Here is a 284,492-nt window from a genome sequence, read left to right as displayed (position 1 = left end):
AGGTGACTTGCCCAAAGACTGGAATGAGAAACCAACCCTCCTCAGCACAAACAGCCCTTCTGGGTGCTGCATGCATAGGAACCTGGACTTCACTACAACACAATATCACCACAAGTAGCTGGATAAAGCAAGCTAGCAATAGACAAATACAGAGGCTTTCTTCAATTGAAGCCCATGCTGGAGCTCGCAAAAATGGCACATCCACCACCAGCTGCTTCCCTCTACCATGGGATAAATCTGGAGCACCCCAGCCACTGCTCACATCCCAGCTGTGTGTAAACAAGTTACTTGGGAACATTTCTGGTCTAAAGAAAGTTGCAGTTTTTGGCAATGTTTTTCTAATCTGGTGGAACTCTTTTCCTTCTAAAGGAGTTGCAATTCCCACTCTGAACTGTTTTAGCAAAACACCAGTTTTCCAGTTTTCCCTGTGTCTCTCTGCCTCCTACTAACTTACTTTGAGAACCTTTTCAACTGAATCATCCCCAACTGAAATTGTTTGTTGCTGCTCTTAAACAGCCATTGACATTTCAAAAAACTGTTCGAAAATCCCAAATCTCTCCTGAATCACTTCCAAGGAACTTCGATGAATCATTGTTTGTATCATATCACACTATTCAGCAAGACATGGGCTGGAACAAAGTTATTAACGGGCATGACCAATCTCTAAAATGGCCAACTGAGGAATAACGGCTAAATGTTGTGAAGGTTACAGCTGGGGATGTTGCAAGCCGTAGGTGAGTGCACGACTGCTATCTGAAGGCTGCTTCATTTTCTTCAGCACTTTTGAGTCTGCAAAGACTGATACACTCAGTGTATAAAAGGGAATTATTTTCCAAAATTGAAGTCATGCATCTTAGAGAGGTCTGATATCTGGAACATGACCTTATTATGCGTAATAACTAAAAATAAGAACAAAATGGTGCTAGTGTCTCCTGAGATCATGCCAGAGGATGTTGTGTTTCAAACTGAAGTTGGTTTGAAATCAGTCAGTAAGGCATCTGCAGGAATTCTGCAAGGACTTCTTCAAATGTGGTGAATTTAAAAGCGACATTACTTTTAACAACTTCACTCTTCTAACTCGCTTCAGCTCATTATTTTAGCGCCACGAGACGCAAAGAGAAGGCTTCTTGCATTTCACTTATTCTTTCTAAATAAATGGAGATACCCTGCTGCTTTTGGAAGGGATGATTATTTTGTGTATAAACGAATAAGTGCCAGCTCAACTGCCTATGATACCCAATTTCTCTAGCTCTAATGGCAGAACTGGGGAATGAGCGATATGATACCATCCCCAGACCATCCCATCCACCCCAGTGCTGTGATGAGCCCACGCGCACTGCACAAAGCTGCAGGTGATGTGCTCGGGTTCAGCCCTGGTGCCTGGGGCAGTAAGCCCGATGAAGCCCTGCTCCCTTGTCTGCGGTCTCCAGAGTGTGGAGCATCCCTGGGAGATGTCAAGAGTGAGGTAAGCTAACGTCAGCGGGGATCAGCTCCTTCTTCCGCTCCCTTTCTTGCCTTGCTCACAGGTCTGACGCTCGGTGCCTTTCATGGCAGGTTAGTAAGGATGCATTATGCATGAGCAGTGACCAGCCGGTGCTGTTAATGTGGGGTAGGGTTACCCAGCAGCAGCAGGTAGAGCCGAAAGGTGAAACTGATCCCAGCTTTTGTTATTTGACAACCTAATACAAAGCACTGTAGAAAAGAGCATGGTGGCTCCATCTTTAGTTTGGGGCTGGCCTTGTGAATCTCCATAGGCTCTGAAAACCTTTCATCGTCTTTGGGGAAGAATTTATACTGAGAATTTCCAACAAACATTTCAAAGCAATTGGTTAGGGTTGAAATTTAAATTCTAGGTCAATAGGGACCAGTTGCTTAATGGTAAATTGTTGGTTGAATATTGGCATAGAGAGAGAAAGAAGGAAAAAAAATGGACATGACAATGCTGCTCAAAGCAAGTTGCTGGCAGCAAGTCTGGTCAGGCTCTGCTGCTAACTAAACATAACCACCATTTTGGTCTGAAATAGTGCTAAAAATGTAAAAGACATTTCAAGGTTATTTCTTTCTAAATCAGTGAGCTGTATTCAGCAGCAGAGGAAGACAGAGGTATGAATGTCTCCTGGTGAGGATTTTGGAGAGGAGATGGTTCTTTTGCCCTGGAGTTGGAAGAGCCTTCACAAAAAAGCTGTCTCCTCTTTGTCAGCGAAAGGTGCTGCCAAAATAAACCAAGACAGAAACATTTCCTCCAGGGGGATCAATGTAAAGGGTGAGGAAGGATTTATGCACACATCCTTTCCTAGCCATGGTCATGGTTGTAAGATAAAGTTTGAAAACCTGACCCTCCAAAGCTACAACCCAAATGGGAAATAAAAATAAGTCATATATATATATATAAATTTTCTAATATCTCAACGTTTGAGATATTTTATCGCATTTGATTGACACATGATTTTTGAATGCTCTGAGCTGGCAATATTAATAAAGCCGCTTTCCATTGTCAGCTCCTCAATGTCAGGTTCGCTGAAGCGAGGACTGGAACTGAGCGATTCCCTTTCCCAAATGCGTGCCCTAACCACCCAGCTGGAGCATCAGCCGTATGCTCGCTTTCTAGCTCAGTGAGTACCGAAGCAGCCCATGCAGCCCATGCAGGAGAGTGCCGCAGTAAGAGGGACCAAGGGGTCTCTCTCACTCTCGTCTGGTGATCAAGAAACCCTCCCGTAGACTGGAGTTCAAATCCCCTAACATTTGGGCAAGTGAGCATTAATTACTGATTTAATGTTGGGAAAAATGGTGCAGCAGCAACAACGTAGATCTTCAATTAGTAAGGCAAGTAAACAAAAGGTTGCATTTCAGGTTGCAGCAAAACACAATTTTCTGGGTTTTAAAAAACCAAACAAGTAAACAAATCAATTACTGCGGACTAATCACAGTCATAAAAAATATCACCTCCTCTCTCCAGCTGGAAAATAGAGTATTTGCACAGCCCATTTTCTGAGTGTTTCTTCCTTTTGAAAGGCCATCAGAGAACTAATGAAAAACGCAAAGGCAGAAGTTATATCTGCTAATATCCTGAAGATCTACTACAAGCAGACAGTCTGGGACAGCAGCAAGAGGCTGGGCCTGCAGACTGCCCCACTTCCCACCTGCATTTCTCCATGACTTCTGCAACAAACCACAAACTGTGGAAACGCCATGATAGGAAGAAGGGGGGGAAAGGAAGGAGAAAAACTCTCCTCCAGGTCTAGGTATCTGTACGTACCCAGGGGTATTTTTAAAAGCCAACAATCAGTGATCTGGGCATCTTACCCACAATAGTATTGAAAACATTCCCCACGTTGTATAACGGAGGAGTTTGGCCAACCCTGGACAAGACTTTTTATCCCTTCTGCCACCACCATGAAGGTGCAGCAGGACAACACACCCGATTCATCCAAGATTCCCTGATTTAACACATCTCCCCATTTCATTCAAGTTCTGCAGGGCCAGCAAGCCTGACACTGCGCTCAAAAATGGCTTCACCCCTGTGCGCCACACATCGCGCTGAAAATCTCGTGTTCCCTTCTCTGAAATACATAAACCATATGTTCCCCCTCGGCACAGAGGTGACTCGAATCCTTGTAGCACACAAAGCTGCTCACTGTTTTTGTGCGCTATCTGGAGGGAGGTGTGCATGTGCCAAACACATCAATCCTCCCGGACGCAAGTGTGAGCAGACACCCTGGGTGACACGGGCATTTAACTCCTTAGTGCATGCAGCTGCAGAGGTCTCGGGGTCTGAGTGGTTCACACAAGCCCTGGTCTCTGGGTTGGCTCTGCGTCCCTTTTGGCAGCATCCTCCTTACTAAAGTGTCACGGTTTGCATTCCCTCTTGCCCCCTCGCTTCTGGTTTTTGAGTCGTCGCTCCAATTCCCCACCCAGAGATACGGCAAATGTCCCCACTCGTCGTCCCACAGCCCTGATTGATGCTTGGCTGCATGGTGGCTTTCTCAATGAGCCTGTGCCAGAAGGCACTCGGGTCATTCTGCAACTGAGAGCCAGGGTACAACCTGATCCAGGCTTGTATGGCACAGAGGAACCCTGCCTCGCAGTAATTGCCATCTTTGGGCTATTTTCAGCCAAGGCAACTGCTGCCCATCCCGTATCACGCTGCAAAGTGAGGATGAATGATGACGATCGATCGTGTCAAGCTGTGCGGTGCTGTTCGTGGGAGAGCAGCCTCAGCTGCATCCCTTCCTGCCCCCTCTGCGAGATGGAATATTCCATTTCCAACCCTCTGAACTAAAGTGGGAAGCACACTTACAAGGGAAAGCAAGAGGTAACGCTCAGCAAACAATGGTCCACCCAGTTAACAGAAAATGCTCCTAGGAAAGCCAGAACAAGACAGTCAAGTGTTTTCATCTGTCCTCTGCTGCCTTTTAGCCAGACTTGATTTTGCTTCTGCAATACAGATCACATCTCTTCCTCTCGCTCCTCTTCCTCGCTTACACCCACCCACCCACCCACCACGGAGCCCAGACATTGCCCGGAGCAGATGCCTTGATGGAGCAAATCCCCCACCTGGCAAACGCTTCCTGAAACTGCCCCAGTGAGTCAGGAGCCCGCAGCAAACGAGCCTGGCGGGTAGCTGACCACAGTTTAATGAGGTTTCTGCACACAAAGAAGGAATCACTGCATATGCAAAATCTGATGGTAAAAGCATTCCTACTCAAGAGTCACTTTTGAAGTCAGAGCTGTGTGCTGTCTTCCCTCTTACCCGTGGGTGCTTAATAACAACTCTGGGTGATTAGATGAGAAAGAATTTTTAACTTCTAACCTGCTCTTCCCCAGTGTCGCAATCCTCCTGCACAAGCTGGCAGGGTTGCTTCTCAGCCGCTCCTTCAGCCCTGTATCAGAATCATCTTTCATTTAAACAAAATAATAGGGTTTGAGCCAGGTTGAACACAAAAGCCAAGCTGAACAGGCTCAAAAGACAAGAGGCAAATGGAAATTCCGTGTTATCGCTTTCCTAAAAATAACATGATTTTTAAGGACTCCTTTTTGGCCTGGCTCATCATTCTCAGTCACTGGACTTGGCAACGCTGCTCCGTTATTTAGTCCTTTTATTTACTTTCTTAGTGAAAGTGAGAAATCCCAAGCTGGCTGCTTTTGCATGTGCTTCATGGGTAGATTTGCATGGGGCAGAGGTGATGCTTGTGTCTGCCACCGACCTGGCAGCTCCTTCTGTTCTGCTCCCACCACGAACAAGGCTTTCGGCTTTTTTTTCGGATTTCGCTGCTGCTCGGGCAGCACAGCAACCTCAGGCAGGCAGGCAGTGTAGCACCAACAGGGGCAAAAATGCATTAAAAAATGGGGAAAAAATAGTGCAAGTGAACTTAGACCATCACTGAGTAGAAAGCAGACACTGCCTATGTTGGATTTTGCCTCTGTTTCACACAACAGACTGCTCGGTGGAAGATGTCAAATGGATTTATGCTGTAGGAACACTTCCAGAGAGCTCCTGGGGTCTTGGCCTGCGATATCCCTGAGAGAACCCATTGTAGCCAGGCTAGAAATGAAAATTTTCACATCTACAGCTCTCGTTTCCATTTCCTGTGAACTGACCTGCGCTGCCAGAGGAAGATCCTCAACACCCTGCCCTGCCCTGCCCCGACGTCCTCAGCTCCATGCTGCACCATGGGAAAAGGGAAGTTTTCTTTGACCCCTCGTTATGGGCTCTTTGGAGCAATGACTGTTAGCTATGTGCCTGCAATGGGTCGATGCCCATGCTACAAAACAGCCCTATACCCTTGGACACTTCGGTATTTTCAAGGCAAAGCATTTATTTTTAAAAAACATTGTATTACAGTCAACTGAAGCTAGGAGCAAACTCGTTTTAAATTAATTGGGTTGTTTGGCAATAAAACCAGGAAAAAATTGAAACATCAAAACATTTTTACTTGATGTTTTCAAATCAAATTTTTCTGACAGTTCATTTGGAAACAAAGCTGATTCAGAATATAACTTTTTAATAATTAAAAAGAGGAGAAAGAACCATCAAGCACAGCATTTTGAGGCAGATGGAATGTTTTAATGACCTAAAAGATAAAGGAAAAAAAATATGTTTATGTTTTTCTTGAGGGAAGCAAACTGATTTAAGGTAAACTCAGAATGAATCTTGTTTTGGAACGAGGGTTATCCTATGGAGAAAAAAATCAGCTCTGTGCAGTCCCCATCTCCAGCAGTTGCTGTGAGCAGGGTTGCTTCTGCTAGCAAAATTCTGGGAAGCTATACATTGGTGGAAAACAAACAAACAAAGCAGAGGCTGACCCAGGAGAAAGGAATCCGTGTGAGATGTCAACCGGCTCTTCCTCGAACACCAGGCGGAGAGAGGAGGGGTTGTGTCGTGAGCCCGGGCAGGGGGTTTCTCCTGCTGCCCCCAGCACCGCGGGCAGAACCACTGCCCTGGTGGCAAACTGGGAGCCGGGGAGTGATTTATGTGGCTCCCTGGCCGAGCTGACTTCCAGGTCACCTCGCCCACCTTGGGGCTGGCAGCTCATTATTATGCTAACAGCATGAAAGCGCCGCACCTCCCTCCTGCAAACTGTAATCCTTTATTACCCGCTGTCAGAACCACCCTGGGCCAGTTCCCGTTCCTCCCACCTGCTCCCCACTTCCAGCCCTGCCTGGAAAATGCCAGGCAAAGCACAGCCTGAGGGACGAGCCCTGTCCCTTTGTCCATCACAGGGCAAACCGGGTGTTCCGGGAGGTGTCAGCAACATTGGGTTCATGTTGTATGAGATGCCAGCTGATATCCAGCGCTATGATATTTTTAATGTATGCACAAAGCGCTCCCCCCACACCCCATCAAGGGGTTTTATCCCCCCTTGGGCTCAGAAAGCTGATGAGGGAGTGGTGAATGGGGCTCTCCCGGGGCCAATTAGCGGAAATTTGGGTAGCATCCAGACACTGCCAGGGGACCGCAGAAAGCCTCTGCCTTGAATTTACAGCCTGCTCTCCTCGACACGTCGCTCGCTTACAAACAGGCGCGTGCACAGCAGACGCGGGGGACTTTGATCCAAAATAGATTTTTGTTTATCCAGACAGCAGGGCTCGGGCACCGGTGGTGGCAACTTGCACGTCCGGGTGCGTGTTTGCATCTTAAATCTATCCCAAGCCGTACAAGCGGCTGCGGCTGGAATGCAAACTAAGCACCCAGACCACCTCGGGACAAAGACGGGGTGCTGCCTGCTGCAGCGATCCTGAGGCCTGGAAAGCCATATGCCAAGGGTGTCAACAACTGCATCGCCCTGCTAGGATGCACTTTGCATTTGTTTGCATAAGCAAACAAAAGCAGGAAGCAAGCTCTGCCTGCTCGCACGGCAGCCTGGCAGCTCCCTGCACGGCGACTCTGCAGCAGGTTGAAGGGGCTGCGAGGATCTCTGCCGGAGCCCTGGGTCGCTGGCACGACGGTGCAGCCACCGGGAACGTGCCCTCTTCTCTGCAAAGAAGGGGATGCTCTTACCTGAAACATACTCCAGTCTAAAGAACAAGTGAAAAGCAGTCCGCAGTGTTGCAGGGACTCCCAAACCCCTTCCCAAAGCCAAGTGTTTCAGCTGTGATTTCTGATGTTTCAGCACAGAAGACACCTGAGAGGCAGCAAGCTGCCTGTGGTGCTGCTTCTGGTAAAACTGGTGAAGCTCCTTGGGCTGCCCAAAACCCCACTGCCAAACCCGACTATTATTTCTTTGTTTTTCCACCTGTGGTGATGCTCAGGTGCTTCTTCTTCTTGTAACTCCAGAGCAGAAAACAGTTTTCTATAGGAGCATGGCGTTTTAAAGGTGATGGTGTGTTTTAATGAAGTTGGGAAGGAAACTTTTCAGCAGTGTCCAAGAGTTTGCTGCCTAGGTACATATTTGACCAAAAAAAAAAAAAAAAAAAAAAGAAAAAAAAAGCCACTTTATTTATGTAACCCCTAACACAGCTTGCAGACTACTGAGTGCAACTGTTCAAAGATCTATCAACCCCCCAAAGCCTTTCTGTCCACAGCAAGCTTCAGCAAAGAGAATGCAAACAGCATTCCCAAATCCTGCCCCAAATCCCCCAAATCCTGCCCCCACTCCGGGCACCCCTCTTGTGCATCCCACTGGCCGGTGTGATATTAGGAATGGGAACAAGGGCTGCTGAAGTCAGCAGATAGACTCCTAATTTCAGACAGCTCCAAAACCAGGCTGTGCACGGGCAATTAAGAGGAAAACCTAAACTTCCACGCAACAACCAAGGAAAAAAAGCCAGAAGAAAGCATTCTTGAAGGATCAGGCAAAAAGTGCTGGTTTACTTGCAGCAGTGCCATCAGCCTAAACCATCAGCTGCTGTGCAAGCACCCGATGGAAACACCCAGCTCGGCTGTTCAAAGGCATCCTGCTGCTGTGCACCTTGTCCTTTCCCTTCACGCTTGTGTGGGTTTCACGCGGTGTGGCAGCATTTCCTCACCCGCAGGACCCCGGGCAGACAAAGAGCTCAGCCTTACAGGAGTGCTCACGCCAGTGGCGACCGTCCCTTTCTTCCGTGACCAAGTGACTGATGTGGTTCCAGCCATCCCGCTCCGGCCGGAGGAGGCACTGGTCCCATCATCGGTCGTCTGCACAGGGCTGGCTGCTGAGCAGGCTGGAGGCTTCCTTGTCACAGATTAACCCGGCTGTGGGCACGGGGCTGCAGAGGTGGCTTCATGCTGACCCAAGGGCTCAACCACAGAAACCGAACCTCCGAGGAAGGCTTCTTGGAAATCTGACGGTGATTTAGGGGTTAAACCTCCCCTCTTAAGAAATGTCAGTGCTGGTGTTAGCCAGGTTTAACATCAGAACAACACATCTCTCAGCTCCAAGATAGCAAGAAACAGCCACAACCCCATACATAGGTTACCCATGAAGACCCTAAATTGTGACATTAACTGCTCTGGGCATTTGCCGGTCTTTTTTCGTCATGTGCCCCACAGGCAAGGCCATGTCAGCCCCGCAGACAGCTCCAGGTCTGAATGCCCGTGACCCCACAAACACCCATAGCAGCTCCACGGATTTTGGTGGCTTGGCGCCACAGAAGACACTCACTTCAAAGCCTTCCCTGCTGTACAACCTCAAGCCTTTCCAGGGATTTTCTCCTACCCACAGCATGAGTGGAGCAGGTCTGTGGTACCCACAGCTGGGTACCGCTCAAGCACAGCAGGAGCCTGGGGCAGAGCCACAAAACCGCTCCTGGGGAGCAGGCGACGGGGAGATGTGGTCTGCCAGAGGCTGGCCTGCGAGCCTGGCTGCATTCTGGGCAAGCTAAAGTGTGGTTTCGGTGTTCAGAATGCCATGCAGTTTTTATTTTATTTCATTGGCAAAAAAAAAAGAAGTGTAAATATTAGAATGTGTCATCTGATGGAAACCCACATTTTTCCTCAGCTTTGCCATAAAAGTTATTAAAGCACAGTTATCAAGCCTCTGGGCCCACTTTCTCCAGCTACCAACAATTTTCCCCACACAATCCTTTCTCCTACCATCCAGACCAGGCACACTGGGAACAGGGCATGCCGCTCAGAACCACAGAAAACGCAATTTGTGATGACTTAAGGACAGCGACACCAGACCAAATACTGCGAGAGAAACCAAATGAAACGTTACAATTTAAAACAATAAAATGTCTGTTTACTTATGTTGCCCAAATCTGCAGATACGTCCATCACTGAAACTTCTCGCTGGTAACCACATGAAAGGTTTTTGTTCATGCTGGAAAGGGTGACCCTGTGCTTTGAATTCCTGCCGCTGGTTATGCCTGGTTAGGAATAATTCTGGAGAGGTTATTGCTCACGGGCTCCTGACCCGCTCCCCCGGCACAGCTCCCACTCCTGCCTTTTCTCATCTGGGAACTGTAACCTTGAGAGCATCTCCGCTGCAGGACGGTCCCCGTGCTAGCCTTACCTCTCCTACCAAATTCACAGAAATCTTTTCTGCCCCCTTGGCAACACAGCAAACGTCACTGTGAGGTGTGATGGTGACAAGTCTTTCCCTCAACAGCAGCAGCTTCCTGGCCCCAGAATAAATGGGAGTGGGGCTGCTTGGCTGGCTCCTAGGGCAGAGAACGCACAAAGCCATAGCCAGGCCCCGGTGCTACTGCAGGGCCAGGAGAAGGGATGAGGTGACACAGCCATGGGATTTCATTGAACGTCCTCAAAACAGCAATAATCCGGTGCGGGTTCTTAGGAGATGCACTAACAGGGAAGTAAGTCCTGGCTGACGATGTGGCCGGCAGCCCAGCAGGGGGGACAGATACAGGCATCAGAAGGACATGTGAAAACACGGCCAGGGGGGCTGAAACCCTTTTTTTTTTTTTGGCTCAGGTGCTGCTGCCTGTAAGGGAGCTCCTGGCTGGCTCAGGCTGCTGGCTTCTTCAGCACTTGCAGCTCTTGGGACACAAGAGATCCAGGCTTCTACAAGCAGGCTGATTAAGTAGACATCGTTAACATTTGTCATTGGTACGCTTCGGATCACGGTATTAGAGACCACATGTGGAGCAGAGGCAATAGTCCAAGCACTAAGTTAGTGGAGAACTAAGAAGAATTATGGGTTACTCCAATAAATAGCACAAAACTAGACAAAAAAAAAAATAAGTCAGGGGATAGATTTCTATCCAAAAAAATATAGCAAGACCGAGCTCCAGAGGTCTGTAAAATATTTCAGCTGCAACATTTTTGCTTGAAAAAAAATATCTGAGGGATTTATTTCACTTTTCATCGAGATGTCCAAATCAGCGGTGAGACAGAAGTGACTGCACCCACTCCTGCCCAAGTGCCCCAGCCCGAGGGGCGGCAGCACCCCGACGGCTCCGTAGGGAGCAGCCGCAGCCTGTGCCAATGCTAACGACCCCCTTGGATGCTGCCAGCTTGGGGAAGGAGCGACACCAGCACCTTGGGACGAAGCCAAGCAGGGAACCATGTGTCCCGGGCAGGTTGGTGAGCAAAGTGGACGTCCCAGGAGCTCCCAGTGCCCCCGTTGGGGCCGGGTTGCCAGAAGGAGCCCACCAGCCCCGGGCGCCGGCGCTAATGAAGCTGCCCGGCCCTCTCCCCCTTCCTCTGTTGTGTTCCCAGGTTGGAACACCCCATCCCACCAGAATGCACTTGAAAGAACAAGATACTTCCTTTGTACCGGGAAACAAACGATGATTAATGTGTTAGTTGTAATTAATCTGCGATGACAGATTAGCAGAGCAGTGGCAGTGTCTTTTGCTGCTGCAGGAGCCAGTGCTGATAGGACAGCTGGTGAGAGGGGACACCAAATTCAATTTGCTCTTCATTTGCATACATATGACAACCATCTGTGCTAATAGCACTGCAATGTCTCTATTAGGCTCTCCTCTCGTGTGCCAGCTCACCTAGACTCCAATTAGACCTTTAAGTGAGAAAGCTTAGAGCATAAATGCTTGCAGAGGGAAGGGGCTGCTCGGCACGGCTCGGCGCGCTGCTTCCCTGCCTGCCAAAGGCTGTGCCCTCACCAGCACCTGGGCTGAGACAGCTCCACCTCTGGTCACAGAGTGACCCCAAACCTATGCCCTCACCAGCCCCATGTTACCCAAAAATGCCTTAAGCCATCCAAGAAAAAACAAAAGAGCTGCAGAGCCTGAGTGAAAACCTGCTTTGCAATGGGGAAGAAGCTTTGACCAGCAAGGGTGGGTCTGCCCCATCCTCCTCCACATCTGGGGGCCCTCCACGCTCGTAAGCCCCAGGTTGAAGGAAGGAAGCCTGCCCGCAGCCGGGAGGAGGTGGCACGCTGTGGGAGGTCACTCCTGCAAGGGTTGTTCCCTGCCTGGCTGCCATCTGATACCACGTTTACCACTCGCACACATCTGGCTCGCACTGCAAGCATGCCACGGGCACTTGTTCCAAGCAGTAACTTATTTTTGTGCGTGTATTTCCAAAGTAGCAGTCCCAGGATCCCCTGGAAGCTAATTAGAGAACCAATTAATTAATGAGCTGGCTCACCTACCTTGTTCTTCCTGTTCTTCCCATCAAGGTGAATTCTGCAACCTTGAGTTTGTTTCTTGCTTTCCGGCCCTACCACCTCAACCCCGCCAAAGCGTCAGTGTGCTGAGTGCAGGGAAGGATGGAGCACGAGAAAGGACACTGCAGGAGCTCACTGCAGCTGCAAGCAGCATCGCCTGCAGCCCACCGAGAGCTGGACCATCGCTCTGGGCACTGCATAGGTAGGTCCCTGCCACACAATCACCTGGAAGCCAGCTGCGGAGCCCAGATTGGCAGCCACCACTGCAGCTCTCCGGATTTGTGCCTTCCTACGGCTCAGTGCTGCGAGCAGAGATTTCCTCCATCCTGACCGGGAGCCAACCCCAAATCCTGCACCCCAGGCCAGCGCATGACATGGCACCGGGTTAGCCCTGCTGTGACCTCACTGTTCCATCAGCAACAGCTCACAAAGCATCACCTAAAGCAGCCCTGTGCCAGCTCACGCTGTCACCCACACTCAGACCTGCCTGTGTGCTGCTTTCCCCTCGTCGCTGGTCCTCGTTGCAGCACCTCCGTGAGACACTTTTATCACCAGGTACAAGAAAAGCAACAGGCTCCCCATGCAGGTACTGCTGCCCTCTGCTAGAGCAGGGGCTGCGTTCAGCACTAGTGTTATTTTTGTTTGTACTGATGGGAAAATACTTTCCCATAGTAAATTTGAACGGGTTTAAGGCTCAAGGGCTACCCATTAACCTACCCTCACCCGTGCTTCCCCCATCCCCAAGGCTGTGCAGGTCACTGGGTGCCTACCTCTGCTTTGCCTCCTGCCCTGGATGCCAGAGGGAGGTGGGACCCCTGTGCAGCCCTCGGCTGGGACCATGCAGCTCTGCTCAGACACTGAGGAGTTACCTTGTGCACGCAGCCCCAGGTGGGAACATGATGGGCTTTGTACGACTACCTGGGTTTAATTGACCATATGCAGCACCATCTACAGAATCCTATTTTATGTGCAAATCAGCAGTTTAAATCTGACTGGGATGTTATTTATATCTGATATCCAGCAGGGATGGAGGTTTCAAAAGTCTTTCCAAAACTCTTATGTGCTTTTTAGAGACCGTGACACAGCCAGCCTGCTGGACTCCTGGGTCTGGAGGCAGGACAAGGTGGGATTTGTGCTAATTGCTGCTGGGAGCTGGGTCCTCATTTGCGTTTAGTTCTGAGAACAACCGGGCATTTCGGTACCTCCTCCCTGTGCATAATCATTTTGTTATCTGTGTGCAGAGGCTCTGCACGGAGCATCCTAGTGCAAGGCACAAGGAACAATGGAAATAACATCCGAAGCCTCGAAATGCATGATGTAAGCCCAGACAAACCGAACCACGTACACACCGACCCTTTTTCCAACAACTAAGTATGGGCCAGAAGTTTACAGATCAAGCATAACAGAAGGGTACTGTAATTATTCCAAAGCCAGGTATTAAATAAAGCCAAATATTTAGACATAAAGCAGTACTTTAATGAGCCCACGGAGAATAAGATGTGAAAATATGTAATTAAATCTCCCAACGACCTTAACTGCCCTCCAGTGATACCAGCCATGGTACAATGGTGATCAAGGCATATTCTTTCCTGTGGAAACCAATCGGTTACATAGCACTTGTCTTGGAGCCCACTTAAACCCGTGGTGATTTTATCCTGAAAGAAAGCCTAGCCTCCACTAGCACGTCCAGTTTTCATATTTCCTCTTTTTTTTTTTTTGATGAAAGATGAAGCAAAGGTTTTATAGTTTGCTTTTGCAAATAAAAAAAAATGCTGGATGTTTGAGTTTAAAGAAGGAAAATTTCCATTACATACTTTTTATATGTAAAAAACACATGTCCCAAACCCGCTGCCTGTTATCCACAGTCACAGACCAACAGAGCTTCAATGTAAACCCAACTGCAGAGATCCCTGAAGCAACAGTATTAGTGTTACATGATTTATATTTTTGGCCTTTTTTTCTATTATCGATCCAAATAATTAACTACCAGAACATTAATTAACAATGTCAGCATGCAATTCAAAAAAAGAAAAAAGCCAAAGAATGTAACAGTCTTAGTAGTATACATTAGTTTCCATCCGTTTTGAATGCCTCTTTTTCGGAAATAATCTCCAGGATCAAGGAGGAGGAGTGAAGGAGAAGCTGCCCAGGGCTACCCTGGGTCCCACTGTGGCCGCCCAGGTGCCGGCAGCTCTGTGCAGGGGCAGAGAGCCAGGACAGGAGGCAGGGAGAGCAGCCAGGGGCTGCGGACATGGATGAGGGTGCGAGCATGCCGGAACTGCAAGGGCAGGGAGGGCACTTGCACCTACTTGGAAATATTATGGAAGTGGCAGCGCTGCAAGACTTGCAGCTGACAAATAGCTTTGGCGTTCAGCTCCTCTCAGCGTCTTTCTCCCTTGTCTCGTGAGAAAAATATTGCAAAAAGCCCAGCGTCAGCTGCAGAGCCCACCCAAACCCCTGCCCCCAGCAGACCGATTCGCCAGGTGGAGCACGCGGCCCTGGCAGCAAGCCATTCCCACAACCGACATAAGGCAGCGTGCTCCCAAGGGGTGGCTTCCATGCATGGGGAGGAAGACCAGCACGATAAATAATGCAGTCCTCGTGGTGGCACTTCTGGATCCTCCACCACCACTCTTCGTTTGAGAGGAACACGCTCATTACCCTTCACCAGGGAGACTGGTCCTGCATGGGCGATGCACCTTGACAGCGCTAAGTGCGTCTGTCTGTCTGTCTGCTGCTTGAATCGCCAGTGCCGAGGATAAGCAGCTCCACGCTGCCACCGATTCTACTCCAAACAGCAAATAAATGATGACAAAATGCTCCCTTGCACTGGCATGAAGAAGCTGCAAAGTTCCCTTCTCACATCTTTACGTGCGATGGGGACAGCCAGAGGGGCTCCTGTTTGACAGTGCCCTCTTGTGCAAAAAACAGAATTTTTTTTTTTCCCCCTCCCCAAAAGGGAGGGAGCATTCTGCACATGTATTTGGGAGCTTCACCCCATCCCCGACTTTCCTCATGGACTCGGCTGAGTCGTTTTGCCTCTCGACCAAATTACACCATGCACAGGATGGACGCGGGGTGGCTGCAGAAGATAATTCCCCTTTTTGCCCCAGGAATGCTGCCACATCAGTGAGGAGCTAAAATAATCGCTGGGCACGGGGTGATTCATTGCTCCCAAACCGCTGCAGCTCCGTGGTGGGTCCCGTGCAGCCATCCCTGCCCCTGTGATTACAGAGCCTAATTGCAGCCCACAGGCACGCCTGGACACACAGGCACGCTGAGCTGCAAGGAAATGGGGAAATCTGCTCCTTGGGGGCCTTTTGCTGAGCAGCTCTTAGCCAGGATGCCAGCACAGGATGCCCTCTCTGCAGTGACACGGGTCCCAGGCCTCCAGCCACAAGCGTTGCTGCAAGCAAACAGAAAATCCCCCACTGTGCCAGGGAGCAGGCAGAAAAATCCCACCCGTGCTCATTTTAGGAGACCACATTGCTGACTTCACCCTCGTCCTTTGGGTGTCTCCATCTCCACCAGCACTACAGGAAAGCCAGATGCCTAAAAAGGCAGAGACAAGGCCAGAAGTGTTTGTGCCAACCCATTAAACCCATTCATTAAGCCGAACCCTAATTAGGACCCTAAAAAACATGTACGGTGCCACTTTCTCCCATCAAAAAGTGCTCCCAGCAGAAGCCTTTGGGTACACCTGAACTCCCTTGGGGAGCCTTTACGCAACCCCCCACACAACAGGACTCTGCGCCTTCATTCTTTCCAAACAACCCTTAATGTAACCTCCAGTGCTGGCATAGATCAGTCCATTTCCCCCTTCCCATCTCTGCTCCCCATAATCTAGTGTCTTGGACACAAATTAGTCAACACCAGAGCTATGTTAATTAGTGACTAATTAATTTCAGTTCACTGCTTGAATGGAAGAAAAAAAAGTTGCTTTGTAGAAACCAAAACTTCGTTTCACTTGAAGTCACTCATTTCTCAAATCTATTTGAAAATGATGTGTTTTTTTTTTTAAAAAAAAAAGTCATCTTGAAACAAAGCACTCAGAAAAATGTTGAGATGAAACATTCTGACTTTCTCAAATTTCATTTCTCCCTCATGTTAGGGGGAACGGGCTAGGAACCGATTTGATGAATTCGACCTGAATGGAGGAGTGAGTTCAGCTCACTAAGCATTTTTTAATTTTTTTTTTTTTTAAACAGCTACAGCCCAAAGCTTATCACACAGCATTACTGCAAATGCAGAATCCGCGTTCAAAAATTTGTGTTCGAAGGTGTTGCAGAGAAATGGAAATGACTACGGACAGTCAGCTGCTGCTCTGCATCCCAGCGCGTACGTGGTTTTGGCACACGCGCACATCCCTGCCTGCCGGGCAGACCCAGGGCAGTGGCACAGTGCAGCTGGAGCAGGGAGCTGGAGCCAGAAATTGGCTCTGGGTGAGCATTAGCTGCGATGCTCCTGATTGCTGCAACTGTGTCGAAATATTTACTCAAGGCTTAACAGGGCAGGTCTTTTATGCTGTGACTAGCAGGAAGGTTCCAACCTGTTTTTCTTTCGTACCAGTGAACGCGCAGGTCTGTGAAGAGACCTGAGTGCTGTCTCCTGACCCTGCCTGTAGGCACAGGGTAACTGGAGGAAACTAAGGAAATTTCTCATTTTTTCCCTGTTCCTAAGAGGTGACGTTCAGAAAACATCAGTGATCAAATAGCTGCTACACAGGGAAGGAGAAAATTGGAAATCTGAGTGAGAATGTCCTGGATTTATTGATATTCAATCTAAGTGGTGGAATTTTGCTCAGCCCAGCACTGGTGTGCACATCCCTCAGCACAGGACAGGGAACATTGTCGCTATTACTTGCAGTTGATTTCTCTTAAAAGCTCTCCAGCTCTTCCAGCAGACTTGTTCCATCCCGCCCCAGCTTGCCACAAGCTCCCACCCCGAGCAGCCGAAGCCTCTGAGCTGAAGCCGCCAGCCCTGCACCGTGCGGGAGCGCACGCTGTCCTTGGCCAAAAGCAGCTCTCCGAAACCTGCCCCTCCTTGTGGCACCCCCGGAGCAACGAGGGGTCCGGTGAAAGCTTGGGAAAGCTTCAGGATGGCACCGCTCGGAAGTTTGCGTATTTTAGAAGCTCACACTGCATTTCCCAGCGCTTGCATTTGACCCCGTTGTGCACACCCTGACCAATGTGTGAGCTGATCCACGATGGCCAGGAGTGAGTGCATGGGTTGTCTTCTGGGGAGAGTCCTCAGAAGGGTAGAGATGATGGGTGGCACTTCTTTCGTGTCACGACGACGCTGAACTTTGGGGTGCTGGGAGAAGATTAAGCCCCAGGATGGCTGTGCAAGTCAATAACCATCTCCGTGGGACTGCTCTGCCTTTTGCTCCCTCAACAGTGCGCCATGAAATCAAAGTGGTACAACCAGTCCTGGATATTAATTACAACATATTCTGGTATTTCCCGCTTTTCTTAAAAACCCAGATGTTGTGTTCACCAAATTGCACAGGAGTATTATCTTATTGAAAATGGAATTACATGTTCCCGTCCCTCATGGCTTCACAGAAGAGCACCCGCAGGAAACGAGCACATCCTAAATGCTCGGGAACCAAAAAGTAAGTGAAAAAACCACAACAGCCTTGCATCTAAAAATACATCTCTTAATTTTAAAGCTGATCTCGTGAGTTTTCGGGCTGACTCAGGGCTCGCACCTACCACTGTCTCACGTTCCCAGGCTGGAGCAGACAGCCCTCCTTCCCGTTTTCTTTGCTTTCTGCAGTTCCCGGTTACTCCTGGAGCCCCGCAGATGGGTGCGATGCCACCATCCCCACTGCACCAAGCAGCCACGCGTTGTACACTTGCCTGAATTATTTTTCCCTCCTCCTACAGCAAGCAGATTTCACTGCCTGGCTTCGTTTCAGTCTCATTTCTTTTTACTCAGTCCTCCCTATTCCACAGTTTCTGCTTTTATCCTTATAATAAATTAATCTCCAGTGCCATTTCTCAGTCTTATATCATGGCGAGGCACCGAGCTCCGTCTCTGCCCGAGCCTGTTCCCCCACCTCCCTCATGATGCTCTTCTCTGAGCTTTTAGTCACTTGCACTCAAACCTTTGGTCCTAACTTTCATTTTTTAAAGTGGTTTATGACTTCTTCAATTTAGTAAGACGTTACTGAATGAGGTTGGAGTTTGGCTTGTCAGCTTTTCCATCAAGGTTATAAATCTGCTTGTGAAACATGAATCTGATGAGAGGTTTGAGAAGTACCAGGCCCTATTCCTAACAGGCTGCAGATGCCCGTGCCTCTGGATCTCAAATGAGATCTATTTTAAATACAACGTGTTTTCTCTGGAACACATAGCATGGATGCTATGGGGATCTAGTAAGACCAGCCATGCCCTGAGGCCCTGTGCAGCCTCCCATAGTGTCTTGAACCCATGCAGCCTTAAATCCTATTATCTTATACACCAAAATGTATAGCCTTTGTGCACCAGCAGAACACAGTCCAGGGTGGTCAAATGGCACCCATGGACTGGATTAATCCCACGATATCCAGCCCACTGCCTCCACCACAGAGGAGAAAAACCCGAGCTCATCACAGCAGGTTCCTATTACCCCTGAAGACACAAAGACCCATCCCCATAGCAGAGGAGAAGTGTGCAAGGTGGGAGAGCAATCGAGGCAGCCCTTCTTGGCTGGGACCATGGCAGTGATTACCCAGGGGTTAGCCAGCACCTCCCAGCCAGATTACATTTCATCCAAGTCTCTAATGGGCAGCTACATGTTTACCCCAGGTAGCAGCAGGACAGGAGGGTCCCCCTGTTGGAGTCTGCCCTTGCCACAGGGAAGGTGCACTGGATCTTTGCTGTAAATAGCCCCTCAGGGCCCTTTTTTCATGCCCAAGCACGAAGCCCCAGAGTTTAGAAAGCAACCAGAGCTCAGGTTCAAGGCAGCAGCACACAACTCAAGTGAAGCTGGGCTGTTTCCTCAGAGCGGGAGTAGACACGGGGCAAGGGGCAGTTACCCCTGCAGCCCCACCGCTGCCTCCCCAGCAGCAGGGATCGCCACCAGCCCCGGGGAGCACCCACTGCAGGGATTGCCACCATCACCCACTGCCGGGGCCCCCATCCGGACCCCAAGTGCCCCGTCACTGCACAGGGAGCCCAGCTCACATCTCCCACACCTCAGCTCAGCCATGCCAGGGGGTTAAGGGACTTACTGGTATTATGTTGTGCCACTAAGCACCACAGATAAAGACCAAAGCCAGCACGCTGTGCTCTTACTACACCTTTAAGACCTGGGATCTAAACACTACATTCTTCAGCCCCACCTACTGGCACTGCCTCTATTTGCTCTTTTGCATGTCGAGCATCTCCACACATACCAAAAAGCAGCACCCAGCACCCTGATGCTGCCTCTGAGCCTGCCAGAGGCTCCCAAACCAAGCATCCAGACCCTCCCCATGAAGGGACAGCACCAGGTCCTTTATGGAGAAGGGACCCTGACAAAAGCCCTAAGTTAGCTAGGCACGTAAAGACAGAATAACCTTTGGGCAAGCTCTTCCTGAAAACGCAGCACTTCCTTGGAAAGGAGGCTAGTGGGGAGAGTTATTAGGGGAAGATTTACTTCCATGGGGATGCCAGGCTTTTAATATCACCCTTTTAAATAATGCACATTTAAAAAGGTTATTTTACTGAGAGAAAAGGTTAACGCTATTGTTAGTTCTCCTGCCTATCCTGGATCAAGTGCCTTGTGACAGCCACCAGCAGAAGAAATAAATATGACATTACCTGGCTGGGCACAGCTGCGTCAGGCGGTGACACTGGATGACGGCCAGCAGTGGGACAGCCGTGACACGTCTTGCTGCAGGGTTTCATCCTGCCCTTGGAGGGGTCCTAGTTAAGAGGCCGATCTTGGCTGTTGGGTCAGGTTTGGGCTCTTCTGAACCTGCCATCTCCCACCTCACACTGCACCGTGCACCTGGGCAAAAGGACCAACAGCACACAGCTGCTGCCCATCGGGATGCCCTCGTGGCCCCAGCCCACCTGCAGCTCAGCATCTCCCCCCAGCTCTCCCCTCACAGCAGCTGGGGGCTCTCAGCAGGACCTGGGGGAGCCACAGCAGCTGAATGGCCTCAGATGTTCCCACAAGTCACGGCGCCTATCGCTGCAGAACCCCAAATCTTTGATACACAATAAAGTCACAGGGCTTGTTATTGATACTCAACACCGACAACGTCATGAGCACGCAATGGGAAAGGTGCACGGCTTGATGCTTCGCTGTGCGCTTGGACACAAGAAACTGCACCAAGCAGGTCACACAAAATCCGTTTCCTTCCCTTGCTCTTCCCAGATACTCCGCCCAACCCAGCCACTTCTGTGTTGCCACCTCCTGGTTCCAGTTTACTTGTCCCCAGCTCAGCGGTGTTGCTGCTAACTTTGCATTAGCTCTGGCTGTTCTGCACCAAGGGCTGGTGGAGCAGCTGGCAGGTAGGTCCCCCCACCAGCCCACCTCTCCTCCACCTCCAACACGCAGCCCTGGGAGGCAGCCAGGGACGGCCTAGGGCAGGAATAGTCTTACTGGGCAGAACCAGGAGCATGGCAGAGGGGCAGCTCCAGGATTCAATCAGCAAGAGTGGAACAGAGAGGAGGTCCCAGCTCTTCCTTTCCTTCTACAAGCAGTGAAGCAGGCATGGAGCCAGCAGTAGGATGTGCAGAAAGCTTGGAGGTGGGAAGAAGCTCAGGAGATGCTCTATGACGCAAAACATTTTTCCCTTGACTGGTGATTACCTGACCACCTGAGCCCTTTTTTCTGATTTTATCTTTCTCTTCCAGAATGAGCTAGGAAGAGCCAGGTGCTGTGCCAAGCTACCTGCTCACTGGGCAGACACAAACAAGCTAGGGGTCTGGGCTGGGCTTGCTGGGGGACAGAGCAGGAAGGGGTTCCTGGAGCACATCCAAGCACAGCCAGGCATCCCAAAAGCATTTTGGACTCAGCAGATGCATAACAAATATATTGCAAAGTGATTCAATCAGAACAGCAAACAACTGGTGCTCAGAGCAACTCCTGAGCATCTCAGGGCACCAGGGCCTGCACAGCTGCCCAAACAGCAGGGGAAGCTGCTGAAATCCCTGCTGCAGCCCCAGAAACACAGGCAGGTTGCTGGCAGTGCTCCGCCTGCCTGTGAGCAGCAATACCAGAAGTACAGTAAGGAGTTTAGCCTAGAGAGGACTACAGAGCAGCAACATTTACAACTTATGTGTGCTAGATCACATTAAAAACTTTAAAAATAATATAATATAATAATATAATACTTTAAAAATAAATAGACTAAAAAATAAAGCAAAAGTTAGAAGAGCTCATAGCAGATCTAAGGCTAGGACCACCAATCCCCTCTAAAAAAAAAAAAAAAAAGCAGAAGAGTGCCTTTGAGCCAGCTTTAATAGCTGAGGGACCCTCCCTGCCCCAGCTAAGAGCCCTCAGCCTGTAACAAGGCTTTCTATAAAGTCCCCATACAGGGCTGTCCTTCTGGTTTTCTTAGGAGCTTTAGGAAAGGTGGCAGCAGTCTTCTCTAGTTCAGGGGTTGCTACTGCTCATCTCTGATAACAAAAGCAAGAAATTATCTGCTTCTACAGGGAAGGCTTCAGTATGTGCTTTTATCTTTAATTAGTGTGTGGATATTAGGCAAGGAAAGGCCTACCTTATGGTATTCTTATCTGTTCAAGCTCTGTCCTGGATGCATTCAGTGCTGAAGGTGAGGAAGGAAGGTGTTATGCAGCCAGCCCCTCTCCAGAGCTGGCTGCTGCTTTCAAAACACAGCCAGCACCTCAGCTGCCTGCCTGCGGGGTTGTTATAAGGGTAAAAGAATGTTTTAAAGCTGGGCCTGGGGTAATCAGTTGAGGAAGCTGTGTGTGCTGCTGGACAACAGGAATTGAGATTGTAGTTCATGCTCCTAGAGAATACTGAACCTAGAAGAGGAATTTGATAAACTGGCTGCTCCAAGAACCAGAGCGGTCTGTGGAATTGGACTTTGCTGATTATTGTAGGGTGAGGAGGAGAAATAAGCTTTTTGGCTTTAAGGAAGTGAAAAAATGAAGTAAAAATATACCTTTTTCCTCTAACAGAAGGACTCCCTGGATGAGGCAATCAAGATGGAGTATTTTCTACCCTACACAGCTAGGATTAAGGCTGGTGCCTGCTGGTGGAAGATGCACCAACCTGCAGCAGTGTGAGGCTGGGGAGGGGTTGTGATAAACCTCTCTGTGACATAGATGTCGTAAGTCATAATCACCTGCTCCTTGGTGCTCATGGATGTTCCAGACCCTGCCTCAGTGCCCCACTGATGCAGCACAACCTCACACCGCATCCCTGCGGTAAAGCAGCCAGCGCAGAGAAGCCTCTGCTTGGCCAAGCCCTGGGCAAGGCTCCCCTGGTGCCTCTGCAGGTGGGAGACCCCGGGGATTCTCCAGGCTGGAGGGATCTGTGGGGGGTGGGCTGCTGGAGGTGTGAGCATCTCGGCTCTGCTGCTAGCAAGGTAATGAGTTTTCTAACTGAATCATTAGCTCTGTTTGCTCCCTGTTAACCTCTTCTCCTGGTCTCATCAAGAGAGACGAGGAAACGTGAGTCATGTAGAAGAGGAAATTCACTTTTAATCTTTGATTTACGGATACACTAACTTGCAGCGCTTTCTGGGATGAAGCTCTTTTCCCCACTAGGCCCTTACTGTCTTTGGCAATATTACAGCTGGGAAAAATTAATCTCCCTTAGTGGAGAAAGGTGGCCTAGGGAGGAAGGGAGGGAAGGGCTTTCTGATTCTAGCCTTGGGATTGGATTTCTCCAAGCAGGAGAAATTGATAGATGGTGGATTTACAAGGGATCCACTGGGAGCACTGTGGTCAGCTACGCAGTGTGGCTAGCAGCCTGCAATCTGCAATCCCAGCACATTCTGAGGCTCACGTGTGTTCCAACTCAAATGTAATTTACTTCAGTGGGATCTCTTTGCACTTAGACCTGTGCCTGGTGGCATCACATACCTGTAAGCACAGAGCGAAGAGTGAAGGGGCAGGCTTTCCCCCATCAAAATGGGTAGTCAGGAGGCACTGTAGCAGTGGCTGCTCTGATGTGCTTTACCCAGGGTTACAGCTCGCTGGCTACTGCCCTGTGCTGCTGTGGCTTGGCTGGTGAGAAGCACTGCATGAAGCTGCAGTGGCTTGGTTGGTTTCTGTAGCACGTGTCGTCTGGGTGCCCGTGGGGATGATAGAGCTGCACTTAAGGACTACAGGCACGGAGTGGGGTTACAGCAGGTACCTGGTAGCAAAGCAGGGATCTGACTCTGAGGTAACTGCTTGATTTTTTTTTTTCTGCAAACTGCCTGAGCAGTAAATCTCTAATAAATCTTCTAGGATCTAAGAGCTGTTTTACAGACTGCTCTTGGATTTGTCTCAACTAACTTCCAAAGGCTTTTCCTGTAGCCTATGCCTCCTGGTTTTACTGTGGAAAGGAATATGGTTTTTAAGACATTGGTTAGTTCAACAGTTAAGCTGTTAAGTTCAGCTGTAAGTTCAACAGTTAAGATCAGGTGTTTCAGATGGGCTAAATCACTCACTGGCATGAATTAGCACACCTTTCAAATCAAAGCCTTGCTGCTTTAAATCACCTACACTTTTTGTCAACTTTCTTCCCCTTTTCAAGCCCCCGTGTCTTCAGCCTGGACCTGTATTCATAACCCCAGTGTACAACAAATCCTTTTCTGTTTATTTTGATGCACTTAAAAGCCCCTGGTAGCAGTGGTCTGAGTAATGGTTATGAAGTTATTCCTCTCCTTACATGCCTTGCTAGGGAAGAGCCCCCAAGGGCTTTGGGTTGTGCAGGGAGGTGGGGTGGGGAGGTGTGGGCAAGTGCACCCATCTGTGAGTCCTTGCTGAAGGGTGGCTCCCCTGGGATGGCTGGTGAGGCTGTCTGCAGTCTCAGAGCTGGAGATTATTGGTATTGTGTTCAACTGTCTTAATGTAACAAACCTGCACTGGGAAGGACCCGTGTGACTTTAACACCTTGTGTAAAAAGGTCCTGGTATGGCATGTAACTCGTCTTTAAACAAGGTTTTACCAGGAGAAATAAACACAAATGAAGGGTTGCAACATTCCCAAGATGACTAGTTTTTAATTCAAGGTAGAGGTCTGGTAGTCACATGGAAAACTGCAGTTCCTTTTTGAACAGGGAGTCCTGTTAACCTACTGCTCGTTGGACTTTGAAGCACTGAGATGTCCCAGATCACAAAGGAGGAAAAAGACAGGCCTCCAATCATGTCTGCCCAGGGTCTCCAGGAGCAGAATTTGGTTTCTGTGCAAGTTCACTGAGGTCCAACAGAGACTTTACAACTTGGCTTTTTAGCTGCTTGCAGTTCTGAACTCACTTTAAAGCTCTTATTCCCGGGGTCCTGTGGGCGTGTGAGCATCTCAGCAAATTCTTCTAATAGAGGAAAAGTAAAAGTGATGCTCAAGTGTGCTGTTTAGAAGAAGATAAACAACCTGCTTCCAAATCTGTGCTAGCTTAGATGTACCAGTTTTGTCTTGGCCTGACTCCAGGGTCAGCAGTGTTGGGCAGAGGGTCTTCAGCCACTCTTAGAGTCAAGCTTTTGAGTTGCACTGGAGGCAATCACCTGATTTATTACTTGGTTAAAAACCTACCTACCGCAGTGCCTGGCAGGGCTGTGTACGGATGAGGTTAGCAAGTCAAATACAGGGGCTGGATGTGAAAGGGTTTGGTAAAGAATGAGATTCATAACTGCAGTAATTACACCAACTAGCAGAGGGGTGATTAAGTTCTCCATCTGGGCAATAGAGCTGACCTGTTAGTGTCCAGCCAGCACTGTGATAGCTGCGACTGGTGATTTATGCTGTGATGATTCAGTCCTCTAATGATTTTTGGAAAGCTGGTCCGTCACCTAGAGTTGTTTGCACCTGTAGATCAGCCTGGCTGGTTTGCTGTCTGTGGTGGCTTGTTGTTCTTGCTGGGTTGCTCTGCTGAACACGTGTTTGGGCTGTATCACCTTCACCTGGGTGAGTGAGGAGGAAGGGAAGGAGGAATGTGAGAACATTCAAAGCAGTGCTATGGATGCAAACTGAAGCAAGCACAAGGGTGCTGTGCAGTTGGTGATGCACACATAGGGACATGTTAATTGAGAGATGAAGGAACTTCCAGCTTGCTGGGGTAACATGTAGAACTGCTATGCCAAGGGAAACCCAGCACCTTCTTTCACGCTCCGGGAGATTTGCTGTAGCCCATACATGCCCACTTTGCTGTCCCTTTGGCAGGTTGCACTGCTGGCAGCCTAGAGTTGCTGGGTGTGATATTCTGCCATGGTCTTGCAGCACAGGCCATTTGTTTTGAACAGCTGCAATCTCCTTAAAAAGCAAACAAGGGGAGAAAATTAATGTGTTTATACAGACAGATTATCCACTGGAGCACAGAGCTTAGAGGCTGTGCATGATGGGCCGTAACGTGGATTTAGGGGGAGCAGAGTGGGGAGCCCCAACTTAGGTTGCAGGACACCGTGGTCATGGGTGGCCCTACAGTGGCTGCTACCTGGTGTAAAGGTGTGAGCAGTGCTGCCAGCAGCCCTCACCCCCTGCCTCCAGCCCACACCCCTGGGACCTGACAGTGGATCCCCCTTCCCTGTGCATGGTCCTTGTGGGTTTGCTGCTGCTGGTCTAATCCTTTCCCTCCCCTGAAAGGAGGGGAGAAAAGCAGGGATCCCTGGGGTGGAACAGAAAGGAGAGAAAGAGGTGGCAATGTTTGCTTTTTTTTTTTTTGAGGTGTTGCAGCAATGCTTACAAGGGGAGAGCATCATCTCCTGCTTCATCGCAGCATAGCAGTCTCAAGGGTATAGCAGAAACACTCCCCAAAAGCTTTGCAGAGCCCATACCTGTGCCAGGCCACCCCTTCCAGGCTTCCCAGCACCAGAGGTGGCAGCAAGGACATCTCCTGGGCGCAGGGGCTGGGAGGCTTGGATGGGGAGCGGAGCTGCTGCCAGCGCAGCCCGGCAGCTGCGGAGGTGTGAAATGCTGACACACCAGCTGCCAGCACCATTTACATCAGTGAGATGGGTCTCTTAGGACAATAATGGATGTAGGACAAATGATGATGGTGAGCTGAAAGTGCTATTACTCATTATTGAAACTTTGGATTACTCTCTGGCCAGTGCTAAAACCATAAAGCCGGCAGCCAGTGGACAAGCCCTTGGTAACCTCTGCCACTGAACTAAAAGCTTTTGGAGGGGGAACAGAAGTGCTATAAATCTTGTGGGTGACATTAAACATTTGTCAGAGAAACACTTTGGACTTATTTTAATCTCTTTTTTTCGGGGAGTTCATCATAACAAATAACCGGTGCCTCGAGCCCGGCCTGTGAATCCCCCGCCTCTCCCGGCTGCAAATGGAAACTCAAAATGGCCCCTTAATAGCAAGGGCAGCTCTGCCTCTCATGCACTGTGTGGTCTGCGAGCCGCTCCTAAATGGATAGTCCTTGCAGTGTTTACACGTGCTGCCTATTATTGCAATGACACCGGGGCCTGCAAATGTTTTAACTTGATTTTTTTTTCAAAAAGCCGTCCATTAATCTTCCTCAGCGCTTGGAAGGAAAGTAAATTATTTACGGTGCGGATGTTATAGGGGATTGTTCCTGCATTAACATTTCATTTGGGAGTGTTAAATCTGTCTCTCAGGCTAAGTTAGGGATTCGCTCTGCCAGGTGACTTGTCCGGAGATGAATCCCATCCAGGCAGCGCGGCAGCGAGCGCCTTCCTCTGCCCAGGGCTTCCCGGGATGGAAGGAGCACCCTGCGCTCCAAGTGAAACAAATGCAGGGGCCAGGGAGAATAACCTTACCAAGTGTATTTTTAAACTGCAAATTTCTGTGCTCACCTAAATGAGAAGCAATCTCGGCTAAAAAAAGCAGGTTCTGCGCTGACTTCTCGCATGCGGCCCTGCCAATGCACCGCCGTTAGCGTTCCTGCTATTTCTGTCCTGCCTTATTGAGGCCATGCTGCTCCATGCTATTGGCAGCTAAATCGGAGATGGTGATGCATTGCCTTGGGTTCTCCTTTAAGAGCTGCTAAGCCTAACTTTAAATTAGTGTGTCAGAAAAGAAGCGATCCTGGCTATTGTCCCCACAGTGTCCAAAGGAGCCGTGTTTGGGCTCTCTGCTGAGCTCTCCTTGCCACTGCTCCTCCCAGATCCCTGACTGGGAGTGATGGGAGCAGGCTGATGTGTGAGGAATTAGGCACCGTGTTCTCAGGCTTAGTTTGGATATTAATGAGTTTTAGATACACCTTGAACAGCTAAATTGAAAAAATCACCTCCAGTCCTGCAAACAGCAGAGCTTCATCCTGGGGAGAGCTGTTAGAGGAAGTCCATGGCCTAACACAAGCCACCTCGTGTCCCTGAGCACAGCACTCATCTGAGCAGCTGCTGTGGAACAGCCACGGAGCTGTAAATACCCGAGCTCCTGTATGTGCATTAACTTACGCTGCTGTATGCTGAGCATCAGGGCTCCCAGGCTGTCTTCTGGCTGTCCCTGGCACTCCTGGGGCAAGGACTTTCCCTCCTGCAGCCACCACTGACCTTCCTGTGGCTGCAGCAATGGAGCTTGCAGCAAAGTGCTCTGAGAGCCTCTGCTGAAAAGTATTAGATAAACACATGTAGTAACAGCACATACTTAAACCTGACAGCCACCACTTCCCTGCTACATGCTAACGCGTAGCTGGGGGAAGTGCATGCACAAATAAAAGCTGAGCTGCAATATTGAGGTCCTGCAGTGTAATCCCTGGAGAATAAATGCTTGAAGAGTTGATTGGAAGGCAGGGGTTAGATGCAGGCAGGCTGGGGAAGGCTGAAGTTGGGAGCCTGCGGTGGATTTGACCAGTGAGGATGAGTCTGTTAATGGAAATATTGATTGTCTTGGAGGTTGAGTGCTGCCAACCAACCTGCACATATGGTACCAGTTTTATTGATATATGAATAAGATTAAACATGACACCTGTGTCAAGTGAATCCCTGGGTACCATTTAACTAACAGTTAAAGCAGCTGCTTTTGAAAGATTACCTTCAGGCACAGGCCACCCAAGCAGAACAATATCATCACCTTAAGCACTTTCCCAGTTGCCGACAAATGGGAATTCTTGCCTTGTAGCAATATAATTAAACAATATTAGTGAAAGTCAAACAAGGGGGCATTCAGCGCTTGAATGTGCTCTCTGGCTGCGTGGTGGCTTCCCTGGCTTGGCTGTTATCTCTGCACGCAGTCGCATGCCTGTGGGGTTAGGTCTGAGTCTTTGAGATTGGGTTGTTGGTGTACAAATGGGATTTACTGCGAAGCTAAATGCTGGGCTATTCTGAAGTCTTCTGTATTGCTGTTTAAAAAAAATAAATCTCTGATCTTAAAAAAAATAGTTCTGTCGTGATAGAAGGGTAGGAATTAATTTCACTTCTGACTGGGAGTGATAGAGTGGATTAAGGGATGTGTTCAGTATTGAGAAGCCAGCGGAACTTGGAGTCCTCTGTGAGAGCCAGAAACCTCTTCCCGTGCCTCAGCCTAGGGGATGCTGTCAGTTGTCGTCTTTCCGATTTCTCCTCAAACTTCTGCTTCCTAATTATTAGTTACAGCGGGCAAGGTAAGCACAGAAAGTTTGGGGAATTAATGGCAAGGGTACTTCTATAACACATCTCCCCTAGGAAATGGCAATACAGCTCCAGCCCTCAGTGCTCTGTAGCTGATGATGTGAAGATGGGTAAGGGACAGTGATATTTGCTGTCCAGGCTACAGGTGACAAGGTGCACTGTCACTAAGCTGTGTGGCTGGGGACTGCTGCAGTGCGGTGACTGCAGAGCCCATCTGCTCACATCTTCAGCAGGTGCCCCACCAACATCCCTTCCCATTTCTTCAGCTTTGAGCATCCCCGTGGCTGGAGGATGTGAGAGGCAGCGAGAGTATCCAGCTATGTCTTCCAGATGTGACGTGTTAAATAACACCATTTCTTCTCTCTGCATCCACTGTCTATTCCCCCACCCATCTAATCTATCCAACTTTTTGTTGAGTAAATCATCTCTGCTGCTAGAACTGCAATATCCTTAGGAAAAGGCTAAGTGGTGATGGGTGATGAATTCAAAAGCAGAAAACAGATTACTCCTGACATGGCTATTAGTACTTTTGCCATGAATAGGTCAAATATTGCCCAGAAGTCAGTTAAACATTTGCCTGTGATATTGCAGATTTGATAGGAAACATAAACAGCTCGAGTCGTTGTTAAACAAATCTGTTCCTCAGTACCAGCTCTGAGCGAGCAGCAGTCTGAGACCATCCCTCTGAAATGACATCCTACCGACTTAGTGAAACTGCATAACTTTTCAACATGGATCTGACCGGGAGACCAGGGCTTACCCTGGAGAAGATTTATCTGCACCTAAGAGCTTTGGGAGCATAAATCCTGCTGGCTGACTAGCACCAACTGCACAAGGTGCCAATACCTTCGGCAGAGCCCAACAACCTGCCTAGCGCACATGGGCAGAGAGCTCATTTTGAAGGAGTGCGTGGCCATAAATCCTCTAAATACTTCTGAAAATCTTTTCCAGAGTTGTTGAGCAGAAAAAACAGGTTTGTGGGCTGCAGAGAGCAGATGTATCCTGTGCACATCAAAGATGTATTGGCTGCGTCATGACCTCATGAAATTGCTTGAGCTGGCAGCTCTTCCCCCACTCCTGCCATGGGTGCAGCTTAATGATACAATCCACCTTTGTTTAGCTATTGGAATAAAACGCAGGATAGAGCCAAACATATATAACTTCATAATTGCTTTGGCTGCCCCCTGGCTCCCCTGCATGCTCCTGTCTTTTATTCTCTGCCTGCTCCCACTGCACTTGTGCTGCGCACTGCTGTGGCTTGTGACAACGGAGCCAGGTTTATGAAGGCATCATCCGCCCATGTCAGAAGTGACGCATCCCAATACGATCTAGAGCTCCCTGTGTCCTAAGCCTCTGACTATATTTATAATCCAATCGTGCTGGAAAACACAAACATAACTTCTGTCTGACCTTCTCTATTAAACCGTGAGGACTTTTTCTCTAGGACTTCTACTACCTTGACATGCAGTATTTTGCCTGCTGGTGGTTTCCCTGCTGTTTCTCATGCTATTTTCACTGCCAGCCTAGCCCTTACAAAGCTGACAGCTTCGGCAGGGTGCATGACCACCTTGCAGAGGTATCTGCTGATAGCTCTTGTTGGGTCTGTGCAGAAAGGGCAAGATCAATGACCTGCAAGGAATGTGATGCCAGAGGTGGTCTCTGAAGAAGGAGCACGAATGATTGCTTTATGAGATGCTGTTGAGGCTGGAGGTAATAATGAAAAAAAAAAAAAAAACTTTCCCCAGCTCCCATGGGCAGTCTCTGGGCACTTCAAAACACAACAGCATTATTACCCCAGTTTAAAGGATAGAGTGGCTAAAGCACCTCCTCAAGGTCCTTGTGAAAGTTAATAGAAAGGGCAGGTGTGGAACCCAGGTTTCACAGTTCCCATGTGCCCCAGAAGCCTAATTCCTGGTTTTACTTCTTGCTTTCCAAAATCAGGCACTTTCTATGGAGAACTCGGTTTCTCTGCTTGCAGGGGCCATGTTCAATGCCAGCAGCAGCAACCGTGCAGAACACCACCGACTTGTGCTGTTCCTCCTACAGCTGTGCTGAGGCTGTGCGAGTGCCTCCTGACCAGACCCGACTGCCCCTGCATAAATGACAGCCCATGGCTCAGGGTGATAGAGAGCCCACCCCTACTCTTCTCCTTGCACTAATGCAAAGGTAAATTTGAAGACTGGGTAAATGGGAGCTGCTCTTCTACCACCAGTTGTACCTTCTATTGTGCTCTGCTAAGCCAGGACCTTTTGATGATGTTAGATGGCAACCCCTTCCTAGGTACAGATGATGTCCACCCTCCAGGGCCAATGGAGTTGTGTAGACACAACATTAATGCAGACCTCTGTCTATGGGAAATCCCATGTAAATGAGCTCTTAACGTGATTTTCATTGACTAGGAGAATTCCTGGCTCTAAAGTTTGCCCAGGTGTCTGAGTCGGATGAAGGCTGTGGCTTTGTCTCAGGGACTGCTCCTAGATTTGGGGATTCCCATCCAGTGCTGACCTGGGCAGTCCCATGTGAACAGTGTTGTTTATTGTTTCATGTAATTAGCTGCTCCTTTTGAAGTCATCAGGCTGCATCTGAATGTGTTCCCTCTCAGTTCAAACCAAACTCTTTTAGAAGTTATTCATAATTCATGGGCTGGTTACATCTACCTCCAAAAAGTACATGGGTGGAATTCCTTTGTAAATTTGGTCATACATATATTTGAACCTCTAGCGGAGCAGGAGGCGTGAGACCTTCTGCTGGTACAAGCTGCTGTATCAAAACCTGGCTGAGAAGCTCTCTGGTCCTATAGCTTCTGGCACCGTATGCTGCAACAGTGCAAGTCAGGTAGGCATCGGTGTTGCCTTGTTTTACTGTGTTTGAGTATATTCACCTACCAGCCTACCTTACATACAAACCTAAACTACGTTGCTGATGCTATGTCAGCGAAGAGGAGAAGGGAAATGCATGTCCTCTCTAACACTGCTGTGCTGGCAGGGCTTCTGCTGCAGGCTGGTGGAGGGCAGGGAGAGCAGCTCAGTTCGGAGCTGATAACTCGTTAGTGCATGCCTCACTGAATGCAATAACAAGAAAATTGCATTTGCCCAGTCTTAATTCAACCCTTAAAATCAGCTTGGGTGGCTTTTTTTTTTTTTTTTTTTTTTTTGCCTGCTTTGCTGAGGTTTGAGGGGAGAGGGAATGTGTTATTGCAACTGGGGACTGCACTAGAGAAAACTATCAGTTTGGGCTGGTTTAGAAGTTAACTTTTCTCCCCCCTGATGTTGCTGGGGTTGTAGTGCTGCTCCTCTGCCAGCAGACTGTGCATTCCCACTGGAGAGCCATGGCTAACTGGGCAGGGGTTCCCTATAGCACACATACCTTCCAGTGCAAGCTGTCCAGGATGGGGTTTGCCTTTTCATGCAGACCGTCCTTTTGCAGAGGATCATTTTCTGGTCTCACACATGGTGCCGTACTGCCAGCAGCAAATAAAGCTACTTAGGAATTTGTCCCCTCTAGGATCTCTACAGGTTCCTCTGACTTTTGAATGACCGCTGCCCTTGTTGGAGTCCATTCCAGGAATGTTTCACTGCACTCAACACCTGTACTATAGCCTCTGCAGCTTGAGTGTCCCTCATGCATTTAAAATGTCCTTTATGGCTGTTAGGAAAGGGAAAATTAAAGAGAATGGCACTTACAGGACATCAAAGATACAAAGGGCCTCTTTATCCAGAAGACATCTCTGCATTTCGGGTAGTATTTTACCTGTTTAAATGGCTTCTTCCAGAGCCCTTAAGTACAGTGTTGTGCCAGCTAAGTATGGATTTTTAATTAAGCCCCCCTGCTTCCCTCCCATCTTTTGCACATAACTATAATTTTGCAGGTTAAGAAATCCCTTAATATCTAGCTAGAGGTTTAATGCTATATGCTCTTTAAAGACCCACCCCCCCCCAGCCACGGTGCTGCATTAATAGCTCTGAGATGATCATTTTTACAGTCTCTAGGACTGACGTCTGCTGTTAACACTTTGCGATCATGTCAAGCGAGTGTGGGGGGGGGTGGGAGCTGTACCTGTCAGATGATGTTTTAATACATGGTTTTAATCTTGTTAATTAACACAACTTCACAGAAAACCAGGTGGTGCTCAAAGCGCAACCCTTCCTACCTGGGGAGGCGGTGAGCAGCTCCCCCTCCTGTGGTGTGGGTTTTCCTTTTTCATGGCAAGAGGAGCATCGCTGGTCCCCACCGACATCTGCTGCAGAGCCTTGGGTTAGGCTGTGGCTGTGGAGGGCCAACCGAATATGCAGAAGTTGATTTAAAGCCTTAGCTGCTTGCACAATTAATGTCAAGTAAACATCTGAATAAGGTTGCCATAGTATCAGGGATGTATATCATCTTGGCCATGTGTGCACTCAAAATATAGGGAAACTTGCCATGTTTTGGCAAAGCACTGTGTTTTGACAAATGTGATGGAAGACATGCTTCTGTTCTTCGTGTTGATGGGGTTTTGTGCAGAAAAGCATCGTGGCTGGCTGCGGTTGTGATCCCAGGGCAGGTGATTGCCGCCATCCTGGGTCAGACCAGGCCATCTCCTGCAGAGATCAGTGACGGATGGTCAGGGAGAGTGCGTGTATATGGTGATACTTCAGAAAGACTCAAAACTTACCTTCGCAACCGCAGGCCTGCTCTTGCATCTCTTCCCAGCTACTTCACTGGCACTGAATGGATCTGGTCCATCTTCTCCCTGCCTGTTGCGATGCCCTGACGTTGGTGAAGGAATCCTTGAATTGTTTGTGTGAGCAGTACAGGTTCACGCTACCCAGTCCACGTAAAAACTCCTTTTCTACCAACCCCGGGTTTCTGCAGGGCTGGTACCAGCGCTGTGGTCAGGTGGGCAGCCCTGGAGATTGCACCCTGTGCTGGGTGCTGTACTCTGGTGCTCTCCTCACAGTATAAATGAAGATGACTTGTATAAAAGATGTGTTAATGTTTAAAAGCACTGGGGATTTGACTTCACGTCTTTCATTTTATCCCCTCGTAGCCTTGTGTGTCGAAGTCTTTGGGGACCGGATCTGCACCAGCCGTGTTTTGTGCCCTGCAGTGTCTCCACTGCTACTCTCACCCCTTTGTCTAGGCTGAGCTGGGCTGGCTGTGCCCACCCATGCTACAACCCCTCACTTTTTTTAGTGGCTGTGTCCCACCCTGCTGCCAGCTCAGCTGTCCCTGGCTGCAGCCCTGCTCCAAAATGTTCTGCATGGCTCTGCAGGAGGGTGCCTGAGTCTCTTGGCTCCAGGGGGGCTGGCGTGTGTTTAAAAGTGAGTCTGTGCTTTGGGAAGGGCTGGCTTGGGGCTGCAGAGTGCTCCCTGGAGGTGGCCAGCCCGGTGCCTTCCCCAGGCTCTGTGCTCCCTCTGACAGCAGCCTTGGCTTTGAAGGCGCTCGGCCTCTCGGGGCCATCCAGGAGGCGACTTCAGACCTCTCTGGTGCGGCGCGTGGCACTCTGAGGGCAAGGATCCCTTTCATTAAAACTGATGGATGACACTTTCTTTCTCCCCCCCAGTATTTACAATTCAAAGCGTTCCGATCAAAGTGCTGGAAATTAGGATGTTGACATGGATAATTACTCCTTTCTTGGCGTTTGCACCAGAAGAGAGCATGCGATCCCCTTTCCCTTTGTATACCCCGTGTCAGTTGAAAGCATTTCTACATAGGTGATGTCTCTAGATATATTTGCCGACTTAATGTCAGCAAATCCCACTATGATTAGGCCTTGGGGTGACAAAACAAAACCTTGGCTGTTACAAGCTAGGTAACTCAGTGTCAAGATAAAGCCTAAAAATAAACCCCGGTAGCCTTTTAATGGAACTGAGCACAGTGCAAAATAAATTTTTATAAGTTGTTAGGTCTACACTGCGAAGGAGAGAACTATAAAATCCTGTTTGATGGCTTTTTAATGGCAGTTGTTTCATTTAAGGCTTTTAGTGAAGCAGGTTACGAGGCAAAAGCAGAATAATAAACAATAAGAGCATGCTTTCCACCGGCAAAGCAACCGCGATAAATGCCCAGCGGTGACTTGGTGGTGTTGGCTCGGGGCGTCAGTGGGGCCATGTAGGAGCGGCTTTTCCTGCACAAGTTTCTGTCCCTGGCTGTTGAAGGAGAGCAGGGCTCATGCCTGGTGACATCGCACTGCTTCTGCCTGCCCTCTGCCTTGGCTCACATTCGTGGCTGCTTTACACGTGCTTCTCTGCAAAGCATTTTGCAGAATTGAGCTTTTTCTGTGGGATGTCACACTGTTGCAGCACCGTAAAACAGCCTGACTTGTTTTACTAAATTAAAAGAGAGGGACAAGAGGTGGCGTCACCACCTTTGTGCTCCCAGGTCTGCCCTCGCTCTGGATTTTGCAGTTGAAATCCAAGCAACAGCAATATCAGACGACTAATGAACGCACATGAAGGGATTCGTGCTTTTATGCATCCCTTGGCGTTGCGATGCTGTCTGCAGGGAACACTGTGGGCCGATACACAGAGAGAAAAGAGGCCAGGTAGGCCTGCCTTCTGCAGGCAGGTCTGGTGTCTGAAAGCCTATGGTCTTGCGTGAGAGCCGGAGTGTGCCCTGTCTTCGGTTTGCAAGGGGAGAGATGGTTGTGACGGGTCTAATCCTTCTCCCAGCAGAAGATTGCTGTTGAGTGGTTAGTGAATAATGCTCTTTTACTGGGGCTTTGTTTAGAAATGGGCTTAGCTTGGCAGCTATCATAACACTGTGATACTGGCTATAAAAAGTGAGAAATGTCTGCAAATGCTTCCTTGAAATATTTACACGTAATACACTAGAAATCTTGCCCACTTTTCAAAACTCTCACAGTCCTGGAGGTGTCACAGGCAGCTTTGTCCTGGTGGTCACAGCCTGGCTGATATTGATGGACATCAGGAAAGCATTTTGATGCAACATCATCAGGAAATTCCTTCAACTAGATTATAAATGCTGGGTCTAAGCATTTTGACAGTATCCTTTTAATAGAACCAGCCGTCGTCCCCAGCTAAGCAACAATTTACTCTGGGTAGTTAATGCCATTGGAAGTTTTCTTCTTTTTCTTTGTCTTTTGCTTTTAAAGAAACAAAATTGGAAACAAATCCAAGCCCACATTTTCCATTGATTTCAGACCAGAGACACAAACAGCAGGACTTTAATGTCACACTTTACAGCAATGTAATCAAACCAAACTTCTGAAATCAATATTTCTTCATAACTGACCTTTCCAGATTAATGATATATTGCTATACCACTCCATAGATGATCATTTCCAATAGAAAGACTAACCATTCAGATCACTTTAATTAATCTTCCTCCACTCCCCCAATGAACTTTTAGTTATGTCGAGGAGGCAGCAGACCAACCGTTGAAACCCATCATCAAGCTGAAGATCAATGTTCAGTAACACTGCTCTCTAAGCAATACAGAAAAATCATATGTACACAAAGAGTCTTTTTAAGCCTACTTTATCTCCCTGCTCTTCACCCAGACACAGCACAGGACATAATCCCCTGCTGACGGCCATTCCCATAGGAACGCGCAATGACGTGACAAACGGAGCTTGGTGACCTCTTAGCATGAGCAAGAGGGCAAAATGTATGAGCTGTGCAAAAGAAATGTCATGTTTATGCAAGTTTATTTTTAATAACTGGCTATCCAGGGTGGTGAGCAGCTGGAAACATATTACCAGGATCATTACGATGTTTAAACACAGGCCTATAATATGGATAAAGAGTAACATCACACTGAGGTTGCAGCCAAGAAGCTCTGTTAACTTTTCAGAAACTGTAGACAGCCCTGCTCTGGCCAAGCAACCATTTGTCTCCTTGGGCTGACACCAAAGGAGCCACCAGCTTTTGGGGTGGGCCAACAGCTTCTCACAGGCAACAGTGGTACTTCGCCCCAGGGATGCATCTTTCACGTTGCAATTGCATGTCTCATCTTTGGGAATGCGTTTGAGAGCACCATTTCAGGGGCTCCTTGAGTTTCCTTTAAACTCCCCAGTGGTGCTGCCAAAAGTGCGATGTAGATAGTGTTTGTAGCAAAGGGGACTGAGGCCACCAACCTGACGAGCCACCAAAGCCCCAGGTTTCAGGGGGACATCTAAAGAAGCCCCCTGCAATTCTCTGCTGCTTTTCCAGCTCAAGAAGCTCCCTTGGGTACATGTGTGCACAGCAAAGTTCCTGCAGTGCTGTGATTTCAGAGCAAAACATCAGCCAACAACAAAAAAACGAAGCTCCGCAGACAAGGCTAGGGTAGAGGAATGAGCTGTGAGAGCCTCGGGGGGTGTCTCTATTGATGGTTAGGGCTGACCTAAGATCACCCCTCCACTGATACCTGTCAACTATTTTATACAGTCAACCTCTTAGCTTGATGAAATTCAGGAGTCCATGAAATTACACCCTGAATTAATCTGGCCTGTGGCCAGGAGAGTAAATAAGTCGTAAGGCCCAAACTTTGCATTCAAGGCTTTTTTTTTAAAAAAAAAAAAACTATCCTTCATTACTGCTCAGATAAGATTTAATGTCATTATCAATCCAGCCAAAGAGATTCAAAGACAAAACCCTTTGACTGTAATTTAAAAAAAAAAAAAGAAAAAATAGAAAACTGACAATAAATTAGTGTCATTACCAACCAGGCTGCCTGCCTAGGAGGGGAACCGGGGGCTTTGAACTGCCGCTTTTGTGTCGTGGTGTTGGTGTTCAGAGGGTCCCTTTTGACGTCGCCGCCTCTCATCTCCGAGTGACACGACAAGCAGCTTGTCACCGGCCGTGCCAGGCGCCGCTGGCAGCAGCTGCAGCACGCTCCTCCGCCGTTGGAAATGCCAATCAGGGCCACATCCTGACTTGCTGTCGCTCCCCTTCAAAGGTGTCCATCTCTGACGGGTTTATCCCCAGGGACGGCTCCGAACACCCCTCCTTGCAGGGGATGGGAGGCAGGAGTCCCCAAAACGCTCTGGGAGAAGCATCCTGGTGGCTCCTGTGTAGTTATATAGGGTTTGTGCTTTGCTCGGGGCAGGTGAGGAAGCCCTGTGAGAGTATGGAAATAGCTCCTAGGGGACGGTGTCTGCAGTAAGCAGTTGTGGGATCTTTGGGTTGGTCCTTGATGCGTGATTCCCCCAGAGGTAGAATTTCTGTGCTGAAATCCATGATAAGGCGCTTGAGAACAGAATGTATCATGGTTCTTTTTTGGAAAGGAAGTGTCCTTCGAAGTCCTTCCAAAGGCAGGCGGCTCCATAAGGCCCTGGGTCCCCAGGTGGGCAGGCAGAGCTCTGCTGGGAGGTGCCATGGTCTCAGCGGAGCGGCTGGGCCTAGCGACAGCACCTTGCTTTGGTGACCCAATGTGGAGCGAACACCAAGTCCACTGGGATCCTGGCTCTGTGCTCATCTTTGGTGGCACTTCAAGGCCTGTGGAGGAGAGGTGTGAGGTCCCTGCACGCCAGGAACGCGGTCCGGGTGGAGCTGCTGTGGTGGTCTCCTGCTCTGGTGCTCTGGCAAGAAGTGCTCTGCCTCAGGTAGGTCAGAGCTTTCCTCCGGGGGGCAGATTTGGGGGTGTGCTGGGGAGAATTGCAGTGTGAGGAGGGGACACGGGGCTCGAGAGGCCTGAACGAGGCAGCAGCAGATCGGTGCAGGGGCACCTCTCACGGCACGGCCCTCCTGCCATCTGGTGTGGTGTGCATGGACATGTGTGCTGCAGCGTCTGTGTGGGGGCCACAAAGCACAAGGCTTGCCAGCTCTGTGAATCCTTTCCGTGGAAAAAATAAAATAAAAACTGGGGAACCTCCGTCAGGTGCCCTGTAGACAATATCTCCGAAGAGACAGCCTTAATCTATGTCCTGCCAACAGCTGCTTTTGGCATTTAAAATGGCCTCTTCCTGCAGCACACCTCTGATCCGGTGGTGTATAAATCATGCTGCTTTGTACTAGAGCTGTTAAGTGCTGTGTAGGTGAGATGAATGTTGGCTCTAGTTTAAGGTGCTGTGTAGTGGACACTTGCATCCTTGGGGCATTGGCACAGTCATTTCTGCAGCAGCAATGCCTCGAGGTCCTGGCCAGTATGGCAGATCCTGTTGTCCACAATGCTCTACATCTGTGGGAGGTTTGCCCCAAGCCAAAAGCAATGTGGGGGAGCCTGTGGTAACAAGTTCAGAGCATGGATGGCTGCATGCAGCAGGACCATGCCCTGTTTTATGGGTCCCTGGCTCTGCTGGAGTATGACAACATTGCAGTGGGGTTACAAAGGCCACCACACACCATGGCCTCATGGTGAGCAGAAGGATGCAGTGGGGAAGGTGAAGCAGGAGATGGAGTACTACAGGGCGATGCAGCTCAGACAGCAGAGCAGTGCCTGGAACTGGAGCAGGACTCACATCTCCTGCACCTCCGTCCCATCTCCCACCCCACGCTCCCCTCTCTAGGCCAAACAGCGCTCTGCGAGTACAAGCAGCTGAGGAAAGGCAGTTGTGGCTTACCAAAATGTTTTGCATTGAGATGCCATTCCTTATTTCAAACGTTTCACATTTAGGTCAAATAGACACCTCAGTTATTTGGAGTAAATAAGCCACAAGTCAATTTGCATCAGTGGAATTGAATTGGATTTATACCAGTGCAGCTGAGATCAGGAGTGGCCTGTAATTTATGAGGGAGATTTGAGAACTTAAACATTTTTTTTATTTTTTTTTTAAGTTCTTCATTTCACCAGTAATAGGGTTTCTTTGCCCTTTACAAAGTTACTGGAATGAGGTCAGATTTTTGCAAGCCTCTGCCAATGTTTAATAAGAATAATAATCTAATATTGTCGTCCTCAACCCAAAGCCATTACCTAAAGGTTCAAATGGAGAACAAATCATGACCCAGGGGTAAGTGGCCATTTTGTGGCTCTGGCAGACCTGCTTCCCTTGCCAGGGATGGTGAGGCTGGGGTGCAGCCCTCTTGGGGTTAGCTCTGCTCCCACTCCTTGTGCAGCGGGGCTGAGCCATACAACCTTTGTAAAACCCAGACGCACAGTGTGTTGCCTTCCCCAAATCTGGCCAGTGATGGAGGCATGGCTCTGACCTCACTTGTGCTGCTGGCTACAGGGATGTGCAGCTGGAGAAGGGAAACCCCATCTGCATTGCTTATCACTTAAATTGATCATCAAAACTTGCCAGCAACACCTGGGCTGACTGTTTGGGGAACAACTGGTGGGGTTTTTTTGGTGGTGTTTTGTTTTGATTTTTTTGAATGCTTTTTCTCTGAGAAATGGCTTGTGTTCATTTAAAAACCCCACCAAGCAGCCCTAGCTGTGTGCATGCTGACAACTGGCCCAGGAGGAGAAGCTCCAGATAAGCACTTAGAAGTCCCCTGAGCTCTGGACAAGCTCCCCTGGTCTTGCCCAGTAGATAAGTGGTGAGTCCAGGAGCCCCTGGAATCTGCATCCTTCCCAGTGAGCATTTTTGGGGTGTTTAGTGCTCTGCTTTGGCTCCAGATACTGCTTGCAATTGTTTCCTTCTCTTCATTTGAGCCTGCTGCTGGTTGTGCCAGGCAGGGGGTGCTGGGGTGCAGGGCGATGCTTTGGGGAGACCTGGCCATTCAGAGAGGGGGTGTAGGCAGGGTGAGACATGAGAAATTAGGAAATCAGAGCTATGAGATGTTTGTGGGCACCCATGATTGTGGTCGACAGGCCTGAAATATGTTTGTGCACAAGTTTGAAAGAAAAAGTGCAGACAAGCAGTCACTGGTGTAGGTCCCTCTCTGCTCCAGTTTGGAACAGAGAAAACGAAACTGGAGGCTCTGGGACGGCCAGGAGCCACTGCTTGGTGTTCACTGCCACTGGGTAATGACCGCCTTTTCCTGGCCAAAAATCCCCAGAGCAGGCGGGGAGCCTGAGGCTGGGCGAGCAGCCCACAGAGCTCGCCTGGGCCAGCCATGGGCCAGGATGGCACACACTGCTCCCAAAATAAACAGCATGATCCACTGCGGGCACCCACAGCACCCGTGTCAGTGCAAAGCGTATTCACTAGCAGTGTGAGAACATGGATATAATGGCAGATGTGGAGAAAAAGACAAGAAAAAGCCCAGGCCAAGAAGGGCAGAGCGGCATCACAAAGCCTTCGTGGTGCCACTGAGCTGGGAGAGGTTGCAGAAATGCAAAAGGGGTTGGAGATGTCTGGTTAAGAGACTTGATTCAATGTCATTCTAGGCAGTCATAACTGCTGTTTTCTAAAGCACTATAAAAGAAACGAAAGGCCATCAAAGTGTGTATATACATTCAGTACGTACATTTTTTCAGCTATTTAGTCAGAGCCCATCTACTGGAGTCATAGCAATATGTGAAGCTTGCAAGCAGTGCTGTTATAGCTGCAGCAGTACTTGTTATGGATATGTGAATTCCTGGCTAGGAGAAAAGCTTGGATATGAGATTTGAATAAGAATATCAAATTTAGTTAAAAAAAATCATTATTTTTAAGGCAGACTTTTTATTTTGAGGTAGTTTTGATTTTGGAGCGCTGGGGACCAGCAACACTGTATGTTGCTTTAATAAAATTGGTTTAAATGCAGAAATAGATTGCAGAACATCACCTCTCTCCCTTCTCTTGCATCAAATAAGTTCCCATTTTCCAACTCACTGGACGTGCTTTGCAAAGCTGAGATGAAATGATGGACTTAGGTCTCTTAACTAACCTTAGAGGAGAGTAAAATATAATTTACATGCATTTCACAGCAGTTGTTTTGACGGTGGGTATTAAAGTGATTGGCAAATATGGTAGCAATTTATCCCAAGTAGTAACTGCAAGCTGCTATTTTAGGTTCATAAAAATGTAGTTACAAAATACGGTAACATACCGAATGCAACTATTTTATGATCTCATAAAAATAGCACCGCAGCGCTTTGTCCTGCCGAGCGAGCGGGGCAGCGCAGCCCGCAATCGCCACTCATTACAAGCTGCGCTCCCCTAATTGCAGCACAGGTCACCTTTCATGTCCTGCCAGGTCTGAGCATCCCCTGCCCGGGTTTGCAGCGTGCTCTGAAGCTGCAGACCGCCCCGACCAGGCGGTTGGCTTCCCCAGGACCTTTGAGACCTAAATTGGGACCGGCGATAGCTCTGGGCATGAAGCACAAAGGATGGATCTGGGCAAATTGCTGCCAAAGAACTTTTTATTCTTTTCAAAGCCAGAAGTTAAAAATAAGCTGAGGGTAGTGTAACCCTTCGGGGCTAGGTAGTGTCAGCAGCAGCAAGAGTCACGTTTGAAGGACTTGGGGCCCTCCTTAGACCTAACAAATACTTTGGCTTCAGCCTGACCTAGAATTTCAAAGTGCCCCCCTTGGCACTCCTGCCTAGCCGTGCTGCCTCCATCACACGAGCAGAGTTTGTGTGCAGAGAAAAGGGAATGAGGGGTCAGCCCGAGCACCACCAGCAGCAGCCCTCTGCCCAGACAAACGAGATTTAAACCAATGCTGTCGTACTGCTGGCAATGATCTGTTAACGGAATACCTCCTCAAATGTATGCAAATGCCTTTCCTTCCTTTCCAAACTCAGTTTATTATAAGTGCTCGGCATCGTCAAAGGCTCACCCTTCCTAGTGCTCCTGGGCTTAGGGTTTAATTGCAATTAAAGCCAGCTCCTAGCTGGAAATGAGTGCTGCAGCCTGGAAACCCGTGCCTGAAGCAGCGTTTGTTGGGGCTGGTGTGCAGGCTGTAATGGTAGGAAGCTTCAACTGCTGCCTTCCAGTTCTGGAAAGAAAGATGGTAAAGCAAGCAGCTCCTTTGCTGGATGTCACTGGAAGCGATGCAGAACAAAATAACTCCTTTTAGGGGCAGTGCTGTCCCAAGACACGTTTCCCAGAGCTCCTGTTGGCATACAGGGATGCAGAACATGGCCCAGAGAGCAGTGAGGCCATGGTGGAGGGAAGAGGCTTTGATCAGCCGCAGCAAGACCCCCGGGGTTCTGGCTGGATCTCAAAGCCACTCACACCTTTGGGAAACCAGCGTTTCTTCCAGGATGGCTTCAGCATCGCATGTATACGCCCAACAGCTGCTGGGAACCTCAGGGCAGCATCTCCTCCAGGATGCATTTTTTACCATCAGGATCACCCTTATAGCATCCTTCTCTTTTATGCACCAGCCCCTGAGCAGGACAGATCCATCAGGAAAAATCAGCGTCACAGCTAGAAACGCTGCACCCAAGTCCGTGTGGAGGGGATGTAGCCCAAAATAAGGTTAAAAGGGGTTTTCTTCTGCCAGTGCTGAGACTGGGAACCTGGGGCCTGCCCAAGTTTTAGGGGCTGCAGACAAGCAGATGAGGCATTAAATGTGCTGTTCGGGAAAATTCCTGAGCCTTTGCCTTGTCGCTGTCTCGGTTCTTGAGCAAACCCACAAATCATCTCCCATTTAAGGGAGAATCCTCCCCCGCTGAGAGCCCTGCAGTGTTGGGATTAATGTCAGCCTTAATTTTCAGTTGTCACTTGCAGGGAAGTATAGCCCCTGCATATTTCATAAGTGCAGACTGTATTTGAAAAGCCACAAGAAATGAAAACACTCTTGGTTCCTCAAACGACCAGAAGCTGTAACTTCTCCATCAGAAGGCAGGATGGCCTCCTTCACAGCTGGCTGCTGGTCGTTTATCCAGTGAAAGCTGTCCCACAGGCCAGCAGATAAATTGTGTGCTGTGCCTGGCTTCTAGACGTCCCGATAATGAAAATCTAATTAGTGTGAAAGTGTAGCTTATTGGGTCAGCTGGTTCGGCAAACCCTTCCACCCAAACTGCAGCCCGACACAGGCAAATCTCAGATTTTGACTGGAGAAAGATTGAGAAGCTTTGGTATTTCTCTGTTTCTTTGCACGTTGTAGTTTTGGACGTCAGGGCAGAAGTGACGATGAGATTCTCTCTGCAGCATTTCCCACTGGAGCAAGAAAATATACAGTCAGATACGCTGCAATAAGGCTGTTGTTTATGAGATTGCCAGGCTGTTTCCGTAAAGTATCTAAACAGCAGCTGCAAATTACAGCTGTGGAGCCAGCTTTAAAACACTCCCGTGCTGAAGGGTGTCTGGGAGTGGGTTTTTCGGTCCTGGTCCTGCAAGGTAGCCCCACGCGTTGTGTTCTTCAAGGTTTTGATCTAAGCATCAGTATAATGGCTCCCAATCTAGCAAGGACCGGCGATGTGACACTGTCCTTTTTAATGAGTGATGGGCTCAAATTAACATTCAGCGTATGAAAAGGAACGACTCTTGAAAGGGTGTCTCATTATTTCTGATGTCAAACGCTTTACAGCGAAATCAAAGATCGGAGCAGATTTGGGGGGAGCGGGTGCGAATTTGGGTCTGTGAGTGAAATTCTCTCCTTCATCACGCGGGGCTGTGCGTGGCGAGGTGATTAGCTGTGAGCACACAGTGATCTATCCAGGCTTTGATTACTTTGTTAATGAGCTTATGATAGGCGACACTATGTCTATCGCACGTGTCAGCCTTGCTACGTGCAGTTTATCCCCCGAGATTTAAATCAGGCACAGGCACATTCGAGCGTTATTTTGGACTTCGGAAAGCAGCTGTGGAAGCCGTTAATTGCAGCTGATTGTCACTTTGAAATTTTGGTGTGATTCAGGGCTCTGAGCCGCTTCTGCCTTGACAGCCTGCCAAGGGGGACGGAGCTGGGTCCCTTGTCTGAGCCGCCCTGCGTCCCATGTGCAGCCACGTTTCAAGCGTTGCTGACCACGAAGATGACGTCTAATTTCCACTGCACCCAAAGGAAAGGCATGGTGCGTTTGTGCCCTGCTCCTGCAGGCATTAATCATCTCCCTGCTCGTGTGAGTAGTTCTACTGGTTTCAGCAAGACTAATAGTGTGCCCAATGCTGTCAATGCGATACAATTTAAGGCCTCGATCCTTTAAATGCTATCTCTAAAATACCTCGTTTCCCCCCGAGATTCCTGAAACTAAAGGATCAACTTTTCAGATGCTGCTCGCTGCGTGTGGAGAGAGGCAGAAGCCCTCCTGTTCACAAAGGGATGTAATTTATGCAGACAAAAGCAATTTAAGCTAAAATTGATCCAGCAGTACAAAAAGTGATTGGGTCAGTAGTTTGGCAAATAAGAAAGATGAGTTCACTCCACGGGCATTTACAGTGGGTAATAAATTAGGTCTGGCTGAAATATTTTGACCAGACCTTTTTTCAATCACAACCGAAGTATTATGCAGACATTTCAGAGTTTCAGCAGGACGAAGCTCCGGCAACATTCAGAAGAACCGCGTGGCTGGATAAGGAAAGAGGTGGCGGTGGGACTTTATGGGTCTCATTCTGGCTGAAGTTCAAAAACTCCTGGAAACTGCAAATATTCTTCACGTATACTCTAGTGATCATGTAGCACTCATAAACAACAGACGTAATTAGAAACATTTCAAGGCTTTGAAATTGCTTTGCTTCTGAAGGAAAATGAAAGTGTTGTTGCAGTGTAATAGAGACTGAACCCGGGGGTCAGGACGCTGCCTGCATCACCAAGCAGGCAAAGGGGGGCTTGCATTTTGGGAGGGCTGGACCCTAAAAGAGGGCCCTGAGAGCCACACGTTAGCCACAAGTTTCTGAACCCTTCGGTTTCCTGTTGCATCCGAGTGAAAACAATTTGCAAAACCTCAAATTGTTTCGCAGAATGGAATTGCAGGTTTTTGATCAGCCGCAGCTCTTTTTTATTGTCTGCGATATTAAGAAAAGCGGTAGATTGTGAAAATGTTGACAGATTGAAAATGTTTCTGATGTTTTAGTCTGCATTCATAGTGGAAACTGCTTAAATACCTATTACCTGTGATTGAGGATTCCTGGGGCGTAAGTGATGAATTGTAATACAAAATATAAAGCCAGGATTTCACAAGTAATGAATTCGTGGTGGTATGAACGGTTCTGTGCTTGCTGCAAACAGTGCCTGAAAAATGGATCTTGTTGTGGAATGGGACTGCTTTTATGAAGATATTTGAGGGGATAGGAAACAGCCAAATAGAGTTCTCTCATTAGCGAGCATTTTTCACAGGATGAATATTTTCAGATTCCTATTGAAATCTCAGAGCTGTAGTGACGGGCCTACCGCATTTAAATCACTGCAGCTGGACTCACCTTTTTCTCTGGTGTTTGTTTTTTTTCTGTTTTTCTGTTCTGCTGCAGACTAGAAGTGTGCAACTTTAAATGGTCGTTTAAAGAATCCCTTAAAATTTGCACCTTCCAATTTCACAAAAATACATTATTCTTTTCGCCTTTCGTCCAAAACCCCAAGAAATCACATCAGTATTGTATCCATTTCAGTGTGAATCGCTTTCTTTTCTTTTATGTCTGTTTGATAGCAGGCATTTCTTTCAGAGAAAAGTTCAGAGAATTCAGGGAAACATTCAGAATAAAAAATGTGTGCTTTTTTTTTCCATGCAAAATAATTCACATTTTCTAAGTCTTAGTAATGATCTTGCAGCATCCTTCTCAAAATAGGCAGGAAGAGACTTGTGCACCCAGAACCTGAATGTCTTGTACCGTTGCAGCCCGTAATTCCCATTCCTTCTCTCTCTGAGCTGCTACACCAAAATCACGGCTGCGTTAGCTCCCGAGCCGCACAGACAGTGATATACATCGCCCTCTTACCTACAGCCTCAACCCCAGAGACTTTGAAGCCAACCAGGAATGTGATAACTAGTTAGGCTGGGAGTGTAATTAAACAGATTTAAAGATGTGTATCGCAGCCAACAGCTTAAAGGCAAGTTTGGACCGCGTTGTCCATCTGCCTCATTATGCTGTCAGCAATGATGCTGCACTGCGAGACTGTTCTTACGCAACCTCTGCTACTTGAGACAGTTGGGCAGCACTCCTCCTAACCAGAGACGAGGTGCAGGTGCCCAGCATGAAAGAGGAAGAATTTTGAGGGCATTTCTGGCTTTTCCCCTACTCCCTACATCCTGCTGCAGTGGTAGATGGCGGGACGTCATCCTGATGCTCAGCTGTTGCCCCTTGTTTGCACATCACTTCATGGAACTCCTCAAAATTCCCTTTTGCTGTGATGCTTGGCAGGACTGTGGTGGCTGAAAGGGCTAAGAGAAGGAGCTGAATAAAGCTGGTGTTAGCTGCACCTTGCTGTGGTCCTTTGCCAATGCGAGGAGAAGGGCAGGATGAGGGGGACAGGCTGTGCTTGCTGTGCCCGTGTTTGGGGAGGAGATGGAGGCTTCTCTGCGCATTAAAAGTAGCTTCTGGGAACTGAGAACTTGGCTTTCCTGGACTCCTTAAAGGCTTTCAGGAACCTATCCATCTGGACATATTGATAGCAAAGTTATACCCGTGGGTCCCCTGCTCTGTGCTCAGTTAACATGGTTTCCTTTGGTCTCCTGCCTGTCCCAGCTGCAGACCCCATCCCTGGCAGTGCCCAAGGCCAGGCTGGATGGGGCTGGGGGCATTCTGGGCTGGTGGGAGGTGTCCCTGCCCATGGCAGGGCGCTGGAACCAAATGGTCTTTAAGGTATTTTCCAACCCAAGCCATTCTACGTTCTGTGATCTTCTTAAGTCAGTCTTGTACAGCAGACTTGCACCTGCACAGCATGAATGATCTGGGTTGAAAAGCTGTGCAAACTGCGATGGAAGTGGAGTTCCTGCTTCAGATCCTCCTGTCTGAAGGAGGGAGAGGTGTCAGCAAGAGCCTCTTCTCAAGTGTTAGATCTGCACCAAGATTTTGGGTAATAATTTCAGTAGAACTGTATTGCCTTAGGGTCCCGAGTCCCTGTTCAACAAATGGCTTAAAAGCTTCCAAAACACCAGACAACTAAGTGGTTAAAGTTACTGTCTGTCTTCTGAAAACTGTCCTTAGCATTAGCTTAAGGTAATCTGCTTTATTTTACCAGGAACCAGTTGAGTCAGAAACCGTATCTGAGCTAGCAAATGTTCTGCTCTGATGGTTTCCTTGGTTGATGGGCAGGAGGCAGGGCTGCAGAGGGGGTGACAGCATTGGGACCCTTTTCTCCTGGGCTTTGGCAAGAGAGGAAGGCAAAGGAAAATCAAAAGCTTCACCCAGAAGAGCTGTTCTGCCACGATGACGTTGGAGAGATTTGCAGGTGTAGGAGCCATGGGGTTATATCAGCTCTCAGCTCAGGGTCTTTCAAATCTTTTGTAGCGTGTAAACCTGGATGTTCTACACTGACAGCCAGGCATGTCTGTAGCAGACATTGTTTCCAAGCATGTACTCTCAAAGACTACAAAAGGCAGTCAATTAAACGCAGAGATAAGAGCTCTGAAGTCAAGAGATCTGAGCGTGACCTTACGGTGTTAGATGCTAAATTCTCCCATGCATAGCAAGCTCTGTTCAGCCCGCTTGAATTTTATTCCTTGTTTCACTGCTTAACTTGTGAGTTCTGTATTAAGAGCAAAATGGAACAACAGAGAAACAGCAGAGCAATAAATGGAAAATGTAGATAGTTCTAATCTGTCACCGTCGATAAGTAAACTTAACTTGGCAAGAATTTGCAATTGAAAACACTGGTCAAGAAGTTTTGCTTTGCAGAGCTGGGTTATCTATAACTCATGGCTTGGTTAAGAGCTACAAAAGGACTGGACATAGTATTTTGCTCCAGGGACCATGTATCGCCGTCCCACGGAAATACGTATGGTGGCTCAGTGGGGCGAGGGGAGCAGCTCAAAGGACCAAGTTCTTCCTCTGTAGGTGAATTCCCTTTCCTCAGACCTGCACAATAACAACTACAGAAGAAGTTTAAAGCATCAGCACGGGGAAAAAAAAATCTTTCCGGACACAGGTTTCTTTCATATGAGTGGATGTGTGTTGTGAAACATCTTTTGTTATAGTATGTGATTTGTAAACTTGGAACCTGACCTAGGGAAAATACCAAGATCAAAGGGAAGGCTGACTTTGATTTCAACGGCCTTTGGAACAGACCATTAGCTGATACTAATCTATCTGTGTGCTTGTATTTGGTTAGCGTCAAATCATTATTACAGTAGTCAGAAAATGTTTTTTTTTCCCTGGAGCTTTCTGTTCTAATTTTGTTAAATGTTTTTCACTGTACAGGGGAGCTGGTTGGAAAGGCTGGCTTGGCAGCTCAGCCAGCGAGGGGGTGATCTGCAGGCCGTTTGTCTTGCTGAAAATGCATTTTGTGTTAGATTTTGGGTTCTTGTGCTCTGGTATCTGGATGAGCTGCCATCTCAGCAGTGGTAAATGGCAGGTGACTCTGTTATTTCAGGGACGTCCTTTTTTGTCCCATGTTTGTACCACAGCGCTCAGCAGGGCCTGGTCTTGTGTGAGGCTCCTACGTGCTGCCACGGGTGACCCATTAGCCCTCCTTTCCATGAAGCTATGTGTCTCTTTCTTGAAAGAAAGTCATTCCAAAGGAGAAACATTTGCTCCTCTGACGTGGCTGGAGAAGATGTTGAGCATATCCTGTGAAGGGCATTTCACTGTAGGGAAATACGGCCACCGAGACAGCTGGTAGCTCTCGGTGAGCCCTCAGGAAGTCACACAAGGGGAGTTTTCAGTCCCTGCATCATGGATTGAAAAGAAATGTTCTCTATCTCTCTCTCTCAACCAATTTCAAAACTCAAATGTTATCCAAAATCTGAAAATCTCGGGCTGGTTGTTTAACACACACTGAGCAGCCTCTCTCTCAGCAACGGGGAGCGCGCTGCGCAGCGAAGGGGAATTCTCCAAAGCTGAGGCCTTCGTGGTTCCATGCACGACACGTCCCGCAGCTTATATATTGTATAAAACCTTACAGATTTGTACCTCTTGTAAAAATCTCTTCCTTTCTCCCTGCACCACCACTCTGTGTTTAGGATTAGCTAGAAAAACATTTGAATGGCCTTTCTGTTATTTCTAGATGTCCGCTTTTGACAGAACTGGGCGGTGCAAGAAATGCACGTGCTTAAACCCAGAAGCCTGTATGACCAAGCGCTGCTGAAAGCTTGCAAGCCTTAAAGAACAAAGTTTGATTTGGAAAGAGTTTTGACAGAGATGTAGTTGAACTGGTTCTTGCCTGGACAAAAAACATTCCTGTGGTGCAGATTTCACATGGGGAGCGATGAATGCCCCCCAGGGGCCCGGCACCAGCCCCGTGCTGGTTCTCACCGGGGAGCTGAGCCGCTCACATCCCAGAAGTGCTGCCTGGCTTCTCTTTGGCCAAGTCATATTTAAAAGTGACTTTTGCTGATTAAGGAATACTTAAGCCAAAAATATCCATCTGAGAACTTGTGCCAGATTTGGTGGCAAATATCCCTGGCCAAACCAAAAGATTTTAGAAAATCTAAATTTTCCAGTTGGAAGTGAAATATTCCGGAACTTCCTTTCACAAAGATTTTTAATGATTAAAATTACTTCAATATATGCTTTTCAAGTAAAAAAAAAAAAAAATTAGATTGAGCAAAATGACCCTAAATGCTTTTTCTTCCCAGTTTTTCATTTCAGAGCAGCTCAAATACAATTACCTGAGAAAGGAATTGTTTAATGCACTGAAATAGATCTCATATTCTCACAGCTCTCTTTTGTGTCAGGAGATGGATTAAAAAAAAAAAAAAAGCATCTTTCAGGTAAACATCTGTAATTCGCGTTGACTTTAACAAAGTCAGGAAGTCCTTGCTGTCTCTGTCACTTCCATTTCTTAGTAATTCTTCCTGCCTGGAAAGAAGTTACCAGCCTCGAAGTTGTACTGTTTGGTCCTTAGCAGGAACACGATGGTCTTGGCATAGATTTTTTCTTGCACTCATCAGGGAGTCTGGGTCCCAGGGACCAAGTCCCCTCATGCATCTGGAGGCCTTTGTCAAGTCATTTAATTTCTGCTTCCATCTGCAAAATGAGGCCAAAATGCTGGCCCCTTTGTTAGCTAGGGCCACGGGCTGGCACTCCTGCTCTCAGCTGCACCAGGTTTGCTGAACCAGTCTGAACCAGGGTTTACCCCCTGCTGACACCAGTCGTGTTTTTTGGGGCATCTCTTAACAAGGAACCCGAGCAGCTTGATTGATCACGGAGCTTAACTTTGCACACCAGCATTCGAGCATAGGATTATAGATCTGTATTCCCAGGAAATGTTTAGCACGGAGCGGGAGCTGCTGCTGCCAGGACAGGAATCCCCAGCAGCTCTGGAGCAACACAGCGCTTTGGGGAGTCACATCTGGAGCTGCGTTATGTACTAAATCAAGGCTGTGGCAGGTGTGTAAAGCTGGGATTGCAGAGCCATGAAGAGAGCCAATATATGTGGCAGTTGTTTATTCAAAAGAGAAACTGCTGAAATGGGCTTTGGAATGATTTGTTTAGTTGTTTAAAACCCTCTGAATTCATGTGATGTTTGTGCAGCTATGAGGGAATAATGAGCAGAATTTCCTGAGATGAGTCGTCTCACAGAACAGTTGCTCTGCTGATTCCTCTGCAGCCATAAGCTTTGGGGTTTGCCTCCAAAGCACCCGTTGTGTCGCTGCTCTACAGACAGACTCAGGGAGGATGTAGAGGGGCTGTGAAAAACAGGGCAGAATTCTAGTTATGTATTCCCCTCAGCAAAAAATGACGTTATTTCCTGTGTGAGCTAGCTGCACCCAGGCCAGACCTCAGCCACTCTCCCGTCTCTGTCCCCCAACATCACCTTAGCTATTCTATGTGCTTCTGTAATGAGAGCGTTTTTGTCATTGCTTGAAAAAGAGACCATGGTGAGCTAAGTGCCGAAGGCTGAGCGTCCTCTCTAGAAAGAGGCCTCAACTCATCAGGTGGTTGTTTGTCTTCAAGGAGTGCAAGCTGGGGCTGAGGGAGATTTTAGAGATTGTTCCAAAGAGATTTCCCATCCGAGGACTTGTCTGGTATTTACCTGAAGGCATCTGCTTTTCTGGCAGGCCACTCTCAATGGTATTTACTGTGCTCTGCTTTTAGGAAGAAATGGCTGAGAGTGGCACAAACCAGCCACGTTTCTGCTTTTCAGAGTGCGGCCTTGTGTTTGTGCTAGGTGCTGTGAAATCCATGGCAAGCTCTTGGCTTCACTAGCGCGGTCCTTACGGACCTGGTGAGTGAAAGTCAACGCAAAGAGCAGCCTAGAAATTGAGGTGCATTAGCAGCAATCCAATTTAACAACCTTGGGTGCTGCTCTCCATCACCCCACCTTGTCCCTCCTTCCTCAGCAATAGCAGCCGCTCTCGTGGGATTGTTTTGCTGCCTCTCTTCCCTCTGCTTCCTCCACGTACAAAGTCCACAGAGGAGGAATTAATGCCAGGCTCTGCTGGTACGATGGTGGTTAAGAAGCCAGCTGCTTTATTTCTATAATGGGTAGATACAGAGCAAAGCCCATCACTGGGTGACATCCTTGGAGCAGCCAGATGTTATGCTGACCCATGCCTGTGCTGGAAATCATCCGTGCCTCTCGCCGGTGATGTGCAGGAGGTGGGAGCATGGCTCAGAAGCCTCCTCTCTAACAGTCTGCGCTCCATGACATGCTCACATCTCACTTTGTAAGCATTAATTAACTGAATGTTAAAAAATTCAAGCTCAACATCCCTATTTTAAATTAAAGATATAAAAGTGAGATGAAGCCCAGGTCTACATCAGCCAGTTCCTGATACAAAAATTCCCTGTCCTCATTTTTCTGTGAGCCCCAGGAATACCATTCCCTATGCAAAAGTGTGTGATTATTTCTGGAAAGAAAAGCTACTGAAGACTTGGTGCCAGTGTTGGCATCATTACAAATGCAGAAAGGAAACTGTCAAATAACTGGTTGTGTTTTCAGATGTACCACATGTGACTGGGGCAGTGTTAGAAAACATGAACCATCCCATGTAAATCATGAACCGTTGAACAAAAGTCCTATTTGTAAATCTGAATATTGGCAGCCAGCTTTTGAAGCTCTCTGGTTTGAAAACAGTTCTGTGATGCTTTGAGCAAGCACAGAAAGGAGGGGGACTCAGCCAGGTTCCTGGGCCTTGCCAAGTTTCTACTGAAACCCTCCCTGCCTGCACAAACTAGGAGTAAAGCTGGAGTTAGAACCCCCAAATTTGGCTTGACACAAAAGAAGCAAATCCTAGCTCCAAAGCAAATTGTTTCAGAAAATGTACTTTCCGTCAGACTGACCCATTTCTCATACTTAAAATCATACTCGTACTAAAATCATTCCTGTTGATTTGCTCTTCTCGAGAACACGCATAAAAAAGTGAGGTCCCATAACTAGACTGAATACCACTTGTTTATTACACAGCTTTTGAACACCCCCCCACGCCCGTTAAGCCTTTTTATTCAAGTGCAAACATCCAGAAGCACAAAAAAAAAAGTAAAAAAAAAAGTTGTAAGGCTTCAAGACAGAGTACCAAGTCCTGAGATAGCAGGACATCTAAGGAAACTGTATTTTCATTGAGTGATCTGAGAGAAGAGGCCACTCAAGTAGCAAATGAGAACATTAAAGGAAATTTGTTAGACTCACCCATTAGTTACGGCTCAGAAGTTTTATGACACGCACACATCTCAACAAAGCCCTCACCTATAAGTTGTCAGGAAGATGGCCCTGAGCGGCCCGGACCTGTGCCATGGCCTTGTCCTTCCCGGGCTGAGCCTCACACAGGGCGAGGGTCCTGAGCCTGCACCACCACTGGCGCTGGGGCGCGAGCGCGGCTCTCTCATCCTTTGCAAATCGAAGGCCTCGAGTGCGATCTGAGCGCAGCTGTTTCACCACCCTCCTGCCTTTGCAGAGAAATCAGGAAGGTTTGGTTTCACCCCAGAAAGGAACAAAAACCTGATTTCTGTTCTTCAGGAAGGTGTCCCCCTCTGGGCAGCGCTCCTCATCGAAAGGGAGATTGGTGTGGGCAAGCCGGCCCTGGGACCGCCCCGTCCCCACCTCCCCGGATAAAAGAGCCGATCCTTCTCAAACGTTTAATGGTTTTCTAAAAATACGACTACAGGAGAGACCATGTTTTTTTGTAAGGAAGGCCTGTGCACTTGGGCTGAGATTTCAGAGTGAAAGGTGCAGGAATGCTGCGTCCTAACCCGAGGTGGATCTTGCATGGGAATTTCAGCACGTTGCTTTCTCTCTTCGTGCAGTACTTGCGCAGGATGCCCAGGATCCTTGAAAGGTGCTAAAATCAGCTGTTTATGTTCAAGACCCATTTTTTTTTCCGAAGTTATCCCTTAGATTTTTATTGAGAAATTAATGACAAGTGGGCATGCATTTTTAATTTAGAGTGTCACGGAACAAAAGGAAAAGTGACAAAGAAAGGGGGTGTGAGGGGAAGAGCAGGAAAATGAAGCTGTTCACCTATTACAGCAAAAGAAAACGGGCCTTCCCGTGAATCCAGAAAGCAGCACGGGCTGAATTTCAGCCGTGAGCAGGTTATTGCCAACATGCCCCCGTGAGCACGCAGATGCTGTTGACAAAGGCCAGGTGCCTCAGTGTGCAGGTAGGGCTGGGCTCGAAACCTTCATTACTGGGGAAATTTGTACCCTTCGCTCATTATTTCTGTTTTGTTTGTTTGCTCGGTTTTTGAGTTTACCTAGAGCAGATTGGAGAGCTCTTTAATTTAGTAATTAAAAATCAATCTTGAAATATCTTAAGATGACTTGATGGGCCTTTTGTTTACCAATCTGCTTAAGCAAATTAAGCGAGGTCCTGTACGTCTCTTACCCCTTCCTCTGCAGTCTATTGCCATGGTCAAAGGCAGGGGCTGGGCCAGAGGAACCCGTGATCTGCTCTAGGCTAGAAATGCCTCTGCCTCTAGATAACAAAGCATGTATTCATTCTATATTACAGCAATTCTTTTTATTGTCAGACTTTGATTTTGCCAGGATAAATATTTCTTTCCTGGTAAACCCGCCAAGACCCGGAGGCATGCACGCTTTTATGTTTTTGCGTGTGTGCAATCTGCAGTGAAGTATGTCTGTATAATATATGTGGGTAATATCGTGCTACTGTGGTGAACGTGGAAATGATAGGACGAGTAAGCCAGCCAAAATGCCACTTCTCACCCATTTTCAGTGCAAGCCTTCTGCTCTCAGGTGGGTAGGACTTTATCTAGTGTTATCAGGGTGAATGAGGCACGGAGAAGCCATTCCCAAAATACCCCACTAATCACTTTGAGATAAAGCCGAGTAGAGTAACCAAGCTTTTCAACCAACATGAAAAGACCAGAAGCTAAATTTGAGACAAAAGCAAAAGTTTAACAAGTTACATTGATCAAAGTGTTTTCAAAGGAACATTCAATTATATCCGCAACACCTAAATGGAGGAGTTGTTCTCTTATTTATTTATTCTGTGATAAAAAGGGTTATTAGGTCTTGTTATCTCTCTTCGCTTTAAGGCATTCTGCTGAAAGCCTCAGCAAAAAAAAAAAACCTGCTTTGTGAGCAGCAGTGACAAGTGAAAAAGAAAGATTAAAATTAGTAAAGGATAAAAAAGAGTGTGTATTTTACAGTCAGAATCTCCTGGTGTAAGCATTGATGCATTCAAATGAAGAGAACAGATCTTGATTACGACGCAACTCTGCTGTGCTGCTCCAAGTGCCTGGCTGTGATCTTTCTACAGACAACTGAAAAGGTTTCAGAGCTCGGAATTTGGAAGCAAACCATGCAAAAAGAGCTTACTGCTCCAGGATTCATCACAGGCATCGGCTGAAAAATGAGAAGGCTGCGCATGCTGGAAGAAAATTGGCAGGGGGAAACCAGGAATCGTAGACTTGGGAAGCTGAGACTTTGCTCGCAGGGGAAGATGCTGTATCCAGATGCCAGGTTACGGTTTAAGGTTTCTGAGCATTTGTGGTGAGAAGGTTCTCAAGTTTTACAGCCCTTGCTCATAGTCCTTTTTCCTGCCTCCAACCATATCTTTTTTCCTTGGACTCATCTTATTAATCACATTTTTTTTTTTATTTTTTTTTTTTTTTTTTAACTCTTAGAGCCTGATGCAAAGCCCAGCAAAATCAATGGAAAATTTTGTGTTGACTTAGCTGATCTGTGGTTTAGGCCTCAGCAAGCTTTTAGTCTTTGAGCTAGACGATGCTGTTTATACTTGCATATTTTGCTAGCATAAATGTGAAAGAAACAGCTTCCTTAAATTGATGGGGGAATTTGAAATTTGTTCTGAAATTAGTCCCCATTGAAAAGAAAAAAAATAATCCTATTATTCCAAACCGGATAGTTTGCACTGTGTTTTGCAGACCCGAGTCTTCTCACACACCAGAATTATATCAGTGCTCTGCAACACCAGCACGTGTAGCACCCGTGGTGTTTCCAGCCTGTGGTTTTCCCTCCTGCTGGCTGCAACCCAGCACGGCCGTGGGTGCTGCGCCCCTACTGCCACCAGCAGTGGTGCTCCGGGTTAGCAGAACCTCTCCTGCTGTGTCTTGTACTATCAAAGGTGAAACATCCCACAGGGTATGAACGCTGGCTTGCTCTTAGTTACGATGATAGAAGAGGGTAGCAGATTCCTTGTGCCCAAGCGTTCCTCCAGAGCCCAAACAGCGTTTTATGGAGCAGGAGAGCATCCCCATGCTGCACCATCCTCTCCTGCGAGGATGCTGTGCCACGGAGGGGGACATGCAAGTGGGGCTGTACCTACACGGGCTGTTATTCAGGCTGGGGTTTCAAACAAAAGGCAACTCCTGGCCCAAGAGCAGCCCCACTCCTGTGGGCTTGCTCTGGGCTCATCTCTCTGCAGGATGTGGCCGGTGGAAGCGTCACCCTTCAGGTGGGCAGGGTTCGGTGTCATCCACACCAGCTGGGGAGAAGGAAAGGGGCACAGTGGTTGTGTAATGGGGAAGAAGTGCTGCTCTCTGCAGTGATAGTTACACCTGATTTAGCTCCTGAAAGAAGAAGGAGAGGCCACGAAGACATTAAACCTCTTATCATCCTGATGGAGTGAAATTGGAAAAAAAAAAAAAAAACCACGGTTATTTGGCAGCAAATGGGTTTATTAACTTCTAAAATGGTGTGTGTTTGAATGTGATAGCGAAAGTAGCATTCGTCAGAGTGTTCGCTGCATCAAAAGACAAATTAATCCTTTGAAGAAACATGGCTTTTAAACAGCTCCCATGTTCGACAGGAGGCAAGCTGAGCCGCGCAGCTGGGAGCTGCGCCCTGCATCGCTGGAGGACCTATGGGTGATGTGGGTTTGGGTATGGCTGCTCTCTTTTTGCTGGCTAAACCTTGCCCCTGATGCATGAGCTGCTTTTAGGCTGCTTTCCCTCCCAGCTCTACCTTAACTCTTCCTACACCACGGTGCCTGCAGGGCTCACGGGGCAGAGTCTCGCTGAGATGGCACGAGGGATTTTGGTGGCCTCCTCCCTCTGTCCCCATCACCCCCAGCGCCGTCCCATCGTGGCCCAAGCCCACTTGGCTTCACAAGCCTGCAGCCCTCTCCCATACACCACAAATATCACTGTCGATACCTTGGCGATTTTGTAAATATTCTTGGAGAAACTTCAGCGAGCTGAGTGTTGCAAAAGGATCTCTGTTTCCTCTGCTAATAATGCTCCACGAGAGGAATATAATTTTCTGTCATGGAAACCGGTGCTCTGGTTTTCAGCGTTTTTAGCCAGGATGGCTCTGGTTTTTCAATCTGCCACTTCCTGAGAGATGTCGTCTCCCCTCCAGAGCTCTCCGCTGGAAGGAAGCCTCTGAGTCACGCCGGCATTACGCCCTGCTCCGCGCTAACGATGAGATACGCGAGCGGCGTCTCTCCAGATGGGAAAGTAACATCCCGCGCCGCGTTAACCAGGGCTATGCAGAAACAGGAGAATTTGCTACCTCTTTCTCTTGCCTCCTGGAGAGCACATAGGTACTTAAGGCATCTTTCTATGCACCTATTGAACTCCTCAAATATCTCAACATCTGCACGTCGTCTAATACAGAACAATAACAGATAACGCTAAAATCTCAGCACCCCAAATTGAGCTCATGCATCCTGGCAGGTAAGCCAGGCACAAGGGTGTGAGACACTGCGGTATTTCTAAGGCATATTGGATTTGCTGTAATTCCTAATTGTTCCACGTTATTTCCCCCCTTTTTTTTTTGTGCCTGTTTTTCCTATTCTACAGTTCATATAGATGGGTTTTAAGACACTTGAGGCAAACTCTGACTGTGTTGTCTCGATCCGTATAGGTAGCTTTCTATATTGATTCTGTATTGGTGAAAATAAAGGTACCAAATATTTTGTTAGCTCTGAGCCTGAGTGTTCCAGCTTCTGGCTTTCCCTGGAAGCATGTGCTGCTCCTGTGTGTTGGTGCAACCTGTTGGACACTGGGACCTGGAGCACGGCAGGCATCCCTCAGGGCTCCTGTAACACAGATGAATGCACCCAGTGGAAGCAAACGATCCTTGAGCATGTTGCTCTCCCTAATATTTCACCCGAGGAATCAGATATTAGCAATTCCATGGTGGAACACCAAAAATCCATCCAAAGGAGCGCTGCTGTTCTTCTGAAGTTGCAGTTGGTGTGTGGCTGGTGAACGAGAGGGGGAGGCACCTCCTGGTGATATCCCGAGCCCCCGCACAGGGGTGGCCGTGCTGTGCAGAAGGGATGGAGGTGCTGCGGATGGGTGAGCGCCAGCCCCAAGTGGGCGCTTTGCTGCTGCAGGCAGGCAAGCCCCTACCCCCAGATGGAGCTAGGAAAATTCAGACAACCCCAGAGCTTGAAAGAGGAAATGCTTTCAGGCGATGGAGCAGGTGGAGTCAACAATTTCACGTTTGACAGCCCTTCTTCAGCACTGTCTGATACGTGTCTGTAATTAACACCGGGGTTTCTGGTGCTGAATAAGCAGCTGTTTCTCTGAAGGGCCAGCAGTGAGGGTAGGGACGCTTCTGTTTTGCTTCTTTGGCCCCAGCTCTAAATGCTTGGTGGGATGAGAATGCCCCTTGTCCCGCGGCTGGGTTGGGGGACAGGCAGTGGCTGCTATTCCCATTTCACAGATGTGGAGACAGGAGGTGCAGAACAGGGGGAGGCAGAATTACACCCCAGTCCCGTGATTCCCAGGCTTTAATCTGCAGACAGCTTTGCATGGATAACACGATAATACCACCTTTTTAGAATAACTTTATCAGTTCTCTTCAGATAAGATTGCCAACACGTTAAATCAGTTTTCCTCTTTTTTTTTGGGGGGGGAGGGGGTCAGGGGGCGATGACAACAAATGAGGGCAAACCCAAAGCACGTCCCCCTCCCCAGCATCCCAGCTACTCCGCGTGGGGATGTCACAGGCACAAAACCCTGGAGCTGGTGTCTGCAGTGGGGAAGCCTAGCAGGACACGAGGATACCACGATGATGTTTCCCCCCCGGATGCACGCAGGCACACACAGCATGCGTTTCTGCAGGCACTGGCAGAAGTGCCTGGATTCTGGGGTTTGAAGTATTTCTTCCCCCGCTGCCTAGGGAAGGGAAGCAAAGAGCCTTTGAAGAGGCTCTGAAACCCCAGCAGGGATTGCTGGGGACATTGGCTTTCGGACACTTTCCTGTTTAGGTTGCAGACCCCGATCCCCAGGCCCCGTCCCAGCAGGGAAGGGGCACTCGGAGCAGCGCTGGCTGCAGCGGTGACGCATGCGAAGGGCTCCCGGGGAAACACACGAGCGTTTTTTTCATCTGAAGATATTTTAAAAGCACGAGGGAGATGGCCGGGGTGGGAAATAACATCCTAACAGATGTGTAATATCATTAAAGCTGACTCTAATATAATCTAAGCCTCAGTTTGGTGTATTAATGCTTTGTTTATCTTTAAGCACAGATGGATATTTTTATTAGCATTACTTTGTTGATGCAGCTTCTAGAGAGGTTAGTCCGGAGGGCAGATGTCTGTGTTACGAGGGAGCGCTCATGCTGGGACGACTAATCAGGAAGGTGCAGCTTTTCCATGAAATTTCAATTAGGAAATTAAACCTTGTAAGCACAGGCAGCCAGGATCTGCTGTTTAGTCCACGTGGCCAATTCAGACGAGTTGGAAAATTTCTTGGTCCCCAAACCCATCCAGTGGCTGAGTGTCTCGGCTGTCCCTGCACCCTCCTGGGATTAATTCCATCCTGGCCACGTCCGTGGCCATGGTGAGAGGGGGCTGATGGTGAAACAGGATGCTACAGGTGCTGCTGAGCCAGGGATGCTGCTAACAGGACGGGCATCATGTCTCATGGCCAACTTCCCTGGTAGGATCTGTGATTTTAGGGGTAAGTGTGGCTCTGTTGATGAGCATGGTGGGATGGGACTGAGGCCGGGACAGCAAGGGGACCATGGGGCTTGGTTGAGTATTTGCAGTGGAAAATGTGAGTTGAACTACTCTTAATGCAGGGCAAACTGTTTTTTGCATCCAGTTTTCTCTCCTTGTAGCAGACTTCAAAATAAAATGTGCTGAAGACATTCTTATTAAATCCAGACCCAGATTTCTGGCTTGTGAGAGAGTCCAGACCCATTACAGTCGATTGGAGGTTGCTCATTAAATTAGACCCTGGAGCAGGAGCCAGTACCAGTTTCCTCACATTTCACGGTTCCTGTCTGAGAGGATAACACCTGCTTGGGTCAGGGCACCTGCGGGATGCCCCGAGCCTGGGGACCCAGGGACCCGTGCGGGTGCCACCTGGTGCCTGGTGCAGGGGTGATGGAGGAGGACAGGGCTGAGCCCTGCTGCTCCCATCGCATCCTCCTCCTCTGAGACCCCAGCAGAGGGAAGAAGCCCGAGCTCCCACTGTGTCGTTCCATCAGCTGGAAGGGAAAGGCAGACGTCTCCCCATTGCCAAAAGGTTTCCCAGATTTTCCATTTTCTCTTTTGCTGAACCGGGGGGAAGAACAGCGTGGCCTCGAGGAACGCTCCAAGGGGAGCTTCTGTTTTCTTTAACCTGCTGAAAGGGTCTTGGTGTTTTCCCCATCTGAGGTGCTGCTTTAGCTCAAGAGGTATCGGAGCAGCCCCTGTAGAAGAGATGACTCCCCCAGTGCAGCTGCATCACCGACTGCCCAGCTGCCCCAAACTACCCAGTTCTGCAGCCAGGGCAGGCACTCGCCTCTCCCCGTTCCTGCCCCGAGTTCATGCCTTGGTTCCCACTGCAGGGAGCAGCTTGTTCCTAGGAGAAGATAATAATCATGGGACTGCAGCTGTGAGGTCCATCATCCGCAGATCTTAGGGGAGGAAGGGATAAAAGTGTCTGTTTTCCAGGGATTTCAACTTCTCCAGGCCTCCTTCCCCGCGGCTCAGCCTGTCGGTCACTGAACTCCTCGGCTCCCATTCCAAAGAGGCAAAATTTCAGGGAAAGCAGCTGCTCGGGCCCCGGGGCTGGCGAATTTCTGCCACAGCGCCGTGCTGGGCAGGGCAGGGGCAGAACAGAAGCGAGAGGCAAAGAAGTGCCCTGGCACCTGCAGGGCTGGAGGCCAGAGCAGAAAGCTCTGTTCAGCTCTTGCAGCGATGCTGTCACGGCCCCGCGGACAGCGGGTGCCTCACTTTGGGGACTGCACCCTTCTGGTCTGCCAGAGGGCACCGCACATCTCCCACTGCCACATGGCATCGGCGACGGAGCTCAGAGGGAGCGGGACTCTCCATTTGGTCACTTTGTTTCTGAGTTAAAGTTAATTGAAAATGCCTCTTGAAGATAAGGCTTGCTCGAGCAAGATTCTTGATTTGTGTCCTGCCAGGTTATTGCCTGGCTAAAAAAAAGAAGAAAAAAAAAAAAAAGGAAAAAAGGCAGAAAAAGGCAGACAAAAAAAAAAGGGGGGGGAAATAAACAGCAGAAATCGGAGGTTTTGAAGAAGGCCTGGGGCCCTGCAGCACACCCTGTGCTGCTGCTCCGGCTGATCCACATGGACAGTCTGGATCCGGAGGAGGCACGACGAGCAGTTCTAGGTCTGTCACTCTCCTGCAATCTTTTACTCCAGCCTCCTGCATTTAAGCAGTCTATTAGGAGCACAGAGATTGCTTTTTGGGAATCACCCCCCAGAAGGCAGAAGCAGACTCATTTTTTTCAATTATACTGGGCATGTTTTCTCATAACCTTTCCTATCTTTGTACGATCTTTAGAAGTAGATTTATCACCTTTCTTTAATAGTTTTTTTTTTCTTTTTCTTTCATAGCTACCTCAAACCAGGCTGGCTTGGTGTCTAAAGTCCCAGATTTCTGCCCTTCCCAAAAGCCTCTGAAAAATCTGGTGGTTAAGTGGAGGCAGCTGTTTGGGTTATTTTCTTTCACCCGTGTGAATGTTCGCTGCATCATAATCCCCTTTACAGAAAAAAAAACAGAGCAATCACAAACACATACAGAAGCTACAAATCCCAGAGAAGTTTAGAAGCACATTTCTGCTCTCTTATTATAACTTTCTCTCTCTTCACTGTTCGTGCCTAAATATGGCTGATTTTGAATGAATGGTCCAAAATCAGTGGCAGAAGTCCCTGCTTGGAGTAACACGGAGAACGTGGCTCTCCCGTCCTGCCCTTCGGGGCTGGATGTGAACCACATTTAAGCAAAGCAGGGCGGCTCACCCAGCCCCGCAGGCAGCCCTGGTCTGCAGCTCCAGGGAGGGCTGAATGCCTCATTCATCTCAGTCCTAACTCTGAAGCCTATAGATGATGTTTTAAGGAAGAATTTTACAGGTAATCAGCCTCAGTTCGATACACAGCCAAGTGAAAATCAGGATTTGTTGACAGATGCAGGGGAACACCTCCGAGTGCTGAATGCACCAAGGACTCCACCTTTACACGGTAGCCCCAGAGCAAAACTGATTTTCCTGCCTGCACAGAGTATTGCTTCCATAAGAAGGTGCATCCTTCCATTTGGAGACAAAAAAAACATTTATTTTTTACATTCCTCTGCTTCTCCTTCCACTACTTTCATCCTGAGCATGGGCGACCTCCACCATGTCAGCAGGTGAGGCAGTTTCCGTGCAGGCACAGCAATACCTTTCCTCCCCCCGCACCGCGCTCCTGCCATTAACAGGTGGCGAATGAAGCTGGCTTCACTCATATGTTTTGCATCAATTTGCATCATCTACTACAAAGCTATTACAAATGAATCTGTCAAGCCTAGCTGGCACCTCTCAGGATAAACGATGCGGATCGGGAGCCTGTGCCCACCGTGCCATCCACCAGCGCCTTCAGCCTGAGGAATGTCTCCTCAAACATCTGTTGGAGCTCGAGGAGAGATGGCAGAAGGGGGAAGGGAAAATCCCCACTAATGGATGTTCTTGGAGTTTTTGGGAGCTCGGTAGGAGAGAGGAAGTGGGGCAGGGGAAATCAATGAGAGAGAGAGGGAATATTTTGCCCGGCAGTCGCTCATCACTCGAGCCAGGTGATTATTAATTATCCCCACACATTGACACAATTTGCTAGTTTTCAGGGTAGGTGGATCCTGCGCTTAGTCATCCTGCCATTTTTAAAGACGAATGAAGAATTACCCGGGGTGTAGAGCCAGGAGTGAGAAAGATAAATAACACCGAGGAGCTGATCGCTGCCCGTCTGTCATAAAATTTCATTAGTTCTGACATCTTGTACAACATAAGCAATGAATGAATGCTAACTACACTTCCTCTCCGTCTGCTTCCATATTTCACTCGTATTGCTTAGCTCGGAGAGAAAGCTGGTCAGAGAAACCCTGAGGATGGAGGGAGCTGCTGGACCGTTCATGGGATCAGGATGCTCCTTGGAGCAGGACCACTGCGGGGCTTAGGTTTATTGGAGAGCCTTTGCCAGGAGCATTTTTCACTGGGCGCAGCTGGGAAGGACAGACGCGGATCTGCGCGGGTGTCCAAGAGGATGGCGTTCCCTGCAGTGCTGCTCAGAGCGAGGGGGCTGAGACGACTTCATCTCTTCAAAGGCAGCTCTTTTGCTGGAGTAACACTTTCTTCAGTTGGAAAATAGTGGGAAAATAAAGTCAGAATCCCCACCATACCAGGCTTCATGGTGGTGTGTTTCTGTCTCCTTGATCCATGCAAGAGCAGCTGTTGTGGAGCCCTGACCTGTGTCACCCGTGTTTCAGCTGGAAACTCCCAACGTCGACCTCAAGACTTTGCTGAAGTATCCATCAGCCTCTGCTCTGGGCTATCAGAACTGTTCATTTTTGGGTGCGTAGGCAGCTGAGACAAGTTAGGGTTCTCCCACCTACAGCCATACCCTAGAGCCACTGCTGCCCTTTTCATCTTTAAGTCCTAGGTAATGAAAATAAATATCTCGAGGTCTATAATAATGACATGGAATGGGATGTTTTGATCATATTAATTGCTCAGGCTGTTGCAATACAGGATCACAAATCAATGTTTCCCCAGTGGCTGGCTCAGCCTCCCTGTGCACGTTTAAACAGATGTGACCTTGATGAGGAGAGATACTGGGGGCTCGAGGCAAGCTTGCAAGACAGATGAATGTGCTCTGGCAGATTTATGAGGAGTTATTCCTCGGTGTAGAAAAGTCCATCTTCTTTCACCTAAATGCTCCTCCAAAAGTGACTTTTCCTGTGTACAAAGCACGAGCAGTCTGCAAAGCTAGTGACAATGTCAGGAGGTCTTTGAGGAAAAATGTTTCCATGGGGCTAGAGCACAGGGGCAGCAAAGTGAGAACAGAGGTGTGATTCATTCAGAACAAGGTGTCCTCGTTCATTTATAGCTCTCCACGTAAAGGATATCCTGCTCAGACAATGTGGGCACTTTCTTTTAATCTGTCCTCGCATCACAAGAGATCTTGGGTTTCTTCCTGTGCAACTGAGACTCTTTCATTTAGTGTCACCTTCCGTCGTGCCAAGAAAACCCACAGCAGCCGGTGGGGTTGAAAGGGGTGTCTGTAAACATGTGTTTACTGAAACTGCTGGTAAACCAGCCTCTGAGTCATCATCTCCTCAGGCTGTGTGTTTCAGTTCTTCCTCATCTCAGGCAATAACATCAGGCTCTCGCTAGTTCCTGATAAAATTAGGGATTAAATGCTCAAATACTGTGTGTATGCGTGAGGGAGGGCAAGATGGAGATAGGAGGTCTGCTTGGGGCATGGAAGAAAATGCTTTGCCTCTTTAACCTTCTGAAAAGAAACAGCTGAAGTAAGTTAGTAAATACTAATAACACGCCTAAGGATGATAGGCTTGTTAGCTTATTTAAAACCTTTAATTAGCATCAATGCTGCTTGGGACCTATCTGGTCCCAAAGGTCTGGAGAGAGCCTTGTTGACTTAGGAAGGGCCAAGTGCTGAACAGGGCATGTTCTGCTGCATCCGCCCTGCAGTCCCTGCCTCTGGGAGCCTCTTGCAGCTGCATCTTACGATGCCAGAGCCCATCTTCTGGATTCAAACCTGGGATGATTTTGGTGTATCCTCCTCAAGGTCAGCACTGACGTGGTCTCATAAACATTAAGGGTTTGTTATGATCGTCTGGTCTCATATTCCTAGCCTCTAGGACTTGTCTGGGCTTATTCCTGTTTGAACCACAGCATGGAAAAGCATCCCATCCTGACCTCAAAATTTATAGCAATGGAAAAATCTACCATAATTTTTGCAGCTACCAGAATTTTTGTAAGTTCTTCCAAAGATTAATTAGGGTCACTACTAGGAGGGGGGAAAAAGGAGAGGAGAAAAAAAAAAAAGCACATCTACATTTGTTTAGCTTCAGCTTTCAGGCCACCTGGGGAGAGCAGCTATAAATGCCTTAGGGTGATTGTGGTTGAGTAGATTTTCCTCCATTACCGGGATGGAGAGGTTGAAATGGATCATATTGGTCAGGTAACCCTCACTTGAGAGGTCCGATTAACTTGATGGATGGGGTTATAAAAGGTGAAGCCTCTGCAGGAGGAGGTAGCCCTACTGGGGAGGGAAGTGAGGATTTCCTGGCTTGTGGGACTCGACACCTCCTTGGTTAGAGGGCAGCTGAAGTGCAACTGTCATGAAGGAAGGGGTGAGAATTATCTGTCCCAGTGAAGGGCTGTAGGAAGTCTTGTGCTGTGAGTTAGGAGGGAGAGAAGTGGAGGGGACGGGGATGGGGTTCTACAAATGGGACAGACCTTCCCGGGGTGGTTGCATGGTGAATGTGCTTGAGTCTTGCCTGCCAAGGTGGAGTAACAGAGGCAAGAGCAGAAAGAGGACTTCTTGTGCTTCATCTTTAGTGCAAAATAGCCCCAGGTCCTATGAAAATGCAAGCTTGGGTTCTTCCTGAGATGGCTGCATCCAGGTTTTTCACAGCTGCAGGGAAGGCCTTCCTAACTACATCTGTAATTTGTTGATGTCTTGCCACTGTAAGAAGCTGTATCCCTTCTAAATCCTTGTTTTCCCATCTTTACCATATTTTCTCTGGCTGACATTAATTTACCTCAATTTGAAATCTGGGCAGTCCATTCCCTTGATCTTGTGGAAGACTTCTCCATGTGCTGGTTCCACCGTGCCATCATTAGGTACAGCATGACTTCTGCAGCAAGTAGCTCAGCAAGAGTCAGATCAAGGTAGCGCATTAGGCAGGGTAACTCCATGAATTCACCATTTTTGTCTTTAAACTGAAAATATCCCCAATCAACAACTTTTCTGCTCGTGAAGGGTACTTAGTCCCTAAAAGGCTGCAAGTTCATCAAGCAGGGGTGCTTGCTGCTAGTGGCACAGTCCTTCCTTACCATCGCTGTGCCTTGGATTTGTGAAAGTTTAATTATCAAAGCAATCATTTGTCCAGTGTTGAAAAGCTGTGAGGAAAGAAAGAAAAGTCAATATGTTTGACCTCACTTCTGGGAGAGAAACTCCTGGGAGCCATTACAAGTCAACTGTGGAAGAATCAACACGCTGATTTTAATGGATGAGTCTGAAACAAATTCTTTTCAAGAGCCAACATTCTTCTGTTCTCCAGCTCGCACCCGAATGAGCAGAGAACTGAGGTTGTCTTCTACAGCAAAAGTCCTCTGCCTCCTCGTGTGTCTGAGGACAGAGCAAGAGGATAAGTGGAAAATAATTTATCTGACCTTAAGGGAAATGAAGTTTGTCAGGATTTCCTCACAGTTGCAAAACCAGCAGCGATATATTCAAATGTGGCCAGACGTGACACGCTCATTTTTCTCACTTAGGTCCTGGTTCTGGAAAACATCTTGGGAAAGCACTTCAGGATGTGCTGACGCTTAGACCTGGGTGTGAACCCCATGCAGGCCAGTGAAACTCAAGCACGTGCTTACAGATAAGCATGAATGCACTCAAGTGCTGTCCTGATTAGGGCATATGCTTAAGTGGCTCCTTGAGTTGGAGCCTCTGGCTTTGAACAGGCACTCCTATTCTTCGCGTGTTATGCAGAAGGAACTAACCAAATACTAGCTTGTTTTCTATAGCGCTGACCAGAACCACCTCAAGCGCCAGGGCAGCAGACATAAGCAGGAAAATTGACTCTGATCATCCCTGGGGTCATTTAACTAAAACACACATTTCAGTCGAGCCAAGTGTTCGCCAGCGCTTTTCAACTCCCCTGGTGTCAAAACAATTAGCAGATCACAGCAGCAGCGATTTGCTGCTGCTCCAATAAAAGCATCTGGCCAGCACGTGAATGGCCAGCAGAATCCCCAGTACGAACTGATACCATTCAAACTAGTACATGGTAAGAGGCACATAAACCTACTTTTAATAGGTTACCTCAGTTAGATTTAATCAACAAGGTTGCTTTTTTTGTTGTTAGTTTGTTCTCTCTCTAATAGCAAGAATACCTCCCATTAGGATATATAATAAATACCTCCCCCTTCCCACCTTGGCCACTCCAGGACACAGAATGCGATACTGCAGAAAACTTTTGTCTTCAGGTCACTGGATGAAATTGTAGCTGTCTGTTTGGGAATATGCAAGTGTATGATGACCAGCCTTTACAAGGCACAGGGAAACAGAGTCGGCCTGTGTGGGTCAAAATTTGGGGACTCGTTTATGCGTCTGACATTCTGATACAAAAAACAGAAAAACCAGCGGTTTGGTCATGTGTGTATCCCAGAGCAGCTGTGGCACTGCCCGGGCTGTTGCTGTCCTGCAAATATCATTCCTTCCTATCGGAAAGCAATAGGCTGCTTACATCTACTTACACCAGTGCAAAGTGCATTTCTTTTGATGCTCCAATAATTTACAGACAGGGACGGAGCGAGCCCCCCGCGCGCACACCTTGTGTCAGCTGCTGGTGGCTTCAGTTTGTTGTTCCCATCTCCAAAGGGGACGGAGGCTGCAAACATCCTCCAGCATCTCCTGCCAAGCAGTCTGTGAGAGAGGCCAAGCAGACAGCAGATCTTCTGAAATATATCCTAAAAAGCTGAGCTGCAAATACTTACCCAGCAAGAATAGGACACAGATAGATTGTCAGATGATTATAAAGGTCCCATTCAGGCAGAAATGGATCTCATTAATCAAATGCATTTTTCACATAGCTTCGGACCTGGCTGAAAATATTCCTTCTCATTTTCTTATATGGCATTTATTAACACAGCTATTAGCTGTGTTAATGCAACCTCAGTGGTATTTTCATTGACTCCTAACAGACACTTCTTGTGTATACCACACAGCAAATGTGACCAGAAGGAATCTGACGCAACCAACCCTTCCTTTGCAATAAACATGGGATCCAAAACAAACCTTTGGTGCTCCCAGCATCGCTGCCCAAGGAACCAGGCATCCTGCAAATAAATACTGAATTGCAAATCTGTGGTAAGTTGCGAATAAATCTGCCTCACCTGAAGTGGAAGAGAAAGCGGAGTTCAAGGCTGCTGCTGAATTGGTGGCCAAATGCCAACACCATTCACTTCAGGGCAGTATAAAACTGTTCAGCTGACAGGCTGACCCCCTAGGCCAGAAAAATAAGGCCAATAACTTTCTCCTCTAAGCCCTGCAGCAGCCCTGGTCCCTGCTGAGTGACATCCACGTGCCCCCATGGGCCAGGCGCTCGTGCAGGACCCCAGCCCTGCTCCCAAAACGCTCTCACTTAGCGATGCTGATGGTCGGTGGTATTTCCGCACCTCTTTTCTGCATAGCTCCTAGAGCTTACTCATTTGCAGTCTGTGGGCTTCCTTGCTTGCCTTTCCATTTACATATTTTGCTTCACTCAAATGCTTTTCAGTCTGCGCTGGTGTTTTTTTGCTTTCTCTTCTTCCTGTGCGTGCAGCAGCACACCTTGCCTAGCCCCGCAGCAACAGCGTGCCCATTAGCTGCAGCTCGCAAACAGCAAATGAACTAGGTCATAAAACGTGCACGGGGAGGAAATTCATTACAACATCGCATGCCAAAACATTTCAGATCCAGTGTTGTGGGGCTTTTTTGTTTGTTTTGTTTTGTTTTCAAAGCCACACGTACAAGCACTGGAGTGCCATCTTAACATGTAATTGCTTTTTTCCCCTCTGCTGTCCTTGTGGTAGAACATCTGTTGTCTCATCACTTGCTGTCCTCCCATCGCCTTGGTGCCTCTCAAGAGGTGCCTGCATGATGCTGGTGTAGTGGTTCTGCTCTCTGCCTTTCGATGTTCCCCAGGGTTTGTCACCCTTTGTCACTGGGTTGCCTCTCTCTGTCCCATTTCAGCACTTCTAAGCCTCGTCGCTTTGTTTGACCCTCCCGTCTTATCATCAGTGCTTGAGAGATCAAGGGTCCTCTCTAGACCTCACACCTCCAAATGCAAGATGTTTGCCTTATTTCCTTTTCCACCTTGTCCGTTTAACCAAGCAGGGAAGGACTCGTGCCAGCACATATGGGAGGCATGACCTTTGGGAGGAGAATTCCTTTTCCTGTGTCAGAGATCAGGAAAATTGAGGTGCAGGGAACTTATTTGCCCCATAGCAGCCACGAGATGCCGGTGGCGATCAGAAACGGGACCAGAATCCCCGGTTCTCATTTCCTCACCCCAAATCATCCTTCCATCCAGCAGTGCCGGTGTGAGCTCCAGCACTGCGTTATCCTGGCAGCAGGATCTCGGTCTGGTTCTTCGTTGAGTCTTTCAACGGGTTTTCACTTTCCCCTTGGATATGGTTTGCATGAAGCCTGCTGCTGCCTTGCTCAGACAGTCAGCTCCTTCAGTGCCTCTCCCTCAAAATTCCCTAAAATGCTTCAGCACAAAGCAGAGGGGGCAGACGGGACCTGGCCTTGACATCTGGGGGAGCGGGTGGCCCCAGGTGAGGGACAGTGGCACCGCAGTGCTCCCGCAGCTCCGCGGTGGCATGTCTCTGCTGTCCCCAGCAAGGCAGGCACGAGGACGGCCGGGTGTCCCCATCGCCTGCTGGGCCGATTTTGTCACCTCTCGAATGCCCTCTGCGTTTTGACGCTCTCCCTCCCCGCTGCTCCTGCTCTTAAAGCTGGAGGTTTTGGTGTTTGCTTTCTGCAGGCACTGGGTCAGATTTATCCCTAACAGGAGGTGACTGTTCCCGGGCTGTCCTCAGGGCTCCCTCTGTACCCTGCCTGTCCCCCGGGCTTCACGGTGCTGCCTTCCAAAAGTGCAAATTCTCCGTGCTGGGTCCGTCTGGGGTCTGTCTCGCCCATCCTGTCTGGCACTGGAGGCTTCAGAGCCGTAAGAACCCCCAAATCTGCATTTACGGGCTCAGTACCCCCTGTTGGTGGGTGCCAAGCACACATTTGGGGGCTGTGTCCCACTACAGTGCCGTTTCTGCCCCGCAGGTCGCGCAGGAACCAGAGCACTTTTAAATTCGAATCCCTGGGTGCCAAGGATGCCGAGGTTCTCTTTGAAAAGATTTACTGCTAATCTCTCCGGTGTCTGTGACAAAGGAAAGTTCCTCAGCATTACCTCAAATGTTAAAATATTAATGAGGAGAGGGTTTGGTAGCTGGCAAAGGCTGCCTTCGCTAGCACTGGAGGTGGACTTAATGATCTCTGCGCCTTTGCTACTGCGAAATGAACATCTTACACAGGAGAGATTAGACAGACCTGGCACCTCTAATAAAATATGGCCTGTATTTCTACAGATGTATTTAAAGTCATTTAAACCCTTTAATGTTTTATGAAATAGCAAAGCTTGGTGTGAATCTATTTAGAATAGTCTTTAAGCGCTGCAGTAGGTTTTATTTCGCCCCAGCTCCCGTTTGTAAGGTGCTCGCTCCCTGTATCATGTTTATATATGTATAATTTTTCTTCCACTCAGATGACTTTCTGAAATGAATAAAATGCTCATAAAAGGTGCATGGTTGATGGCACTACAGACTATAGCCAAGAGTTTTGAAACAGGCTGCCTACGTGAATCTTAAATCACTTTAGGGGCTGAAAGGAGCCGCCTGACTTTCCCCTGGCCCGGCACAGCAAGCGCTGCCCGCTCTCAGCATGAATCGGGACCACTGCAGGTGCCTCGGGGAGCCGGGGACCTTGGATGGACATCGGTCCCTTGGTTGGCCTCCCGTGGCTTGGGGTGAGGACGCAGCTAGTGTTATTTAAAGAGAAACCTACAAAAGCCATGTGGCTTCAACTGTGTCCCCAGAGCTCAAACAGTTCTGCTTAGGGAAGGAGGGTCGGGAGCCCTGCCGTGGGGGATCTCCCGTTTCCCTCCAGCAGATCGGGAAGCAGGTGAGGAGGCTGTGGGTGGTCAAATGCAGCTCCCACAGCTGCCAGGGCACTTTGGGGCCTCTCCTCCCACACAAGGGCTCCAACGAGACGACCATTAACGCATGCTCAGGCAAGCTCCGTCCATCCCATCAGTGGGACCTGTTCCACCTATTACAAAATATGTTTCTAGTTGCTGAGACAAGGCCAAGAGGATGGGGCTGACCCCATAGCCTGCTAGGTAGGGACTGTGTTACAGCATGGTGCAGACCCCTGGGGCTCACAATAGCTGAGCTGGGGCTGCCCACGCCCCCAGCGAGCGGCCTGAACCCTTGGGATGCTGCAAAACCACTCTCTGTTTCGCACACTCCTTTGAAGCTAGATTTGCATTTCATTTACTTTCGTTCCAGTGCCCCAAAAGAGCCTTTTTTTTTTTTTTTTCCTAGAAGGAGCTGGCCAGAGCATCTCACAGCCACACATCCTTGGTGGATTGGCTCAGAGGAGAAGCTCTGAACTTGGGCTTTGGTTACATCCAGCCAAGAGCTGGGCTGAGAGCAGGAGCCGTGCCTGCCTGCAGCCCCCCGGGCACGGGGAGCACCCGGCTCTGCTGCTAGAAAGAAGTGATGGCCCCCTGGCAAATGGGCATGCAAATGTCCCAAACCTTTGGTCTTTTCCCCAGAAAGCACACCTGGTGTCTGATCTGCAAATACCGGTGACTTTAATAAGAGCAGCAGCTCCTGCCGTTAATGCCCCTCTTGTTTTTACATTTTGTTGCAACATCTTTGGATAAAAATACACATATTTGCAGCTGAGCTTATAGAAAGCTGCTTTATGCAGGCGCAGCCCCTTTGCTGGCCGCAGTCTTTTGGCCAGGCAGGGTACAGTCAGTGTCTTGTAAGCGTCAGGGGAGCGGGTTAGCAGCTTTCCCCATAAAACCAGCTCAAAGCCTTTCCCTGTTGCTGCGCATTTAATTTCCCCATTCAGAAGCTGGTGAGAGCAAAGGCAACTTGCATATGGAAACTTTTAATTAAACTACTAATATAGAGTCGAGTCGTTTCTGGTGGAGGTTTAAGTAGTCTGTGGGAGAAGTGCTGAGTTGTGGGAGAGGAAGGCAGCGTTTGTCTCCAGCCCTGGAATTTGTCCATTCATCAAGCAGTCGTCCCAGGAGTTGAAGCTGATCCAATTGCGTGTCAACAACATTGGCCATGCCTCATTAGAAATCAGTTGTAAAAAGTTTTTTAAAAGAGCATTAATTCATCTAGCTTCTTTTCCCTCCCCCCGCCCCCCCTCCCCGCTTTGCTTTGGATTTTCATCACCCTTAGTGAGAATTTTAGGGGAAATTGTTTCTGAGTGGCTGTTTTCCAGGGCAGACAATTTCCTTTTTCTCTGCCTCTGGTAGAAATGGAGGCCATTATTTTTAAAGATGAGTATCCAAAGTCAGGCTCCCAAACTCACGGCCTGATTTGCAAGTTGAGCAACAAAGGGACATCCAAAGAGCTCGGCCAGTCCGAGTGCGTCGCTGTGAGCTCCACGTCCCCAGTCGTTATAGCTCCAGCTCAGCCTTGACGATGCAATAAACCATCAAGAATTGGCTCCACCTAGATTTCCTGCACTTTTCTTCACGGCACTGACATTACTGCAGATAGAGTGTGTTGGGTTACCCTGCGGTAACCCTTGCCACTGCTGAAACTCCATCGACCTCAGCAAAAGGGTCTACGCTACGGAGATCAGACCCAGCCCCAATTAGTTGTTGGTTTCTACCCCATTTGGTTGCTCACGTTCACCCAGGGGAAATGAGTGCTCCTGGTCCATGAGGAGGGCAGGGAACCGCACGCTCCCCTTGCCACGCCTGGAGGTGCCAGCGAGCGACTTGCCTTTCCCAGTACTTTTTGAGGCTTCTTTATTTATATTTCTTCCCCACTGGGATGAAGTGAAAGCTTTCCCAGCGCATTGTATGGAAGCAGCTTTGTGTTGCAACCCTGTGCTCACAGCCAAGCTGGAGTGCCCGCTCCTTGTGGGGTCTCTGGGCTGGGATGTGGGGAAGCTGTCCTCAGTCCCACCCTGCTCCAGCTGGGGAGAGTTGGGACCGGCCCTGTTCCGGCAGCAACGTTTTCCAGCCCATTCCTCTCCCCACAAAAACACCACCGTAAAGAAACCTCTTTCACAAAGACATGGGAGAAGCCAAATGTCGCCAACAACCTCCTGCCTCCCAGTCGTGGCGGGGGGGGCGCGCGGGGGGACGTGCTGTGTAGGACCGCAGGCGCTGCCGAGGCACTTCCTGCAGCTGCGGGTACTGACCATTATGTGCTCTTCTGTGTTCCTGTTTAGATTCAGAAACCTGATGGCATTATTTTTTGAAATGAATAGTTGCTGCGCCTTAAAGAAAATATTTAAGTTTCTATAGCAAGTGTGTGCTCCCAGCACACCCAGCCCACCTGGCCACACACCCACATGTTTGAACCCATTTTTACCCACTTAAGAAACAACCTCCTGTTCCGTCTGGAGCAGGTATTAATATCCTCTGGCTCTGGCCTACAGCTTATCTTGTACAGCAAAGAGGAATTCAGCCACTGTCCGTTTGCTGCTGGGATTTCTGTGTGTGCCGTGGGACACCTTGTCCTAACTGAACGTCACTGAGCAGGGAGGCAGTTTGGTTCAGAAAAGACGAAATAATTCAGCAGGATGGGGAATGGATCCGAAAGAGAAATCTAAAAGTTAAGCAAACCGAAACCTTTCTTGCATTTGGGAAATCCTTGCCACGCTGGCACAGGCAGCCCCTCTCCCTGCGGGCGCTGGTGGGGAACGTGCGAGCAGTGGGGGCCCTGCAGCCGGTGGCTGCTGCCCGGGACCACGCTGAGGGCACTGGGGCACCGACGGGATGAGAAATGGTGCGGATGCCCCGTGGCACCTGCACCTCCCCGCGCCACCCACCTGGGCAGGATTAACGGAGCTGGGCTCGGCGTGGGAGCTTAACCATTAGAGGTGATTGCGAACTCCCCCGCAAATCTCTGCGCGCTGTACTTCCCCTGGTGTAATGGGAGAAAGACATTTCCCTCCTGACTCATCCGCAGAGCGCAGGCTCTGGGGCAGGGGCTGCCTCCTGCGGTGCCTATGTGCCACCGCTGCCAGAACTGGGCCATGATGGGGTCCTCGAGGACTGAGCTAAATTGCAGTAATGCTAATTAACGCTAAATGAACGCAACTCTTACAACACTGTAATACAGGTGTAAAAGAAGCTTTTAGATCTCAAGCCAAGGAGTCTGGTGAACACGGTGTGCTCGGAAGGGTGATTTTTCCAGCTGGAGGAGCGAGTGGTGGGGCAGAGGAAGTAGGACAGAGCAGAGCTGATGCCAGGGAGCCCGACCCCGCGGGAAGGGGCTGCACCGTTTGGTACCGGAGCGCTCCCTGCCTCGAATGTGTTTTTACATGGAAAGAGGAAAATGCAGCGCGTGAGGAGCTGCAAACAAAGCAGAAGAGGGAGGCGCTGGGATGGCCGGACACAGCCGGAGCTTTGTGGCAGGGAGGGGAGCGGGCACAGGACCATGCGTGGGGCTGGCGGGGAGCCGGGGAGGGCAGCGGGTGAGAGACTGCTCCCATGGGCACCGGCCGGCTTCTAGAAATATATCACGGGGACACAAAAGGCAAGGGAGAAAGGAGCTCCATCGATAAATAAGGGGGAAGATTAAATTAATGGTGGCTCTGAGATGGCTGAGCTGCTGAGCTTCCTTTTTAAAAAACAGTTGTTAGCAAGAAAAATAAGGGGCAGAGGCACGGTGCGGGCGATTCGTTAGGAGTTCCCCTTGCAGAGCCTGCGAGTGGTGGCACTGCACCATGTCCCCGGCTGTCCCAGGGAGCTCTCAGCAGAGCACTCACATTGTCTCTTTAATAGGGAAAAAACCTCCAAGCCATTGAACGAGCCCTGAGAGCTGAGCAGCCTCCAAACCAGAGACCCGTGTGGTTGGGTCACCAGGTTTTGTCCACTCTGTGTCCCCCTGGAGCCGCTGGGGGAGAGGTTGGGGCTGTCGCACACGGTCCCCGTGTGGCTCGCAGCAGCCACGGCCGAGCCTGGGGGAGCCCAGGGGACGGGGCGATGGGTGCCAGGTCAGCAGCACAGCGTGCGTGAAGGGAGCTTGTAACTGAGCGAGCCTACACCCATGGACTTTGCAGAGGAGAAAAATGTAAACAGAGGTGACCTTTGGCGCTACTGCATGGGGAAATAATCACTTCCTATTACAGTTACTCAATATAGAACCAAACTCTGCGTGCCTGCTTGACTAGCTTTTATTCATAGTGTCTAGAATAGAGAAACAATTACAAGTGTATGTAAAGGACGGGGGTGAAGAAATGAAAAGAAAGCTGAGTTTTAACTCCTTGGAGTAAAAATCAGAGAGGTCTTTCTGCATCCCCCAGCTGACTCAGGGTCCTTTCCTGATGCCCTCGTGTGCATGCCTTGCACCAGGCTTGTGCAGCAGGGCGAAGCTGTGTCCGTGCTGTCCGGCAGAGAGACGGACTGGTTTGTTCTTGCAATTTGTTTCTCCTTGGAGACCTTTGGGGGCCCAAATCTCTCCTCTGTTGTCACAAAGCAGCTTCTCTTCCCTTATTTCAGAGGCGACGGGCTGCCCTGCTTCTAATTGGGATAAGCATCATGTCAGTTTCTCGGGGATACAGATATCTCAGACTAGATGTCATCTAAGAATACCTAACAACTCTTCTCTCAACAAACCCCATCTCTCTGGGGCTCACGGGCACGTTAGTGCAAGCAGCACATCTTGCACCAGCCTCGCGCTCCCTCTCCAGCCCAACGCCAGCCCACGTAGCCGGCACCGGTGCCTTAACGAGACAAACTGCTGGTTACTGCAGGTCCATCACTGGCTCTCCACCGAGCCCAAAACCAGGGCAATTCCCCACCTGGAGGGCTCATGAGATGGAGGCAGCTTCCTTCCATCACCAGGGTCTTGTGCCGTGTCCCCTCCTTCAGGCTCCGGGTGCGTGCTCCCCTGGGAGCACCCACTGCCGGGAGGGACCTGCACCCGCACCCAGGCTCCTGCACCAGTGCTGGAGATAATTCTTGTGGGTACTCCTTCCTTCGTGCCCTTGCTCCCGGTGTGCACAGCAGTGACAGGAGCACTTCCCTCCCTCCCTTGGCTTTATCTCCTCGATTTTAGTTATCTATAGACCGGGCCGTGCCTTATGCTGTATTTCTATAGCGCCTAGTGCCAGCCGATCTTGATCTCTGCTGGCATACATATGGAGTTTAATTCAAGTAATATGGAGAGAGAATAGAAAAAAGGAAAAGACAAAAAAAAAGAAAAAAAAGCCCTGGCCAAATTCAGAACATCCCCCCTTGGTACAGCCCGCATACATGAAACTTTGATTTGCAGAGCACTTCATGAGTATTAAATTCTATTTTAAAACACTGTCATGAAATAGAGTGAAATAAGTTGAGAGTTTTTTATTTAGGGAGGGGAAAAGTTTGTGATAAAAAGCTGAATTTATAGTGTAGTTCTGAGAAGAACATTTATGAGGATTTTTAAAACTCCGAAAGCTTCCTTAATGCTGTAGTAATGAAGGTCCCTAAGGGATTTAAACTATGCAGTAGCCAAATTCAGGTCAGATAAAGTTGCTGTTAATGATGCAACCCCTTCAAGTTTCCCCGTGTAAAAATATAAATATAAAAAAAAATCAGGCTTAAACTCCACTCATTTTTGCAGCAATAAGAAAGAATCGGTTTGGGAATACCAAAGATGGACTGTTTGGACTGCCTGGAAAATTACAAAGGTCTCCTGAAGGCGAATATGTGACCAAAAGGACCCGGGCTACCACCACGTATAAATAAGTCACTTTGGCTGTTTTGAAAACAAACACTGCCTTGACAAACGAATGTAAGGCTGGTTAAGAAGTGAGACTGGCCAGGCCGATTTCACTCAGTCCCCACATTTGCTGTAGGCAAGTGAAAAGTACAGATCTTCCTCTGTGAAACCCTGCGGGGTTGCTCCAGCTCCCCCCTGGGTGACAGCACCCTGCGAGGGGGGTCCGGCCCCTCTCCGAGCTCCGTCGGGGCAGCCCTCTGATTCCCCTGATTCCTGAGCTCTCTCTGATTCCTCGGCCCTAAGCCCAGGCACTTACATATGGGCAAATGGTCTGGTGGACAGGGCACGGAGGTTTCTTCGTGGTGTTTCAGGTGAATCGGAGCAATCCTGTCCCCTCTCTGTGCTTCATTCCCCTTCATTCATTCCCTGCATGCCGGTGTTGATGCCACCGATCTTCCGAAGGCCGTGAAATGCCCAGGCTGATTCAGAAGCTGCTCTTCCCATTACACAGTCGCCGATCTTTCTGTCCAGGGACGGCATCCTGTAGCGGTCATACCCAAACGTGGGGTTGGTTTCAGCAGGCTTGTCTCATTCCGGTTACACTTGACACTAAACCTGTTTGCATCCAAGCTGCATTTTCCCCAAATAATTTGCAAACCTGCCTAACAAACCTCTGAATCCTCTTTTGTTTCCTCCTTTTCTTAATCCCTTTTTGCTTTTACACGTATGCAGGGCATTTTTTACCTTCAGTAGCTCCATGCCCTGCTGCCCTCCTCATCCCAAACACCGTGTTTTGTGTTTGCTACAGCATAGCAAAGGACTGGAACAAGGACTGGATGCTCAGTGTGCCTTATCATGGTACAAAACACGGCCCTTAACACCTAGAAGAATCTTTATTTTAGGGACTGGTGGAGCAGCCGGGGCCAAACGTCAGCCTCTATCAGTGAATCAAAGCATTCAGCTGCATTCGCTATCTTACGTTTCTTTCCACTAGATCGGGCCAAGCAAAGCCACTGCTAATCGGCTGAGAGAACTGCAAATGTTTTGAAATACAGCGGATTAGGGAAAGTCCGTGATTTGGGCAGACATGAATTATTGTGTGTAGATATAAATAAATATTGTTCCCGGCTCAGCCTCTGGCTCTTGTCCAACATGCCACAAATTCATCAAAAAAAAAAAAATGAATGGGTTAGTGTGTTAACAAGTGCCTGACAGACTACGAAAACTGCCCAGGGGGTGTGCGCGCTGTACTTGACCAGCTACCCCGGGTTGCCAAAATTAACCCTTGGAATATGTCAGCGCTGCGCGGAGCCAGCCTACGGAAAATAAGGCTGAGCGCGATGTGTGCTCAGGCTTGTCACTTGGCAGAGCACGGGAGACGGAAGGTGGGTGTGAGTTATGCACAGCTTTTTTCAATAGCTGTGTGATAGCTGCCAGAGTGAAATAAAGAGCCTTGGGTGGAGGAGAGCCCTCGCCCTGCTGGGAACAGCCCACCTTGTTATCTGCAGAGCAGCAGGGACAGGTCTGTGATAGCTAAAACTTGACTTCTTAAAACAGTGCTCTGAATTACTGGGGATCTCAGAATGGCTTATCTGTAGGCTGCCTCTTTCATCTCTTGCTATTTTTAATAGCCCATTATGAATCATTTTGATATGTTCATAAATGTTATCCTTTCTGCGAGTTCTTTGCTATGGTTGTCAACTGCTGAGGCTAATATGAGCATGGTTAGTTGGTCTGGGATGTGAGAGCTTCACAAAAAATGACTGCTTGGCTGCATGATTTATAACAACTCTGACTCCCTAAACGTCTCCTCCATAAATAAGGAGGCTCTGCATTCTGCTTTTCTGTAATCAAGACATCCTCTTGCTCTCATTTCCTTTGTTTCATCAAGTTCAGGAGGCTGCTCTGGCCCCTGGTCTTGTGGAGCCTGTGGAGTTTGCAGTCAACAGGACACCCACAGTATTTCTCTGCAAAAGAGTTTTGCTGTGTTTTAGATGTATTTTGTGATGTAAAGATTAACTGGAAACACAAGCGAGGTTATCATTTCTTTTGGCCATCTAGTGTCCCAGGCTGCAAGATGCTGGGGGAGGCTGCAGGACACTGCTGGGGGCAGCAGGGCCGAGGGGTCTCTCCCACACCTCCCTTCCCCGGTTCTTACTTGGGGCTCAGAAACTAAATTGATCCATACACTAATGAAGAAAAACGTGAACCATTGGTTTCTTCACAGTGAGGGAAGCACGGGAGGTTCTCACCCTCCTCCTAGGAGGGACTTGTCTGGCTTCTCACCCAGGAGAGGGAGGGAAGGCAGGTTGACCTCCTGCCTGCAAGGAACCGCTGCTGCCCTGGGGCTGTGGCTTGTCCAGCAGTGCTGGGGGAGAAGAGCCAACGAGGGCTATGGCTCGGTGACGTCCCACACCTGCAGGGCAGCGCCGGCTGCCACGCCGTGCTCAGACTGGGCCAGGTCCACTGGTGCAGCCCTGACCCGAAGGGAAAAGCAGCAAAGCCTGAATCACCAGGGTGCTTCTTGCAGCACCACAGGTTATCCTGAGGGCTCGATCCACGCAATAACGGGGCTGAACTTCGCCTGACTGCTTCCGCTTCCATGTGAGAAGATGGCGCGACGAGCCTGGCTGCGTGCCACGCGGGGCAGGGCAAGCATCAGCGACACGGAGGGGACCGAGCCCTCGCCTGCTGCACGCCCTCCGGCTGGCAGCTCCGTCTCACGCCCTTTTAAAAAATAAATGGCATCTGTAGCCAGGATTATGTTATTTCTACCAGGATCTGCTGTCACTGCACCCGCAATTCTTTGAGGCGAGGATGAGGCGGGCAGAAAAGCAGGCAGAAGCGCTGCCAGTCAGACATCCCGGCTCACAGGAAGCTTTCGGCAAGAGCAAGGCTGCTCCTGGAGCCACCAGGTCATGAGACAAAGCAATGTCCTTTTGGCAAGGAAAGTGGGCATTAAAGCTCTCCCTAACCTGACTTTGGGTGTTCTCAGAAACTATAAAAAGCATAATTTATGAAATCCCCGGATCAATTATATAATAGCAGCGCTGCGCATAATTGCAGGGCTCCGGAGTGCCGTTACCCTTGCGAGTCAGTCATTTGCACTTACGTGTTTGGTGCTGCTATGACAGCAGAAGGCATTTCTGCTGAATCCAACAAACTCTGCTGTAGAACAACTGTCCAAACAAACTAGCGTTAAGTGGCTTGCGATGCCTCTTACATAAAGGCTTGAAATAGCGCGGGGCAGAGGGAAGTCACGCAGAACGGGAAATTTGCTGGAAGGCTGTGAAGGCTGTGAGACGAACGAGGCGAGCTGCTGAGCCGGCTGTGCTGCTGGTACAGGCGTTCGAGCTGTGGGTCCCGCAGGACAGGGTGCATGCCACGCACCCACCGAAACCCCCTGGGGGTAGGGATGAGATGTCCAGCGGGGCTTCATTCCCACCGAGGAGATCCCTGCTCACCCCAGCGGTGCGGCGACGCTTCAGTAGGGATGCGCGAGCGCTAGCACTGGGTCTGATTCAGCTCCTGTGTAAGTCAATGATGGCATGTATCGATTGATTTCAGTAACAGCCAGTTCGGGGCTTACGTTTCAAGACGAAGCATGCAGACGTGCAGAAATACGAGCGGTTCAGAGTTCAGCTGAATTATTTAAAAGTCCAGAATCCACATTGACATCTAATTATAAAACATAATTTGTAAATATCCTGGTGTGGTTTTGCTGCCTTCTCCCGCACTGGGTCGGGCAGTAGTTCAGGCAGTGCAAATTGTCCGTCCCCGACCTGGGAACGGCAGATGCCTGCAGGACCTACACCAGTTGGTTCAGAGGACAAGGTGCCTGAGGACAACCACACTCCTCCACTGCTGGGTGAGGGGGAGCTGGCCACACAGGGTTCACAGCCACTGGCATGTTGCAGAACGTTTCTCAGCGCCCGTCTCGTGGTGGCCATCTCCATGCCCGACCATCCAAGCACAAGCATCCCTGCCCACCTGGCTGGGGTGGCAACAAACATGGAGCAAAACTGCAGCCGCCACATAGGGTGTGCACTGAGATGTCGGACAAAATCCATTTGCTCCCTCTTCGTTTTATGTTGGAGAAAGAATAGGAAGAATAACCAGAAGAAGCTATGAAGATTTTAGTGAAGTAGCAGCCCGTCAAGCTAGGCAAGGTGAGAGGTGAAGCAGAAGAAACCATAGGTAGAGACACTGTATTGGTGGAAGCAGAAGAGAAAGAGACATGTCCTGCTTGGGTTCACCAACGGGTAAGCAGGGAGGTGCCTGGTTAATGGGGCTGGTGGAGCCAGCCAGTCCAAAATCTTCATTTGAGGATGCGAAAGCATCCAAATGAGGATTGTAGAGCATAAAAATTGCCTCCAGGAGCTGGAGCCCACGTTGTTTGATCTGAGGACTGTTTAAGCACCGTTTGGAACGAGGAGGAAGCTGAAGCTCCATTTCCTGGAGCTTGGCTCACGGGGCATCATCACGCTCAGGTAGCCCCAGCAGAGGGACTGGAGGCAGGCGCTCACAGGTGGGTGCTGCTGTCGTGTCCCTGAAGGCGAGTGCTGCGGGGGGGAGCGCTGCTTACCTGGGCAAAATGCTGCCGAGGGAGAAAAGCAAGTCAGAAGAGGAGTCCTGCAAAGTGGAGGGGTTTAAGCCAAGCCAAAGCAGGACCTGGGTAGGGCAGTGGGCTGATGGGGTAGCAAAGCATGACCTGGGGGGAGAAGAAAAGAGCGATGGGCAGAGGGAGGAGAGGCAGGAATCCGAAAGGTCTCAGAGCCTGCACCAGCGAGCGACGGCATCGCCTGGGGTCCCGCGGCCGGGACCTCCTGGGAGGTGGAATGGGTTAATTGTGGGTCAGCAAAACCCAGCTTTGCATCTGGTGCTGAGACGCTGCGAGCATGCTCTGGTGGGCTTTGTGCGGCTAATGGCCATGTCTGCGGAGGAGACACACGCGGCAGCCCGCTGCCCGCCTCGCCTGGCTGCCGGGCTGGAGAGGGCTTCCACAAAACGGTTAATGTGTGTGCACCGAGCACTTCCTGAGCATTTGCTGAGTATAAGAGATCAGTTATGCAAGCTGTTTCTTCAGTTTTAATCTGATTTCCTCCCTCTGCTCTTAATAAATCTTATTTTTATTAGATCTTTTGAGTCCTAGGCAGCTTGGGAATTTCACATAGATTTTCCAGGAAAAGAAAGACCTCTGAAAGGAGGTATGAAAAAAAAAAAAAAAAGAAGCAGGGTCTGGAGATATTCAGGCAGCAATTCTCAGCAGAAAGAGCACAGGACACAGGTTCTTTTCTTCAGAGGGTTATTTTCTGGGCAAAGGGTTGCTGGAAAAATCTATTGTTGATGCTGGCTGAGAACTCGAAGGGGCATCGCTGCCTGTCAGGAACAGCAATGTCTGGGTGAGTTAGGAGGGGCTGGCTGACAGAACGGGAGGTCGTGGGGGGCTGTGTAGCTCCTTTGTGAACAGTGGCTTGTTTCTGCTGCCGGACGGCAGGTAACCAGTGACAGAACATGAGCGAAAGGCACAAAGTTGTGCCAGGAGAGGTTCAGACTAAGTGTTAGGAAAAATTTATTTACTGCGAGGGTGGTCAGACGCTGGAACAGGAATCGGGAAAGGCTGTTGATGCCCCGTGTCCATCAGTGTTCAGGAGACGTTTGGATACTGCCCTCGGTAATACGCTTTAACCTTTGGTTAGCCCTGAAGTGACCAGGCAGTGGGACCTGATGGTCTTTGAAGGTCCCTTCCAGCTGAACTATTTTATGTTCTCAGGTCTCGCCATGCTTTAGGGATGATTCCCTCGGCACGGTTCATCCCCACGCAGCTTGCTGCTTACTTCCCATTGCCTACAGGTTTGCACCAGGCTTGACATCAACTCCGAACTGGATCAGAGCCGAGCTTACACCAGACGCCCGGGGAAGCTCTACCTAAGGAAAGGCTGGAAGTCCTTTAACTGAAGGAAGCAATTACAGCTCAGAGTCCACTGCAGGTGGTGAGCAAGCCATACAGGCTTGCCAAAAACGGCATACCACAGGGTCAGCACGAGGCCACCTTTGACAGCTGGGAAGAGGCAGCAGTTTTGAGCTTCTGCTGATTTCCTACGGTATATTTGAACTCTGCTTTGGGAAAGAAACCAGTCTGGCACACCCCTTCGGAAGGGCTACTGAGCCCTGATCTACCAGGACTACTCTTTCATTTGCTCTTGGAAGCTTCAGCTACTCCAGAGCACTGGGACTGGGGTGGAGGGAGGGGTTAGGGTTTTTGATTTATTATATTTTTTAACCCGCTACACACCACTTAGAGTTACTTGCTGAGCACAAGGCTTTAATAGCAAGGAACAGGCATGTTTCAGGCTCTCGGCTGAAACCAATACGTTTTGCTTCTGGTTGAGAGGTTTCTTCATTCAGGCCCAAAACACATCTATTCATAAATGTAAAGCTTGTGCACCACAAATGCTTATTTATGGAAAATCACAAATCTATCCCATTATGGGTGACACAATGAACTACTTAAATGGCCATCAGCGTCACGGGGAGTTTCTCAGCCACTGAGTTTGGGACTAGCTCTGACTCAAGGAGATCTCAGCAGGGAGAATATGGTTATACAATCTTGTGCCCTTCGCTTTGGACACCGTTCCTTCTGCTACATACCACAACCGGGCCACAACAAAGCAAATACAGCGGGGCTTAAGCTAAAGGGGGTAGAACTGCACAAAGCTACAGCTTCCCACATGGTGTGTTACTGAACTCCACAACAGTCATAGCTCTGAAATGATCTGTAAAGGTTACCACAATAACAGCAGGATGCCATCTTATTTATTTTGCACTTGGCTTTTAAAGTTCCCTATCTGAAAGTACATCGAGTCTCTGTGGAGCTCTAACATCAATGCTGCATTCTATGAAGCAAGGAAAATATAATATTTTTACAGTCGGTCTTTAAATCATTTTCTGACAACAAATCAATCTTACAAGAAGCCTTGTTGGTGTTATGAGTAAGAGAAGGAGAGATTTTGAGATTAAAGTATAATAATAGTATGCTGTCTCCATGAATTTGCCCTTTCGTGTATCAAACTATTGCATTATGCTGCTGAGATCTAATTAAGCCCCACCAATCAGATTTATGATAGTGCTAATAGGAAAAAGGATCGTATAATGCTGTTAATATGTGCTCTGTAATTAACATTAATGGGAGTCGCGTGGTTAAACACCCCTTGCATCACCCTGAAAACGGACCTCTAGGTGCGGTGTTTATTTTATAACCGGGGAGAAGTAGCAATAGATACGGAGCAATTGCCCATCTTAGCAATTAGCAGAGATAACTCAGGAATCACTGCGCCCGAGCAGTGCTTGGCCTTGGAGCCCTGAGACAGGCAGGGTGCTGCTCCTGCAGCCTGCAGGTAGTCCTGCCGCACTGCTGCCCGGGGGCGAGACGGCGGGACCCGAGCGAGCAAGGTGCTGAGAGCTCCCTGGAAGTGCCACGTGCGCTTTTTAATGATTTGTTATGGTGCTTGGTGCTTGCTGGAGTGTTCAGTACTTCGTGGAGGCAGATTCTGCAGAATCAGCACTCTGCAGACCCAAAGCCTTGCTAACAAGACCCAAAGCCCGTGCAGCCATTTTAGGCTGAAATGTAATTCTGACATTTGGATACTTGTGTTCACTAAAAATCCCTTTTTCTTTTCTTTTCTTTTCTTTTCTTTTCTTTTCTTTTCTTTTCTTTTCTTTTCTTTTCTTTTCTTTTCTTTTCTTTTCTTTTCTTTTCTTTTCTTTTCTTTTCTTTTCTTTTCTTTTCTTTTCTTTTCTTTTCTTTTCTTTTCTTTTCTTTTCTTTTCTTTTCTTTTCTTTTCTTTTCTTTTCTTTTCTTTTTTCTTTTCTTTTCTTTTCTTTTCTTTTCTTTTCTTTTCTTTTCTTTTCTTTTCTTCAAGGAGTAGCTTTAGTGGTTAAACCCAAATGGGTATGTGACATTCCGTGTTCCTTAAATCATCATTATTGTTTCATAAGGAGGCATTTCTCTGCCTTGAGGCCCATGGATAACATTCTCCTTAATTAGAAAAGTAGTGTTTTACCCCCTCTCTACAGGGGTGCAATTTATTGCCCAAGTGAAAGGCAATGAAAATCACCAAACCTTAAATCTCAGCCCTGACACGGAACCTTTGGCTACCTCAACCTTTTTCTCTGTGACCCGAAGTGCCCTAAAACCAACCAGCCATTCCAGCCCTCTGTGTAGCCATTGTGTGTTTGCTACGTGATGTTTATTTTGTTTTTGCAGGTGTAAATTTAACTTGAGATCGAATCTGTGGTAGTTACAAAAACTGGAGATGCAAACAGGAACTGCAAAGTGATATATGCTGAGTGATGAGAACTCAGAGTAAAACAGGTTATTAATTGTAAGAAATGTGAAGTCCTAATTTCTCCCCAGCTCCCCAAATAGAAGCAGAGTGGAAATAAATGCTTCAAAGTAGGATATTCTTGGTGAATTAAAGTGAGTGTTTTCATTTTATCTTCCTAATAATGATTTAAGATGACTTTTGCATGAATTTAAGCACTATAAAGAAATGAAAGCCCGGGAGGAAGATGGGTCTGAGGCAGATTTCCATGTTAAAATATTGAGAATGATTTTCTAAAGCATTTAAGTGACTTATAGCCTACATCTCCTGAACTTAAACTCTTAAGAGAAAACATTTTAAAGGTGCCTGGGGGTGCAATTACGCTTTACAGCTTGAGCAGTCCTAACCATTCCCCTGCCTTTCTGGTCAGAGCACAGCAGAGGCCCCCTCCTCCGTGCCTCGTACCAACTTTCAGCCTATCCGACCCTGCACAGGGTGGGTTCAGACAGTTAACCCAGCAAAATAAGTATATTTTCCCTTCAGGTTAGCAAGCTGAATCTGCTTGGAGATGGATCCAGCGAGCACCAGCACTGGTGCAAGGCAGGATGAGCCTTCAGTGAGGACCTCTCTGGGCAGCATCCATCTTCTAAATCCGACCTCCTGCAGCGTGTAACTGAAACCAAGCGGTTTAGAAAACTAATTCCAATTTCCAAGTGACTTTGGCAGGTGAATACAAGTGTTTTTGTTGTTTGTTTTTAACCAAGCCTTGAGATCTTTAATACTCAGGTAGTTTGGGGAATGAGACTCCCGTGTCCTCACCGACCTGGTTGCCTCATTTACCTTTTTTCTTAGCCCTCACTCGGTTGTTTCAAAAGCATTTTGTGACCCCTCCCCGAACTCCACGGCACCCTCCTCCTGTAACAGCCACTGCGCTAAGCCCGCGATTTTTAATAAAAACGCTGCGATGCAGACAAAAAAAGCAAATTTTAATAACCAGCGCCAGAAACAAGAGTATTGTGTACCCCTGCAAGGGTCTGAGCTGCTTCTCGGCAGCCGCGGGGCACGAACGCGCAGTCCCCGCGTCCCCTCCGTCCCCTCCCGTCCCCGGGGCCGGGCTCCCCTCAGCCGCCGGCGGAAGCGCCGACCCGGATGGCGTCCCGAGGTCGGGCCGCGCAAGATGGCGGCGCCCAGGCGCTGAGGGGAGAGGGCGGCGGGAGCAGCGCGGCGCCATGAGCGCCGCCCGCCGCTGCAGCCCGCCCCGGGCGCTGGCAGGTACCGCGGGCCGGGCCGGGCCGGGCCGTCGCTGGGGCAGCCCTGGGGGCAGCGGGGCCGGTCGGTTTTGTCGGGGGGCAGCGTGGGGAGCGCACGCCGGGTGTCCCCGGGCATGGCCGGCTCCTGTGAGGGGTGTCCCCGCGGGGCGTGCTGGGGCTGAGGGTGCCCTTCAGGGTCGTGTAGCGTTGTGGGGTCGTTGGTTTGTAGCGGTGTTTTCTTCTTAAAGTAAAATAAAGGAGCATAGATGTCATATCGGGCACGGGTGGCCTTGGTGTGATCTTGCAGCCCTGTGGCAGCTGCTTCCTTTAAGCGCTGCTTATGCTGTGTGGCCGAGATGCTCTTACTTGAGAAAGCTGTGGGCTCGTGGAGGAGGAAGACAAGCTTAAAAAAGCATGTTTTTAGGGAGCTGGGAAATTAGGAAGGAAAACTCCAAACCATTAGAGCAACCTGCACTTGTGGTTTATTCAATAGGACTCCACAAATGTGTCTCCCCCTGTCCAGGTTCCCATTTGTGGTGGTGTCACGTCCCAGCAGACAACAGATGTTGTAGGCCGAATTACAGGTGAATCCGGGGGCAGAGCTGGAACCTAATGTTCTCCTTTTTTCTTTAAATAGGTTTATTTATTTGGCACTTGAAGAAAACAGGAATACGGCAAGTACCATGCCAGTTTGTGCATCTGTGCCGAGTAGCCAATGACAGATTGATCACTTTTCAGTACTTTAACTTTCTCAAACGAATGGTAAGTCAAGGAGTGTGGTTGTCCCATGTTTCTCGTTCCTTAATTAACTTTGTCTTGTGTGGCGAGCCAAATTGGAGATTGGTTGAAAAAACAAAATTTCCTATCCGGCAAGCTCAGGCAATTCCAAGCATCTCCTTTTGTGCGTCGCATCAGAGTTAAGCACATGGGACCTGAAACAGTTGAGGCTGGAGGAAGGCCACTGCAGCACAGATAATGCTTTGTGCCGCGGCGTGTCCTCTTCCAGACAGAGCTTTCCGTGCCTTTGAAGTGGAGTGCTCATCTCCTGCTGGGAAACATGAAATTAAATTACCTTTGCATTTATTATTCATTAAAGCGCTAGTACGAAAATCACTCATATCTTCTAAAGATGCAAAAAGTTGAGTTCCTGTTTTTAGAGATTGGAGTTGTTATGGACCTATGCGTACCTGTTTGTTTATGGTTGAATTAATCACTTATAAATTAAGTGATATTGCCTGGTAGTTTTGAAGCTGAGTTAAGTAAAGTTTCTTGTCAAAACTAAAAGGGAAGTTATATTTTGTTCAGAAACAGTTCTTCAAAGTTAAGTAAATGCCATTGAGGCAGTTGAGAAATGGAAAACTGCCTTTGTTGTATGTTGTCCAACTTCAGAAACTTTTTCTGCATGAAATAAGTGTTTGAAAGAAGACTAACTCAGTCATGTCACTATAGGAAGTAAACCTGATAAGAAGAATAATGTAGCAATAATTTTGGCATTAATAACAACATAAAAGGGATGAATACATCTTCTTAGCTAATCATCTTAAAATTTATCATTCTATTTAGTATGTAACACAGTACAACAAAGACCTCAGCCAGCGAGCAAAACCTAAGTCAGATTCAGTTGCATCTCCTTTTCGTGAGAGTCAACAATTGGATCAAGAAAAGAAAGTTATACACAAGATTATACCAATTTCACCTGTTCATCAGCCTTTGTCTAAGACATCAAACAGAAATGAGCTGAGAGAAATGAAGTTAGCTGCAGAAATTGGAGGCTCAGCCACACCGCTAAGAGCAGAATCCAAAGAAGAAAGACAATGGAAAGAAATGAAGCTACGGCTGGATGATTTGCCAGGAATTTTGGCACGTTTGTCCAAAATTAAGCTTACAGGTATTACTGGTTGTTTTTTCACTTATGTGTATTCTGTTTGATATTAGAGTTCTCTAACGTGCTATTGGTACAGACAGGTTTTTGTGTGATAATTCCCACTTCAGTGGCACAAAGTGCCTGGGTCAATTCCATCAAACGTGTGCTGGAAAAAAATAGTTTTATAAAAGTTATTTCTTTGCCTATTAAATTTGTTTAGAATCATCATTGCTTGCACCATATTGTCAGTTAGCTTTTGGGGATCCTAAGCAAGAGTTTGTACAAAAAAAATACTTTGAGGTAAAACTGGAATAAGAAGAGATTTTATAAACCTTGCATTAAGTTAAAACCTTTTTGCTTAAGTTTACCAACATTCTGTCTTATTTACCTTTCATTTTAACACTACTTCTTTTCAAATTCATATTAAGAGAACCAACAAAAGATAATCAGAATAATTTCAAAGTTTATGATGGAAAAGTTTTAGGTATGACCAATTAAAGTTTCTGAAATGAGGTATAGTTTACTTTTGTAGTTGTTAACAGAGCTGTACCTTCCAACCAGCAGTTTAAGCAATTACTTTGCAGCCCAACTACATTTCCTGTATTCTAATAGTAATACATAACAACTAGAAATTGCTTCTTTGCCAAGCAGGAGTGTTAAGTATGCTTTATGTCTAAGGAAGCTGTAATGATCTGACCGAAGACTTAGATTTTGTCAGTATCAGGGCCAAGAACAGAAGTACAATAATTTGAAGTCCCTACTGTGGTGCTCTCTCCAGTGGGTGAATTTTTCTGGTTTAAAAAAAAAAAACAGTAATAAAACTGTTATTCCATGCTATAACAACTTGTTATAATAAAAATCCCGAATTCAGTTTGTTTTCTGAAACTTTTGTCTTGTTTTCCCTCTTTGTTTTCCATGGAAGAATTGTACTGGCCACATACAGTGTACGATGGTCATTTATTTTTTTCTTAAATAAACAAGCCTTCTAGTTCTCAGTGTTGGTGAGACATCTCATGTTTTGGGCTTGGCAAAACCAATCTTGTCTGTATGTCCAAATGTTCCTCCTTGATATTTTAAAAAAACTCAAGATTTATTTATTTTCTGCTGCTAAAGAGTTGAGTTAGTAGACTTGATGGAAGAAAAAACATGTTTTTTTGATACTTTAATGATTTATTAGCCTTGGTAATTTCAAATTTAGGCATACAGAACTCTTACTGGCACATTTATAAGTTATCAGGATTATTGCACTTCCAAGTTTGCAACAGCTTTGTGACGCATACAACCTAAATTATTGCCTCTTCTCTTTGTGTGGAGCTGAGCTGGTTTTCCTCCTCATGCTGTTAAGTTTTTAGCAGTATTTTGTTTCTCTAGTGCTCACCACAGATAATGTCTAAGTGCTATATGAACAATTAACTCTTTTGGCATATTTTCAACTAGGTGATTTTATTTAATTGGCTCTTTTATGTGAGCTTGAAGCCTATGCTGGTTATTGAAATAGAATTAAATTAAAAAAACTCAATAGATCCAGAAATAAAAAGTTAAAGTTCTGTGATTAAGTGATCAGTTTAAATGGGGTGAGGGGGAAGAGAGAGATGGAGAAGGGGAGAGAATCAGCTCTTGTTTAAAACACTTTAAATGTGTTAAATTTGCTGATAGTCCTTATGGGTAAGCTCAGTACCACATCTGACCATTATTGTTGCTTCTCAAAACAGGAGTTTGAAGAACTTCACCAAGATGGAAGAGTATCTCTTTCAGGGGAAAATAATTTTGTGTGTTATTTTCTTCGTGTGGCCTCACTGTTGGTGCCAAAATTCTGAACTGCTTCTAGTAGCTCTTGCTAAAATGGAAAAAACAACATTGCAGGCAAGAAAGTACCACTGTTTTTAAAGCATAATGTTACCTGAAAGCTGTAGAAGGCAAAGGTTGTGGAATTTCATTTGGTTGAAGACTGCCTGTTTTGTACAAGCGTGCGTTTTCAGATGTGCTGTTCTTGAGCCAAGGTGATAAACTTTGCGTCTGTTGAGAAGGTGTAGAGATATAGAAAAAAGTGAATCCCTCTTCTTGGTGCGATCTTTGTGTATTTGGCAGGGAGATTGTATTGAAATGAGAAAATACAAAAGCACGAGTTGGATTTTGGATGAAGAGAGGTTTGCAGGAGGGAGCTCTGTTGCTGGTCTTTTTGGTCAAAGGACAGTGTAGGAGGCGAGCAGGAAAAATACTCGGTGCAGCGTGCGGAGCAAGGAGGTAGATTGAGCTCTTTTTCCAAGCTGTGCGATCATGTGGAAAAATACAAATTCTGTAAAGAGTATGGTGGTGTAGTTCTTTGATTTATTTATTTATTTTACTGAAGAAAAAATAGATTCTCTAAGGTCACTTTTATTCTACAAATGACACGCAACTCAATTCCTTCCACCCATGAAGTTCTGATAGATCTCATATCCTATGTGTTTATTTTGGCAGGCTCTTTATTTATACTTTTTAGGGTATAAAATAACAAAAAAACAAACTGTGCATTATGCTAAAATGAGACTTCCTTATGCCCTCTTCTCTTCCCGCTGCTGAAGTAAAGAGATGTTTGTTTGTGTTCTGAACTGCAATTCACCTTTGAAAGGAAATGAGTTTAGCCATTACCATACCCTCCTGCTTCGTGTAAACTATAGCTCTTATGAGTCTGCCATGAGAAACTCTGACTTTCCAACAGAAGAGGGAAAAAAAGAACTGTTTATATTCTTTTGCCATAAAAAGCGATTAGGGAATTTTTAATTACTTGTTGCATAATCCACCTTTTCGGGTTCGATTTCCATCCTTCCCTTTCTCTGTTGGCTGCTGCCTGAACAGCTGCATCTTACCATCCTGGCACTTGGAAAGCTAATGCATCTGCCTGATAAGTCTTCAGAATTATAAATGTCATTGTCTTCAACTTTATCCCAAAGTTCATGTGTAGTTGAAAATAGGAAAAGGAATTGTGAGGTATGGTGATAGGAGGAAATCCTAATTTATAATGCATACACATCGTTAAGAATATCAGGCGGTCTCATCTTCTTAAACTTCATGCCTTTGCCAGCGATCACAGATGAAAACTAAGATGAGCTGTGTGGAAAAACACAAGAAAGAAATGCCAGGTTTTGGTTTGGGGGAAGCGCAGCGAAGGCACAGTGTGCGAAGTGCTGGGTGTTCTCCTTAGCGACTTTGCTACGGTTTGTGAACATAAAGTCATTGCTGCTCCTGCACTAAGGGATGCCTTGTGCATACCTTGTGGTGACAGTGAGCAGCCAGAGGCACAGCACGTTACGTAGCACACGTCTGGGAAGCGGATGTGTAAACATGAGTAAGGTGTAAACTTAATTGCTAATTTCTGAACTGCTGTAGTTTTCCTAATGTAAATTGCAAGCTCACTAAGGAAGGGACGGTGTCTTTAGCTTTTCTCTCTCTGCTGTGCCTGTAAGAGTTGAATCCCGACTCTTGTTTCTCGTTCTGGCTACTGTAATACAAACCTTCAGTTTCTTGAAGAAAGGCACATTAATGTCCACATGTTGTGGGCATTTCCCTGTCTTTCCTTTGTCCTGTATTTTAGTATACTACAGTGAACATTTTCAGCTGTCTTCATAAACACATTAATTTGCATCTAATGATTCTTGATTATACACGGTTGCTCATTTGATTGCTGTTTACCCAGAGATCCTGTGCAAAGTTGCAGTCTTTCACCCAAAATCTTTATATTCTTTTACATCATCTCATTGCAAAGCACTTGTAACTTCCAAATCTTTGAAGCCACTTTAGAGTTTTGGTAGTATTTTTCCAAAATACAGTTCAACAGTTAATCTGCTAAAGCATGATGAACGTTATTTTCTGTTCTGATTACTGAAGCCCTGTTTCAGATCTCATTGGAGAGACTTCTCTGCTGGGTGGCTTGCTTTGGTTCCGTGTGTGCGGCATCCACAGAATCGCAGGGACCTCAAGGTGACACTTCAGAAGGTCGTCTAATCTATTTTTCCCCTAGGCAGGACCAACCTTAGGTATATCATCCCTGACTTCATGGTGCTCTGTTCGTTCTAAAAACCATCCGAGGGCAGAGAATGTACAGCTTCCCCGTGCAACCTGCTGCAGCGTGTTACTGTCCTCTCTGCTGAAAAGCTTCACGGTGGATATAACAAAAACCCCCGTTGCTTCGATTTAAGTGTATTGCTGTTTCTCTAAGCACTACGAAATCTGGAAACTTTCTCCAGAGTTTGTTTTTCTGTGGATCTCTCATTTGGATGTGAGACGTTGTTTGGTTATATCTAGCTCTCAGAGTTCAGCCCAGAATCCTGTTAATGTTATGTGAGAATAGTCGGGAGTAAATTCTCTCTGCTCTTGTCGTGATCAGCCTTAGGAGAGAGCTAAAATAGGCCAGCCTGGGGTGTTTATACCTCAGTAAATCTGGAGTCATTTGTCATCTTCAATAGAGTCATTCCAGGATTTACCAATGGTCAGATCAGAATCAAACCTATTTTTTTTTTCATGCTTTTTCCTCGCCAAAGTGTTGTGCAGGTTACAGGCTGAATCCCAGGACTGGTGGAATCAGCTCTCTGAGGAGGCCCGTGCATTTATTTGATGTTTGTTTTTAAGGTAAAGATTTGTGTGTCATTCTGCTGCTATCTGATCATTAGTAGCGTCTTCCACAGGGAGAAAGATTTGGACATTCTCCAGTCAGATGCCAAAATTCTTTTAAAAAGAGGATTGGAAGAAAAGAGGATTGTCCTCATTTTTTTAAAATATGCTGTGAATCTTGGCGTAGAGAAAAATGTTTCATAAATTGTATCAGGGGAGGTTCTGACTTGACATAAGGGAAAAGCGGTTTTGCAATGAGGACAGTCAAACTTTGGAGCAGGTTGTACAGACATGATGTGAAATTTCTGTCCCTGGAGATGAAAAAGCCCCAAGGGACCTGGCCTGAATTCAGCACTGACCTTCATTTCAGCAAGGGGTTGGACTAGGCGATTGCCTGAAATCCTTTCCAAGTCGGAACCGCTCTCCGATGTGGCTAGACAATGTCAGACAACATCCTAGGAGCAGAGACTGCATGCTGCAAAAATACGTATAGCTTCTACATCATGGACGTACTGAGCTATATTTAAATCTTGAAAAATGGACAAATAATATTTATGACCATTTTCAGGTTTGGAGACTAAAAATAGGGCATTTTTTCTTATGCACTCTTTTAAGAAAATAATCCCATTTTCTTTACTAGAAAAAAACAACCCAAGTTCATCAGATGTATTGCTTACGTCTGAATTTGTCTGTGCGCTGGTGATCATCTAGCACAGACGTATTGAAGTGGAAATGAGAAGCGTGAGACATTTGCTACTGGCTTGCAGTGTGATCGTTAACACCCTGCCTCATCCCTGCATCCATTGCGAAATGAAGATGATGGTTATCCAGCTTTGCATAATGACTCTGAGTGTTGCTGAACTGCTAAGTAACGTGGCATCAATCACTAAATAAGGTGCTTGTGTGTGCATGGGCAAAAATCTGCTAACAGCTGCTCTAGTGGAAAAAAAAAAATCCATTTGCTTGGAGTTCCAGTACATTTCCACTTCAACTGAGAGCAGAATTTATTCTTTTAAATTGTGGCTTTAATATAGCCAGAAACTTTGACAAAGATTTATCAGTGTTCCTTGTATAGATTGTTACTAGTCTACACGCATTCTCCAGTCCTAAATATATTTTATAGGTCTGTCAAAGTAGTTCTCATTTTGTGGTTATTAAATCAGTAACTATTATCCTATCAAAGAGACAAAGCTTCATAGTGATAGTTTGCTAGCAATTTGTTTTCCATGCTACAAAGAAAACTAATGAAAGAAAAACAAACTATTATTACAGTTTATTTTTTGCAAAGCATTTTAAAATTCTTCAACAGTAGAAGAGATTATTGCTGTTTGCTCTGTTTGTGTTACTGCACTTGAATTTTATATGAGATTACATGAAGACTTGCTTCAAATTACTGTCCCAAATTTAAAGTTGCTTCAGGAGTTTGGCTGTATTCAGTGTGCAGGTTAGAATCTACAACAAAACCGAGATGCACCTACCCCAGAAAAATCTAAGTTTACGAAGAAAACCTTTGTCAGACCCACAGCACCAATGTTGAGGCTGTATTTGTCTTTCCAGAAAACAAAGAGTGAAAACTCAGGAGGAGAATCATAGAATCATAGAATCATAGAATATCCTGAGTTGGAAGGGACCCTTAAGGATCATCAAGTCCAACTCTTGATACCGCACAGGTCTACCCAAAAGTTCAGACCATGTGACTAAGTGCACAGTCCAATCTCTTCTTAAATTCAGACAGGCTCGGTGCAGTGACCACTTCCCTGGGGAGCCTGTTCCAGTGTGCAACCACCCTCTCTGTGAAGAACCCCCTCCTGATGTCGAGCCTAAATTTCCCCTGCCTCAGCTTAACCCCGTTCCCGCGGGTCCTGTCACTGGTGTTAATGGAGAAAAGGTCTCCTGCCTCTCGACACCCCCTCACGAGGAAGTTGTAGACTGTGATGAGGTCTCCCCTCAGCCTCCTCTTCTCCAGGCTGAACAGGCCCAGTGACCTCAGCCGTTCCTCGTACGTCTTCCCCTCCAGGCCTTTCACCATCTTCGTAGCCCTCCTCTGTACACTCTCCAACAGTTTCATGTCCTTTTTATACTGTGGTGCCCAGAACTGCACACAGTGCTCGAGGTGAGGCCGCACCAGCGCAGAGTAGAGCGGGACAATCACCTCCCTTGACCTACTAGCGATGCCGTGCTTGATGCACCCCAGGACACGGTTGGCCCTCCTGGCCGCCAGGGCACACTGCTGGCTCATATTCAACTTGCTGTCTACCACGACCCCCAGATCCCTCTCTTCTAGGCTGCTCTCTAGCGTCTCATCACCCAGTCTGTATGTGCAGCATGAGTTGGTGTATGTGCATCTCTTATCAAAGAAGTTCCATCAGCTCTTAGAAAACCAGTTTCCTTTAAAGGAGTACAAAAACGCTTGTAATAAAACGGTAAAATAGCTTCTTAAATTAAAATAGGAATACAATTGCTTTTGTTCTTCCATATGTACTGATACACAATCAGTACGGGAACAGAAAGGAAGTCTAAAGCTGAAGTGGTTTGCTTTGGGTTTCTTCCCCTCGACTTTGGCTTGGCTACTTTCTAATAGGAGCTAAACAAAATATAGTGTGGTGATTCGCACGGTACAAATCCAAAGATTCATAAAGGTAGATTACAATGAAGTCAAACAGGAATGCAAAGCATACTATGCACTGTAGTCCTTTCGAACATGTTCTTGTGCTGGAAATAACATTATTCACTTTTTTTTCCCCCCACGAGTGCATTAGCATTTTCTTTTTCATTGACATTGAAATTGTAGACAAATGTCCCTTCTTAATTTCTGTTAAAGCTAAAGATGTTTAAAAGACAAAATTAGGTTTAGGTTGAGATCATAAGTTTAAATCCTGGCTTCTTTTTGAAGATAATGCCAGCTCTCATCAACAAATCTTGAAAGGATCAATTCCATTTTTCTATAATAAGGTGAAGTGAATTTGACCCCAAAAGCACTAAACTAACAGGGATTAAAAAACAAACAATCTATGACCTCATTCCCTTGATGTGATTTCAATTAAATATACTTTTCCTCCGTGAAAAAAGTAGAAGAGTAAATTATTGCTTCCCCAGGAAAAGCAAATAAACTTCCCAATCCAAAGGGAACGTTTTCCTATTTACTCTTAACATGTCGCATTCGAATTGCAGGGTGATGAGACAAGCAGGGAAAACCTTGTGTTGAGAGCTCTGCCAAGCCACCCAAAATACCTGTTGCAATTGGATAAGTAAGAGGATGTACTACGGCCTTTTTTTAACGAGATCCTGCTAAGTCACTCTGAAATGACGAGCTGAAATTAATCCAGAGAAATCAATGGGGACTTTAATTAGTGCTGTAGCTATGCTGTCTTAGGATTTCTTTGAGGTCAGAGTGATGGTAAGGTTACACAGACTGTTTGCCAATCTGCTCCACCTTTCTTCTTCAGTAAATGAGTTGGTGTTTTCCCATAATAAATTGGCGTAAAGTGCTCTCTAAGATAAGTTTTAATTAAACTCTTGTCTAGAAGTGGAAGGGTGATTTATTATGCCAAAAGATGAATGTAATAATTCTTAGAAATGCAAACACCACTGCTTCACCATCTTCTTTTGGGTGTATTTTTAACTCTATCAGCTGTAAACCAGGGGATTTCATATTTTCTTGAAATTATAATCTTGAAATTATTTCTTGATTATTCTCTATGAAGAAGGATCCAAGTTCGAAACCGGGATGCTCTGTCCCTGAGTTCTGAATAGCTGGGGTCCAGTCTTTCAGCAGTGATCAGTACTTGCATGTCTGCAGGTAAGGGTAAGGCTCCGTGCAGGTTCCAGGTGTTTTGGAAGCAGCCGAAGGAGCCAGGTGCTGTCACGAGAGGTGAAGCTGTGGGCTTAGCGTGATATAAACCTTGTGCTCTCAGAGACTTGTGTCCCAGCTATCTGTGCAGCACCCTGTGAATCCACAACGAGGCTAAATACGTTACGTTTATGACAATGTGAAATACATTATTATAATAATATTCATCAGCTAACAGATTTAATACTTAGCAGAAAGTTTTGCTGAGCAGCATGTCATCTTCACTGTCTTTTTATAATTAAATCCTAAGGTCCTTACGTAGGCACAGCTCTTGAAATGGGTGCTTTGCATGTACATCCTTGCTGACAGGTCTCTGCCGTGACATTTAGTTCTTCCATCTCCAGTAACACTACCCAGGAGATAATCCAGATATATCAGCAAAGGTTATTTATTTGTCACTTAACTTTAGACACATAGGAGGCTTTGTAGCAATCAGGAAGATGAGAACATTTTGATTCTTTGATGCATACTTTTAATTTGAGATCTGGAACATGTAATTACACACAAGACATTTTTAAATTATTTAATAACTATTAATTTTCAATTGTCAGTTTCAAGGTCATGAGCAAGAAACTCAATAAGTCCTGACTTTTATAGTATAAGAAATTTTTATTTTATAGTATTCTTTACAAATGCGAGTTTCATGTAACCTATTATTTGGGTAATTGCAGTATTAGGATTGAGACTAGGGTAACTTTCTTTTTAAGCATGTGATTAACAGTACTATACTAAAGTTATAATTTTGGATGACAAAACTGAAATGGATTTTTGTTAAAGACTTCCAAATTTGAGTGGATTAAGTGTTACGAGGTCCATGTGGTGATGTGATTGTACCTTCTGCCTGAAGTGGGCATATCAAATGGAAACAGTGCGAGCAGATGCTTTTACAGTGAAGTTACTGGCTTCACCAGGTGTTGTCTGCGTAGCCTTGGTTTTTTTTCATTTTTTTTAATTTTTGTTTGTTTTGGTTTTTTGCCCTGCTGAAGTTTCTGCTATATTTTGATAGAATTTCTCTCTCTCGGTTCAGGGTTTTTCCCAACTGTTTTTCTGCCATGGTTGACTTTGCAATGGCATGTGGGTTACAGGGGGGAAAAAAAGTATCTCAGATACCTGTTGTATGAGGCAGCTTGATCCTGTAGCAATCCATAAAATAGAGAATACAGTGCCATAAGTTTTGTTCTCACCTCTTCTGCCTAAGTTCTGTTGCTTCTGGGTGTCTCATCCCTGGCAGTTGTCCTTTCCATCTTTGCCTTTGTTACGCAGTTAGCATTGTTTGTACTGTATTCTTGGGGCTACTTTGGTCCAAAAACCAGTAAAAAGTTAATCTGCGCTGTAGTTCTTACAGTGTTTTAAAACCTTAACTCTAGCGATACGTATGAAGGAGGTGGTTTCTTGCTGATTCCTTGACCTGTGCTCTTGTGTTGCAGCTCTGGTTGTGTGCACGGCGTCCGCTGGGTTTGCCATGGCCCCGGTCCCTTTTGACCTGACTTGTTTCCTGCTCGCCTCGCTGGGAACGGGACTGGCTTCCTGCGCTGCCAACTCCATCAATCAGGTCAGTGCCACGGCTCTGCTGCGAGCTGCTGATGTCCTGCCGTCGGAAACGCTGCCAGGAGCGAGCGAGTGGCAGGGCGTGCGGTGCCTGCAGCCGCAGCACGAGCTCTGGGCCGCTAAAACCGACGCCACGGAAGGACCGTGTCTGTGAATTAGGGTCTGTGGGCACAGTGTGTTTGTTCAGAATTGAGCTGATGAGGTTTTAAGCCTCCCAATAATAATGTTTGTCTTGATAATACCGAGCATGGATCACTGAAAATGACACAGGAAGAGCTGTGTAATTGGAGTGCCAGAAGAGCCAGCAGGGCTCCAGCCTTACGGGCCCGGCTCTTCGGGCGCTTTATTGCCTGACCTCGTCGGGTCTGTCTGAGGAGACGCTCAGAGCAGTTTTCTGAATGAGTGGGGCGTCGGGGGGGTTAGTGCGTCTGGAATCAGGATATCTCCCGTGCATTTGTTAAAGACACTGGAAATCTCAGCCATGGGGTAGCTGTGTCTCATGCTCCAGAAGTTGTAGGTGCCTGAAATTGAGCTTCCCTGCATGTGTGAGAGTTCCTGCGGGGCTTGATGCTGATCTCGCAGCTCTCCTGCAATCAATCCAGCTGTGAAGCAAAGTTGCTCTTAGGCTCTTCTTAAGTCCCAAAGGAGAGACAAACTAGTGAGCAGGTAACGTGCAGGGTGGAATGGACTTACAAAGCGTGGTAGCCACAGTCACTTTAAGCTGTAAATACGAACTGAAACAAGTGGCAGTGCCTTTGATAGCACGTTGGGGTTTCTGCAGTCACCTGGGCAGTGGGGGCCTGAGTCCTGGAACACTGCTGATGGAGCAGGTCATGGAGCTCTGCTGTGATCTGCATCCTGGAGACACCTTGATTGGGTCAGGCTCTCTGTGCTTAAGCCTCTTAACAGCTCAGTTGCCGGCACCTGATGTGCTCTTTGGGATTGCACCCAGAAGCACACCTTGTTCAGGCTCATGTGAGCGCAGGCGGTGCTGCTTGTTTTCACTGAGCTTGGACTTGGGCTCAGCAGCTAACTTGGTGTCTTTTTTCTTTGTAAAATAGAAAGAATGCTGCATTTTTGTGAATTCCATGGAAATATTTAGGTGAAAACACTTAGCCTTGAAAAAAAAAGTATACATTTGCACGTATTTTTCTACAAAAGAAGGTCTGGATAAAGAAGCCGTTGTAACTGGAGGAGGAGCTTTGTAACTGGAGGAGCACCAAAAGGTGGAGCTTTCTTGGCTTTGATATAATTTCAGAGAGATGCTTTTTTCTCTCTATCTACTGTTTTTTTAATATTTAAGAATTTGTTTCATGACCTGTCAATGCTTTTAAGTATTTACTGTCATATTTGCCTTCCGTTTTGACATGGGTACTACTAGACTCAAAAGAGAATTAATTATTTCTTGTTCAGAGACTCTTGTGTAACGTGTCTGTCTTGAGATTCTGATATATCTTCCTCGAGGTGATATTCATGCACAAATAACTGGTTTTCTTTGTCTTCAGCTTCTATGCGTTGCGTGATGTTGTGTTTTGTCTCAAAAGCAAGTGCCTTTTTAACTCCTGGGAGCTGCTTTTTAAACTGGTGTTTTTTAAACTCTTGAGACACTCGGGGGTACCAGGAATCCTGCACCACAATTTGGAGTTTGGTGCTTTTGAGGCTTGCTGAGAAGGGAAAGGAAAGTTAAGAGTGCAGTAACCGTGTGTTTGGGTTCATAGTTCACGATTTATTCGCTGCTATCTCACCATAGGAACAGCTGTTACTGTGCCCTTAAAGAGAGGCTTACTGCAGCCTCTTGAAGTGTAAAACTCTTTTGCACAAGCAGGGCTGAGTGCTTTAAATTTGCACTCTCATTCTTCTTTAGTTTGTTACTCGCCTGTATAGGCAGACCTTCAAGGCAACTATTCTTATTAAGGAAAATAAAGCAGAGTTGGTAACAAAGCAAAAGCAAACAGCTGTGGTTTATGACCTTGTTTATCAATAGACCCTTTCAGTCGATGATTATCCGTTTTCTGATGTTGCTATTGGTGCTGTTTGTGTCTGAATTGGCTGGGAATTTAATTTTCAATAAATACTGTAAGCTCGGGTATCTGTCTTGACCTTTGGGAAGGAGCACATTTGACTTGGAACTTCCTTTTATTGCTACTTCGCTCTGTCCATTGCTCCCAGCGCACATCCTCTTCCCTGGCAGCTCATGACTCATGTTTCCCTTGGTGCTCCTTGCTGGCCCTCAAGGACCTTTTTATATGATAACCGTCTTTCCGCTTCCCATATTGCTATAAATCTGTGCATCTTTAAGGGCAACTCGTCTTTCCCACCCCTCATTTCCCTGACAAATCTGCGTTCGCAATTTACAGCCCTCAAATATACCGTGGGAAGGTAAGGCGTTGATCGTGTCAGATTCCTCCCCGTGATTTAGGACAGGATGTGAAGAACTTGATCCTGTGAAAATGTAATAGAGATTCCGTAATATTCGAGAAGTGTGGTTACAAACTTCTAAACGTTCAAATTCTGTGGCTTCTTTTGTTTTTTCTGTCTCTCGACCGCATCACAACAATCCGGAGGGAGCGGGGGCCGGGTCAGCGCTGTCAACGTGGGGTGAAGTCGGCTGGCTTGCTCCAAACTGCTGCACGGAGTAGGGCAGAGGGACCACGAAGCCATACTTTGCTGCTTTAGGAAATTGGTCTAAAATAATCTTTTAGTTATCACTTGCCCTATTGATTTCAGATTGCTGTGGTACTTGAAACTTCTCTTTTTTCCTAACCACAAGAGCTAGCACGTTACAACAATTTGCCAGAGTGGAGCTTCTCACTCCATCTTCACTGTCCTTAAGCAATAATAAGAAAGGATGGGAGTTAGCAGCACTGTGTTTTTCCATTGTTTATAGAAGTGCAGTTTGGATATTTATCAACCAAAAGCATGTATTTACAAACACGTTCCCTTCACAACCATAAATTCTAGCTGTGCTTTTTGGTGGTAAGTAGAAATAATATATTTTTATGACAATTCTCTGAAACTGGGTAATGATTTTTAAGAAACTATTTTATTTATATATATATTTCTGACAAATGACAGTGAAAAAGTTGTTTGAAAATATCCTGAAAAATACAGATAAAAATTACCTGACTTGGGCTTGCATTAGCAGGTAATGTGGTGCGTGTTTTACAGTAAAGTCATTCCAGAAATGTTTGTGTCCAGATTGCAAGAGTAATTGCAGTAATTCGTGTTAGACAGCATTTTGGTAGAAATAGGCCTGTAGAAAAATGTATGAATTCTGGTGATCCATATAAATATTGGAGGATCCTCGGGTGTTTCTGTAGAATCAATGTTGAGTCAGTTGAATGTTGAATCAGTTGAGAATGTTGAGAATGTTGAATCAGTGTTGAGAATCGAGCGTCATGCTGTGGCCTGTGCGAGAGTTAATTCCTGCTGGAAGGTGCCAGGAAAAGATCGTGTTTTGTTTCTCTTGTCCTCTACCAGCAGTTCTGCCTCTGCCTCACTCCTTTGTATCACAATACTTCAGAGTTGTACTTCTCACCTCATCTAGCATTTTAGTGGCGTGCTAATCCAGTGGTCCCTCGTTCTCTTCCACATCATGCAACACCGCGTTATATCCTTCAGCCCTTCAGTATTGTACTACAACATGTCACCACTTTTCAGTCCCACCTGCTAAAACCGCTTTCCTTTTTTTCTTCTTTTTTTCTTTTTCCAGCATTGAAGTAACTTAAAATTATTTTGGACAGGTGTTTTCGATTGGTGTTCTTTCTTTTCAAAAGAATAAGTATTTTACAGTGGTTTTAATTTTAAAAAATAAAATAAAATACTAATGTATTTACCAAGGAATAGATTGAAACACATTTTCACTGTAACACTGCTAAGTCAGCCAAATGCACCAGAAAATCTCATTATAAGAGATCAGTCTTACTAATTGCAGCTACGGTAAGGAAAATGGAAATCTGTTTTGGGGTTTAATCTAGTAAATGCTGCATGTTAATTGTGAATTAACCAAATAATTATTCCTAGCATATCACTTATTTTTTAAATGTCTACTTTCCTGACTCTTCCAGCATCGTTCACTGGTCTGGGTACAAAGGAAGGTATTTCACTTTAGCAGCGCTCCAGCGAAGTGACAACAAAGAATAATCAAAACATCGGTTTTCTGATAGCCTGGTGAAGACCTATCTCCTAACATATTTGTTTGCATGTTATGATCATGCTGTCGTGCTAATGGAGTGGGAAGAAAATAATTTTAACTCAGCTGATAATCTTCTGCTGTTTCCTAGTTCTGTTTTTTGATGATTTTTGAAAGCTGACTCAAGTTTCAAGGAGTAGAGCCTTACATTTATATTATGGAGAAAACATGTCATTTTTGAGACTTCTAAGATACTAGCCTCTGATTTATGGGGAAGGAGATAAAACATGAAGAGATGTTTACAACACAATACATGGCATTAAAATGTTAAAAGAATCATGTGCACGTTTTATATGTCAAGTACATTCTTCTGTAACTGCAGCACGGTTAAAAAGTGGGAGAGAGCTATAAAGATGAAAGCAGGATGTTTAAAATGGTTTGAATTTAGTAACTGAGAGCAAAAACGATGTGGTCGGATTTGACTGATAGCACCTTGAAAAGGAAGCAGACTGGACTGAGTGTCTTAGCGAAGGCTGGAGAGCCAGAAATGAGAACCGTAGTAAGTGCGTTAATCAGAACGAGGGAACAAATCCGAGGACAGCTCACATCCCTGTCCCTTCGGGGTCTGATCTGATGGCTGCGATCGCCTTTTAACAACAGCCTCTCTTGACAGCAGCGATCCCTTAGAAGTGCGGCTTTAATGGGCAGGAAGGATGGGCTCGGTGCTAAAATAACGGAGTGAAATGCAGGATCTGAGTTCAGTTGCCAGCTTGTGGACCCTGTGTGTGATCTTTTGTATTAACACAAACGGTGATGGTCATTTGGGTACTACAGTGATGGATCCCAGACCAAAATCAGAATAGAGCAGCCTTTCCTCCCATTTGTAATCCGCTCCCACCTCTGCATTGTCAGAGGGATAGTTGTGGTTTTCACCTTTGATGTTATTTTGCTATTCTGTAATGACTTGATTGATCAGTATTCAAAAAGCAACCTAACAAATGCTAAAAATATAATTAGCCTACTTAGATAAGCGACTATTGCACTGCCTTCCAGAGAAAGTCGACTGCAGTGAGCAGATAGAGTATTTTTTATTACAGGTGCTTATTGTACTGGTTAAGGCCTTCCACTGGCACTGGAAATACTCTTGTTTTATCTTGCTTCATAGACTTTTTGCAAATTTCTTTAAGTTTCGTGAGGGAATATGAGCAGGAGGTCCTGCTAGCCTTCCGGAGTACCAATGATGAAGGTGTTCAGGCACCTACAGCGCGGTCGCTCTGGGAGGCTCGCAAGTCCAGCAGTGGTTTGAAGTCTTGCTCATGTCTCCGTTGCCTGCAGATGATGCCGTGGTTTGCTGGAGCGATGGTCTGAAGTCAACATTCTTACAATTGTTTTTGCAAAAATGGGTTATTGAACAGTACTTGGAGTTCAGGAAAGAAAATGGGCAAAAACAGGTGAACAGTTTGTACCAGGATGGCCAAACAACATAATCAGCAGGAGCTGCACTGATGGACTTGTAGTCCAGGGCTCAGACAGCGACTTGATGCCTGTTGTATGTTTGTAGTTTTCTGCTTAACATCTCATAATTGGATGAAAGGAGTAGGAAAAAGTAAGTTTGAGGGTGGGTTTTTTTTTTTTTTTTTTTAATTTTGAAGAAAATGTTATGAAGGAATGCATGGAGTCCAACACCTTGTTCCTCTCTCAAGATCTATGGGCTGTAACTGTTTTAGCTTGCTTGGCCGGTTAAAAATGTAATTCATTTTTAAAGGCAAGAAAAAAGCCCATGAGGAATCAGTTATCCCAAACACGTGCGCCGTGGGGAGGAGGAAGGCGGTGGGAGATGTGCCGCCAGCTTCCAGGACGGAGAGGAGTCTTCTGCTTATCAACTTCACATTTTGTTTCAGGGCTGTCAAGCGGTAACAGTCATAACTTTATGTGAATTAGACGCAGTGTCCGATTTTTTTTTTCCTAAGTATTAACTCAGCCCTTCTTTCCCTGGCCCCATGAAACAGCTTTTGTGAGTGAGCAGGCACCTGGGAGGTTTGTATGTGGCAGGCTCTCGCCGGCACTGGGCTTTTTCACTTGCATCTTCATTTGTTTATGAAAGCTTTGTAAATAGTCTAGGTATACTGTGATGAGATGCTCTGCAAAACTTCTTGCTTCAAAGTTTCCCCATCTGAGAGATGTTTATGGCAAGATTTTTGACTGTTGAAGTTAAAATGTTTCACTTTGGACTAGACATTGAGTAAACTATTTGCTTTCAGCGCCTGGAAGAAATGATTTCAAGTGATGTGACGTTAGTTGTTGTATTCCTTTCAGAGCTGTTGTGGTTTCTGAACAGCTCTACAGAGACATCTCTTAAAAGGATTGAAGCGATAGAAAAAAATAGAGCAAGGGTTAAAGTAATGCACAGAAAACGGTGGTTAGTGATAGACGCTTGGATTACTGAAGCAAAGAGAAATGGCAGAAGTCTCGCAGTCCCCCAGACCTCTTTCTCTTTATTTCCCCACAAAGAAATTGAACGCTAAAGAGAGAGCAGCAGTTGTTCTTTTTATAGTCCCAAACCAAGGCTGGTTTTTTGGCATTGTCTCCTCATGCCTAAACTTTTCTTACCAAACACGTGTCTGAGGGCATGTAGTGAGAACTTGGATTTATAATGCCACCAGCAGTATTCATACGCTCTCATTCAGACCCAACATAGTGGAGATGACCTCTACTAGATCATTCAGCCCACCTCCACTCCATGCAGGAGATTTTTCCCAAGTCATCTCTCCAGTGTTCTGTCTTGTCCACTTTTTTAAATGCTCTGAATATTTATATTTTGCTTCTTCCTCTAGCAGATTATTACGCTGTCATTTTTTGAATAAGAGAACTTGTTCTCAATGCAAAAAAAAAAAAAAAAGAAAAAAAAAGGATTTGTTCCACACAGCGCATTTGAAACATCAGATAGTCAAGTGACCAGTTTAAAGTAATTTAGAAGGACCCTAAGATGACTTTCTGAGGCTTTGAGTTCCCAAATCAAAGCGTTTCACGCCCAGGTATTAGCACCTCTCCTTTCCTGCGCGCATCCTGACTGAGCCCGCTTGCAGGCGCTCCCCGTTCCCGGCTCGGAGTGGGGAGCGAGTCAATCAGCCCGCACCCCTTGCTCGGTGGAGATTAACACCTGATGCATCTCTGTCTCTCTCTGAAGTTTCCTTTGTTTTGACTGAGCAGATTGCCTGCAGCAGGCGGCCTTGCCTTTCATCTGCCCCCCCCAGCGATCAAAAGATTGTCAGGAGTGGTTATTAAAACCTGGTGTCTGACTGCAGCGCGGGACGGTCCGTGTTGGAGGCAGCCTGCGATGTAATTTACAGTGTACAATAAATACAAGAGGAGAGCAACACTGGAAGTCTATCTTGCGCTCCAAAGCGTGCTGATATATGCCGCTTTGATATTTTAACTGCTGGGCAGCCTTCATTAGTGGTCATCGAGGATCATAACTTACGGCTCCGTCAGATGATCGGTAATTGCAACAGTTAGATCGAGTTAGCGCGCAGGAATCCTTGATATCGAGTGGGAATGGCTCGGCTCGTGAAGATGTATTTCATGAGCAGGGAAAATGATGAGCGCTAATGAGAACCAACCTCTGAAGGAACGATAAATTTTAAATGCAGAGATTATCTTTCCGAAGCATAAATTATTTGACCTACAACTGAAACTTGATAAAGGATCTTGGAAAAATGTTATAAATTAATGCATACCGTTGTTGGAAGAAATTCTCTCTCCTTGCATGCATATTGCGTGACTATTGCACATGAAGAGGCTTTGAAAGAAACTGGATGGCTTCCCATGGCCCTGGCGAGAGGGGACACTTAGACCCCTGTAGCAAAGCATAATCTTCAACAAAGGCAATGAAAATAAATAAAACAACATCGTTTTTTACTACTTTGCCTCCCTCTGTGGCATTCATGCATTAGCATAAAGCTTCGGATTTTAGCAAAGTTTAGATGAAAATGTTTTATTTAGGTTCTTTTCCTTGTGTTACATTTCATATATTAAAAAAAAAAAAAAGAAAAAAAACAAACAAAGCATAAGGAGTGGGTATGAAGCTGTTTTTAATGCCATGTCCCTTTTCTTCCAGATTGCTGTGCTTCCGGATTTGATAAAGAGAGCACAGAATAAGTAGGAATGCAAAATAACAAGCAGTGGGACGAACTTATTTAGTTAACATGTAAGTGCTGGGTGCTCACCTTCTCTCCCTGCTCGCATTCACCGGTGAGCAGCTCGTGCCCGAGACAAGCACGGGGCAGCGGGCAGGTGAATGAATTAAGAAGATGTGGTTGAGGGGACATTGGCGTCTTCCACGCCACCAGGACACACGTGGGGAAGCCACCCTGCCCTTTTTGTTTTTCTTGTCCCCATCTGAAGCAGCTCTTCCGTACGGATACTTTTTGGTGATGTGTGCAGTCTGAGAGTGGCTCTAAAGACAAATCCCGTCCTTATTCTGGAACGCCAGCCTGACAGACGGGAACGTCTGGGTGGTTTCTGCAGGCACCGCTTAACTTCGGCGCATGAATGAACCCTCGAGGTAGCCCGCATCATGGTGCTTCGGGAGGCTTTGTCTCGTTAGCGCCGTACTGAAATGTTCCCTGAAAATCCTGGAGGCAAGTGAGGTAGGGGGAAAGAAATGATTTACCAAATGATTAATTGTCAGGAGTACTTCAGTGGTGCGGGGTTCCCTTTAGATCCAGTGCCAGATTTCCCCTGGAAACCCTGATCACAGGCAGAACAAAGGAATTTCAAAGGACCAAAATGATGGAATGTGGAGAGAGAAGTAGACAAAAGGGGAAACGTAGTACTTAATAAGATTTATCTGGCTTTTTGATCCATAGCGGTATTATTGCCTTTCTAAGCTTAGAAAAGGAAAAGTGGAAATAATTAGTCAATATTATTTGTCAGTATTTAAAGAGGTTTTGACATTTTCCAAATCGATAAGTTTCTTTAGTAATGCAAATATTAAATTCTAACCCGATCAGATAATTACTGAAGTGTCGTCATCTTTTTGTGACGTAAAGTGTGTTCTTTTCTTTTTGCCTTGAGTCAGGCTGCTGACAACGGTGGCAATCCAGTACGGTGGTGCTGCGCTCCACGAAAAACTCCGAGCACACCGTGAAGTTTGACTCGCAAGGGTTAAGGAAAAGTGTTTCCTGGTTCCCTGATGCAGCCTCCCAGTACCATTTCTGTAGGGAATAGCTCACTGAAACACAAACCCAGAGCATTCTAACAGTCCCTTTCCTATTGAATGATCCTTGGGTTTTCCCTTTCAGTTTCTATTGTTGAGAAATATTATGTAAATGCCAGGAATTCAGATTCTTCTGTGTCTTCATAGTGTTGGATTTGATTTATGTGCAGTAAAACACTGAAAGTCCCCTCTCTTTAATTCTGCATGACTGCTGCTGCTGTTTGTACCAAGACTTACTCTGCTTTGCCACGTTACACCAGGCGCTTTGCAAAGCCCAGGAGCAGAACGCTGCCTGGTAGCATTGGCAAAGGCACGTAGGGCTGGAGCAAGCACTTGTAATGTTCTTGTTTAGATGGGTTGCAAGATGTTAACTTACATTATCTTAACATTGCTCTTGACTCATTTTTTTCCCAAAGCTGCGAGATTTTGCAGTAAAACCTTTCCAAAGCCTGGTAGTGGTTTGGGGGCAGGTGGGTGTCCCAGGGAATCTTCTTTTCATGGGGATATCGGGAAGCCCAGAGCAACCGTTTCTGTTTCAGTAGGGGTCTGGTGTAAACACACACATGTGTAGTGCATGCTTGGGTGAACGTCTCTGTAACCAATGCAATAACTAGCATTAGAAAGACTGGTGATAAAGTTGCATGAAGTGCTTAATTATTTCCCCTCTTCTTTCCTTGGTCACAATGATCCTTTTTTTTGTTGCATTTATAGGGAATTTAACTGTCCTGGTAGTTTGGCACAGTGACACCGCAGTGACATAATTCTTTTGATTTTTCCTTCACGCTCCGTCAGTACTTTGTTGGAAAAGCACTTCTGGGATTGGCAGGGTAGCAGGTCGCTGAGAACATGATCAAGCTCTCTCTGACATAAGTGAGGCACCGATAGATGGATTTGGTTCCATTTGTGAAAACTCCCCGTCGTGTAATAGCAGTCATCTGCTGGGGTGTCACTACTTCGGCATTTACAGTTTTGAAGGCACCAAAGCAGAGTCTGCGGGTCAGGGCGGATGCGACTTACAGAGGATCCCTTCATTCATATCTTTACTTCTCAATTTCTTGGTGTTAGCACAGAATTGTATTTATTTATTTTATTGCAACAGTGTCTTGAGAGTTAAGTGGTGTTGGAGGTTAAGACAAGGCTGTGTGTCCCGCAGAGTCTGCAGTCTGGGAAGCTACAGAGCAGGAAAGTTTATGTGTGTGCCTTTACGAAACCAAACCCATTTCTCTGAGTCACCTCCTTCAGCTTTTCAGGGGAGCACAGAGGGAAGGCTGAAAGGAGGTCTGTAGGAATCAAGGAAGGTAGCTGTCGTCGTAGGAGTTGTAATCTTGAATGGAAACAAGCCGAATTCAGCGTGTCAAACTCAAGGTCTGTCCATCTTCTTTCTGCACGTGACTTCGCTGGACCTTGGAAGGGGTGAAGGAAGTACTGAGATTTGTCAAAGCTCATGTTTGTCGAGCAGGCTGTTCACTAGTGTCAACCCAGAGTTTACCAAAACCCAACGCATGTCGCATCCTAAAAGAAACAGGAGAGTCGTTGAGAGTTGATTTATGCTGATTAAAATTCTTACTTCTGAAATGCTTTCTAGTTTTTCCCAATATTTCTACGCGCAGGTTGGATTGGATATCGCTCTAGGCACTCGCAAGGTGCGTTGCCTGGTTCCTGGACGCGTGCCTGCTCTGTTCAGGAGGTTTCCGGTCTGTCATCCGCCTGATTTATGGTGGGATGAGCAGACGTGGCATGTGCCATAGCGATGCTGCCAGCTCCTGGGGCGTTCGTCAGTTATCCTGAAAGATCTTTTCCGCCCACAATTGCTGATAGTTGGATTTTTTTTTTTTTCTCTTGGAATTTGTTGTGCTTTAAGTAGGTGGGTGTCTGACGTGCTTCTTGGGAAGGTGCCGGATCCGGATTGCTCCCTGGTGCCCGCGACTCCACGGGGAAATGGGCAGCCCCACTGCACCACAAACGCCAGCAGTACCCCTAGTGGGATTATAACGTCGGTATGAATAGAAAGCTGTAGTAAATTCTTTAAAACATTTTTATTTGTAGTGTCGAATAGCCATTTACCACTAAGTGACTTTTTAAGAGGATTCTAAGCGTAAGCTGTTTAATGAAGGAGTAAACCACAGCCCTGGGCAGTAATCCATTTCTTCTGGGTTTTATGACATCTGTATGGAAACCGAAGGAGAGGTTAGTTTTCAATACCAAAATCATTAGGTGCATCATTCAGATTAAAAAGCACGAGGCATGTTGAAAGTATCATTAAACTTGGACAAGAAATAAAATGGGACACGTGCATGGAAATATAAAAGTTGTAGCAGCTTAATAATACAAGCTTTGACTTTAAACCAAACACGTTTGCAAATCTCTGAGCTTTGGTATTCTCAGGTCACTGTAAAGGCTAACTCTGTCAGGATCTGTATAGATTATGTAAATTTTTGAAGTAAAACAGACTTCTAGAAGATGAAAATCTGTCCCTGTAATCCTCCTTTTAAGACTTGTTTCTTATTACGGTCGAGATTTATGTTGATGCTCGTAACGGAGACATGACAATCCGTTTTAACTTCAGAGAGCATCATAAAGGTGATGGCATTTGAAAGCAAGCTGAGTAGATGCAGCTTCAAACTCATTTTTATGTTCTGAAATTAGATGCTTTTAAAAATAATAATCTTTTACAGGATGCATTAAGACTTAGCATGTCTTGTGTTTATTAAAGAGCAATAAAACCAAAATATTATCTTTGAAGGGCATTCTTTATAAAAATGTTTGTCTGAAATGGTCTTAGACAGAGAGGCAACCGAACTGGTAATAGGAAATAAAGCTGGGATGAAGTTATGGTCTCTGCCCTGGTTAACTTGCTGCTTGTGCCACTTACAGCTCGATTCCTGATGCGTTTCTGCCATCGTCTTCGGCAGCTTCCCGGCATCGGAAGCACGTGGGGCAGAGGACAGCCTGCCTAATCCTGCCTGTCTCCGCTCAGGGTCGGTGGAGTTTTTCTCACTCCGAGGAATGTTCCTGCTAGCTTGTGGATAAGTAGCAGGGTGGTGTCTGGAAGGAACAAATGCAGAATATCGTCTGGCGGAGCTTCAGCCAGAACAGGGGAATTTTAAACTCAGCCCCTGCGTTGGGCTCACATTCTTCGTCCTTGATTAAAGTCTGCAGAGCGAGGACCACTCCTGGTGGAAATCATTCGTGCCTCCTCTGGAAGACGATGATTGTCTTTAACTCCCTCCTGATTCGGGTGTTTCTAAAGTTTCTTTTGAAGTGGGGCCAAGAGGTGATGCAGATGCTTATAAGCAGGGCAGCTTTTGTAGGAAGAGTTTAAATATTTTATTAGAAGTACTGCTGGAGTTAGGGAAAAAGGATAACCTATAAAACACAAACTTTCTTCAAGTCATCCTGCAGCTGTAGTTCTGTAGCTCTGGTGCTAACTAGAAACTACTCAACCTGGACTCTGAGAGCTGTCTTTGTGCCAGCATTGTGTAAGAATAAATCGATGGTATTAATACGATGCCGTAATTGATTTCTGAATAGGATCAAGGCGGCAGTGAGGCGGAGAGTGGTGAAGGTGTGTAAAAGCACAAGTGGCAGGGAGGAGGAGATTAGGAAACACTTATTTACTGTCTCTTGAAAGAATGTCATCTTTTAGCAAAAAGCTGGTTAAAAAGGACAAAAGGAGCCTGTCCTTCACCCAGAGTGCAGTTGAACTGCAGGACTCCTTGCTGCAGGAGGTTTGGATGGTAAAGGCTTTGGTGCTGGTGCTCATTTCTTTTGCATCTTTGGGATTTGCTGCGTTAATTTTCTAGCTTCATTTTCATTACAAATTGAGCGATATTGAGACACAGCTGGGCATGAAGTTTTAAACAAAGCTTCCACTGAAACTTAAAGAAGCTGCGCAGTAAATTGCTTTCTTACCCCAAACCCCACTCTTTGGTTTCAGTTGACCTCAAAAAGCTGCTTTGCTTCTGCTGCTGTTATTGCTAACCTTTTGTGCTTGGAGATGTAATCTTTTGTTTTAAGTCTGGATTTCATTGCAAGTGCTTGGGTGGTTTTTTGCCTCTTGTGGTACAGGTTGTACGTCTGCCGCTTTTGTGGTTAAAAAGCAAAGGTAAGGTTGATTTTAAGTATTTGTCCCAAAGAGAGGATAAAGGAAACAGCAGCGTTCTTAACTGCTTTGGAATGAAACGTATTTATCACAAATAGCTCTTTGCACTGCTAGGGAACGTGAAGTAGTGGTGCTTGGGGATGCTCCTGCAAGATCTGCCCTGTTTCACTGGGATCTGGAGCAGAACTATGAGTAGAAATGGTTGGACACATCTAAAAGTAGGGTTTCTCCCTCTTCTCTGTTTAATTTTCTGATGCTGATGAGACTATCAGATTTAAACCCTGCTTCAGGCAGCCACAGCAGAAGTTTCCCCCTTGCTGTCTCACCCCTGTTTCCAAGAAGGCTCCCCCATAGGGGCCACAATTGCAGAGTATTTCCCTGAGCCATTCTCTGCGCGGATGGGTGTCTGCTTGTCCTGGTGCTTCGCTGGAGGTAGGCATTGCCACCTGTGGTTGTCACCGCCTGTAACTTCCAAAGAAACCCTCAAATCAGTTACCCACGACCTAGCCACTGTATACTTCTGCTGGCTTCAGATTTGCATCTCCAAAGCAGAAGATACATTTTCTTCTGTGTTTCCTGAGCAGCTTCATCAAATACATCTTTATAAATGCCCGCTAGTTGTGTGTGACTGTACTTCTGTGTTCGACAGTCGTCGTATTTCAGAGAGTGCCATTAATTGTGATAATGTAGCGTACAGCTCTTCTTTGTGAAATTCAAGTCTTTTTAACATCACCACCTTCAAAGACAATAAAAATTCCAGACTGCATTTATCTATTCCCATGTGAGGAGTTACTGCAGTGTATATTGTATCATTCCATGTGAAATTCTTCTGCTTAATAGTCTCATTTATACACAGTTGTCTGAGGTCAGTTTTCCATTTTGCAGTTGTCAAACAGCTGTCAAATTAAGAGACCAGATCCCAAAGTTCATTTACATTTTATGCCATTCTTTGGGTGTCTGTTTCATATCTTAATATAACTAATGATTTATCTGCATATCTTAGTTTTCTTTCTGCACTTGTTTTTCACAGATGTTCACATCCTCCTGCTCTTCAAGAGCCGTCCTTAAAATAAAACTTCTGTAACTTGTTGGGTTTTTTTGTTTGAGCTTTTCATTATACAGCTACAGGAAGACAGTAGGGTATCTCCAGTGCAGGCAATGTAAATGCAAACCGTTTGAATTCTGCCTCGTATCCTGATTTGAATACTGAACTGAAAAACAAACCAGCAAAACACATGTTGCTAGAAATTACAAAAGAGAAAATCTCAATTTCATTCATTTATTGTTGGATGGGTTTAATAATTGGCCTAGCTATTGATTTCACCCTTAAACTTTTCTTTTTTTTTTTCTTTTTGTTCTTTAGTGGAAAACTGAAATTAAAAAGGGCTTTGTTCAGAAAGCATCTTTGTAGTAAAATGTATTCATTTTTCATCCTGCAGAATATCAAAGGCTATCATATTAGCAAGAACACAGAGAATAAACTGAATGCTATTTGTGGTTTTGTAGCATGATGATGCTTACGTAGCTGAGTTCCAAGTGTAAATTTATACGGTGAGGAGTTAGGGGTTGTTTTTTTTATTTTTTTCCCCAGTGGTGTAATGATCAAAGGAATATCTCTGTACATGCCATTGATGTCTTACTACAAAGTACTTAAATAGCCCGAGGTAACCATCTACTTTATAAAGATTCCTTAAAGACAGGTAAGACCCTTGGGTGTTAAATGTATACTTTTGAGTTAGGTGAATTTTCAGGGAAGGAAGGCGAGAGAGATACTGTTACAGGCCTCGGCAGTTCTCTGTAATGCTGAGCTTTAAAAGGCCCTTTAAAAAGTAGCCTTAAATTATGGTCACTGGGGGAAGTTTGTCTAGGGTAGGCTGTGCCAGAAAACGTTTCTGTGCCATTTCAACGTCATTCACTAACCAGTTCAAGAAGTGTAACTTAATTAACCCTTTCCAGGTTTCAGAGGAAAAAATGCTGGTTTATACACATGTATTCGTATCCTCTTGTATGTTGGGGAAAGGCAGAGTTTAAGGACTGTCGATTCTCCTTTGTGCAAGTGGCCTGAAGACCATACGGTTTGCTACGGACAGGGAAACAATATCCTTACTATTTGCTGCATTTCATAGGCATTTCATAGGCAATTATTAGTCTTTTCAGTTGATGGGATCCGCATTGGGATTGTAATAAAACACAAGTCAATGTGAAATTGGATGCAGACTAGGAGAGCAGATAAAACCAAGCGAAAATTAATGACAGATGTAAAAGTTATTGGTAATAACGTAGTCATCTTTTTACAATCTTTTTCCAAACTATATTTTTATTTCAGCAGATGTCATCTGAAATCTTCAGAGTAAATCATCTCTTTGATTTTGATTATGATCTTGAATACTGAGAGTAGCTTAATTGTGATGGGTTCTGACTTATTTATGAATCCGTTTCTACGTTTGAGGGCAGACGAACTCATGCAGCACATAGATCCCAGACAGCCGAGCTGTTCAGAACGGATTGGGACGGCAGGGTGCAGAGCGCGCCGCTGTGTTTCCGTAAGTCTGTTTTTATGGCTTGAGATGTCGCTAGCATTAACTCCGGGGTCTGCAGCACGTCCCTGGAGCTGAGGATCTGTCATCGTCCCAGGTGGGCAATGGGATGCCGTGGGGCTGCTTTGTTCCACGTTCCCAAAGGAAAAAATGGGAAGGTGCAGCTCAAGCACGGCTTCTGAGTGCTTGCTCGGAGATGAGGAAAAGTGGCACTTTTACAGGCAATGGATGAAAAGCCTTCCCCGCCTGTGTTAAAACAAGAGCAAGTTTACTTTCGTAGTTCTCTTTCACAATGGCCATCCTGGGTCGGGCTGCAGGGCTGCCTGACACAAGGCTTCTCTCTACAACAGGACTCATCAGTGCCCTCTCCGTCTCAGGCCCATCAGGTCACAGTGCCTACTTGTTCATCTTTTCCTGGCCCTGTAGGTAATGGGGAGGAGGGAGCCCGGCATGGGATGCTCCTGCCCCGTGGAGCAGCGCTGGGCAGCCCCATGAGCTCCACGGTCCCCGCAGGGGCTGTGGGATCTCCTGGAGGAGACGCTAGTCCCTGCTCCCAGCTCTTCCCGGTTTTGTGTTTTTGAGTTTTACCTTCTGCTTTTCATTGTCCCTTCAGCCTGCCATTTTGTCTCTTTTTGTCCAATTTCAACTGAAACTGTGAAAAATGCTGGAATGGGCAGCATGCTATGGCAAAGGCATATATTTAAATGCTGCAAGACAAACCCCTTCCTTTTATTTGTTTTGAATCTGATCGTTTCATTTGCTAATCTCCATTTTTAGCACTTGGAGAGACAAGACTGGACATTTTCCTGTTGCTTTTCCATGCCACTTGTCACTTCATAGACACCTCTCGTATTCTCCCTTGCTTGCCCTTCTCCAGGCTGAAGGAAGCTGCTTCGTCTTGGTACCCCTGTGTGGAAGCTGCTCTCTGCCTTTGTCTGCTTCTGTGCTTTTTTTGCCGGGTTTGTGAGCTTCTCCTTGAGAAAGATGACCCAAACTGCATCTTCTGTTGAGAGTATAGGCAGGGATTTACACAGTGGCAGTATATGTGTAGGGCAGCATCAACTGGCAGGTGCACGTGTATGCACACACACACACATTCTGGTACTGAGTAGAACTGGGAACAGTAAATTTGATTAATCAACTCCTTAATGTAATTAAACTGAGTTGAGAGCTCTTGGGACAGTAATCAGTCACAGCAATCAACTATCTCTGGTGCAGTGTCTCTAGCTTTTGTTTTCTTTTCTTTTAAAAATAATTTCTGCATAGTGGCTGACTTTCATAGACCTGTCTCCTACTGCCCAGTGGGGTCATTTCGCAGGGCGAGCAGCTCGGAGCTCTCTGCAACCACCGCTGCCTCCTTTTCATGCTACGAAAAAGAAGTGGCATCTTTTGAAAGGGACACCACAGATGTGTCATCCAGGACAGGCTTGCTGTATTGTGTATTTTAAAGTCAGGTAGGAGTTAAGCACGTAGCTATCCTACATTCTTGGTGGAGGAACATCAGAAGAGGTCTGATTTGCAGGGGTTACACGTGCAGTTTGTGCTGAGCTTACACCTGGCTGATGAGAGGCGTGAGCCCAGGTCTCCCGAAGATACAGATGGCTTCATGCAGCCGAACCCTAACAAGAGTTGCTCCAAGCTTTTGCTGTTCAAATCACTCACGCGTTTGTTTGGACACACAGTTGGGAACGTGGTTTTTGAACTTAAGACGAATGTGGACAGAATGAGGCTCTGAAGTCTTCAGAGTGGGGATCTCAGTGTTAACCCACCATGTACGGGCTCACCCGAGTGACGCTCAGGCAGTCCTCTCCTTTGGAGCCCTTTCAAAATGGGCTCAGTGTACCTGAACAGAAAGATGCTTTCTGCTGCTGAAATCAGACTGCATCCCAAATCATCGTACTGTTTTCCTTTCTAATTAGTCCCCATCCTCGTGTGTTGATTATTTTGGTGGAGGACCCTCATATAGGCTGGATCCAAATATTTCTGTACCATGCTGTCTTTCTCGCCAGCGAGCTTGCTTTTCTCATTAGCCTCAGAAGAGAAAGTAACTCCTCCCTGCCCAGCTCAGCCCAGCGGTTGCATCTGTTTCAGATCTGGAGGCTCACTGCTGTGCTCAAAAGCTCATCTTTTTCTTTTTTTTTTTTTTTTTCCCCCCAAACTATATCGTTTGCTCCAGTAAAATGTGTTCCATCTCCCAGCTAATCTTGTCTGCTCTTCTGCTAACCGAAAGGAAAAGAAAATATTAGAAATGCAACACAGCTACCTTCTGCCATGTAGATGTACCCGCTAGGCATAGTTTAGCTGCTGTGTTTTCACAATCCCCCTTTGTCTCTCTGTTTTATCAAAATGGACCCAAAACAGACCCAAAACTGAAGCTGAATCTCCCCAGTACCAGGCTACTGTTACGAACCAAATGAGCAGCCTGTTTCTGGGGGCGAAAACACATACACGGTGGTGACCAGCTGAAGGCTGTCAGAGCAAAAATAATTAATGCATTAAAAAGTTTATACAGGTCGGATAGACTGGCTTTATTTGTTATGGTTATTTACTGAAATTAAAGCTATTAGTAGGGCTGGGACGTTTTCTCCCATGATTCTTAACGTTTGGCCCTGGAAAACCTGAAAATACATAATGCAAACTAGATGCTGATAAATTATTTTTGCACAGATCATAAAACTAAGAGTACAATTTGTATAAAAAGGTATAAATTAGAGTATTCGAATGTTATTTTTATGGCATATTAGGTGGAATTATTTTAATGTAAATGGTTTATTTCAAGGGAACTGTGAAATTGATGAATAAATCTACTCTGTTCCAGTGCTAAGCACGTGAAACGTAATCTGCTTGAGCCTTACATCGCCAGGCCAGCGTCCTTGTGTTTGCAGCGGGATGTAGGTGCTACTAATGTGTGTAACAGGTGCATGTAATTTAACTGCAGAACTAGTCAAAATACCTTTAATCAGTTAATATTAAGTCAAACCATATGGGTCCACGGCTACTTTTCTCATGCGATCCCGTCAGCCGCTTTCGGTGCCTTTGTGGTCAGGCTCCCGCAGCACCCAGCAGCGGGATGTGGAAAATGCCCAGTTGCTGAATTTTAATCTTCCTGCTCCGAAGGAACAGCTGCAGGTAGTGGAAGTGCCTGATGGCCCGTTTCTGCTTTTTTGCTTAATGCCTGGGTCAGTTTGGGAGGCTGCAGGGTTGTGTGCTTGCCTCCCTGCCCCAAAGAGCAGAGACACAGAAAGCACGTTTATGGGACTGAGGAGCCCTTAATGATGCTTCAGCATCAGCCAGGGTCAGAAACACAACTAGGGATTGAATGTGGAGAGAACAGGGTGCTCGGCTGGTTGGTAGCTTTCAGCACCGCGCCTTCTGTGATATTTTAAAACAGATGCAGTGAAAACAAAGCGTAAATATCACGGAGAGATGGCAGTGCTTACTGTACGGTGCTTTCCTGCTTTGGCTGATCCAAAAGTATTTGGATATGTATAGCTGCTTGAAAGCAACTTCTCTGCTGTCCAAGGCGTGAAAATGTTTTTATTCACGTAAATTGCAAGTTCCTTTCTTGTTCTGGAATATTAGTTCTACCAGAGAGTACTGGGACAGATCTGCTGATGGACTGGAGTAGCACAAGCGTTGCGGGACTGAGCAGCCCTACCGTCGCCAGCTGAGCAGTGAGTATTTTCTGCTTGACTTTGTGTAGTTCGTGGATTTCTACTTTAGCTTGCTGGCAAGCTTTTCGTTCTTCAGACACTGCGTTCAGTGTATGCGTGCCCTGCTAGCTGGTGCTGCGGGGGGAGAGCTGTTTCGTCGGGTTTCTTGCTGGGTGGTCCTCGCGCCGCCGCAAGCAACGTGCGCGCAGCGCATCTTGTCAGCGCGGGGCTGCAGATTTATCTCGGTGTGCCAGCTGAGGACCCTTGTAAGGATCCTGCCGACAATTAATAAAACTAACTTTCGGAGCTGTCTCTAGCGTTGTATTAAACCAATTCTAACATCAGGTTTTCCCTTTGAAGTTTAATTTCAAGTTCATCGGCTGTGCTAGTGGCCTACATTTCTGCGGATCACAGCTTCAAAAATCAGGTGATAAATTTACTCTGGAGACATTGGTAGGATTTGTTTTTTAAAGCTAACCTTAATTAACATCTAGCTTCGTCTTCAGAGTCTTTTCGGCAATCAATTGCTAGTAAATGCAGGCGAATAAAATGCCCCTTTGACAGATACTTTAAATAGCCATGGTAGCAAGTATACCATTAAATCCCAAAATACTGTCAAAGTAATTTTCAAGGCAAATTTTGTGTATTTTTTTTAACCTGTTACTTAAAGTAAATATTTTCGAGCCATTCATTGAATGGCTTACTCTTTTTTTTTTCTTTCCTACTAATACAGTACGAAAAACAAATGTTGACTGCTGTTATTAAAATATTTTTAAGGGTTCTAACTTGGGAAGTTAAGAGAAAATATATTAGAGAAACTTAAGAGCTAAGCAAAGTGGAACAGACCCCTAACCATAAAATATTTTTGATAAAAATTGCATTACAGGAAAATTTTGTTGCTGGTAATACTAAGGGCAAAAAAAAAAAAAACACAACACGGGGCTGTGCGAGTAGAAGGCGTGCGTGGCAGTACTGGCATTTCTTTTATGGCACTTGTGAAAGGATTTCACATCTATTCTCTGCCCTCCGAGAAGCCTTCAGATGGGATGTTCTGGGTGGCAGCAGGCAGCTGCTCGGCGCCCAGCTCTGGGAGCACCCGGCCGCCCTGAAGCTGGGCACGCAGCACCGCCGAACGCCTGCACCACGGGCTCTGGACCGCGGGCGAATGCAGAATTGGTGCTTTGTCGCCGCACCGCCGGGCTCGGTGCTCCTCCTACTCTGGGCGTCTCTGGACGCATCGTGTGTTATTTTAAGCAACTTCGGGTGGATGGGTTTGGCTAGCTCGTCTCCGTTTTAAACCTTGCTCCAAAGTTTATTTTATGCCGATGCGTCTTCTGGTCACGTAGCGTTGGTAAACGAGTGAACGCCGCTCGCTTCAGTTTAAAAAAAAAAACAGCAAAACTCAGTGTAACGCCTGTATTTCAGCCTCTTTGGAAATCCTGGTTGTCTTCAGAATTAGTTTATTGTAAAATTCCCTCCTACATTATCAGTGTGTGCAAACCACGCTGAGTTTATACCCACCTTAGTGACAAATGGGATCAAAAGTGAATCCTGGCTTCAGCCCACATCGCCACCGTGGCTTTCACAGTGTACAAAATGCTTACTGGAGATGTGCGCTGCAGTCTGGCATTTTGAATTTTTTTTTTATGTTCCTGCGAAAACATTGTTTCTCCAGGTTAGCCATGTGTTAACCTCAAAAATGTTAGTTTTATGGGCAGCGTTGCCCTCATAAAACAAAAATGAATGGATAACACTTTAAAGAAGCCTGCGTAGGAAAAGGAGTTTGAAATAACATTCTGTTCTGACTTTCTTGACTAATTTAAACTACTGTTATATTTTTGGCTAAAGGTTAATGTGCCTTTAATTGCCCTTTTAATCGTACATCTGTGTTTGGTTGGTGGGGGTGCAGCGTGCCCCCAGCGCTCGCATTTTTTCCTGGGGATCTCGGGGGATTCTCTGTACTTTTCTGAAGTGTGCTATCCGAGCTAATTGCCTCCATGCCTTGAACAGTTGGGTTTTAATTGTCCCACCGCTTTCTGCCAGCAAATCAACATTGTTTTTCAAATGCTATCATATAAATTTGCCTGAAAAGGTAAATTCTAGCATCGGCTGTTTGGTGGTTTGAACAGCAGAGTGGCTTTTATGCTCTTATGCGTGATTTGGAGAGGGGAACAAAACAAAAAACTACTCTGATTAGCGAAAATAAAGATTTTAGTAAAAAAGTTAAACCATAGATTTAATTATTTCATGTAAGGGTTCTTAGAAAATGATTAATTTCTTGATGCTTAAGGTTTAACCGCATGGGACGGTATTAGTTCATTTTGCTTTTTCTTTAGCCAAACTCCGCTCAGGCAGAAATCAACGGCAGATTTTCCACCGTCTTTAACAGGAATGGGATTTATCCTACAGAGCTAAATATGAATATTGTTACGTACTACCAGAAAATAGGAGGGCAGCGAACCTCAGCAGAAGACATCTCCTAGGGAAAGCACATTTAATTCATCCGCCCACTGCCATCACTGCTAACATGGGAATGGCTTTGATTTCATAATTGGAGTAATCAAGAGTGCTGGGAGACGGTCAACTTAAGTTGATTTTTTTCTTTTCTTTAAAATCTGTGAATACTGGTGTGCTTGGTGCGTAGCCAATTTTGGTTTCCCCTTGAGAGGCACGTAGCCCTGGTTTCTGTTCGGTGGCGTAGGTCTTTGCCATTTGCAGGGAACAGAGCAGTGCTGGAAGAGAAGGGAGCCGCGCTGGCAGGGAGTCTCGGTAACTTTATAATGCCTGAAATAACTTCTAACTGACTTCATGCTATTTATCTGTTACGGAGTAATAATCTCTCTGTAACATAATTAAAACGTGAATTAAATCACTCTCTGCCCAAGAAGATGGAAAACTTCAGGAAGCGGTGTGGTAGTTGCCAGAAACAGACCTTTTAATTGAAAAAAAGTAGTTTGCGTGTATTTTTATGCCTAGCAAAGCTCAAGGTCTTTCTTGTTTTGAAGGCCTGACCAGCCCTGCTTTATCTCACCAATTTCCTATTTGTTTTACGCATAAGCTCTGTATTTATTATCTGAATAATGACACATTTATTTTTGAGAACACAGGGGCCTGAAAAGTAAAGAGCTTTCCTTAACATGGTAAATGACCGATAATAGTCAGAAAGATGCAAATGAGAGACCCGCTCGGAAAACCCTCACGTCCGTCTTTCCCGGCAGCGTGGACGTCTGTCTGTCTGTGTGTCTGGGTGTGTGTATTTATGCACACGCTGAAAAATTCCTGCTGCATGCCGGCGTGCAACGGGAGCACGGCTCCAGCCCGCAGATGCTTTCTGTCCGCGTCGCTGAGCGCCTGACAGCCGCTGGAAGGCCCGGCGCAGGTTGGTTTATTACCAAGCCACTACTGTGTAGTGTCTGATTTTCCTGCAGTGCCAAAACAGCCTCCAGGAAGCCACATGAAAGTTCGCTTCTCCTTCCCACGAGTGTTCTTAATTTATTCCAAAGTTGCGTTTCTAATAGTGGTCTAAGACTTCAGCGCCGTGTGTGGTTTTTAAATTATGGCAGCAAACCGCAAAGACAAAAAGCCCACAGCCCAGCTTTTGCAGTTCCTGCATGTAAATCTGCCTGGCTTCCCTCCGTTCTGCCATGGAGAACTTTAAAAGGATCCTGTCAGAAGAACTCAGGATCAAAATCTCGGGCGTGGAGTGTGGCGGAGTGAGAGGTGATTTCTCGACTAGTTGGGGAACCTCGGTTAGGCACAGTGCTGCGGGAGGCTGGGCTTTGCCTTGCATTGCCCCTGCACGGATCCTGCGCTCGCTTGCTGGGCTCCTGGTGCTGAGCAGCCCCAGCCCTACTGGTTTCCAACCCCGAGAGCTGCCCCAGGGCAAAACCCCATGCGGCAGAAGGCAGCATTTATGGCCACGGGGTCCCTCTTAGAGCTAAACAAACACCAAACCCACCCCTCTCGCTGCCCGGAACTGTCTGCTCTGTATTTTTCTTCCCCCAAAATACATTTTTTAAATGAATGATATGTTTAAATATTGCTTTTTTGCAATTAGCAGTTGCTGCTTTAGGGCAAGCCTACTTTGTTATTGCTTAAGCGTTGTCCCGTGCTGCTGGCAGCCCTCCAGGTGCTGGACCAAGCAGCCTGCCTCAATGTCCAGCTAGAAGAAGCAGGAGCTACCTGAGCAGAGCAACCTGGCGCGTAACACGGCTGCAGCCAGCTCATCTGAAGGTCTTTGAGCACAAAATTCCCTTTTGCTACTACACCCTGCAGGTGCCCGCCTTGCCTTGAGCCTTCGGGCACTCGGGGGCGTGATGCGATGGCCCCGGCGGGTGCAGGAGCCTGGGGGGGGACCGGAGGGTGGCACGCGGTCGGGGTGAGCACCTCCGCTGGTGCTCGGGGTCAGATTTTGATTCAGGGTAACGGGGTTACTGCGTGACACCTCCGGAGTTATACTTTAGACCGTGCTGACGTGTATTGCTGGCAATTTTTTTTTTGTTTGAAATTATTTTTTCTGCTTTTAATTTATAGAAGTGCCCATCCTCACATATGGTAACATTTTCTCATTTTCCTAAAGTTTTGACTGTTATATTAAACAGGATATTATGTATTACGTACTAGTCTGTACTTTTCATAAGAGCCAGCTATTTAGGTAGGATTTCTGCACTGACTTTGGCTGTGCTTGGAATGGTTAGCTTTGAACAATCTTAGCATGTGGTTTTGAGTCTGCTGGGAGGGACAAAAGCTGCAAAACCTTAAAAAATAGGTAGCTGCCTACAGAGTGAATTAACAACATCAGTTATCAGTTTCAGGAGAGAAAGATCCGTGCTCTGCCTCTTTTATAAAGTTGCCTTTCCTTGTAGAGAGGTAGGATTTTAATGCATAAAAGATGCACCTAAATATTTATCACGTAGGCTCCTGTTTTGCTTCTGCTGGCTGCTCACTGGGATCGTGCTTAATTCTAGATGGCAGCTAAGTTTCCCATTCATGTTTCTTTACAACTGTGGTGTAGGATTAAAGGCCGCCTTGTTTATATCCTTATTAAGCTCTTTTCTCATATCTGTCTATTTTATTAAATCCTTATGAGTTTTAATTTACAAATATTTAGGTATTCAGTCATTTAATCACAGACGAGGAGAGGAGGAACTCTGCAAATGTTTTAAAGGGGATTTTAAGTGTGTGTGTGTGCATGCACGTGAGTATGCTGGCATATTTGGGGTTTGAAGCCCCTATGTGGGCTGCGTGAGACCGAGTCTGGAGCCGAGGTCTTTGTGGGGCCGGGCAGGGGAACGGTTCCCTGACTCATCGATCGGTCCTGACTCCACCACGGGGTGCCCAAGTGGGCCCTGCCCAGCTGGTTCACAAACTGGGGATGCTGAACGGCTTTGCTGCTCTTTCCCGTGTTTCCCAACAGCCCTGAGGTTTCTTGAGTGTGGTTCAATGCAGATCCGGAGTGGCCAAGGGTGCTCTTGAAACAAATCCTACCGAGTGCTCTGCAGCTCCAAGCAGCTATTACTATGGTTTGGTTTCTTCCCCGTTTTCTCTGCTTTCACGCCTTGGCTTGCTGACTCTGGGCTGAGCCCTCTGGCCGGCTAATGCACAGTTTGGTGGCAGGAGAATTCCCAAAACGGTTTGTGGAGTCTGAAAGCAGAGAGGGAAGAGATGAATCCTGCGGAGAGCCACGCAGATGCTGCGTGCTCCTTCCTGCCTGCCAGCGCTGCGGTGCAGGAACCTCTTTGTCTGTCTCGGTGTGATTCCTCATGAGAAAATGAAGCTGTTCCAGGGAAAATGTTGCCAAGAGGCTGGACAGGGAACACTGAAGTTAATGTTCAGTTAGCTTGTTTTAAGAATGAGTTTGCTTCAAATTTTAAAAAACTTTGAAGACTGAGCTCACACTTCCTTGGCAAGCTTGCAAGACTATTGCTCATCATGGGGCTTTCTTTTCCCTTGATGATTTTTTTCCCCTCTCATTTGGAAACCATTGTTTATTAAGGATGAAATTTCATTTGAGCTGACAAATGTTCCTAAGAATTAAATTCAAAAAAAAAAGGGGGGGGGGGGGGGAATATCTGTTACTTCTTTAAAGAGGGTGACACAGATACATTTTTAATAAATGTAAAAGGTGCATCCTGGAACTTATAAAGCTGTGTTCAGACTTTGGGTTTTGACATCTTTAAAATAAACAGAAATCACATTTAATCAACCTCCCCTATATTCTGTATAAGCATGTGTTTGGATAACGGATTTTGTTCTTCAGTAGCTGTTGGCTAGGAGGTGCAGCCTGCTCTGCAGTCTCTTGATAAAGTTATTAAGAATTAATTAATTAACCTAAAGGGTGCTGTTTTGGAAGGAGCTATCACAGTTCTGCTGCGGTGAAGATCTGCAGATCTTGTTCTTGCTTTTGTCCAAGCAGGCAGGTTGGGATGAGTCGGAGTCCGGCTTTCAGCTCCCTGCCCTGAACCGGGGCACCCGGCCTCGGTGCCTCCGCCAGCCCGACGGGCTGCAGGTCGCCTGCACGGCATCTCCCTGAGCAGTGTGTGCCTGGCAGTGCCCGAGACGAGCTTTCCCAAGACAAGAGAGGTACAGAAGTGTTTTTTAGGGCTGTCTGCCGATGGAGGCAAAAAGCCGACTCCAGATTCGCGTTTGGAGCACAGCGCTGCAGGAAGCCCAGGTTTGTTCCGCACGCGCCCCCGACCTTCACGCCCAGGTTTGTGGCACGCGTGTGGCTGCCGGCTGGCTTCTAAGCCCCGCAGCCTGGACGCAGCAAAGAGCAGCACCGAAAATCACAGCCCTCAGTGTGAAGCAGTGGGGCGTCTGTTCGCGGTGACAGTTCGCTCTGAGGGCTGCCCGGACAGCGCAGAAAATTTGGATCACGGCGTCACAGTTTGCCATCCAAAATGTTTCCTTCACATCCGCAGTAATGCGCCTCGGTGCTTGAACCTCCGTGCAATTTCAGATAGCAGTATTTTAATCGCAGCCGATCTGCTGTTGTCCTCCAGGTGCTCTCCGTTGAGGCTGGCATTGTCTCTCGGCGGTAACAAGGGTTTCCTATCATCGCCCTTCCTGGAGGAATTCATTGATAACATTAAATGGAGGCATTTGAGTAATTCAGCTATTCAACAATATTTTGTAATCACGGAGATCTCACTTTTTACCATCAATCCTCTTATCCTTGCTTTCTGCTGGATTGATGTAGCTGTTACTTTGGGACTGGAATCTGAGGACTTATCTTCGGAGCAGACAAGTGATTGATTTGAGGCATTAGACATTCGGTGAGCCGTTATAAACATTTGCCTTTTCCTCCTCCTACTTTGAAGTGACCTAAAGCCTTTGCAAACAGGTTAGTTGCCTCAAAAGTTCCCAAAACATCTTTATATTTTCTTTGACATAATATTTTTAAAGGGGGCTGGCTGGGGGGTTTGCTGTGTGGAGCGATCTTTTCTCTTCACCATATGCGCACAACTCATTATTCTTGCAGGAAAACTACATGTGCATCGAGGAGAAAAATAGGTCCCATGTGTCAGAGCTGTCAGGAATTTTTTCTTCCACTACATTGCTTTGCTTTCTTTCTACCTACAGCAACTTTGCAGTTTTTGCACCTTGTTATCCGCTGCCTGTCAAATGTCACATTTTCTAATTCCTTATTCTCAGAACTGCAGCGATGCCGCGAAGGTTTCGGGCAGATTTCTCAGCAGCATTGTGTATTCCTCCAAAAAAACTGCTCTGCAACACGGGATTTCAGCTTTAATAGTAGGGAGAGGAGAAGTTGGTAATGTAAGCAAATATGATGTTATTTTTACGGTTTGGTCTCCGATTCTGAGATTGTACACCTTTCTGATGTCTGCCTGACGTCTCCTGGGTACAGCAGAGGTTCGCTCCCCTCTCTCCTTTGTTTAAAAATGTGACACACAAAAATCTAAGCTATAAATAAAAATCATCTTTCCTAGAATGTTTTAAAAGCTATTTGAAACATTAATATAAATAAAAACCAAGCTGGTGTTTATTCAGCATCTTTGCCCCCATAAGAACATTAGGGCTCTTTCCAGATAGTAATGTATTTATGTAGGCGAGCGAGAGATAACTTGGGGAAAAAATATTTGGATTATTCAAGATCTAGATTCAGTAGGAAAAATGAAGCTTGACAGAAGAGAAATGCATCCTTGTGAGTGGAGGTTCAGTAAGTGCATTTGGTGATGCACAGTGCTTTTAATGTTTTTTAAATAAATGTGAATTAGCGTAAGGGAAAGTTTTCCCTCAGTTGTCAATTTTCTACATTTTGCTTAAAACTTTAGTTAATCTGGCTGACACAACTGCTCATATTTTTCAACCGCTGGCTTTGTTTGCTTTTCTTTTTCTTCCTTTGCTTTCCCTAGCTTTTATTTGGGAAAACATATATAATGGGGATGATTTTAAAAATAGCAACTCTAATTGTTGGCATCGATCGGGTTAGTTCACTAACTTTGCTCACTAGTACGCTTCCCACTCTGCTTTTCACAAAGGCTGTCCTCGTTAGGCCAAACGGCGCAGGTACTTTTAAAGTGCCTTTTGTCCATCTTTGCTGATGTGGCTGCAGATTTTTGGGAAGCAGGCGGGGGCCGTGTCAGCGCCTCTCCCCTTCAGCTGCAGCTGTGAATCCCGTGGGGAGGTGAAACCACCGTGCTCCCAGCTAAATCCACCGCGTGGCTCATGGAAGAATTGTTCTCAATTAGGAGACACCAGGGGAAAAAAAAAAAAAAGGAACACCTTGGCAGTGTTACCCACATTGTTTGGACTCTCAGATTTTTGGGGATGGGCCATAAGTTGTTATTTACTAGAAGTGTGTTGTGTTTTGAGTACTGCATCAGTGGGACTTGCAAATCCTTTACAAACTGTGGCTGTAATGTCACTGAGGAGGGTGGCAAACGTCCTGCCTTTTGGGGAGTGATCACCGTGTAGCAGCATCCCGCGCATCACCGGGGATGGTGCCCTTCTTACTAAGCAATCTGTACTAATAAATTGTTGCTAGATGAATGGCATCCACTAATTCCTGAATTTCCGTGAGTAACTGATGTCAGAGCAGCTTTGCATTGTGTAAGCAGTCACTGTTAGTGGACACGGTGAAGTTCCTTTGGCAGCGAGCAGAGTAAGTGGCACAAAGTGTTTTCTAGACACCAAGATGAAGGAAATTGAGCGAACAGCCAAATCAATAACGTTTCTGGACCTTAATCACTGCCTGGAAGGGTGAGGGGTCACCCCTCTGTAACAGCGCTAATTGATGCAGCCAGGGCTGCGTTAACATTTTGCAAGCGAGCTGGATTTAAAGCGAAGTAAATCTAACCGGAGGCTTTATGAAAACGAAGCGATTTCGTAGAAATAATTCGGTTCTTTAATTATTTGGCTTGGTGCTCGGCGTGTTACGGCTGCGTGTCAAATGCCCAGAGCCTGGGGACGGCTTCGCTCCCACTGACCCTGCACGGACCCGCAGGATCCGGCCCCTGGGGACTGGCCATCATTGGGCCCCTCCGACATTTCCACCCAGTTTTGGTGGTTTTTCTCTGGAAATTAAATACGTGTGCAACACCCAAATGCACACACGTGGATATACGTGACGTTTCCTCTAGGAAATGCTCGATGGAAAACCTCCCCAGCGGGTGGCACGCTGCCTGAGGGGGGGCAGAGGGGTGTTGTAGGATCGTGGTGGCAGGCAGAGGTTGCCAAATTGCTTTCATTCAGTGGCCGCAAACAAGCGCAGCGATAAACGGGTCGGCGGGCACGGGGCAGGGCTGCCAGAGCAGCTGTACCCGTGGTGGGATCTAACGAGGCCACCGGGTTTTACGTCTCCCTAACGCGGAGCCCGTTTCTGCAAGTGGGGTTTTATGACCCACAGTTTATTCTGACATTTTATAAACACCTAGAAACCTCGGTTTGATACCCAAAACTTGTATAAGAAACTAGATAATAAAAGCACAGCTTAATCCAACGGCCTGGTCTGGCCCATAGGGAATAGTCTCAGTTTTCTCTAACAGAATACTTTTGAGTTATAGTTTACAGATCTCAGAGCAAAACTGGCAGTGGGGTTGCTGAGCAGTGCTCTTCCCTTTGTCTCTTTTTCCAATGCACCCCTTTCTATCAAGGCAGGGCTTAAGAAATTCTGGGGGAAAGCATAGATTACATCCACTTGGTGCTTACATCACGGATATAAAGGTTCCTCTGTGTTTGCCTCCATCACGGGTATTTTTAAAACTTGTAGTATGGTCTTGTGCTAACATGTCCTGAAAAAAATAAATGCAATCCAACCCAGAAAAATTACCAAACTGCAAGCACACTTCTTTGTTGGGAGGAAAATCGCCCCAGCTGTCTCTTTGTCTCTTTTAGACAGTGATTAAAAACTGGGAGCAAAGTTTAATTGTAAGATTTGGGTCCCTATAATTTATAAAGCCTCTTTAGATCAGCGTTAGAGTTTTTGTTTCCTGCAGCTGAATCATCTATCATGTAGCTCCAGATTAGTTAAATCAATATCTGAAATCCTATAGTGCAGTGTAATTTAATTAGAATTGTAAATAATTTGATCTAAATTATAATTCATTATCAGTGCATTAAAGTATATGCATATATGAAAAAAAATAATAATTAAGCCTACTTGTAAAATGCTGGAGATGTTTTAAGTAAACCAAACCCTTCCTGTTTAGAAAGAGCCCAGGGAATTCAATTAGCTAACGGGATAATTTTGTTCTGTATCTTCTCTGTCAGCAACTCGCAGCATTTTTCAAAAAAATATGTGAAAATCTACTGTTCCTGTTAACAACTGCCACTTAACGTTTCACATGTTCTGCTGTGTTATAAATTATTTATTATATCTGTATATTTTTATTTCACTGTAATGATTGTATGTAGGGGACTGTGCCGGGAAGGCGCTACGTGGAGCGGAGTTGTGGGGTGTTTTCTAGGTTTTTAATGTATTGTAGTGCGTAAATCCCAACCCAGAGGAGTCCGTAGTGATCTTTTACTTGACTCTTGTTAACTTTGAATGATGTTACAGAAGACAAAAACACTACTCGTGTTTTGTTCTACATTTTCCATTGGTGATCCGTGGATGTTTCCCAGTTTGTTAAAGGAAGCGGTTTAAGGAGGAAGCCGCCGTTGTATTCAGATATTTATTGCAGTGATCGGGTCTGTCTTTGGGGTGTTCCACGTGTATCCTAATTGCTTTTTAGTTGGAAACCGAGGTTTAAAATTAATAAGGTTCCTATAAATGAAAAATTTCATTCATCCTTTTCCCTCGGCTCATAAAACTATTTAAGAAACCACAAAGAGTTGGCCAAGAACTCCCACATGATAAAATTAATTGTGAGATTAGAGAATTTATCCAAATCTACATGTTGATTTTTAATACGAGTAAATTAGATCCATCTTTCTGTATTTACAAAGCCCAGTCTCTTTCCCCACTGCAGCCATTGCCGTAAATCACTTTCAGCCCGTCTGGCCAGCACCTGATTGCACAAGCTATCACCGCTACGGTTTCAGCACTGTTCTTTATTATTTAATGATTGAAACGCTTTTTTTTTTTTTTTACCTGCTCCCAAGAGCCAAAAGATTTATAATCCTGTGGGGGCCCGTGGAGCTGCGATATTTCCTTTCACAGCCTCTCCTGCTCCGATTGCGAAAGGTACGCGCGGGGTGACCCCGATATTTCCTCCTCCTACACTTTCCTTTTCCTGAAGCCATCAGATAACCGCGTGTTTGTTCTTCTGCGCTCTCGCCCGGCGCTCTGCAGCTCCGGCTTCTCAACTGACCCGCTTCTCTCTCAGTTTTCACATGCTTCTTGTTCTGGGGAATGCCAGCGGGGATTTGGGTTAGGCAGCGTGCTCCCTCTTTATCCGAAAATCTTTGTTTCCTGTGCCTTGTGCTTTTGGAAAAAAACACGTAGGAGAGAGCTGGCTTGTGGTATCCTTCAAATCTTTCTCAAATAAAAAGAAATGGCTAGGAAATAGTCCTTATAAATGAGATCTCTGATTATGCTGCACGCGATATTGGAAATCTATGAAGTTTTCTTCATTGCAATTGAAAAGTGGGAGTCTGGTGAGCACATTAATAGCTGTATTTTATTATTGTCTCTAAACACATACAGCGCTTTGCATTAAGTGATCGTCCCCATTTGGATCAAATAATCGAGCTTTTCCCTACATAGCGTACTAGAGATAATATTCCAGAAGTGTTTTCTGCAGTAGAACTCCGTTATCTGGCTTCTGGTCACAATCAGCAAGTATTTTAGCAATCCTTTGAAGATTCACATTGCTTGAGATCATGAGCTCTTTGCGTTTATAAAGTCTTCCAAAATGATAGAGAGTAAAAAATGAAGAAAATGGAAAAAAAAAATACATGAAGGAGAGTAACGTGAACTTTGATGTTCAACTTTGAGGTTACCCCTGGGAACGAAGTGTCATCTCTTGGAAACCTTTTGAGACCAATAACACTATGCAGACTTGAATATCTTAGATGAAGCATTTTAGGAAAATATGTGCAAAAGAAATCCTTGTTTCAACTGAACAATCGATGAGGCCGTCCTTAAAATATCTTTAAATATAATCTAAATGTTTAAATACAAGAATACATTACCCTTAAACTGATTTCACTTTGTGTGCACCCTAGCGTGTTTAAGACGATGTGTAGTACTTTATTTCAGAATATAGGATATCTTTTGTATGTGCTACTGCTAACTAAACAAATCGAAGTCATTTCTGATGAGTTTTCATGAAGGAATGAGTTGTGAGGAATAAGTGTGTATTCCATCAGGTTTTTCTTTCTACATCATAAAAACAGACCAAAAAAGCATCGTCCAAAGTCACATGTATTTGATCCTATTTTACTATTCTTTTTGGTTTAATTTTTGATCTTGTGAGCAGCAGTACACGTAATCGCCATTTATTTTTATTATTTTAACATCCCCAGAATTCTGCCTGTGCTCCTGCGTCTCCAGGAGCAGCTCTGGCTCCTGCTCTGACACCGATCCAGCCAAATCCCCGCTCTGGCAGCCTTTTTGGTGGATACAGCTTACACCAATATAGATTTGAAAAACTGGAACTCAAAACGTTGGTTTTGGTGGTTGGACGACATAAAAGCGTAACTCACTACAGAATATCCTTACTTTGTTACACGAGCGCATGGACCTTAATGTGTTTGTTCCTGTGCGTTTTTTTCATGCTGTTCATGTAAGTGTTAGTCCAAACTCAATTTCCTCATAGCTTTTATGGATTTAATTACATTTGGGACTTAATTTGGTTTAAAAAACCCCGGTTTCCACACTTGGGGGAAGTGAGCAAAATCGATTTTTCGCAGTTTGTGCAGCCTTGCCCATGGTGCAGCGGGCGCAGGCTGGGGCCGTCCCGGCGCATCCCCTCCCGCCCGCGCTCCTCGTGCAGCGGCGTGCAACCAGATACGCCACGGGGTGCGCCTGTGTGGGAGCAGCGTTGCACTGATGTACGAGCACGACTTGAAATACGGTTTGGAGGAAATATCTGGGATCCTGGGTGTAAAAAACGGTGCCTTCATTTCTCAGCTCTGCGCGTTTTACTTTGGGAATGGCAGGCAGAGGGCTGCGGCAGCCCGCTTGAGGCTGCCGGGGTGGGTTAAAGTAAAAGCCAAATGCGAGTGCAACACCCGCACCCCGCAGAAGCTGAAGTCCGTTTTTTGTTGTTTTTAAGGTTTTTCCTTTCCAATCCACTGTGAGTACCGGAAAAGCTTTGGGTCAGTGCACAGAATCGCTGAGATCCTGAATGAATGGTGAAGTCCAGGGCTCAGGGGACATCCAGCATCTTGGACTGGTCAAGTTGTTTTAGATGTTGGTTTTCAAGCTGTAAACCGTCCTCCGCTCTGTTGGCAATTTTTTTTGGTCCTTGTTTGTTTTTTTTTTTTAATTATTATTTTATATTTTGCTTTGTTACTATTTTTAATTTTCATGCAGGTTACCTCAAAAAAATGGGTGGCTTATTTTAGGGCACTGACTGAGCTCCATCTTGTCCCAGTGCTGCCCAGTTCAGGCTGGGGACCGACGGCTGCCTCCACCCTGCTCCCCGTGGGCAGAACCCCAGGCATTTTTTGGAACCACGGCTGCCTGCCCTCCCCTGTCTGCCTCTCGTGCCCTTCCCCTGCCTGCCCTGCCCTGCCCTTCCCCTGCCCTGCCTGCCCGCAGCCCAGTCCAGCAGCCTTCTGCAAAGTGGCAGTGTACAAACAAGTCTTTCAAAACCCAGAAGCCATTCTGTGGTAACCACATCAGAGAATTTCACAGGGTTGTTTTTTCATTTTCTTTTCTTTTTTTTCCCCCCTCCTCCTTTCTGAGCAGCAGGCAGCAAGTGGTACGCCGGCCAACTGGGATACTGGGAAAATAGTCAGCATCCTATCCATTATGCATGGCAAGTGTCCTTCATGCTGCGGGACACATCAGCGAGTTCAGACCTTTCAGCAGCTCCTCCTGTGGTCCCACTCCTGCCCGTCCGTCACGCAGGCTGCCAAGGTTGCCCCATCTCTCTTTCATTTGATATGGGCTGGGAATGACAGGCAGGGAGCGAGGGCGATCGCAGCCGCCGGCGGAGCGGCCGCGGGCGGCGGGGACTCGGAGGACAGCTGCTGAAAGCTGTCAGGCTCTCGCCAGGCCATCCCCTGCATGAAGATCTTCCATCGTGGTCATTTGCCATGGCTGGAGACTTTTCCAAATCCACCACGTGCTTTTCCAGAAGCCCTGAACGGAAGTCGCTGGTCTTGGGGATGAAAAGCATGGCAGAGATTTTCCTTTCTGTGCACTCAGCATTCAAAGGCATCTCTGTTTCGTTTCCTCCCCTCACGCCCTGCTACTGTTCCGAGCCTTTTTCGTGTTTCTCTTGCTCTTGCATTTTCCTTTTTTTGCTTTTTTTTTAAATCACGTCATCCCTTGTGTTCCAGAAAGTATCCCAGTCCTGCAGCCAGCCACGCTCCCTCTCTTTCCCCTTCTCCTAGCCCGATGCCCCCAAGACCCTTTTATCTGAGTGCAATTTCAAGTGAGCCATAAAAGCTGCCCCAGCACTGTCCACGCATCCTGGGGCCATCCATGCCCAGCTGACACCCCGCTGGGGCAAAGCCCTCTCCTCCCTTTTTGTACCAGGTAAGGCAAGGTAATGCCACGAATCTTGAGAACTCTGTCAAAAAATAGAGGAACAAAAAAAAAAAAATGCAATTTGTATTGACGTTGTATTAGATTCTATTAAATATATATATATATATTTATAGGAATGTATTTTTAATGCTGAAATCCGAAGCAATAGTAGCAGCTTGCTTCTGTGCAATTTCCTTCCAAATTTACGGTGTGGCCGCAGAGTTTTGGATTGCCTTAGGAAACGCAAACCCACCCAAAGCACGTGGCACTGTGTGGGGCTCTGGTACCGGGGCGTACCGAGAGACTGGCAGAGACGGCGGCGTGCTCAGCCTGGTGGCAAAGCGCCCTGCGCGGAGGTGTCCCGCCACGAGGCGTTTGTGCATCAGACTACCTTCATCCTGCCTCCCCTCTGCCCGCTGGAAAGGAAGCTCCTGTGCCTGGTCCTGTTTTTAATGGGAACGTTCGTAAAGAAATCGGCCCCCGGGGAGGCTGTGGAGGAGGTTCCGTCTGTGGCTGGGGACGAGACGGAGTTTCGTGACGGCGGGATTGGGTTATGTGCTGCCTGCTTGTGTTCCCGCACGCCACCCGGCAACGCGCCCAAGTCCCCGCTCCGTCAACCTCAGAGGGGGCTCATTTTGCGGATGGAAATCCCGATTTAAAGCGTTCCCAGTGCGCGGCCGTGCGCTTTTGCCAGCAACCGGGCACTTCAGAGGGTGTTTTTCTGCCCTGCGTGCCCCGCAGAGGTAACGCATTTGCCGATGATGAACCCAACAGGTGCCCGGGCGCTGGGTCCGGCGGGCAGCTGGCTGCCTGCCTGCAGGCTCACAGTGCCTATATTGTGTCTGTGGCTCTTGGTGCGCCTCCGTGGCCGTGCGAGGGCTGGGATAGCCCAGTTGAAATACATACTTAAACTCCCGGGGGATTAAGTGTGTTTCCTTTGCTTTACAGTTCAGAATTTTACAGTTTCTTTGTTTGGGGGTTCTCAGATTGCTTAATGATTTTTTTCCCGTTTTGCCCAGATGTGTGGAATAGCAGTATTTGAACCTTACTAGGTTTGCCAATTTTATTACTTGACATATGGTATATCCTTTTATTTTTGTCTAGTATATCATTCTTTTGCTGAGAAATCCCTTGGTACGTGGTTTTTTTCCCTTATTCTTCGTTTGTGAGGTTTGTAGCTCTTCTGTCCTCCGAAATTCAGCTTTTCGGTAGTGATTCAAGGAGACAAAATGTCAGATGTTTTGTTTCTGTCTGAAAAATGTTGTTTGAGCTGCCACTTACTGGAAGCATTGTGACAGATTAGCGTTAAAATAACCCCTTTTCCCAGCTCCCCGATAGCCTGTGACTTTCAGGTGCGGCAGAAGCGGCACACGGGGGCGCGTTGGGTGGTGTGCTGGGGTCTGCCACTGCTGCCAGCCCGGCGTAGTGCCCAGCCCCTGGAGGATCTCCCTGGTTTCTTCCATTCTGAACAGTTCCTAAAAGCTCCTGACCAGGCGGCGAGGTCAGAAACGGGGCTCCCCAGCAAGTTTGATCTCCCGTGATGCGGAGATGCATCCATTGCCCTGAGCGTTATATATGCCTTTTAAATCTCTTTAAGAGTACATAATATTCCTTTATCCAAAGCCTGCGGGCGTGTGGCTCATCCTTGCATGTTCAGGATGTATTTATAGTGACCAACATTTGCAAAGAATGCGAGCAGAGATTGTTTTCCTGGTAGGCTTGGGAGCAGATTCTTTTGCGGTTTGCATCTATATAACTCAATTAAATGGCATTAGGATTGATTTACATCAGCTGAGTTCTCAGCCCGGAGTCCAAATATAATTCTTAATAATGATGGTTTTACAAGTGATTTTTCTTTATAACGTTTTATTAGTGTTTTCTTCTGAGTGGTTTCTTAAGCTTTTCTTGCTTTGTAGTAAAGTCTGCCTGTAAGAGAGTTCAGAAGAATATTTAGCTTGTGAGTGACTCAGAGAGTCTCAGAATAATTTGTAGTCTCCTGAAACTATCCCTGATGTACCGTTTGCATGATAAGTCTTGTACGAGCTTCCCAACTCAATTGTAAAGACGCAAATCGCCTGAATTCTGTAATTTGTTTCCCACGCAATGGGGAAAACACGGCTTTCTACTGGCAGATACTCTGCTAATGTTTGTATCTGGGTCTGGAAAATAGGAATTGCTGTGCGGTGCTAATTGCAGTTAATAATAATAATAATAGCAACCTCTCAGGTAATCTTCTCTATAATGAGGGATAAAAATAATTTCCTTAAAGTGTTGCTGGTACTCATGACGGAACGTTTCATGGTGGTTGTGCCTGCGTGCGCCTTGAGAAGAAGGCCGGGGTTCGGAGGAGCAGCTCGCGCAGGCGGCGGTCCCGCACCCGGCCGGGGCGCTCAGCACAACGCGCTTACCTTCAGGTCGTGTAGAGAACGGGGAGAGGCGCCCGGCTGAGTTTTGCCACGAAAATCTATGATACCCAAAGCACCAACACACACATGTTTTACCCACGGGAAGCAGAGCCGCGTGCTGGCCCTATGGATGGGCTTGGGGTGGTCGCGTGGGTCCTGGTCCACCAGCGGCCTCCTGGCAGCCCCTGGGGAGGTTTTGGCTTTGCCTGGCTTCCCAAAGCCCCGCAGGCAGTGACCCTGCTGGTGCTCAGCCGTGGGTGCCCCAGCAAGCCAGCAGGGTTGGGAGCCGATGCTCAAACCATCGCAGGTTCTCCAGCGTGATTAATTCCTAGTATTTCACCACCAGTAGGTTTCTAAGCTTTCAGCTGCTTCACCTGGGTTGGGCTGTCCTGTCGGGTGCACCTACAGGGGTCTGCTGGCTTCCCTGCGGCTATTTCCACAGATCAGCGTTGGTTTTCCCACCAAGCTTTCCTCTCGCGTGGCCCTTCACTAACAGCTGTGAACGCGCGCCTGGTTTGCTTACAGGTGCTCAGGACGAGATGAGCCACAAAGACAAGAAGTGGAGAGAACCAGATAATCTTTTTTTTTGGTTTATTTTTAAATAAACGTTTCAAGCATTTGAGTTCTGGAGGCAGAGATCTTGGAGCCAAAGTGTCCTTTATAATAAAACAGGCCTTCTACGAGGGCACAGCACCGGGGCAGCGTTAACGGCGTGACTGTGAAATGTGAGGTTTGTGATGGCAAAAAGTGAGGACCAGAGGCAGCCATTGCCCTGGCTGGAGCGAGACGCCCCAAAGTCTCCTCATGAGCTCCGCTCAAAGTGTTCCAGCCAGGCAGGAGCTTTGCTTGGCCGCCACAAAGGCACCACAGCCCTCGAGCATGCGCGGGTCGGGCTGGGTGCGGGACGTGGCCCCCATTAGCACCGTCAGAGTCCTCCCCACGCTGCTGCCGCCTTACTCCGCTCCCACCCGCCCGTGTGTCCGAGCCGAGCCCATGGGGGGGTCTGTGCCTATGGCCCGAGCCATTCAAAGTTCAGCGAGCGTCACGCGGGATCTGCTTTTGCTGTGATAATAAGGTAAAAGCTTTTTCCCCACGCACTCCGTGGTCAGCGTGCCGTTCGGGAGCCCTCCCGCCTCGCCCCAGGACTCGCTGCAGGTGGAGGGGGGTTTCCCTGGTAAGTTCTGGGGGCAGCACCCCCGCTCCCCGCCGGCTGGTGCACCAGCCTGGTTTTTTAATTGATTGGGAAAAATTAAAAAAAAAAAAAAACAAAAAAAAAACAAAAAACCACAGTTATTAGCACTTAGATTCTAAAATCAGAAGTGATTCTGTTAAATATAGTCACACGTCTTATGCCCTTACACGTTTAATTAGAAGTGCTAGTGGCTGCGTTTGGTGGGGTTCTCGTTTGGCGTGCAGTTGTCTGGATTTTGGCCTTTTTTTGTGTGTGTAAGATGAAACCTGCAGAAGCAGTGGCTAGGAGACATCCAGTTCCTGTCTGGGTGCTGTTCGGGGTGTGTGGCTGCTCTCTGATAACCGTGGTGGTGTATTAATAACAGGGCTTGGGGCTCCCTTCCCTGCGACACGTCTGGAAGAATTGGTTTCCTCTGCCCAGAACAGCCTTAGAGAAGAGTTTTTTCCTAGCACTGATGTTTATTTCAGTTTTTACATATTTCTTTATGAGGACTGTTAGTTCTGACTGTCAGTTTCTCTAGTTTATGGAAACTCCTGAAAAATACCCAAGAAGATACATCTCCTGTCCCCCATTCCATGTTTATGGGGGCGGGGGGGACAGGCTGTGGGACCAGAGTAATTCTAACCCACGCTCGCCCCGCCAGGGCCGGTTTTACGGCATACATTGCAAATTGCCAGGAGAATTTATGTCTCCCTGAATCCCCCTTCTCTTCTCATTTTCAGTACATTTCACACCCGTCGCAGTCTCCCCAAAGGTTGCTCAGCAGTGGACGTTTATGGGAGCAGTCACAAAAGGCACGGCGAGGTTGCAGGTTCCTGGAAATGCCTCGAGACTCGCCGTGATTCAGTGCCGTCAGCAGCTCTCCTGGTCACACACGCAGCCACATCCTACACCTACGCGTGTGTGTGTGCATTTACACTGGGGTCTCTCCCACCGATGACAAGCCGGTCACAAAACCTGAGAACTCGACTGCTCCGTGAAACTTTCCGACCTGGGAGACGTGAGGATTTTTCCAGCCTTGAGCAGGCTCCTTGAGAGGCACTGAATTTAGATTACGAGGTGATTCCTGTCCTAAATGAGTTACGGGTTTAAATAGGCGAGTGTGGGAATGAAAAGGGGAACGTGGAAACAGTGAGTGACTTCTTCAGGATCGCTCTGTGGGCTGTTAATACCTGACCTAGGTTAATAGCCAGGTTTTTTGCTTTCTCATTCAGAATATTATCTGCTCTGGGATCAAGCCTGAAGGCTTCTCAGGCAGAGAGAACTGAAAAAGGAAAAGAAAAAAACAAAACAACTAATTTGCTTAATCAGAGCATGACTGAGCAGTAGTGTGAAAAAGGCAAAGGCGATCCTGCATTTCCACAGAGATAAGGAGCTATTAATGCCGTTAGCAGACAGTCATCTGGAAAACCGTGTACCGGCCTGGTCTCCTGTGTGCGAGAAAAAATAATTCGAAGGGGAACGGGTGCTGAGAAGGCCCCGCTGGGGTGTGGGTCTGGAAGAGCTCGGCTGCGTAGCCGGGCAGAATGACGCTGATGGGGAGGCGATGGCTCTGCAAATACACCGGGGGATGCCAGGGGGGAAAGGACGTGGTCAAACTGGAGAAGCGTGTTGGCAGAAAAACCAAATGGGCGTAAATTAGGTGGAGGTTTCCAACCATCGTAAACCTCTAGCAATTAATAAAATGGGAATCCCTTTCATATGGCATGGATGCCTTCACGTCAGAGACAACTCGGCCCCAGCAGCTTCATTCAGCGAGGGGACTTTGTTCGGCATGGGGCTGAGTGATTTGTTTGGGGCATGCACCCAGCTCCTTAAAACAAAGCACCGCGATAAAACCCGGCCTTTCTTCATGTGTTTTGATGAAAATACCAAGAAAGTATGAACGTTGTTTATCAGATTTCTTTCTGGCTGTTTATTTCCCTAGTAAATGCTCATTCCATTTGGAAATCTTTTTTTTTAAAACCTTTTTTTCTCTCTCCTGGTGAAGGCCCTGTCTGAATTGACAATGCGATATATTTGCATGGTGCAGAACAACGGCTTCTCAAACCATCAAAAATCTGTCACCTCTCTTCATCCCACGGAGTCGGTGGCTGTGTCTGGGCTGAGTCTGGTGCCTTTACAAAAGAATAATAAACGGAGAGCTTGGAGAATCTACCCCTGAGGCCCGTTCTTGTGCTCGGGCTCCTGTTGCAGGCTCTGCTGCTCTTCCAAATTAACCCAATTGCTAAATTCGAGGAACCTCGGTCTGCGGCAGCCGTGAGAGTGGAAATCCTGCTCGAAGGTGGCCCCTCGCCTCCTTTCACAGGCCCAGCGGTTACTGCTCGGAGCGCTCCGAGTGATTGATGGTGCCAACTAATTTTAAATTGCAATTGAAGCCTATTAGTCTGCGATCACTAATCAGAGTAAAAGTTGTTTTTTGTTGGCTTTTATTACTCATTCCACTTTGTTCATATTAGTTACAGGCATAATGTGATTGGTATTCTGCTTTGCCAATACGCGGTGCTGCCGGGCCCTTCCCGAGGGACGCTCTTCTCTGGAATCGAGATTTCTCTTTGCAGCTTGACAGGTCGCTGTTACAGCCGCGGACTGATTTTTAATACTTTAGATTTCTCCATGCAAAAAAATTTTTTTTTTAATTATTTTCATAGGTGAGGGTGACATAAATGTTAGTGCCTTCTGTTACTTGATATTTAATTATGAAAGCATCCGCTGGAAAAACAGTATGAGCCTGGTGTAATCAGCACGGGAGCAGACCCGCTAATCTTTTCATTTGGTCTAGACTTCAAGGATGCTTTGTGTGGGTCTGGCTGTGCCGTGATAATCTAAGACCTTCTGGACTGGAAGTTTCGGGACTCTTTATGAAGGGAAAAACTCCTACATAAACCCCTTCGGTTTGCGTACTCCTCTTTCGGCTGATAAATGCCTGTTTGATTAGTTCATGGAAAAGGTATTTGGATGAACCTGACCGTGGAGGCAGCTCGGCTCTCTGGTAAGGCCTTGATGTCTGCGAGGGCGGCAAGCCCCCGTGTGCTCCCAGCCAAAACACGGAGCTGGTGGGGCTTCTCTCGGTGCTTTGAACTCCGATAGTTCGGGTTAAGCATCGCTTCCATTTGCCCTGTTGCTTTGGAAAAGGTATTTTTTAATTAGTTGCATTCTTAAAGAGATCCCTGTTCCCTGGCGTAAGTTTGGAAGTGAAGAACACATCTCCTTCGGCTTTTCTCCTCCTCTTTATTGTTAAATTGCAATAATCCTCATTATCTATTTTTAAACAGTTGAAAGATTATAAACAAACGCTGAAATAATTGCTAGCGGCCTGTTTTCTCAGACCTATCCCCATATGTATTTTTTGTGCTCTTTTAGTCTGTAACAGGGTTTCTGTTGGTACCGACTTTAATTAAGGAGCGGGTGGGAGGGCGGCAGCAGGGAGAGGGAGGGAATTCCCTTCACCTGGAAGATGCTTTGGGAAAGTCATTCTGGGACAAAACAAAGAAGTCCTGTCTCTCAACAGTGGCCAAAACCGAATGCCTGAGGAGGAGTATAAGAGTCTAAATGAGGTCTTGGATTTTTGATGAGGTTTTTTGTCTTCTGCATGGAAAAAAAAAAAAAAAGATTTTATCTGCCCTGGAAAGACTCCAGTACTGCCTAAACACAGTCACCATTCTGTCTGGAGTGGTGCTGGGACGCGCTGGTGCGCATCTCCCATCGGGAAGGGGGGATGACTTGCTGCTCGGGCGGACAGAGCAGCCTCGCGGCAACTTGTCCTCGCCGGGGCCAAGCCGGCTGAGCTCCGGCCCCGTGCTCACCCTGGCAGGCTGAGTCCGAGGTCCCCCGTGATACCCACGGCCACCTCGCAGACAGGCAGCCAGGGGATTAAGAAAATGGAAACGGAGGGGGAGAGACGCAAGGATGCAAACAGAAGCCCCGGCTGGGGCATTTCTGCAGATCTTGCTGTGTGTGGCGGCTGACGGGCTGCTCAAAACCATGCAAGAAAGGAGTTTGGGAAGTGAGCAGCTGAGAGGGAAGTGCAGGGCTGCTCCGGTGTCATAGCTGCTTGGACTTGCTCTGCTAGTGCCCTTTGGTACCAGCACTCAGTGGTGACAGCAGTGCCAGTGTTCAGGTAGTTTCAGAAAAGGCGAGAATACTTGTAGCAAACATCGCCAGTCTCCCAGATGCATTTTCCTTTTTTCTTCCCCCAAAATAATGCCTTTTCTAAAATGAAGTTTATACTTCTTATTTGCAGAAAGGCAACGCAAGAGGATTTATAGCAACATAAAACAGAGGGTTTTTTTTTCCTACCTTCATCATATTTTACACTACTAAGGAGGAGAAACAGCTCTTTTAAATATGTCTGTAGTAAATTCCTTTACATTTTGTGAAGCAGTGCTCCCTTTCCTTTGTGCGATAGGCTGCGGTTGCTGAGAAAGGAGCAGTGCTGGCCGGCAGGCTGCTCGACTAGGACAAGATTTTTCCTCGCTTTGACTGCAGCGCTCTGGATTGAGATGAGAAGCACCCTAAGGAAAGGCTCGGGGCTTGACCAGTTTTCCTCTGACTTCCCACTGTTTGCAGGCCATGGTGCCTCTTCTCTTTTAGCTTATCAGATCTTGGTGCCAGATTATCTCTCTGCCAGCTTTTAGAAGCTGGGCTTAGTTGTCAGCAGCTTGTCTGCTAATAGGCACAACTGTTCTCCATCAAGGCTGCATGAGCAAAGCATCTGGAAATGTGGAAATTCAGAGGAAATATCACTGGTTAAACCCAACAGAGAAAACCCGTGCAGATTTGGAGAATGAACTGCCAAACTATAAATATTTATATAGTGAATGCATATGCTTGTGTGGAAATGAAGTGCTTGTAAGCCATATGAGCAATCCTCCAAACCTGTTTTGTGTATGTTTTAGTGGAGAAAATAGATCTTAAACCTTTATTTATACGGGTGGATTTTTAGACAGAAATTGCCAAGGTGCATAAAGGAGTTTGATGCCCAGCTGCGTTTCCCTGCAACAAGACACTTGCATTCAGAGTTTCTTTTATCTGATTGCTGTTATTTTGTTCTTTTTTTTTTTTTTTTTCTTGCTGGAAGCACAATTTGATATATTTTGCACTTATGTCATTTCTGCAGTCGTGAACAGATGATTGCTTTGCAAAACCAGATTTTTTTCTGATTTTTATATAGTGGAACTGAGAGTTATACCTGAACTTTCCACCGCTCAATTTAAACAAGTGCTAAAGTGCAGATCTAAGCAAAAAATGCTATTTACTAAATAGCACAATTCTGCAGATTATTTTCATGACGTGTTTAAATGACTTGTAAAATGTAATTAGATTGCATTTGAATTTTAATACTCCTATTACATGGATTAAATAAGTAGGTGGGCTGAGCATAAGCTTCTGCAGCACAGCTCTTGGGAAGATGCCTGTGCCCGGCCATTCAGAATTTTCAATGGCTGTTTTCGTATCTGCCCTTTTGTGTTCAGTGCAACATGCAGACATTGTAAGCATGTGCTTTCTCAGTTTTATTTCATGCTTCCTCTATAAATCTTAGTTCATAAGAAGCATTACTAAATGTTGCAATTCATTTCACCACTTCATATTTAAAGATTATCATGTAAGTGCATCTTGGGACTTGTCTACACAGGAACTGCAGTGTAATTAAATCGAGGTATACATTTAAGGACTTGCCTACCTAGGGAAATTCATTTGAATTTTAGTGGGATGTGAATTTTAAAGCATTTTTTTTCCTCGGGAATGTTTTTTATGGTTACTTTTATTTTGGAATAAGAACTTTTTGTTGCAAACTTGTTTTTGAATGGCAAAGTTGGTGTGTCACAAATACATATACTTTCTTCACTGAAGAATTTTGAACCTGGTCCAAAAGTAGATCTTTCAACAGATATATATATTTTTTGTCATAGAAATACTACAGTGTCCATTTTCATTCCAGTTTGTAGTGATTTTATTTTATTGTATTTTAAAATTCTGAGCGTTTCCATGAGGGGACTATTTTGATTTTACAGTTCTCTCTTGAAAAGACCTGATAAGTTTCTGTTTTTTAATTTTTACGCTTGCACACAGGTACTGTGGGGTGGATGGCATCATAAACTACCCTGGGCTCTGAGACAAGCAAATTAAATTTTTTGGTTTATCTTATTCTTGCCAGCAACGGAAGCCTGCTCGAATCAGCAGAACCTTGATGCTGGACTTCTGATCGTTTGTCTTCTCCCACACATATTCCTGCTTTCCTGAATAAAGACATTCAGGTTTTGGTCCCCCATCGGACACTGTGATGCACTTCATTGTTACAGAAAAACGCCTCATGCTTGTGGGTTTAGCTCCGCGGAAAATAAAACCAGTGCCAGACATGTCCACAAAGCAGAGCCTGGCTTTAACCCCTCGTACGGAGACCCCCAGTCAGCCAGCCCTCCTGTTGAATCCTGGTGACTTTTTTTTTCCTCGTTGTGGCTTAATAAAGCACCGGGTCTGCCTGTCCAGCTTTAGTGAGACCCTGGGGCGCTGGCACCTTGCCTCATGCACGGCTCAGCTCGGTCCAGGCTTCCCGCCCCACGCGCCTGCGCAGGCCGCAGAGGGTCCCCACCCCTGGGTGCCGGCACCCAGGGAAAGCGGGGCCACCGAGGGGCAGGGCCGCTTTCCTTTTTCCATAGGCGCTCAGGAAACGTCATATCGGACTAACACTTAGCAAACACACGTGACATTTGAGGCACCTGGCAGACAGATCTGCCAAGAGTGGCATTTGCATGTCAATATTAAAAAGACGCTGCAAGTTCAGGGCTGGTTTGAGGCGATATCCGCAGCGTGGGCTGCAGGAGTCTGGCTGAGGCCTTCTGTCACTCGGGCAGGCCACGAGCTCCCCTCTGGCAGCCATTTTGTAGGAGCACTGTGCAGGTTGTGCAGCCCCAGGGGATGGCCGAGGCCTCGCGCCAGCTCCAGAGGGTGCCGCACAGGGTGCGGGCCTGCTGCTGGAGAGGGGCACTGGGCAGCAAGGAGCCACGCTTGGGTCAAAAGGGACAAAGAATGTCCCAGGTTTTGCATAGAAGCTGGTTTATTCCCCCCCATAGATGCCATTACACTCATTATTGTTCTCTCGTATTAAGTGTCGCCTACGGAAATAGAGAGAATCCCACTATCTCAGCCGTATCTTTGACCCCCTTTTGCCAAAATTCTCCTGTTGCCAGAAGCCAGGAGTAGAACTATTGTTGTTTAAGCTCCTTAAGCATTTGAAAGGATCGCTGTCGTAAAATAAATAAATTTCGGAAAGCGAATAGGTCATTATACCTTCAAAATGGGGGGAAGTAATGCTAATTTGGTGTCTTAATTGGTTTCCAAGCTTAAATTAATAGTGTGTGGAATCCCTCTTAGTAACATGACTCAGAACTATTTATTTTTCAACTCCTCTTTTAACTCTAGCCGAGATTGATGGGCGTGTTATCTTAGCGTTGGGGAGATGCAAGCAGTACTGGAATGACAAACATTTCTTGACAGCTTTAGAAAGATGGATGATGTGATGCCCCTGCAACAGGTTTGGGTGTTTGTGCTTTCTGATGGGTCCTTGGAAGCCTGTTGCTTCACTTTCTTCTTAATGAAGGGGAAGAAGAGGTGAGACCTGGTTATGAGTCCAGGATGTCTTTGTAACTTGAATTCTTGGTGTAGAGGTTTGTCATCCAGCTCTTAACAGAAGAGCATAATGGTGGCCACCCTCATTTAAAGGTCCCAGTTTGTTTGTGATGCTTTATAAAAAGAAAAAAAAAAAGTACTAGGTTTTACCTGCAAAGCTGGAGCTAATTGGTTAAATATATATTGTATATGGGTTATTTTATTGTACTTACTTACCATATTTGGCAGGTCTACATGTTCTACATGGTATTTTGAAGACAGAGTCCTTACCAAAACTTATTTACTATGGGAAAAATCCTTAGGCTTGAACAGAAATTTTTCATATAGTTTGGCGAGCAACTCTTCTGTGTCTTTTGATCAGCAGAGCTGTGATGGCTTCACAGAGGAGAGAATGCCTTTAAACTGTCCCATGTGTAGCCTGCCACGTCACGTGGGCACCTTGCTGTTCTGGGTAGGCTTTCACAGACCTCTTCCATGCAGTCTGACGACCCTTGGCTGAATCCTGCTGTTCACGAAAGTATATCATCTATCTTTAGCTGTAGGCTTTTTGGAAGTTTTGCATTTTACTGAGTTCTTCAGCAGAGATCCAGCTTTCCTTTGTGGTCTGTCAAATCAGTAAGAAAAAAATATGTATTATGAGGATATTGAGAGCTCTCAGTTAATTTCTGTTCACATGGGAGAGAAGGCGGTTTGTTTTTTTGTAATTTGCTTTATTGCCAAGCTATTTTAAAAAATAAAACCAGCATCATACAAATGAAGTTAGTGTTGCACTCATCAAGGTGTCTTTGATGCTGCCTTTCAACATTTACAGCTCCACAGAACAGAAGAAAGTAGATGCCTTTTGGAAGCAAGTTCTCTTGCCAGTTAAATGTAACTCATGAAATCCCCTGCAGATATTTCTTGCTCTTTTTTTTCAGACATCTGAACAACAGAAAAAGTTGTTTTATTTATTTATTTGTGGTTGAAGGATATACTTGAAATTATCTCCAGTAGACTCAGTAGATTCCCTAAATATGCCATATGTAAGAATGTGATTTAAAACTCTTCCTGCTATCAACTCTTCAGTACGTTAAAGCAATAAATCTTGAGGAATGATTTTATTAATATTAAGAAGTCCAAGCTGCTGTAAGTCCAGCAGATCAGTCTTGCAACAGTTGGGCAAAGTTATCATGCTGTTTTTCTGAGGCATGTTAGTAAATGTTAATGCCGTTTTACACCCTTGTTCACACTTAGAATCTTGTTCCCAGATTTTGTTCCTTGTATTTTGGTGTGGGATTTTAATTTAATTTTTTTTTTTTTTTACTGTTGGCGGGTTTTCGAGGTATTTTTTCCTAAAGGAGCTGAAGACTCTTCTTTTGCCAAATACAGACAAACCAAAGCAAATTATTTTTTCTCATGTGCCAGTGACTTCAAGTAAAAAAAAAAAAGTTAATTTTATATTTCCAAAACTAAAAGGTGTTTTGGGTAAGCAAGCCATGTGTATGCAAATAAATGCATAACCTTGCTATGGCCAAAAGTAGGCAAACCTGCTGCAGTGCTACTTTTGTCTGTATTGTAAGGAAAAAAAGCAATGCTAACAGGCCGTGCCAGACACAAGTAGTTAAAATGAACACATTTACATATGATATAAGAGAGTAGTTTATGGATTAATATTCAGGTGCCTGGCAGGAAGCACATTGTGGTGGATTAGTATTCTTACCATCGGAGTGACAAATTATAAAAAGCTGATTAAAATGACCTGGATCCTGGACACACGGGTAGGAGCCAGGGGATGTGTGGAAGTGATTTAAATCTCACCTTTACACTTCCTTGCTCTAATCTCCTGGGCAAGAACAGAGCAGCAGCAAGGCTGCTTTATTTTATAGCGCTCTGTAGTAGCCACGAGGGACTGAAAGCAGCTGATACTGATATTGTGGAGGGCTGTCTAGTTACCTGCCCCTTTTACAACGGCCCTGGCCAAAGCTGGGAGCTCAGGATCCGTGTGTGGTTGGTTACTGAAGAGAAACAAAGGCTTTGTGTCTCGGTCAGGCGTTAGGTAAGCTGCTGCCTCTGTTTGCTCTCAGTTGTCATCTGGAGGAGACTTGTGCCTCCCAGTTGACTCTGGGGCTCCTGCTTGACTTAACAGTTGCACTGGGGAGCAGAAATACTTCCCCAAGAGTTCCTGAGTAACAACTTTATTCCACCACAGGAATTTGTCTAAGCCATCTTCAGTATCGGATTTTATCTGCAGTATTGCTCAAAGCAGCTGCACTGTGTCCAGAGGACCTGGCCTCATGTATTTTAGGACATATAGTAACTTAAACCAGATACCGACCTTGTGCAATTCCTATCTTCAGCAAAGAGATTGTTATTTGAAGTTTTGTTTGTTTTTTAAATTATACGTTGCACTTATGGCATGCTGGCATCCTGACAAATATGATTTAATGCAAAGGAATCTCTTTGGGAGCATGGCACTGCAAAGTGATTGAATGCATTTTGGTAGGCACAAAGGTGGTGCTTTTCTTCAGCTCTAATAGTTGTTCCTGAGATGTGTAGGAATTAAATAGTTCTCAAAGAATGGAAAGTATGTGCCTCTGCATCAGGCATCCACTTCTAATTCATCGTTTACAAACTTACACAAATCCGGCGTGAATAGCTAGCTGATTGTGGGTGACCACAGTCCAGTTGCTGAATTTTGTATGTGTAGGTTAAGTTTTCCCGTATTATTGCAGGGAAACACAATGGATGGAGTTGAACGTTGCTTTATTGCCTTATCCCGAGAGTCTGCACAGAGAGAGCAGTTCAGCCCCTGGGGGCAAGAGCCACTGCTGTGTGGCTGCTTCTGCGCAGGTGCCCGCTCTCGGGGGTCCCCGATGGAGCCGAGTCACAGTTTCAGCCCCAGCCTCTCCTGTGTTCTCACCCAGGGTGACCTGATCCGGTGAAATAGATGAAAAAATGATCCAGGGGGAAAAATCAACTGGGAAATTTGTTACTTTTGGCCAGATGAGGTCATTTGGTGGGTGGGCACAAGGGAAGAGCACGAGGTGTTCATCTAACCAGGGAGCTCAGACCTGTGAAACACATTTATAGCACTTCCCTTTGCAAGGTGAAAAGGAGGAGCACAGTGGTGACCAAGTCCGTGCCTAAAAGGAAGGAAGGGATGGGAAAGCACTCGGTGCAGCCCGTGCTGCACTAGGAAATAGCTTCTTTCATTTCAAGGAGGCTGAGGATGGTGATGGGCAAGTGACCGCGCAGCCCCCTCCCGCAAGCGGGGCTGGGGCGAGGCTTGAAGCAGGGAGCATTTGTTTGCGGACACGTTCATTGTGTGCTAAATAAAAAGAACTTGTTGATGGTAAATATTTAATATTATTAGAAGCCTTTGGCAGCGGGCCAGAAACCAGTCTTTCTTCCCAGGAAAGTTATTTCTCCTGGGTGGATCGCAGCAGGTGAGCGTCTGGCTGCGGTACCCAGCTCACCTTGCCCCTGAGGCTGTGGCCGACCTCTGCCCGGCCTCCCGAACACGCTGTTTCGGTGGCCCATGCTGTCAGCAGTTCTCAGGATTGAGTAGCTTTTAAAATAAGTTTATGGTTTTATTTTTGTTACTGTTTTTTTTGTCATTAGAAAATCTTCTAAGCAAAATATGATTTTAGTGGGAAGAGCTGGGCTCCTCAGTGGTTCCCCAGGAGCACCAAAACAGGAGATTCTTTTTTTTTTAAATCCCATTCTCAAGTCTTGAACTTCTTGTGCATTGAGAACAATGAGATGGAAAAAGCTTCATTTTTTTATGCATTGACGCTAGGAAGTTTGATTCAAAGATGGAGTAGATAAATGACATTTGGTGCAAACACCCCATGACAAGTTATTCACACAACTGAAGACCACGTGTAGTTTCAGTTATCTTCTGCTTCATCAGTGCCTTGCTTGGGCACACCGTGTGTGCCCAGGGCCTCGTGCTCCGTCCTCGTTCTCTTAGCCCAGGCGGAGCCCCAAGCGCATCCCACCTGCAGTGGCAGCAGCCCCTTGAGCCACACTTCAGCAGCCACGGGCTTCGTGCTTTAGGATGCGTCTCTCATCACCATGGGACCTGCAGACAGAGCAGCAGTAATGAGGCATGCTGGTGTTTGGGCCGTGTCCCTTTGTCCCTCCTGAGTGTTATCACAGTTGCATGCTTTTCAAGCTCCTTGTAGCAGTGTTTGTGGTATCACTAGAGGAAATGGCTTGGCAAAAGCGTTGACGAAGAGGCCGGCAAGCCGCAAGACTCTAATGAGTGCTTGTGTTGTTGGTCAGACCCACTAATGGGGTTTGGATGAGCTGACAACAAACAGAGAGCAGGCACAGCTCCCTGCTGGCCATGCTTTGTTTCAGGAAGCCAGCTGAAGGACGGCACGGAGGTTTCAGAGGTTTCGGCTGCCCGAGTACTCGCTGTCTCTCTTCTGGAAGCAGTTTGGGTGGGGATTCGTTTGGTTTCGGAGCAGAGTGGCTGGGGTGGTGGGAGCAGGAGGATGTCACTGTATCAGAAGACACCTGGGGGGCAGCGAAACAAGTCCCCAGCGTACCACAGAGCCTGGGGACACTTCCCAGTAAGGGTACCTGGTGTTTAAGTACAACAGAACATAAAAGGTGTCTTGGGCTGGGGGGCAGCGGATGTCTGAGCATCCTTACAAAGTCATGCACCTGGAAGTGGCCAGGGAGATAGCAGCGTGTCATGTCTTGAGCACCTAAAAGGCCAGCCTGCGTGGCGTGTCGTTAACCTTACGGGCCAAATAAGTGCTAATTGAAGTCTGTAGGTCTTTGCGTCCTCAGTCCTGAAAATATGCTTCTGAAGTGACAGATCTCAACATTTTCTTTGCAGTTACCTCCTGTCCTCTTCCCCGTACGCAGCAATGGGCTTCTAAACGCTGGCTAGCATGAGGAATGCATCTTTAAAATAATCAAACTGTGGCAGCTGCTTTACCTAGCAGCCTTTCTTGGGTTCGCTGGGAAATGACAGTTTGGGGGTTAGCTGCCCTTCCCTGTCTGTTGGTAACATTGTTCAGGCTTGCATCAATCTCATTTTTAATTAGAATCCTCTTTGAAATGGAAAATATTAAAGCAGATCTATAGCTAGACTGGAAACTGCAGAGCCAGAGGGTTTTCAGATACTGCTTTAAAAAAAGAGAAAAAGAAAAAAAAAAGCCATTTCTAATCCTTAAAATATTTGCCTTGCTTTATTTTCATATCTTGAAGACAAACAGGTGCTGTGTGCCCTTTATGATTCTCAAATATACAATCTCCAAGCCAGCAATCTCTAAAGCCTTCCCTTGTTTGTACAATTAGGGTGGGATTTTCAGAATCACTCAGTACTGGTCTGTCTGTGCTCTCATTGAAGTCAAACTGCCACTGACTTCAGTGAGAATGGTGTTAGATCAGTACATGAGTGCTTTTGAAAATCCTTCCCTTCGCTTTTTTTTTAGACACATCTGTGTACAATTGAATAAAAAGTCCTTTGTAATATACTTTAATTATTCTTTGTTGTTTTCATATAAAAGTGATTGAAAGGAAACCAGAAGAAAACCTATAGTAATAATCTTGACTTTGATCTTATTTACCATAAATTATATGTTAGGTTTTTCTTTTCCTTTTATGTAATTATATGTTACTTTATCACAATATAAGATAAATCACTGAAAACATGCAGAGTAGAAATAACCAGATACTATGGAGGGGAAGAGACCTCAAAGGAGGAGCTGGAACCTTGGGAGTCTGATGCATTCCCAGCGCTTATTGTAGCAACTGTTCCCTGAGCACGTGAGAAATGCAGCAGACCTTACAGGAAGGGGCTGGTGCTCAACCTGCTGAATTCGGAGGCGACGTGGCTGGCGGAGGAATGGCTTCCTCGATGTCCCTGTCACAGAAAAGCTCCGGGTGCTGTCCAGGTGCCCAGCCGCGGCTCTGCCACCGCAAGCTCCACCTGGTTCTGCTCCACCCATGCCTCCCCAGTCACAGTGTCTTTTTGGTTTCCAGTGTGCATTTCAATGGCATTTCTGGTTAGCTATTTGCCCCTTGGTGATACCAAGGAACCCTAAAGAGGACCGAGCTTACTCTAGCCCTGGGAAGTCACAGAACACCAGAAGCCTCCCATGCAGCAAGATGAGTGCACACCGGGCGTGCAGCCCAGCGTCAGCCCAGCTTCAGACATTTGGGGACACGGAGAGTCTCGTTGTACTCATCATTATTTGCACTGTGTTACAATGTTGGCTTGGGTCTGGAGCAAGAGATGTTAGCCGAGGAGAGGCTTTGCTGCCACCCATCCGCATGGCTCGGTCTCACCCCGTGGTACAGTGCAGGGCGTGGGGCGTTAGGGGACCGCAGCACTGCGGAGCTGGAGGTGCAGGTCCCTTGGCAACAGCCCCACATTGTCCGGCCCTCATCTGTGCCACCAACTCACATGAACTGCCCTTGGATCCTCTTGCGGGCTTGGGAGAGAAAGAAATCCACCCCGAGGGCAGCGCTGCTCCTGAAGCGCCCGCGGGCTGTTCAGCTTTTCTTTTCTGTGTTAAATACACAGGGAGCCAAGGGCAAAACACGCCTCGCCTCGGCGCCTTAGTTAAGTCTCCAACGTTAAGTAGGATGACTCGAAGCCCACCTGCTCGCACTGAAACTTGATCTGCCGTGTTTTAATTGCAATTTATCTGTAAGTTGCTTCCACTAGGTTCATGCTGTAGGTCTGGGGTGAGGCGCTGGGAACGGCACGTAATTTTGACTCCTTAGGATCAGGCTGAAGTTCCTGTGCTCCTTGTGAGCACAGAGCCTTACGTAGGAGCTTACCTGGGGGTGTCCCGGTGGGCGAGAGGACCGTGGCCGGGCTGGGAGGCCGGGTGACACCTCAGCAGTGGGGCTGCTGCCCAGGAGTTCGTTGGAACCTGCTCGGGCACGGGGTCGATTTCGCAGTGGGAAGGTCTCTGGATCACCTCCAATTAAATTGTCTTTTAATAGCAGGGATACGCTGCGTCTTTGGACCTGTGGGATTATCAGTTCTGATGTAAATATGTGTTTAGCATTAGAGCAAAATGTTATGTCAATACGCGGCAGAGCTGTGCCCACCTCAGCGGCTGCAGTTTCCACCACGTGTCCCAGATTAGAGCAGGCCCTGGCCGGGGGCCAGGCTGGGCCTGGCTGCGCTCTGAATCCGGCGAGGTGTATGAACAAGGCCTCCTAGCCGCCACGTGGGCGATCCGTTTGAGAAACTGCGTGACATGTTGTTCCTCTTAACGTGCTCTATTTACGTTTGCGTGTTAACAGGAATCAAGGTATTGAATTGTCATAATTCAGCAGCTGAAATCGTTCCCGCGGGGACGCCCGCAGAGGCGAACGGCTCGCGCTCGGGGCTTTCCATCCCCTCAAGCGGGCCTGATTAACCGCGAGCAGTCAGGCCGCTCTGCTCAATAGGTGCTGTCTGTCTGTAACTACAAATCAGCTCCTCGGTGGTGATACGGAAAGAGTGAGCGGGCATCCCGTGCAGGCAGAGGGTGGGTGCCACGCTGGGTGCCTCTCGGGGTGATGCGTGAGGCCCGGCTTCGCCTGGACGCCGGCGTTAACGCGAGGCCCTCAGCCAGCGCCAGCCATCGGCTGCCCCGCGCCCAGCGCTTGGCTGCTAGGCCAGGAGGTGGCTTGAAGAAACGAAGCAATCCGTAACCTTTCTCTTAGAAACAAAGAGGAAACCAATACGAAGCGGCTCAGGAAAGCAAAAACACGACTGTAAATAACTGTAAGCAGTAATGTGACAGCTAATCTAAGATTTGTTACATGTTTAAGATATAATTACTGTATATTAACTAGATGAGATCTACACAAAGAGTCTGATGAGTCTGCCAGAGAAATAAACCACAAAGTACTAGCTGGCCTGATTTATTTTTTTCTGACATTGTGTTTTAAATGTTCGTGCGTACTGATTAAAATTTAGGTTAGGGTCTTGAAAGCCATTGCCAAGTTTTGTCACTCGGGGATTTTAGATGCTGTAGATTTAACCCTCTGTCTGTCCTTTTGGTGGCTAGCCTCCCAAATACCTGGGGGAGAAAATATTCTGCCTCGTCTGGCTGGACTGATGCATTCCTGAAGAAAGAGTCTCATGAGAGCTTCTGAAATATTTATTTATCCAGGATTCATCTCCCTGAATTTACTGTTTGCTAAAGCAGGCAGTACTGTGTTGGCCTGGCCTGAGATAGTATGTTTGAGTTCGCTCTCTCATTCATATGGAATGATATTTGAGATGCACATTTTTTTCATTTTTCTAGAATATCAGGGGGAAATAATTTCAAGTGGAAGGAGAATTTTGTTGAACATCTGGGAACAAAATGTAAAAAGTTTGACAAATGGCATCTTGCTGACATGTAATTGCAACTTGCTCAGTGAAAGAATCTGGGGTATTGCAAATAAAAGGATTTTTCTTAACTCTAGTTCAATCAGATATGTAATTTCTTGCATGCAGTTGACAGTAATAGATTATTCAGATTGTCACTTCGACTTAGAAAAGCAAAGAAGACAGAAGCCAGGCAGTAATCTTTAATTTCAGGAGCAGCCACGTCACACAGTAGAGCAGAGACTGGCATTTTTGGACTACTTAACTTACCAGAGAAGTTTCTTGTTCAAAATAAGTTATGTACAGGGGTTAACTGCTATGTCAAATATATGGAAATATTTCATACACTGATTATGGTATTGTCAGGTTATACCGATTGCCTAATGCCAATTCTCTCAATGGTGCTGAGCATCCAACTGTTCTTCATTTCAGCCCTGTTACATTTGGGAAGCATGGAGTTTAAAAAGTATGCATTATTTCGATTTTATCCATCGCACACTGAGTACCTTTAGCCGAGAGTATTTTATAGCCAAAATCTCCTCAGGAGCACAAGTTTAAACTGGATGAAAGCTGGGAAGTCAGACTTTGCAAATACCAGTAAAGGGAAGACCGGGCCTTTAAGACAAACCCAAACTGCACATAGCCCAAAGTATTTTCGGGAGAAGAGAAAGAGAAGACTTCAGCTCTATAGAATTTTCCCTTGTATTGCTCTACCAGTCGGATGTCAAATGACATTTTTTCTTCATTTAACATAATTGTCTCTGAAATGTAACAGTGAAACAACCCATTAGCAAAATGCTGAGCTGTCAGAAGCAATCATTGGTCTCACATCCAAGCAGAGTGCTTTCTCTTCCCGGAACGTACTTGTTGCCGCTGTGTACAGAGGCTCTTTGTGTGACACCCAGCGCTGCCACCCCGGCCTCACAACAGCACCCAGTCCGTCTGCACCCAGCGGTGCGTGGTGCACACCCTCGGGACCTCTCGGTGCTCCTGGAGCAGCATCTCCAGGCTCATCACAGAGGACGAGGCTTAGAAAACAGCCCTCTTCCTCCGTGAAGTCCCGTCCTCCTCCAGGTGAGCGGCCCCTGGCTGGGGAGGCCGCTTTGTAAGGGCGCCCAGCAAGTGCAGGATTCCTCCTGTGCTGGCCCTGGCAGCTTTCAGACCCGTCGCGGACACGCTGAGGACGTGAGCGTGCAGCAGAGCCTTCCGCAGCAGTCGCTTAACGCGCCATGGCCAGCCGCCAGAGGGGGACGAGGCCACCGCTTTTCCGGGGGGCTGGCAGAGTAGGGTCCGGGGGTGCCCCGCTGCTGCTCAGCCCTTGTCTCCTCTTCCCTCAGCCTCGTTCTTTCCCAAATTTGGGCAGTTTCATCAGCACCACAGAACGTGGAGGTGATGCCTACTGCCAAACTTTCTGTTTTTAGAGCGTATTGTTGGCAAGTCTTGTTTAAACAGAAAAAAATGTAGCACGTGGGCTCGAGCACGTCTGTGCTCTCATACACAGGCAGGATTTCTTCCAACCACTGATCTTGGGGATGGCCAAAACTGCCAGGAAGGTGATCCTGCCTGGGCCTTTCACTATTAAAAGCTTCACCACAAAGGGAGCTTGCTGTGGGCATTGGGCAGGATGATCCATGGGTGTCTGCTCCCCGCTGTGCTTGCAGTACTTAGGAGCAACAGCAGAGGTTCCCGAATTGTTATGCACTAATTACTTGAAAGCAGTCAGTGGGAAAGGTGGGTGCTGTCCTCTCGGCATGCTGGTGCGGGAAGTTTCCCTGATGGGCTCCACTCTGGTCCCTGCTGCCCTCGCGGAGTGTTCAGCATGTGGAAGAGGCTCTGTGGATAAATGTATGAAATCTGTTGAATTTTGCAATGTACAGATTTTAAAAATCCACAAATATTTAGGGTTTTTTTGCACAGATTTCGATTAACATTTCCACTTTGCACTGGGGAATGCATCCCCATTAAGTGCGAGCAACGTGGCACTGTCAGAACGAGGATGTTTGCTAATTTTGTCTTTTGTTGTGTAAAAGGATGCATCAGCTTGATGAAATAGATCTTATCATGTAGTCATCTTAAATCTGTCTGCAGTTTGACTGCTCAACATATTGTCAGTCTGATTGTTTGAAATTATGATTTGTTATACTACTTGTCCTACGTATTCGCTATAATTGAGATCCTACCCCAAAACCTCAGACATAACGTCAGTAGAAAATATTCTTTCTATAAATACACGTTACTCTGCCTCTAAATAAGTTTTGGTGAATCTCTAACTATGGTGGTTGGGGTTTTTCTGTTTGTTTGTTTTTGTTTTTTCATTTTTACTATTGTTTTGTGCATGTAAAGTGGAACAGCTTTACGCTTGCTGCGTGGAAAACTGCACTCAGCTTTTCCAGTAACATTCTTTAAAAAGCGGCTCGTACAAAAGGCTGCAGGAATTCGTAGCGTGATGATAGTGCCGCCTGAATTTTCCCATAGGCAGTGTTTAAAGTCAGATTGGGTTGTGACATTAAATAACACCATATGGTGTGTTCATTCCCTGCTGCTAGAACTAGATGCTCAGTGCAGTTTCAGTAGCATTTTACAAGAGTTGATTGATTTTTGGGTGGGTTATAGGTTCTCAGAAGTTAGATCTTGAAAAAAATTTATGGCATTTGTCTTTAAAATACCAGAAGCACAACATTTGTAAGGGCTGTTTGTATTAATATAAAACCGGGGGCAGAGGTATATGTGCATGGATGTCTATGTATAATTGTTGTGTATAAAAGCTGCGTCAAAGCTGTCAAGAACAGAGCTTGGAATCAGGCTCTACTTCAAATGATTAACTTTTGGGGACTTGTGCAAATTATTTTTGTCCTCCAGGTGATTTTCTTTCTAAGGGGATGCCAAAAGTATTAATGCAGACTTATCAAAGTTCAGTAAAAGGAGATTGCCATTTCAGTTGTATTTCTGAACCTTCAAAACTAGAGATGAAAGCACCTGCAGATGCAGCCGGCACATTCCACGCATGGCATGATTTCCGGCATCCTTTCATTTCGGTTCTTCCTTTTTTTTTTTTCTTGCAGTTCTTTGAGGTTCCGTTTGACTCGAACATGAACAGGACAAAAAACAGACCACTGGTGCGAGGACAGATCAGGTAAGGCTGAGCACACCTGCTCCAGCTAATGAGAAATGGTCTTACGTTGCTTTTATCTGTCTCCAAGCGTCTCTCTTTCTTCAGATGAGGAAAAATAGCAATTTACAGACAAAAGTCTAAGAAAGAAATGCATCTCTCTGTTCTTTGATATTTTTTCATGTTTATAACTTTCATGTGAGGAGTTTGGGTAATCAGCTGTCCTCTAAAATACCGAAATCCTCAAGAAAGCAAAATTTCCGTGCCTTTGTGGATTTCTGCATGTGTGACAGGACTACATGCGCAGCGTGGCAGCACACCATTATGTTCCCTTGAAGGTTTGCATTAGTTTGTAACAACAAATCTTCAAAATCTCCCATCTTGGAACGAACACAAGATTGTGTCTTATTTTTAGCATTCACATTTATCTGTTGGATCACATGCATTCATTTGAATCTCCTGGGAGAGGTATTTGGAAGTCATTTCCTGAACAGTTCTAGAAACTGTCCTATAGAGGTACTGCTAAAAATTGCCTACGTGGAAAATCTTTTTGTTTTAGTGTTTTTGTAAGGCACCATGTTGTTTTTGCCTTTTCTATGTGTTTAGCATAAAGCTGAAATGAAAACCCAAAATGGCAGCATCTTAAGAAAGTCTTCTAAAAGTTGGTCGTCCTTCAGCTTCTTGTCATCTATCTTGAAATCCTAAAAGGGTCCTGTATTAGCACAGGGATTCCCTTAAAAAAGTCCGTCAGTCACTCTGTTTTCTGGATTATATACCGGTTCAGTTTCTCAAAGGCCGTTTTCCAGCTAAAAAAGCAAAGTGAAAAAGAACATCAACAAAAACTGTAACTTATTTGCAAACTAAAACTGAAGGCCCAATTCATAAATGATTCAACAAACAATTTTAGTATTGCATTTCCATGATTTGTGCCAAGGATTATTTATAACAAAATTCTGTTTTCCCTTAGGCTTCTGCGAACAGTTGGTCCTATTTATTTCTGTGTTTTATCCATCACCTTTGGAGGACTGAAAAAAATGTGATGGATGAAATTACAAGAAAATTGAGACAAAATAGTGAAGTGAACCTTGAGGGTAAATTTGCTCTCATTGTAAATAGTTAGAGCGCTTCAATAAACTTGTTCTGATTTGTTCTCAAAGATGGTGCTAATTACAGATTCCTGAGTTGAGTTAATTTTATTTAAAAATGTATTTTAGGGACCACTGCAGTAAGGACATGTGTTGTGCATGCAGTAAGCCCGCCTGAGTTGTGCAGCTCAGGGGCTCTGCGCTTCTGCTCTCCTTGTATGTGGACCTTCAGCAACAGACGCACTGGCTTGCTCCCTTCCAGCCAGCTAGGAAGAAAGATGATAAGGAAAGCTCTCTCCCTCTTTCCCTCTTTCTTTCTTATATGGTTGACTTGCACTGCTTGCAGTGATTCTGCTAGGAAACTTTCTGACAACTTTTGATTTAGAGGAAACAATTAGGTTTAGAAGTTCCCAGTGTCCTTAAATGAACCAACTGCATCCCCGATTGGCAAAACCATCTTAACATATCTTCTTACTCTTTTCCCCCTTTTCATATTTGCTTTCACCACAAAATGGCAATGTTGGGGACTTCATGTAATCACTCATCAATCTATCTACCTGGCTGTCAACAGCTAATTTAAAGTTCTTTAAAGTGTCACTTACCTTGAATAATGCTGACCTAGTTCCCTGTAGACTTTTGAGCACACAGACCATGACTGGGTTATTTCTTCTGCGGTGTGCCAGAGGAGAATAATCCAGTGCAAGTGATCTAACCTTGTTGTTCTTTTGCCACATATTCCCTGGTGTTCTTTGAACTCGTTTGTTCTGGCTGATTAAATAAAACCCTTAAATGTTTATGGTATAATAAGTCAAAACCAGACTGGACAGAGATGGATAAATTGTAGGTAAACTGGTATCTCAGCTCTGGGAAAGAATCCAGAGAGCTTGGGGTACATGCAGAGTCCTTGTCCAAAATGTGTCAGACAATTGAGTTTTGACGTTTTCTTCTCTTTAGCTGCTTCATATCCTGAGATGTTGGGTGCTTTTTAAACTAAGTTGTGTTATAACATCTGTGATATCTAGTGCATCATTTTACAATCCACCTTCTTTGTCACTGCTCATAAACATAACGTGATTTCCATAATTTTTCATTCTTCCTTTCCTTTTGATTTATTCACCCTAGTTAGTTTGCATAGGTCTTGTCCGAGAGCCAGGACAGTATGGGTAGCAGGATGCGACCAGTTTTTGTACGGTCCAGTTGAGGTTGAGACCCCTTTTGAAGAGAGGGGAGTTACTCACACTGCACCTCCTTGGAAGGGCTTTCAGCGGTGGCTTCGGTGCGAACTTCTGCCCACCAAGAAACTGCGCAGAAACCAGGGGCTTCCTTCATAGAGGCTGTTGCATCACAGTTGCAACAACTCTTGTCACAATTGGTGACAGTTCTTAGATGCTTGGGACCCGGGCCAGAATCACACTGGTACGCCCCAGCGAGAGGTCCTGCGTGTCCCTGAGTCCTCCAGGCCCTGGGTGAGCGCACGTCTTTCTTGCCGATAAGCTAACTTACGGGGTTGGCTCCTCAGAAACGTTAGGCTCTGGTAGGGAAATTACTCCCATGTGTTTCGCTTTGTGGCCTCCATTTGCAGCTTCACCAAAGTTTAGGTAGGTGTAGTTAGGTTTAAGAAAAGCTGTCCGTGTAACTGACCTGACTTGTGAAGTTTCTCCCCATCCCCCGTTTAATGACTTTAAAAGAGGGGAGATTAAGATTAGATATAAGGAAGAACTTCTTCACTCAGAAGGTAAGGCATTTGGGTGCTGTGGATGCCCCACCCCTGGAAGTGTTTGCAGCCTGTATATTTCTGTGATTCTGTCCTTTCTGTCTGAAGCCTTTGCTTTGAGAAAACAAAACAAAACAAACTGTCTAGGCAACGCTTTCGTGTGTTCATTTTACCTGCGTTCATGTTCACGGGGTTTGAGGTCCCCACGACTGAGCCTTTTGTTCAAATCGCTGCAATTTGCTTTGGCATCAGTGTACCTGGAGTAGCTTTCAAGGAAACAGGGCTGCGCTGTGAGGTGTCTGTGTCACCAGAGCCTCTGAGGTTCAAGTGAGGACAGAGAGTGTCTGTTCACTCTTAAAAGGTATTTACACGAGGCAGCTTTAGCCCGACCGTCACACCAGGCAGCAGCGCCCTGTGAGCCAGGAGCCAGTTCTGCAAAAATCTCTAGCAAGATGCAATTTGGGAAAGTAATTGTTTTCCATCCTTTGTGAAGTCCTCCACATATTGTATCATCAACTTCATGGCTGAAAGAGTTACCTAGAGGCTCAGTATGCCCCTGCTGTAAAATCCTCTGGCTCTGACACCGGGCAAACCGTACAGGCAATGACACCGGAGGACTCTGCAGAGCTGGGGTCTCCTGTACGTAGGAAAAGAGTCCGTATAGCTTTTTGCCTGCCCCAAACCCACTGCTGATGCCCCCAGGGAACCTTCTGACGCTCTTGCTAGATTTGTGACAAACAGCACCTGATGGTTCATTGACTGCTTGCTTTCTGACGTCCTATTTAATTTGTAAGGCTCTGAAAAAATTCCCCTTTGAGCAATGAGACGTAACCATCCTTATTCTCTCTTCAGAGAGTAATCAGAGACATCCTGTTGCAAAAATAACAAGAGTAGACCCAAACACAGCATGCCACTAAACACCATCCGTCATTCCAGCCTGCCCACACGTCCTCCTCCCTCCTCTGACCCCTCGAGTCTTGTTTGGAAATACAAACAGCTTAAGATGTTCTTCATACTTCGGTTGCAGTGTTAAACTCATCAAGGCTATTTGTGTTTTGCATTACAACAACAGCTGATATTATTTTTCCTGCTATGAGTTGTTTTTATGTCATTGACGAGAAAAAATTTGGTGTGCTCACGCTTCCCGAGATTTGACTGAAATGGCAGCAGCTTTTCCTAGTTTCCTGTTGGGTATGATTTATTCCCTCGCTTCTTAAAGTAATGGATTTAATTTTCCTGGAGATTAATTTAAATAAATCTCCAGTATTAGCTGCAGTAGCTGAGTGAGCTTAGCCTCTCGTGTGACAAGTGTCCTGCTCCATTATATTGTACAAGTGACAGTTTTGATTGCCCTTCCACGTGGAGCTGCATACCCACTTGTTAAAAAGCGCCTGTTTTTATGAACTTACAGTGCTGCTGGATCTGCTGTGCTAAGCACTCATAAAAACTTAATAGTTGTACAAGAACAGTTTTCATCTTAAAAACAGAAAAACAAAAAGTGGGAAATTTCCGCATCAGTCATCGAACAGCATGCTCTAAATAGCTGACTAATTCACGGCCGTGTAGACCCCCTTCAGTCCTGCCCCTGCAGTGTTTTGCAGCTCGCAGCTATTCTGGGGACCCAGTCCGACGGCCCTTGGTCGTAGCGGGCAGCATCGGAGGGTGGCAGAGGCTGGAGGGGACCTCGCAGAGCTGCGGTCCCATCTCCTGCTCCCAGCAGGGTCAGCTGGGAGGTCACACCAGGTTACTCCGGGTTTTATCCAGTCTCGTCTAAAAAACCTTCAACGTGTGACTAATACGCTGTGGAATTTAACGGTGCTCTCCTTATGCAAAATATTTTCGCTCTCCTTTTCCGTGTGCAATTAAGAAGTTTAAGTCTGTTCACTTGGCAGAAGGCACAACGCAGATAATGCCTTGGATGCTTCAAAAGAAATAAGTCTTCGTTTTGTTTGGTAAATATTTTTTTCCTGGAATCTCATTAACCTCCTCGGTGTTCTGTGTATGAGCCTCCTGGTTCTTATGGCCACTCTTAATTATTGCCATAATTAATGGAGACGTTAATACTTTTCCTACTTGTTGACGTTTCTGAGTGCAGTGTTGACTTTGGTCAGTTTAAACTCTAAGACAAACTCTTGAAGAATCAGCCCAAAAAGAGCTCTGAAGGCAGGACCATTTCTGACCGATGGCTTGTGTTTATGAGCTGTAGTCCCAGCTGCAAATACATAACTTGACGATTCGCTCTCTGATAGGAAATTGCAGCATGTCAGACTTCCCTTATTTACTCAAAAATTCATCGAGACTCAGGTCTGGTTCTTTCTGGCAGCATGTAAAGCTGAGTCTTCTACTCAGTTGCTTGCAGCAGACCTGCTGCTGCTGTGCTGAGGAAGTGCACGTGCATTAAAAAAGAAAAAATCTCCTGTAATCACTGTTGATAACTCAGCGTAATTAGCTTGATTCTTTGCTTGCTAACACTAATGTAAATCAGGAACGTTTCTCCTGAAGTTGGTGGAGTTACACTGATGTAAGTGAGAGGAAATCCATGTCCTCAGCTTAGGGCTGAGACCCGCATCAAGCATTTAGCCAGCCCTGGGTTTTAAGCCAGCAGTTTAAAATCTCCCCAAGGGTTTCGGTACAACTTTGGTTCCATTTAAAGATCAGCCTCTACTTAGCTGATTGGTCTGCTCCCTTGGGTGGCCATTTCAGACAGGTTTCATTGTATTTAAGTTAAAACAAATAAAACAAAAACTCCATAAATCTACAGTTCAAGAATAATCATTTTTAAGACATCAGATGCTCGTTCCCTGCAGGGAAACATTCCAATATTTTGTTTAGAAAATACCTCATTTTAAAGGGGCTGCCCTGAGATCTTTCTGAATGATAAAAATGTTTCTTTTTTCAGTGGGAGGCTTTCCTCTTGTTTAAACAGGGCACAATTCAAAGCAGACACCACCAGAGCAGCCTTTTCAAGCATTTTTTATCCCGCTTGTATTCAACCTTTATTATTTGAAAACAAGTAAATGCATTCCAGCCCCACCACCACCCTCCTGGCTGCCTTTTTTTTTTTTTCACCCTGTTTTCTAGAAGCTGTCATTGACTGTATTTGGTAAACAAGAAATTAGAAAGGCAGCTTTATATTTTTGACATGTACAAGTACTTGTAAAAATGTAGTCGCCGTGTTTTGAGCAGCAGGGTATTTTTTTTTTCTGGCATGGCCACGTCATGGAGAAGTGGGGGGAGAAACCTTGAGGCTAAAACATAGTTTAATGAGAATAAAACCCACATCAAAGGATGGACTAATGGAATGATATAATGCTTATTGTGTCACTTTCCCAAAGGGGATATGGATGACAGTACTTATATTTCAATTATCTATTCACTGCCTGCATAGGATGTTGATTAAATGGTTCTAAGGTATTAGGGTCTTTTTGTAGAATTCACAGAAAAGTGGTGATACTGCACATTATCCTTAGATCAAAATGTGTATTAGCAGAAAATTACATAGCTTTAACTACATCTATAGTTTGTTTCTTAAGGCACTAAAAAGGGCTGTTCTAATAACTAACATTACATTCAGATTCATTTCAGTTGAAGCGAAGGCATCGCTCGCGCTCCAGCTCGCGCCTTCAGCAGACTCCTCCTGCCCCACCGTGATTCTGCAGCCGCTCAATGGAGACATTCCTTTGTAGGCAGCTCTGTTTGTTGGATATAAATCCTGCGGAAACACTTGACCCCTCACGCCTTGCTGCTTTTCAGTTCAGCTGAGGGGCCTTTACCGCCAAATTATTTATCAGAATCCTTAATTGCACATGGGACAGTTGATAAATCGGCGTACATTGTGCATCGCCTCACGTTAGGAAACATCCCAGATGCTCATGTATAAACCAGGAGTCACGGTGCATTTGGCTAAATAGCTGCTCCATCTGCTCGTGGGGAACACTGCAGAGAAGTGATACGGGCTCCTAATGGAGTTGTCTTATCCTCTCATGTCAGCTCCTCGCCGGGGGGTAGAGCCCCGTTAGCTGGAGGCAGCCGAACTATTGTATACTAATCCTTCAGTGTTGTGCCCGCTGTGGATGGGCCTTTTGGACATTGGCTTTAGCCCTTGATTTTTATTCCTTTAACTGACTTGTGGTGAGTAGTTTTCTTTAAAGGTGATGTTAAAGAGAGTTTTTTCTCTGATGTTGCACAAACAAGCAAAAATGTAGTTTCAAGCCCAGGATCCTATCTCCAAGTCGCGCACAGTTTTCTCCTCGTGGCTGTCAAACATTTCAGGTTCATGTTTGTAAATTTTGGCTTAATGCAGTCAAAATCCCCCCACTTTGTTCCCTGTATTAGTATTGAACCTTATCTGGTTTAACCACAACAGCATCATTATTCACCGCGTGCCAAGTGTTGTAGGAAATGTCGCTGCTCAACAAGTCCATTACGGAGCTGCCTCTGATTAGAAGCTGCTATGCCCTGAGATCTGTTTACAGTAAGTCATGTTAGAAGTGCATTTCTTTCTGTGAAGGACAGAGTTTATCATGTCTTATGCAAGTTATAATTTACGTTATCAACTTCGCAAGGCAGATATAAGAAAGGTTTTTCTTATACTTTAATTAGCTTCGCTAACACGGGCGCTCGCTCTTTAGTCTTTATGTCTAGAAAAGCAGCATTCCTGAGGTTGAGATGTGCAGGGATCCTCTTTGATATGTTTTATTTGATTTTTTCTGCTAGGATCCTAGAATCACAGGAATATTACATTATAAATCACACTGAAAAGGAGTGTGAGCCACAGTGACTTGTATTGCTGCCGGCGTGTGACAGTGTTCTGTTATATTCGTGCGCTTTGAGGGTATATAAGGTTTTTTTGTTTATTCTTCTGAACGTTTGTAAAATATGACTCCAGATGCTAACCATAGTAGACAACACACCGAAATAATAATGCAGGAATCCCAGAACAGAACCATTCTCATCCTCTTTTACTCTGGGAAAGCAGCAGCTTTGCCGTGGTGCCTGCTGCGTGCCGGGTGTGGCAGTGCTCATCGCCGAGATGGTGTTTGTGGGCTGCCCTGCTCTAGGGTCAGTTGGCTTTTAGAGATGGGATTCTGGTTTTAATTCATTTTCCCAAAAGCATTACGTGTTCAATTCTGCTGTAGGAAAGAGGAGAAAGGAAGGATCCGAGGGTTTGATTCTTGGTGGCCAGCCCTGGAACTGAGTTACGCTGCCTGTCTGTAATTTGTGCCCAACGTCCCTGCATTCTTGGAGAGTGGGTTCGTGGTCCTTTTCCTGGGCTCCTGGCAAATAGCAATGTAAGCCCTGGTTCCAGTACTCTCACAGTGAGGTACCCATGTCTTTTTCTGAGGGACCACGAAGGTATTTTTTGTTACTGTCTTTTACATTCTCGGTACCTTTGATCCTAGCAGAATTGATAGCCACTGATCCTAACCGGCATAGGTTAAAAATGGGACGGTGACAACTTCAGCAGTTGTCGGTGACAACTTCTGGCAGTTGACAGAGTCTAGCCATACCTAGATTATAACTAGCAAAGAGAGGGTAGCTTGGAAGGGTAAACACAGGTTTTGTTTTTGAACAAAGGAATTACTGAGTTAGAAGAAGTTCTCCATGGTAGCAGTGGCCACCAGAATGTGTAGTGCTCATGTCTCAGGTGATACACGGCAAGTACTTAAGAGCGTGCTATAGTGTCTTAAAATGATCAGTGAACATTGAATGCGTGCTTACAGTGTTGGAGAGGGAACTGCAGACAGACAGGCAGGATCTCGCCTAACCTCCACTTGGGCAGGCTCATCTGCTCAGGTGCTCTTCCAAATAATGGTGTCTGCAGCCTGGGTCCTCGTGCTGCAAACCACTGCTTCTTGTCCTGCTGTCTCTGGATGCAGTGAGTAACTTATTTCCTTCACTTTCATTGCTCCCAGGAATGTATTTAGAGTTTGTGATCCTGTACTTCACAAACAAGAATGGCTGGGCTAACTTTTCACATTTTTTTTTGAAGACTAGTTTGATAAATCCTCTAAAACTTCAGTTTTCCCTATCTTAACGAGATTGAGAACTGGCCTGAGACTTCTTTACTCGCTGCTTTCTGAGCGTTGGCTGAAGGCTCAGCAGAAGCATGTGTTAGGTTTAATCACTCTAAATCACAGAAAAATGTTTCTGGAGAGAACATATTATCCATTCTGTTTGTCAGCTGGCCTCCGGTTCTTAAATGAAGAGAGAATTGAGATTTTGAAATAAAATGAATGGATCACTTAACTGCCATGTTGTAAGGTTAGGTTTGTTAGGTTAAAGAGGAGGATTTAGTTTAAATATTATGGGGCACATTTTTCAAATTTACTGTAGGTTTGTCTTGTAAGCACTTTAAAAAAATATTTACATTTTCATGACTGCGGGGAAGCTGTGAATATTATTAGTCACCCTTTCACTCCTACCTAACAAAGACATACAACAAGGAGCGCGCTAACGCTCGGCAGGGTTGCTCAGGGTTGTTATGATTAGCATTCTGGTGTGTATAGCGAATGTAATGAGAGCATAAACATTTTGTAAGTACGGGTCCTCTTCGTTTTTAATTTTTTTTACCTCGAGTGAAATGACAGGGCCCAACTGAAGTTTCTGCTTAATAACAAAGGGCAGCATAAAAAGTTTTATTTCACTTTGAATGTTAGCAAACGTTGAATATTAGCTAACATGGTGTTAACAAACTGCAAGTGTCCCCAGGTTTGCTAGGCTGTCTCATCCCAGTGCTGTGTTTGCCTTGGTCCAAGTCCTCCTGCAGACACCTGAACCTGTGAGCAGCAAAAAAACAGATCCTGGCATCATTGGCATGGAGCTACGGCGGTAAAGTGAGAGCAGGATGTGCTTAGCAAAAAGCTCCATACCAGGTGTGGGACTCCAGTTTCTCTTTTTGCAATTGAGTTGAAAACTCTTTTACCTCGTCTCAGCATAAACGTAGCATCGTTCTGGAAACTTCCAGCAAAATCAATTGAGCCAATTTTGATTTATGCAAGTGTAAAAGAGAGAGATGTGTCCCTTTCAAGATGAAATGATTCTTTTAAATTAGCCCTGTTTGTTTATGATAGTTTTAAAGTCCCTGGCTCTGGCAAGGGAGACAGAACATCTGCAGCTCAGATTCTTGAGGAGCGAGGGAAGCTAATTGCCTCCAATTTGGTTAAAATACAGTGTCAATTACTCCTTTAAACAATGGCGATGCACGGCCCTGACAGGGAGGCTTGGGCTCCATGCATGGGTTGTTTCTTCATTGGGAGAGAAATGAATTGACACAGACATGGGATATTTTATCCTGGTTTGTATTTATTTACACTAAGTAGACTTCTGAATGAGTATATTGGATAGCAAAGCCAGAGCGTGGTCGGCAATTTAGTGCCAGAGCTGCAGAAAGCAGCTCCCTGACAGCATCCAGCCAGCTCTATGAGTTTACCCAGCACTGAGCTCTTTATATGCCAAATTCTCGCTGCGTTGCTTTCCTTGGGATCTTTAGGGATCGCTCAGGGTTGAATCCTGCCTGGTCGCCCTGCTCTCGGTCGGATGCCTTGCACAACGCCACCAGCTTGGTGCTGATGGGCCTGGCCTGACCCCGGGACAAAGGACATGTCCTAGCGCCTCCAGAAGGGGCAGCTCCTTTCGAAGGGATTTGCATTTTAAAGAGGTGCATTAGAAATTGAGGGCTGTAAACTCTTTATCAGGAGAGGCTGTGCTGTAAGGGCAGGCTGAGCTCCTCCTCTGAGAGTGCCTAAATGCTGCCCACTAACCCAGCTCCTTAGGAGCACTGTGCAAGTTGCCTACCTCCCCTCGAGACAGCGAGACATCATTCCTCCGCAGCTCAGAGTTTGTGTTACAAGGCACTTGTAGAACTCTCATATATATTTTTTTATATATATATTATTTTACCTTATTTTATTGTTACATTTGGGGAAAAGTCCAGTCCAATTTGAGGTTATCAACATCTTTGTCATAGCTATTACCAGAAACTGAATTACAAAAATCCGGTTACAAAAACTGGCCGGATACAAAACCAGCAAAAACAAATTAGCAGGCAGCATTACAACAAGTCTGTTCTGTTATCTTAAAATCCAGGGTAGTGTTATACCCAGGTAAAGGGAATTTGATATCCAATTCTTGTAGTGCTTGCAGAACCTGATTTGCTGCAGGAGCACATCCTCTGGGATGGGACACCAGGCCAAAGTTTGCTCACAGCTCAGACCAGAGGCTGAACCCCGGCAGAATGAAGATTCTGCTCTGTACCTGTGAAGACAACGTTAAGTAATTTGTTAAGGAAACAACAAAAAGAGGCTTACAAGGCTCCCACTTGTTTGTGCCTCCTAAAGGACATCTTGTCAGTCTTCGGTAGTAAATGACAGACAAGCCCATATTCTGGTGCTCGGAGCTAATGTGGAAAAATTGACTTCCCAATTAAAAGTTTCATATTTTAGTTTTAAAATCAATCATCGTCCAGCCCTTGTCATGAGCCATGGACTCTCTTGCATGACTGAGAGAGAATAAATGGATGTGTATTAACAGCTTTCTCTGTGTTTTTCTCTTAAGTAAGTTCAAGTTTATCTCTTTGATAGATACAGTTCAGTTTAACGTAGTTTTGGCACTTTGCAAGTTACCCTTAATCAGCAGGTTTGGGGGCCTTTCACGATGTTCAGCCACAATGTACCCAGGGAAGATGGTATCACACAAGGGGGAGCGCAGGTTGCTTGCGTTTGGTAAAGCTGGCTGATGCTGAGTCGAGTCTGTATGAAAGAGAGATGGGGTCTGGCAACACATGCATTCTGCCAGTGCTAAAGCTATTTTTCCTTTTAGTTGGAAAGAAATACTATTCCTTGAATCAAATCTGTAATTGAAAGCTGTAGTTGAATATGAAAACATTTTGCTAGTCATGCTAGAAGTGCTGTATGTAAAAAAGATGTGCTGTCTCAAGGCTGTGCTGACTAGGGGCCATCCTGCATCCCCATGTAACCACTCTGACTTAAAATCTCAGCCCACAGTGTGAATGTTTTTCCTGTCGTTGCAGCCCAATCTATCTGGAGGACCCTTCTGGGGTTTAATATCTTTTGCAAAAAATTAGAATTGTTTTAGAAAAATCATCAGTGATGAAGCTACTGATCCAGACAATGTTGTTCCAGTTTCAGTTTCCATTAGCATTGTTGTTATTACTATATAACTTTTACAGCTGACAATGGTCATGAATATGGTTTTTATTACTAAATATATAAATATGCAGCCTGAAAGGATTTGTGTGGAAAGTTAAAATTCAATTTCACTGTTGGTAGATTGCCATCATTCAGTTGTCTGCCATGATTACTGATTGGGTTTGAATGATCTGTTCCTTACTTTGAGCTTAGAAGCTGTCGGAGTGTTTTTTTTAGCCTCCCATCAAAATCGTTTCAGGGAAGCTACCGTTGCTATTCAGGGCAAAATGTGCCTTTTGCAGCTTTCTGGCTCATTTTCTGCTGTCAGCTGACTGCGGCACTTGTGCCAGAAGACAACCCCACTGCCGGTTTCAGGCATCTGTCCATCTGGGGAAGCAGAGCTGGGAATTATGCAAACACAGTCCAGATGTGTGCTGGAAGGAGATGGTCTTTCTTCCCCATTACCTAAGTCCTAGGAGCAGGAAGACTTCATACAGTCATATGTTGTTGCAGTGCGTAACATCCTCAGCTCCTCGTTGCCCTTCCAAGCGGGATGGGATTGCCAGGGTAACTGCCAGAATTGATGGCCTTCCTTAATTTTCCTGCTGGATCTCAGAAAGTTTTAAAGTTTTAAAACTGCTGAGGGCTCAGCAGTTTTCGGGTGCTGATCCTGTAAAAAGAAAAAGAAAATCCCCTGCTGGTGCTCCTCCAGCTGCGGGAGGTGGCCAAGCCATAGCTCAGTACCGCCTGACAGTCGTGGTGATCCAGGCTCAGCTCCTACCCGGGGACTGGCTTTTGGCAACTCTCAGTGTTGTCTGGCCACAGGAGCCAAGAAGATGCCAAGAGATGAGCACAACTAAATCAGCAGCTGCGGAGGGTGATGGTTTGTACTGGAGATTTCTGTGGACATCCTCCCCTCTGGAAACGAGCTTTCCTGGCTGCAGAAAGAATTGAAGAGAAGTGAATTCTGCTCTGGTTTGTGTCGCCTCTCGTCGCTGCTGAAAAAATGCAAAAACCTCAGTCTGCAGCTTTTGTCTGAGCTTGGAAATGGCTTCAGAAGCCTTAATAATTTCTTGCTGACCTGGAAAAAGTTAGAAAGAGGGGGCTTCCTCTGGCAGCCTCATACAGGCGGGTAGTCGGGGGACATTTTTAGTACCTACAGATTCCAGTAATAATAAGCAATTTATGATGATTATTCCCAAAATACGATTTTAATTATGGCTTTGGAACAGTGTTCGTGCACTGGACTCGTATCTCAGACCACGATGGCGAAATGGAGTTGCAGAGATGCAAATCACACTTGTGCTCTTGTTCTGCCAAAGAACTGCAGAGCTCCCAGTAGTTTCAACCCATCTGTGTGCTAGGCTGGTTCAGGCTCTTCCTCTTCTTATTACGACAAATTGTTTTGACACTATATGCAGATGAAATTTACGTCCATAGTAGCAATATTGAGATCAATCTGAGGCATCAGTCTCACCTTGATCATCTCATTTACCTGTCACAAGGGGAGATGCTGAAGCCGGTGCTCAGGCAGCCCCGTTTCTGGGGGCAGCTGCAGCAAACAAGCGAGGGGAGAAGCGCGGTGGTGTTGCTGAGCCTGCATCTTGGAGGAAATGGGAAACCCATCCTGGGATGCAAAGGACTTGATCACCTTCGGGAGGCAAAACCTGGCTGGGGGTGGCCGGGGAGCAGAGGTGCTGCCCCTGCCCCTGCCCCAGCGAAGTCCAGCCTTTGCCCCCCACGCTTTGTTCTTCACCATCCCCATCCCATAGATTTTAGTTCTGCATCCTGCATTTGGCAGAACGGATCCCTGGCCTTGTGGCTCGAGGAACTGTTGTCAATAATAATAAGATCTAATACAAAATACCAACCAGGAATTTAAATGTTTCAGTCCATTAAGGTACTCTATGCATGCTGCAGCAGAACAAAAGGGCGCCGTTGTTTTGTTGTTTGGGTGGGTTTTTTTCAGTTTGCCTTTTTAGAAGTGGTGATGTTTCCATAAAAGGTTTTTGACAGACAGGGAGAAGAGAGAATTTGTTTTATTACCTTCTGTGTTGGGCTTTGAATCTAATTTTCAAATATAAGCACTTACGCTTCACCTGAAAAATATGCAGGCAATCTTAAATGGACACTTAGATTCAAGCTTAAGCTTTTATGCAAATATGTTTTGCGTGCCCAATTTCCCATTAACACAAGGTCACAAATTAAGTTTCTTATGTATTTACATAACATCTGAACATGAATTGCATACAACTGCTGATAGCTTGAATGCACCTATTCAGAATTCATAGGGGCTTTGTGCCTGTATTTGTATATGAGTGTCAGTATATTCACAGAGCTAGGTTGAAGTGTTAGATGCTGATACTGGAATTTTTCATATTTCTGAATGTTGATATGTTTTAAGGGGAAAATTTGTGTAGTTTCTAGATATTTTTTTCCAAATACAATTTGCTTTTAAACTCCTTATCACCTTTTTTATACTGCTGTTTTTTTTAATTGTAGCTTTGTCTGTACTTTGATAGTGATCTTCACAAAATGCCAAGGATAGTGTAGAAGAGCATGCATAGTAGTGAGGCTATTGATCTTTATAGACATTAAGCTTGCTAATGCTGCTGTGAAATAGGTAAAATACTACATTAATTTTATAGATGAGCAAATGCTTTAATTTGTTTTCCCCTTTCAATTTTTCCAAGTAATGCTGTGAGTCAATAAGTACTATTACCCGTGGCTCTGGAGCCTGTTAAATAAATATGCTGCATGCACACATGTGCGAGATCATTATATATGTATAACCAGCTCATCTGTAAGTGGCACCTAGATTCAAAGATGATGCCATAGCACATGAATTAAAACAGGCTGCTGTGTCCTGAAGTCACCGTCAGCTGTATGATGAGTGAGGGTTCGCATGGGTCCCTCGGGGTGGTGTGTGCGAGGGGTTCCTCCTGCCTGCGCCCCGCTCCCCACAGCAGCTCCGGGCTGTCCTTGAGCCATGCTCCTCTGCCTCTCCTCTTCCTTCTCCTCCTTCTCCTCCTTCTCCTCCTCAAACTGAACAGGAATGAAATCTCATCAGATTTTCTTTGGATTCGTAAGGGTTTGATTGTTCACTGTTCAAGCTGAAGTTCTCTCCCGAGCTTCTAGCTGAACATGCAATTTTTTTAGATGTATCCTTGGGCAGACTTTGACATATGCATTCTCAATAAAGGAGAAGAGAGGGATGAGGCAGAACTACCAGTTTTTGGTTTTCCTGTAGGAGGTGTCCTATGTGGTGACATACTTGGGTATTTTAGCATTGAAATTTGAAGAGAACTCATTTGGCACTTGTAGTATTTTTCCAGAGCCTGATTTTAATCAGCCAAATAACTGAAACCAACTCCTCCCAAGAATCCATCATAAAACCTAGTTTCTTACTCAATATGTTTGCTTTCCCAGCTAGCTTCTTGGCCAATTTTCCAATGGAAGATTGCCCTTTTTTTTCCCATGGGAGTGATTCCCTCAGCATAAGTGAACGCCCAAGTGAAATGAGGCTTATGCACCAGCGTCTGTCATCAGCCTGCACTTACTGTATGGATGGTTTCGGGATGAAGGAAACCAGCAGAGACCCCGCATCCACTTTTGACCACCACGTGAGAATTCCCTGGTGCTGGGCTCTCCGTTACCTGTGTTCCTGCGGTGTGCACTGCGCTGCCTGATGGCACAAGGCTGTAGTGGGGGGCACGTTGTGGACTGTAGGTCGTGGGTGAATCTGGTGACAGCTCAGCGTCGTGGCCTTTCTCCTGCTCCAGACTGGGATCCTGATCTCCTGAGAGACACAGGCACAGAAGGGAGCATGCATCAGATCGATGAGCACCACACCACATCCGTGAGATTTCACAGAACATACGTAGGCATGGAGGTACATCATGGTCCCTAGGAGACCATAAGCTATTAGAAATCAGAATACCCTTACACTGCTGAGATTGAAACCTGTGGTAAGTCTTTCCTTCCTAAAATCCTTCAAGTCACTGAAGCAGTAAAAACTGCATCAGTAACTGAAAGCTCTGTACCTTTTCCTCAAATATTGTCTCTTTCCCAATGAGGAGTTGCTTATACTTCTCCTAGACCTTATAAAGATGACATATTTCTGGGAGAGTGAGTTGAATTCTCCTCTGCCTCATGTCTCACCAAGAAAGCAGGGTCCTAATTTCTGAGTGCAGTGTCTTTGAAATGTGGAAGAGTTTTATGGGGCAGAAATAACAAAGCGGAATCATCAGACCACGGTCTGAGTTTCTGATCTCAGCTGGAGTTTCTGATGCAGGTCCTTGTCAGTCACACAATTACTCTTCTAGAAGAATTTTACAGTTCCTTGTTTTTTAAGGAAACACTGGAGAGAAGTAGAAAATGGGATACTTTCTAGATGTCTAAAGGTAATACACTTTGACTGCTTGTGAAGAACAGCCATCGCTGACTTGATGCCCTCCCCTGAGATCCGTGGGACTGTGTACAGACACATACAGACACGATCAAACTGCCTTCAGGAGCTTCCTTTTAAAGAAGCAAAAATGAAGAAACCAAGAAACAAAAACGTGTTTTCATCACACCTTTTCTGGAGGTCTCAATCACGTAACTTCACCCTTCCCTTTCTATAAAGATGCATTTTGTAGCGGGGTTTTTCTGATCCATTGGTCGGCTCCGCCAGCAGTGGTGCCAGGGCTGGCCCTGCGGGGCTCCTGCCACAGGGAAGGCCGCGGTGACTGGATCCCCCATGGAGGGCCTGGCCTCCTCCTTCCCTCTCCCAAGGAGAGGTGAAGTGCTGGTGTCCGCCTCTCCGTCAGCGGCTCGTGGTGCCTGGCGCCCCTTTGATTTGGAGAGATGCAGATGGGTCTTCACTCGCTTAACAAGAAAAGTGCTCGCTGCCTTAGGTCACGCTGTGTCCTCACTGAGGGCTGCGCTCCCCACAGGAGCGGACGTGGGCACCGGGCCTCGCAGGGTCAGGCTGGTCTTTTGTCGCCTCTGGAGCACATATTGTGCCAGCCTGGTGTTCATCTGTGTGCCTGACGGTATTTTAGTCAGGAATCAGTCAAGATAGATTTGTTTAACCAAACCCAGTCAGGCTTTCACTGCAGAGGGGGAACGTCTGGAAAGTATAGCACTGGTAGGCCGCGCTGAGGCAGCTTGCTGTGCACGTGGTGTTTTGCTGCCTTTCCCCAAAAGAGCACCGCTAGCTGCAAACCCAAAGGGCACAGCTCTGTCTGGCTCCTTTCACAGGACCTTCACGGAAACGTTCTCAGATTGGGTACATGGCTTTGTCGTTGCTCAGCATGGCGGGGCCCGGCCTCGATCCGGGCTACCTTCGTGACCCCAAAGCTGCCCACGGAGCGTGAACGTGTTCTGTAACCTGAAATCCAGCGATGGATTTGAAAAGCTGGATAAAATGTTGGGATGTGTCGACTCAGGCAATTTAATTTAAATTGAAGGCAGATCTTTGGTGTGAGGTTTGCTCGTTTTAGTTCTTGTGGTTATTTAGGATTTCCATACAGTATTGGTTTGATGAAGGTTTTAAAAATAAAAATTGGAACGGGAGGATTTTTTTGCTGATAAAACTCACATAAAATTCATCCCCACCAGCAAATTTTCCTTACGAGGGTTGGAGCAGTGCTTGCAACACGTATTTAAGGTTAAGGATTCAGCCAGAGGGCAGGGTAATGGTAGAATACAAAGGCTGCATAGTTTAAAATTAGACAAAACGTGTAAAGTTAAAGTTCACGCAGAGACATTGCTGCGAGCACGTGTGTTTTTTGCTGTTATATGTAGGACTAAAAGTGTGTATTTAGCTGCATCGATTATTTAATGCGACACAGTTAATGGCATTTTCCTCAGGTCTCTCACACCACATTATTCCTCTTAGTGGCATTTGGTTCTCTTCCCGTTTTACCAAATGCCCTTGAACAAGCACAGGTGAAGAGATTTCCACAGCAGCAAACATGTTGATCGGGGGCAAGGGAACAGAAATAAGGCTTCCTTCGGGTTGCATCATGGTGCTTGCTGCCCGCGAAGTGTGGGTTTGGTAGCTGAACAAAAAATCCTTGTTCATCGTATTTGGGTGTTTATTGTGGAACTTATGAGCAGAAGTTTACACAGCTTCAGCCACTTTCTTACAGATTTTAACAGGAATTTCCAGCCTTCGCTCGGCTCTTGTGCAGTAGAAATCAGCAGAAGTGATTAGCATCTTTATTGTTTGGTTCTTTCAGGCAAACCTAAAATATCTTCAGTTAATTCCAGTTACACTTAGCAGATGAGTTTTAATTTTGGTTTTGTTACCGGAATTGCTTTGGTGTGCTACCCTTGCTTAGCAGAGCGTGCAAGCTAAATGGGAGAATGGAATGAATGGAGAATTCAGCTGTTTTCTGAAAAGCCAAAAAATACTTTATTTCTGTTAGCATAATTTCAAAATGATTGAATGTACTCTTTTCCTCTTAAATGCTTCCTAATTTTGTGTCTAACCCTGTTGTATTTCGTCCAAAAGATCCCTTGGAAAATTTCAGTCAGTTAAAAATCTGGCAGGCTGCAACCGTGCTCATTCACTCTAAACACGGAGTGCCTTTTCCAGAGGTCAAAACATACTACTATTAGGATAGAAGAAAATGATCTGCTGGAAGCACCGATTCTACGGGCGGGCTATTGACCTGCATAGCTTAAATTAATTTGGTCACAAAAGAATCACCTATCGCTGCAAACCTATGGCAAGATTGCCTTGACTGTTTAGAAAGGCTTGCCTTGGGATGGGGGACAGATGTGAAAATTGGAGTTGGAAGAGTAATAAAAATCCCTAAAAAAGAACCCAAATCTGATCTTAGCTTTCTGGAGGAGTGGGAGGAAGAGCGAGGGGAGGGGGGCACTAACAACTCTTTAAGACAGGCTCCTGTGCTAAGCGTGTGCCCCGGCTCTCCTCCCGCAGCCCCCTGCTCGCCGTGTGCTTCGCTGCGTCCTGCGGGGTGCCGGGGATCGCCCTGCTGACGCTGGGAGTCAACCCTCTCACCGGCGCCCTGGGAGCCTTCAACATCTTCCTGTACACGTGCTGCTACACACCCATGAAGAGGATGAGCATTGCCAACACGTGGGTGGGAGCTGTCGTCGGTGCCATTCCCCCCGTCATGGGCTGGACTGCAGCTACTGGTAGTCTTGATGCTGGTAAGTGCGAAATCCACGCTCGCGTCGGGGGGAAGCCGTTGTCAGTATTGTCTTTGGGATACCTAAATGTACCTACACGAAAGGCAGTAAGTAATGATTTTTACCAAGTCCCATTCTTGATGCTTGTTGGCCTGACTCTGCTTCAAAAGTAGATCTGTTCCACTGTTTGCGGTGGAATATAAACTCGTGCAGCACAGTACCGGGAGGGCTGAAGAAGTAGACATGATGGCATCATTCTCCTTATGGGGGCATTTTAGGGGTAAGCACGAGCTGATAGGAGAATATGTCTTATAAAATGTGCGTTTAGGTCATATTGAAAAGAAAATCTAGAAGGAAAGTAGCGTCTTTGCAAGTGGGGTTTGCATGGAAGAAAACATGTAATTTTGGGATTAAAACCATACCCACTTAGATCTGACTTACAAGTCAGGAGCTTTCAGCAGGAAAATTCCCAGATGTGTTTACTACTGTCTTTCCCCAAGCCAGAAAATATCCTAGGAAGACTAATTTATTGGTGTATTTTTTAATTGCCCACTTTTAGACTCTTAAGTTATAAATGTTCCTTTCCCCCCTCCTTGAAAAGCAAACAAAAAATTCTATTTTAGTAACTGTGAACCATTTTTACATCCCTCATAAAACACTGATCTCTTCAGCAGCTAAACTCTGACACAATTAGGGCTTGTTTTTCCTGCCAGCTAGAAACTAAAGAATCAAAGTGGTTATAGTTATATTCTGCATAGTTGTATTCTGAAGAAACTCATGAAGTTCAATTAGCAGGTCTGTTAAGGGTTTTTTAGCACACACTCATCCCACAGCGTGGCATATTTAAGGTTTGAATAATACTTTCAACAAGAAGGCTTTTAACCAGAAGTTATCTGAATCTGTGCAAGATCCATAGCACGCCATTCTTCATTTATGCTGCATGCTTGCTATAAACGTCAGGCTGTACTGGCTTTGTGTACACATGTTCCGATACAGATCTAATCCAGAGCTAGGATGAAGGGGGTTGTTTGTTTTGATAGTTGTGTGTACTACTTCTGTACAAACATTTACGTCTCTGAAAATCTTCTTTTTTTTTATATTTAGACATATAAATGATATGTATGTGCATGTGTAGTGTCTCACGTTAAGGAGTGCGTAACAAACATCATTAGAAGCTCTGTAGTTCTAAAAAGAGAATGAATTAAAAGCAAAATGAATGCATATTTTTAAGAACTATATCATTCTGGCTGCTGTGGCGTAGACCCTGGATCTGAGGACGTTTAGGAATTCCTGTGTTGGTTTTGGCATCTCATTGCAGAGCTGATCCTGTAAGATGTCTCTCTTGTGCCCATGCTTCCTCTGCAAAGTCCAGCCGGGAGCGAAGAGCTGCGGCTCACCGGGAGGCATTTCTTTAGAGCTAAACCGCTGCCGTTAGAGCCCACTTCACTAAAGGAAACTGGCAGTGGTGTTTGCTATCTTTAATTATCTTTTATCATCAAGTTAGAACTTGCTCTTCAAGATCTATTTCAAGAGCTACTCTGTCCCTGTGCAGCAAGCAGCAGAGAGCACCATCCGTGTCCCATGCAAGCTTTTCCTATCTGTTGGCAACTAATGGTGTGCACATGCTGTGCTGCAGAGGGGATAATCCCTGCCACTGATGCAGTCAGTGGAAGATGACAACTTTTTAAAGCAGACTTTGCCAGAACACGGTGATCTGTGCTGGTGCATAACCTGCTGTTGTATTGTTTGTTCTGGGTAGCTAAAGCTTTCTGCAGCCATCTCTGTCCGTGTCAGCAGGGCCAGGCAGCTTGGTTAATAGTCAAAGAAATTTTAAGCATCTTGCTACTACAAAATAAGAGTTCAGCGCCTGGAAGACTCCATCCCACCTGGAGCACAAACGTACATCCTCACGCACACACGTGTGACGTGCAGACCTGCATCCCTTCTCTCACCAGCCTACCCACAGTTGTTGAGCTCATTAATAATGTGTAATTAGCTTGGAGACTTAACCTAGTTTTAAGTAGAGGTGTGAAAATGCATTTGCACCTCGTTTAAAAAGAAAAAAAAAAAAAAGATTGATTATTCCACTGAATAAGAAAGAGGAATGTGAAGGAAGGGAGTTAGAAAACTAATGAGAAGGAAGGTGCTCCCGGCTTAACTGGCCTTTTTTGAGTTTACATTTCATTATGGATTTTCTCTCCTTGTAATCTTCTCACAGCAGCCACATTGTTGTACACGTTGCTGGTTGTAGGGAAAACAGTATTTAAGTGCAGACCTTTCATTACTGTTTGAGGGGGGTAGCCAAGTGTTACACCACACCGGTTCGTAGCCTAGCACAGCCCCTCCTGCACCCTTCTCGATGTCCAGGGCTCGGTGGCGGCGCTGCGAGATGATCTTGTCATCTGATAGAGCTGAAGGCGATTCCTGGTTTCTGATTCCAGAGATAATAAGAAAATGTCTCAGATTTGAGCAGCCTGGTTTTCATTTGTCCACATTTTATTTGTAACTCTCTTATTTCAAAGGTAATTCCTCGACAGATTCTTGCAGAAGAAACAAATACTGCATTTTTGCAGATAAAAATCTGAGACCTTCTATCTCCAATGATGCAAATAAGTGCTTACATTTCTTACACTACATATCTGCTGCAGATCTGGTGATTCCCAGTGATGCTTGCTTCCCTTTCTGTCCCTGATAGGTCTTTAATTATATGCTCTTAAGCCTGATTGAGCATCCTGCCCCCAACCCTGGATTTTGTGCCAACACAATTTAGGGAAAACCTCACATTTCAAAAGAGAAAGATAAGGTTATCTCTGGGAGGATGTGGAATTCTTTGTTGTGGGTTTGGGGGTTTTCTGTGTGTGTTTTTTTTTTTAATGGCAGCTGTTTGAAACTGATGAAAGATCGGGAATGTTAACATTTCCTCGCTGGGTGATCCGAGTGCAGGTGAGATGGTCAAAGGTGCGTGATAAATGTAATTTATCACATAGATATCACTACCACATATCTGCTGTATTTATGCAGAACTTAACTGCCAGCCTGTGATTTGCAGCAGCACGTTTGCTTCCTTGAAAGCAGACTTCATTGCTCCTTTGTGGTACTATTTATTTATGAAGATATTTGTTTTTCTAGTAAATCTAGACTCCCTCAAATTATTTCTTCTGATTTTTTGAAGGAAGGACTAGCAGGAATATAACGAAATGCACTTAAAGCCCTAAGTGAGAGCATAAAGACAGGAGAAAGAGGCAAAGCTCAGCAGAGCCCTGCTGCGTGCAAGGTCCGGGTTCTGCAGTGCTCCTGTGGGTGCCGTGCTGCTGTCGAGCCCTTACGATTCTGTAGTGCAGATGTCTGTAGGAAGTATCAGAGCTATTTATCTTGGCATGCAAGGGGCATACGTATGCGTGCTTTAAATTACCCTCGCGTTGCTGTTCTTCCTCCCCAGCCTAACACTGCTGCTTGTTTGTTAACAGTGTTTGTTGCCCATCTTAACTTGTTATTTTTAGTTAGCAGACGAATAAATCTGCGGTAAACATTTCCAAGCGCCACAGCCCGTATTTTGTTCTCCACGTTTTGCACTTCTTCCGCTCACCTCCCTGCGCTCGTACACTGGCGGCTCGATCCCAGCCTGCGGTGTCGGTGTCGGTGCCTCGGAGCGGAGCAGTTCAGTGCCACGGCGTTCGTGTGAACCACCCAGTTGGATGGAAGTGACAGGCAGGGGTCCTCAACATAATGTGCTTATCAGTTAAGGGGATTTATTCTGAGTAGGTGGCAGTGGCACAGCAGATAACAGCCTTGACAGTATAGCAGACATTACAGACCCGCGGTGGCCTGGAGCCATAGGTATTACTGCACCAAAGAGTGTTTATCTCAAGAGACTATTTAGTTTATCTCAGATGCTCCACTTCTGGTCTCGTTTTCCTGAAAGACATCTTGTACTGATTTTCATTCATTTTCAGAAATTTAAATAATTCCTGGGGGCTGTGGAATTTATAGGCTGCGTATCAATTGTAATCATTTGGAGGCTGATTTTTAAATTGCCTTTACTTTGTAATTCAAATTATGTTGTATGGTAGACATTAATTATGTCAGCCAACATCTATTTACAAATGGGGATTTAATAACGGGCAGTTCTTATCAGCTAGTGACATTTGGCAGATGGATAGTTTCAGGAACAAAAAAAAGAAAACAGGGCACGGGGGGGGGGGGGGCTGTGGCCCAACCTGTCAGTGGCTGGGGTCTCCGATACCTTCCCTGATGTAGCACTTGGCTGCCAGGAGGAGGGAGAGCAAAGCAACAGCTTAATTGCATGCAAAATAAGCGTGGACATCTCGGTGTCCCGTCCTTTCTAGCTGGGCACTGAGCTTTCCGAGCCCCTCGAGGTGGGAGCTGCCCTGCAGGAGGGGGCTCCAGCCACGAGCTCCCTCCAGCAACATCAGCTGCGCAGGGTTTCACTTCTCAGACGAAAGACAACGGGCTCTGTGGTCTGTTCCGGGGGAAGCGGGGATATTCATGTTATCGACATCTGAGAATTGGAAGCTGGGGGCCAGGAGTGTGCTTTGTGTGGGTAGAAACTGTAAAAACTGGAGTGGAGAGATGGTACTAGTAAGCAGCTGGTCTGAATTTAGGACAAAAGCTAGTGAGCTTTTTTTATTCTTTCCATCTTCAAAAGAGATGAGCAGCAGCTCCAGCAGTGGGGCACCTGGCGGAACTGTCCCCAGGAATTCACAGGCTGCACAACCAGTACCCGCATCCCTGCCCCGCGCACAGTGGCACACAGCACCCCCAGGAGGTGCACAGGGGCCCCGGGTGGCACACAGCACCCCCAGGAGGTGCACAGGGGCCCCAGGTGGCACACAGCACCCCCAGGAGGTGCCCTGGGTGGCACACAGCACCCCCAGGAGGTGCCCTGGGTGACGCACAGCACCCCCAGGAGGTGCACAGGGGCCCCGGGTGGCACACAGCACCCCCAGGAGGTACACAGGGGCCCCAGGTGGCGCACAGCACCCCCAGGAGGTGCCCTGGGTGGCACACAGCACCCCCAGGATAAGGCATCAGCAGGGGTCTGCAGGAGAGGCTCCCACTTCGGAGCCCCAAAGGAGCCTGGAAGAGGCTGTCGATGAGGAGCCCCCGCGTGGCTGTGCAGGTTTGCCGTCCTCTGCTGAACCCGGTCCTCTGACAAACTTTGGCAAATGCTTCCTGAACGTATCTGCACAAATGAATGCTCTGGTAATTCCATCTTAACCAACAGGCTTGCATTTTTTGTGGTGTTACGTTGCTGGGGTAGCTGAGACCAGTTATGTCGGGCATTGTTTTACGCAACCGTGGCTGTATAATGAAAGGTGTTTCCCTGTGGGGCTGTCAGCAGCAATAACCTGTTGTGTGTTGCACAAAAACTGTGTGTGCCCGCATGTATCTGTATGCGATATCTTCACCCGTACGCAGTATCTGCACACGGCAGCTATCTTTCTCCCCATGGCGAGCACACCTGAGGACATCTGATTTCCTCCTGCTAAAGCCAGTGGCCAGCAACGTTCCCTGGAGGTGAGAAACCCCACTGCCAACCTCATCTCCTATTTGTGGTGGACACCGAGGGTGCTCCTCTTGTTCTGCCAACAGACTGCGCACACCCCAGCACCCCTCCCCTGTATCTGCTCCCGCAGAGAAGTCTCCTGCAGCCCTGAGACGGTCCTGCTCCGCAAGCCTTTTGTGCCACCCTTCAAAAGACGCAGCTATAGAAACCCATGACCATGAAGCTTTGTAGCGTTGCCGCGCTCTCCCCCGTGCCCCGCGTTTGGGGGACCGCGCAGCCTTGAGGCGCACAATGACGGCCGAGCGCCGCAGCCCGCCCCATTGTCCGCACCGGAGGGACCTTGTGCGAGGCTTTTGGAAGCGATACGTTTCCTTTTTTTTCCCTCAAGGCTGCTTAGCCACTCGCGTGTCATCTGGCGCAAGCAACAGCATGTGCTTTTGTTTCCCCGTGGAAGCAGAAGTGCCGGCTGTTGTCTTGCTCTGCTGCTAATGTAGGAAACGCCGCAGTGGTAAAGTACGGGGGAACTTGTCTCAGTTTGGTTAAGGTTTGTGAGCAGATAATTCCTAAATGCCTTTGTGGTTGAGAATGCTTCGTAATCACGAATTAAGATGTAAATTTTGTAGAGCTAATCCCATTTCTGCTCCCAAAGACAATGGTAAAAATTAAATAGTAGGTAAAATGTTTCCTCAGGGAGATTTTATCAGGGCAGTATCTTGAACACATGTAATCTGAGGCCAATTGATTTACCCTAATAGTTATTTTCCATCACTGAAACAAGCTGAAGGAAAGATCCCAATTAGTGCGTGCTCCGACTGCTGCACAAGCAGAAGACGCTGCCTGCAGCTTTGTGAAGCAGCCTCCCGACAGCGGGACGGGACAGCGGTGCTGTGGGTGCTGGGCGTTTGTCCCACCTCCCCCAGATAACGCTGGGGGTACTTGGTGTGTCATTGTACCTGCAGTGGGCAGCACGGTTACGATGAGATTTCACAATCTTCCTTTACACGTGTAATTGCTGCATAGTTAGAAATCTCCGGGGAAGACTACTGCGTTAGACCTGTTGTGAACGCGCTTGGAAGCCAGAAAATAAAAGCTTTGGGGATGTATCAAGTACGTTTGCTGCCAGTGTGACATCCTGTAAAAATCCTGCAGAACCACAGTGAAAACTTTTGGACCGGTTATGTCAAATTTCCAGTAGAAAAGGTGAAAAATGCAGTCGAAGACAGCATGGTTGCTCCGAGCAGGTGGATACAGCTGGAGCGGTTCAAGGCTCGGAGCTCTAATCTACCTTGTCTGGCTTAAAGAGGAGCAATTTGTTCGACATCTCTTAGCTGAGGAGAGCCAGTTGTGTGCTATCAAGTAAAACGGTGTGTGGTTGTTTCCTGACTACAGTCCATTAAGAGCCGAAGCTTAGGCTACCAAAGCCTTCCCCTCCTGACAGGAGCCAAACTCGGAGCAGTTTCCTAGAGACAAAAGGCCGGTGCTTCCCTCTAATAAGGCAGGGAGCTACCGAGGTCTGGAAATAATTTGAAAATTCCTTCGCATTATTCAAGGCAGAAGAATTACTAAAATTGTGCTTTAAGCAAAACAGCATTCTTAGGTTGCCAAGGCAGTAAACACCAGCTTTGGGAAATGCAATAAGATTTCAACATCTGTTTTGGAGCTGATATTTTAACCATTCTGTGTTTATTTTAATGCCTGGTTGGCCGGTTCCCAGTCATACATACACAGCACCAAAGAAAAGACAGAAGGAGCGAGTCCATTCTTGAACTGATGCTACACATCGGCTCCCCCTTCTTTCTGTTTCTTTTTTTTTCTTTTTTTTTGTTGGTTTTTTGTCCTGGTTAAGTATCTGGCTGTTTGTCCTGCCTAGAGCTTGCAAGCGGAAGCCGAGCTTTGCAGATCCCTGGGTGAGAACAGAAGGCACCGTGCGTGCCCTAAAGAGCAGCGAGAAGGATAAGAGGACAGAATAAGCCGCTCATCTGGGTGTTTTCAGGAACACGGTGTCGACACAGCGGCGTCCCTGCAGATAACCTTGGGCACGTTTGCCCCAGCGTGCGCAGGCACAGCCGTGCTGGCAGGACTCCAGCCCGAGGCGCCGAGCTCGCGCCCGGGGCTCCAACCTCTGCCCCCCCTCTTGCTTCGGTCCTGTTCTGCCCTGGAACAACTCGCCTGCAGGAATTTTGCAGAGGATTTCAATCAGATCCCAAAGTCTTGTACCTTGTTATAAAGTGGAAAACTGAACTAATTCAGCTGTGTGTGAAATCATCGTGCTGCTCCACGTGTCGGCTGTACGCTGCAGAAGGAGCCGTGACGGCGGCAGGCACTGCTTGCGAGCAGGAGCCCTGCTCAAACGAGGGCTTCAGAGAGCGGTGTCCTCGGCATGGGGCAGTCGGCAGGAGCCAGAGGTTACTTCTGCCCTGCAGTGGTTGAGGAAGGAGGTTTGCAGCCCTCAGGTTGCTTTACGTGAAGGAAACTGTTCAGATCAATGCTTCCAGCAAGATTTCTCTTGGCACTGTTGCTCAGCAGGGAATGTGCCCACCGTTTCTTCAGCAGGAGATGTTTGGGTTTGAACAGACTCTGGGTCCTTCACAGGGCGTGAGGAGCTTGGGGGACTGTGCTAGGGATTTGGGGGACTGCACTAAGCACCGGAGCATCCCCAGCAAGGCCAGGGTGGGCAGGACAAGAAGCTGTTGCTGTGTGCTTGCCCTCCTGTCCCCGTATCAGCCGGTGGCCAGGGCTCACACCCCAAGAACCATGTCCCATTTATTTCCCTGATCTTCGCTGTGCTCTTAGCAGAGAGCCAGGGATGGAGCAGGCTCAGGCACTCCCTAGCCTGGGATTCAGGACATCCTGCAGAGGAGGTCACCATAAAGTGCTTTAAAAGGAATAAAGCATGAAATTTTAATCAAAGTTCAGATGTACTGCAAGGCCTTCTTGACACCATGAAGAGCATAACTTGAGAGGTGGACGCTTCGTGTTCTTGTATGTTGAGAATTAGACAGTCAGCTACTGCAGCTTGGAAGCCCAGCATCACTAGTTGCTCTTGGAAGTCACCTCACTGTTATTGCCAACTCTTACTCAAATTTGTTGAACCTTAAAATGTCTTGCCAAGCAGTTTCCCAATGTCTGTGGAATTTAGTCTCTTGTTTGTTTTAGGAAAGGTGCAATTTATAGAGCTTCAGTATTTTACTAGATAAAAATATATTTACAGAAAGAAATAACCATTTTCCACCTTCTTCAACTCCCGTTGACATTTTGGCTTTATCTTAGATATTAAAATAAAATAAAAATCTCAGCTTGTTCTTGTTTATTAAAAAGAAGATCTATTATTACTATTTAAGTACTTTTAAAAGAATTTAAGAAAAAAAATAATAGCTTAACCTTAAAATTCATGATGAATGGTAAAATCTGTTCTTTAACTCTGCGCATGCTCTAGGGACATACCTGGTTCTTTGCAAGACTGACTTGCCAGATGATTTTAGCTAGTACAAGCCAATTAAACAATGGGAACTCAAGTGAAAACACTTTATGGCTATTTTGCACCTAACAGTGAAAGAATACTGGGTCCTGTCTCCCTAAATAGACTTCATTTGGTTTCGGAGATCAAACAGGACTCCTCTGCCAAGTTACCAGGGTTTATACGGGGCTGCTTGCAGCTCTCACACTCCGGGAAGCAAAGAGTCTGGAAGTGGTGATAAACGGGCTAAACTTGCAGCTATTCAATATTCGGCCAAAAAGACAAAAGAGTTTGGGATATCCCTGAGGTCTTGCAGTGCATAACCACTGAGGGAGAGCTGGAGATCTTGGGGGTGTTTCATGCAGACCGGTGTGTGCTCAGGAGTTTCATGTGCCATGGGGGAGCCAGGGGAGCTTGGGGATGTGAAATCTGGATCCAAATCCAGAGCTCCACGTGTATCTGCTGTGAACGACCTTGCCTGGTCTTCACTTAATTATAAGCTCTGTGGAGAAAAAGGAGATTTGCCTTGATTAAACCGAGTTCCCAAACTGTTGGGAACTACTCGGAAGAAACAGTAGACTGCAGGATTTTGAACCAGGTAATTCTCCAGAGTCAGTCTCACTACAGTATTGCTTAAAAACACGACTGACCTAATTATGACATAGTTAACGTGCATCTAGTAATTAGTGAGTATTACCGTGTCTGCTCTGGGCTTGACAGGACTCCTGCTTGGGGCTTATTTGTTTCTGAACCGTCCTTCACCGTGTGCTGTGCTTTGCAAGTCATCGGTCTTAGGTGACACTTGGAAATCTCCAACAGCCTGGCAATCCCAGCCCGGGCAAAGGAAATTGCAGGATGTCCAAGGCACATGGGAAACTAACAAAAAGTTCGGGCCAGTTAAAATCTTCATAATGGGCTATTAAATTGTTTTACTGTTCAGCTTCTCTGTAAAATATCAATTATCTCAATGGTTGTAATGTAATCAAAGCAATTAAATTCCAAAGGCTTGCATGTAAAAACCAGAGCTTTGTAACTGGGAGCCCAGCCCCAAGTAGTTGAGTTGCTCTGTTTGTGTTTAAAAGTTTCTCCAGATGACTATTTTGTTAATGGTGTTACAGTTTGAGAACCGTAAAAGGGTTTTGTGTGCTTGAGGTTTAGGGTGTGTTTTGAGCTTGGCTGCAGACGGCGTTTGAAGAACTGAGCAAGGAAGGCGGCCTCGCAGCCCGTGCTGGGTGAAGGCGGGCTCGTCCGCGGCCGTGGGAAGCGGGGGCAGCCTCCGCCTGCGAATCCTGGCCCTGGCTCCGTCCCCGCACGTTTCCTCTGCCGGTGGGTAACTGCAGCTTACCGTTCCCAGCGCTGTGCAAACCGACAGGCTGATGTCCCTGAAGCACCTCGGATGAGAGACTTGACAAGTATTCCCATCATAGTTTTATCACGTTCAGGATCTTGCCTCTGGTGATATGTTTTACAAGAGCAGGAAAAAGCTAAAGAATGATATATTGCAGGAATATTTTCCCCGTGATTTCTCCTGGAGCAGGGTGAAACTGAGGTGCTCCTCGAGGAAGTTTTATTTCAGTTTATTTGAGTGGAGCCTACTCTGTTAGGTTTCAGTAGAACTGAACCAAATCCTGTCGTGTTAGGGTCAAGATTGCTGTTGTTGGCACTGGCCATGAAATTAATGGTGACTTTGGGGTGCACCATTTGAACCATCTTAGTTCAAGTTCTGATTTAGAGGAGGCGCTAAGCATCTGTCCCCTGGGATTAAGGTTTTAGGAGGGTCAGATGGCAGGATCTGCAAATGGTTTTGGCCATAGGCCAGGAAATCACCTGTAATTCGTATCAGGCAGCGTTGTTCTGAAAGCTGCATGCTCACTGCATCTTTATCTCCGTGCTTAAGGCAGTCAGCTTTCAGAGGCATGCTCTAACCTAGCGGAGCTGTTGGTTACTCATTTTAAAAAGGGACGAGCCAGGTCTTCTACACCACTACTGTGTCTTGTAGGCAACTGGAAACCTGCATAAGGTCTAATGGTGACATTGGTAGTAGGGTGATGGTTGGACCAGATGATCCTGAAGGTCTTTTCCAACCGTAATGATTCTAGGATTCCGTTCCTTCACTTGTTAATAAAGCAGGGCAAAAAGAAAAGAAAAACTTTTTCTTCCAAATCAAATTACTGTTATCATTATTTGCACGGCAACACCACCGCATGGTGTGCTGCTTAAGACAAGAGCTGGATGTGCCCAGCCCCAAGGAACGTGCAGCCAAAACAGCCAGAGTGAGGACGAACCTCAGAGCAGTGCCATTTCTGTCGACTCATTAAGAAAATGATAGATTTTCAGCTCCAAGTGGGAAGTAGTTTCCGTAGAGGATGAACTCGTGGAGGCAGGAAAATGCAAAGAAAGTGTTAATGCTGGAGCGGAGTGTTTGGGAGCTGGGGAAATGGGAGGAAAATCCAGGAATGCTCATAATGTGCAACAGCCTTGGGGGATTTTGGTGTCTTCAGACAAAACTTGTGATCAGAGTTTAGTCTGAGGGCCTCCTTGAAGCTCACTGAAATCAGCACAGGCTCCTTCTGCCTTGATAAGACCTGTATCGCGTCCTGGGGATAGCTGGAACAGTGCTGAAAATGCTGTGTGCTCATAGCTGCTTTTGAAATGTAAAAGTAGCTAGTCACTGTCAACTGTTACTTGCTCAGATTATTTGCACATTACCAGAACTGGTCTGGAGGCCGGTTCTCCATCTGCTGTCACCGTGTTAGCCACTTGTGCCAGTTCTGCTGCCCCGAGGTCTGTGGTCGAAGCGCTGCCGTGCTGTGTGCAATCTCCTCCTGTCACGCAGCAGACAAACAGGCACTGGAGATGCTGGCATTTGCCCGGTTCTCTGGAGGAAATGAGCTTTTCCTCCTCTTCTGCTCTCACCGAGCAGGGCCCCCATTTCTGGGCAGTAGCACAGCCGTGACGCAGCGCTCAGCCCCTTGGCTTCCTCTGGGTGCACCAACTTGGGAACACGAGTGGGAGCGAGAGGCTGTGAAGGAAACCAGTCTCTTGGTCTCTTGCCCCCCTTTGCTTCATCGACCTTCTCAGGCAGAGAATGAATTGGTGCAGAGATGATCAGCGATGGTTCATTGGGAAGAAGCAGCTTGTTGAAATGATTTGCAAATTAAGTGTGCCAAAAACAGAAGAACCACCATGCATGACCCTATGTAAGTGCTGCTAAAAGCAGAGCATGCCTCATTCTGCGGAGCATGCCTCGTTCTGCAGGGAGCGTGGAGCAGGTTTGTAGCACTGACTTCTTGCAAACAAGCCCTGTATCTGCTGAGGTCTTCCTGCAGCACTTGCGGTGGCCCAGCTGGGCCCTCTAATGCGTGTTTTCCTTCTCTCTGTCCCACTGCAGGTGCGTTACTGCTGGGAGGAATCCTCTACTCCTGGCAGTTCCCACATTTCAACGCCCTGAGCTGGGGGCTGCGGGAAGATTACTCCCGAGGAGGTTACTGTATGATGTCCGTGACCCACCCGGGGCTGTGCAGGCGGGTGGCTCTGCGTCACTGCGTGGCCTTAATTGGACTCTCCATGGTGGCTCCCGTTCTCGACATCACCACGTGGACTTTCCCCATCATTTCACTCCCTATTAACCTCTACATCTCCTACCTCGGCTTTCGGTTCTACAGGGATGCAGACCGCAGCAGCTCCAGGAAGCTCTTCTTCTGCAGTCTGTGGCATTTGCCAATGCTGCTGCTCGTCATGTTCTCCTGCAAGAAGTCTTTGCTGGAGAAGGAAGAAAAAGGCGATCTGCACGGTGGAAATCATGGGAGGGCTATGGAAATCAGATTGCCTTAAATGTCAGTTATTTGTCATCCTCATGACACATCAGGTAGTGTATTTTAGTAGTTACAAGGGGGAAACCTGTGGGATTTGTTTGAAGAAGAATCATTTGTGCCTAGTGACCACTTCATGTGATAATTTTCTATTTTCTTCTTAAAAGGAATAGACAGGAGAGCTCTGAGCATTCACGGGCCGCAGGCCCATTCATTCACTCACCACAGATTAAAATTTCGCCTGTGTCAGAAGCACATGCTTTCGGATGGCCTTCCATGGCCTTTGTGAGTCTTGATCTCTCATCTCGTGGATGGGTCTTCACTTAACAAGTCACAAGCGCACACTCACTGACCGCCAGCACTGGCAGCCTTGGCGAAGAAGTCAGGAAGCGACAAATGAATGATTTATCACCCCTGCCCCAAGCATCCTTCCCAAATTAAGCTTTAAGGCTCATGATGGGCTGGGTGAGCTTGTACTGTCTCGGTCTATGCCGTCCCTGCTGTTATCACACAGAAACCTTCAGTTTCTGAGCCTTTTTCCTATCAGTTACTTTTCCCAAGATTTTCCATGCACCCTAGGATATTTGTAGCTCTCACATAGCCTTCACAATGCTTTCACGATGCTAAACGAGTTAAGAAAACTGTCTTTAAGCACACTACACATCAGCATCTAAACAACCTCCAGATGAGCAGCTATTCCGTAGCATATACTTGAACACACTCTTAGCCATTTTCCTACTACATCCATCAGGGTGAATTTCCAGCTCCCATGTGGTTTTACATCATTAAGGTTTGAGCCCTGTGTGCCAGATCTTCGGCTGGTAAAAACTGCCATTGCAAGCTTTGAAAAGGTGTAGGAGGAGAGCTGGTAGTTGTAAGGCGTTTCTGTGCTGATGTGTCCTGTGCCAGCCCGTTCAGTCTCAGTGTCCTCAAAAGAGCTCTGGACTTGCATCAAGAATTTGAACTGTGTCTGGTAGCCCACCACGGTGGCTCAGAGAAAAGGTCTCACTTGGGGTTTGTGATCAGTACGGAAACACATTTTGCAGAAAAAAAAAAAACGTTTAGGATTTTTGTCTAATATTGTACTGTTCAAATTGCTGATGCAGCCGGTGTCTCTCAAAAAAAAAACGGTTGGGGATAGTCTTATTAGGAAAATGCATTGTCTTTGTTAAATGATGCGATGAACTGCGTTCCTAGTCACAGCGTAACGTGGTTGTGATGCCAGTCCGGGGCTGTGGCTTACCCTCGGCATACCTGGGGCTGGCTGTGAGCGGCTGGGATGCTTCCAAACACGCCAGCATCCCGTGTAGACAAAGGCCGTGCTCCAGTTTATTGTGGTAGTTAATGCCTGTTATGACTTGATGCGTTTCCATGCCAAGATTTCTTTCCCATGTGGGGAGGACTGGGCGGCACAGTTGTACCTCGACCCAGAGATGCAGTAGTATCTGAAACGGGAGACAGTTCCCTAATCCGATCCCAAAGAAAACCCTTCAAGAGACGTCACAAATCTGCCACCATGTGTGTATCAAGCTGCCATAAAATCTTCCCTGGCGGCTTTAATGCTCCAAGCCCAACTTCTGGTCTCAGTTACGCTGGTGTAAATCAGGAGTGACACCGGTAACCTCTGTGCTGCTGGCAGAGGTGCTCCGCAGGAGCAGAGCCACCTGTTTTACATGGCTCTTAACTAATCGGTTGCAAGATTTCCCGACTCTCTCAAGTGATTGCAGATGACAGGATTGAGTTCCCTGTTTCTGGGCATCTCCATCATGCTCAAGTTACTGGGGGGAACGCTTCGTGGAAGTATCTGGAAACTGTACAACTGTACAACTTCTTAATTTGTTTTAAAAGTGCATTCAGTCTTCTCTGCAATAAAGTGCATACTGTACAAAAAGAGAGGAGTGCTCGAAAGCTGTTTTTAAACAACTGATGTATAATTGCAACTCCGGTACTGTTCGGTTAATTGCAAAGGTATTTGATGATAGTTTTGTGGCATTTCTCCCTGCACCAGTATTCTTCTTGATCTTTGCAAGAGCGAGGATGGCTTGCAAAATACTGGGTTATTGTGCAAAAAGCACACTGCAAGTAGGTTGCATGTGAGTGGAAAGAGTTTGAGCAAAACCAAAGAATTTGGTGAACCTTTAGCTGGGAGAGGAACCTGAAAATAGCAGATGGCTCACAAAAACCGCAGGGTTGGCTCCCAGAGGCAGAAAGCAGTGCTGAAACAGGAGGGTTGTGGTTTTCTCCTAAGTCATGATTGAGCCCGGCCTCAGGATGGCCTGCAAGTACGGGGTGCTGTCCTGACAGTCGATTTTGATTAAAGGACCTGAGGACATGCCTGTGGTTCAGTTTTCAAGCGTGGACATCTTCATTTCTTGGGCCAGAATGTGTAACATTCACGGGTTTTCAGGCCAGACATGAGCTTTGTAATCATCGCTGAGCGTCTGCAAAATGCAGGTCACGAAATTGCACCACCATCTCCACGCCTGGTCAGTCTGGCCTGAAGAGAGAGCATCCTCCTAGAATGCGTGGATCCGGAATTTACAGGTAAGAAATACCATTTATTTATTTATTTATTGGTAGGAGAAAAAAACTGTCTTTTTTCAGCCAGGAGGTGTTCTGCGCCATGCTGTAAAATGGCCACGTATCAGGTACGGATGAAGACACTTAACCGCCTTCAGGAATTTTTGCTCTCGCTCATACTGTGAAAATGAAAAGTTTGCCAAACTGAAATCTCAGCTACAACGCGGTAGGCGTGTCAGATGTCCATTTCAGCATTTGGGGTGCCACTGTGGAAATGAGACCGGTACTAAAGCTGCTTGCTCGCATCCCAAGGTGTTTGTGATTGCCGTGACCCTGCATCCAGGATTAACACAGCTCTCCCCGCTCCAGCACCGCTGATGTTAGCGCCTAAATGCTGCAAGGAAGGAGCAGGTGAGGGGCATGCCGGTGACTTGCTGTGATTGTAAGTGCCAGGGGCTAAAATCAGGCTTCCTGCATCTCTGTCCTGGACCCTGCAAGCACTGGGTTGCTTTGCACAGCTCCATAGATCCAAGGCGATGGTTTCTACACAGAACTGCAATGCTGTTCTGTTGTCCCATGTAGAGGACTTGAGTATGGGTTCTTTGGCGTCCCGTTATCCTGGTTACTCGGGGTCTCCCTGTGGTTTGGCCCTCGTGGGGCAGACCTGCTTTGTGTGGAAGTAAAAAAGCAGCAGCGATGTGCCGTTTCCCTCCAGCCCCGGGCTCTGCTGGTGCTGAGGTGGTCCCTTCTGGGGGTTGCTGTTACGGCATTTTGCAAAGGAAATCCTTCGCTGGCAGCAGTGCACCTCCTGAAGCCTGTGCTGAGGCTGACGGAGGAATCTGGGCCAGTGACTGGAGAAGACAAAGCTTGTTTTAGTCTATGTGAACTTTAAACCTTCTGTGTGACTCCAAGTATGGTTTTGTGGATAAAACAGTAGCCCTAAGGCTCCGGGGATCTTCATTCTTTCCAGATTTCTGCTGAGGAAATGCAGTCCATCTGTAAAGTAGGGATGATAATATTTAGCCTGCTTGGACAAGGGAGCGGCTCGATAGCCCACGCTTTGTCGGCCCCTTGCCCGTTGTTCTTCACGGCCCTTGGAGGAGAGCGCTGGCGTTTGGGCGGCACTGCGGAGAGCTGCCTCTTGCGTGCCCCTGCGCTTCTGCTCCTTGCTCTGGTCTTCAGCAGATCGCTTAACCTCGGTACGGCAGGCACGAGGATTGGGAAACCCAGCTCCGTGATCTCAGACTGCCCCGAGCTCCAGCACTCGCCAGGAGCCAGGGCTGCGGCACGAATCCACGCAGCGCCAGCGGCACCTCGGCGGGACAGGCGTCCCCGCAAGCGACCGGTCGGTGGGGGTCCCCGCTTTGTTCCAGCGTGAGTGAGGAAACCCAATCCCTGTGCACACAGCTCCCCCCCTTCTGCTTTCCCCACATGTTTTTCCCTCGCTTCCTGTATCAGTCTCCGATATAATCTGCCCCAGCAGAGTAGCACATTCACACTCCCCTGGCTCCAGCAGCGTTTCTCGCTCAGCCCGGCTGCGGCATTTCAGGGCTTACACAAAACACACACGGTCTTTTCAGCTCCGGCGGTCCCACGAGGACGGGATGGAAACAGAGGGATACTATTAGAAATCATTATGGTTACAGATAGAAAGCATGTTATCCAGGTTGCTCTCCAGAGGTGGTTAGATATCCCCCCTTAGAAATGCTGTCTACGGGAGGCTTTGCTTTTAAAACAGAAATAGCAGCGCTGTTTTCCTACCAAGCAGCCCGGTTGGTGGTGGTAACACTAGCAGCCCCGTGGCAGGCGTTTCTCGTCCTGGTATTTCTTAACCACGGGAAGAGCCGGCCCCGGCGGGGGCTCGGGGGACGCAGCGTGCCACCCGTGCTGCCGCGTGGCCGCGGCTCGGCCGGTCGCCTCGCGGTGCTGCTTTTCCTTCTCCCGGTCATTGCCTACGGGGAGCGTCCGTCTGCAGGGCAGGGCTGCTGCCCCGCAGCTGCGTCCCCATCGTACCAAAGAGAAATTTGGTAATGTGGGGGCAGAGGTAACGACTGAGGTGGGAGGGCAGAAACTCCTCTGCGAGCGTCCAGCAGACTTGCTGGATGCTTCCCACTGGTATTTTTTAGGACCCTATGAGATAAAACAGTACCACGGGCTTTTAGGGCTGTGACACAGTTCAGCAAGCTTGGGAGCTGCCTTCCAAACTTTGGCAGCCCGGCGGGAAGTATTTCTTGGAAGCGAGACGATCGCTGTGCCCTGCTGGAGCTCGCTTTGGCTGGTCTTGCAAGGAGCCCCGCGCCTCCGCACGGCCGCTGCCCGGCCCCGCGCGGTCACAGCGTCCCCGGCCCGAACAGCAGGAGGTGGCCGGAGCTCAGCGTGTGCAGCGCCCCAGACCACGCAGGCTGCCGTCAGACACGCGTGTGTGTAACGGGGCTGGCTGGAGCATCTCCCGTTGGCTTTGCCTCGTTCGCTTTCCGCCACCTCTGGTGTTCTGCTGCCAGCGTTAACTGTTTGTGCTGCAGATTTTCCAGCCGAGGTCAGTGCCTCGGGCTGGTTTTTAGTTTCCAGTGTTTCAAAAGGCACGATTTGACTGTTTCGCAGGACAAGGCTGGCAAAACGAGCTGTTTTCCCACAATGCGGAGATGTTTTTCCTTCTGCTCCTAACCAGCTCTGGCACCTCCAGGCCTTGGAACGAGAACTGACGCTTTGGCAGCAGGCTCTGCGGGCTCAGGTCGGTGCGTTCAGCCGCTCTGTGACGATCCTGCGTGTTCCCTGAGCCTCTGCGAGGTTTTTGTTTGCAGACGCTTGTTTGAGCACTGCTGCTGACGGCTCCAAAGGGACGCAGCCGGTGCTCTGAGCGTGGCAGGCACGGAGCCGGCTGGGGAGCTGGTGGGGAGCTGCTGCCAAGGTCCCTCTGCTTCAGTGAAGCCTGGGAGCTAAAAAGGGGTGCCCGGAGAGGGAGACACCTGCCTCTGCCCCCCGAGCTGCAGAAGCTTTATTTAATTTATGCCTTTAGTACCATTTCTCTAGTAGCCCTGCCTCATCCGTCGCCACCGGAGGGGGTTCTGCCCCTCTGCAGCGCTGCATCCAGCGCGGGGGCCCCCAGCACAAGGACAGGGGGGTGCTGGAGCGGGGCCAGGGGAGGCCGCGAGGATGCTCAGAGGCTGGAGCACCTCTCGGCGGAGGGCTGGGGCTGGGCAGGCTGGAACAGAGAAGGCACCGGGGAGCCCTTGTAGCGGCTTTTCGGTACTTGAGCTTGTAGAAAAGCTGGAGAGCAACGGGCAGATAGCAATAGGACACGAGGGGGTGGTTTGAAAGTAAAAAAGGGAGATATAGATTAGATGTTAGAAAGAAATTCTGTACTCAGAGGGCGGTGAGGCCCTGGCGCAGGCTGCCCAAGGACCTCGGGGTGCCCCATCCCTGGCAGTGCCCCAGGCAATCCCTCCCAACCCAAACCATTCCATGATACCACGATCAAGTGAGGCGGAGTGCAATACCCAAAGGGTGTCGGTGGGTCTCAGAAGTGTGCAGCCCCAGGGACCACCAGGGCAGCTTGGGGAATCGTTTTGTCCCCCTGGTTTTGCTGCACTTCACGCAGTGCTGCCCAAGGCGCGTGGCAAGGTCCGTCCTGGTCACCGCTCACCTTTCCACCACTGTCTACTGTAACTGGCTTTCCTTGGATATATATTTTTTGTGAATTATGTGCTACAAAATACACAGGATAAACTCGTACCAGGATAAACTGCAGCTGTAGCCAGACTGTCTTTTCCTTAAACAGAAACACAGACCTGAGGGAATTGCCCTGAGAGACTGAAAACAAAGTCTTTCTCCCAGCCTGCCTAAACTGGGACCCTATGGAGCTGCCCATCGTCCTCCTCCAAAAAGGGGATGGGGAAAATGGGAGCCCCTGGGTCGGGGAAGAGAGAGAGACCAGAGCATGGAGCCCGGGTGGGACGGACCCTGCAGGAGCTGGGCAGGGGGGGCTCTGCCATGGGTCCTCCTCTGCCAGGGGGGACCTGGCTGCCGGGACGGAGCCCAGCACACGGCAGTGGGAGCTCATTTGGCAGGATGTGCCTGGCACGGGGACTCGGCTTTTGTTTTCCGAGCAATGCAAAAGATCAAGATTTGCGGTGCTAACAAAGGCTGGGAGATGTTTGGGATTTTTTGGCTGCGGAGAGAAGGCACTGTATCAAATTAAACTTGAAACGGGGATGCAAACGAGGTGATTAAGGCATTTCCGCCGTGCTTCCAGGGGAGCTGCTGGACGGCATCCAGACCGGGGAAAGGAACAGGCTGAGTTTATCAGCTTCGCTCCGAGGTTCGTACCGGAGCAGCCAAGGGCTCGCTGGTGGACGCGGCACCCATCAGCGGCAACTCCCAGCCAGCGCAGGGGGAAACCGAGGCAAGCCAGGGGAAGCGAGATGCCAGGAACCACACGGTCACCCTGTGGCAGGGGGAGGAACTGAGATGTCTTCTCCCCTGTCTGAAGCTTGTTATGTGCGCTTGGTTTGTAACTGAGCCGAGGGGTGGCAGGAGCTGGCGATACATCAGGGTTGATCGTGATCAGCCCTCCTGGCTTTAGAAATGAGCGGTGGGAAGAGAAGTGCTTGCAGGTAGAAGTGCTTGCAGGAGATGCTCCTGTCTGGGGATGGGAAGGGGCCTGTTCTGTGTGCCGCCTGCTACGTCTGGTCCCCAGCAGTCACCGAGCATCTGCAGCGGCGTTTGTGCTGCGTCCCGCGGCTGCTGCTCGGGAGCCCCCTGGCCGTGCTCGCTGCACGGGCTGCTCCGTGAGGCCGTTTGCAGACTGCTGGGCGAGCTGGGGAGGCACCCGCCGGGCAAAGCCCAACTCACCCCGCTGCTAAACCCGTGCCAAAGCCCAGCGGAGCTCAGCCTTGCTGGGTCTGTTCTTAGGGAAGCACCAAAGAGACTCCATCCGAGCCCACAGCTCCGAGCCAAGGAGCCTGCTCCAACGCCAGCAGCCCTTCACATGCTGTAATGGGGGCTGCAGGAAGGCCACGCTGGGTGGACGGACGGAGAGACGGACAGACGAACAGACGGAGAGGCAGCAGGCAGCCACTCGCTGGGATGCGCAGGCTGCGCCTCGCCTGGCCGCGGTGGCACTGAACTCCCTCTGTTGACTTATCCTGAAGTTGCACCCCATAATCCAGTCGTGTCCCTGTCTCTGGTAATAAATAGCACCGTCGGTTAATGGCTTTAGCCCTTACTAAGCCACAGACTGGACCGATTATTGCTGCTTTTGTAGCCTGTACAGAGCTGGTTTTATTTCTAATTGCACCCTGCTGGTGTGCTCATAATGATTTTCCCTGCTGCATCCCATGCGGTCCAGTGCTACAAAGCCACATTTTCGTAGTAGCTGTTGTTGGTTTTAATCACTTGTTATTTGGATGATATATTAATAGCAGTATCTCTGCGAGGCTTTAAAGTGTTTTCTTTTTCAAAACATTTACAACAAAAGCTGAGCGTTAGCCCTAATAAAACGTGTGTTTCATTTGGCTCCCTTCTTCAGCGATGAATCCAATTAACTGTGCGCTCGGCAGAGTTCATCCCGCTGCATCCTGTCCTGCCTCAGCCCCAAAATCCAATCATAAACGTCTGATTAAAAGGTGTTGGAGACTCCGGCAGGAACAGGGGTGCTTGACAGGCCCCACATGGCTGGAGGAGAGTGGATTTGTACTTGCCAGTGCGTCGGCAGGAGAAGCCCGTGCTAGTCCCAAACTTACCTTGCAGATGCGCAGTTACACCTTGCTGTTCTCCTGAAGCCAAACAACCCGTTATTCCTTCTTTCACAGAGGGGAATAGCAATGAAGCTGGCTGGTCAGATGGAAACTGGGATGAGAAGCCACTGGCAAAACCAGAAATAACCCCAGAATTGCCCATTCCCTGTCTGAAGCATGGGGAATGCTCTCCCTCCGAGCAGGGGAGCTGGCTCCAAGGTGGCAGGGACGGGGCGATGCTCTTTATTTCAGCCATTTGGGGGGAAAAAACACCAAAATTTACCTTTGCTGCGATGAAATGCAGCATGATTTAACTAGCAGGGGCCGCTGCCGTTAATTGCATTCAGAGGGGGCTGTGAATGGACTCCTCGCCCCCTTCAAAAGGCCACGGCAGCATGTCAGCCGCGGTGCGGGTCATTCATGGACACTACAGGAGATGTGAAAACATCTGCTAGGTCCATGCCTGCTCCTTTCAGTACAGTTACTCCCCTTGCTGATAATTGTCTGTGTTCTGTCATCTAGAAAGGGACTTTGTGTGCCTCCCAGGTATTCTAATGCTAATTTGTTTAGTTAAAAAGGAGAAGAGGCTAAACAGATGTGAACCATTTGGTTAGGTTGTAGTTCATTTGTTAGGAAGTGCAAAGGATTCTTGGCAGGATATTAAATATTACCTTGGCTGCTCACAAACACTTCATATTTCAAGAGAGGAAGGGAGGTAGGGACTGCACTCCATAAATCAGCCTTTTCAAAGAGACAGAAAAAGGCAAACATTTGATAAATCTGTGTCATTATACTTAGAGATCAAAGGGGTTTTTACATATGTATTTATGCAACTGGCAACCTTGGAGACAATAATAACAAACATAGATCTCTGACAGCTTTACAAAAATAAAAATTAGCCGGTTCTAATCTGTAATTATCTGTGCGAGGTAGGAGGCTGCGAGCAGCAAAGCTTTAAGTTGCTAACGTTGAGACGATGAGCGAATGTTAAGTCATTAATAAATACATTAGAAAGTGCCATGTGCAAGAGATTGCAAAAGCCACCGGGTCGTAGCTGGGCATGCCCACGGCGTGTGCGGACCTGGCTTCCTACACTGAGCCCGAAATAGGCAGGCGGTAGTTGTCGGACCCAATAGTCACCAGGGGAAGGAGTGTTCCTGATGTGCTAATTGCCTTTATGATTTTCCAGCAGATGATCTACCAGGAACCTGCCTGAAGGACCCGTGGAGATAGGAAGATTTCCAGCCCTGGTCTCTCCTCTGCTTGCCAGTAAGTGGCAGATACACATCGGTAGCATCCGTAGCCTGTGTCAGCCTGAACGAGCTCTGCCATTATTCCCAAATTAGGCTGACTGATTTTGTAAAGCCTCATAAATACAGGAGCCAAAGACTCAGGTAAGGCAGGGAAGAAACCTGGAGAGACCCCAGAGGAGGTTTGCGCTCGGCAGGACAAACAGGAGGACCAGCGGGGGCTGCAGTGGGTGTTTCTGTAATCCAGGACAGAATTTAGCAAAGGAATTCAAACATCTGCAGGAGCAGCAAGGGCCGTCACATCACTCAGAAACAAGGAGAAATCCAGTTGCATGAAAATAATTCCACGGACAAAGCAATGCAGCCACAGAAACGAGAGAAGGAGAAGTAGCATTATGTCATCTCGCCTTTCCTTTTGGCCAGTCGCTGGGCTGATTTCCTATTCTCTTGTGCTGTTTTAAAATGACTTCAGCAACTTGGTTTCTGCCTGTTCCCATGGGAAACTTCCACAGTCTATAGATTTCACTGGTAGGAAACTCTTCTTGACAATCAGGCTATATTTTCCTTTACTCAATTCCATCACATCACTCCTACTTACGCCTCCTTGGAGCACCCTAAACGCTCTTCTCCATTGAAGTCGGTGGAGTTATGCGAGCAGTAAATTTGGCCCGTGGCACTTGGAGAAATAGATATTAAACCCTCGGGGACAAATTAGGGAGGGAGGGGAGGGAGGGCAGCGGGGGAAAGGAAATGGTTTCAGGTTGAGAGAAACAAGATCTCCTCTTACATCTGTACAGTGGTGCTGCCCGCTGCCCGGCTGGAGCACGCCCGGGCCTCCATGCTGAGCTGCTGCGAGAGGCAGCGACGTCCCCGGGATGTCCCCGGGCACTGACGTGGTTCTGAAGCCACGTCTGGGAGCTCGGGGGCAGCCTGTGGCACTGGGGCGTACGTGCAGAGGGACCACGTAAAGCCCTGGCACCCCCTTGGGGTGGGCACTGGCTGCTGTGCCAGCAGTCCCAGCCCAGGTAGCGCTCTCGGCAGGCTGTGCCCCCTGGGTTAATACTAAAGCACGTGTTTTTCAGGAGAAAAATGCCCTAGGCCCTTTTCCCTGGCTGTTACCTCACTACTGTGACATCAGAATGAGTGCAGCAGATACGGGCAGTGACGGAGCTGCTGGGGTATGGACGACACACAGCGGGTGTCCCAGCTCCCCTCCTCTTGCTCCAAAATCGCGGCGGTGCACCAGACCGCAGCACACCCTGCAGAGGGCACACGTGGCAGAGAGGAAGAGAGGACAGCACCGAGGGCTGCTCAGCGTGGAAGAAATGGAATAAACGTGTGCAGGAGCTCTCTTCCCTGGGACCCCACACAGGGGCGAGGGCTGGGGAAATGGCCCGGTGACTCAGGGACATTTCAGCGCTCTATAAAAGACCATCGAAGTAAAACCATTATAGACGGATACACGTGTACGTAAAAGGGCACACAATAGCATGCAGAAGCCGCAGACCAAAGCCCCACCTCTCATTGTGCTATGGGTGCTGTACAGTCCCCAGAAGGAGGTGGTTTGGGCTGGCCACCTCCTCTCTGGCCAGGTCACTGCACGCCACAGCACTCCCGGGTTACTCGCTCCAAATACCTCATTTCCCCACCAACACGCACCTGATTAACATCATCAAATGTTGATGACTGTTCCCAGACAAAACAGGGAGGTGCTTCAGGCCACATCAGGACAACTGCATCCTGTCTGGAGTGGGACCAGGAGCCCCCTGGCTTGATTTCGGGTACCTGCTCCCATTTCTCTCCCCAGGCAGGACCAGCTGCTCCTGCAGTCCTTTGAAGAGCTGTGTGCGCCCTGTCGTGAACATAAAAGTCTTCCTACTTCAGAAAAAAAAAAAACGAAAGAGGACACAGCATTTCAGAACTGGCCTTTTCAGTGGCAGGAAAGTATCTTTTGCCAAAAGGACACACGGATTTTCTATCTGGGGAAAGGCAGAGCAAGAAGAAGCTCGGCGTTAGGGGCTGAGCGGTGATATGCTACTGCCATGATCCAAGGGCAGCAGCACGGAGCAAACCCAGCCGTGCTTTTCTCTTTGTGCCCCTGCCTTCCCGATGCTGCCCGCTTCCCGATGCAGCCCCAGTTGCTCTCACCAGCAGGGCAGGACCCCCGTGCTCCGGCCCAGCTGCTGCAGGTGGCACGTTAACAAACCGCAGGAGCTGGGAGCAGGCGCGCGAGCCCTGCTGGAGCCCTGCTCCAGGTGGGTCTGGCCACAGCCCCCGCTGCTTCCCCGCCTGCCCCTGCTCCCTGGGCAGCCCGGCAGCCTCAGTTCCTCTGCTCGGACGCCGTTTCTGATACCTTACCTGTTTGGCAGTCCTAGGAAGAAAACTGAAGGCCAACTGTAGAAGATACAGTTACAGTAAAACCTATCTTGGGGCTATTTTGCTTAAAAAGCCAATCCAGCTTTTACAAGCTACAGCTGACATATATTAAGAGCTTAAACCAAACTTTCTGTGACATTTGTTGATGTTAGCCTGGCTGGTGCTGGTAGACGTAAGGAACAAGAAGAATTACTCCATCCGAAGGGTTTTCCTCTTTTCCTGTGGCTGCAGGGAGCAACCTGTGCGTGGAAGCAGCAGGCTCTAGGTCTGTAGGAAGCGCTGGGCAGAGAGGTGAGTGCGTCTGGGTCCAGCAGAGCCAGCCTGTGCCACCTGCCGGCCCATTGCTACCCGCGGCTGCGACTCAGCCCTGGCCTGGACATCTCCTGTTTAATTCTGTTCCCAATTACCCGGCCGGGCCGGCTGGCAGAGCTTTACCAGTGCGCAGAGGAACTAGAAAACGATTCCTCCTGTGGCTGCCTCTCATCACTGCTTGCTTCACGTCACCCTCCGTACCCCAGCCAGCCCAGCAACGCCGTCTGTTTTAGCTCGCAGCAGAGGAGTGCTTTGAAATGCCTTGCTGTTTGGCTCTGGAGCTGAAGCACAGATCTCCCTGTGTGCTCCCAACGCCTGCTTCGCACACACCTGGTCCCAAGCAGGATGGTGCCCCTGGCACTGCTCCTGGTGGGTTTCGGGTGGCCCGAGCACTCTTAGCTCTGCTGTTAGCCCTCTGGGTAATTCCTGGAGAAGTCGCACACTTCTCAGGGTCTTATTTCCCCTCTTCAATCTGTCTGGTTTAATTGGTTCATAACTCTTTGTAGCAGGGATAATTTTAAAAGACGATTGCACAACACCCAGCATGATCAGAACAATCAGCTCTTGCACGGGGCTTTTCAAGAGCTGATGTGAAGCTGATATACGAAGGAGGAAAGCTGATATATGAAGGAGTTGGCATCACACTGTCACTTCTGACACACAAGAAGATCAAGGCCCACGGTGCGAATAAGATTTGCCTGTTGTTCTGCAACAGTTTGGTGCCAAAAGTTAAAAAAGGCAGAGGTTTCAGCAAAGCTTCGCTATTCCCTCAAAGCAACAGAGCTCTGAAATCAGACTCATTCAGTACAGTATTTTCTGTGTCTTTAATAACAACGTGGCAGAAAAGCTGCATTGAACAAGCACCGAAGCTGCCAGGCCACGTGCTTGTTGGATGAGTGTCACATTGGGCACATCCGTGGTGTGCGCAAAGCTCCCGCAGGCTCCTTGGAGAACACCAGCGTGACCTGGTCCTGGGATGGAGGCTCCCAGCGCTGCCGCAGTCGGCCCTGCCAGATGCTCGAATTCTGCTTTCACAGGCTGCTGCCTGGCCTCTGCTGCTCCCGGTACGCGGACGGTGAGAAATCTCACAGGGTGTTTGTGGAGAGGCAGGGACTTCATGAAATACAGTGCCACGGAAGGGTGGCTCATCAAAAAGCCAACACACGTCAACAGAATAGGCACATCTGTGGGAAACGATCACTGCAGAAACACATTCTTCTGCAAAAACACAGCTTTGTTTCTCACACATCCGAATGCTTTGGGGAGGAGGAGGAGGAGGCGATGGCAGAGATGTCCCCAGTGCCACCATGTGCCATCAGTGCCCAAGCCCCAGCTGGCAAGTCCCTGCAGCAGTGAGCGCCGGGGAGTGAGGAACATGGGGACGTGATTTAGTGATGGACTCGGCAGGTCAGGCTGGCGGTTGGACCTGACGCTCTTGAAGGTCTTTCCCAGCCTAGGTGGTTCTGGGGTTCTGTGAATCCCAGCCTGGCCGAGGGCCTGCGGGAGAACTGGAGCCCCCCGAGGAGGGACGAGCAGTCAGAGCTGTGCAGCTGCGAGCGCTCGGGGCCATGCCCCGCCGTGGGAAGGCCGGGCTGCGTCCTCCTCAGCCAGCCGAGACACTAAAGGAACCGAGGGAAATGTGGATTGACAGGTATAATCCCAAACTGCATTATCTTGTCTTATGGCTCTCTTTTGTGTCTGTACAGTAGAGAGACCTCTGAACCCACGTCTTCAGTCTAGCAATTAAACTTACTATTTTGTCATTAAATCTTGTTTAGGGATAAAGGCGACTGATTAACATTCTTGTGTGAAAGCCCCAGGGGACGGCCCAGGCACAGGGTATCTCGGCCAGGCTGCTGGAGCCAGGGTGCTCCCCGCGTGGGTCGGGGGCCTGGCGCGCCGGGACGGGGAGAAGTCTCATGCCCTGAGATCCCAGCCATGGTCTCTGAACTGAAATCCCCTTAAATCTCCTTTTCTTTGTAGTTTACAGCACTAGGTGAGGTGGAGACCACAGCTCCGTGGGAGCACATCACCCAGCCCTGAGACACAGCCACTGAGCAAAAACGTCACAAAGGGCTTCTGAGCTCGACGAGGAGCTGAAAAGCAGAAGTATGTTATTCTGATCAGTGTGCTGGATAGGATAATCCACAGCAGGCAGGATAATCCACAGTGGGCAGGATAATCCACAGGCGGGTCCCTCCGTGGTGCTGTTTCAGCCCGTGCCAGATTACCAGTGGGTGCCACCGGACTGGGGCAGGGCAGCAGGAAAGGGAGACCTTTTCCCCATCCACAGCAGGGCTTGGGGGCTCTGCTACTTGGGGTCTGCGTGGTCAGAGTGGAAGGAACAGCGCTCGGGAGGCTGAGGATCCCCCGCTGCAGGGCCGGAGACGTGGCGGAGGCAGGGTGCGGACCCCAGCACCCAAAGGGGCTTTTGTTCTGGGGCCTGGGAGCCGGCAGAGCGAGCTGAGGACAGGACCTGAGCATCACAGGTACAAAGCTTGCACGTGAAGCTGCTCCTCCTTCTGGAAAGGGGAGACTGTGGGTTTGGAGACCCCTGTAATACTCCCTCAGGCTGAGATGAGGGCACTGCCTCGGGGGACAAGGCGGCACGGAGGCACCGAGGTCTCTGTTGGTCTCCGTGCTGTACCCCAGCTGATACCTGCCGTCACTCACACCTCCTCTCGGCTTTTCTGTGGGAGCTCTCAGGAAAGCTGGGAAATGTGCAATTTCGGGGCAGGCGTTTCAGGTAGCACCTGTGTCGGAAAGGGCCTCGAGAGATCCAAAGCCCGAAACTGAATTTGGCCAGAGAGAAGGAATTCAGTGAATTCGGCTAGGAGCAAGGTGCTGGGGGAACCGGAATAAACCAGGGAGCCATGTGCGGAGCCGGGAGGCTCCGCGGCCCCGCTCGTGTGTGCGGTGCGAAGCTGCGGCCCCGGAGAAGCGGCGGGGCTCGGCAGCGCGGGGCCGGGCCGGGGTGCGGGAGCCGCTCCCCCGCAGCCCTGGGCTCTGTGCAGGCTCTCCCCGCGGCGCAGCAGCGCGGGGCGCTATCTGTGGATTCACGCACGTTGTCCCTGCGGCACGGCGGCCCGCGCCCTCCTCCCGCAGGGGCCGCGGGCGGTCGCGGTGCCGGTGCCGCTGCGGGCGCTGGGAAGGGCCCGCCGCGGGGTGACGCGGCGGGAGGGCTGCGCGCGAGCCCCGCTGGGACCCACGGCCGCGTCTGGCGTCCGCCGGGCGCTCCCCGGGTCCGGGACGGGGACGGGGGAAGGGAAGGGACCGGGACCGGGACCGGGACCGGGACCGGGACCGGCGGGGCCTCGCCCGTCGCGACAGCGTGTCGCCCTGCCGCCGCGCCGCCCTACCGCCCCGCTCCCCGTCCCCGCTCCGCACCCGCGGCCGCTCCTGAGGCAGCGCCGGGCGCGGCTCCCCTCAGCGCGCCGCAGCCAATCAGCGCCTCTCCTCCCCCCCTCTCCCTCCCCTCGCCCCGCCCCTTCCCTCTCATTGGCCGCTCCCTCCCGGCGGCCGGGCCGGAGAAGCGGCGGAGCTCGGCGCCGATTGGCCGCGCCCGCCGCCCGTCACCCGCCTCCCCTACCCCCCCCCGCCCCTCCGCCTTGGCTCCGCGCTGCCCGCGGCGGCGCCGCCGAGAGCGGGGCCGGGGCCGGGGCCGGGCGGGGGGCGCCGAGGGGGCGGGCGGCGGCCGCGGGGCCGCGCTGAGGCCGGGCCGGGCCGAGCCGAGCGGAGCCGAGCCGGGCGGCCCCGAGCGGAGCCGAGCCGCCCCAGCCATGCAGCCGTGCGCGGCCGCGGGCACATGGGGCAGCCCCTGAAGCGGCGCCTCGACGTGCCCGGCGCGGTGCCCTCGGTGCTGCGGCGGCGGCTGCTGCTGCTGGGCGCCATGCTCGGCCTCTGGCTCTGCCTCTTCTACTCGTGCGGCGGCTCCTGCGCCGGGCTGGCGGCCCCCGGGGGCTCCCCGGCTCCGCGGGGTCCGTCGGGGGGCGGCCCGCCCCCCCCGCCCCCCCCGGGGCTGCCCGAGGCCGCCCGCCCCATCTCCAGCCTCGCCGACGGCACCGGCAGCAAGCGGCTGCCGCAGGCCGTCATCATCGGCGTGAAGAAGGGGGGGACGCGGGCGCTGCTGGAGTTCCTGCGGGTGCACCCCGACGTGCGCGCCGTCGGCGCCGAGCCCCATTTCTTCGACCGCAACTACGAGCGGGGCCTCGCCTGGTACAGGTACGGCACGGCGCGGGGGGGGGGGCGGACGGGGCGCCCCCTCCTCTGCCCTTTTATTCCCTCCCCACGGCGATGTTCCGCCGCAGGCACCCCCCCCCCCCCACCACCTCCAAGAAAAAACCCCAAATCCGAAAAAAAAGACCCAAAGCCCGCTCTCGGCCCCGCGCCAGGCCCCGCTCTCCCCGTTACCCTCGGCGGCCGCCGCAGCGGTGCGGAGCATGTAGTGTTAAAATAATACACAAACGCTTTTCTTTTCTCCTTCCCCGCCGCTCATCTCGCTGAGCTCCCGGGGCTTTATTTTTTATGATCTTCGTTATTTATTTGCCGGCTCCTCGGCTTCCCGCACCCTCGGAGCGCGGCCGGGGCGGGACCCTCGGGGGGGGGCAGTTCATAGAGGGGACGGGAGAAGGGGCCGGGGGGGGCGGCCGGCGGCGTGCGGGGCGTTAAAAGCGTTATTAAAAGCGGAAAAAGCGCTAAAAAGAAAGCTCAAAAATCGCGGCACCGCTTCCCGCAGATGCCCCCGTGCGGGAGCCCGCAGGGTGCGGGGGGGAAGCGCAACCCCGACGGCAGCACCGTCCCGTATCCCCTGGGTGCCTCCGGGCTTTAATTCGGCTTTAATTCGGCTTTGATTCGGCCTCTGCCGGCTGTGCGCAGGGGGCAGCGACCCCAGCCTTGTGCCCGGGAGGCAGCCGAGCGGCGCTGAGCCCCGGTAGCGGGGAGGGGAGCTGCCACCCTGCGAGGTTTTGCGGCGGGTGTCGCACGGTGCCAGCCCTCGGCTCGTGGTCGAGGTTGGGGTCTGGCCGGGCAGGAGGCGTTTCTGGGAGCGCTTTCGTTTTAGGGAACTGTAGGATTTGGGTGGAGGGTGCGGCGGGTCGTCCCGGAGCAGCTGAGGGGAAATCTTGGTGCGTTTTGGTGAAAAAAAAATATATATTTCCCCGCAAAAATGTTTCTTTGGGGTTTTGAAAGGAGGGCTTGTATGTTGCAGAGCCGAGAAGCTGTCAGGATTTATTAGCGAAATGGTGTTGTAGGTGTTGAACTCTGTTTTTAATTAGGCACCTAAATTAGACCGTAAAATGGTTGATTAATCTTTTACAAGAAGGAGGTGGAAGGGGAGAAGGAGGGAATAATGCTTATGGTCGCATCGATCTGTTACCCCAGGCGCAGCGGCCGCCAGTCCCGGTTCGGAGGACACCCCTCGCGCTTACGTTCGGAGAAGCTGCCACCGAAGTTGCCCTTAACTTCTTAAACCGCTTCTCGGGCTGAGCTGCCCCGACTGGAGCAGCACGGGCCCTGATTCCCCAGCCCCAGGGCTGAGCAGAGGCTCTGCGGGGGGCTGCTCTCCCCAGAACCTGCCCGCTCTTCAGGTCCGAGCCCCCGGTGCCCACCCGGCAGCGCCGTCCGCCTGCCTGCGGCACCGGGATCGGGGAGCGAGGGAGGCTGAATAAACGCCTCAGTGCCCGACACACGGGGGGAGGAATTTGCCCAAATCAATGGACGAGTGCTTGCGTTATTTCTAGCTTGGCTACGAGTTAGACGCAGGAGTTTGTTTCTCTGAATTTCAGCGTTAGAAATCGGGTGCTGCCTAGCCCCAAACTCCTCCTGACTCCAGTGAATCGGCTTCTCAGCGCTCCTCGAGAGCACGCCGATTTCCACGAGCCCCAGCGAGGCTTTTATTTATTATCTTAATGTCAAAACGGAGAAGCGTTTGTGTTTGCTTGTTAATGGCCCAATAAAATCCGATAAAAAAATGCTGTAAAATATCCGCCGTGCCAGTAGCCGTGCACCGAGCTGGGCGAGCCTCGTCCCCGTTTTTCAGATGCTTTTGCACAAATTGGCTCGGCTGAACTTTGGACCTGGGGCAGCGTGAGTGCCCGGTTGTTGCAGTTTAACCCCATTGCCTGGCTTTGAAAAGACGAAGATGCAAGTTTTGACCCACGCCTCGTGGAAAGGAGGTTTTATTCCACGGGCTTCTGGCTAAATCTGGTCAGATCTGCTAGGAGGCTTTCTTGGGTTGGTTTTTTTTTTTTTTTTTTTCCTCTCTAAAAAGTTGTTGCTGCCATGCAACGAAGTATCCCAAAGGGAAGTTTCTGCAGATTTATGAGAGGCAGAATCATCTCAAATTTGCTTGTTGGGCTTGATGAAAGCTGGTGTTCGGGGGTGTTTGTGACTACCCATAGCGATGTAAGTACTGCGCCGTGCTAAAGCTTTCACGTACAGTAAGTAACTTCTGAAGGAGGGACTGAAAACTTTTTTTCTTGCTCCGTTTGCCGCTAAGTGGAGGAGTTTAAAGTAGAATTTGTTTTTCCCTGTTTGTGTGGAAGGCAAAACAGCATCGAGGGGTGCTGACCGCTGTTCCTAAAAAGCAGAGGGAGAAGAAGGAAAAATTAAATAGATTTTCGATAGCGAGTTAGCTGGGAATCCAATGGAAACGACCTCAGTCCGCACGTTGCGGGGTTGCCCCCCCCCGGTAATGAATGCAGCATGTTAACTGCTTGGAGTGAAAATATTTACCATGACAGAGGAGAAAGGGATCCAGCCCCTGCTGCAAACTGATTGTAAGTAGCACCGGGGATTTGGGGCGCTAACGAAGTTTCCCTGCGCAGCAGCGAGGCTGCGGCAGCTCAGCTGCCTGTGTGCCCGTCTGCGCGGACGAGCGGCCCCCGACAGCCCCGAGGAAGCTGCTGGAGGGGCTGGGGGGGGGATTTGCTTCTCCCCAGCCTGGGAAGTAAGTCCTTCGGCTTTTCTTTTAATTTCCTCCCGTTTCGCGCAGTGGTGATGCGCTTTTAATACAGTCGGGACATGAAAGCTTTTTGTCCTGTAATTAATGTGAGGGAAAAAAAAAAAAAAAAACATGGTGTCATTAGGGTTACGTGTTTAGGGTTTTGGTTTTTTTTTTCCTTTATTTCTCACTTCGGGCCCGGTGGGCTGTGGCACCCAGTCCTGCCGCGGCTGAGCGTTCCCAGCCCCGCTCCCCCTCGCTGATTTATCGACGAGTCTGCGCCCTCCGCCAGGACCCCCGGGCACGCCGGCTCTGGGTCAGTCGCGGCGCTGGCCCCGGCTCCGCCGGCTGCAGGGCGCAGACGGCTTTCTCTTTTTTTTTTTTTTTTTTTTCCTTTTTTTTCCTTCCTTCTCTGTGCCGAAACGCGTGGCTGGGTAGGGTCAGCAGGACCAGGTCCGGCTGTGAGCAGTGAGCAGCTTCAGGCGTGCGTTTCTTACGCTCCCCAGCCACCTAAATAAGCAGAGGGGACCTTAAAGTGCAAAGCGCTGCTTTGTGGCAATTGTTGAAGTAGGGGAAAACATCCTTATTTGTTGTTTTTTGGGGGGTTTTGTTTTTGTATTTGTGTTTTTTTTTTTCTTTTCCCCCCAGGAGCCTCCTTTTTTCCCCGAGGTGGGGCTGAGCAGCGCACTGCTGGGAGCGGAGGAAGGATAAGGCAGCTGATGGCTAGGAGGGGTGAAAGCTCTGCTGAACCAAGGGTAAATCTTGAGAGAGGCAGAATTTTACCCGTGTTTGGCCGTTGTCTGTAAATCCCGAATTCACGGTGGCAGCAAGTTGAACACCCGTGTCTCGCTTGCCACCACAAGCACACCACCCTGCGTGCCTCCTGCCCCACCACAGCCCGGTGTTTGCAAGCTCCCCGCGTTATTTCCACGGGGCGTCCCGTGGCTCCTTGGCCCCAGGAAGCTCGGGAACGGGCCCGCTTCTCCCAGGGGAGCTCCGTGTAAAAGCCCCCGTGGCTGATTGAGGACCTGTTCCTCCAGCGCGCTCCCAGGAGCTGCCTGGGGTTGGAACCAGCGCGTCCCAAGGCACAGTTGTGCTCTCCAGGGTGGCTTTGCCAAGCAGCGGTCCCGCTGAGATTTTATCTACTTGATGTAAAAATATATCATAGAAAAAGCAAACTATTGACCGTGCCTTGTGCCGTGCTGACTTTTCGTGGTCCCCCTTGACCCGCGCCCAGGAGCGGGGCCGGCTGTGCACCCTCGGCTGCTCCCACCACCACCGCCTTTGGTCGCCGGGCCAAGTTCGGAAGCAAACGGCCCCAAAAAGAAGGGCTGGGCTGCTATAATCAGTCAGCAAGGCCCTTGTGTTTGCATGGGCTCATTCCTCCAGATCTGAGGAGGGTTGAGTTGTTCAAACAGATGGCGAAGATTATTCGTGTTGCTGGGGTTTCAGCGCGCCGCTCCGTTTCAAGCATGTTGCCCGATATGACGCACGTGACAAGTTCTTCCCAGCACGACGCTGGGGGGGACGACATTGTCTGCCGCGATCGGGTTTCACGGCCTCACCTGTTGAGCTGCTGAACTTTTCAACGTTGGCCATGCGTTGGGGGCGACTTATTTGGCTGGTGGATCTGCTTGGCTAATCGCGTTAGCGCAGCGCCGTGCCGGGGAGCGCTCTGCCCCTTCTTGGCGTGAGAATGGTGGGAAGAAAAACCCACGGGCTGGGCTCCGGCTTTGGGATTTTTAAATTATTTTTTTTCTTGTTAAAGTGAGCAGATCTCTGTAACGTGCTGTGCTTCGGATACCTCCGGGCGCTTCCAGTGAAGGCTTTGCTTTTTAAAGCATCCAGCGAGCCCCAGATGTGGTGGCTCTAAAAACTTGACCTAAACTGCCGTCCTTCCGAGCTGCGTTTCAGACCTGCCCAGGTCCTGAACTTGTCTCACCGTCAGGCCTCGCTTGCTAAACTGCTCTGTCTGCCCGAGCCCGGATTCGGTGCTATTAATCCATCCCGAGTGGCAAGAAGCCTAATTAAGTGATCTTTCAGCGCCGGCGTTCACCTCTTCTGCCGGTGTGACCGTGGGTGATCAATGGGTCACGGGGATAATGAATGGGCTGGGGCGCTGCGGGGACGCTTCACACGTGGGCTCCAACAACAAACAGCGGGGCTCGTTATTGCAGCGGTGTAATTAGGGGGTCAGGGGCTATCGGCGCTACCTGTTGTCACCACGTGGGCAGTGACCGGAGGGGACGCCTCTTCCTCGGCGGGGAGTGACTAAGTGCTGCGCCGGGTTGGGGCTTGCTGCCGATGAGTGTGCCGGGCTTGCCCACGCCGGTGCAATTTCAGGTCTTTCAGCAGCTGGTGGGGAGTTTCTTAATTAGCTCGTGAGCAACGCCGAGCGCGTCGGAGAGGAGCGCAGCCCGGCGGCTGTCACCAGCGGCGGCCGGGAGGCGACTGAGTCAATGTGGCCCTCGTCTGGGCTAACGTGAAGGGGAGGAGGGCTCCGGTGGGGAAGTGCATCGGTGGGGTTGGCGTGGGGCCGGGGGTGATGCTGGTTGTCGTTGGGTGTGCTGCCGTGGGGCAGCAAAGGGTCCCTCTGAGCTCCTCCTGCCTGCGGGATGTGGTGTGCCGTGGATTTTAGCTCGGTCCTAAAGGTTACAGGAGGGACACAACCTCCGCTGGTGCCACGTTGGCTTCAAACGTTCTCCGGGGTGGCTTCTGCTCTTTGTAACAGCTCTGAGGACCAAGGGGGAGAATACGGGGTGCTGCGGTGTTGTGTGCGCTGCGCTCGTGCTGGGAGGCGGCGAGGGACCTCGAGGTGCGGGGAGCCGTGAGCCGGTCTCCTCGATGGCTGGCGTCCCAAATCTTCTGCCCTGGCCCTGGCAGCACGTGGGCTCCTTCAGGAGTTGTGTGGAGAGGCTCGGAGGTTTGGGTGGCTGGGGATTTTGGTGCTGCTGGTGGGAGAGCTGGAGGAAAATAGATGTGAAAGTGCTGGCAAGAAGACCTCACGCTGACTTCAAGTAACTGAATATTTCACTTTGTATTTCTGCTGTTGCGGTATGTGAGCATGGTGGTGCCCTGTCACCTGGTGGGCAGCAGGGGAGGGGAGAACTTGATTTAAAGAAAAATAGTGTTGTGTTCTGCTAAATCCTTCACGTCTCCTTTAACCTCCTCAGAAGTGCCCTGGAACCAGTCTTGTTCAGAATCTGTTTGGTTTTTCCCTCTCCTGCGGAAAAGGGATGGAGATGGGAATGTCCCCGCTGAGGGACACTGAGCGCTGCCCTGAAGGGCATCACGGCAGTGGAGCATCTGACCCCAAAATGATTTCGTGGCTGCCGGTCACCCCTGTTCTCCAGGTGACTTTGTACAGCTTGGGGCAATGACGCCCACTCGTAAGGGCAGCTCGGGGCCACCCTGTAGATCTCTTGCTGCTAAAATTCACGAGGTCGGGGCTGTAACCCGGCCAGCCAGCTCGGGGGGTGCTGCGGGGGGCTTCTGAAAACCCACGGCAGTGCCCAGCTTGGTGCAGAGGAGCCCCTCCTGGGGGCTGGCAGGCCCGTTCCTGCCGGTGTGAGCAGAGAGCGAGGGTTGGGCACGGGATTTTATTTTATGTGCCTGTGCACAGCATTATAGGAAGACGTATATATTTTATACATCCCTCGCTGAATGTAAATGTGAGGCCAAATCCTGCGCTGCTGCAGCAGTGGTCCTGCGGCACCGAGCGCAGCTGGAGTGGGAACGCTGATCCTGGTGCAAAGTGTGCTTCTCCTGCCTGGATCTGGCCCTAGGGAGGGGATGGGACCTCAGCCCCGTGCTGGTGGCCTGGGCAGGAGCAGCTGCTCTGCAGGAACTGAGTTTTGAAATTTCCCTGTGTTCGATGCTGTCCAAACAGGATCAGGCCCCCGGCGTGCATCCATGTGACGGCGAATTCAGAAAACACTTCTCCAGCAGCACGCGCGTCCTCATGGGCAAAATCCATCCCAGTGATTAACTTCGCTAAAGCCCCCGGAAAGCAGCTCTGTGTTCCGGCCCCTCCGAGGCACCGAATCCAAACTTGTCGGAAAACGGGACAGCCGGCGATGTGCCGGTGGAGGCGGAGGAAGTCATTGGAAAAGTGCTGAGAGGTGGTGGGAGGACGACTGAAGGCAGGAAAAGCTGAGCGTGTTGGCACGGCGCTGAGGTTGGGATCGCAGCAGGATTTTTGGGTTCGTCCTGGTGATGTGCAGGGGGCTGAGCCCGGCGCTGCCGCGGTCGGTGCCGAGACCTTCCCGTCACTAGGGGGAGGACAAAACCCCGGCGCTGCGTTCATCGAGTTCCCTGCCTCTTCGTCGGGCTATTAAATATTTGTTTAAAAACTGGCACGGCCTGCAGCTCTGGCACGCACGCAGCTTGTATTTTAAAGATGTATTAGGCTTGGAAGGAGCGCGGGAGGTGTTGGAGTAAACAGCAGGTGTGTCGCAGCCCGTCAGAGCCAGCGGTGTCCCGAGCTGGCTCGTTTGTGAGGCTGGGGGACCTGCAGGGGCCCCAGCAGCTCCCCCTGCCCCGCGTCCCCGTGCAAAAGATGCTCGACGCAGTGCCTCTGGGCTCTGACCCCCGAGTGCCCACAAATTGGAGCCTCACCACTGTCCCCATCCTCTGCACGTGGGCTGAGCTGGGGGCAGGTCCCCAGAGCAGCCCAGGGATGGGCACCTGAACATCCCTGAGCATTTGCCCCGGCATCGCCGTGGCTCTGGGTGGGATCACTGTGAGCTGAGCCGTGCAAAAGCCAAGCAGCCGGAGCATCGCCCCTGCTCAAGGTGGATGGGCACGAGGGATCAGCAAAGCCCACCTCCTGCCGTCTTCACCAGGGCTGCTCATGAGCTTGCTGCAACTTAACGCAAAGCTTGTAGTAGCTCCTGTTTTTTTAATTCCCTCCTTAGCAGGTCTGGTATCTAACAAGCCCTGGGCTGTCTGCCTGGTGTTTTGTAAAGCGGAGGGAGTAGCTAGCAGGGGGTGCTGAGCAGCGAGCGAAGCCTTGGGAGAAGATACGGGCCGTGCCAAAGCAGAAGTGGAATAGCAGGTTAGTGTTTCACGCTGGGTTTGCTGCGAGCCGAGAGGGGCCGGGAGCTGCCGTCTGCTCCGAAGCCTCTTAATTACAGGCTGGCGCGGCGCTGCCCGGCCAGCTCGGCGCGGGGAGGTGCGTCCCGTCCCGGTGTCTCGGCGCACCCCGACGACTCGGCCACCCGCCCTCGCTGCACCGTGGCTCCCCCCAGAGACGGTTTCAAGGTCAGGCTGCTAAATGCAGTGTAATAATTAATTAAGCTATATATAAACAGCAAGCTCACGCGGTCCTAAAGCAGATTTGGAGCGCGGGAGTTTCCTCTCGCCCGCCTTCCTCCCGGCGGCCGTTTCCTCGCTCGGTTTCTCTGCGGCGAGCCCTGCAGTTGTCACGCTCGGCCGTCCCAGCACGGGTCACCAGTTGTGGTGAGCAGCTGCAGGGCTGGGGCTGAGCCGAAAAACCATGGGGGCAGAGCAAAGCCTGCCTGCTCCTGGGCTCCCCGCCTCGCCCAGTTCCCCCATCGATCCCAGTCTTCTGGTGGTGCTGGAGGAAGGAACGTGTGGTATCTCTGCCTTCCCCATCCATGCACGGTACTGGGAAGGATGCTGGGATTCACCTTCAGCAACAGGCATCGCAGGACTCCTGCACAGCAATGACCCAGCTGCGTAATTTTTTATTTGCCCCTGTGGTGGTGGGAGAAGCGCTCCGTGGAAAGCTGGTTTCCGTGGGGTTTGGAGCATGGAGGTGGATGAGTAAGCCAGGCCGGGTTTCCTGGAAAAGGTACAGCAACCCAAAGTTTGTAACGAGGCATGAGATTGGAGCCAAACAAACGCTTGCGGGGTGATTCCTGCAGAGCTGAGATTTGGACAGTATCAAAACCGATGCTCTTTTTATTTTTAAACCCTTGCATCTATCCAAAATGGGTCAAAACTCATTGCAAACCCCAAAAGTAAACATTTAGGGGTAAGGCTTAGTTCATACTGCAGGTTACTTTTGATGGAGCTGCAGAAACATCCCAGGAAAACTACAAGCTGTATCTCTTCATCAGGCAGAGGCGGTCTGTGCTGTCAGGTGCTGAGACTGTCGGAGAAGAGCAGAGCAGCTTTCAGCACGTGCAGATCAGGCTGGGTTTTGAAGAGCATGAGTACGCCACACACATCTACCAAGTCTGATCCTTGGCTTTGTATAGGGGAATCTTTGGAAAACCCCAACAGAGCCCCCAACAGAGCCCCCACAGGCGGCTCCAGGAGTGGGGCAGCAGCATCGCTGCACGCCTTGCTTCCCTTCTGCTGCTGCACCACGGCACCTACTGGTGCATGACCACGTGGACCCGTGTGCTGATGGCCGCCACCGGGGCTGGGGGCCGGTGGGAAGAGGTGCCTGGGGTGATGGGCTCCATGCAAGAGGTTGCATGTGGGTGCTGAGGTTGCCCTTCCCCAGATCCGTGGCTCTCTGGGACAGGAGTGACTTGTCTCAGTTTGCAGGCACCGGGATGTGTCTACCTCCAGGAGCTGGAGGCAGAGAGAAGGGGCTTTGTGAGGGCTCACAATGGAGTCCCGAATTACTTCAGTCCTGGTTGGAGGGGGCCCGGCTGTCTCTTTGGGAACCCAAGGGTGTAGAGATCAAAGGTGCGGGTGAGTCAATTACAATTCACATTTGGTTCATCCATATGTTTGGGTATTTGAAAGGCTTCAATGGTAACCCATTTTATATCTCTTATGCCCATTGATTTGTTAATCTGACACTCGGTTTCATCTGAATGACAATGGCGCTCATTCAGACTCCTCGGTGTTCAGGGAAAAGTCATTTCACTTGGGTTGTGCTCCAAGGCCTCAGCATACCAGCCCACTGGGCTCTTTGTGCCGAGGGGCTGGCGGACCAGGGGATAATTCAGCCCTGCAGCCGGCTTCAGAAGGAGATGGGCTCGTAACAGCAAGGGCCGGGGTTGGTTTGTGCATGCATTTCTCCAAGACCTTGCTGTTGGGGCGGACCTGCTACCGGTGGGAACACTGGAGGCAGATGTTGGGTTTTGGCACGGTGATTTTGCTCCACGAGGTCCTTTCTGCTCACCACCGTAGCCTCGGACCTGCCCTCGGAGCCGGCAGGGTGCGAAGCGGGCAGGGTTACAAGGCAAGGACCCAAGCTCTCAGCAGGGAGAACCCTCCCAAACACAGCCCGAGCGAGTGTGTTGGACTAGATCAAATTATCGGTATGGCAACGCGCAGTCTCTAATTATGGGAATACCTTTTTAATTAGAAGTAGTGCTTTGCATCTGCTGTACTTGCAGCAGAGCATCTCCACCAGCTGAGTCTGCTCTTTAAAGAGCCCTTGACTGCGTTTGGCTGCCTGCTGGTGACCAATTTCGATCCCACGTAATGACTGGGGCAGGAGGGGCGGCTGCACCCAGACCTGCTCCTTCTTGTTCCCCTAATTGGAGCCTGTCTCCCTCCTCCGCTGGGAATCTCGCTCCTTCCCAGGGCTGTTTGTGTTTCCTTCTGCTCTGCCCTGGGCTCCGCAGCGCCGCTGGGACCCACCTCGTGGCATGGCGGCACCGCCGCCTCCGTTGCCTCTGTGGGCACGTTCCTCTTTCAGCCTGGAATTTAATTTCATTTTCTGTCTCCGGTGTTTGCTGTGGGGAGGCACTGAGGAGGGCCCTACTGGTCTGACTGGAGGCGCTGTGGGAGGAGGATCCCACGCCGGACACGTGTTGTCCCTCACAACCTGGCCTGTTTACAACAGATCTTCATTTCGCAGGCCCCGGCTACACCTTAATGGCTGTAATGGCAAATCCATTAACGAATGAGGTGAGGCGGCAATCCCATTTGTGTTCAGATGCATTTAGGGATCAGTGCTGAGAGGATCACCGGTGTGATCCAGGCCTGTTGTTCCAGTGGGTGGCAAATACAGCTCGCCCCGAGGTGGGCCGCGCGGACCAGGCCCGTGGCCAGATGGCCGCCGGTTGTGGTCATGTTGATGCCGCCCGCCGTGTGCCCGGTGCATGTGTCACCTTCTTTAGCAAGGAACATCTGCTCGGGCTGGGATGGAGGCAGGAGACCTCGGGAAGTGACTCGGGTGGCTCGGTGTGAGTAAGCCTAAACCAATTTAGGGTTCCTGAAGGACTCGACGGGCTGGTGAGGGCAACGAGCGGCCAGCTGGAGCCGTGGGGCCTGCGCCGCCCTGTCCCCATCTGCCGCAAGGTAGAAATGCTTGGTTTAGCAGCAGGTCTGAGCCTTCTACGTGAGGACGTCAAAGCGTGTTAGAAATGTGAGTTTTTGCTGTACAGCAGGGAGCAGGAGAGCTGGGCCCTGTGAGTGTGGGGTGTGCTGGCTTGGTTGGCGCCGCCCCATGCAGCTGCTCCTCCTGAGTTTGTTCATCACTGCAGTACCAGCGGGACGTTAACCTGTCCTCTGACGGTCAGAGGGGGTCCCATTACCTTGAAGCAGTCCCGTTACCTTTGTCCTGTTACCTTTGAAGCAGTCGCGAGGGATCCCCAGTGCCAGCCGCAGGTGGCTCGGGTGCTGCTGAAGAGCCAGGCGGAGGCACACAGCTGGGGGCTGGCAGCAGCTTCCCGGCATCGCTCGGACCATGTTACGAGCACACATCCGTACGTGGCTCGTATCAAGAAGGACAGAAAAAAATAACTTTTTGAAGGGGTTGATGGTGCAAATGGAAAGCTGGCTGCTTTGCGAACTGTCATTTCCAAGGCCTCTGCTGTTCAGGCAGTGCCGGTCGCTTACCTTTTGCCCACAGTATCCCATTAGGCACAGAAGGTGGATTCCTGGAGATGACGTGCGGCTTTTTTAAGATCTGCAGCCCTTTAGGTAGATGCATATCTGTCTCCAGGCTGCTCTGAAGCCTGCCCTGGCCTTGCCACCCCGAGAGCTCCATTCCTGCAGGCTGCACAGGGGCCGAGCCGCTCCACGGAGGATGCTCTGAGGACTCCCCGTGCCTGGAGGAGAGCTCTGCTGGATGAACAGAGCAGTTCCTCCACTCCGCTGTCCCCACGGTGAGGAAGAGGAGCAGAGCTCACACAGCTGCCACCAGGACCCGTCCCTTTCAGGGCTCTTTTCCCACCCCCTCCAGCGTGTCCCACACCACGGGCAGACGGATCACTGAGGGTGCCTCCCTCGGGCAGCGAGGGGCTTTGTCAGGGGCTTCGCTCCTAATCGCAGGAGGGCTGGGCTTCGACGGGGCCGTGTGTGTCGAGGAGGCAAGGAGAGCCCTCCCTGTGCAAATGGGAGGCCGCTCGCACGGGCGCTGAACAAAAGGCGGCATTATCGGTGTGACTTGTTACCTGCCTGTGCAGGCACGCAGATTAGGACATTAATTTAGGTCTTGGGGGAGAAACACAAAAGACCTCTCAGCGGGGCTGTGATTTATGAACGTGGCGAGAGGGGAGCGCGGGTCCTGCCCATATCTCGCTGCGTTGGTTTTGTTCGGTGGCTGTTGACTTGTGCAGCGTTTAGTTAGGGGGGTGGCTCTGCGGTTTGTGGGCTTTAGTTTTTTCCTCTCTGCAGTGAAATCAGAGCAGGTGAAACGTGGTGCCCTGGCTGTTCCAGGGAGAGGGGAGGTGTGGGAAGGGGAAGGGGTGCAGAAGCATGGGCGTCCCCTGTGCCATAGCTCATCCCTGGGATGCAGTGCTTGAGCTTTGCGTGTCCCAGTTGGCTGTCAGCCTGCTGTGAGTTGTCTCCTCGTGCTCCTGTCCCAGCTGGAACCTCATGAGATGTTGCTGAGCCCGCAGCCACGATGTCCTAAAGCCATGTGGGAACAGCCACCCACATCCAGCTGCCTTTGGTTGTTGGAGGCTGCTGCAGTGTTCGCTGCTGTGTTCTTGTTCAGCAGGCGCTTGTATTTAGAAAGTGGATTTACAAGCATAAAAATCCATCTCCATGTAAACCCTACAGACTGCCGCCCCAAGATGGACCCACGCAGGTGTTGCCTCTCTTGATCCAAGCTCTTCTGTTCTGGGGAAGCACTCCCTGTTGCAGCGTGCCTGCAGAAATGCTGCCACGGTGTGTAGGGGCCCTACAATGCCGGGGGGTTACATGACGTGACCCTTTTCTCCGGCATTAAATACACAAGCCATGCCTCTCGGGTCCAAAACGAGACGTGCTGTGCTCGCTGGGCTCCCCACCACCAGCATGACGGGTTCCTGGAGAAGGCCTTTAGGGATGAGGCTGGTCGATAACCTGCCATGGGCTTATGGGGTTATAGGGATGTGGTGGGGATAGGAAATTCCTCCGGGTATCCTAGCAGGGGACAGGAGGCCCCGTGCTGGGGACAAGGCTTGGGGTCTGGCCCCAAGCACATCCCTTTGGGGTGGCCAGGAGGATGCTCTGCTCTGCCAGCCATGGAGGGACGTTGGGCTCTCGTGGTAGTCACCGTGCTGCTTGGGTTGGGCATTGAATTCTTGAAAGACCTGCGGCTCCAGGGGCACCGGCTGAAAGCCAAACTGTGATCCCCCAAATCCTTGTGTTCATGGGCCTTAACCCTATAGAGGCTGATCCCTTTGCTGCAGGGACGTGCTTCTCCAGGAACAAGGAGAGGTGCCTGAAGGACAAGTGAGGAGCAGCGCCTGTGGGGCTTCAACGTCTTGGAGAGGATCAGGGCTGTTACTGTGAATGAGGAGAGGAAATGAGTGAGTGGGGGGGCAGCCTGGGGCCGTACAGGGGGGCAGCCTGGGGCCGTATGGGGGGCAGCCTACTATGGGCTCCGTGCTGGGCAGGTGCCCACGCTGCTGAGGGCTGGACACCAGCAGCTCTGGCTGCTGCTCCCCTCCATGACACCGGTGGTGGCTGAGCTCGGAGGGCAGCCCAGGCAGCTGCATGGATGTCTGAGGGGCTGCTGCCGCGAGGAGATGCTGGCCATCAAACCCACGGCCTCTGTCACCCCGCATCTCCTGGGGGTGCGCAGGGCGTCTCCCGGGAGCCGCCACTTCCACTGCAGGCCCCACGGAGGGGAGCAGAAGTGCTGGGGTTACCTGCTGAGGAGCTGCTGCTTGCTTCTCTGGGCCAGCCTTATTTTGGACGGGGACGTTTGGTGCCCGCAGCTCAGCAGGCGCTGGTCGCAGCGTCCCGCGGAGGGGGGGATCTCTGCTTCCCGAACAGTCGCGCTCCCGAAGCAGCGTCGCGGTACCAGGCTGCGTTAAACCAGCGGTCCCTGCGAGGTGCTCCGAGAGCATCGTTGTGTTGCTGCGAATACAGAAGTGGATCCACCGAACCTTTGTATCGCAGAAGCTCAGTAAACACAACGCAGCTCAGGGCTGTGAGTCTCTGAGGGAAGGGAAGTGGCTGGTCCTTCTGGTTGGCACTGTGTGAGAGCCAGGAGCCGGGCAGGGGCAGCTGGGAGAAGTGCTCACCCAGGGAGCGTGTTGTGAGCGCTGAGTCTCTGCAGGTGCCTAAAACCCTGCCTCCTTTTCCTCCCTTTTTGCCTAATTTATAGAAGGAAGTGTTACTGCTGCTTTGCACTCAACTCCTGGACACCATGAAGGGAACCTGAGCCCCCCGGACCTGAGCCCCCCGTGCGCTGGGCGAAGGAGCTGCTGGTGGAGGCAGGGAGGCCTCGTGGTGCCCGAGGAGGGGGAAGGAGGCTGCACGGGTGCAGCTGGAGCACTTGTGCCGGGATAAATTGCGTTGAAACCTTTCGGTGGGGTGTGCCTAGAGGGAACATCACGCAGGAGTAAAATACTTGGCTGGGGGCAGCTGGCCTGCGGTCTGCTGGAATAAAACCTCCTGTCCCAGTTTGCCAGTTAGCTCAGTCGTGTTTCCTGCTGGGTTTGGGGTTGTTTTTCCCCCTTAAATCACACGTTTCACAGAACTGCCCCCTCCCTGCTCTTCTTTTAAACAAAAACAGTGGTTTTCTTTTTCTTTTTTTTTTTTTTGAAATGGAGACAGATTACTCTAATCTCACATGACTCGAGCAGTGGGCAGCGAAGTCCGGTGCTGCTGTGCAATATTCTGAAGAACTCACCCAGAAACAGCAATTAGCTTTTAATGGGGGCGCCGTGCCCGCCAGGAAGAGGAACCGGAGCTCTTTGTGCCCGGGGCGGCAGCGGGGGGACCTGGTGGCCCTGAAAGGGACCGGGCTTGACCGGGAGGAGTAAGATGCTCATTTCAGCCCCACCCCCTTTCTGCACTCAAAAGCTCTTATTTTCAGAGTAAAGCACTATTGAGGTGTCGGGACAATGGAGACCAAATCCTGCTGGGGGAAGGGAGGTGCTGGCAATTGCATCTTTTGTTGCTTTTACTCCTCTCCCTGCGTATGGCCTTCCCCCTGGAAGAAATGCACATAGATGCTCGCTAGTTGATAATGCAATCACTTTCTTGGGACTTTGCTAATAGGATTATAATTATTACTGGAGATAAAGTGAAGTGAATGGAATATTTACCACTTCATCTTAAATTATTGTAAATCCCTCCAAAGCAGCCCTTTGATATGTAAAGCGCCGCCCCCTTCCCCTCAGCGAAGATCATTATTTAGTGGAAGTTCAGAGCTTTTAAGTACGATGGGGGACAGAAAGAGGCTTTGCTGTTTATATAAAGAGCAGAACCTATATAATGAACTGCCGGACTTGATGAATATCTTGCCTGGCTCCAGCAAAGGCGGAGGGAAAGTTCTTGGGGAGCGTTTGTAACCGGGATGCAGGGCTGGGGCACGAGACCGGGTGCTGGTGCACGAAGAGCAAGCAAGGAGCCGGGGCGGGCTGTGCTCCCTGCAAGTCTGTGTGATGGGTGAGAGAGCTGCCAAAGCACAGACAAACTGCTCCAGGGTCGGGAAGGTCCTGAGCTGAATTTGGTGGAGGCAGGAGCGCTGCTTGGTGGCTGCCCGAGCCCTCCCGTGGCCAGGGTTAGAGGCCACAGCGGCTTTGTCCCAGCCCAGGAGCTGTCGTGCTGCCCCTGTTCCCTGCGAGTACCTGGGGTGGGCAGCAGCAGCGCGTGGGCACCCTGGCCAGCAGGAGGGACCTTCTCCCGTGAGTCCCTCCCAAGGTATCAGGCTGCTGGTCCCCATCCCCTTGAGCCTTCCTCTCAACGCTGTGTTAGGATGGACATTTTTTTTTTGTGCCCATTGCCAAGGGTGGGCATGTCCTCGTCATCCTCAAGGACTCTTTGTGGCACTTTGGCTCTCCAGTGAGGGCACAAACTGTCCCGGTGCAGACAAGGCTGCCGATGCAGCGCTGCTCTAAGTTATTCCCTCCCCTGTAGTCTTCAGCTGTACGGTGCGGCACGCATCGCCCCATCCCCTCCTCGGGGCTCTGCATGCAGTGGGAAGGACCAGATGCTGGTGCCCCCTGTTCCCCCTCTCTCCCCAGCGTTTGATGGGGTTTTCATCCTCATCAGAGGAACTGAGGTCAGACTCCGTGGCTGGAGCCTGTTCCCAGGCGGTGGTGGACACCGGGACGTGAGGACAGCAGCTCTCCGTCCCGTCGGGGCCCATGGAGGGAGCTTCTCGCTGGGGAGCCTTCACGTGCTTCCTCTCCTCCCCTAATGCCCAGAGTCTGCAACAGGTGACGGGGACCTGAGAGATCTGGGGGCAGGGAGCGAGGAGGGTGAGAAAAACACAGCTTTCATGCCCACGTATTATTTTCCCCTTTCCCTTCTCCTTTATCTCCCCCTTTCTCACCCCCGAAGTTCATTAATTCCCATCATCTGGTTTGTGTAAGCGTCGTGGCGAGTGTTCGAGGGAGCAGGATAGAGTTACACCCGTTTCAAAAAGGCCGGGGCTGGTTCGCAGCCGTTCCCTTTTATTGTTGTATAATTTGCCAACCCAAACATCGGGCTCCCCGCTCGAGACAAAGGCGCACATGTTGCTCTCACCGCTGCTAATAAAAAGAGGAGAGGCCGCGTGCTACCGTACCGGTCCTTGGTGCGGCGGCGGGAGGAGAGGGCAGCCCGAGACGGGGAAATCAGGCTGAGAAAAATCAGATGTGGCAAATAATAAACCAGCAAGTGCTCCCGCCCTCCAACAGGGGTTTGCCGTTGCCTCTCCTCTCTTGGTTTCTTCCTCTCCATCATCCTCCTCCTTTCCCGGCCGGATCTGCTGGCACCAGCAAGCCGAGCGTCGAAGCCAGCGCGCCTCGCTGCCGGTGGCAGGCTCCGTGATGCCATTAAAAGGCTTTATTACTCCTACGTTCTTTCCCCGGGCTTGTCAGGTCCTTGCTTTAGAGCAGTATTTCTGGGACTTGATGATTTTATGGTCGAGCTTTAGGGAAAAGCAGCCATAAAGGCTCAGACTCTCGTGGGGAGGCTCAGCCCTGCCATTTGTCCCTGCGTGCTCAGGACCGGGCTCTTATCTCGGCACTGTTCCTATCTTCTGCAAAGCTCAGCCTGGGCTTTAAAGAGCCTCCCGATAATCCTGCTCCTTTCGGCTTTTGCTTTCTTGTAACCAATATAAGGGGGTTTGCTTTCCAGTGATAGCGGAGGTAGCGGTGCGTGGTTTAAGCTCCACAAAGCCAGCTGAAAGCCAGGGGTAAATACCGGCCGACGGTGTCTGGGTGCTGCGGTACCCCACGGAGGGAGCTGGGGACGGAGCCTTCGAGGCCCTCCCGTGCTGCATCCCCCTGGGACTGGGACGGGAGCAGTTCTGCTGGTGCTGAGCACTGCTGAGAGGGGCAGAATGGGACCGGGACAGGTCCGGCGTGGTGGCCTTGGGACCCGATGCTGGTGATGCTCGGGGTTTTTGCTTCCCAGACCTTCGCTCACTATCAGGTGCTGACAGGGGGCTGGAGCCAGCGGTGTTAATGCAGCCCTTGCTCCGCTCACCGCTGTGTTTTTCCTGCTTTCTGACAGAGGTTGGCACTAACTGAGTGTTGTCCTGGCAGGGCGGCTGAAGGCAGAGCTGCTCACTGCCAGCCCCATCCCTTCCTGCCTGTCTGCAGCTCAGATCGATCTCACTTGGCCGAAATTTATTTATTTGTAGGGGGCAGAGAAGCCGGGGGATACAAAATGGGAATTGCAAGGGGAACGGCAGTGAAGCCTTTCTCAAATGCATCTTTGATTTAAGGCAGCAGGCAGATGGACTGTGGCTTTGGGGGTACCCTGAGCTGAGTGGGGCCAGGGACCCAAACGGCCCTGGGGAACAGGGATGGGATGGGAGAGTGTGCATGGGCTGCAGAGCATCAGCACGGGAGTCTTTGTCCTGCCTCGTCTTCTGTATTTGTTTCTGTAAAGGTTTTCTGACCTGCTGCCATCAGGCTTGTTTGCTTTCAGCGTCACAGGCAGCCTGCAAGTTAGAAAAGTGACAAAAGCCACGCCAAGTTCTTCAGTTGCTCCGAACTGTCTCACCGTGTGTGCTGGGCTGCCTCGGCTGCTCACCTCACCTGGGGGCTAAAAGTCTCCTCCAGGCTGGGAGAAGAGTTTTTGTGCTTGCTTCTTCCATTTCTGTTCACCTCCTTGCCATACACTTTCGGACTAATCCGTGTGGTTTTTCAGACTGCCTGTTGCGAGGATTTGGGGGCACTTTCCCCAGAAACTGTCAGGTTTCCAAATTTTGGTTTTCTGGGAAGAAATGACTTTTTCTTTTCTCGAAACACCCGTCAGGAATTTGGGTAGAACGTGGCCAGAAATAGGCTGGATGCTCTGCATGCGCACCGCTGGGCGGCCGAGCAAACGCTCCTGGGTTACAGGGCCGAGCTCGGCGTAAACGTGGCTGGTGTCCAAAATAGTTCGATTTGCTTTTTTTCCCCACCTTTCCTCTATTTTCCTTGCTTCTAAGGCACAGCTGGAAGGGAAAGTCTAAAAATCCTGCACAGAAAGCTGTTCTTGCTATGTCTGCCACACGGCTTGTTGCAAACACTGCCCGGTCTGCCCCGTAGTCTGCAGGGAACTTGTTGGCGTCCCGAGATTTTGGTGATCTGCCCTAGCTTTAATGATGCTTCTCATGGGTGTAGAATTCCCTGCGCACAGCTAGCGCTCTCCCTTTGGAGTGAGGTTTTGTTGTCCTTGCAGAGGGAAACTGAGGCAGCTCAGGGGGATGGGGGGGGGGTCTGGGGGTGGGGGCACTTTGAGACCGGAGCGAGCCTTTGCTGCAGCACGGGGCACCCCCACTTGAGCCCCACCGGTGCATGGGGAGCCTTGTACCCCCCCTCTGCCCCCTGCTTTGTTTCGCTGGGGTGCTGTGGGCACTGTTTTGGGGGGGCAGCTCCTGTGCCAGGGAGGTTTGGGGCAGCGCGGGACGTGGGGACAGCGCTCGCTTCCTCGCCAAGCACGGCGTCCATGCGGCTCCCGGAGTGATGCTGTGACAGTGCTGGGTGCCTCCGGTTCCTGGGTGGCACAAAGGACGGATCCAGCGCCAAGCCCTCCCCAGGAAGTAGAAATCATAATCCGCTTGGCTCCGGGACTGGTGGCCGGGGGCAGGAGCACCTGGGCGCGCCAGGTCCCTGCTGGGCGGCCTGACGGTGCCCTCCGTACGGGCGGGGGGCTGGGGGGGACACCTCTGCCCCCAGGCTGGGCCAGCGCGGCCACACCGCGGGGCCTGGGGCTCCCACAGCCCCCACGGGGATGTTTTCGGGCGGCAGGAGGTGACCGACATCCCCGGGGGCACAAACAGTCCTAGCCATGCCGACAGCTAGCAGAGGTGGCTCACTGCGATGCGGGCAGGTGTAGGGGACCGGCTGTCCCTCCCCAGGGCAGGATTCCCAGTTGGGTGATGCTGCTGGTCCTGCTGGGCACCAGTATGCCCCCCGCAGCGCTGCTCCCCTCCCCGGGAGGCTGCGGTCTGTCCTGCACGTCCGTCTGTCCTGCCTGCCCGCCTGTCCTACCTGCCGCCCGCGACGCCCCGCCGCTGCTGGCGGAGAGGCGGCCGCAGATTAGCCCGCAGCCCCTCCGCGCAGACAGGAGCTGCCACCAAGGGCATTAGGCTGCGGGATTGGATTACCCCGGGGCCACCTGTCAACCCCACTCGGTAAATTTATCTTGCTCAGGGTCCGGTTTTCACATTAGAGAAGTTTGCACTTAAAAAAATAACCCCCACCCCCCACCCTGAGCCCCTCTGAGCCGGGCAGGATTTATTTTAGCGTCCCGTCCTGTTGTGGGCTTCAGAGCTGCGCAGGGCTGGGGATTAGGGCTGTTTGAACGGGGAGAGCCTTTATTGGGTTACCCTAAGTGGTTAACAGGTAAAGTAGGCCAATCCATCTTTAGGCTAAGCCTATCACTGCGCCTACGAAGGGTGCAGGCTTCGCGGGGGGAATACTCATTAGTGGAAAAGCTTTGCCTGTGTCTCTCTCAGCGTGGTCGTAGCTCGGAGTTCCCTGCCTGGGGGAAGCTCATGGCCGCGATCCCACCGCCTCTCCGTCCTCCCCTGGGGCCCCAGGCGCTGTGTGCAGTGCTCAGGGATGCAGGGCTTTGCTGCTTGGCATCCTGGCGTTCCTCTCCTGTGCCCACAGAGCAGCAGCTCGTCCCTTCCCGAGCGGGGAAGCAGGGAGAGGGTTCAAAGGCAGGGCTTCGGCGCTGGGACTCTCTGCTCTGGGATGTTCTCAAGGCTGAAAGGGCTTAAAAGGCTCAGACAGTTCCCAGTCAATCTGAAACAGGATGATTCGGGTGCACGCGCTGGCTCCAGAGGTTTTTGAATCCCAGATTGCCAGAAGGCAGGAGGATAACAAGGCAGGAGGATAACAAGGCAGCAGGGACCGCGTGCCAAGCTTCTCATGCCGTCTTCATTTTCCACCCTGCTACCCGCTGCAGCTCGTCTCCATCCAGCGCTGTCCTGACCGGTGCCGCAGCTTTGTCTGCGCTCAGGTGGCCGCTTCCCACAGTCCAACTCCCTCCTCGCCTCCCTTTCCTCTCCCGTATGGGCAGCGGCTGCGTCTTGGCACCCTGCCTTGCACCACGAAGCCACTGGGTCTGTAACGTGTCCGTGAAGCCTCCGTGGAAAGCAGGGGCCCCGCAGCGCTCAGGAGCTGCCCTGGGGCGGAGTGCACAGGGGTCCTGCACCGCGCTGGGATCTTGCTGATCCCGCTCCTCTCTCCGTGGCTGCAGCTCCTCCAGCTGTCAGGGCTCTGTTTTCCCCTTCCTTTGGCACTGCCCTTGGTGTCTGGCAGCCGCAGGAGCAGACGTGTTCCGGGCTGGAGCCTGCTCCTGCTCCCAGCGCCGCCTGCACCGGGCGCGTTGTGCCGGAGCTGCAGCGCTCTGCCCGGGCCCATTTGCCCTCCTCCAGGTGTGGTGCGAATGGGAACAAACCCCTCGTGGTGACTTTTCCGCCTGCGTGAGTTCAGAGCAGCAAACCTACCCGCTCCTCCTGTCCCCGAGGCTCTGCTGTCTCTGGCTGCCAGCACGGCGGGTGCTGCCTCTGTGGGAGATTTCGGGAGCCCTGGGAAAGCTCCGCGCTGCAGACAGGCCCGTGCCGTGAAACTTGGCCTTCCTGGCTGTGATGCTGTCAGGGGTTCAAACCACGTCCACGGGACACAGCGTTTGGCTTCGCTCTCTGCTCTCCAGCTGTCGGGCAGCCACGTTTCCAGCAAGGCAGTGTCCAAGGCAGTCCCCAGGACCTTAACGGTGGGCTCTGCCCCGCACCCGTCTGCACGGAGGAAGGAGAGTGCTGGAGGGGCCGGGTTTGACGGATCCTGTTCTCGTTTTGGGGTTGAAGGCCCCATTTCTCTCTCTGCTCCTCTTAGCCCAGAGGTGGTAGCAGTGTCAGTGTGCTTTGGCTTCTCTCGCCCTGGTGGGTCACCAGCTCTGCACGTGCCGTGGAATGTTCACATGTTGTGCACGTGCCAGGAATTTAGCTCCTCTCCAAAAACACCACTTCTGGGAGGGCTGGAGATGGACAGAACCGAGTGCGCTCCGCTTGTCGGCAACAAGACACCTTGGTTGGCCTCAGGCACAGCGCAGGAGCGGGGCTTCAGGCGCTGGTGGCTCTGCGAGGACACTGCCATGGGGATGGTGGATGCCTCCTAGACGAGGAGCTGCTCCCTCCTGACTTCCACTTCTGGCTCCTCTGGGTTCCCGAAGCGCTAATTAAGAGTTTCCCAACCAGATCGCCTGACTCCGCACCTCCACCCCCAGCAATTTCCTCCTTTTTCCCAGGGCTCTGGGGCCCAGCCCTACCCATGGCCTCTCTTGTGCAAGGAGAAAAAAACCTAAGCCTTGCATCATTCCCAGGAGACTGGTAAATGCGGGTTGCAGCAGCCCTGGAGGGGAAGTCGGTCGCGATGTTCGGGGCCTGTACGATGGACCTGCTGCTGCTAAGGGTGCAGCGTGACCGTCCCGGGCACGTCCCGGGGAGCGCTCGCCTCTCCTGGCAGGTCCCAGGCCCTGAAGGACTTCGTGGGTTGACACCAACCCCTTAAATGAAGCTGGGGAGCGCTCGGTGGCCAACGCAGGATGTACCACTCAGATTTAATGTGGCCATAAAAAGAGACACGGCTTAAGGAGTAGTCTGTCAAAATCCACATCAGCCCACATTAGATTTAAGAGTTACTCTCTGAGCATTAATGACTGGCACTGTCTGCGAAGGCACGACCAGTTTGCCAAATTCTCCAGAAAGGCAAGGGATCTGTCTTTTATTTCGGTCGCTGCTTGCCAGCATGTGCCAGCTCCTGGTTTCCAGAAGCTCTCAGGCCCCAGGAGCCTGGTGGACCGGACACAAGTTGTGTCTGCGTGTGATGTTCCACTTGTGTGCCTTGAAACAGCGGCCCCAGAGGATGCTGCCACCCCTGGGGCCCCTTTGCCTGGGGCCCACCACCACCTCTCCTGGTCACCCAGGCGGAGCTGGCGTGGGGGTCATCGCCCACCAGGGTCCTGTGCACAAGGCGGGTCTGGGCTGCACAGAGCTCCCCTCCTGCGTGATGCAGAGGACGGAGGGGTGTGTAGTCACCGGGCCCTTGCCGGTAAGGACACTGCATAAAGATAAAGCCAGGAGACGAAGCAGAATGCCAGGTGCAACCTCCATCAAACAGCAGGCGCATAAACAGCTACTGTCTGAATACCGTAGGCACGCAACACTTTGTGGTTCAATCAAACCACTCGTTCTGGAATTTCCTATCATTTGCCCTCAGATCAGATGGGTCGTATTTTTTCCCCCTTGGCTTCTTATTCAGGGCAACCGCTGGGATCAGCACAGATACCAGCGGTGTTTTGAATCGCAAGGGCCCGCAGTGATCTTTGCTGTAGATGCGTAAAAGCCAAGGGGAAGAAGCAGCCGCTGTGTGCGGCGCGGCCGAGGGAAACGCTCTTCGAGGGTGGCAGATCACACGCTCACCGGCCACTTCTCTGCGATGGGTGGATGCTTTCAGAACTTAATCAAGTTTTATAGCTTTAATTTTGTGACAGACTCCCCTCTTGCCTTTTTTAACCGTCTCACAGCAAATGAGCCCCATTGGGTATAAAGGGAAAGAACTGGCAGAAGGTCTAAAATATTTAGGCTTGTCCATGAATGTTAGGAAAAAATGACTCTTTTTGCTTTGAGCCACTTCCGCCGTTTCTGCAAGATCTTTGGTTTTTCCCCGTGTGGTTAATTAGAAATAGCCAGGGCAATGTGGTGGAATTGCTCAAGGATTTGGGCTTCAAGGGTGTTTTGTGAGGGTGCACCCTGCCTGGGAGCTGAGGTTTCCATGCTTGTATGCCGTATCCCAACTAGCTGCAGCCAGCGTGGCGGCGGCGGAGAGAGGTTGTCCTTGCTGGGTGCAGGACTGGGATGTGCTGAAGGTGCCCCCAGCAGCTCTTGATGCTCCTTCTTGTGCTTCTTAGGGAAAAACTCTGCTGGGTGCAGGGACCAACGTAGCTGGGTGACGAGCTAGGCATATGCTGGGGACAAATTGCACCCTCTCGCCTGAATTGGGAAAAATATCACATTTGGGATGCTAAGGGAAAGCAGGGTGGATGCGCTTCGGTGAGCTCCTGGCTTCTGCTAAGCCCTTCTTTTCGTTACCGTGGGGAAAATGAGCTCTGGGCCGGGGGCTCTCTGCTGTTGACCTGAGCCATGCGAAATGCTGCCGTGGACTCATCCTGACCAGCTGGGAACTGGCATGGTACATGCAGCCACGTACGTGTGGCCTGACTCATCTAACCCTGGGAGATTGCTCAGCTGGATTTCTAACAGTAGCCTTTAATAATAATAATCCCTCCCCAGCCTCTAAATCATTGGAAAATGGATTTATCAGTACAAGCTGAATGACCCACGTAGGCATTTTAGGGGGGAAAATTCTTGCGTATCTGTTCTTGAGTACGCGTGTTTCCATGTATGCTGTTCCCTGCTGTAACCCGTGCGTGTGTTCTGCCGGCAGGGACCTCATGCCCAGGACCCTGGAGGGGCAGATCACCATGGAGAAGACCCCCAGCTACTTCGTCACCAAGGAGGCCCCGGCCCGCATCTCCTCCATGTCCAAGGGCACGAAGCTCATCGTGGTGGTGCGGGACCCCGTGACCAGAGCCATCTCGGACTACACCCAGACGCTCTCCAAGAAGCCCGATATCCCCACCTTTGAGAGCCTGACCTTCAAAAACAGGACTACGGGCCTGATCGACACCTCGTGGAGCGCCATCCAGATCGGCATCTACGCCAAGCACCTGGAGAACTGGCTCCTCTACTTCCCCATCGGGCAGATCCTCTTCGTCAGCGGGGAGAGGCTGATCAGCGACCCCGCGGGGGAGCTGGGCCGGGTCCAGGACTTTCTGGGCCTCAAGAGGATCATCACCGACAAACACTTCTACTTCAACAAAACCAAGGGCTTCCCCTGCCTGAAGAAGGCGGAGGGCAGCAGCAAACCCCACTGCCTGGGGAAAACGAAAGGCAGGACCCACCCCGACATCGACCAGGAGGTGGTGCAGAGGCTGCGGGACTTCTACCGGCCTTTCAACATGAAGTTCTACCAGATGACGGGGCAGGACTTCGGCTGGGACTGAGGCTGGTGTGGGAAAGTCCCCTGTAATTACTTGCCCAGCACGGTTTGCGTATATAAAGAGATATATATGTATGTAAAATGTACAGAAATCTATTTTATAATAATTTATTTTTAATTCTTAAGCAATTAATTCACTAAGCTGCCTAACCGCACTGGCTAGAATGGTAGCCCGTAACCTGTTTAACATTCCACCCTGTTTAATTCTAATATGTCTCTCCTTTCTTTTTTTTTTCCTCCCATTTTCTCTTCTTTTTGGTTTGGTTTGTAACAGACGGTGCTTCCATTTTTCCTAAAGAATATTTGTATTTAAAAAATCGAAAAAAAAAAAAAGAAAAAAAAGAAAGGGCGGGAGGGGAGGGAAAGCACAAATTTATTTTTGTTACGGGTATCTGGCCTTTATAAACACTTGCTTTCCCTATTCCGGTGTCCCGGTCTCTGCTCCCTCGTCCCGGCTGGGTTCTGTGGGGTGGGCGGGGGGCGGCCGTGCACCTCCCTGCAGCCCGGGTGCCTGCGTGCGGCACCCCAAGCCATACAGCCCCTGCTCGGTGTCCCGGGCTCCGTGGGGCTCTTTGCCTTGCGGAGAGGCCCCAGAGCCTGTGGTGTGGGCAGAGCCGGCCCCTCAGCCTGCTTCTCCTTGCGTGGTGGCAAGGAGGCTCTTTCCCACAACCCCTCTATGCATTTTAAATCTTTACTGCAGGACAAATGTGAAAATGTGTGTGTGTAGGTGCCGCGCTCCGTGCCGCCTCGGTGCCTGCACACGTGCTGAGATTTCCCAGGTAGTTCATTTACTTCTGCAGCTTCCTCGCTCCTGCCAGCCCATTGGAGCTGTTTGCTGTGGCTGTTTGGTGGGGAAAAGATTCTTTGGAGCCGGTCTGGGTCTGGTCCTGGTCCTGCTCAGGTGCATACAGCCCAGAGCAGACCCAGCTGCTGCAGAGGTGTGCAGGCAGAGCGCTGCCCTTTGGGGCTTTGGTTGAACCTCAGGGCTCCGGGCTCAGCTCGGCTCGGCCCACCCGGCAGTGCTGGTGAGGCGTGCGTGGGCTCACAGTGGGGTGCTGAGCACCGGTGTGCCCTCGAGGAACGGGAGATGCTGAGCACAATGAGGCTGAGCCTCGTAGTAAACCTGCTGAGAGCTGGATCAGCTCCCTCCTTGGGCTTTGCCTCCAAACATGTCTTCCTACAAAAAGAAAGTGAGGCGAATCCTCTTCTTTGTACCCCGAGCCATTTCTAGCACCAAAGCAACGCTTAGGACCGACGTGGTCCTGCTGCCGGAGGTCACCAATGTGAGCGTGGGACCTGCTGTGCTGTGCAGGTTGAGGGAGCATGCTCACCACCCTGTCCTGCAAAACGCAGCTGGGAACCCAGGGTGGTTGGATCTATGCACGTTTGGGGTCTTTGGTGCCCAGCCAGGCCCCTGGCCCCGCTCCCTGGGCAGGTGATGGATACACGAGCACATCACAAAACCCTGTGGCGTTGGGTGGCCCAGGAGAAGACGCTGCAGGGGTTGGGTGGGGTGGTAAGTAAATGCTTCCTGGTGGAAAAGAGTGACTTGGGGTTCTCAAACCCTCAGTCTTCCTACTATGCAACGTGTGGAAGACGCTCGTCCTCTCCACCCGGCCCGGGGCGAGCTCCCAGCCGTGGCTGCGCTGGCCACGTCCTTCCATGCAGTCACCACTTTGGTGGCTTCCTTGCCCGCGGGTCCCCCTGGGGCACGTGTGCGTGCCTGGTGTTTAATGCTGGACCATTGAGCATCCTCCTTCCTCTCCTCCTGGAAACAGCTTTTTCATGTCCTGATGCCTTCCTCAGCTGTATGGCGGAGCGTGGGCTTAATTTGTATAATCAAGCCCTGCTGCAAAAAGCCCTCATGAAGCAATCCTGTTGGAGAGTAGAAACACAGAGGGTGAATAATAACTCGTCTAACCTTAAGCAAATCGTTAGGCCTTTGTAATGAAGTCTGTAGCAGACTTCATCTAATATAAAGGCCTTACCTAACAATGTGACAAGAAAGGTGAATTCCCCGTGGCGTACATCTGGTTGCTAATACCGGAATCAGTTCTATTGCAATCATTAAAAAAAAAAAAAAAACTTCTTTTTTTCTAAGTTAAGTTTGGAGGTGTGATTAGAAGTTCTTTTTTTTTTTGTTCCTTTTTTTTCAATTTTGTTTTTCCTTCACATTGTTACATTAATTTATGGCTGAGTTTCATTCAGTCCTGTATTCAGAAGTGCAGTACAGCTATTAGTGATGTGTTGTCTGTAACATGGTACTGTAGAGTAGCCAATTTGTTTAAAAAAAAAAAAAAAGAACAAAATGGAAAGAAAAAAAAAAGCCTGAAAAAAAATGTAAATCAAATATTTTGTGGTATGAACAACACAAATTAATTTTACACAGAGAAAGATGTTTCTAGGAAAATGGAATTCTGATAATTCATACTATTTGTATGAACAAATAAAAAGTATATTTTACCAAGCGATGGGTATGGTTGTATTCATTGCAGGCGCGGGGGCAGAGGTTTGGGTGCCTCCCCAGGCACCCAGGGTTTGGTGGTGCCGGGCCTGTGGCAAAGCCCCGAAGCTGGAGGCAGGGCAGCGTGCGGCCCACCCAACGCGCCCTTGTCAAACACCGTGCTGGGGAGGGGGACCTGGGGGCTGGCCCTCGGCCCCACAGCGGGAACTGGGTGGGTTTGGTGGTCGGTGACAGCGTCCTCCTGTGTCGGGATGCCGGAGGATGAGTTTGGTCCTTCCCAAAGGTGGGGAACCTCTCCGGTGCCAAGCTTCTTTCCAAAATTGTTGCACTTCCTACAGTGGTGCTTCTCTAAACCTCTGGGGCCAGCGGTCGCCACTGCTCCCTACACACTCAGCGCTTACGACATAAAAATTCATTCTCATTAAATTCAGAAGAGTCCCAGGCCAGTGCTATACAAAGGAGCACCTAGAGAGCTTTGCAGATTTATGTAACATAGCAATTGCCACTTAACTAAACTGAATTAAAATACTTTAATTTTTCTCAGCAAGTCTTGCATCCGGTGCGGAGTAATTGACGGGAATCTCTCTGCCCGTTTTTCAGAGACCTAGAACAGGAGGCAGAACCGAGCACAAGGTGCCATGTAGCAATTAGGCATGAATTTGACCCAGGTGCCTCCAGCTTGTCAGGATTTTAACCAGCTGCTCCCAAACTCCAGCAACACTTAAACTCTACAGGTGACTCATTTTTAAAATATATATACATGTAGATTTTACTTTAAAGCTCCCCTATAGCTATGAAGTGGTGCAGCTGGATGTGGTGAGCTGACCTGGGCTTGATGAGGCCATGGGCAACTCGTTACCCCGCTGGGGCCTCGCCTTGATGGTGTTCAAAGCTGGGGCCTGTAGGCCTGGCCTTTGGGCCTGGTGTCTGGGCCAGGGCCAGATCTTGGCCTGGTTTTGTAGCAGCCATAATGTGCTGCCCTTCCTGTATCATGCAAGAATGGCTCGCTTCTGGGGTAGGCGTGCGGGTGCTTTTCCTTTGTGGGGGGTCTGGTGCTGACAGGAAAGGAAGGTCAGTCCCTGGGACATGGGGCTTGGCGCCTGCCCTGCATCTCCCTGCAGGCTCTTCCCAGTTGCAGCTGGGCCTGTGGTACTGGGATGTGTTTCCCTGCTCGCTTTGGGCTGGGCCCTAGCCTGAGGTGCTGTTTTGGTGAGGATGTCTGAAAGATAAGTAAGGGTTTCTGGGATGGGGTTCTGGATCAGAGAAGCATTTGCCATGCAGGTGGGCTGAAGTGTCTGGTGGTGGCTCTGGGAGCCTAAGCTAAAGGAGGAGGCTCTGGAAGACCTCAAATGGTTTGGTGGAGAGGTTGGTGAGGCTGAGGCAGCCGTTGAAAGGATGCTGCTAGTGGTGCTGAGTACTAGGGCAGATTTACTTTATCTCTAGGTGAGAACAGGCTGAGGGCGGGGGAAAGGTGGTGAGCTTTCAGGTGAAACAATCAATCAGCTAGGCCCCCAGGTTGTACGCTAACGCTGCCTTCCTGGTGAAGGTGCTTGGGGTCTGGAGCTCAGAAAGCCTTCTGCAGGAGTGCCACCTTGAGAAGCTGTGGGTGCCAGGGTGGGAATGTACAGAGCAGGGAGGAACTGGGCTGTAAGGGACTGGGCTACCTCTGCAAGCACGGTGTGGAGGGCCAGGCAGCCAGGGAAAGAGCTGGGCAGGCCCTGCCAAGGCAAAAAGGTGCTGGTCGAACTCGTAGAGTTGAGTCTGCTTCAACAAAGCCACTGAAAATGTTGGTGGGCTTTGTAGGTGGCTCGTGCTTATTGGGTTTTGGACTACAGGGATGTTCTGGAAGTAACCCTGAAGCTTGAGGAAGCTTTGGGCATGGCTTCAGGAAGAGATGTTTCTAAGTTTTCCTTGAGAGTGGTGTATGCTGTGCATCTCCCATTCCAGCTGTCTTGTGCCCTTGGTGGTCCTGGTTCCCTAGCCACCAGGATATTGTGATAGGAATTGCTTTGCTTCTCTTCCTGAATTATTTGTGGTTTTTTTTTCCCCTTCAAAAAGAAAGAAAGAAAAAATCTTAGGTATGAGATCTGTCCATTAATAGCTTTATTTAAAGCTACATTTTATTATCCTCCAATTTCTCTCTGTGGTTAAGAATCATGGTGTTAACTCTTCTCTTAATGCATATATTCAAAAAGGTAATAATAACGATGAATTAGTTATAAATCATTCAAAGACTTCTATGGAAGACAAGTGTTCAGCACCTTGTTTAATGGCCTCTTTATTAGAGAGAGGAATTCCTGTGTCAAATGTTAGTGTTGGTACCTCCAGCTAGGATAAAACTTCATGGCCTCTGCGAGTCCTCAGAGCTTCCTGCCAACCAGGAGTCCCCCGTGTGAGGGTTATAATTATTTTAAGGCAACTATTCCAGATAACTGCAGGGCCCTATACCATGATTCATGGGGAGGGAATGACTGGTACCGGAGATGCAGTAGGCTGGTTTACCTTCCTGTTTCTAAACTCTTCTTGCTATGCTATGTGCCCTGTTTATTGCTGCTTTCCTTTATTTTCCAGCAGACCACGATCCAGTCTTGCATGACTTTTGGATCCAGACTTCTGCCTCCACAGTTTCCCCTTCCTTCTGAGAAAGGGCTTATAAATAGGATTGCAGAAGTCAGCTGCTATCTCTGCATCTATTCAGTTAAGAACTGAAGAGCATCCTTGAGGAATATTATTTGCAACCATTTATACCGTCAGCTATAATTGTGAGTTAATTCATGCTCATTAAAGTCTTCTGAGGTGCTTGATGAGAAGCACTGCAGCAACGCAAAGTATTTCTTGTTGTTCAAGCTGCTTGCAGCAATGAAGCCATCACCATTTGTCTTGGATTGATCTTTTCCCCTACCCACCAGGAGTGGCTGGGAAGACATCAGTACCAGCTGTCCTCAGGAACAAAGTCAGAGCTGGGTGTTGGGCTCCTGACAGAAATTATGTGCCATGCCCTAGTAGCATCCCAAATGCTGAACAAAGGAATGAAATTTTAAAGTAATATGATCAAAAATGGCTTGGCAGAGGAGATGCAACTGGCTGCCTTGACATGTAGGTTATTTAGCTGGGAATTTATGTGTCAAAAGCTTAAAAGCTTCACTGAAGCAAATTTAAGAAAGCACCATGTTTCCAACTAATTAAGTAATGTCAGCCAAATATAATTTATTTCTCACCATCACTCATGTCTACAGCAGAACTATCTCATTTTTGATTTCTAATGACTTTTTCTCTCTCATTAATCTGACCATGAATTATTTTTTATATAAGTCTTTGGCACTGAAGCAAAGGATTTTCTTTTTCTTTTAATATCCAGCATCCCTGGATAGTTCTGCATTACACTTAGAGAGGGGCAGGGAGTCCAGTCAGGAGTTCGTGGCAGGATTGTAGCCTTCCTCCCCAGCAGCCCTGGTAGGCTTTGTCCCACATCTTCCTCAGGACCCCAGCTTGTCCCTGCTCCCTTAGGTCTCCCCTCTCTTCTTCTGGCATGAAGCTGGGTCCACAGGCTGTGTTGTTGTTTGTTTTAAAGGCATTTTTCTGCAGTTTGCAGGGAATTTTGTCGTATGCCTCTCACAGACCATCTGACTCCTCACTGTTTCCCACACATCCCCAACTCATCCCATAGATGCTGGCTGTTGCAGAGGCTTTAAGTTCGGTTTCTCCACCTGTTGTGTGTAGCTCTGTCCCAGGCATGTGTGTCCTGGTTATTCAAAGTGTTGGTCTTCCTGGTTCACTGCTTTGGTTCACATTTTGATATTATTTTATTATTAATGATTTGTTATCTGAAGCTTAGCTTATTTCCAAGTCCCTGGAGCAATCTCTTAAGATAATAGGGTCACTTAGGTTGGAAGAGACCTTTAAGATAATCAAGTCCAACAACTAACCTAGCACTGCCAAGCCTATCACTAAAGTGTGTCCCTAAAGCACCGCACCTACCCGTCTTTTAAATACCTCCAGGGATGGTGACTCAACCACTTCCCTGGGCAGCCTGTTCCAATGCTTAACAACACTTTCAGTGAAGAATTTCCCTAACATCCAACTGCCTGGTACAGCCTGAGGCCATTTCCATAGGATGCTCCCCTTCAGTATTTCCTTAGACTGTATCAGACGTAGTTTGCAGCCAGCATCCCATCTCTGACCCCAGACAGCCCCAAGAACAAGGGGCTGGAGATTGACTTTTCTGGTCTGCTGCTCCCAAGTGAACAGAAAAATCTGTGATTTAGAGGAGGTGTTCTGCTTGGCCTTTCTTCAGCTGTGCATCAGGGTCCTTTCCCTTGTCAAGGCACACCTAGAATGTAACCTGAAGTGATGAGTAAATACCCCTTCTTATGAAACATCCAATCCCAGCTGCAGATCAAAGGAAACTTAGGTACTCTAGAAAGGCAACCAATTATTGGGTGCTTTATGTGTATAGCCCTGAACCTCCCCCCCAAAAAAAACCCAAACCTCCTTTGTTTCCAAGCAGTGCAAAAGCAGAGCCTGCTACCCCCAATCACTGAGAGCAATCCCCCTGCATCTGTCTCCCGTGGGAGGAACAGCAGTGTGCAGCCAGGCCGGGTTGCTGCAAGGTAACTTGGCTGGCAGATGACCCGGGCAGACAGCGAGCGCTGCTCCGACCCCTCGGGGAGAGCAGGAGGGAGCGCGCAGCCAGGAAGGCTGGGCAGGCAGGGCCTCAGCTGGCGGAGCTCCACTGCCTTCAAAGGGTGAGCTGGGGAGGAAGCTGGAGGCAATAAGCAGATCGCTGGGGAGTGATACGGAGAACGGGTAAGGGATGCTGCAGATTCTCTTTCTGTGCCCTGTGCACGGGCTGCAGTTGCTTAGAGGTATTTCATATGCAAGAATATTTCTGAAACCCAGTGGGTCATGCTTACTAAGACGGTGCATAGAGTTCTGGCTAGTCAACCATATCTAGCTCAGAAGCTCTCATCAGGACTGAAAAAGCACTTCTGGCTGCTTTGAGGTAAAAGAAGTGACCTGCAGCTCAGCATTTCCCCACGGCTTCACCAACAGCCTTCAGGTGGAATATGGATACAGCTGGTGTGGGTTTCCCATATTCTTCCTCTCACCTCTGTCCTCTTGGATGATCAGCCAGGCTCCCGTGCGGAGTTCCACGAGCTGAGCTCACAAAGGAGCAGGAGGGAAAAGGGAGCAGGTTCATCATGTTCGTGTGGCTTCAGACCACAAAGCCGGAGGGCTCTGGCACGTGATTTCACTGCTGAGAACTGGAAAAGGCTCCAGACAACCTGGTCTGGACCCAGGGATGCACATCTTAAGGTGGGCTCAAGAGAGACCATGCTGTGACTGACCTGTTGTAGAAGAGGCAGAGCTGCTCCAGTGTATGTCTTATTCTCCCCTCCTCCTAAGCCAAGATGAAACTTTTTTTTTTTTTCAAAGCCTGACAAGCAAAAATCCCCTAGAACCCAAAGGAGATTTTGTGACTCACTTCTCCCTACATGTTCATTGTTTCCTATGGAAAATGCAGCTTTGCAGAATCTTCTGTGTAGCTGAAAAATGAGAAAACAACTTTTTTGGAAAATTGAGTGGCACTAATACTTCTGCTAATCCTGACCCAGCATAAGGCAGCCAGATGGGGCAGTGGGGATCAGAGCGAGGACCTGGAGGGCCAGCTGTGTCCCTGCAGCAGGCAGGGAGGTGACAGCCCCCTGACCCCGCTGATGGCTGGCAGGTGAAGGTCTGCCAGGCAGGTATGGAGATGTGCTGTCACCCCTGGGCTGTGTCCAAACCTGTGGTCACTGCTGTTCGGTGATGAACTAACCCAGCATCGACTGCAGACGTGTCAGGCTGCACTTGGATTTCTTTAATCACAAGAACGATGGAAAAAGTGAACTTCAAGCCAAGTCCAGATGCAGCTTTGCTATGGGAAGCTCCAAAGCACAGATCTAGGGCCCAGCAGCGCCAAGCAAGCCCGTGGAGGGCAGCTCCACTGACGTGCAGTGTCTGAGTTAGCAGATGCTGCCCCAAAAGCTGGGTCTGCAGCCACGGGCAGCTGCGGGTGTGCTGCATCTCCAGCTGCACTGCGGGCTGCCCGCTGCTCCGGGGGTCCTGGGACATGCCCAGTTCAGGGTCAGCATAGAGCAATGCTTTATTCTGTCACCAAATTCCAGGGCGGAGGACCAGATGCTCAGCTTGGTGCATACCAGCCTAGCTCCACACACTGCAGCTGAGTCTTCAGTGGAGCGACAGGGCTTCAGCAGCAGGGTGGGATCTGCTTCGAGGGGAAGTACAAGTCTTCAGAAGGCAGCAGGGAGTTCCTGGGCAGGCAGGTACTTTCCTGCTGCTCCATCCTGAGCAGCCCTGTGCAACTGGTGGGGTTTGATTCGTATTCCATCTACCTTGGCCTGGCCACAGAGGTTGCACAAGAAATCCAGCTGGCTGTCAGGCTTCGGGAAATTCATGTGCCATGTGTGGGGCTAGCATTATCCAGCCCTGGAGGGGTAACAGCACAGGGATCTCATTACACTTCCTCTGTGTACATTTGCTTTATAGTGCTTTGTTTGAGAGCATGCTTGGAAACTCAGCTGTTGTGCTGGAAAATATACTGTATTTGTGTATCAACAGTGAATAACTGCCTGCAGACAATCCGAGGGATGTCGTTCAAGCACACGGCGGTACGGGGTGCTTGGGGTGAGGGGCCTTGCATGGGACTTCTCGGCGCAAGGGCGCTGACTTGCGGGGTGCTGGGGTGCAAGGACTGGAATCACCGAGGGAGGGGAGTGCCTGAAATTCTGGCCAAGTGTCCCCAAGTGTCTGTGTGCTCCTTGTGGCAGAGCCCACGAAGAGCCACCGGTGGAAGAGACAAACACTGTCCCACTTGTAGCTCTTCAGAGATGAAGCCAACAGACCCTACATGGGTCTGCGTGGGTGTCCAAGCCAAGAGGTTGCTGCAGGTGGAGAAAGCCATGTTCAGAAGCTGCAACGCTTTCAGGGTCTCAGCTTCGCTTTCTGCCTTTCTCAAGGCAGGATAATAATGGGAGACTTTGATCTTCTGGGTGTCACCCGGCTTTTCGTGGGAACTCTAAAAGATTTACAATGAAGCTTTTCCCACCTCCCCCCCAGTTCTGCACAATCACATTTCCAAAAGCGACTTGGGCACCTATGGAAAGCTGATGGGAACCAGGTTCCTGTGGCCTGCCCCTATCTTGAAAATATAAAAGTGATTTACTCACAGTAACACAGCTGGCAATTAGACGCCTAGCTGGAATCTGGGCTTCGGGACTGCTCACTTCTGAGAGCGTTACCTCAGTCATTTAAACTCCAGGTGCTTTGTTCGTTTCTCTGGTTCTTCACAAGTCCACGACCCTGTTAGAAGGTCATCTAAAAAGAGGAAACAAAATCCCGCATTTTGGGAGGTCTGGTTCTTGTTGCTGAATTGTTTGGATGATTTTTGGCAAGCTGCTTACCCTGCCTGCACGCCTGCGTTTTGTTTCTCTCCTGAAAGCAGGAGAGAGCTCCCGGCATCGCCTTAGCTTGCCCTGCCGACGTCGTTAATTCTGGGGCAGCGCTTGGCTATTGCAGCTGGGTGCACGTGCAGCTCTCTTGCTATTCACCACCTTCACTTTCTTATTTGAAAGTGTAAATAATGATGTGTCCTGGGAATAAACAATACGCTCAGGAAGAGCTTGTACGTTGGAAAAGATTGACTAATTCTTGGCAAGGGCAAGCTGGCATAGCTGTGTTGACTTCAAGGGAGCTGTATTGATTAACGTTAGCGATGCGGCTGGCCCTGTTTCTCCAGATGTTCCGATGAATGCTTGCAGATAATGAATCCTGTCTAGAAATCTGGAGAAATCTCTGAATATTTGTGGGATAGAGATGTTAGAGATGGTGTTACACGGATGACTGTGCCCGGCTCTGGGCACGGCTCAGCCAGCAGTCTCACTCCTCTTGGTGAGGCACTGGGTGCTGCCGGAGACGCCCCGATTCAGCTGCAGACAGAGCTGCTGCAGCCGCTGCTGAAGGTGAATTTATCAAGCGGGAGATCGGAGCTTGCTGCTTCTCATTGCGTGTGTGTGACATAAACATCCATTATCTTCATTTGTAAAATTTCTCCGCAGCTCACCTCAGGGCAGATACTTCTGAGAGCTCAATTACAGGCACTTAGGTGCTTGACAACACTGCTGGCAGATGCTAGCAAGGTATGGGCGCTGTATCCCTGTCAGACAGCAGATCTCTGTTTATTAATGTACTGCCATCAAGCAGTGCTTAAAGTCACCTGGGAAAGCGCCGAGTTTCTCAAAGGGATGGAGAGGGACGCAGCCTCGAGCTGAGGTCTCTGTGGCTGGTGCAGGAGGTCCCAGGAGGTCTCCAGCCCCACTGGGACCCCGTGGGATGGAAGGGCAGCATCCCAGCCTCCTGGTCAGTCCTTGTCCCCAGAAGCCGTGCTGCTCAGACCCCAGAAGTTTCATCCTTGCTGCGCAAGGAGGTGAAGCGATTTAGCCAGGGACACACAGATTTACCCAAGGACACGCAGAAGGCCTGTGGCAAAGCTGGTAACCCGAGGTGGGTTCCTGCCCCTTCAGCCCACGGCTTGTTTGCAGCATTCAAGCAGATAAAATCCCAGCTGAGGGCTGGACCTCTGCTCTTCTGGGTGCTCAGAGAGCAGAAAGCCTGTCCCTGTGCCAGGGCCATCAGCTAAAAGAGCCCTTCTGATGCCCAGGGGGATGGTCCTTGCTGTCCTCCGCCTCGGTGTCTCTCCAGCTGAAGGATGGCTTTGGGGATAAAGGACCTCTGTTGGCTCACACCACCCAAATGATGCCTTTCTATGGCAGCCCTCTGGCAACCTCCTGCTCTGCTGCCTCCGACAATGAGTGTAGGAAGGGGCTAAGAGTCTCCTGATAGTGATCTGGGATCTCCTAAAGTTTTATTTATTTAGAGAGACTTCCATTCCCCTTCTAAAAGGCAGTGGAAGGGCTCTGCGTGGCCAAATGGCAGCAGCTCCAGTGATCAATCAGTTCCTCCTAACGACCAACATCCTGCAGCGGTGAAGGGCCACGATCAATCACTACCTATTATTATTACATGATGAAATTCTAATTATGGGAGGGAAACACCGCATTGCACTCTCACATCCGTCTTCCAAGAGCTGCACGCTCAGGTGGCACCCTTCACTCAAGTTCAGCAGAGTGGTGATGAAGGTCCATTAACCCTCTCTTCCCCTGCTGTTAACAGGCAAATCTCCTCCTGGCTCAGCACAGGAAGGCACCACGACAGAAATAAGGCAAGGGAAAAGCGTGCAGGAGAGAGGTCACTGCCCCAAAACTTTTCTGACCAAGTTCCCTGAGTGTCCTTACGGCCTTAGGGGAGGCAGACCTGGGTATTGTGCAACAGCACATCCCCATATCAGCTCTTCATGAATGAGCCTTGGATTTGTGCAAAAAACTGGGTGTTTTGTGTTGGTGGTGTTTTTGGTGTGTGTGTGTGTGTGTGTTTTTCCTCTGGCAACTCTAAGCTTTTTTTTTTTTAATGAAAACAGCTTGAAGTTCTTGGCAGGAAAGAGGAAAAGAATAATCCTCCAGAGTTCTGTTTACCCCAAGATGAATTATTTTGCTAGAAACAATCTGGAATTCAGAAGTGCCTCATTTGATGGGCACACTTAAGAGTTTGACTCTGTTTTGAAAATACCTGGAAAAAAGTGCCTGAAGAGTTTTTTTCCCATCTGAGAAAAATGAAGTATTTTATAGTTGGCCAAGGAATATTTTTGTTTAAAATATTGGTCAGAAGCTTCCCACTTACTTTGAAGGGGTCAAATATCTGTCACACGTGAACCTTTTGTGGGACAGTTGAGTGGATTTAGATGACCTCAAGGTCCCTTCTAGACTATCTTCTGTGACCCTTTGACATTAATCTTTGTTCTAACGGCCTGATCATCAATTATCTCTGGGTAAAGGAAAATGTCATTTGATAATACTCCTGTGGCTGCATTTGCACAGGCTGATCCCCGGCCCTTACCCCTGCATTGCAGTGAAGGAAAGGGATCTGGGGCACAACTCTGCTGATTTTGGTTTCCATTGGGCATCTCTGGGGAGCTGCTATAAATTGTTTTGGGCAAGTATAATTACTGTATGCAACAAGGAGGGAATAAAACACTATTTCCCCCAACCTAGACCTCCCCAACACACTGAATTGGTGCAGAAGAGTCCGGACGCTTTGCTCTGGCCAGCAGCAGTGGAGGGGACTCAGGTCAGGTCCCTGCCTTGGGCATCTCGTGGGATCGAGGTGAACCTGGAACAAAATATCCTTACGGCTGATCTCTCCTTCTGAGGCAGATCTGATAAAGCAAACAAGAAACTTACTTCCTGCTGCAAAACAAGAGTAATTTGAGAGCTGCTCTGGTTGCATGTACGTGAGAACTGCTTCTCTCTTGGTCAGAAGACCGCAGCCAATTCAACATCTCTCTCTTCTTAGTAAAACATGGCAATATGGTCACCAGCCTTGCTTTTCCCCATGGAGAGGGCTCGCAACAATGGCTGAAGCCTTCCCTGCTCCCATGGGGTGACTTCTTTTTCTTTTCCATTCTGCCAACTGTTGCTTGTATATTCATAATGGTCAATCTTTGCACTGTCCTCTTAGATCCTTTTATGATCTTAAAAGCATAATTGTTTTTTATTTGTGTGTTTTCTATTATTTTTTTGATTGTTTCCCTCCATTGTAATTGAAGAAAACGTGCTTGTAAGATCTTCAGAAGGTGGCAAAGCTGGCTTAGAAACAGCCAAATTGGCCAACTTCAGAACATCCCTGTGCTGTACCTGGAAAGCTAATATTTGGGCACATAATCTGTTTGTCAGCTTCTATTGATCCTGAAGACTGAACTCGCTCTGGACTTGCACTGAGCTCCTGGTGAGCTTTGCCACTGAGACAATCTTCCTCCTGCAGGAAACTACCGAGAGTCAGCACGTCCCTTGGCAAGCGAATTTCTCCATCTCTTGAGCAGCTATTCTTAGTCAGACCTTGCTTCTAAAAATGTTAGTAGAGAGTTCACAATAACAGAACCCTAATTGACCTGGAGTCTGTATTGGATAAATAATAAATGGGAGTAAAATATCAATAAGTGGTGTCTATAGCAGACATCTGTTTTCTTACTGGCCTGCAGCCATACCTTTCTGGGCTGGGCTCTCATACGCCAAATGAGGTCGGGTGAGTTCAGCCCTCAGCTGAATATAAGCATGCGGATGGTCATGCTAATGGGGCTCCGTGCCGGGGAGGTGAGCATCTGGCCTTGCTCTTCACTGGTACCTGACATCTGAAAGCAGAGGGAACGATGGGCAGGTCACCAGCATCCCCAGGATAGTCCTGAAATCCTGGACCCAACGACAAAAATTGGTGTGTGCGCTGCATGTGGGTTAGCGATGGCTTCTGTTGCTGGAGGTTGTGATATGCTCCAATATTTTTATGGGGTGCTGACTGGCAGAAAGGTGTCAGAGTTGCTTCTTGGCAGGCCAAGAGCATAAACACAAACAAATGTAGAATGGTGCTGTTCCCAGGAACGAGCCAAAGGTGCAGCAGATTTTGGAAGGGTTTCACGAAGAAGGAAGGCAGAAGCAAGTTTTCACGGTGTTAAAGTTTCAGATGGGGCTACCTGCTGGAAGAAAGACCTATCTTTGTAAGAGTGAGAAGAGAGCAGCCTGTAAGATGACCAGATGTGGGCTTTGAATCTGCCTGATCTACAGGAGGAGACTCTTTGGTTTCGGGATTTAGAGGTGAATAGATGCAAATGCCTTTCCTGAGGTGAAGCAGCAGTATTTCAGCTATAGTCCCTTCTACAGAAAAGTAGCCTCACTTGTGCCTTCAGTGCCCTTAAAATGGTGGAATTGTCCTTAGCAGGAGGCCATTGCCATCAGTCCAAAGTCCCTCGTCTGTGTATGCCGTGAGCAAGATGAAAACATCTTGCAATGTGAAAAACAGTGTCTGGGTTGCAGCTGGGGGAAAACAAATCTGCTGTCCCAAACTAAACATCCCTTTCAGGCTTGAATTTCCCTCCCGTGCTTGCCGCTGGCTGCGCTTGGCTTGAGGCTTTCCCTGGGCTGAGCAGAGCACTTGTGCTGTTTAGCTGCACTTGAAAGTGTTTTCCTTTCTGCATCTGTCTTCTGCCATCCCCAGCACCACCAGCTACTCAATAAGAAGATTTCTTTCCCATCACAGAAGGCTACTCAGGAAAACTTGCTCAGCCTTGTCTCCCATCTAGTTCTCTCTCCTTTCCAGTCCTTTGACCTGCTGGTACAGCAGCGCGCCCGAGCCTGTGCATTTCCTGCCTAATGCTTATTTTTGGGGCAATGGATAAAACACCTGGCATCATTGCAGTCAACCAGTCTCCTTGGAGGAGGGCTTCAGCCAAGCTCAGCTGCCCCAGCACGCAGGAGGACGTGGGAGATGGGACGAGGTCCCTCTGTGCTTTTGGGGTTTTAGTGATGCTTTCAGCGGATTAGCTGCAGCCTTGTTCCTGATGCATCACTTGAGCTGAGTAATATCTTAAGTGATTCTGAATCTAGCTTTGCTGTCATAAATGAGGGCATGATGGCAGGGAGGGGTTCTGTTTTGCTTTGAAATAGATTCTACTTCTGAAGCCTCAATTACACTTGGGTCATGACTTTTAGAGTCCTTTTTTTTTTTTTCTTGCAAGCATTAATGCTGAAAATGGAGTTAAATTAAAGAGCTGAGAGTTGCATATATAACCATATGAGTCCTTGTGCTAGGGATGTAAGAGAAATGCCAGGTATAATGGATCTCATGATAAAAACTGAAAAAAAAAAAGTCAGTCCTGTGTGTTGACAGCTCCTGGAGTGGAGCAGAAGTTGTGTTGATGTTATCGTCTGCTTAATTAGATGTTTTAAGCCCAAAAGACTTCATGCTGGAGATGTTATTGGCTGTATGTAGTTTTAAGGGAGGGTTCATGAATAGTATTTGGCCTTTGAAAAGGGCCAATTATTCTAAATGACACTTTAGCCAAAATGACAGAACATGAGCAATTGCCTAGGTGACGGATTGCTAATGGGGGCTTTCAGTTTGTGTCTGTCTGCTTTAAAGCCGTCAGAAATCCTATGTCGAGACAAGCAGTGTCTTGTTTCCACCTCCTTGGTGCACTGAAGGGAAATGTCTGTTCCTCTCTGGTGTGCTCAGAAAGGTGCAAACGTGAATGTGCCGCTGGGATATGGAGCTGGAGCCCTTGGTGAGGGTTCAGAGCAAGCTGCAAGGGAATGAATGGAGAAAAGTTACCCCAAACTCCCTCAAACCTTAGGTCGACCCAGTACTGCCATGATAGAACACCTTTCTCCTTCCCCTCCATGGTTTTCCACCTCCACCCAGCTGGTCAGGAGTTAGCACCGAGTCCTTCCTTGCTGGGCATGGAGTTATCCTGCAGCAAAGTGGCCGGGCATGCAGAGAGCAGCACCTCAACTTCAAAATTCTCCTTGGGGGTTAAACCCTGCTGGTTTCACGTTGGAAGAGCTCAAAATGAGGCACCTTTGTGCACAAGAAGATCTGAGCTTAGCGCCCTTTGGAGGAGAGGGACTGTGAGAGCTTGGGGAGAGGTGGTTGCTCCTGTCTGCTGAGATGGGTGGCTAGGAAGCAATGGGTCTTGGAGATGCACAGCTGGGGAAAACGCAGGTCTTTGTTACTCCAAAAACAAAATGCAGGTCTTTGTTTCTCTCTTTCTTTTGAAGAGAGGAGGAGCAGGGCAGCACCAGCTCCATCCACACTGCTCTGTCCCTGGCTGAGCTGGGCTGGGAGGTGCCCCCGTGCTGGGTTTAATTTACAGTAACCAGCTACGGAGGTTCACCAGTCCCTGAAGGAGCAGGAATGCTCTTTCAGGATGCTCACCCAGGGCCCTGCTTTTGGAGGATTCCTGCTACAGCACCCGTGCGGTGCTGAGGCTGTCACGCTGTGCTGCCGGTGGGAAGCGGAGGCCTAGCACCATGGAGCCCTCGGCACGCACTGAGCTTCAGGTCCCAGGTGCTGCAGAAGCAGCAGGCTGGCAGCTAATGAAACCTCCGGGCTGATCTCCCCCTCTGGAGGCTGAGAAAGCTCCCCTGAGATCCTAAACCAGGAGCAACAGCACTGAGGTGCGGGTAAATAGAGAGGGTGTCCTCCAGGAGGGGTAGGGCAGCCATGGCTCAGGTGGGGCCTTTACCTTCCTGTGCCACTGTGCTTAGCTCCAGCACCTCCCATGTCTTGCATTTAGGCCTAATCTTCCTTTAAATTCATCTTAATTATTAATGCAACACGTGTTAGAAATCATACAGGCTTAGAGTAAGGGAAGGGATTAGGATAAGGCTTCGGATATATTTAAAGTGCCTTCTGTGTTTACTATTTCTAATAGTGAAAAGTTTAAGTGAACAGAAAGGCTGTTTCAGGGCCTGCAGTAATCAGCTCTTTATTGAATTTAAAATACAGCAGGACTAATTTAGATTTAGGAGATTGCACCGCATGTGGGAGTGCCCTTCCTGTGCTTGTAGGGACATAAATCCCCTCGGGGGTTAAGGTGCATGTGGGGCTGGGGGTCTGGGAGCGCCTTCCAGCCCCGGCCTTGGCCAGTGGCCTACTCCCAGCAACGGGAGTCAGTTTTGAGGCTGTTGCACAGCTTTTCAAGGTTCTTGGCTTTTTTTCATTAATAAAAGCTAGGTGTAAAGGTGGACAGCGAAACCAAACAGAAATTGCACCACCAAAATATTAAGCGTTGAGGCAGAAGTAATGGCTTGGTGATGTGGCTGGGGAGGCCTAAATCCACGCTTAGGATCCCTTGGAAGTCAATAAAAACTGGAGATTCTTCCAAATCTTCCGAAAAGTGGCTGAGGTTAGCTGTCTGGAGCACAGGCCCAAATGCTAGGGATGGTATGTCCAGGCCAAAGTTAATTATCTTGAACAGACTAATTCTGTTGGGTGCAAGCAGAGTGCTCTTTGGCTTGCGTTTACATGTTGTCTGAAACCATTTGTCAACAATCTTCTGTAATTAGATCTTGATTTAAGCTAATCATTATATGCCTTGTTAACTGAAAGCGTGTATTTAAATCCCCATTGAACATAATAGAACACAAACACATTTAGAAGAAATATGAAATACTTTAGTGGCTTCACAAAAATACTAACTGAAATAACTTTTTTTTTTTTTTTCTGTTTCTAATGTCAACTATTCTTTCTGCTGGAAAAAAAAAAAAAAAGCCATTAATCAAATACCATGAGCTTTCTCCGATTATTTTGCCAAGCTGGGAAATTAGTCAAAATTCCACTCTGGCAATGTGAAAGCAAAATCTACCAGTACGCTGAAGTGGTTTAAAGCCACTGCTGAAAAAGTGGTGACACGGTGGCTTGGTTCCAATTTTCTCTCTGTAGTGACAAAAGGTGTTGTTTTTTTTTTAAAAAAAATTAAAGCAGAAATTGCAGGACTGAGTCAATTTTGCAAAAGTCACTTAGATTCCACCAGGGCTGAATTTGCAGCCGTGCTAATGTAATTAACGTCTATTAAGCGAGTGTGTGCCCTGAGCAGCTTAATAGGAAAATCTAATAATGTTTCCTACTGGAATGTTCCCCGTTAAATTGTTGAAGTGCTTTCGTGTATGTTTTCTGTAGCTAGCATTGTTTAATGGAAATGCTACACACATTAGCATTAGGCCGTTGGTGAAGTGGGATCTTTAATTTAATTTGATTTTACAGCCAGGACGCCAAGAGATTGCCGCTTTGGCCCTGCCAGCGTGTGGCCAGGCAGAATTAGGTTTTGCTGGGATCGCCTCTGTAATGATTCCTCCACAGCTCTCGCCTACTGAGCAGCAGAGAGGCCGGTTATTAGCCGAGCTGTAAATGGCATTAATGACGTCCGTGTGGAGCAATAGCCTGGCAGGATGGTCTCCATAAAAATAGGAATCCTGGGGCTGACCAGGGTTTTGTTTTATTTTTTTAAGGTGGGTAATAAAAGAAGAAAATGGAAAGCTTGTGCCTTTGTTTTTGTTTGGCCTGACGGGTGATGGGAGCGGAGGTGCAGATGTTTGGATAAAGCCCCGCTTGTTCCACGGGCGCTGCTGCCTGCCCCAGTTTCTATTTTCTGAAGCCTCTGTTGAGTTTGCTTGGGGTTTTAGCAGTCGTGCTCAAGGGAGCGGGGCTGGTGCCAGGGCTCCCCGGGGAGCCTTGTCCGTGTCCCGAGGCGGCGGAGGGGACAGCCTGGTCTCCTGGCAGGCAGGGTGGGAGAATACAGCCGCTGTCTGCTCTTCTTGCGTGGTTCCTGCTGCTGGCTCCAAGAGCATGTATCCGTACAATGTCTGCACTGTCCCTGCCTTACCTGCAGGGAATGGAGCCACGAGGAGGGCGATGCTCCCACCCGCTCCAACTGTTGGGAAGAGGAGAAATCCCAAAGAAAAGGATCTGCTTCTCCTTTCCATAACTATGCAGTCTCCTTGGTCAGGGAGTTGGCTGTTCTACAGGGAAGGATGCCAGGGCTAGTAAATGCTCTAATTTAGCCTCTTCCCTACAAAATCAGGCTAGCTAATGCTGACACTGCACGAGGGAGATGCAGTGGGATTAGCTCAGGCTGGGATGCTGCAGTAACGTGACTTCAGACTCAGAAAAAATGTCAACTGAAAAGGCAAGGTTTCCTTATCTTTTGGTTGTTTCCTTTCTGGAGAGAGGGAAGGACGTGTGGCGAGTAAAACAGCAATTTGTTTAGGAAAGTCGCGGAGGTGGTACAGCCTCTGTGCAGTACGTGTGCAAAGGGAAAGCTCTGCCTCTCCTCCAGCTGTGCTGTAACTCTCCCCAGGAGGAAACTGCCAGGCCATGGGTTCTTAAATTTTTAATTTAAGATTAATTCTCTGATTAATTCTCTCCCATGCACCACCTTGTCCTCTGGGTCCCGCAGTTCCTGCAGTCCCTTGTGCAGCATCAGGTGCTTTGCAGATGTGTCTGAAGGCCAGGTCCCTTGCAGGAGCTGCTTCTGGTGTAGATCAGCCTGGTCGTGTCCCAGGAATGGCAAATTACTCTGCTGAGCAGCCCTGTCCAGCTCTGCTTCGTTTAGAGTGTGCAAGCAGCTAACCCCAATTTGTCCAGCCAGTATCCAAGCCAGCCCTCAGCCCAGGGGAGGCAGGTTTGATTTGTATTAAATTGCAAATTCCCTAAAAAAAAAGATTAAAAGGTGGGGGACTTCTGACACAGATGAAACTTTCTGTCTGGTGCTCTATAGCATTTGAACAAAGCTACAGCTAAATTGATAGTGTTGGTATGTGAAGGCAGGGGAATGATAAGAGGCTACAGAAGGCAAATGTTTTGGGCATTTTTCAGTGCAAACTGGTTTTAACAGCAAAACCGTTCTGCCTGCTTGTAAAGCCATGAGCTTTAAATTCTGGCGTCCTCTGAGAAAAGCTCCTAAGCAGTGGCTACTCTGACCAAAAGTCATGGAATAGGGAAATGAGTAGATTTCTGCTCTTGCAGAGGAAATACAATCAGTTGTCAGTTCCCGATACTGTGGCATCTGTAAGACCTTTGCTTGTTTGTTTCTGTTATTGTTGTTGTTTCTTCTTTCCCCATGGATTGAAGCAGTTCTCAGAAGCTGTCTGGACTCATTTCCATTTTAAATTAGAAGAATCAAGGCACAAAATGGGGTTGTACCTTGCCCCAGATCAGACAATGAATCAATGATAAAGTCTGGGGTAGAACCCAAATTCTTCCTGCTTCAAGCCCAGGGCAGTGCAGGACTTGAGAGGACCCCAGGGGCTGGTTGGGTGCAGGCTCTGGACTGTTTCCCTTGCCTGTGAGCAAAGCTCTCCCCACCGCAGGGCCAAGTGCACCTCCCTACAGTTTAACTCAATGATTTATATGCTTGCTGGGAGGCCTTGCGCACAGGCAGATCTGACAGTAACGGTGCTTGATAAAATCCTTCCATTTTCTTGATTTGGTAATTGATGTTAGCAGTTTAATGCCTGTGCGGAGCACGGCTTCATACTGTCAGCACAAACCATGTGGAAACGATCGATGAGATGTTGGGTCCTCAGCAGCAGCAAGGGGAAGAGAAGCTGCTGCATGTCTCTTGAAGGATTTTGCTCTTGTTACCTGCAGATGCAAAAAGGCAGGCTGGTTTTCCCCCGGTGATAAAACCCCTTGGTCTAGGAGCAGCATAAATGAAGACCTTTGAGGCCAATGACCCTTGTCTTTCTCACGCCAGTGCTGTTGCGGTCTTGGGTCCTCCACTGCATTATGCTTTCCTTGGTTGATTATTGGCACCCAACTACATTTTCGATCCACTTAAATCTTACAAGACGTCGTGTTGCCTGAAAGTTTTTATGAGAGCTGGGGGTGGAACGGGGCTGGTGGCTCAGAGCAGAGTGTTATGGCAGCGTGTGTACGTCATCGCTGGTGTCATCTGGGCATCCTTGTCCTTGCTGTGCATCTCCTAAAGACAGGAGATGGCTACGAAAACCTCATCTCCACGGGGACCTCTGAGTCACTTCCATAAATAGGGAGATAGGAAAGTTGCTGCTCAAGAGGAAAATTAATAAAAGCTGTTGGCTGGGTTGGTGGGACGCAGTGCACCAGCTGCATCCCAACCATGGCACATGGTGTGGCTGTGGTTGGGGCTCTCCGAGGAGATATTATTTGTCCTTTTACCGGTTGCAGCTGGATGTCTTAAGGCAGGCTCTGGAAGCTGTCACAGTTTGAATCTTCCTGTGATTTGGGGCAGTGAAACTAGAAGCAAAGAAGTGAGATGAAAAAGGTGGAGAAGAGGAGACAAAGTGGAACGTTCTGTTAGCTTTTATCTGCAGCAATGCCCCAATCTGTGTGTGCCATTTGAATCTGTTAGAGATGCCTTTGTCACAAAGACCTTTTTCTGCAGGGACAGTATCTGGGCGATGCTGATACAAGCAGGAGTTTTAGATTTGTGATGGGCTATCTGGTTTGAATCAAATAAAGAAGCACTCTGAAACCCTGTCCAAAACATAAATGAAGCCTGGAGCATGCTAACAAGATGAGAAAGTCTGGCCAATTCATTTAATCTGTTCCAGGCTCCTGTTTGCTTCCAGGTGTTCATCTCGGATCACAAGCCAAAACATCCTGGGAGAGGCTTTTGCTGTCATATTTCTAGCCCATCTGATAAGGCTTGCGCCTCCGAGCAGGCGTGCTGCTGCACGATTCCTGCTCTGGCTTAGCCAGGGACGTCGGGTTAGGCCTTCAAGGCCAGATCCAAAGTGTAAATGCAAATATATGAGTCGTGAAACCAAATGCCTCACCGATTGTAATGCATTTGACCTCATAGATCTCCTTTGAGACACGTGCTTTGTTTCACAAATAGGCAACTCATTTTCTTGTCCAAAGTCATACCAAAAGAGATTCTCTTCTTAAAAGGACGTAGGGGGCTGTGCAAGCAAGTGGGCAGCCCCATCTGTACATCAGTCAGTGTGAAGAGAGGGCCCAGCTCTCCTCTGTCCCTGGACAGTCTACACAACAGCCCCGTGCCGTGCTGCAGAGCCCTGCTAGGACTGCTCAGTCGTGTCCAGGCTCTCAGGTGGACTTCATGAAGCAGGGGGAGCCCTGGGCTAACACGGGAAGTGGCTTGGGACTGGTGGTGGTCTTGGTCTTCAGCCTGAAGCACGTCAGCTACAGTCACATCCGTTACAACAGAGCAAGAAGCACCAACCCTGGGCTTCCCTGCTCTTCCCTGCCCCTCTGAGCTCTGACTTGCTGCGGTGACAGCAGAGGGCTTTGCGGTGAGGACGCCCCTGAGCTGTGCTTAGCCTCCCAGAGGGACAGGCCCTGAGCACGGTGCTGGGCTTGGAGAGCAGCTCTCGGGAGCATTCACCGTCAGAGAAAGGACCGCCCGAGGAGAGGCGTCTGCCAAAGACCCCAGCAGGGGAGCAGAGGGATGAGGAAGGGGGGGGAAGGCCAGGCCCTGGTGGCCATCTTGAGCCCTCAGGGCTGTAGGGCCAGCCTGTCCTGCAGGCAGCAAACACTCACCCCAAGGGACTTGTCTTTCCATAAGAGTCTGTCTTTCCTCAGACTTGAATCGAAGATGCTTCAGAGTGACTTTTCGGTGTTTCTCTAAATTATCTGTGTATTCTCCTCCCAGCACTATGAGTACTTGCAATTTTTTTCCCAAAGAGCTGAATCTAGTCACTTTTTTCCTCCAGGTTTCAGGGGAAACAGAAAGGTACTTAACTTATGTTTTATTCATTGTAGTCACTATCTCTTGTTAATTTACTTACATTATTTACAGAATTTTAAAGTACTTTGTGTCAGGCGGCATCCCAGGCCCTATAAAATGCTAATTTTCAAACTGTATCAGAGGCAAACATCTTTTCTGGGCCCCTAGGCAGACAAAGGGTCATCCCCATTCTTAATTTATTTTTCATGATTCTATATATAAATGCAATAAAGCCTGCTTGAATGGCAGATCTCAGGCAACCCACTTCTCCATGTGGTTAAGTTTTATGAAGGTCCATTGTGGTTGTGTTACTGGTACATTAAATTTCATTTTTGATCTAGTGCCCTTAATTACTAAGGATGACCGAACCTGGCTTAAGTACAGGAATAACTATCTTGGATTTTTGCCCTAAATGGAAATGGAACAGAAGGTTCAAAAAGTTCAAGTAACTTTCTGAAAAGAAACTAAGTTTTATTTTCACAGTTGCTTCTTTGCACTTCCTGATTTCGGTGAGAGAGGAAGTGGGGGGAAACCCAAACCCCAGAAGGCTCTTAATGTTTTAGGTTTTAATCTCGTGTCTGTGAGCTCTTGGCAAATTGGTCCTGTTCCCAGCTTTGGGATGTTTGAATTTTTCAAAGTGCGGGGACAGTTGACACCATAAAAACGGGCAGCACGTGAAGAGTTAGGGACGTATTAAGATGATTTAAATCACAGTGACACACCTGAACCATGTGTTTCCTGCTGGTCAGTTGGCTCTAAAGGTTTAAGAACAGTCAATTGGAAACAACTGACATTACCCCTCAGTGGTGGTTAGGCTGGCAGAGTATGGCCACCGGTACGTAGTCACCGTAGACATCCTATGAGATGCTTGCTTTCTTGGTCACAGTGCTTATTGCCACTAGTGTTTGCTCTGCTTCTCCCAGATGCCCCTTGGGTGCCTTGGGGCTCCTCTGCCAGCTACGAGGACATGGGTGGCCTCACCCGTAACGGGGAACAGGACCTACCCAGAGCTTACAGCGCAGAGCGTGTCTCCCCTGCTTCTCCTGGGTGAAAACTGCCCTATACTGCTGGCTGCTAGACTTGATCCAACTTTTTTGTTTTGTGGAAAGTTTCCCTCCTCAGTGTCAAGGCAGTGGCTCCACCATTCTCTATGGGTATCACATCAAGGAGAGATCAGACTGAGGTAAATAGAGTGACTTAAATTAAAACTTACGTTTAAAGGTGGCAGTGTTCTGGCTTCTCCTGTGAGAGAGGAACGCTTTGATCAAAAATATCAGCAGACCTGAAGACTTCAAGTGAATCCAAGAAACAGAGGAGGGATATCAAGTTGCAAACACATGTCCTTGGCAATTATTCTGCAGTTCTTGTACTTTCATGAAAATTTCAGAATTTCCCAGTAAATGCATCATGGTATGTAATGTATATTAGCTGAGTTACCTCCTCAATCAAATGTACAGGGCTTTACAGGGACCTTGTTCCATGCAATTCCCTCACCACCAGGCCTTCTCCTCGCCATAGGTAAGGCCGCCATCTTCTCCAAGCATTCACTTCAGGTTGGTCTGAACGTGCATTGTCAAACCTTCTCCCTTTTCCCCAACCTCGGTTCATCTTTTCTTCCACTGTGAGGTGAGAAAAATCTTCCTTATGGGTTTGGTGAGCACACACCATGTGGCCTTGCCAACACTGCCTAAACATGAGTAGGTAAATCCACCCATTCCCAAAAGGAACCTGCTTGGTCTGTGATGTCACAGCCCAGCCTCGGTGACATCGGTTGACCATCACAGGAACTACGGTGATGCCCAAACAATTTCTGGCTAAAGCAGAAGGATCACATTGCTGTATGGAGGGAAGAAAAAGATTCTCTTCAGATAAGAGCATGGAAAAATAAATAAACGGCACGACAGGTTAAAGGAGCTTTTCATGTGCAAGATGTAATATTTGCCTGTGCGTGGCAGGGATAAAGTCTTTTTTTTTTTTTTTTCAAGGTAAAGGATATCCAAGGAAATGCATGTTAGATAGGCTGGTGCATGCATATACAATAGCAAGGGATTGCTTTTTTTAAACGGCCTATAATTATAAATCAATGTACCTGGAGATAAAAAAAAAAGGGGACACATTTTTTCTGAAGACTACATTGAAATGTTTCTGGATACCAGAAACCTGCTTTATACACATGAGAGCTAATGCATTCCAAGCCAGATCCCCCATCTGATCATTTCCATTGCACTTGCTGAAGTGTATTACACTTCTAGGATGTAATTTGCTTTAGTGAAATTGTCATTTTTATTCCTAAATAGCTAGCGACCACTGGGCTAAAGACAGCTCTTCAGAAAGTGACCTTGAAGATCACACACCATTACTGATGCCGTGTTTAAATTGCAGAGAAATGTTAGGACTGCATAATAAGATGTTGATTGTCAGGCTGAGCAAGCAAGCTGAGATGAAGATGATGCTGGGAAACACTGCTTCGCCTTCTTTGCCTGGACTATTCAAAATGCTTCTCTCGATTTTCTCATCTGCTATCTTTCCTCTGCAAGCTTCCTGAAGATAAGTTTTGGCTCTTCCTGGACAAATATTTTTCAGAGTAAACAGGGGAGGCAGAGGAAAAATGTTTGTTTTATACTTCGGTGGGGTGACAAAACTTGGGGTGGGGTGACTGGACCATTGTTCCTTTGTGGTTTTGGCAGAAACAACTTGGTCTGTATCGATTTCTTGTGAAATGAAATGTTAACAAATGTGTAGTGACAATGGAAGGTGTTTCCTTCTCTCACTGGTGGATTTTCTGCGCCCTGAGGACTTTTTAACCTTATTCCCCAAACCACTGTCTGGAAGCTCAGAGAAGTTGTGGGAAAACAGTGTAACAATGTTGTGCCTGTTCAGGTGGCTTCTCCCTCAGAGATCGGCATCTGTGTCATGCGAGCCTGCCTGGGGTGTCTGAAAATAACAATAATTAAATATCCACAGAATTTTGAGTACTAAAAATAGCAAGGAAATAATGTTGCTAGCTTTTTCCTCCTTAAAAATCCTTATTATTTTAAAAATTGTTAGCAAATATTCTCTTTTAGGAGGGGCTTCTTGGCAAGTTATTCTCATTCATTATTATGCTTTATTTTTCCTTATTATGCCTTATTTTTTTTTGTTTCATCTCTTTTTTGTTTTATTGTTTTAACCTTCCATAAGCCCATATGGGCATCGCACTGCTCTGCAAGTTGAGGGAGCCGCTGACAGCAGAGCTGGGCACCACACCGTGCTTTAGAGGTGCCAGCAGCAGTGGGGATGAAAGGCTGAATCTTGCTTTGCTATTTTCCGTCTCCTAACAGGAAAAAGGCTGATGAGGGGAAATTAATAGGGATCAGCCTCTCCTGGTGTCCACTGAACGCTTGGTTACAAGTGGCAGATTTCATCCAAATCTCAATAAAATGCACCTAATCCATGCACTTTGTGTTCTAGCACTTGGCTTTTAAACTGCCCTCCAGCACTGCTGCTGCGTACCGTGCTCTGGTGCTTCGGTCCCATAATATTCTGCTTCTCCATGCGTGACCTGCCTGCAGTGCACGGCTGTTTGCAGGGTTATCCAGGTGCATGCACTCGCAGCACAGGCTCCCAGCGTGCTCTCCCTCCTGTAGTTTACGGCTTTCACTGTTCTGGCAAGGAACAAAAGGATCTGACCTTCCTAGGGGCGAGCAGGGAAGTTACTAAATAACCACGTTCTCCCCTCCCCAAAAGGCTGTAAATTGTGCTGAAACAGTGGTTTCACGATATGCCAGATGAGAAGCTGCTGTAGGCCACCGAGTGATTTTTAATTGGAGAAGAACCAGAGGAAATGCTTTCCCCTGGAAAACTCCAAGCTCCTCTTGCAGAGCACGTGCGTTCGCTGCCTGCTTGCTCTGGCTGTGCAGTGTCCAAGGGTGTCAGAGCATCAGTGACCGCACTGGGACAGGACACGTCTCCTCCTTCCCAGAGGTGCGGGTACCCCCCAGCTTTCTGCCAGCCCCTCCTTTGAAAGCTCAGGGACAGCTCAAGGTCTTGTGGGTTCACTGGGGAGGACCCAGGAAAACAAGTGCCACATCGGAGTTCTCTTTCTTCCTTGTGTAACTTTTACTGAACACCACTAAAAAGCTCCGCTTCTTTAGGATATGGTCCTTCCAAAAAGCCTCTTACACACTGGTTCTCCCCCTTTGTTTTTTTTCCCATACTTTGACATCATTATGTGAGGGATATTACTGAGCTCCTGACTGTGGAAGAAGTGGTTCTGAGCCAAGGTGTACTGCTGAGAAAAAAAAATAAAAGGGTATTTTCCATGGCTCCATCTAAATGCAGCCAGGTCGCTTTACTGTAGCTCCAGTTTTATAGGAGGGATTTCTGAAGTCCTACCCTGAGGTCACCAAGTTGTGGGAAGTAACACGTGGTCGATCAGACTTGTGATTTCTCCCTCCCCAGCCAGTAAGGTATCAGTGCTACTTTTCGCACCATTGTGGAATGACCCTAATTAGGCTTATTAAAGTTAGTTCTGTATTAATTGTGTGGCCATGATCCTGCAAACACCTCGGCATATGTAGGAATGTTATTTATGTTAGAAGAGTCCCTGCTGGAGTCAAGGAGGCTGAACCCATGCTGAAAGCTGAGTATGTGTATTAGGTGCTGATGAGAACGAGGTCTGAGTTTAGACAATCGTGGCATTTTGGTGTGAGAGAGGACTTTCTGAGCACTGATGAAGTGTTTTAGGTAGATTGTTTAGAGATGGAAGCAAGAGTTTCGCATAAAATTAGAGCTGAACCAGTCATTTTCTCAAGTGAAATCACAATCTCAAGATTATTTTTTCCTTCCAAGAAGAAGACGAGTTGTACTTCGTTTTACACCGTGCCATTGGGGCCGAGTACTTGTGCTGTCCTCCTTAGCAAGCACTGCCACTGCTGCACCAGTTTCTATTTCCCAGTGCATTTCAGCTGCAAAGCCACGCAGTCATGCTGGCTACCAGGTCTATTTTGCAGGACAAACAGGAGAAGCATTGCTCTCCGGGCACTGCTGAGAGCAGCCAAGCAGTGTGAAGGCTGGCTCGTGTCTCGTGCAGCTTTACCACCTGGAAATGCCGTTCTGCCCGTTCTGGTCCCATGGAAGTGAGCGGTAACTGCACAAGATGACGGGGGCTTGAAGCTGTGCCAAGCCAGCATGCATCCACCTGACCTGGAAGTGACGTTGGCCTTGCACCCTCCGGGGCTGGCACTCTGTCTTGGCTCGAGATCAGATGTCCCCCGGGGACAGACAGTAGCTTGGCTCTCGGTCTGCTCTCAGTCGCTGAATGCTCCAGTGAGAGCACTTTTCTTTGTGAAACTTCCGAGTATTCTGCTTGTCAGGTCCCTGTCACCGGGCTGTGATCTCTCGGAAAGGCCTCTGGGTGTACTCCTTTGTTCCTTGGCTAATTGGAGCCCTCAGGAAGGAGATGTGCACCATGGACACAAGTGTGCTGCAGGTTGGATTCACTGTAGCATGTCCTATTGAGAACTTCCCAAGCTTTGCCGCTGCCATGACTCACCGTGTATTTTCTTCTCTGGGCTGTGGTTCATTAATTTAGGAATTAAACTTATTGCTCCTTCAGATAAAGGCCACGTTAGAGCATCACCACGAGTTTCTTAACAATTCTTGGTTTTGGTGACTGATCTATTCAGAAGCCTGACTTTGAATGTGTTGGAATTGACGGAAAGAGTTCAATTGATTTTTTAGGTGAAGTTTGCTTTGGGCCATTCATGAAGAAGAAGCAACACCGCCTGAAGATGTTCCTGGGAAGTGCTTCCTCCTTTCCTCTGATCTCCCAAGAGCTGAAGAAGCGGGCGGCCTGACCGACCAGGCAGCAGGGCCCTCGCGGGGCAGGGGAAATCCTCGGCCCTCGCCTGGGCCCAGCAGGCAGCTGGATGTGAACAGTGGCTGCTATCACAAGTGCAACGCTACCATTTGCTGCAGAGATCTCTAATGAGCCAGGAACGCTGGAACTCTTCCAGCACGTCGCCCCTGTTGGCTGCCCTCCCATTTGGTCATGCTAAACGACTAGGTAAATAGGCCTTTCATGAAATCTAACACCCGCCCTACCTAATCCCCCTTGCCTTCAAACTGTGGGGCTAATCAGTTGTTTTGACATAACCAGGATCCAAATTCTATGAGGAACATGGCCAAGAAAAGTTCAAATCCAAGACCAAGATTAATGAGAACTTCAAAGAAATTTACCACCAAATGTTACTAATTTAGTACACCCTGTGTTTGAAACCAATGACCTAATTGGAAACTATATTCTTTAAAAGCCATTATGTCCCAGCTCTTTAGTATTCAGGAGGTGGCTTCTGAGATCACAGTAGGTTTATGTCACTTGGTAGGATGGGATAGTGGGTTTCCACTCCCACCTCCCTAAAACTCAGATAAAATATCCCGCTGTTGACTGCATTAGGTGATTGTGCTCTTACTGCACAATAAATAACGGATTCTGAATCAGACAAACAATTTCCTTCTGCTCTCTAATAAGTGAGTATAATATTACAAATCCTTTAAAACTGGTTAAAGCAATGAAAGGTCTGATTAACTTTGCTGTCACGTTGCCAACAAATCAGCACATTAAAAAAAAAAAAGTACTTAGCATAAAAATGTACATCGTTGTACAGGGCCGCCAGCGGTACATCTGTCTTCCCAGAGTCTCACCAAGGTCTGCAACAAGTGTGCGTGCAGGAGTCGATCCTGCACTTGGCTGTGGATTTGGGTCAATATGGGGAGAAAACGAGATAACAGATCCGTTTAGCAAAGACCCATCAAGGTGCCGTGATCACAGAAATGTGTCTTACCTTCCTTCTAGCACTGGCAGGGGGCTGCATCCTTTCCTGGAAGGGACCTGCTGTTGCCTGCAGTGAGGCCACTTGTCCCGCGTCAGACCAGGCTGATCCTCGCCCCGAGCCAGGACGGAGGGACCCGAGGGGGGAAGCCCGCAGCCAGCAGGTGAGCTCAGATACAGGGAAAGGTCAAGGTGGGACTTCTGTAGATGTAGACTCTGAATTTCAGTGGTGTGTAAGGTAGGATGGAAATTTTTCTGCTTTGGGCAGCTACCTTAGTGTGAACCGTACCATCTTCTGGCAGTGGCAGTTTCTCTGCCCCGACTGCAAGGAGCCCGTGGTGACAGCTCAGGCTTGCACTGCCATTTCAGCAGCATCAGTGAGGCTGCTCGAGAGGATCCCCAGCCCAGCCATGTGCCCCAGTCACACGGCCGGGCCGTGGAGGAGCAGCCCTGCAGAGATGAAGATGAAGCCGAGCCCTATGGGTTAGCGTGTTCGTTAGTGATTACCCTGCCCATGACCGGCACTGAGCCCGAGCCCCTCCATCAGCCTGCCTTTCTGCAGCTCGGTCAAAGCTGCTCTGAACATAAGAAAACGGGGAGAGGAAGCTTCCACAAGCCTCAGTGATATGGGTACACCTGCAAAATTAGGGACTGGGCTCAGCCTGGGTTGCTGCAGGGCCTTGCACAGATGCCTTCCCACGTGTTTTTGCATGCGTACATGTACTGGGTGCCCGCCATGCACCGTGCAACGTCTCCGTGGCTTTGCACACACATGGGGAGATACCAACAATCGCACTCTGAGGCTACGTCAGGCAGCAGAGATGTAAGTATTTATGGCTGGAAGTTCGTCAGATAACCCAGAGCTCGTTACCTTCATACGCAGGTGGCTGTCTGTGTGAAACCAGAACGTCCCACGCCGGGCAGGATCAGAAGGGTAAAACCTGAACTTTTGCCCATCTCCCCCATTTCTATGAAGCAGTGACAAATAAGGGTAGATCTGCCAGTTTGTAAATAATATGGGACTTTTTAAAATGAGCTAGATTCATTTAAAATAATGAAAATTTCCTTCTTGCTGTTGATGAAATCAGTGGTTATAGGGCAGCATCTTCCCCCCAAAATCTTGATTTTTCTGGGCAAAATAACAACTCTGGAAGGATCTACAGCAAAAGTTGGGGTCCATACACCTGAAAAACCATTAAGGTAATTATTTGGGGTGTACTGGATTCTATTTCAGACACTGAAGAGGATCTGGGATACCTCATTTGCAAACACAGCCATCTCGTATGTAGTTCAAGCCCCAGCACTAATGTGGAAAACAGACAATGAAAGAAGCTTTTCAACATAAATGCAGACTCTGAGCTGTTTACCTGCCACTACACAGGGTATCGAGGAGCTTCTCTGGGGTTAGGAGACCCAGAATTCAGACCTGCCCTTCTCTGAGGATTTTCCAGTCATTTGGAAATAGCAGTTAATTTCTAAAGGAGATTACATGATGTCTCGGACTAATAACTGGTGTTTTCCTTTCCTAAATCAAAGTGGAATTCCCCTTTTCTGGCTGACTTAAATGCACAGAACAGTTATCAGTTCAAAAATAAATAAAGGAATGGAAAAAAATAAAAGAGGGCTTGACTGGGTTGGAGCAATTTGGATACACTCAACCTGTAAGAAAGATTCCTTGTTTTCATGTCAGTGAAATTTTGCCAGTAACTGCTTGGCTGACATCAAGGAAGGTTTTTCTTGGGTCATTTTCAGAAGAGTTTAAAAAAAAAAAAAGGGGGGGGAAAAGAGGGTAAAGAAAACCCAAACCCAATGGGCTCCTTTGTTGGCGAAGGAGCTGATTCCTGCTTGTGTCTGGGTTACCTCATGCAGGTCAGATTTTCAGCCCGGTGGCAGTCCCTCGGCTCGAGCACATTTAGCTGAGCTGCACGATTCGCCCCTGCTGACGGCATCGCTGTGCAGGCTCAGCGGTACCCAGCTCATCTATTAGACATTCATTAATTTATTCTTAATGACGGTCTTTTCCTGCTCCCATGCAGAAAGCATCCCTGTTCAAGGCACTGCTGAAGCCCACGCTTAAACCAGGCTGCAGCTCCCCTGCATGCGCTGAAGCGGGTCCTGAGGAGGGCTGGATATTTAAGTGATTTCCTCTTCGGGGGCTTACGAGTCTTATGGGGTCCATGCCACCTTTGGAGCTGGGCAGGACTTGAAAAGTTTAAGTGCAGAAGAGACTGTATTTCCCAGAAAAGGGAAATTTGTATTTTATAAACCCCGCAGTACCCATTTTGCTCACATCCATTTTATGATTGTGATTACCTAGATTATTTTTATTTTAGAAGAAGGAAAACAATAATGAAAGGGTAACTAAATAAAACAGCTCGGAGAAAGAAGGAAAATACTGTGGTTTCTGTTCAAATTTTTAACCCTTCAGCAGGAGGAAGGGCTGGATCTCTCGAGGTGGAGGAACACACCGCCTGGTAGCTACATCCGGACTGCTAAGATTTCAATCTGCTCCTTCCAATGGAGCTTTCATTCCTGGGCTTAGAGAAAGGTGAATCTCCTGTGTATTGTCTGTGCTTAAATGAGTTGTGAGTCTCCGGGTGTCTGCAACAAAATTGGGCATTATATATATATATCTCATATAGTATATTAATAAATAAATATATGGATGTATAATGCAGGTTAAGGGAGTTCAGAGGGCAGGTCCAAACTACAAGAGTCCTCTCCATGGGCAGTGACAAGTGACTGATGCACAAAGCTGCTTTGTCAGTGCTGATCACAAGGGTTTGTGTGTCTGCTTCATAAGAAGTGTGTGCCCACACTTCTTTTATTATTTGGAGATATTAATGCGAGAATCAGAATTCTGATTATTTTTTTCCATGCATGAAGTGCATTGAAGTGAGCACCCAAATGTCTGTGACACACAGGGCTCCTTGATGGGCTCTGAGTCTGAACAAGGGTTTTCCACCTCAAGACATTGATTTTATGTGCTTGAAATCATCTTTTGGAGGGTGACACCGACATGGGCACACACCGAGCTTTGTCCATTCTCAGCGATGATACTGTATTCATGCAGGTACAGCAAATGGATTGGGAAAGGCATCTCCAGTGCCTGCAACCAGCTCTAGTGGGACAAATGGAGAAAAAATTCCTTTGAGTGCAGTGATTGCTGAAATAAGACAAATCTCAAAGCAAAGACTTGTCAACCCTGGAGAAGCTGCATCTTTGTAGACACTCCTCATCCAGTTCTCATCACAGTGGTGGAGGCTGCCACTCGTTGCTGCAATAAGTAAAACCCCACAAAATACCCCAGACTTGTTCCATCCAGGAGCTCCCACTGATCTGGCTACACCTGCGTGTCTGTGATGCTCGAAGGTCAGCGCATCAACAGCATTGGCTGCATTGGGTTTGCTGAATTTTATTGACCTTTTCTGGTTGTTTCACCCCTAAAAGGACGTGGCATCTGTTCCTGGATCCCTCACGGGCCCTAAGGAGCAAGTACCATGCACCTTACACCCAAAGTGCATGGCAAGCTCCTAGGAAAGCAAGCAGATGTACTAGTCTCTGTGCAGGGTCAATCAGGAAGGGAATTAAAATCATGATATGTTGCCATGGTAATCAAGTCCCAGGATTTGGCTAGGAGGAATAGTGAGGTTGTAGCTGGTTGCTCATGAATTCCTCAGTAGGCTTTTCAATACTCTGTTTCCTTTAAATGAAATTGGAGAAAGACTTGCAGTTCATAGTGGGGATAAAAATTTTATGAAGCTAAATCTAGGCAGTGTTTTAGTGTCAGTCAGCATTAACCCACAGCATGAACACATAAATAATTGAGATCTCAAATACCCCAGCACTCTGGGTAAGAGCACTTGAAGGCTCTGTGGGCAGCCCAGAAAGCTCAGGAGCCTCTTCCCAGCCAGTGTGGGCATCCTGGGCTGGCCTGAAAATGCCCTGCCCTGCATCCTACCACTGTCCTGCCTCCTTGCAGGGTTTCTTCTGATCACAATAAACCAATGAGCTAAATCTGGCTGGCTTCCTCTGGCTTGGAGCAGGTGATTTAGCTGCTTACGGGAGTATTTGCAGCCCTCTTGAAGACCAGGTCTCTGATCATTGTTGGCAGCCTGGCTGTGGTCAGCAGGGTGGCCGTGGGCTGGGGTTTGTGTGTGAGATCAGTTCTGCATCCAGGTAAAGGGAACCCTAACATATGTGAACAGGAAAATAAATGCAGTTAACACAAGTCACAGAAATGTAGCAGAGACCCCAACACCTAGGAGAAATCTCAGAGTGAAAGAATTGCGAAGCATCGCTTGGTTGTGAGGACGGAGATTGGTTCTGAAAATGGAAATTTTAAAAAATGTGGTTTTCTTTTTTTGGCCAGCCCACGCCTTAGTTCCCCATTTACATCTTTAACAAACTTAGATAGAGCTGACAAAATTAATTGTCAAAGAAAAAAAAAGTGATAAAAAATACTAATGTTTTGAGAAGAATAACACTAGGAAAAGGAACCTGGCCCCAAGTTGTCCCCTATTTTTATTTTAATCATCCTGTCTTTTTTCTGCTTTTCTTTTCTCAGGTTTTTCTCTTCTGCTTTTTTCTTCTTCCTTTTTCAGAGGCAAGTGGGGAAGCTAAAGGGGGAGAACAGACATCTCATCTGCAGGGCAGGACAGAGAGCCAGCAGGAGAAGAAAGGGAACAAAACCAAAGCACAGAAAAGTGGCAGCTTTGAGGGCTTTCAAGTACCATTGTCGGGGGAAAAAAAAGAAAAGTTTTCTTGTGACAGTGAGATGTTCTACATTGAAAAAGAGGCTGGGATGAAAAGCGCTGACTGGAGAGGAAGGAAGGGCACGTGGAGACCTCTTCCCTCCGCAAGACCCCCGTCCAGCAGCACCCCAGCACCTCTGTCCAGCCTCCACCCCACAGAGCCGCCGCTGCTGCAGGACGGGGGCATTGCTTTGGCTGGGGCCAGCTGCTGTCCCCGTGCTGCGGGGCAGCAGGTGGGGGAGCCTCATTCGGCTCTGGAGGTTTTGAATGTCACTCACACAATGTATTTTTTTCACTGATAGAGGACTGAAGTGGAGGCGGATCAGTGTGATACTGGGGAAGGTGCTGCTGGATGAGAAGTGCCACAGCCCCCCTTCAGCCATTTCACCGTGGAGCCAAAGCCCATCCATGTGACAGCGCAGGTGATTGCTAGGAGCACAAGTCCCAGAGCACTTGCAAGCTCTGCAATAACAGTAAAAGTGAAAAAACAATGGGTGAGATGAAGGAATTAACAGGTCATCATCTTCTTCAGGGCTTCTGCCTCTGCTGTTTGAGGGAAAAGCCAGGCAGGTGCCTAAGGAGCTGTGGGGCACCGCAGGGTGGCAGGGGGCACATCAGTGCCAGTGGGGCTGTGGCACTGGTAAAGGTGGGAGTGTTAAAATTGGTGAGTTTCACAGAGCTTGAGCACTGATGAGCTGTCCCCAGCCCAGCTGCAGGGCACCTCTCTCTATGCAGGTGTTCCCATTTCCACCAGCGATTGCATTCCTAAAAGCCCACCTGCCAGAGGGGCTGGCCTGGGGTTTGCAGTTCTTGCACAGAATGGTTTTTTTGAGTCTCTGCTGAGGTGCTCTGTCAGGTAAAGGGCTTTTTTCCCCCTTTACCAGCCTCTAATTCTTCATCTTTCTCTAGGATGGATTTGCAGAAAACCTGCGCTAAAAACCAACCAGTGTCACGTCCTGAAGCTGGCTGTAGGAGCCTCTAAGCCCCTTCAGCAGCCTGCCTTTCAAAAGGCACTTGAGAAACCTCTTTTGGGCCCCTCCAGGAGGGAGAACCAGCAGCTTGCGGAGGTGAGGATGAAGCAAGGAGCTCTGAGCAGCCAAACCCTGCAGAAGGTCCTGGGGAGGGGGGGGGGCTGGCCCTGCAAAGGGAGGGTCTGTTGACCCCTGGGGGCATGGTGCCCAAGGGAAGCTGGGGTAAGGTGGGGATGCCTCCTGGGGGCACCAGACTGAGGGGCTGGGTGCTTTAATCAGCTGATGGCAATAAAGTAGATCTTTATGGCTACTGCAGTTTATTTGCCTTCCCTCTCTGCAGAGCAGTCAGTGGGTGATGGCTGGGGAAGGACTGGGGGGGGGGGGCACAGGACCTCCCTGTGGATGTCTGCTGCTCCTGTGGGCTGGTGCTGGTTGCTCTGAGCCGTGCAGGAGGGGTGATTTCCCTGCTGGGAGGTGGGTGGTGGTCAGCAGTCCTTCTCCATTGCTCAGGCCCTGTAAGTGGCTGCCGTGGAGCTGCCAAGGAGGAAGAGGGTGGCATGCTGAGCCTTGCTACAGCCTTTGCAGGCCTCCAAAATGTGGCTGCTATTCAGAGCTGTGTCTGAATTGAAGCCTTTGTGGCCACTGCAGTGCCTGATGATATGCCAGGGCTTCTAATAGGGCATGTCGTTTTGAGTGGAAATAGGTCATTGTGGAAGAAATTTGTTATACTTGATATCGTGCTTCTCTTCAGAGCCACAGGGGCGAGAAGCACTGATTTTGGTAGGTATTGTTATGATTTTTTTTTTCAGCTGGAAACCTAAATTGTTGTTTTTTTCCTTCTACTATAAGGAAGGCACAAGACCCCTGAACATCAAAGGTTGGAGCCTTCGCCTCTGCCCCCAGCCCAGCTCACAGTGGTGCCGTATGCCCATGAGGTAAGTGATTCTGCCTGGCAGCCGGCTTCACACACCAAGGGAAAATAAACACAGGGAATTACTCCTGGCTCCTTCTCTCTGGTGCTACACTTGGGCTGGTTCCACCGTGGCACGTGAATAAAGTGTAAGGCTGGCTGCTGTCGGATCACTAGGTTGATTTCAGGTCTTTATTTTTTTGCAGGCTATGAAAAAACAGAAGTTCTAAAGGAAAGACTTTTTTTTCTTCCTACTGTGCTAAGCCAAGCCAGAGTCCCACGGCTTCTTGCTCAGCCCAGGCAGCAGTGGGATCGGGCGCTGTGGGGTGCAGAGGTGGGCTGGGGCACTGGCTTGGAACAGCTTTTCTCTGTTTTTCTCTGTGCAGCTAGGTTTGAGCGGCTGCTAGAGCCAGTCAGAAATGGAAAATCACTATGGGATGGCTTTGGGGTGGGAATCTTTGTGTCAGTTGTTTACCTTCTGTGGACTCTAAAGGGAAAAGTGTGCCTGTTTAAAAACATATATACAAATATATATAAAAACAAACATATATACAGATACACTTCCATAAACGTGTTTATTTTTAAAAATATTTTTTGATAATTGCTGAGAAATGCTTTCCACTTTCAATAGAAATGTGAAGAATTGTCAGAATCAATAGTGATAATGCAGACTTACCAGGAGCTGATCCTAAACAGACTTTTTTGAGAACTGTTCCATTTAAAAGACTTGCACTTCAGAGGTCTGTTAAATCAAAGCATATGCTCACAGGTTTCTGATAGCATGCTCAAAAAAAGGGCTGTTAATATCTCCAAAGTTGGGATTAGCTCAAATTTCCTACTAGGAATTGTGGTGCAGAAAGTAAATAAAATAGTGAGAAACAAAATCTGAAATGGAATGCAGTGTTATTAAGAACAATTTGCAATTAGACAAAAGTTTCTCCAAAACTTGTAATGACCTTTTCTAACAAAGGCTCCCATTTAAGTAAGTTTTTTCTATTTTTTTCAAAAAAGTAAAATTAAACTATTAAAGCCCAAGAGGTAGCAACATGCCACTTCATCCAAATCAGCTGAAACCTCCAGCTTAAAAACAAACTATATTTTCTTGAAAGAATTAAAACTTCCAAGGGAAATATGGACTTCTGTTTCTTCAGGAAAGACGAGAGGTGGGAAGACCTCCCACTTGCTGAATGCGTACTTCCAGCAAAAGCCCTCTAAAACAAATTCTGATTTCCCATTGGAATAGTTCAGATGTGAAACATTGTGTTTTGGCATAAAAAATAATTGCTGAAAGTTCTTAACCAGAAACAGGAGGCAGGCTGGGTCAAGGCGAGCCTCGGTGGGATGCGTGCTGCCTCCCACCTGCACCCATTTTGGGTGTCGGGAAGCATCCGAGCAGGGATGGCAGGTCTGTCGTGCTGGGCTTAATGAGGCAAATCATTACAAAATGACACGTCTCTGATGGTGAGCGCTGTTAAATGTGAGTCTTTCTTACAGCATCCTCTGAGGTATTTGTTTTAGTCAACGCCTGGATGGTCACGTTAGGTCTGTTTGCTGTCTTCTGTGGATTAAGGTGGAATTCGGCATTAACGAAGCTCTAATTTTATGGTGTTATTGTTAAAGGAGGTAATACAAGCCTGGGAATACTGGCAAGGAAATAAACTTTTGAGGTCCATGCCAGTAGTTAGCTCTCTGAACTAGCTCTGGTAAATGAGCAGATCAAACAGAACTTTGACTTGCAGCTCAAACAAAGCCACCACCCATTTTACTGACTTTCTATTAAGTTCTCCCCCCAGTGCTCTTTAATTATGTCTGTTCTTCCCATTTCTCTGACGAGAGAAACTGGCTCCAGGGGAAGGTCCACGGTTCCTCCTGGTGCCATCTCTGCCAGTTAGACCTGGGAAGCACCCGAGACTTCAAAATGCTGAAGCTGCTGCCAGGGCGGTGTGACCTAGACGTCAGAGCCTTTCTTCTGACTGCTCGTGAGAGCTCTTTGCCTGCCCCTTGGCAGCTAGGTTTTGCAGAAGAGTAATGGGTCTTCTTTTGTTTTGCTAGGCAACTGGGTTTGGAATGGTGTAAGCCTTCATCAGGGGCAGAAATGCTTCGGTTGATTGTAATCCTAACGGAGGCCCCTGGGCTCTCCACGAGTGCTTGCAAGCCAGGCCACTGCACGCTGGGGTTTGCAGTCACAGCGGTTTCCTTAGTTCGGGTGTGCTGGCCACTACGTGTTGTGATATGGGATTGGGAAGCCAAGACCAGTGTTGAAAGGTTGTTTTGAACAGCACCTATCTAAAGAACATTCTTAAGGGCAAAGTAACTTCTCAGCCCCTGATAGATGGCCTTGTGGCTGAGCCTGGAGCACTTCACTTCCTGCTGTCCCTGTGTCATCCTCTTGCTGCTCTGACCGAACTCCGATCTGGGACGGCTGTGAGCTGGCTCCAGAAGGGGACAGCACGAGGCTGGTTACAACAGGCTTTCTGGTTTGCCTCCTGCTTGCTCTTTGGCCAGAAGTGAGAGGGTCTGAGCCAATGACTAAAAATACAGTCTCATAGCCTTGGATAAAGGTAAGCTTGTCGGCAGGAGCTTCTCTGCTGGAGTCCTTGCATCAGTTCTAAAACAAAATCACATGTGATGTGGGCGAGAGTTGGTGTCCTGCTGTTCCTCTCTCCTGCCAAGGTGCCTTTGTCTTGGCTCGTGCTGAGCCACAGCTGGCTGCAACTGGAGATGCCTGGGCTCTTCTCTCAGTCGGATCTCCATCTCACTGGGGAAACTACCACAGAATAAATAAGAGGGAAACCTTTTTACAGTGGGCCCTGGGAAAGCATCCTGGTGCAAGGCTGAATGGCTCAAAGCAGTAGAAGACAGCACACAATACATAGGGACCCAGCTCGGGTAGACAACCTGGACAGCTGGTGGTAGGTTCCTAGGTCCGACAGTGCTGTGTGATGGCTGCCAGTACTACATCTGAGCTCTGTGATGTGAGGAACCAGTGCTGATTTAGAAGAGGTTTGGTCAGTGTATAGTGATTCAGTGTCCTGTGCTCACGTTTCTTTGCTTTCCCTCCAAGTCTAACCTTAGTGTAAAAGGAGATGGCAAGGTGGATCCGGGCATTACCTCATGGACATCCTGCTGCTTCAGACCCCAGCGTGTTTGCCTTGGCTAATGTTTCTTTCTCAAGATCGATGAGTGCCCATCCTGTTTGCCTTTCTCTGAAGATAAAATAACCTCCCTCCTGGGATTAGATTCCAGGTCTGGGCAGCCCAGCTGTGACAAAGGACAGGTGTGGGTCTGCAGGCAGGACGGGGTGTCAAGAACCTGCTGCTCTGTGGGTTTGCAAGATGAGCTATCCCCGTGACTGTTCCAATTAATGGGGCTGCTGTTACCTGCCCAGCTTGGCTGTGGGTGTTTGGGGAGAGAAATGTGAGAGGAAGGAACTGGAAGACATTGTTATCTATGGGAAGTGCGGAGCAGAAAGTAATAGATGTGAGGAATGAAAAAAAGGTGAAGTGTTCCAAAACCCGGGTAAAGAATGGACAATTTGGTAGTAGGCAACACATCAGTCCTGTTTAGGCAGGCTGTATTTCTGATCTTGGCTCTGCGTTCGTTTCTCTTAGCTTTCTTATTTCTCAGTCTTGGTTGGGTCTTGCCCATGTGCGTTGGAAGGATCCTTCCCCCTGGAAAGACCAAGGATCTCTGTAGCTCTGTATTCTTCCTGGAATAGCTGAGCACAACCCTCCTGGGGCTGTGCAAGCAGAATTACAGCCACGCACCAACCAGCAGCAAAGGCAACTGTGAGCTGGAGTGTCCCATCCGTCAGTAATTCAAGCTTTCTTTAAACATTAGTAATGGCTCTGGATGGCTGCAGGAGCTACGTTAACAGTCAGTGCTCAGTTGTTTACAGGAAGGACTGGGTTTGATGAGACAGCAGGGGAGGTGTTGGTTTCCAAAGGGAAGTTTGGGGGCAAAGCCAAGGTGATTTGTGGGTTGTAGGACTGGAAAGGGTCAGAGGCTTGGATAAAACATGGGCTCTTCTGGTCACCTGGGGTATAGTGGCAATTAAAGATGCTGTTATAGGTCAGAACATTGCTGTGTGAGTGTTATTGGCCAGGGATGAACCTAGAGCCTGAGCTGGGACCGGCTCTCATGGCTGTGTGGGCCAGGATGCTCACTGCAGTCTGACTCTACAATGAAGCTTCTTTACCTGGGTCAAAGCAGACAGTCCTGCAACAATGCTGTGTGTAGATCCCACGTGGAAAGCCATTAGTGATATAGCTGCACGTTTTTTCTGCACTGCTGCTTATTTTGTGTTACAGCACAGGTCCCTGCTGTGGTGTATCTAACAGCTACGTGAAGACAAAGGCTTCAAAAAGAAAAAAAACAAAAACCTGGAAATTTCTGTGCCCAGTTATGCTTGGGGGGAGGCAGAGAAAGCAGAGAGAAACTGCAGACTGTAACCTGGGTTAACTAAACACACTCTTAAACTCTGTTTCAACATAAGACTTCTAATATTACCTGCTTGGCATGTCCTAGCCAGGGATGAGAGCCACCACACAGCGCAGTTAATCACAGAGCCAGCTGCCATGGGATATGCAGGGATGTGAAGCTTGTGAGAGAGCTTTTTCTCTGACATCCAGAAAAAATGAATAAAAGATGGGAAATCTAAGATGACGGCATACACCAGCCGCTAAATAGGGCTGAAGAACAAACTATTCTGCAGGATGGCTTATGCCATAAGGTCAGCTTTTTTTTTCCTGACTTCCTATCAAAGTGAAAAGGATAGCAGTGAATTAATCCTTCCTGTTGGAAAAGTCTGTCTTTTACATGCTCCAGAAAAGCTGATATATTAAAACCTAAGCTAAGCACCTTCTCCCCATCATAGTGCTGTAGTTGACACAAGGCAGGTCAATTTAGTCTCTTGCACCCTCTCCAATCTGCTTTCATATTTTCTTGCCCCCATTGCTTGGAGGATGACTTCTTGAACCCTGCATCCCATTTCTTCTGCTGATGGGCACTGAGGAGCAGCTCTGGGGCTGGGTTTTCCTTGGGTTTTGGTGTTCCTAGGGGCCAGGTCCAAACCTGGGATATTGAGCCTCTGGTTCTGGGCCTGGATTTGTGCAAACTTTGGGCAGTGCTGCTAGGACCCCTTCCAGGAGTTCTTGAAAACTCAGCATCTCTGAGAGTCTGCAAAGGTTCCTTACAGCTCCCCTTTCTGGGCATCGCTGCAGAACCTGAATGAAACACTGGAGGAAATTGAGCCTTTTTTTTTTTATTTTTGGACAGCTTCATGGGTGAAGATGCCTGGCAGAGACTTGAGAGTGTTCTTTCCTCAGCTCTGTGTCACTAACCTTCAGCAAACCATTTTATCTTTCTTTTTCCTATCTGTGACAACGATAGAAATGTTCTTTCTTTTTCCCTTTGTCTGTCTTATCTATTTATATTTTAAGGTCTTTGGGGCAAGGACTGTCTCTTGACTGTACAAAGGCTGATGAAGGTGCTGACCTTATTTGGAATCTCGACGTGTTAATGTGATAACAGCACCAGAACCGTGGATATGTGTAAAGTAGCAACACAGGCTATTTCGGGATAGAAAGCACAGTATTTTCCCTTCCTTGTAATAGCTTTTGGGATGCAACAATTAAGGCTGCAAGGGGAGGCATGCAGGGCTATGTGGAAAAACTACATGTTCTACAGAACGCTCTGAAAGATAACCTGTTTTGACAAAAGTATCTTCCTTTACTCTGTTACTTTTTTCTTTTTACTTAAAATTAAAAAATAAGAGCCCCTAAGAAGGGGAAGACCTGGAATGTGTGCAGCTTGCTAAAGCTTCTAAATCACTTGAGATTCAGAGGACGCAGGTGTCAGAAGCTGTGCCACTGCAGAAAGCCTTCAGGAGTACCTGCTCCATGGCTCCTTTGCTTGAGCCCATCCAACTGAACGTGGGGCTGGCAGTTATCTGAGCATGCTGAAATGGTCCGGGCTATTTTTAACCATATAAAATTATTTCAGCATGATTTTGTTTCCTAGAGGAGGTTTCTCTTCTGTTTCACTGCAGAAACTACTTTTGAACTAGAAAGTGTTACTCTTGTGCTTGAGGGGGGTGTCCTCTCATCTCTGCAGGTAACCTGCTTTTTCACGTGAGCAGGGAGAAGAAGGGGAAAATGTTAGTAAGCTGTCCACTAGGAAGTGGTTAAAATTTTCTCTGTCCTCTCCTGCATCCTAATCTAAACACAATTTATCTCTTTCTGATGCAGAGATTCAAATAAAAATCATGGTATTAATGTAAACTCAGCAGGAAAGACTGCTTTCTCTCTTGTGCAATTGATGTGGATTTGACCCCTTAAGAAGTCTTTTTTTGTTAATTTAGTACTAAATTCCCACTAGATTAAGCACAATCTGAAGACACAATAGGGGAACAGCAGAGGAAGGGAATCCAAGCAGCACTTAATGTCGTCTTTACTTGTGTTTCATGCTGAAAGATTAGTTCAGGTGGTGAATTATTAATGCCACAGTCTGGCATAATCATAGGCATGCAGCCTGCCAAAATGTAAAACGTCCATTGCAAAGGCAGGATATTGGATCCTGTCAGTGCAAACAGACGTGCTCCCATGTTTGAAAGTTCACAGTGGGAGAATTCAAATCAACCTCTGAGATTGGCTGCAGATTAAACTCCATTTTTAATTAGTCGCTGCACAGAGGACCTCATGCCAGTAAAAAGTAACACTAAACCCATGGAAATATCCATAATAATTGTCCTACAGATTCAGTCATTGTCAGTGGGGTAAAACATTAACATCCTTTTATTGTGCTTAAGCATTTGCTTGGTTTGTGGTTTTTTGTGTTTTTTTTTTTCTTCCTCCTGCAGTCCAACAACTTTAAAGCTTAATGAGTTAAGTTAAGAATTGCCCAGGAAGATAATGGGGCTGCTAAGACTTTAATGATTGGCACGGCTCACGAAGAGGGGAAATAAAAGCGGAGGAGGCTGCCTGGGAAGGGTGTACAGCCACAAAGGCTTGAGTGGGCAACTTGGAGAAAGGGGCTGTTGCTTTCACACAGTTAGGGGTTTAAGGAAAGATGAACCCTGGCTGCAGCTGGCTAATTTTGGCTAATTGGGACCTGTGTGGGTCGAGGCCTGGAGGCCTCACTGCTGTTAGGTCAGGGCAGCATCCATCACCCACCTCAGTCCATTGCCACAATGGATACAGGACGGAAAATGGGCAAAACCCTTATTGCTTGCATGAGATTGCATTGCACCCGTTTGTCTTGGTGCTGCCTTCCTGCAGGTGGGGTGGAGGACTGACAGTGCGTAGGTGGAGCAGCCTCATGGGATGCCCTTGCTTCAGGGCCAGCTTATAACCGTGGAGCCTTATCTCCTCCCTTCTGTGCTGCCTGACTTGCTACTGTTTTCCAACCAGCCATCTCCCACTGAAATTGTAGTCACAAAATGTTCAGGCGGTGCTGGTCAGTACATGGACTTGCGTCCTTGGCAGGGATGGCCCCAAAGTGGGACCCTGCGATAGGAGCTGAGTGATTCAAACAGTCCGTTTGGATTTTTGCTTTGAAACTCTGTGTAGAACAATTCCCTGTGTAGCAATGCGTCCGGAAATGTACGATCCTCCTGCACGAGGATGGAGGCCTTTGTGGTGCTGCATGGACCTGTGGGCTGATGCTGTGTCTGCTCACCCCTGCCATGTACTGCGGTGTGTAGGGCTCGTCTGGTTTGGGGCAGTGATTTGTCACCCAGATGTACTTCAGCCTAAATTATTTTAGGATGAATGCAATTTTGCTAACATCTCTGCCCATTCAACTTTTCACTCCAAAAACCCAGTCACCCTGCAGTGCGTTTCCTTGGATGCAATGCCTCGTTAATGCACGTAATGTATTTTTTTAATAATACTGTTTTGACTAAAGTGCAGGAGAGGAAGGACAGTTCATGTTCCCTATATAAATCTCTCAGTAACCTGAGAATTATGGTTAATTAAGAGTTTCTTTTTTATTTTTTTTAATGCTACTGAAAATAGTAGCTTTTTTTTTTAAAAGAAATGCCAGATGGGCGTATGAATTTCTCAAGGCAAGCTTTGAATCAAACTGACTTTTCTACTCCTATTATAGTGTGTCTACAGAAAAGGGGGAGGCTATCTGATTCTTTGGGGTGTCAAAAATGAGGGATTTCTTCTAGATTTGGTAGTTCAGCAAGTTGCCACTGGGGTGTTCAGTGCAAAGTGGGTATGGACAGTGATAATAAATTCTGATTTCTTCAAAGTAAACATAAACACAAAGTAAACCTAAAAGAACTTGGATGAAGAATGGTAAACCTTTCTGAGATTATTGGTAGCTGCTGTTTCCCTTTTCTATGCTCGTTTTTTGCTATGAGGTTGCCCTTTGACATTTGCTAAAACCAGCAAGCAGAGGAAATGACACTGTGGCATTTATTAACCTGCAGCACGGATGTTAAACAGAAGAGGTTTCACTAAGAGTGGGATATAGCTACTGCGTGAGAAATAGCTCATTAGAGCTCACCTGGATGTAAAATACTATAAAACAGGCTTATGATGAAAATAATACCGGACTGCAATGCAATTGTTATTACCATGTATTATAGCAGTTCTTTGCACATAAAAGTTGTGCATGCTCCAGAAGAGTAGGTCTGCTTTACGCAGAGTTTTGGCCCCTGTTATCCAACTTCCTTACAGCTGAAGGCTCATGTGCAGGTGAGGAGTGCAGCTCTCAGCACTCATCCCTGCACAAGGAATCTGGTGTGTTTGAAAGAGGATGGCTGGTGTTTGCTTGTGGAGAGATATGGGTTTCCCTTGAGTTGGGCTTCACCCACTGCTCTCTATGAAATGCTCTTCTTGTAATACATTTCAGTCAAGATCAAAGCAACAAAAGTGAAGGCAGAAACAGTTCTGAGTTTTAAAAATAAAATTCTTACATATCTTTTTGGAGCTGAATCAATGGCCTCATTAAAAATGAGATGTGTAGTGCCTTTGGTGGACCAGCTCTTTGGGTTGTCCAAGATAAAAGAGCATCAAGATGGACCTGTTTCTCCAGTTCCCTTTTCCAAGGAGGACAGGCTTACAGAGCTTCCTATGGGATGAGCTACAGAAGAGGGTGGAGGAATACATGCATGTCTCTTCCTCCTCCTGCAGCAGCAATGTCCCATCCTAGGGACGCTCTCAGTGCTGAACCGTGCCTTCTGGGCTGCCTTTAGGCTGCAGGACTAACACCTTCCTTATATGTTCTCTTGTTCCTCTCCTAGTGTGAATTTTTTGTTAACTATTTAAAGAATACAGTCATTGCTGTGTTCAGTTATGTAAGAAGTGAGACCCTGTGCTTGGATGTTCAAGCGCTTCAGGAAATGCTGCTCAGCCAGAACAGACCTAGAATCCCCTCAAAGGAAGGGCAGGAAGACCCTGGGAATGACAGAGGCGTATTACGTGCCATGGTGGTGCAGGTGCTCCTCGTGTCCTACCTACCCAGCATGGTGAAGACCTGCAAGGGGTTGCTGGAGAAGGACACGGAATGGAATAGTAGTTTGTTTCACGTTGTGTCTGTTAAGAGACCTCTTCCTACAGAAATTTTTCCTCTGCACAGCTCCTGGGTAACTTGTTGGGATGGCAACGTCCCCATGCTGCTGTCCAAACTGAGGAGAATCGCAAACCCCAGAGGGTTTCCTGAGAAACAACAGCAGTTCCTGTGGGCTTTGCAAATGAATATTTGTGCAGACTCATAAGTTAATCTGGTTAGTAGACGTGTGAGAATCGCCTTTCTCACAAAGTGTGGAGGTCAGTAAAGCAGCATGTTGTAAGAACAGAAGGAAGTCTAATGGAAGTGGTGAACTGAGCAGGTTCAAAGGGGGAAAAATTTTTAAAGTCATGTGTAGCAGCACCATAAACAGACACTAAAACAACAGGGCATGGGTGTGCTTCTAGCATCCCATGCTCGGTGTTTGTAGACACTTTGTTGGTACAAAAAGAAGGGACTGCAGAAAGTGGCCGGGCTCATGTTCTTACCAAACATCTCCTGTTGTCACTGTCAGAGACAGATGAATACATAGGATGAGATGGTTTGACCCAGTACAGTATTTCTATGTGCTGTGAAGCAGCCTCAGAAGTTGTGCAGAAGCAAAGGAGGTCTGCGTGTTGGAGCCGAGCCTGGGGCAAAGACTTTGCTGGTGAGTTTGGTTTAGTTCGGTCCCAGCTCCTCTGCTATAGAGCAGCAAAGGAAAGGCAGGTCGATTTCTTTTCCATATGGAGAGCTGCAGGGAAAGGGCAGATGTCAGGCTGGTGTCAACTGCTTTATGCGTTTGGAAACATTCAGGTTTTATATTGAATCAAAACTTTAATTGGCTGATTTTTAATCATGCTGCACACTTGGAAAAATTCACCTTTTTATTGGATTCACTTTCATAATTTCCCAGCCCCAGTTGAGGCAGGGGGACCTCCATTGCTTTAGTCCTTCAAATCCACTACATTGTGTACCCAGGTAGAAAATGTGTTGTATGTTTGCTGGTTTAGGAGCTGAAGTAGCTAGAATAGGAAAAGAACTAGCCAGAGTAGAGCCTTAATGTTCACCATTTATCTGAGGAGATGTACACTTACCAGGTCGCTAGAAGCAGCAGTGTTTTTAAAGACTCTGAGCATGAAATGATTAATCAAACAGAAAGAAAAGGGTGCTCTAGAGAGTTTGGCAAAGCACAGTTGAGAAATAATGCTTTCTGTCCCATTGAAATGCAAATGCTCCAAAACACAATCCCTGCAAAAGGCCGATATTATTTGTTTCTGGGGTTTCTTGTTATGTGCTTATTACTGATTTTTTCTATGATTGCTAGCTAGGTAGGGGAAGTTTCTGCCTAATTGTGGCAGTTGGAAAATTGAATTAATGTCACACAACCAAAGATACTATGGCTCAATTTACAAATGATTTGCCTTCTCATTATTAGGGATTTTTATGTTATGTCTCCTTTTGCAAAGACAGCCTTTGGACACAAAAGTGGCAAAATCTGTTTCAGATGTGACAGCTGTAAAGAGCCTGGAGTCAAAATGATTTCATTTTGTAGAAAATGAGGAAAAAAAGTCTCAAACTGTAGTCGCAACATGCATGCGTTCCCTGTCTTGGAGCACCCGCTCTGCAGTGATCTGCTGAGCGCTGGGAAGGTTTGCTCAGGGTGCGGGTACAATGGGCTGGGCTTCTGCAGGATCTAGAGTGGCTTGCAGGGAAGCCCAGCTGTAAGCTAGGTCCTTGCAAAGCTTATTTTTGGAGAGAGGGTGGTCAACATCAGGGCTAATGGGCCAGGAAGGCTTTTAGGATAGATATCAGGCCCTTGTACAGCAGTTGTGTTCCATGCAAAGAGAGTAGATTAGCCTGGAGTAAAATGCTGGGTTTTCCCCCAAAACTCAGGGCCAAAGGTGTGTTAGACCACGTAGCACCAGACAGAAGGAAATGGAAGCAATGGGAACTGTGTCGCTGCTCTGCAAGTATCAGCCATGGGGCACCCGGGAGGGAAAAATGGGATTTGAGAGCACCTCGGCGGAGGTCCCTTACACAAACCGGATCTGATCCACGGCTCTGTTGGTGAGGGGGGAGTGGGAAGGTGGCGTTTTGTTTTTCGTGGGACTTACTGAATCTGGACAGGATCGATCTGAATTGTTTTGGATATGAAAAGAAGGAAATGAAGGCCATGGGGTTGATTTGATTTAAAATTTTTTCTTATTCAGCCATCTGGTCCTGAGTCAGTCAGAAAATATTCTGTTGGCTTTAAGTTTTTAATCCTTTCAAATTCCTCCTATAAATGAAGCTTGTTCTCACTTCTGGACACTGTTTCAAAAGAAAACTGAAGTATTTTGTTTTGAAAGCACCACTATTTTTATTTTATGGCACTTCTTGCGACCAAACTACATTCCAAATGTAAACAACTGGAGTCTGCCGAGAAGTATTCCTGCTGATGGCTAATGTCTTCATCTGAAATGCGTGCCCAGCTCCAGATGGCAAATAACACCTCTGGGAGGCAGCGGTGATGATGTACCTTGAAATCACCCACAGAGCCGACGCGGGGATGTTCAGAGCAAGAGCCTGGGCTCACCTGAGCCCCGCTCACCAGCGCTGAGGGTCACCATATGGGCAGGGGAGCGGAGGGGCTGGCTGTGGGGGCACGTAATTTACTGCTTGCCTGGGGAGATCAGCCCAACAGGGACTGTGGGTGTACAGCAGGGGCCAAATGAAAACCTTTTGTGATGAGCTGTGGGTCTGAAATCGACGAGGCAGCAGCAGATCCCTCCTTTTGCCTCTGGCTCCGTGCTGCCCTTTTTCTCCCCTGGCTGAAGCTCGTAGCCTCTGTGTGGGTAGGCTTTATTCCCGAAAAGGCATTTATTTCTTTGGGTAAAAGGCCAAAATTAATACCATTTCGTTATAATTTACAATGACCTGGGGAGGTCTTTCATGCCAAAGGCAACAGCGTTCACCCAGTAACCACCCCGAGCAAGAACCTGGCCCCACTGGCGGGGATGGCAGCGGTCCTGCTGCTCCCAGGGAGCCAGGCTCTTGCCCTCTGCTTGCCGGGCAGAGGCTGGGTGTCTGCAGACAAGGTCATGCAGGGATCAGCACCCACACTCCTGAGTGCTCCTCCCTATAATTTTCAGCTAACTTTATATCAAAAGCCCATTGATGACTGTTCTTAAATGCAAAGGTATGAACTTCGCACGTTTCCTGGTTGAAATGGTAGCTAGCTCCTTTTTCTTTTTTTTTTTTTCATCATCTTGAGTTAAAATGCATCTGTATAAATGAAAGTTCCTGCATTAAAAAATCCAACTGTATAAATTCCGCCTGGTTAGGAATCTTCCCATGAGCAAAGCCACAAAGTGGACTGTATGGTTTTGATCAGGAGTAAATTGCATTAAAAAGGGCTTGGTAATCCAGAGATCTAGGTGATAATCCTAATTCTCTTGTAGGATTTCTGTGTGATACTAGATAAATCACTTAATGGCTCTGTCTCTCCTTCAATGGCTGAGAAACTGTGATGAATAATACCCAGCCCATCCACACAAGGGCTGGGAGGTTTAATTGTATAATATTTGCAAAGCTCTTTGAAATCCTCCGACGTGGGGTGGTAGGTACGTGCACGAACGGCGTGTCTGGTGGCGCTGGGTGCTGGCTAAGCAAGGCGCTGGTGTGCTGTGCGGTGAGGAGGAGGAGGGTGGGAATTAAAGGGCAGGGTCTGTGCTCCACTGCAAAACTGCAGTTTGAGGGCTTGTTTTGATGGACTTGTGCTCGGCTGGACCTGGAGGGCTTTTCTTTGATGCTGGTAGGATTGGTGCTTGGGCTGCTTTTAAAGGCGAGGTGACATTAGCAAACCCAGCATCTTGCCCTGCTGTGCTGTGTCCTCAGCTCTGCTGAGCTCTTGTCCATAGTCTCACTTTCACAGCGATGCTGAGGCCTTGCGAACGCTGCTGGGAATGCAATAACAGCCAAACATGCTCCTTTAACCTGCTCGGCACCAGTGTGTAAAATAATCCCCCAGATAGGGACCCTGAATGCTTTTATAATTTATTCATTCAACGATTTCTTTCAATGTAGTTAATGTTGTATTTCCCTGACCGGGGCTGTCGTATGAAGCGTGAGAAATCCTTATGGACAGATTGCTTTGCCTCCCCGAAAACAAACTCGTGTTATCTGCAGAGTGGCCTAAATGAGCTGTGTCCTTTGGGAAGTGCAGCCAGGCTCCGGGGGATGCTCTCTTTTAACCAGGGAAGTGGGAAGATCCAGGGGATCCTAATGGCTTTGGTTCAGGCTGGTCAGCACCTGGACTATTCCCTCTCTCCTCCAGGATTTTGAATTTATGTAAATATCAGCAAATGTGAAGGAAAAAAAAAAAAGGCACAGCCAGGCTCTCCAGTGCACAAGGCTTTGTGGGGTTGTATCCATGAAAGCCTTTCTTCCACCTGTTTACGCCTCGAAGAGACATTGCTGCTTTGTACAGAACCTCATGTCTGTTGTTAATCATGCTTTGTGTCTGCCTCGGTCCTCTGACAATACAAAGTGTGTTGTGATGAGGGGTTTTCTCCAGCTGAATCTGATGAACTGCACTTCAAAGATTTGGGCCAAATCCTTAAAATGCCAGTCTAGAGGAAACAAAGAGGATGAACTTAAGTCCATGCTGTTGCTGATGGAGAGAGATTTTCTTCCTTTGACTTCTTGTGGGAGATGTGGTCTGGAGATTTCCAATTCCTAATTCAACCTAGTCTGCTGAAGAAACTGAGGGTCTTTTTGAACGGGGGGTACCTGAAGCTATATTTCCCCCCCAGAGTGAGAACTCCAAGGTTAAGTGTTAATCTCAATCTGATTTCATGTGCAAAACAGCTGCTTGGATCTCTTGCCTTGCATCTGTCTCTGATGGGGCTGTTTTCTCCTGCTCTGTTTAGTGCAGCCAGAAAGTTAATTTAGTGCATATTGGGAAATTCCTCAAACACCATGAGACTTAACACCATTTTTTCCATCAAACCTTCAGAGTTTGAGCTGATATTTAGAGGTGTGAGACTGCAGTGCCGGGGAGTGGAATGTTTCACTAATTTATTGTAGGGAGCTGATCTGGGGTGTTATCTCCATAGACCAAGCTGTTATTGTTTCACTTACAGGCTAAGTGCAATATAACTCAAAGTCACAATGCATTCCCTGTAATGTGAAACCCATAACACTCTCCTGTGGCTGACACCTGAAGTAAAGTATGTGTCTGCCAGCCCCCTTGGATAATTTGCCAGTGTATTCTAATTGGGTCTCTATAAAGCACACGTTTATTTATAGATGTGCTTTTAAGTGCATTACCCAGTGGTTCGGGTGCCGGTTTGCAAATCGTGATACGAGAGGTCCTGTGCTGGCTTTGCTGCTGCCCCATTGTGGTTTTGGTCAAGTGTTCGATGGCAGAGGCACCGCTGGATGTTGCAGCCTGAGCATCGCAGCATTGCCCTGGGCTCTCCCCATTGCAGGTGGTGGGAAACGTCAGTCGGTTTAAGTGCACGTAATGTAATCAGAGTTACAGCAACATTAATGTTCCTTCAAGTGTGAGGTCTGGGAAAGCAGGTTGTGGGACAGTCGTTCTCTGGCTCAGAAGAGGAAATGAAGGTCAGAGAGCGCCAAGCTGCTGGGTTCCCAGGGCTCCACGCAGGGGGATTTCGGGCAGGAGGTCTTGGCGGAAGGGAGAGGACCCAGAGGGGCCTGTCTGAAGGAAGGGCTTGTTGGTAGGAAATGAGAACAGGTTGGGTTGGTGCAGGAGCAGGGAGCAGAGGGTCATTTCAGCATCCCTGATGAACTTCTCTGGGAAAACACAGTCCGAGCTCAGGTAGTGCCTGTTGGACCAGGGCTCCCACCGTGCTCGGTTTGCGGGCTAGGTCTGTGTTAGGAAGGGCTACAGAAAGCTTGGAACAATAATGGGGCTTGGTGCACGCTGTTGTCTCCATTATGGCCAATCCCAAAAGAAATATGGCTAGTGCAGAGATGGAGAAAGTTGGGTAGGAGGTAGCTCAGGGGAGATGGCAGATGGGAAAGCAGCAGGGGGCGAGCAGCTTTCCTGCACTCAGCTGTGCTCCGGGAAGGCCTGCAGGGCAGCATCCACGGTCTGGCACTTCCAGCAGTTCTGGCCCCTCTCCAGTGGGTGTGAAGGCGATTGAGAAACGTTCCTGTAACAAACAGTCACATCAAGTCACCGAACAGGGATGTGCCTGATGGCTGGTGGAGGGCAGGAAAGCACCAGGAGGGTCTGCACGGCTTCCCACCTTGCTGCTGGGCCAGGCAGCAGCTACAGGTGCTCCGGCAGCACCCGTATCCAAGCACAAGGGGCTGGAAGAGCTGAGGTTGTTAACTTTGGTACCTTGTGCCCGTAGGTGAGCTGCAGCATGAGCACATGTGCATGTGGACTGTTTTCTTTCTCCCTCTTTCCCCATAGGGTCTTTCACCATAGGGTGGCTCTGCTTTTATATGTATATACGTGTATGTATATATATGTGTGTATATATATAAATAAAAAACCTGTTTTGTTCTTCCACTAGCCTTCCAGGGCCAGATGAAGCAGGAGTAATGCACCCAAGGATGGGTGGGCTTTGGGTATTTCAGGGGTACTGTTGGTCCTGCCCTAAAACGGCAGATCACTGAGCCCTTCGTATTGGGGCCCCAAAAGCTGTTCTAGAGCTCAGTCCTACTGCAATTCTGCTCTGTGGATGGCTGTTAGGCTCAGAGCAAGGCAGGCAAGCTGTAGAGATGCAAAAAGGAGCCTCAAGATCCCGTCTTGTGGGTAAACCAGATCTTGCTTAAAAAGAAGAAAAAAGCTTGAAACCCCTTGCTGCTTTTTACGGGGATGGAGGAGGTTATTCAGTAACCCGTGTGTTCACAAAGGCACTTTTGTTCCTAATAGGTCCTGAAATGTTACGACCTAATGTGTAACTTCATCGTTTACTCATGTAGCAGCACCGAGGTTACTGTGTAAGGACATGAAACAGCCGCTTCCTAACGACACCGCACACCGGCGGGCACCTGCCCGGGGAGCCGCGGCCGCACCAACCCAAGCGTGAAAGCCGTGGTTCCTCCGAGCCTGGCACGCAGCACGACTGCTCATCCCGTGTGTGAACGGGATGCTTGGCTCTTGAGAAACGTGCTCCCTGCATTGGGCTGGAACACAGGAGCTCAGCACCTGAAAAGCTGGGGTGGGGAGCCACCGTGACAAACCCTGTGTAGACCTGGATGTGCCTGGGAGGTGCTGGCAGATGGCGAGCGTGAATGTGACTCTCTCCCTGCAGCCAAACGTGTTGGTTTGTGCAGAAAAATGCAGGCTCCTTGTGCTTGTATGGTGTTTTATACTTTTTATGTAGTTGGTTTTAAGCAATGGAGAGGCATCTCCATTAAAGAAAGGCTTCCTCTACTCTGTATGCAAAACAATACAGGAAAACTAAACGGGTGCACGGGAGAAGATGGAAGCAAAACCAATCCTTTATCTCCTCTGCCAGCCAGCCCCCAGAAGCAACACTTGAGCTCTGCTCATTACCTGAACTTGTGAGTGTCATTGATACCGAGATATTGTTTGCTTTTCTAATCCCAGCAGGGGATTAGCTTGAAGCACAAGGACCAGGAGTCTTCATAATGCTGGACCACGGCAGCAAAACTGCAGCTGATGCTGTTATTCAACTCGGTAACTGAGTCTTTGAGGAATTATTCTGCATTATTTGCTTCTCTTGTATCGCATGGCAGGAAGCGCCACAGGATAATTACTCACATTAGAAATGCCTCCTTTGGTCTGTTTTGAACATTTCATGTTTCATCTTCCCGGGTGCCGTGTGTCTGACGAGCATCCCGTGGACTGCAGAGCAATTTGGGGATGATACCGGGGAGGGGGCTCCAGAAGGAGCTGGGACAGCCCTAAAATGCTGGTGGCAACAGGGTGAAGTTCACCAGAGGTGGGACAGGATAGTGCCCTCCATTCTATCATCAGATTTTCTGCTTCTTCATATTTTACTGAAAATTTCTAATAGCCACATTTTTTTCACCTTTTTTTTTTTTTGGTGGCAATTTCCTTCCTTAAAGAAGGGGAAATAGGAAACTTTAGGGGAAGCAAAAGTGTAGAAAGACTTTTTTTTTTTTTTGGCTTTACTTTCTTAGAAAAATTCATTTCCTGGAGACACATCCAATGCTTTTTATTATTTTATTTTATTGAAGGCAAGTTTCCATTCCTACCCATCCAAACATGGCAAAGGATCACCAGGGCACCATTTGTGCAGGTTGTGCATGCAAATCTTGTGTTAATTCAGCACAAATCTTGCGTTAATTCAGCACAAACCTGCTCATCCCTAAGGAAAATTCTTCAGTAGAAACAAGAAGCAGCTTAACCCCGCGTGCCAACTCTAGCAAGCGGGATAAGGTGAAGCATCCCCTTTGGTGGCAGTAGTGGTTTTCCAGCCACACGGTCAAGGGTTCGTTTCACGTGGGCACTGCTGACCTTGTTTACTTTTTCCTTTATCTGCCTGGCCTTTCCACAAATATTATTGCATTAGTCAGAGCAGACCAATTAAATGGCTCAAGCCCTTAATGAAAACCTTGACTCTTCTTTAACCTTCCTGAGGAATTGCTCATCAGTGGGAAGCGGTGCTGCTGGCTGGTGCACTCAGGAGGACGGCCACAGAGCTGCCACCTTCCCCGTGGCTGGGCAGGACTCTGCGGACACTGACAGTGCTGAAACAGCAAGAAGAGACCCTCGGTGCCCTGCAGTGATGTATACCTGGGAGAGCTTTCTAAAGAAATAGCTGGAATAAGTAATTTTGTGAGGAATTGCATCTCTGGGTTTCTTTATGGAAGGGATCTTGGTGATGCTCAGGGAGTGGGAAACCCATTTTTGCTGCTTCTTCCCTCCTCCTGCTCTGAGAAGATTGATCTTTTTATACTGTGCTACCAGCAAAATGATGCTATTTTTTGCTCCTGCCCAATTTGTGTGGGAATCTCCATCCTAGCAGAGAACAGAAATCCTCTTTTGTTCTGTCTTTGCCCACAGTGTCTCCAGCTGCTTTCATTCCTTGTACAAGTGGAGGGAGAATTGTTTCTGCCCCCTCCAACTGCATCATCACCAACACCACTGGGTCTCCATAATTTCGATTTCCACCCACCAAAACGCAGGAGATCTCATGGCACTTGGAAGCAGTGCAGTGTTCCTGCCACTCCAAGGTGGAGCACAGGGCCGGCTGCTTTGCAGGAGAAAGTGGTACCCAAGCACACATGCTCTGTTGCATTTCTGCACTCTTCACCCTCAGCATCCTTCCCATGTTCCCTCTGCTGTTGTATATCCTATATAATGTCCATGTGTAATGTACACCCCTCTATAACATGGATGAAGCTTTTTATTTTTGAACTTCAAGAATACCAGAGAAAGCATTTCTTGTCCAAAGTGGTTTTGATATCAGTTGGAAACAAATGCTTTTGTAAACCTCTTAGATCTTGGAATAGCTGGAATAAATGGAACTGAAGCACATGGCTTCATGAGGCTTATTTTTCCTTTCCTTTCTCTCCTCCTTATGCTCTGTAGCAATAGTTCAAGTGAGGAACAGGTGGAAGAAAACTTGAGTTTTCATTGCATTCATCTCCAGTTATTGCTTTTTATTTCTAATGGGTTTGGAATGCTTTGTCTTTGAACTAATGTGTCAAAAAAGGTCAAACTGAAATAATTCCTCTCCTTTTTTCTTCCAGCATAGCGATTGTTCTGCTGCATTTATATATTATGGATAGATTAACACTTCATCTCATGCCTCATGTTCATAGCCTAGATGGCCATGCATGGGACAGGAGAGAATGGAATAGTGGAAGGATCGTTGCATTTCTGGGTTTGGTGATGCTCTGCTTCCGTACCTGCGGAGATGACGAGTGTGTGATGCGGCCTGTCCTGTATGGGCATTTACTGGGTGCTGCAGCACACAGCGCTGTGTGACGTGGTGTGAAACTAAAAAACAACAGCATCAAGGGTGGACTTGGGGAACAGACAAAGTGAGAACCCAAAATACCACCAGAACTGGCACAAACCCCGTCACTGAAGTGCAGGGCGCTGCTCGTGCCTGCCGATGGAACTGAAACATCTGCACATTTACCTCTGCACTGTTTTGTTTGTGTTCGTAGCTGGGAGCTTGCTTCAAATGACAAAAAGCCAAAGTCAACCCCAGACGTGGTTTTGAGCTGAACCTTGCTTAGATCAGGTTCAGAGGCAAGTACCTGGACTGGGACAGCACAAAAGCAACCACCAGGAGGGGAAGGTGGAGGTCGCAGAGGCTTCCTTGTCAGACGCAGCCCTGGCCACATGTCCTCGCCGAGCCTCTTGCTCCTGGGGCTCTGACCTGCCCCTGC

General features: G+C 48.2%; 2 protein-coding genes and 3 long non-coding RNA genes across 12 annotated transcripts; 4 read left to right on the top strand and 1 right to left on the bottom strand.

The window, feature by feature from the left end:
- Positions 1-12,484: 12,484 nt before the first annotated feature.
- Positions 12,485-15,352, top strand: LOC106046712 (uncharacterized). 3 transcript variants are annotated; one of them, XR_010825861.1, is made up of 4 exons: positions 12,485-12,594; positions 12,754-12,896; positions 13,080-13,131; positions 13,250-15,352. It is a non-coding gene; the product is annotated as an uncharacterized lncRNA (long non-coding RNA). The 3 variants fall into 3 exon arrangements; XR_007167937.2 differs by lacking the exon at positions 13,080-13,131; XR_010825860.1 differs by having other exon boundaries at positions 13,080-15,352.
- Positions 15,353-86,282: 70,930 nt separating this feature from the next.
- On the top strand, positions 86,283-189,452 carry COX10 (cytochrome c oxidase assembly factor heme A:farnesyltransferase COX10). The gene is made up of 7 exons (XM_048075955.2): positions 86,283-86,439; positions 87,055-87,179; positions 87,981-88,305; positions 98,149-98,273; positions 155,623-155,693; positions 174,552-174,784; positions 187,139-189,452. Exons 1-7 carry the CDS (start codon positions 86,397-86,399, stop codon positions 187,579-187,581), a joined length of 1,365 nt encoding a protein of 454 aa, XP_047931912.2. The 5' UTR covers positions 86,283-86,396; the 3' UTR covers positions 187,582-189,452.
- A 6,164-nt stretch (positions 189,453-195,616) lies between these two features.
- Positions 195,617-197,979, bottom strand: LOC106046711 (uncharacterized). The gene is made up of 4 exons (XR_001213422.3): positions 197,852-197,979; positions 196,486-196,555; positions 195,821-195,911; positions 195,617-195,752 (listed from the first exon to the last, which is right to left on the bottom strand). It is a non-coding gene; the product is annotated as an uncharacterized lncRNA (long non-coding RNA).
- A 5,407-nt stretch (positions 197,980-203,386) lies between these two features.
- On the top strand, positions 203,387-231,025 carry LOC136786633 (heparan sulfate glucosamine 3-O-sulfotransferase 3B1-like). The gene is made up of 2 exons (XM_066979968.1): positions 203,387-203,973; positions 227,944-231,025. Exons 1-2 carry the CDS (start codon positions 203,558-203,560, stop codon positions 228,560-228,562), a joined length of 1,035 nt encoding a protein of 344 aa, XP_066836069.1. The 5' UTR covers positions 203,387-203,557; the 3' UTR covers positions 228,563-231,025.
- Positions 231,026-235,330: 4,305 nt separating this feature from the next.
- Positions 235,331-266,442, top strand: LOC125184257 (uncharacterized). Of its 6 annotated transcripts, none has more exons than XR_007167983.2 (9): positions 235,331-237,348; positions 256,914-257,238; positions 258,028-258,167; positions 258,887-258,937; positions 260,432-260,551; positions 261,077-263,179; positions 263,667-263,824; positions 264,578-264,663; positions 264,845-266,442. It is a non-coding gene; the product is annotated as an uncharacterized lncRNA (long non-coding RNA). The 6 variants fall into 6 exon arrangements; XR_007167985.2 differs by having other exon boundaries at positions 263,060-263,179; positions 264,845-266,432; XR_007167987.2 differs by lacking the exon at positions 256,914-257,238.
- The last annotated feature ends 18,050 nt before the right edge of the window (positions 266,443-284,492 follow it).

The sequence above is a fragment of the Anser cygnoides genome, chromosome 19 (assembly GCF_040182565.1).
Source record: "Anser cygnoides isolate HZ-2024a breed goose chromosome 19, Taihu_goose_T2T_genome, whole genome shotgun sequence".
NCBI classification, from domain to species: domain Eukaryota; kingdom Metazoa; phylum Chordata; class Aves; order Anseriformes; family Anatidae; genus Anser; species Anser cygnoides.
This window is presented reverse-complemented; position numbering and strand designations above follow the sequence as displayed.

Bases quoted from the DNA above. Each gene is read 5' to 3' on its own strand.
- COX10 (XM_048075955.2), top strand. From the start codon at position 86,397: ATGAGCGCCGCCCGCCGCTGCAGCCCGCCCCGGGCGCTGGCAG. The intron at 86,440-87,054 runs GTACCGCGGGCC...TTCTTTAAATAG, and splicing joins CCCGCCCCGGGCGCTGGCAG to GTTTATTTATTTGGCACTTG. The intron at 98,274-155,622 runs GTCAGTGCCACG...TTTTTCTTGCAG, and splicing joins CTGCCAACTCCATCAATCAG to TTCTTTGAGGTTCCGTTTGA.
- LOC136786633 (XM_066979968.1), top strand. From the start codon at position 203,558: ATGGGGCAGCCCCTGAAGCGGCGCCTCGACGTGCCCGGCGCGGTGCCC. The intron at 203,974-227,943 runs GTACGGCACGGC...TTCTGCCGGCAG, and splicing joins CGGGGCCTCGCCTGGTACAG to GGACCTCATGCCCAGGACCC.